At 46.2% G+C, this 288,358-nt stretch overlaps 1 protein-coding gene across 1 annotated transcript; it reads left to right on the plus strand.

Moving 5' to 3' along the window:
• The first annotated feature begins 68,354 nt into the window (after positions 1-68,354).
• On the plus strand, positions 68,355-219,628 carry bmp7b (bone morphogenetic protein 7b). The gene is made up of 7 exons (XM_068000732.1): positions 68,355-69,029; positions 178,031-178,223; positions 192,974-193,122; positions 202,233-202,430; positions 211,857-211,933; positions 213,886-213,996; positions 215,486-219,628. Exons 1-7 carry the CDS (start codon positions 68,636-68,638, stop codon positions 215,633-215,635), a joined length of 1,272 nt encoding a protein of 423 aa, XP_067856833.1. The 5' UTR covers positions 68,355-68,635; the 3' UTR covers positions 215,636-219,628.
• Positions 219,629-288,358: the final 68,730 nt, after the last annotated feature.

A 288,358-nucleotide genomic window follows, 5' to 3' on the forward strand; every position in this document is an offset into this window, starting at 1 on the left:
AATATTTTTTTAAATGATGGAAAGCTATTAAATGTTGATGTTCAGAGAGATTTGGGTGTCCTTGTACATGAAACACAAAAAGTTAGCATGCAGGTACAGCAAGCAATAAGGAAGGCAAATGGTATGTTGGCCTTTATTGCAAGGGGGTTGGAGTACAAGAGTAAGGAAGTCTTATTACAGTTGTACAGGGCTTTGGTGAGACCTCACCTGGAGTACTGTGTTCAGTTTTGGTCTCCTTATCTAAGGAAGGATATACTTGCCTTAGAGGCGGTGCAACGAAGGTTCACTGGATTGATTCCTGGGATGAGAGGGTTGTCCTATGAGGAGAGGTTGAGTAGAATGGGCCTATACTCTCTGGAGTTTAGAAGAATGAGAAGTGATCTCATTGAAACATATAAGATTCTGAGGGGGCTTGACAGGGTAGATACTGAGAGGTTGCTTCCCCTGGCTGAAGAGTCTAAAACTAGAGGGCATAGTCACAGGATAAGCGGTCGACCATTTAAGACTGAGATGAGGAGGAATTTCTTCACTCAGAGGGTTGTGAATCTTTAGAATTCTCTACCCCAGAGGACTGTGGATGCTGAGTCATTGAATATATTCAAGGTCTGAGATTTTTGGACTCTAGGGGAATCAAGGGATGTGGCGATTGGGTGGGAAAGTGGAAGATCAGCCATGATCTGATTGAATGGAGGAGCAGGCTTGAGGGGCCGCATGGCCTACTCCTGCTTCTATTTCTTATGTTCTTAACCACAGCACAAAATGAACACGCAACCAACATCACTAACAGGATCCGCAGCACCAACATTAACACCAATTCCAACAGAAACCACAGCACCAATATTAACACCAAAACCAACATCACCAACAGGAACTAAAGAACCAACATTAACAGCAAAACAAACTTACCAACAGGAGTCACAGAACCAACAGTAACACCAATACAAACAGGGGCACCACAACACCAACATTAAAACTAAAATCAACAAAACCAACAGGAACCACAGTGCCAACATTCAGACCAATACCAACAGGTACCACAGCACACACTGTAACATCAATACCAACGGGAATCACAGCACCAACATTAACACCAAAACCAAAAGGAACCACAACACAAACATTAACACGAAACCAACATCACCAAAAGATCCCGCAGCACCAAAATGAACACCAGTACCAACAGGAACCACGGTACAAACATTAACACAAAACCAACATCACCAACAGGAATCACAGCACCAACATTAACACCAAAACCAACAGGAAACACAGCATGAAAATTAACACCAAAACTAACATCATCAACGGGAACTAAAGCACCAGTACTAGCACCAATACAAACAGGAGCAAAGCACCAACATTAACACCAGTACTGACAGGAACCACAGCACAAAATTAACTCCACAACCAACATCACCAGCAGGAATCACAGTTCCAACATTAACACCAAAACCAACAGGGACCAAAGCACCAACATTAAAACCAATAACAATCCGAACAATTGCACCAACATTAGCGCCTATACCAAAAAGAACCACAACATGAAGATTAACACCAATACCAACAGGACCAGAGCACCAACATTAACACTAATAACAACAGAAACCATAGTTTCAACATTAACACCAATACCAACAGGAACCACAGCGCACACACTAACACCAAAACCAACAGGACCAACGTACTAACATTAAAACCAATAATAACTGGAACTGCCGCACCAACATTAATGCCAATACCAATGGGAACCACAACATGAACAATAACACCAATACCAACAGGATCCGCAGCGCCAAGATAAGCTGCAAAACTAACAGAAACCAGAGCATCAACACTAGCACTAATACCTACAGGGCCAAAGCACAAACATTAACACCAATAATAACAGGAACCACAATGCAATCACTAACATCAACTACAACAGGAACCATAGTAACAACATTAACACCAACAGCAACAAGAACCACAACACGAAGATTATCACCAAAACCAACTGGAACCATGAACCAACATTAACAACAAAATCAACTATAACCACAGCACCAGCAAAAGCACAAAGCCAACAAAATCCACAGCATCAAGATTAACACCAAAATCAACATCACCAACATTAACAACAAAACCACCAGGACCAACGCACAAACGTTAAAACCAAAACCAAAAGGAACCACAACACAAGGTTCAAAACCAATGAAACAGGAACAACCGCACCAACATTAACACCAAAACCAACTGGAACCACAGCTCCAACATTAACACCAAAACTAAAAGGGACCACTGTATCAACATTAACACCAAAAGAAACAAAAACCATAGCACCAACATTAAAACCAATAGCAATCGGAGCAACCGCAACAATGTTAACATCAATAGCAACAGTAAACACGGCTCCAACATTAATACCAAAACCAACAGGACCAAAGCACAAATATTAATACCAAAACCAACGGGAACCACAGCACCAACATTAACACCAGCACCAAGAGAGACCACAGAATCAATATTAACACCAAAATCAACAGGAACCACAGAACCAACACTAATATCAATGCCAATGGGAACCACAACATAAAAGTTAACACCAGTACCAAAGGGAGCCACGGCACCAAGAGCAACTACACCAACATTAACACCAATACCAACAGGAACAAAGCACAAATACTAACACCATACCAACATTAACACCAAAACCAAAATCACCAACAGGTACCAGAGCATCATTATTATCACCTAAACCAACTGGGAACACAGAATCAACATTAACCCAAAAACTACGGGAACCACCACACCAACAGTAACACCAAAACCAACATCACCAACAGGAACCACAGCACCAACTTTACCAGCAGTACCAATAGGTAGCACTGCACCAAAATTAACAGCAATACCAACAGGACCAAAGCACCAACATTAACACCAAAACCAACTCAGGACACATTATCAACATTATCACCAATAACAACAGGAACCACAGCACCAACATTAACACCATCACCAACAGGAACCACAGCACCAACATTAACACCATCACCAACAGGAACCACAGCACCAACATTAACACCATTACCAACAGGAACCACAGCACCAACATTAACACCATTACCAACAGGAACCACAGCTAAACACTAACACCATAACCAACAGGAACCACAGCACCAACATTAACACCAATACCAACAGGAACCACAGCTAAACACTAACACCATAACCAACAGGAACCACAGCACCAACATTAACACCATCACCAACAGGAACCACAGCACCAACATTAACACCATTACCAACAGGAACCACAGCACCAACATTAACACCATCACCAACAGGAACCACAGCACCAACATTAACACCATCACCAACAGGAACCACAGCACCAACATTAACACCATTACCAACAGGAACCACAGCACCAACATTAACACCATCACCAACAGGAACCACAGCACCAACATTAACACCAATACCAACAGGAACCACAGCACCAACATTAACACCAAAACCAACAGGAACCACAGCACCAACATTAACACCAATACCAACAGGAACCACAGCACCAACATTAACACCAATACCAACAGGAACCACAGCACCAACATTAACACCAAAACCAACAGGAACCACAGCACCAACATTAACACCAAAACCAACAGGAACCACAGCACCAACATTAACACCAAAACCAACAGGAACCACAGCACCAACATTAACACCATTACCAACAGGAACCACAGCACCAACATTAACACCAAAACCAACAGGAACCACAGCACCAACATTAACACCATCACCAACAGGAACCACAGCACCAACATTAACACCAAAACCAACAGGAACCACAGCACCAACATTAACACCAAAACCAACAGGAACCACAGCACCAACATTAACACCATCACCAACAGGAACCACAGCACCAACATTAACACCAAAACCAACAGGAACCACAGCACCAACATTAACACCATTACCAACAGGAACCACAGCACCAACATTAACACCAAAACCAACAGGAACCACAGCACCAACATTAACACCATCACCAACAGGAACCACAGCACCAACATTAACACCAATACCAACAGGAACCACAGCACCAACATTAACACCAAAACCAACAGGAACCACAGCACCAACATTAACACCAAAACCAACAGGAACCACAGCACCAACATTAACACCATTACCAACAGGAACCACAGCACCAACATTAACACCAAAACCAACAGGAACCACAGCTAAACACTAACACCAAAACCAACAGGAACCACAGCACCAACATTAACACCAAAACCAACAGGAACCACAGCACCAACATTAACACCATTACCAACAGGAACCACAGCACCAACATTAACACCAAAACCAACAGGAACCACAGCACCAACATTAACACCAAAACCAACAGGAACCACAGCTAAACACTAACACCAAAACCAACAGGAACCACAGCACCAACATTAACACCATTACCAACAGGAACCACAGCTAAACACTAACACCAAAACCAACAGGAACCACAGCACCAACATTAACACCAAAACCAACAGGAACCACAGCACCAACATTAACACCATTACCAACAGGAACCACAGCTAAACACTAACACCATTACCAACATCATCAATAGGAACCACAGGATCAACCTTATCACCAGTACCAACAGGAACCACAGCATCAAAATTAGCACCACAACCAACAGGAACCACAGCACAAACACTAACACCAATACCACCAGGACAAACACACCAACATTAAAACCAATAACAACAGGAACAACCACACCAACATTAGCACCAATACCAAAAGAAAACACAGTTCTAATATTAACAAAAGAACCAAAAGGAACACAGCACCAACATTAACACCAATACCAACAGGAACCACGGTACCAAAATAACACCACAACCAACATCACCAGCAGGAAAAACAACATCAACATTAACACCAGTACCAACAGAGACCAAAGTATCAACATTAAACCAATCCAACAAAAACCACAGCACAAACATTAATGCCAATATCACCAGGACCAACGCACCAACATTAAAACCAATAACAACCAGAACAACTGTACCAACATTAGCGCCTATACCAAAAGGAACTACAGCTCCAACATTAACATCATTACCAACAGGAATCACAACACAAAGATTAACACCAATAAAAACAGAAACCACAGCACAAAATCACACACCTATACCAACAGGATCAAAGCACCAGTATTAACATCAATACCAACAGGACCAAAGTACTAACATTAAAACCAATAATAACCGTAACAACTGCACCAACGTTAATGCCAATACCAACAGGAACCACAGTTCCAACATTAACACCAAAAGCAACGGGAACTATAGCACCAACACTAACACCAAAAGCAACAAGAACCACAGCAGAAAATCTCGCACCATTGGGAACCAAAGCACAAACACTAACACCAATACCAAAAGGAACCACAGCGCAGACATTAACACCAAAATCAACAGGGACCATAGCATCAACATTAAAAGCAATAGCAATCGGAGCAACCACACCAATATTAACACCAACAGTAACCACAGCTCCTACATTAACACCAATACCAACAGGAACAATGCACAAACACTAACACCAAAACTAACAGGAAGCACTGCACTAACACTAACATCAACGCCAACAGGAGCAAAGCACCAAAATTAAGAACAACAATGACAGGAACCACAGCACCAACATTAACACCAATACCAACAGGAACCACAACACGAAAGTTAACACCAATATCAACGGGAACCACAGCATCAACATTAACACCAAAACCAACAGGAACAACAATATCAACATTAACACCAAAACCAATGGAAACCATAGCACCAACACTATCACCAATACCACCAGGACCATCGCACCAATATTAAAATCAATAACAACCAGAACAACCGCACCAGCATCACGCCTATACCAAAAGGAACCACAGCTCCAACATTAACATCAAAACCAACAGGAACCACAGAACCAAAATTAGCACAATTATCAACAGAAACCATAGCACCAACATTAACACCAAAACCAACATCATCAAAATAACCCATAGCACCAACCTTATCACCAGTACCAACAGGAAGCATGGTACTAATACTGCCACCAAAACCAACAGGAAACAACATTAACAACAAAAGGAACAGGAGCCACAGCATCAAAATAACACCACAACCAACACCACCAGAAGGAACCACAGCACCAGCATTAACACCAGGACCAACAGGGACCAAAGTATCAACATTAACACCAATCCAACAAAAACCACAGCACAAACATTAACACCATAGCAACCAAAGCAACTGCACCAACATTAACACCAATATCAATAGAAACTGCAGCACAAAATCTCACACAAATACCAACACTAACAAAAAAGCAACAGGAACCAAGACTCCAACATTAACACCAAAACCAACGGGAACCATAGCACCAACACTATCACGAATACCACCAGGACCAGCACACCACCATTAAAATCAATAACATCCAGAACAACCACAGAACCAAAATTGACACCACAACCAACATCACAAGTAGGAACCACCAGTTCCAACAGGGACCAAAGTATCAACATAAACACTAATACCAACAGGACCAAAGTATCAACATTAACACTAATACCAACAGGACCAAAGTATCAACATTAACACTAATACCAACAGGACCAAAGTATCAACATTAACACTAATACCAACAGGACCAAAGTATCAACATTAACACTAATACCAACAGGACCAAAGTATCAACATTATCACTAATACCAACAGGGACCAAAGTATCAACATTAACACTAATACCAACAGGACCAAAGTATCAACATTAACACTAATACCAACAGGGCCAAAGTATCAACATTAACACCAATACCAACAGGACCAAAGTATCAACATTAACACTAATACCAACAGGACCAAAGTATCAACATTAACACTAATACCAACAGGGACCAAAGTATCAACATTAACGCTAATACCAACAGGACCAAAGTATCAACATTAACACTAATACCAACAGGACCAAAGTATCAACATTAACACTAATACCAACAGGACCAAAGTATCAACATTAACACTAATACCAACAGGACCAAAGTATCAACATTAACACTAATACCAACAGGGACCAAAGTATCAACATTAACACTAATACCAACAGGACCAAAGTATCAACATTAACACTAATACCAACAGGGACCAAAGTATCAACATTAACACTAATACCAACAGGACCGAAGTATCAACATTAACACTAATACCAACAGGACCAAAGTATCAACATTAACACTAATACCAACAGGACCAAAGTATCAACATTAACACTAATACCAACAGGGACCAAAGTATCAACATTAACACTAATACCAACAGGACCAAAGTATCAACATTAACACTAATACCAACAGGGACCAAAGTATCAACATTAACACTAATACCAACAGGACCAAAGTATCAACATTAACACTAATACCAACAGGGACCAAAGTATCAACATTAACACTAATACCAACAGGACCAAAGTATCAACATTAACACAAATACCAACAGGGACCAAAGTATCAACATTAACACTAATACCAACAGGGACCAAAGTATCAACATTAACACTAATACCAACAGGACCAAAGTATCAACATTAACACTAATACCAACAGGGACCAAAGTATCAACATTAACACTAATACCAACAGGACCAAAGTATCAACATTAACACTAATACCAACAGGACCAAAGTATCAACATTAACACTAATACCAACAGGACCAAAGTATCAACATTAACACTAATACCAACAGGACCAAAGTATCAACATTAACACTAATACCAACAGGAGCAAAGTATCAACATTAACACTAATACCAACAGGACCAAAGTATCAACATTATCACTAATACCAACAGGACCAAAGTATCAACATTAACACTAATACCAACAGGACCAAAGTATCAACATTAACACTAATACCAACAGGACCAAAGTATCAACATTAACACTAATACCAACAGGGACCAAAGTATCAACATTAACACTAATACCAACAGGACCAAAGTATCAACATTAACACTAATACCAACAGGGACCAAAGTATCAACATTAACACTAATACCAACAGGACCAAAGTATCAACATTAACACTAATACCAACAGGACCAAAGTATCAACATTAGCACTAATACCAACAGGGACCAAAGTATCAACATTAACACTAATACCAACAGGGACCAAAGTATCAACATTAACACTAATACCAACAGGGACCAAAGTATCAACATTAACACTAATACCAACAGGGACCAAAGTATCAACATTAACACTAATACCAACAGGACCAAAGTATCAACATTAACACTAATACCAACAGGACCAAAGTATCAACATTAACACTAATACCAACAGGGACCAAAGTATCAACATTAACACTAATACCAACAGGACCAAAGTATCAACATTAACACTAATACCAACAGGACCAAAGTATCAACATTAGCACTAATACCAACAGGGACCAAAGTATGAACATTAACACTAATACCAACAGGGACCAAAGTATCAACATTAACACTAATACCAACAGGGACCAAAGTATCAACATTAACACTAATACCAACAGGGACCAAAGTATCAACATTAACACTAATACCAACAGGGACCAAAGTATCAACATTAACACTAATACCAACAGGACCAAAGTATCAACATTAACACTAATACCAACAGGGACCAAAGTATCAACATTAACACTAATACCAACAGGACCAAAGTATCAACATTAACACTAATACCAACAGGACCAAAGTATCAACATTAACACTAATACCAACAGGACCAAAGTATCAACATTAACACTAATACCAACAGGACCAAAGTATCAACATTAACACTAATACCAACAGGACCAAAGTATCAACATTAACACTAATACCAACAGGACCAAAGTATCAACATTAACACTAATACCAACAGGACCAAAGTATCAACATTATCACTAATACCAACAGGACCAAAGTATCAACATTAACACTAATACCAACAGGGACCAAAGTATCAACATTAACACTAATACCAACAGGGACCAAAGTATCAACATTAACACTAATACCAACAGGGACCAAAGTATCAACATTAACACTAATACCAACAGGGACCAAAGTATCAACATTAACACTAATACCAACAGGGACCAAAGTATCAACATTAACACTAATACCAACAGGACCAAAGTATCAACATTAACACTAATACCAACAGGACCAAAGTATCAACATTAACACTAATACCAACAGGACCAAAGTATCAACATTAGCACTAATACCAACAGGGACCAAAGTATGAACATTAACACTAATACCAACAGGGACCAAAGTATCAACATTAACACTAATACCAACAGGGACCAAAGTATCAACATTAACACTAATACCAACAGGGACCAAAGTATCAACATTAACACTAATACCAACAGGGACCAAAGTATCAACATTAACACTAATACCAACAGGACCAAAGTATCAACATTAACACTAATACCAACAGGGACCAAAGTATCAACATTAACACTAATACCAACAGGACCAAAGTATCAACATTAACACTAATACCAACAGGACCAAAGTATCAACATTAACACTAATACCAACAGGACCAAAGTATCAACATTAACACTAATACCAACAGGACCAAAGTATCAACATTAACACTAATACCAACAGGACCAAAGTATCAACATTAACACTAATACCAACAGGACCAAAGTATCAACATTAACACTAATACCAACAGGACCAAAGTATCAACATTATCACTAATACCAACAGGACCAAAGTATCAACATTAACACTAATACCAACAGGGACCAAAGTATCAACATTAACACTAATACCAACAGGGACCAAAGTATCAACATTAACACTAATACCAACAGGGACCAAAGTATCAACATTAACACTAATACCAACAGGGACCAAAGTATCAACATTAACACTAATACCAACAGGGACCAAAGTATCAACATTAACACTAATACCAACAGGGACCAAAGTATCAACATTATCACCAATCCAGTAAAAACCACAACGCAAACATTAACACTAATACCAACAGGGACCAAAGTATCAACATTATCACCAATCCAGTAAAAACCACAACGCAAACATTAACACTAATACCAACAGGGACCAAAGTATCAACATTATCACCAATCCAGTAAAAACCACAACGCAAACATTAACACTAATACCAACAGGACCAAAGCACCAACATTAAAACCAAAACCAACAGGACCAATGTACCATCATTAAAAACAAGAGCAACAGGAACAACTGCAGCAGCATTAACACCAAAATCAACTGGAGCCACAGCTCCAACATTAACACCAAAACCAACAGGAACCACAGCACCAACATTAACACTAATAACAAGAACCACTGCACCAACATTAACACCAAAACCAACATCACCAACAGGAATTAATGCACCAAAATTAGCACCAATATCAACAGGAACCACAGCACAAAGACTAACACCAATACCAAAAGGACCAAAGCACCAACATTATCACCAATACCAACAGGAACTACAGCTCCAACATTAACACCAAAAACTACCGGAACCACAGCACCAACATTAACACCAATGCCAACATCACCAACAGGTACCACAGAAACAACCTTATCAGCATTACCAATAGGAAGCACAGTGCTAACATTACCACCAAAACCAACAGGAAGCACTGCACCAACATCAAAAACAAACCCAACATGGGCCACAGCACCAACGATATCGCGAAAACCAACAAGAACCACATTACCAACAATGACACCAAAACCAACTGGAAGCACGAACCAACTTTAACACCAAAACCAACAGGAGCCACAGCAAAAACACTCCCACCAATACCAACATCACCAGTAGGAACCACTGCACCAAAATTAACACCCCAACAAACATCACCAGCAGGAACCATTGCTCTAAAATTAGCACAAATATCAACAGGAACCACAGCACAAAGACTAACACCAATACCAAGAGGACCAGAGCACCAACATTAACACCAATAACAACAGGAACCACTGCATCAAAATTAACACCAGTACCAATAGTAATCACAGCACCAAAATTAACACCAATACCAATGGGAACCACAGCACCATCACTAACACCAAAAGCAAAAGGAACCACAGCACCAACATTAACATCAATACCAACAGGACCAATGTACCAACATTGACACCAATACCAACATCACCAGCCGGAACCACAGCACCAAAATTAACGTCAATAACATCAAGACCCAGAGCACCAACATTAACATCAGAACCAACAGGGACCACAGCACCAACATTAACACCAAAACCTACAGGAACCGTAGCACCAACATCAACACCAAAGCACCGGGAACCACAACACGAAGGTGAACACCAATACCAACAGGAATTACATCACAAACACTAAGACCAATACCAATAGGTCCCACAGGAACCACAGCTCAAACATACACACCAAAACGAAAAGGAAGCACAGCACCAAAATAAAGACCAATATCAACAGGAACCATAGCGCAGATATTAAGACCAAAACTAACAGGGACCACGGGATCAAGATGAACACAAAGACAAACAAAAACCACAGAACCAACATTAGCAATAATACCAACAGGAACCACAGCACCAACATTAACACCAATACAAACAGGAACCAAAACACCAACACTCACACCAAAATCAACAGAAACTAAAACACCAAAATTAACACCAATACCAACGGGAACCACTGCACTAACATTATCACCAGTACCAACAGGAACCACAGCATCAACCCTATCACCAGGACCAATAGAAACCACAACACCAACATTAACACCAATAACAACAGGAACCACTGCAGCAACATTAACACTAATAACAAGAACTACCGCACCACCATATTAACACCAAAACCAACATCACCAGCAGGAACCACAGCACCAACATTATCACCAAAACCAACAGGAACCACCGCACCAACATTAACACCAAAAACTACAGGACCAAAGCACCAACATTAAAACCAATAGCAACTAGAGTAACCACAACAACATTAACAATAGTACCAACAGGAACCACAGCTTCAACATTAACACCAACATTAACACCAATACCAACAGGACCAAAGCACCAACATTAACACCAATACCAACAGGACCAAAGCACCAACATTGACACCAAAACCTACAGGAACCACAGCACTAACATTAGCACCATCGGAACAAAGGAACAAAGGAACAGGAGTAGGCCATTCAGCCCCTCGTGCCTGCTCCGCCATTTGATAAGATCATGGCTGATCCGTGATCTAACTCCATATACCTGCCTTTGGCCCATATCCTTTAATACCTTTGGTTGCCAAAAAGCTATCTATCTCAGATTTAAATTTAGCAATTGAGCTAGTATCAATTGCCGTTTGCGGAAGAGAGTTCCAAACTTCTGCCACCCTTTGTGTGTAGAAATGTTTTCTAATCTTGCTCCTGAAAGGTCTGGCTCTAATTTTTAGACTGTGCCCCCTACTCCCAGAATCCCCAACCAGCGGAAATAGTTTCTCTCTATCCACCCTATCTGTTCCCCTTAATATCTTATAAACTTCGATCAGATCACCCCTTAACCTTCGAAACTCTAGAGAATACAATCCCAATTTGTGTAATCTCTCCTCGTAACTTAATCCTTGAAGTCCGGGTATCATTCTAGTAAACCTACGCTGCACTCCCTCCAAGGCCAATATGTCCTTCCAAAGGTGCGGTGCCCAGAACTGCTCACAGTATTCCAGGTGCGGTCTAACCAGGATTTTGTATAGCTGCAGCATAACTTCTGCCCCCTTGTACTCCAGTCCTCTAGATATAAAGGCCAACATTCCATTAGCCTTATTGATTATTTTCTGCACCTGTTCATGACACTTCAATGATCTATGTACCTGAACCCCTAAGTACCTTTGGACATCCACTGTTTTTAACTTTTTACCATTTAGAAAGTACCCTGCTCTATCCTTTTTTAATCCAAAGTGGATGACTTCACATTTGTCTACATTGAATTCCATCTGCCACAGTTTTGCCCATTCACCTAATCTATCAATATTGCTTTGTAATTTTATGTTTTCATCTACACTGCTTACAATGCCACCAATCTTTGTGTCATCGGCAAACTTAGATATGAGACTTTCTATGCCTTCATCTAAGTCGTTAATAAATATTATGAATAATTGAGGCCCCAAGACAGATCCCTGCGGGACTCCACTAGTCACATCCTGCCAATGTGAGTACCTTCCCATTATCCCTACTCTCTGTCGCCATTCGCTCAGCCAATTTCCTAACCAAGTCCGTACTTTTCCCTCGATTCCATGGGCTTCTATCTTAGCTAACAGTCTCTTATGTGGGATCTTATCAAATGCCTTCTGGAAGTCCATATAAATAACATCCATTGACATTCCCCTGTCCACTACTTTAGTCACCTCTTCAAAAAATTCAATCAGGTTTGTCAGGCACGACCTACCTTTCACAAATCCATGCTGGCTCTCTGATTAACTGAAAATTCTCGAGGTGTTCAGTCACCCTATCCTTAATTATAGACTCCAGCATTTTCCCCACAACAGATGTTAGGCTAACTGGTCTATAATTCCTCGGTTTCCCTCTCTCTCCTTTCTTAAAAAGCAGAGTAACATGTGCAATTTTCCAATCTGGAGGGACAGTTCCTGAATCTAGAGAACTTTGAAAGATTATAGTTAGGGCATCAGTACCAACAGGAACCACAGCACAAACATTAACACCAAAACCAACAGGAACCACAGCACAAACACTAACACCAATACCACCAGGACAAACACACCAACATTAAAACCAATAACAGGAATAACCACACTAACATTGGCGCCAATACCAAAAGGAACCACAATTCCAACATTAACAAAAGAAACAAAAGGAACCACAGCACCAACATTAACACCAATACCAACAGGAACCACAGCTCAAAATCGCACACCAATACCAACAGGAACCACAGCACCAAAATTATCCCAACAACCAACATCACCAACAGGAACCACAGCACCAACATTAACACCAAAACCAACAGGAACCACAGCACCAACATTAACACCAAAACCAACAGGAACCACAGCACCAACATTAACACCAAAACCAACAGGAACCACAGCACCAACATTAACACCAAAACCTACAGGATCCACAGCACCAACATTAACACCAAAACCTACAGGAACCACAGCACCAACATTAACACCAAAACCTACAGGAACCACAGCACCAACATTAACACCAAAACCTACAGGAACCACAGCACCAACATTAACACCAAAACCTACAGGATCCACAGCACCAACATTAACACCAAAACCTACAGGATCCACAGCACCAACATTAACACCAAAACCTACAGGATCCACAGCACCAACATTAACACCAAAACCTACAGGAACCACAGCACCAACATTAACACCAAAACCTACAGGAACAACCACACCAACATTAGTGGCAATTACATGAGAAAACACAGTTCCAATATTAACAAAAGAACCAAAGGGAACGCAGCACCAACATTAACACCAATACCAACAGGAACCACAGCACAAACACTAACACCAATACCACCAGGACCAAAGCACCAACATTAACACCAAAACCAACATCACCAGCAGGAACCACAGCACCAAAATTAGCACAAATATCAGCAGGAACCACTAACTAGTGTTTTATACAGTTCTAGCATAACATCCCTGCATTTATATTCTATGCCTCAGCTAATAAAGGAAAGTATTCCATATTCCTTCTTAACCACCTTATTTACCTGTCCTTCAGGGATCTGTGGACATGCACTCCAAGGTCCCTCACTTCCTCTACACCTCTCAGTATCCTCCCATTTATTGTGTATTCCCTTGCCTTGTTTGCCCTCCCCAAATGCATTACCTCACACTTCTCCAGATTGAATTCCATTTGCCACTTTTCTGCCCATCTGACCAGTCCATTGATATCTTCCTGCAGTCTACAGCTTTCCACCTCACTATCAACCACACGGCCTATCTTTGTGTTATCCGCAAATTTCTTAATCATGCCCCCTACATTTATGTCCAAATCGTTAATGCACACCACAAAAAACAAAGGACTTAGTACCGAGCCCTGCGGCACCCCACTGGAAACAGCCTTCCAGTCGCAAAAACACCTGTCGACCATTACCCTTTGCTTCCTGCCACTGAGCCAATTTTGGATCCAATTTGCCACATTCCCTTGGATCCCATGGGCCTTTATTTTTTTGACCAATCTGCCATGTGGGACCTTGTCAAAAGTCTTGCTAAAATCCATGTAGACTACATCAATTACGCTCCACTCATCGATCCTCCATGTCACCTCCTCGAAAAATTCAATCAAGTTAGTCAGACTCGACCTTCCCTTAACAAATCTGTGCTGACTGTCCTTGATTAGTGACAGTTTATCCTGTCCCTCAGTTTGCCTACCACCGAGGTTAGGCTGACTGGCCTGTAATTACTCGGTTAATCCTTCGTTCCCTTTTTAAACAACAGTACAACGTTAGCAGTCCTCCAATCCTCCAGCACCACGCCTGTATCCAGTGAGGATTGGAAAATGATTGTTAAAGCCTCTGCTATTTCCTCCCTGGTCTCTTTTAACAGCCTGGGATACATTTCATCCGGCCCTGGTGATTTATCTACTTTCAAAGATGCTAATCCCCTTAATACTTCCTCTCTCACTATGTTTGTCCCATCCAATATTTCACACTCCTCCTCCTTAACTTCAATCCCTGTATCATCCCTCTCCTTTGTGAAGACAGATGCAAAGTATTCATTAAGAACCAAACCTACATCTTCCGCCACCACACAAAGTTTACCTTTTTGGTCTTTAATAGGCCCTAGTCTTTCGTTAGTTATCCTCTTGCTCTTAATGTATTTATAAAACATCTTTGGGTTTTCTTTAATTTTACCTGCAAATATTTTTTCATGCCCTCTCTTTGCTTTCCAAATTTCCTTTTTAACTTCACCTCTACACTTTATATACTCCTCTAAGCTTTCTGTAGTATTGAGTTCCCGGTGTCTATCATAGGCTTTCTTTTTCTGCCTTCTCTTGCCCTGAATGCTTCTTGACATCCAGGGGGCTCTAGATTTGGCAGCCCCTCCCTTTTTCTTTGTGGGAACATGTTTACTCTGAACCCCTTGAATCACCCCTTTGAATGTTTCCCACTGCTCTGACACTGATTTACCTTCAAGTAACTGTTTCCAGTTTACTTTTGCTAAATCACTTCTCAGTTTAGTAAAATTGGCCTTTCCCCAATTGAAAACTTTAACTCCTGTTCTATCTTTGTCCTTTTCCATAACTATTCTAAAACTAACTCTATTATGATCACTACCACCAAAATGCTCTCCCACTGCTACTTCTTCCACCTATCCCTCTTCATTTCCTAGAAATAAATCCAGACCTGCCTCCCCTCTCATTGGGCTTCCTAAGTACTGCCTAAAAAAATTCTCCTGAATGCAATTTAAGAATTCTGCACCCTCTATACCATTCACACTGATTGGATCCCAGTTAATATTCGGGTAGTTGAAATCCCCTATTACTGCCCTATTGTTTTTGCACTTCTCAGAAATGTGTCTACATATTTGCTCCTTTATCTCCCTGTGACTGTTTGGGGGTCTATAGTACACTCCCAGTCATGTGACCAACAGGAACCAAAGCTCCAACATTAACTCCAATACCAACAGGACCAAAGTGTCAACATTAATAACAAAAACAACTGGACTAAAGTAGCAACATTTACACCAATAGGAACAGGACCAGAGCACCAATATTAACACCAATACCAACAAAAACCACCATACCAACATTCACACCAAAACCAACATCACCAACAGGAACCACAACATCAACATTAACACCAAAACCAACAGGAACAAAAGCACCAACATTAACACCAATACCAATGGGAACCAAAGCACAAACACTAACACCAATATCAACAGGAACCACAGCACCAACATTAACACCAAAACCAACAGGAACCACAGCACCAACATTAACACCAAAACCAACAGGAACAACAGCACCAACATTAACACCAACACCACCAGGGCCAACACACCATCATTAAAACCAATAACAACAGGAACAACCACACCAATATTAGCATCAATACCAAATGAAAACACAGTTCCAACATTAAAAAAAGAACCAAAAGGAATGCAGCGCCAACATTAACACCAATACCAACAGAAACCACAACTCAAAATCGCACACCAATACCAACAGGAACCAAAGCATCAACATTAACATCAATACCAACAGGAACCAAAGCATCAACATTAACATCAATACCAACAGGACCAAAGCACCAACATTAACACCAAAACCAACTCAGGACACATTATCAACATTATCACCAATAACAACAGGAACCACAGCACCAACATTAACACCATCACCAACAGGAACCACAGCACCAACATTAACACCAAAACCAACAGGAACCACAGCACCAACATTAACACCATCACCAACAGGAACCACAGCACCAACATTAACACCAAAACCAACAGGAACCACAGCACCAACATTATCACCAATAACAACAGGAACCACTGCACCAACATTAACACCATCACCAACAGGAACCACAGCACCAACATTAACACCAAAACCAACAGGAACCACAGCACCAACATTATCACCAATAACAACAGGAACCACAGCACCAACATTAACACCAAAACCAACAGGAACCACAGCACCAACATTAACACCAAAACCAACAGGAACCACAGCACCAACATTAACACCAAAACCAACAGGAACCACAGCACCAACATTAACACCATTACCAACAGGAACCACAGCATCAAAATTAACACCACAACCAACAGGAACCACAGCACAAACATTAACACCAATACCACCAGGACAAACACACCAACATTAACACCAATAACAACAGGAACAACCACACCAACATTAGCACCAATACCAAAAGAAAACACAGTTCTAATATTAACAAAAGAACCAAAGTAACACAGCACCAACATTAACACCAATACCAACAGGAACCACGGTACCAAAATAACACCACAACCAACATCACCAGCAGGAACCACAGCATCAACATTAACACCAGTACCAACAGGGATCAAAGTACCAACATTAACACCAATCCAACAAAAACCACAGCACAAACACTAACACCAATACCAACAGGACCAAAGCACCAACATTAACACCAAAACCAACGGGAACCACAGCACCAACAACACCATTGCCAACAACGATAAATTGCATTGCTCTAGTACTTCTCATGTGCAGAAGGGTATTGCGGAGCATTTAAGTTAGAGACTGCATTTAGTGAAATGGGCTCCTCCTTTGCACGTGGTTTGTATTTAGTCTGTTCCACAGATTGGCACCTGACTGTAGAGTTACACTGCCCTCCCGCCCCCAAGAAAACTTCTCTGTATTGACACAGACATGGCACTATAAGGAGAGCTGTACATTTGAATCCCTTTCTGTGAAATTCCTGTGTTGGGGAGGGTGTAAATCTGTATTTGAACCTTTGTGAAGGGCTGGAATTTGAGCCATCAGGTTTGCACCCTGGAAGCGCCTCAACATATATTCTGCTAGGTTTCAGGGCGCGCTGAGACACATCAGCCTTCTGACTGGCAGCCATATGTAAACCATGGAGTTGGAAGAGGCTAGTGCCACCCATTCCTAATTCCATGGATTCTGCCTTTCCGTGCAGTCTTGTGACTGTGCGCCACTATTTAAAAGATCCTGTCAGGCCCACAGACTTCCACATCTGAATTCAACATTTGCTCTCCCGGTGCACAAAATTCCACCTTGGAGCAGAATTCCTTAAAATCTCCCTTGGTTTTCTCAGATTGTATTTCTGACTTGTTTTTCATGTGATTTTCTCCTTCAGTTCCTCTTAAATCTTCCACTGTGTTCTCTCCTCCTCATTTCAACCTTCTTCATTTTTGTTCTTCTTTCTTTACTCAGTCCTGGGGATCCTGTTGTATTTATTGCTTTATGACCTAATTGTCTTCTCATCTCCTGTACCTTTGAGTGCGTCACACCACTGAGAGGCACTGGGCAGTTTGTTAGGTCCAAAAATAAAATTGTACATGTGCACAGCTCAGCTCAGAAAGATCACACATGCGCTGTGATCACAAAACGCACTAATTGTTTCAGTGCCAAACACCTGTGGTAGCCTGAGCTGTGCGACAACCAACACCACCAGATATAAAGCTGGCTTCACAATGTCTTCACACAGGGAAATAAATGATGCCCATCAGTATTTCTATGTGGGCAGTCTCACTATCAGGCACTGCTTTTAAAAAATTCATCCCATTAGAGAGGGTGGAATGATTCTAACCCAACCTGCCTGGCGTGTGTGCATGAGTTTGTGCATGCTCTTGTGCATGTGTGTATGCATATTCGTGAGTGTGTGCATGCACATACATGTACACATGCATGTGTGAGTGTGTGCCCGTATGTGTGCGTGCATGCACATGTATATGTGTATGTGCACGTGCTTGCGTGTGTGTCTGTGTGTGTGCTTGTGTGTGTGCAATTGTATTTGTGCGTGTGTGTCTGTGTGTGTGTCCGTGTGTGTGTGCATGTGTGTATGTATGTGTGTGTCATGTGAGTACAGGCTCAGGCTCGGATGTGTTGTCTTCCCTGATGAGCTATCCTGCTGACAGTCACACATTAAGAATGGCGGCATGGGTTACGTACTGGAGGGCTGACTGCACCCCTGGAACTGTACCCCAGCAAAGGGCAGCGCCATCGAGGGAGAAACGTGAACAGGAAAGGTCAGAAAAACTGTTCAATTTAAATTGGTCCGAGTTCCCCTTTAAATCGGCCCAGCTGGCTGTGTGATGGGGCTCGGTGTGGCCCCTGCGAGAGGCTGTGGGATGTCCACACTGACCTTTGGAAAGGCTCCAGTGAAAGCCTGCAGTGAGCTGGAATGCAGGGCAGCACGTTCCAAACTCTTAACACAACACAGGTTGCAGCTGCGTGTGTCTCCAGCCCGTGCCTCACTCCATCAACTGCTCCCCACAGCAGCTTTTACAGCTTCAAGTGTCGTATTCACCAAACCCTGTGGGGAACCGGCAAGAAAATCATCTCCTTAAGCTTTAAGCACAGAGCTTGGTGAGATTTTGTTGAATCTATCACACAGTGACGACAGGAATAATAAATAAATTAATAAATAGAAATTAGAAATGGCCGTGCAGGTTATGTGCTGGGACTGTAGTATTTGGGAGTTTGTGGACAGTGAGACTCTCCCGGATTGTCACATCTGCAGGAATTGTCTCTGCCTTGAGACACTCCGGCTCAGAGTCTTTGAGCTGGAGTGTGAGTTAGAGACACTCCGACATAGAGGGGAGGGGGAGGAATTTTTGGATAGTTTTCTCCAGAGTACAATCACACCTCAGAGGAAAGCACAGGTGCAGGAAGGGGAGAGTGTGACTGTCAGTGAGCAGGGTAAGGGGAATAAAGGGGAGGCAGAGAAGGCAGTCCCGCAGACACTGGTCCTGTCCAACAGGTACAATGTACTTGCCAAGGATAAGGATGAAGGTTGTGGGGTAGACAGCTCGTATGCTAACCATGGCACGTAGAGCAGGAGGCAGTCCAAGGTGAGGAGGAGCAGAATAGAAAGGTTGTAGTCATAGGCGATTCGATGATTAGGGGGATAGATAGCGGTCTCTGCAGTCACAACCGAGAGTCCAGGAGGGTGTGTTGCCTACCTGATGCAAAGGTAAAAGATATCTCAGAGCAACTGGAGAGGAACTTGGGAAGGGAGGAGGAAGATCCAATTGTCATCGTCCATGTTGGGACCAATGACATAGGGAAGAAAAGGGAGGAGGTCCTGCTAAGGGATTAGAAGTTAGGAACTGAATTAATAAGCAGGGCCTCACGGGTGGTAATCTCGGGATTACTACCCGAGCCACGTGCTAATTGACATAGGGATAAATAGATCAGGAAGGTGAATGTGTGGCTGAAAGACTGGTGTGGGAAGGAGGGGTTCCATTTCATGGGACACTGGCAGTAGTACTGGGACGGGAAGGAGCTGTACCGCTGGGACGGGCTCCACCTGAACCGGAATGGGATCAGAGTCCTAGTGGAAAGGATAAATAGAGCGGTGGATAGGACTTTAAACTAGTAAGGGGGAGGGATCTGGTGATAATAACATCATTCTGAAGATAAAAGAAATATGAAATTAGAGTAAAGATCAGACCAAGTTAAAGAATAAGGGCAAAATAAAGGGTTAGGGAGCAAATACAGTTACAGAACACATGTACAAAATGACTGTTAAAAACAATGTGATGGGAACAATTATTAAAAACAAATTAAATTGCCTGTAGTGTAATATGCACAGCATCCAAAACAAAACGGGGAAACTGGACGCAATAATTCATAATGAGGAGCCAGATGTGGTGGGGATAACTGAAACATGGCTACATAAGGAACAGGACTGGAAGTTAAATATTGCAGAATATAATATAGTTAGAAAGGATAGGAAAGGAAGGGGGTGGGGTAGGTGTACAAATTAGAGACAATATAATAGCAATAGAAAAAGGGACATAAGTAACATTAATATAGAAACATAATCCACATGGATTCAGACAACGGATAAGAAGGGATCGATCACGTTAATAGGGATATTCTACAGACCACCCAATAGTGGGAGGGAAGTGGAGGATGAAATATGTCGACAAATCAATGAAATGAGTAAAAGACATTGAATAATAATCACGGGAGATTTCAACTATCCCCAAATAAACTGACAAGAAGAGGCAGTGAAAGGGGAAAAGGGAATGGAGTTCATACAGTGCGTACAGGACTCCTTTCTTACCCAGTATGTGAGGAGCCCGACAAAGGTAGGGGAGTCTATAACGAGGGGGCATAGATTTAAGGTGAGAGGGGAGAGATACAAAAGGGACCAGAGGGGCAATTTTTTCACTCAAAGGGTGGTGAGTGTCTGGAACGAGCTGCCAGAGGCAGTAGTAGAGGCGGGTACAATTTTGTCTTTTGAAAAGCATTTGGACAGTTACCTGGGTAAGATGGGTATAGAGGGATATGGGCCAAGTGCAGGCAATTGGGACTAGCTTAGTGGTATAAACTGGGCGACATGGACATGTTGGGCCGAAGGGCCTGTTTCCATGTTGTAAACTTCTATGATTCTAAGAGAGGAACCAGAGCAGATAAGAGAAGTAAGTGTAGGGGAACATCTAGGCAATAGCGATCATAACATAATAAGGTTTAAAATAATGATTGAGTAAGACAAAGACCAAACTAATAGATTGGAAAAAAGCTAATTTTATGGGGATGAGAATGGAACTAGGGAAGGTAAACTGGAAATAAATTTTGACAGACAAAGAGATAGAACAGCAGTGGGAAATATTTAAAACGGTGATCAATAGAGTTGAGCAGAAATATATTCCTCAAAAAAACAAGAACAAACTAACCAATAATGAAACTCCATGAGATAAGATAAATTCACAGGTAACAACAGAGAAATTGAAGGGATTCGCAAAATTTCACATGTCCCCCCCACCTCCCGAAGATTTATTGGAGTTATTAAAGAAACCCTGATGTGACTGTGTTTTAAAAAATCCAGAGTCTCTCAAAATGGCTGCGGTCAGACACATGGCCAAGGGCCGGCAGATTTGAAATTGGATTCTCTGACAGCTTGGCAGGCTTCGTGTTTCAGACAGGGCTCTTTGAACAATGCAGTTGCATTCACGCCCTGAGGCAAGCCATCAACGTTGCCGGCCTACACATCAAAATTCGAGCAGGAGTGATCCCAGGACTAAAGATAGCCCATCAGGGAACATTCGGAACAATGGAAAGCAGTTATGGAACAGATCAGTACAGGTACCGGCCATTAATGTAAATGGGCCAAGATCGGGACCCCTTTTGTCTTGCGTTTTCAGCCCAAATCGGACATTGGAGCAAACTGATGAAGCGCGAAAATAACCCATTACCGGGAGGGTATAACTGGGGCATCCCAGAACCTCTCTCTCTCTTCCTCTTCGCCCTGGCCCAGTGTCCTGCTTGCCTGCTAGCAACTAAGAAGGAAGGCCGTCCAGTAAATATCGCAACCACATGTCAACAGCAGCAGGACACAAGGGCCAGGCCTTTTCATCTGTTTCACAGTGAGCATTATTTTTTTTTCTGGCCGTCACAAGACAACCTAGCTAGGTGTAAGGGTGGGAGTTAAAGGGGTATTGCTAAAATTGTGATTTTAGAATTTTCCCTCGATGTGTCCGTTTCTTCCACCCCGTTAAGTGTAAGACTGTGTTGCATCCATAGCGATTCCTTTTATCTTCTGTATAATACTGTTTACCTTGTAGTTTTAGTTTTCTTATTAATAAACATTGGTTTTCCTTGCACCAATCCACTGGTCTGTTCGTCTGTCCTTATTGCCGCTCGATAAGTCCTGAGCTCAGAATCAGGAAGGGGAAAGCGATTTGAAACCTCACAGCGGGCAGGGCAGCTCAGGAAAACATAACTGGCTGACCTACGATAAGCCCCGGAAACAAAACCCCTTACAGAATGGCAGAAATACTGAAGAGTTACTTTGCCTCAGTATTTACCAGGGAGACTAACACGGTGGATATGACATTAGAAGAAGAGATCAAAAAAGATATAAAGACTTTTAAGATAGAAAGGGGGGAGATAATTGATAAACTAATCAAACTCAGAAAGGATAAGACCCCTGGTCCGGATGGATTGCATCCACGAAAATATTAAAAGAAGTTAGGGAGGAGATAGCAGAGGCATTATTACATATATAGAAAAATTCATTGGAAAAGGGAATAGTGCCAGAAAACTAGCAGACAGTTAATGTGATTCCTACATTTAAAAAGGGAGATAGAACAAGTCCAGGGAACTATAGACCAATTAGCTTAACGTGGGTGGTAGGAAAGATAATGGAATCTTTACTCAAAGATGTAATTGAAAAACACCTAGACAATGAACATATAATAAGAATAGTCAGCACGGATTTCAGAAGGGAAGGTCATGTTTGACCAACCTTATTGAATTCTTTGAAGAAGTAACAGAAAGAGTAGACAAGGATAATGTAGTAGATGTAATATCTTTGGATTTTATAGAAGGCCTTCGATAAGGTACCGCATTGTAGACTCTGACCAATGTCAGAGCATGTGGACATGATGTGGAGATGCCGGTGATGGACTGGGCTTGACAAATGTAAGGAATCTTACAACACCAGGTTATAGTCCAACAGTTTTATTTGAAAATCACAAGCTTTCGGAGGCTTTCTCCTTCGTCGGGTGAAGTGTGGGATTCCTTGAAGGTTGCCGCATTTATAGTCAGAGAACAATACCTGGTGATTACAGATAATCTTTCCAACTACCCGTTGTCAAGGCAATCAAAGTGTTCAGACAGAGAGATGTTACATACAGGACCACTGAATATACAAACGGCCAGAACAAAAGACAGAGAGAGAGAGAGAGAAACATCCGAAAGGAAGAGAAAGACAGAGAATGACCCGTTGTATTAAAAACAGATAACTTTTTTTTGCAGGTGGGGTTACGTGTAGCGTGACATGAACCCAAGATCCCGGTTGAGGCCGTCCTCATGGGTGCGGAACTTGGCTATCAATTTCTGCTGGGCGATTTTGCGTTGTCGTGTGTCTCGAAGGCCGCCTTGGAGAACGCTTACCTGAAGATCGGTAGCTGAATGTCCTTGACTGCTGAAGTGTTCCCCGACTGGGAGGGAGCCCTCCTGTCTGGCGATTGTTGCGCGGTGTCTGTTCATCCGTTGTCGCAGTTTCTGCATGGTCTCGCCAATGTACCATGCTCCGGGGCATCCTTTCCTGCAACGTATGAGGTAGACAACGTTGGCCGAGTCACAGGAGTATGAACCATGTACCTGGTGGGTGGTGTCCTCTCGTGTGATGGTGGTATCTGTGTCGATGATCTGGCATGTCTTGCAGAGGTTGCCGTGGCAGGGTTGTGTGGTGTCGTGGACGCTGTTCTCCTGAAAGCTGGGTAATTTGCTGCGAACGATGGTCTGTTTGAGGTTGGGTGGCTGTTTGAAGGCGAGTAGTGGAGGTGTGGGCATGGCCTTAGCGAGGTGTTCGTCGTCATCGATGACATGTTGAAGGCTGCGGAGAACATGGCGTAGTTTCTCCGCTCCGGGGAAGTACTGGACGACGAAGGGTACTCTGTTGGTTGTGTCCCGTGTTAGTCTTCTGAGGAGGTCTATGCGATTTTTCGCTGTGGCCCGTCGGAACTGTCGATCGACGAGTCAAGCGTCATACCTGTTCTTACAAGGGCGTCTTTCAGCGTCTGTAGGTGTCCATCGCGTTCCTCCTTGTCTGAGCAGACCCTGTGTATTCGCAGGGCCTGTCCATAGGGGATGGCCTCTTTGACGTGGTTAAGGTGGAATCTGGAAAAGTGGAGCATCGTGAGGTTGTCAGAGGACAGGTAGCAGAATGAATAGCAAGCTGGCTACAAAACAGAAAACAGGAGTAGGGGTTAAGGGTAACTACTCGGACTGGCAAAAGGTGGGAAGTGGTGTTCCATAGGGGTCGGTGCTGGGACCACTGTTGTTCACCATTTGAATTAAAGATTTGGACTCTGGAATTGGAAGTACAATTTCAAAATTTGCAGATGATGCCAAATTGGGAGGTGTAGTTAATACAAAGGAAGAATGTGTCAAAATGCAGGAAGACATTAATAAACTTGCAGAATGGGCATGTAATTGGCAAATGAATTCCAATGCAGATAAGTGTGAGGTGGTGCACTTTGGTGGGAAAATAAGGAGGCCACATATTGCTTGGATAATAAGAGTCTAAACGGGGTAGACGAGCAAAGTGATCTGGGGTTACAGATACACAAATCACTAGATGTAGCGACGCAGGTTAATAAAGCCATGAAAAGGCAAACCAATCACTGGGGTTCATTTCTAGCGGGATAGAATTGAAAAGCAGAGAATTTATGTTAAACTTGTACAGCACCTTGGTTAGACCACACTTGAAGTACTGTGAGCAGTCCTGGTCTCCACATTACAAAATGGATATATAGAGGCATTGGAGAAGATGCAAAAAAGATTCACAAGGATGTTACCAGAACTGACAGGATATACTGATCAGGAAAGGCTGAACAGGCTGGGGCTCTTTTCTCTATAAAAGGGAAGGCTGAGGGGTGACCTATTAGAGGTGATAAGGTAGACGTAGAGAAAGTGGGGTAGTTGAAAATGAGAGGCCATAAGTCTAAGATAGTCATAATAAATCCAATAAGGAATTCAGGAGAAAGTTCTTATAGAATCATAGAATCATAGAAGTTACAACATGGAAACAGGCCCTTCGGCCCAACATGTCCATGTCGCCCAGTTTATACCACTAAGCTAGTCCCAATTGCCTGCACTTGGCCCATATCCTTCTATACCCATCTTACCCATGTAACTGTCCAAATGCTTTTTAAAAGACAAAATTGTACCCGCCTCTACTACTGCCTCTGGCAGCTCGTTCCAGACACTCACCACCCTTTGAGTGAAAAAATTGCCCCTCTGGACCCTTTTGTATCTCTCCCCTCTCACCTTAAATCTATGCCCCCTCGTTATAGACTCCCCTACCTTTGGGAAAAGATTTTGACTATCGACCTTATCTATGCCCCTCATTATTTTATAGACTTCTATAAGATCACCCCTTAACCTCCTACTCTCCAGGGAAAAAAGTCCCAGTCTGTCTAACCTCTCCCTGTAAGTCAAACCATCAAGTCCCGGTAGCATCCTAGTAAATCTTTTCTGCACTCTTTCTAGTTTAATAATATCCTTTCTATAATAGGGTGACCAGAACTGTACACAGTACTCCAAGTGTGGCCTCACCAATGCCCTGTACAACTTCAACAAGACATCCCAACTCCTGCATTCAATGTTCTGACCAATGAAACCAAGCATGCCGAATGCCTTCTTCACCACCCTATCCACCTGTGACTCCACTTTCAAGGAGCTATGAATCTGTACTCCTAGATCTCTTTGTTCTATAACTCTCCCCAACGCCCTACCATTAACGGAGTAGGTCCTGGCCCGATTCGATCTACCAAAATGCATCACCTCACATTTATCTAAATTAAACTCCATCTGCCATTCATCGGCCCACTGGCCCAATTGATCAAGATCCCGTTGCAATCCCAGATAACCTTCTTCACTGTCCACAATGCCACCAATCTTGGTGTCATCTGCAAACTTACTAACCATGCCTCCTAAATTCTCATCCAAATCATTAATATAAATAACAAATAACAGCGGACCCAGCACCGATCCCTGAGGCACACCGCTGGACACAGGCATCCAGTTTGAAAAACAACCCTCTACAACCACCCTCTGTCTTCTGTCGTCAAGCCAATTTTGTATCCAATTGGCTACCTCACCTTGGATCCCATGAGATTTAACCTTATGTAACAACCTACCATGCGGTACCTTGTCAAATGCTTTGCTGAAGTCCATGTAGACCACGTCTACTGCACAGCCCTCATCTATCTTCTTGGTTACCCCTTCAAAAAATTCAATCAAATTCGTGAGACATGATTTTCCTCTCACAAAACCATGCTGACTGTTCCAAATTAGTCCCTGCCTCTCCAAATGCCTGTAGATCCTGTCCCTCAGAATACCCTCTAACAACTTACCCACTACAGATGTCAGGCTCACTGGTCTGTAGTTCCCAGGCTTTTCCCTGCCGCCCTTCTTAAACAAAGGCACAACATTTGCTACCCTCCAATCTTCAGGCACCTCACCTGTAGCGGTGGATGATTCAAATATCTCTGCTAGGGGACCCGCAATTTCCTCCCTAACCTCCCATAACGTCCTGGGATACATTTCATCAGGTCCCGGAGATTTATCTACCTTGATGCGCGTTAAGACTTCCAGCACCTCCCTCTCTGTAATATGTACACTCCTCAAGACATCACTATTTATTTCCCCAAGTTCCCTAACATCCATGCCTTTCTCAACCGTAAATACCGATGTGAAATATTCATTCAGGATCTCACCCATTTCTTGTGGTTCCGCACATAGATGACCTTGTTGATCCTTAAGAGGCCCTACTCTCTCCCTAGTTACCCTTTTGCCCTTTATGTATTTGTAGAAGCTCTTTGGATTCTCCTTTGCCTGATCTGCCAAAGCAATCTCATATCCCCTTTTTGCCCTCCTGATTTCTCTCTTAACTCTACTCCGGCAATCTCTATACTCTTCAAGGGATCCACTTGATCCCAGCTGCCTATGCATGTCATATGCCTCCTTCTTCTTTTTGACTAGTTGCTCAATCTCCCGAGTCATCCAAGGTTCCCTACTTCTACCAGCCTTGCCCTTCACTTTATAAGGAATGTGCTTACCCTGAACCCTGGTTAACACACTTTTGAAAGCCTCCCACTTACCAGACGTCCCTTTGCCTGCCAACAGACTCTCCCAATCAACTTCTGAAAGTTCCTGTCTAATACCATCAAAATTGGCCTTTCCCCAATTTAGAATTTTAACTTTTGGGCCAGACCTATCCTTCTCCATAGCTATCTTAAAACTAATGGAATTATGATCACTTGTCCCAAAGTGATCCCTCACCAACACTTCTGTCACCTGCCCTTCCTTATTTCCCAAGAGGAGGTCAAGTTTTGCCCCCTCTCTAGTCGGGCCATCCACATACTGAATGAGAAATTCCTCCTGAATACACTCAACAAATTTCTCTCCATCCAAGCCCCTAATGCTATGGCTGTCCCAGTCAATGTTGGGAAAGTTAAAGTCCCCTACTATTACCACCCTATTTTTCTTGCAGCAGTCTGTAATCTCCTTACATATTTGCTCCTCAATTTCCCGTTGACTATTTGGGGGTCTGTAGTACAATCCTATCAAAGTGATCTCTCCCTTCTTATTTTTCAGTTCTACCCATATAGACTCAGTGGGCGAACCCTCGGATATATCCCCTCTCACTACTGCCGTGATGTTCTCCCTAATCAAGAACGCAACTCCCCCTCCTCTCTTACCTCCTGCTCTATCTTTCCTATAGCATCTGTACCCTGGAACATTGAGCTGCCAGTCCTGCCCCTCCCTCATCCATGTTTCAGTAATAGCTATAACATCCCAGTCCCATGTACCCATCCATGCCCTGAGTTCATCTGCCTTGCCCATCAGACTTCTTGCATTGAAATAAATGCAGTTTAATCTAGACTTCCCTTGGTCTTTGCCCTGCTTTCTCAGACCATCTGTCCGGTCATGTTCTGTACACTCTCCCTTACTGCCTTTTGTTTCTGTCACCATTTTATTTCCCACTGACTTCCTGCATCGGTTCCCATCCCCCTGCCACATTAGTTTAAACCCTCCCCAACAGCACTGGCAAACACTCCCCCCAGAGAGTGGTAAAAATGTGTAACTCGCTACCACAAAGAGTAGTTGATGCGACTAGCATAGATGCATTTAAGGGGAAGCTGGATAAACACACAAGTGAGAAAGGAATAGAAGGATATGCTGATAGGGGTTGATGATGTAGGTTTGGAGGAGGTTCGTGTGGAGCATAAATGCCGGTATAGACCAGTTGGGAAGAATGGCCTGCTTCTGTGCTGTAAACTCGATGTAACTCGGTGTTATAGGGAAGGGACATGACTGTGGCTGGGACTCAGTGTTCCCGACAGGGCAATTGCACGTGACCAAAGTAACCGATTTGGCATTGACAACAACAACAACTTGCATTTATATAGTGCCTTTAATGTAGTAAAACGTCACAAGGCACTTCACAGGAGCATTATCAGACAAAATTTGACACTGAGCCACATAAGGAGATATTAGGACAGGTGACCAAAAGCTTGGTCAAAGAGGTAGCTTTTAAGGAGCATCTTAAAGGAGGAGAGTGAGGTCGAGAGGTGGAGAGGTTTAGGGAGGGAATTCCAGAGCTTAGGGCCTAGACAGCTAAAGGCATGGCCGCCAATGGTGGGGCGAAGGAAATCAGGGATGTACAAGAGGCAAGAATTGGAGGAGCGCAGAATTCTCGGATGGTTGTAGGGCTGGGGGAGGTTACAAAGTTAAGGGGGGGTGAGACCATGGAGGGATTTAAACACAAGGATGAGAATTTTGAACTTGAGTCATTGCCGGACTGGGAGCCAAAGGTCAGCGAGCACAGGGTGATGGGTGAACAGGACTTGGTGCAAGTTAGGATACGGGCAGCAGGGTTTTGGATGAGTTTATGGACGGTGGAAGATGGGAGGTCAGCCAGGAGAGCATTGGAATAGTCGAGACAAAAGCATGGATGAGGGTTTCAGCAGCAGATGACCTGAGGCAGGGGCAGTGACGGGCAATGTTACAGAAGTGGAAGTAAGCAGTCTTGGTGCCAGAGAGGATATGGGGCAGAAGCTCAGTTCAGGGTCAATAACGGATAATCAGGAGTGAGTTACAGGCTGGAATCTAATCGAGGGGTGGTTTGTATATAGAATGACAGATAGCCGGGAGTGAGTTACAGGTTGGAATCTAATCGAGGGGCTCTGGTGGTTTATAGAATCATAGAATGGTTACTGCACAGAAGGAGGCTATTTGGCCCATCGAGCCCATGCCGGCTCTTTGTAAGAACAATCCAGCTAGTCCCACTCCCCCGCTCTTTCCCCGTAGCTCAGCAAATTTTTTCCCTTCAAGTACTCATCCAATTCCTTTTTGAAAGCCATGATTGAATTTGCTTCCACCGCCTTTTCAGATAGCGCATTCCAGATCATAACAACTCACTGCGTAAAAAAATTTTTCCTCATGTCGCCTTTGGTTCTTTTGCCAATCACCTTAAATCTGTGTCCTCTGGTTCTTGACCCTTCTACTAATGGGAACAGTTTCTCTTTATTTACTTTATCTAAACCCTTCATGATTTTGAATATTTCTATCACATCTCCTCTTAACCTTTCCTGTTCTAAGGAGAACTACCCCGGTTTCTCCAGTCTATCCACTTAACTGAAGTCCCTCATCCCTGGAACCATTCTAGTAAATCTTTTCTGCACCCTCTCTAAGGCTTTAACATCCTTCCTAAATTGTGATGTCCAGAATGGGACACAATACTCCAGCTATGGCTGAACCAGTGTTTTATAAAGGTTCAATATAACTTCCTTGCTTCTATGCCTCTATTTATAAAGCCCAGGTTCCCATATGCTTTTTTAACAACTTTCTCAATCTGTCCTGCCCACATATATTTATATATATAGAATAACAGATACCCGGGTGTGAGTTACAGGCTGCAATCTAATCGAGGGGTTTGGATGGTTAATATATAGAATAACGGGTACCCGGGTGTGAGTTACAGGCTGGAATCTAATCGAGGGGTTTGGATGGTTAATATATAGAATAACGGGTACCCGGGTGTGAGTTACAGGCTGGAATCTAATCGAGGGGTTTGGATGGTTAATATATAGAATAACGGGTACCCGGGAGTGAGTTACAGGCTGGAATCTAATCGATGTGTTCGGGGGGTTTATATATAGAATAACAGATACCCGGGAGTGAGTTACAGGCTGGAATCTAATCGAGGTGTTCGGGGGGTTTATATATAGAATAACAGATACCCGGGAGTGAGTTACAGACTGGAATCTAATCGAGGTGTTCGGGGGGTTATATATAGAATGACAGATACCCAGGAGTGAGGCACAGGCTGGAATCTAATCGAGGTGTTTGGGGGGTTTATATATAGAATGACAGATACCCGGGAGTGAGGCACAGGCTGGAATCTAATCGAGGTGTTTGGGGGGTTTATATATAGAATGACAGATACCCGGGAGTGAGTTACAGGCTGGAATCTAATCGAGGGGTTCGGGGGGTTTATATATAGAATAACAGATACCCAGGAGTGAGGCACAGGCTGGAATCTAATCGAGGGGTTCGGGGGGTTTATATATAGAATAACAGATACCTGGGAGTGAGTTACAGGCTGGAATCTAATCGAGGGGTTCGGGGGGTTTATATATAGAATAACAGATACCCAGGAGTGAGGCACAGGCTGGAATCTAATCGAGGTGTTTGGGGGGTTTATATATAGAATGACAGATACCCGGGAGTGAGTTACAGGCTGGAATCTAATCGAGGGGTTCGGGGGGTTTATATATAGAATAACAGATACCCAGGAGTGAGGCACAGGCTGGAATCTAATCGAGGGGTTCGGGGGGTTTATATATAGAATAACAGATACCTGGGAGTGAGTTACAGGCTGGAATCTAATCGAGGGGTTCGGGGGGTTTATATATAGAATAACAGATACCCGGGAGTGAGTTACAGGCTGGAATCTAATCGAGGGGTTCGGGGGGTTTATATATAGAATAACAGATACCCAGGAGTGAGGCACAGGCTGGAATCTAATCGAGGGGTTCGGGGGGTTTATATATAGAATAACAGATACCTGGGAGTGAGTTACAGGCTGGAATCTAATCGAGGGGTTCGGGGGGTTTATATATAGAATAACAGATACCCGGGAGTGAGTTACAGGCTGGAATCTAATCGAGGAGTTCGGGGGGTTTATATATAGAATAACAGATACCCGGGAGTGAGTTACAGGCTGGAATCTAATCGAGGGGTTCGGGGGGTTTATATATAGAATAACAGATACCCGGGAGTGAGTTACAGGCTGGAATCTAATCGAGGGGTTCGGGGGGTTTATAGAAAGAATAACAGATACCCGGCAGTGAGTTACAGACTGGAATCTAATCGAGGTGTTTGGGGGGTTTATATATAGAATAACAGAAACCCAGGAGTGAGTTACAGGCTGGAATCTAATCGAGGTGTTTGGGGGGTTTATATATAGAATAACAGAAACCCAGGAGTGAGTTACAGGCTGGAATCTAATCGAGCGGTTCGGGGGGTTTATATATAGAATAACAGATACCCGGGAGTGAGTTACAGGCTGGAATCTAATCGAGGCGTTCAGGGGGTTTATATATAGAATAACAGAAACCCAGGAGTGAGTTACAGGCTGGAATCTAATCGAGGGGTTCAGGGGGGTTTATATATAGAATAGTGGATACCCAGGAGTGAGGCACAGGCTGGAATCTAATTGAGGGGTTCAGGGGGTTTATATATAGAATAATGGATACCCAGGAGTGAGGCACAGGCTGGAATCTAATCGAGGGGTTCGAGGGGGCTTATATATAGAATAACAGATACCCGGGAGTGAGTACAGACTGGAATCTAATCGAGGGGTTTGTTTGGGTTATATATAGAATAACGGGAACCCAGGAGTGAGTACAGACTGGAATCTAATCGAGGGGTTTGTTTGGGTTATATATAGAATAACGGGAACCCAGGAGTGAGTCCAGCCCCCTGCTTCTGACCCTCCGCACCCTCCGTGAGCGAAGCTCAATCACTTCAGATGTGCGATGACAAGTGGGGCCTTCATGATTCTCCCATTTGCCGCTGTGGCCAATTAGAAGCTGTAGGCCACATACTTGCAGACTGCATCCTGCTTCCCCAGTGGACCTGCACAATGTCCTTCACTCAGCTATTGAATGGTTAGGACATTTCGACTACCACGCTTGACATGACCGGCCAAGTAAGTCTTGGCGAGTTGCTGCAGTGCATCCTGTAGATAGTACACAGTGCAGCCACAGTGCGCCAACGGTAGAGTCAGAGATTTGGCCAGCTCTTTTTGTAAAGTTGTTAATTGACACAACATTAGTTGTTTATTTCCCGACTTGCATTTCACAAACCCTCTGTGAAAAGAAAGATAACAGACCCGACGGTGAAAATGGTGAGAGAGCCATGGATTGGAATTCCAACTGTACATTCACAAAGCAAATAGAAAATTCTAGAGGATCTGGCTTCACAGAGGCAGCAAAGAGAGAATTGGGTTCACTGGGGCCTCACTCCCCTTACTAGGCCATAGGCTACAATTAGTATAGAAAACAAAACAAGCAGTGAGAAATCAAAAGCTCTTAATAACTCCCTCAGCCCACACAATACTGTTCTGAACCCCAGGTAAATATATTTTAATGTATTATTGCTTTGATTCACATTAAACTTTGTATAATAAAACTTGCTTGTTTTCCCATTTGCCCAGAATGCATCTGCCAAGTGGGGGAGACGGATGGAATGGGGACTTTGCCTTCTGGCACTGTGTCCAAAGTAGTACTGAGTGCAGGTGCACAGCAAGGACAGCAAGGGTTAACATCAACCCCAAACCCACACTTCTCACTGGTAGGAAAAGTAGGGCTTAGTTTAATAGGAGACCCACAGTGGCTGCAGGTTCCAGTTAGTTTGGCTCCAACTTTACATCCTCACATGTTTGAATGTGCTTTGGATTTGGCTCGATCGTTAAACATTATAAACTTCTTAAGTACGCACTCAGTATTGGCACAGCAGCTTACCTCTCCACCGATCCCAGAATGACGGTGCTGCTAACTGACTTCGCATTCTCAACCCCGCCCCCCCCGCCCCCCCACCCCCCAAGGGCACTGAGGCCAGTTGTTACATCGTGGACAATGCCAAGACTGAGATCTAACTTAGCACAGAGATGAAGCTCCCTACTAGGCCCACAAGGGAGCTTGCATCACAGGATTAACAAGTGACCTCTAGCAAGCTCACTGGCTGCTATTGTACCACAGGCCAGGGCTGTTAATCAGATAATGGCTGTCTCTCCTGCAGTCAAAACCCTCCCAGAAAACAAAACTATTGAAATTAGACAAGCCCCTGATCATAGCACACACCAATATAAGTATTTTAACTTAACTCCTGACCATGCACTTCTGATACTCCCGTCCACTGCTCCCTCCGGTGATATGAAGCTATTTTTGTGACTGTTCTGGAACTGCGGGTCACTCCCGGATCGGCACGGTTCTGACCCATGCTAAAAGGGACAGTCAGCAACGTATAGTAGAATCGTAGAATCATAGAATCTTACAGCACAGAAGGAAGCCTTTCAGCCCATCATGCCTGTGTCGGCTCTCTGAAAGAGTTCTCCAATTAGTCCCACAACTCTGCTCTCTCCTCACAGCCCTGCAAATTTTTCCTTTTCAAATATTTATCCACTTCTCTTTTGAAAGTTAGTGCTGAATCTACTTCCACCACCCTTTCAGGCAGCGCATTCCAGATCGTAACAACTCGCTGAGTTAAAAAAAATTTCCACATAAGTTTTTTTGCCGATTATTTTAAATCTTTGTCCTCTGGTTACCGACCCTCCTGGTATGTTTCCACTCTCACACCTCGTTCGAAAGTCTCTGCACTCCAGTGGGTGTTAGTTTATTTGGTTCTCTTTGTTCAAGCTTTTTGTGCACCCTTCCTCAATTAAGTCCTCCCTCCATCCCCACTGCCCACAATGAGGGCTATGGTGGCCTGTGCCACACTGTACCCAGTGACCCTCCGTAACTAGTGCCATTCTATAACCAGTGCGCCTCTGAACCATTCTATACCTATTGCCATTCTGTACCATTGCAACATTATACCCAGTGCCATTCTGTACCCAGTGCCACTCTGCCATCCAGTACCCTGTGTCCCTCTCCATCCAGTGTCCATCTGGACCCAATGTCCCTCTGGAACCAGTGTCCCTCTGCATCCAATGCCATTCTGTTCCATGCCATCCTGTACCCAGTGCCCCTCTGTACACCATGCCACTCTGCATCTATTGCTATTCTGCTCCTATTGCCACTCTGCACCTACTGCCACTCTCTACCTATTGCTATTTTGTACTGTGCCCCACTGTGCCCAGTGCCATTCTGTACCCAATGCCATTCTATACCTGATGACCCACTGTACCCATTGCCATTCCTTACAGAATGCCCCTCTTTACCATTGCTATTCTGTACCCAGTGCAATGCTGTACCCAGTGCCACTCTCTACTTATTGCCATTCTGTACCAAGTGCCATTCTATACCCAGTGTCACTCTGCACCCTCTGCCACTCTGTAACTATTGGCATTCCATGCTCTGTGTCATGCTGTGCCCAGTACGGTTCTGTACCCAGTGCCACTCTGTACCTAGTGCCGTTTTGTGCTCAGTGTCACTCTGTACCCAGTGTCATTCTGTACGCAGTGCCATTCTTCATCCAGTGCCATTCTGAACCCAGTGTCATACTGTATCCAGTGCCACTCTCTACCTATTGCCATTCTGTACCCAGTGCCATTCAGTACCAAGTGCCATTCTGTACCCATTCCCATTCTGCACCAGTCCCATTCTGTACCCATTGGCATTCTCTACCCAGTGCCACTCTGTACCCAGTGTTCCTCTGTACCATGGCCCTCTGTACCAGTGTCCCTCTGTACCCAATGCAACACTATACCCATTTTGTGGTCATTGCCATTCCATAGCCAGTTCAACTCTGTAGCCAGAGCCATTCTGTACCCAGTGCCATTCTGTGCTCAGTGCCATTCTGTACCCAGTGGCACTCTGTACCCAGTGCCCACCCGTGCCATTGCCATTCTATGCCAAGTGCCATGTTGTGCCTGGTGCTACTCTGTGTACAAATGCCATTCTGTACCCAGTGCCACTCTTCACCCAGTGCCACTCTCTACACATTGCCATTCTGTGCTTAGTGCCATGCTATACTGAGTGCCAATGTGTGCCAATGCAATTCTGTACACAGTGCCACTCTCTACCTATTGCCATTCTGTGCTCTGTGCCACTCTGTACCCAATGCCATTCTGAACCAATTGTCACTCTCTACATATTGGCATTCTTTGCCCAGTGCCATTCTGTGCCCAGTGCTATTCTATACCGAGTGCCATGTTGTACCTAATGCCACTCTTTAGTTATTGCCACTCTGTACCAATGCCATTCTGTATCTAGTGCCTCTCTGCACCCAGTGCCATTCTGTGCTCAGTACTAATCTGTACCCAGTGCCATTCTGTACCATGTGCCACACTCTACCTATTGATACTCTGCACTCAGTGTCACTCTCAACCTATTGCCATTATTTACCAGTGCCATTCTATACCCAGTGCCATTTTATAACCAGACCGCTCTGTACATCTTGCCATCCTGTACCCAGTGCCATTAAGTATCCAATGCCATTCTGTACCTTGTGCCACTCTGCACCCTGTCCCACTCTCTGCCCATTACCATTCTGTGCTCAGTACCAATCTGTACCTAGACCTCCTACCTACTGCCATTCTGTACCTTGTGCCACTCTGCACCCTGTCCCACTCTCTGCCCATTACCATTCTGTGCTCAGTACCAATCTGTACCCAGTGCCATTCTGTACCTAGACCTCCTACCTACTGCCATTCTGTACCCAGTGCCACTCTGTACCTGTGCCACTCTGTGCCCAGTGCCATTCTGTAACCAGTGCCATTCTGTACCCAATGCCTCCCTCAACCTATTGCCATTCTGTACCCAGTGCCATTCTGTGCTCAGTGCCATTCCATGCACAGTGCCATCCTGCACTAAGTGGTCGCCCACACCATTGCCATTCTTCACCCAATGACACTCTTCACTCAGTGCCACTGTCTACCTATTGTCATTCTGTGCTCAGTGCCATGCTGTACCCTGTGCCATTGTGTGCCAGTGTCACTCTGTACCCTGTGCCATTCTATGCCCAATGCCATTCTGTAACCAGTGCCGTTCTGTACCTAATGTCACTCTCAACCTATTGCCATTCTGTACCCACTACCATTCTGTATCATTGCCATTTTGTACCCAGTGCCACTCTGCACCCAGTGCTGATCTCTACCTATTGGCATTCTGTGCACCGTGCCACTCTGTTCCCAGTGCCATTCTGTACCCAGTCTCATTTTGTACCCAGTGCTACTCTGAACCTAGTGCTGCTCTCTACCTATTGGCATTCTGTGCACTGTGCCACTATGTACACAGTGCCACTCTGTGCTCAATGCCATTCTGTACCCAGTGTCACTCAATACTCATGCCATTCTGTACCCAGTGCAATTCTGTACACAGTGCCATTCTATACCCATTGCCAGTCTACCTATTTGCATGATGTACGCAATGCCATTTTGTGGTCATTGCAATTCTGTACCCAGTGCAACTCTGTAGCCAGTGCCTCTCTGTGCCCAGTGTCGTTCTGTACTCAATGTTGTTCTGTACACAGTGGCACACGGTACCCAATGCCCACCTGTGCCATTGCCATTCTATACCAAGTGCCATGTTGTACCTAGTGCTACTCTTTACTTATTACCACTGTACCAATGCCATTCTGTACCCATTGCCACTTTTTACCCAGTGCCACTCTCTACACATTTTCCATTCTGTGCTCAGTGCCATGCTATACCAAGTGCCAATGTGTGCCAATGCAATTCTGTACACAGTGTCACTCTCTTCCTATTGCCATTCTGTGCTCTGTGCCACTCTGTAACCTGTGCCATTCTGTGCTCAGTGCCACACTGTACCCAATGCAATTCTGAACCAATTGCCATTCTCTACATATTGGCATTCTGTGCCCAGTGCCATTGTGTGCCCAGTGCCATTGTGTACCAGTGCCACACTGTACCCAGTGCTGCACTGTACCCAGTGCCACACTGTACGCAGTGACAATTTGTACCCTGTGCCATTCTGTGCTCAATGCTATTCTGTACCCAGTGTCAATTTTTTACCCAGTGCCATTCTGTACTCACTACGATTCAGTACCCACTCCCATTATGTTCCAAGCACCATTCTGTAGCGAGTGCAATTCTGTACCCAGCACCACTTTGTACTTAGTGCCTCTCTGCACACAGTGCCATTCTGTGTTCAGCACCAATCTGTACCCAGTGCCATTCTGTACCATGTGCCACTCTCCACCTATTACCACTATGCACTATGTCACTCTCAGCCTATTGTCATTTTGTACCTAGTTCCATTCTGTACCCAATGCCATTCTATAACCCGAGCCACTCTGTACCCATTGCCATTCTGTGCTCAGCACCAATCTGTACCCAGTGCCTTTCTGTACCTAGTGCCACACTCTTCCTACTGCCATTCTGTACCCAATGCCATTCTGTGTGCAGTGCCATTCTGTACCCAATGCCACTCTGTACCCAGTGGGCACTCGTGCCATTGCCATTCTGTACCCAGTGCCACTCTTCACCCAATGCTGCTCTCTATATATTGCCATTCTGTGCTCAGTGCCACACTGTACCCTGTGCCATTGCGTACCAGTGCCACTCTGTACTCAGTGCCACTCTGTACCCAGTGCCACTCTGTACTCTGTGACATTTTGCACCCAGTGCCATTCTGTGCTCAGTGCCATTCTGCACCCAGTCCCACTCTGTACCCAGTGCCATTCTGTGCAAAGTGCCACTCTGTACCCACTATGATTCTGTACCCACTACCATTATGTACTCAGTAGCATTCTGTAGCCAGTGCCATTCTGTACCCAGTGCCATACTGTACCTAGTGCCTCTCCTCAACCAGTGTCATTCTGTGCTCAGAACCAATCTGTACCTAGTGTTACCCTGTACCATTTGCCACACTGTACCTATTGCCATGATGCACTCAGTTCCACTCTCAACCTATTGCCATTCTGTACCCAGTGAAACTTTTCACCCAGTGTTGCTCGCTATATATTGTCATTCTGTGCTCAATGCCATGCTATACCCAGTGCCAATGTGTGCTAGTGCCATTCTGTACCCAGTGCCACTCTCTACCTACTGCCATTCTGTGTTCTGTGCCACTCTGTGCCCTGTACCACACTGTAACCAATATGCACCCAATGTCATTTTGAACCAAGTGCCACTCTACATATTGCCAAGTGCTATTCTGTACCCAGTGCTATTCTGTACCCAGTGCCGCTCTGTACCAAATGCTCGTCCGTGCCATTGCCTGTTATACCCTGTGCTATTCTCTAACCATTGCCATTCTGTACCAATGCCATTCTGTATACCACTCTTCAGCCAGTGCCGCTCTCTACCTATTGCCATTCTATGCTCAATGCCACCCTGTACCCAGAGCCATTGCATACCAGTGCCATTCTGTACCCAATGTCTCTCTGCTCTGAGTGCTACTCTTCACCTGTTGCCATTCTGTGCTCCATGCCACTCTGCACCAGTGCCATTCTATACAAAGTGCCATTCTATGCCCCATGCCATTCTCTACCTATTGCCATTCTGTACCAAGTTCCATTCTATGCTCATGCCATTCGCTACCCAGTGTCATCCTGTACCCACCACCATTCTTTAGCCAATGCCAATTGGTAGCCAGTGCATTCTGTACCCAGTGCCATTCTGTACCCAGTGCCATTCTGTACCCAGTGCCATTCTGTACCGTGTTATAAACACAGTGCCCTTCTGTTCCCATTGTTGTTCTGTACCCAGTGCCATTCTATAACCAGAGCCCCTCACTACCCATTGCCATTCTGTACCCAATGCCACTCTATACCCCGTGCCATTCTGTCCCCAGAGCCACTCTGCACCCAATTCCACTCTCCTCCTATCACCATCCTGTATCCAGTGCCATTCTGTGCTCAGTGCCATCTGTTCCCAGTGCCCTTCAATACCTACTACCATTCTGTACCAACTACCATTCCGTAGTCAGTGCCATTTGTACCAGTGCCATTATATACACAGTGCCCCTCTGTAACCATTGCTGTTCTGTACCCAGTGCCATTCTGTGCTCAATGTCAGTATCTATTGCCATTTTGTGCCCAGTGCCACTCTGTGCCCAGTGTCATTCTGAATCCAGTGCCATTCTGTACCCAGTGGCACCCTGTGCTCAATCTTGCCATTGCCATGCAGTACCAAGTGCCACGTTGTACCTCGTGCCACTCTCTACTTATTACCATTCTGTACCAATGCCATTCTGTACCCAGTGCCACTCTTCACCCAGTGCTGGTCTCCACCAATTGCCATTCTGTGCCCAGTGCCACACTGTATCCAGTGTCAATGTGTACCAGTGCCATTCCGTACCCAACGCCATTATCTACCCAGTGCTCTTGTATATCCACTGCCACTTTGTACCCATTGTTGTTCTCTACCCAGTGCCACTCTCTACCTATTGCCATTCTGTACCCAGTGCCATTCTGTACCCAATGCCATTCTATTACCAGAGTCCCTCTGTACCCATTACAATCTGTACCCAGTGTTATTCTTTACCCAGTGCTATTCTGTACCCAGTGTCACTCTGCACGCAGTGCAGCTCTCTACCTATTGCCATCCTGTGCTCAATGCCACTCTGTGCCCAGTGCCATTCTGTGCACAGTGCCATTCTGTACCCAATGCCATCCTGTACCCATGGCCATTCTGTATCCAGTGCCGCTCTCTACTCATTGCTATTCTTTGTTCAGTGCCACTATGCGCCCAAAGCCATTCTGTACCCAATTTTGTTCAGTACCCTGTGCCACTCTGCACCCAGTGCCAGTCTGTACCCTGTGCCATTCGGTACCCAGTGCTATTTTGTGCCCAGTGACAATCTGTACCAACTTCCACTCTCTACCTATTACCATTCTGTACCCAGTGCCATACTGTGCTCTGTGCCATTCTGTACCCAGTGCCTGCCTGTGCCATTGCCATTCTATACCAAGTGCCACATTGTACCTAGTGCTCCATGCCATTCTATACTCAATGCCGTTCTGTACCCAGTGCCACTCTCTACCTATTGCCATTCTGTACCCTGTGCCATTCTGTGCTCAGTGCCATTCTGTACCCAGTGCCATTCTGTACCCAGTTCCATTGTATACCCAGTGCCCCCATGTATCCAGAGCCATTCTATACCCATTGACATTGTAAGAATATAAGAACTTAAGAAATAGGAGCAGGACTAGGCCATACGGCCCCTCGAGCCTGCTCCGCCATTCAATAAGATCATGGCTGATCTTCGACCTCAATTCCACTTACCCGCCCAATCCCCATATCCCTTGATTCCCTTAGAGTCCAAAAATCTATCGCTCTCTGGCTTAAATATACTCAATGACTGAGCATCCACAGCCCTCTGAGTGAAGAAATTTCACCTCATCTTGGTCCTAAATGGCCGACCCCTTATCCTGAGCCTATGCCTCCTAGTTCTAGACTCTGGCGCCAGGGGAAAAAGCCTCTCAGCATCTACCCTGTCAAACCCTCTAACAATTTTATGTGTTTCAATGAAATCACCTCTCATTCTTCTAAACTCCAGAGAATATAAGCCCATTCTTCTCAATCTCTCCCTATAGGACAACCCTGTCATCCCAGCAATCAATCTAGTGAACCTTCATTGCACCAACTCTAAGGCAAGTATATCCTTCCTTAGGTAAGGAGAACAAAACTGTACACAGTACTCCAGGCTCTGTACAATTGTCGCAAGACTTCCTTACTCTTGTACTCCAACCCCCTTGCAATAAAGGCCAACATGTAGAAACATAGAAACATAGAAAACTTGCGAAGGAGTAGGCCATTCGGCCCTTCGAGCCTGCTCTGCCATTCAATATGATCATGGCTGATCCTCTATCTCAATACCATATTCCCACTCTCTCCCCATGCCCCTTGATGCCTTTTGTGTCTAGAAATCTATTTAGCTCCTTCTTAAATATATTCAGTGACTTGGTCTCCACAGCCTCCTGTGGTAGAGAATTCCACAGGTTCACCACCCTCTGAAGAAATTTCTCCTCATCTCAGTCCTAAATGTCCTACCCCGTATCCTGAGACTGTGACCCCTCGTTCTGGACACCCCAGCCAGGGGAAACATCCTCCCTGCATCCAGTCTGTCTCGCCCTGTCAGAATTTTATATGTTTCAAAGAGATCCCCTCTCATTCTTCTAAACTCGAGTGAATACAGGCCGAGTCGACCCAATCTCTCCTCATATGACAGTCCTGCCATCCCAGGGATCAGTCTGGTGAATCTTCGCTGCACTCCCTCTATGGCAAGTATATCCTCTCTTAGGTAAGGAGACCAAAACTGCACACAATACTCCAGGTGTGGTATCACCAAGGTTCTGTATAACTGCAGTAAGACATCCTTGCTCCTATATGCAAATCCTCTTGCAATGAAGGCCAACATTCCATTTGCATTCCATGGCCTCACACCTCCCTATCTCTGTAACCTCCTCCAGCCCTACAACCCTCGGAGATTTCTGCACTCCTCCAATTCTTGCCTCTTGTGCATCCCCGATTTTAATCACTCCACCATTGGCCTTCAGCTGCCTAGGCCCTAAGCTCTGGAATTCCATCCCTAAACCTCTCGGCCTCTCGATCTCTCTCTCCTTCTTTAAGTCGCTCCTTATAACCGACCTCTTTGACCAAGCTTTTGGTCACCTGTCCTAATTCCTTCTTATGTGGCTCGGTGTCAAATTTTGCCTGAAAACGCTCCTGTGAAATGCCTTGGGACATTTTATTATGTTAAAGGCGCTATATAAATGCAAGTTGTTGTTGTTGCCCTATGTCCATACGTCGCTTTATCAAAGGAGTCGCTGCAGACCAGTCGGTGTGGGACTCCCAGACCGGTCGGTGTGGGACTCCCAGACCGGTCGGTGTGAGACCCTCAGAGCAGTCGGTGTGAGACCCTCAGAGCAGTCGGTGTGGGACCCTCAGAGCAGTCGGTGTGAGACCCTCAGACCAGTCGGTGTGGGACCCTCAGAGCAGTCGGTGTGAGACCCTCAGACCAGTCGGTGTGAGACTCTCAGACTAGTGAGTGTGAGACTCCCAGACCAGTGAGTGTGAGACTCCCAGACTAGTGAGTGTGAGACTCTCAAACCAGTCAGTGTGAGACTCCCAGACTAGTGAGCGTGAGACTCCCAGACCAGTCAGTGTGGGACCCTCAGACCAGTCATTGTGGGACCCTCAGACCAGTCAGTGTGAAACCCTCAGACCAGTCAGTGAGGGACCCTCAGACCAGTGAGTGTGGGACCCTCAGACCAGTGAGTGTGAGACCCTCAGACCAGTGAGTGTGAGACCCTCAGACCAGTGAGTGTGAGACCCTCAGACCAGTCAGTGTGGGACTCTCAGACCAGTCAGTGTGAGACCCTCAGACCAGTGAGTGTGAGACCCTCAGACCAGTCAGTGTGAGACCCTCAGACCAGTGAGTGTGAGACTGTCAGACCAGTGAGTGTGAGACCCTCAGACCAGTCAGTGTGGGACTCTCAGACCAGTGAGTGTGAGACCCTCAGACCAGTGAGTGTGAGACCCTCAGACCAGTGAGTGTGAGACCCTCAGACCAGTGAGTGTGGGACTGTCAGACCAGTGAGTGTGAGACCCTCAGACCAGTGAGTGTGAGACCCTCAGACCAGTGAGTGTGAGACTGTCAGACCAGTCAGTGTGGGACTGTCAGACCAGTGAGTGTGAGACCCTCAGACCAGTGAGTGTGAGACCCTCAGACCAGTGAGTGTGAGACCCTCAGACCAGTGAGTGTGGGACTGTCAGACCAGTGAGTGTGAGACCCTCAGACCAGTGAGTGTGAGACCCTCAGACCAGTGAGTGTGAGACCCTCAGACCAGTGAGTGTGAGACTGTCAGACCAGTGAGTGTGAGACCCTCACACCAGTCAGTGTGGGACTGTCAGACCAGTGAGTGTGAGACCCTCACACCAGTCAGTGTGGGACCCTCAGACCAGTGAGTGTGAGACCCTCAGACCAGTCAGTGTGGGACTCTCAGACCAGTGAGTGTGAGACCCTCAGACCAGTGAGTGTGAGACCCTCAGACCAGTGAGTGTGAGACCCTCAGACCAGTGAGTGTGAGACCCTCAGACCAGTCAGTGTGGGACTGTCAGACCAGTGAGTGTGAGACCCTCACACCAGTCAGTGTGGGACCCTCAGACCAGTGAGTGTGAGACCCTCAGACCAGTCAGTGTGGGACTCTCAGACCAGTGAGTGTGAGACCCTCAGACCAGTGAGTGTGAGACCCTCAGACCAGTGAGTGTGAGACCCTCAGACCAGTGAGTGTGGGACTGTCAGACCAGTGAGTGTGAGACCCTCAGACCAGTGAGTGTGAGACCCTCAGACCAGTGAGTGTGAGACCCTCAGACCAGTGAGTGTGAGACTGTCAGACCAGTGAGTGTGAGACCCTCACACCAGTCAGTGTGGGACTGTCAGACCAGTGAGTGTGAGACCCTCACACCAGTCAGTGTGGGACTCTCAGACCTGTCAGTGTGGGACTGTCAGACCAGTGAGTGTAAGACCCTCAGATCGGTCAGTGTGAGACCCTCAGACCAGTGAGTGTGAAACTCTCAGACCAGCCAGCATGAGACCCTCAGACCAGTGAGTATAAGACCCTCAGACCAGTGAGTGTGGGACCCTCAGACCAGCCAGCATGAGACCCTCAGACCAGTGAGTATAAGACCCTCAGACCAGTGAGTGTGGGACCCTCAGACCAGTCAGTGTGAGACCCTCAGACCAGTCAGTGTGGGACCCTCAAACTCCCCCTCTGAGTCACATGTGCTGCGGTCAGTGTGATATCTCTTTGCATAACCCATCCAAGATAATCCGGCGATCAGACTTTGGGCCTTTCTTAACCGTATGGCTCCAAACCACAGGCTGGAGCCAGGTGATTGCAGGGTTGGTGAGGTGGGGCTGTCTGTATGGACAGAGACTCACCTACCCCCAACTCAATTCAAGACGATGTGCTGAATTGTACACTCATGTTTCTTGCAGTCAGCTTCCTGTCCACATAAAACCACAAAAGAGGAGTAATCACTGACTGAAAACATGCGTGGAATTGATTACAGGCTCATTTACACCACTTGTGGTCGCATTTTTGTCAAGTGACTCGAATTGATTTAAATCTATAACCTGACACCCATCAATAATCAAATTGCTTCCACCACACAGAGTCAAATTTTGAGGGTGCCGCTTAGCTTTTTATAAAACATTGTCCACACCTGAACCAATAAAATAATCATGTTAGTTCTTTCAACGTGCGTCAGTCCCAGTGTACAAGGTCCAGTTGATGGGCTGTTAAAAACGATCTTGTCAGATAAACCCATCCTACCGCAAGAGGGCAAAGCAAACAAGACTCCTTTTGTTCCTAATGATCCCCTTTTAGGAACGGATCCACATACAGAGTCTTGACAAGGCTTGTCATTGAGAGGGGATTGAAAGGGACGAGCAGAGCACAACCCTGTCTGGCCTGAGTCTGAGGCCAGCTGTCTGGACAGCTCTGGTGGTCTAGTAGCTAAGAAACAACACCAAAAAATACGGTGCCCCTCGAGTGTCACATCCTGCAACTGCCTCCAGCAAGACCCAGAACATTTGAATTCGATTTCCGAGCACATCGAGTCCGTTATACCCCATTTATAGTGCGGCATCACCGGCAAATCGCTGCTTGCCTATACGTAGCTTCCCCAACACCGCTTCCATGACACGCAGCCCTGTATTATCAATGGGTTTTAACTGACCAGATCTGTCAGCTGTTATAGAATAAAGAGGGAACAAATTTTAAAAATGGGATGGCTGAAGAAAAAAGAAAGACTTGCACGCCTTTCACGACCTCGGGACGTCCCAAAGAACTTTTACAGCCAGTCAAGTACTTTTGAAGTGCAGTCACTGTTGTAATCTCGGAAACGCTGCTGCCAATTTGCGCACAGCAAGATCCCACAAACGAAGAAAAAAATTTGCGGGGCTACGGGGAAAGGGCGGGGAAGTTGGACTAGCTGGCTTGCTCTTGCCTGCTCGGACTCGACGGGCCAAATGGCCGCCTTCTGTTCAGTAACCATTTTATGAATCTATGATTCTAAACAGCAATGACCTAATAATGTTTTAGGTGTTGGTTGAGGGATAAATATTGGCCAGGATATTGGGGAGAACTTCCCTGCTCTTTTTCGAAATAGTGCAATTTTACGTCACCCGAAAGAGCAGATGGGGCCTCGGTTTAACGTCTCATCCGAATGACGGCACCTCCGACAGTGCAGCACTCCCTCAGTACTGCACTGGGAGTGTCAGCCTAGATTATGGGCTCAAGTCTCTGGAGTGGGTCTCGAACCCATGACCTTCTGAAGGTCATTCATTGTATGTTATGTTACTAAGCCACATAAATCAAGAAGGTCTGAAGTTTAAGCTCACTCTGTATTCAGCAGTAAGGATGGTGTGATATAAATGAAGTATTTTATCGAGTTTTGGTTCCTTTAAGCCCAGTCACAGTAAATGAACAGCTTCAAAATTTGATTGCAGTTCCGATTCCTGTACCAAGTCTGTTTCAATACATGGTCACGTTTCATTGGTTACCGGCTGGAGAGAGGAATAATTCTAACCTAAACAATTCAATCCCATTGGTTCAATTTGTATATGTCAGACAGTTTTTTTTTAAAATTTGAATGGTGGGATATTCAAGTATTTTTCTGGGATATAAAAACAATTCTGTCAGAATCGGGGGAATCAGTTTACAAATCCATGAATGAAGGTAGTCAGTTTGAAAATGTTAGAAAAGCAATCGATCAGTTTGAATCTCCTGAAATAAAGAAAGTTATCATAGAATGGTTACAGCACGGAAGGAGGCCATTCAGCCCATCGAGTCCGTGCCAGCTCTCTGCAAGAGCTATCCAGCTAGTCCCACTCCCCTGCCCTATCCCTGTAGCTCTGAAATTTTTTTCCTTTCAAGTACTTATCCAGTTCCCTTTTGAAGGCCATGATTGAATCTGCCTCCACCACCCCCTCGGGCAGTGCATTCCAGATCCTAACCACTCGCTGTGTAATAAAGTTTTTCCCCATGTCACCTTTGGTTCTTTTGCCAATCACCTTAAATCTATGTCCTCTGGTTCTTGACCCTTCCGCCAATGGGAACAGTTTCTCTCTGTCTACTCTGTCTAGACCCTTCATGATTTTGAACACCTCTATCAAATCTCCTCGCAACCGTCTCTGTTCCAAGGAGAACAACCCCAGCTTCTCCAGTCTATCCACGTAACTAAAGTCCCTCATCCCTGGAATCATTCTGGTAAATCTCTTCTGCACCCTCTCTAAGGCCTTCACATCTTTCCAAAAGTGTGATGCCCAGAACTGGACACAATACTCCAATTGAAGCCGAACCAGTGTTTTATAAAGGTTCATCATAACTTCCTTGCTTTTGTACTCTATGCCTCTATTTATAAACCCAGGATCCCGTATGCTTTTTTAACCACTTTCTCAACCTGCCCTGCCACCTTCAATGATTTGTGCACATGTACCCCCAGATCTCTCTTTCCTGTACCCCTTTTAGAATTATACTCTATAGTTTATATTACTTCTCCTCATTCTTCCTACCAAAATGTATCACTTCACAATTTTCTGCGTTAAATTTCATCTGCCACGAGTCCGCCCATGCCACCAGCCTGTCTATATCCTCTTGAAGTCTATCACTATCCTCCTCACTGTTTACTAACCTTCCAAGTTTTGTATCATCTGCAAATTTTGAAATTGTGCCCTGTACACCCAAGTCCAAGTCATTAATATATATCAAGAAAAGCAGTGGTCCCAGCACTGACCCCTGGGGAACACCACTGTACACCTCCCTCCAGTCCGAAAAACAACCGTTTACCACTGCTCTCTGTTTCCTGTTACTTAGCCAATTTCATATCCATGCTGTCACTGTCCCCTTTATTCCATGGGCTTCAACTATGATGACAAGCCTATTATACGGCACTTTATCAAACGCCTTTTGGAAGTCCATATACACCACATCAACCATATTGCCCTCGTCGACCCTCTCTGTTACCTCATTAAAAAACTCAATCAATTTAGTTAAACACGATTGGCCTTTAACAAATCCATGCTGGCTTTCCTTAATTAAACCACACTTTTCTAAGTGACTATTAACCTTGTCCTGGATTATTGTTTCTAAAAGTTTCCCCACCACCAAGGTTAAACTGACTGGTCTATAGTTGCTGGGTTTATCCTTACACCCTTTTTTGAACAAGGGTGTAACATTTGCAATTCTCCAGTCCTCTGGCTCCACCCCTGTATCTACGGCTGTTTGGAAGATTATGGCCAGTACCTCCGCAATTTCCACCTTTACTTCCCTCAGCAACCTAGGATGCATCCCATCCGGACCGGGTGATTTATCTACTTTAAGTACAGTCAGCCTTTCTAGTACCTCCTCTTTATCAATTTTTAGCCCATCCAGTATCTCAACAACCTCCTCTTTTACTGTGACTTTGGCAGCATCTTCTTCCTTGGTAAAGACAGATACAAAGTACTCATTTAGTACCTCGGCCATCCCCTCTGCTTCCATGAGTAGATCTCCTTTTTGCTCCCGCCCCTCCTCTCACTACCCGTTTACAGTTTACATGCCTGTAGAAGAGTTTTGAATTCCCTTTTATGTTGGCCGCCAGTCTATTCTCATACTCTCTCTTTGCCCCTCTCATTTCCATTTTTCACTTCCCCTCTGAACTTTCTATATGCAGCCTGGTTCTCACTTATATTATCAACCTGACATCTGTCATACACCCCTTTTTACTGCTTCATCTTATTCTCCATCTCTTTCATCAGCCAGGGAGCTCTGGCTTTAGTTGCCCTACCTTTCCCCCTCGTGGGAATGTGCCTAGACTATACCTGGACCATCTCCTCTTTAAAGGCTGTCCATTGTTTGATTACAGTTTTCCCTGCCAATCTTTGATTCCAATTTACCCGGTCCAGATCCGTTCTCATCCCACTGAAATTGGCCCTCCTCCAATTGAGTATTTTTACTCTAGATTGCTCCTTATCCTTTTCCATAACTAATCTAAACCTTATGATACTATGATCACTGTTCCCTAAATGCTCCCCCACTGACACTTGCTTCGCTTGGCCCACCTCATTCCCCAGAACCAGATCCAGCAATGCCTCCTTCCTCGTTGGGCTGGAAACATACTGATCAAGAAAGTTCTCCTGAACACACTTCAAAAATTCCTCCCTCACTTTGCCCTTTACACTATTACTATCCCAGTCTATATTAGGATAGTTGAAATCCCCCATTATCAATACTCTATGGCTCTTGCACCTCTCTGTAATTTCCCTGCAAATTTTCTCCTCTATCTCCTTCCCACTAGTTGGTGGCCTATAGAATACACCCAGTAATGTAATGGCACCTCTATAGTTTCTTAACTCTAACCAAATAGATTCTGTCCTTGACCCCTCCAGGACATCCTCTCTCCAGTACTGTAATATTCTCTTTAATCAATACTGCCCCCTCCCCCTCCTTTCTTTCCTTCCCTATCTTTCCTGAACACCTTGTATCCAGGAATATTTAGTTCCCAATCCTGCCCTTTTTTGAACCAGGTCTCTGTTATCGACACTACATCATATTCCCATGTGACTATTTGCACCTGTAGCTCACCAACCTTGTTTACCAGGCTTCGTGCGTTTACACACATACACTGTAAACCTATCTTAGATCTTCTTGTATTCTCTCAATCGGATTTCACCTAATACTGTACTGTTTATACTCTAGTGCTATCTGTCTCTCCCAATCCTTTGTGCTCCTTGTTTCTCCTTTACAATGCTACATCCTGTTGCCCATCCCCCTGCCAAATTAGTTTAAACCCTCCCCTACGGCATGATATTTCCAAACTACAGTTTTGATTAATACAAGCTCTCACAGAGAGAAGTAATTTGAAGTGAAAAAGATAGCACTCAGGTGGGGTGCACAGAGGGTGGGGTAATGGAGGTGGGGTGCACGGGGAGTGGGGTGCACAGGGGGTGGGTGCACAGGGAGTGGGGTGCACAGGGGGTGAGGTGCACAGGGAGTGGGGTGCACAGGGGATGGGTGCACAGGGGGTGGGTGCACAGGGAGTGGGGTGCACAGGGAGTGGGGTGCACAGGGGGTGGGTGCACAGGGAGTGGGGTGCACAGGGGATGGGTGCACAGGGAGTGGGTGCACAGGGAGTGGGGTGCACAGGGAGTGGGTGCACAGGGAGTGGGGTGCACAGGGAGTGGGGTGCACAGGGAGTGGGGTGCACAGGGGGTGGGACGAACAAGGGATGGGGTGCACAGGGGGTGGGTGCACAGGGAGTGGGGTGCACAGGGAGTGGGGTGCACAGGGAGTGGGGTGCACAGGGGGTGGGACGAACAAGGGATGGGGTGCACAGGGGGTGGGTGCACAGGGAGTGGGGTGCACAGGGAGTGGGGTGCACAGGGGGTGGGGTGCACAGGGGGTGGGGTGCACAGGGGATGGGTGCACAGGGAGTGGGGTGCACAGGGGGTGGGTGCACAGGGAGTGGGGTGCACAGGGGGTGGGACGAACAAGGGATGGGGTGCACAGGGGGTGGGTGCACAGGGAGTGGGGTGCACAGGGAGTGGGGTGCACAGGGGGTGGGATGCACAGGGGATGGGGTGCACAGGGAGTGGGGTGCACAGGGGGTGGGATGCACAGGGAGTGGGGTGCACAGGGAGTGGGGTGCACAGGGGATGGGGTGCACAGGGAGTGGGGTGCACAGGGGGTGGGATGCACAGGGGGTGGGACCCACATGGGATGGGGTGGGGTGCACAGGGGGTGGGGTAAAAGGTGGAAATGGTGCTAGCCCGGCCTAGTTTTTTGATGCAGTTTGGAGACCCTGATCCAGGTGGAGGGGAGAGACCTTCGTCCCCCAGGGGGCAGGAGGCCCTCCAGGCAACACCTCCACTGCCAATGGAAAGACGTTGCTGAGGTCAATGCCAAGGGCTGAGCTCCCAGGCCGTGGCTGCAATGTTCAATGACCTCAGCTCACAACTCCAGCCTCACTACTCACAATACTCCCCTCCCCCGCTTCCCTTCACTCTCCTACAATCACTACACCGCACTTCACTCCACCTCCTTCTCCTCACTCACACACTCATCACTATTGCAACCCTCACTTCCCCACACCTCACATCTGACACACTGCATGCCAACTATTCTACCATGACAGGCACATTCTCTAAACACCTCACCAGACTGTGATGAACACACGCTCTCCTTTCTTGCAGGAGAAGGTCGCCCACAGCTCCAGACAGCAGGCTGCCAGCGGAGGAGGCCGAGCCCGCCTGCTCACCCTCTCCCCCCTCGAAGAAAGCGTGCTGGTCACCACAGGCAGAGGGAGAGCCGTGTCCGTGACGACTGACAACGCTGGAGGAGACGACTGGCAGGCGATCTTGACACCGTATCCTCATTCTCCCTTCTTAGTTGTATCTCATCCTCCACACTCTGCATGGTGAGCTGCAGATGCTTTCACCCAGTCACCTCTCTCTCTGCTCTCCCTTCACACTAACAGCCAACTCTTGACCTTCTCTTTCATTTCAGGTCCTCCAACAACTATAGGACCCTAACTTGAATATTTTAGTCATTGATTTAATATGGCGGGTGGTGCACTTCCCGCTCGTAATGAGACCACGCGTCCTGCCCGCCATATTGGATGCTTATGCGCCCGTTTAGTGCCGGAGAAACGGACGTGTTGCAATCAAATTTCTCAGCCGATGAACATGTGTTTCAACAGGTTGGAATAGTCAATGCCAGGAAATTAAAGATTCCCAGTCCTAGGGGAGGCACAGCACAACGTCAAGCTCCATCTGTTCTGTCCCATCAACACGACTTAACCTCAACCTAAGAATGGTGTTCCCTATTGCATTTAAACATTCATTCCCTTCCCCACCGGCGCACTGTGGCTGCAGTGTGTACCATCCACAGGATGCACTGCAGCAACTCGCCAAGGCTTCTTCAACAGCACCTCCCAAACCCGCGACCTCTACCACCAAGAAGGACAAGGGCAGCAGGCACATGGGAACAACACCACCTGCACATTCCCCTCCAAGTCACACACCATCCCGACTTGGACATAAATCCCAGTTCCTTCATCATTGCTGAGTCAAAATCCTGGAACCCCCTTCCTAACAGCACTGTGGGAGAACCGTCACCACACGGACTGCAGCGGTTCAAGAAGGCGGCTCACCACCACCTTCTCAAGGGCAATTAGGGATGGGCAATAAATGCTGGCCTTCCCACAATGCCCACATCTCGAGAATGAATAAAAAGCTGGTGAGGCACATTTCCATTTCCCAAACCAGCCCTGCTGCGGTCTGTCGGAGGGACACTGCCAATTTTGCATCAGTATATGGGTAGTTTAGTTCTCTGGATCCAAAGACTCTGAGAAATGGATTGGCACTACCCAAGCTGATTTCTCATTTACAGCCAACAGACACAGAAGAGTATTACCCCATTCATCTGGGTCCCAGAGATGAGAGAAGAGTGTGTTAACCTGCTGCACTATCCAGCCCATATATTGTCAAAGGCATGAAAAGATAGATAAAAATCAGTAAAATAATTTTCCCGCTGGCTTTCACAACAGGCCGACTGAGCTGTAAAGTGGGGGGAAGCCCGTCAGCTCACCGTGCTCCTCCTTCCAGCATCTGTCCCATATTCCTTCCCTCTCAGCCTCCCCGCTGGGGTTTTGGTTCCCCACCGTGTTAGCCCTGCACCATTTCTTTTTTATAGAGGAGGGAACAACAGACCACTCCCAGCGAGAGGCAGCAGAAGGCTTTAAGCTGAGCAGGCACAAGGAAAACATAGAAACATAGAAAATATGAGCAAGAGTAGGCCATTCGGCCCTTCGGGCCTGCTCCGCTATTCAAAAAGATCATGGCTGATCATCTAACTCAGTACCCTGTTTCCACTTTTTCCCCATATCCCTTGATCCCTTTAGCATTAAGAAATATATCTATCTCCTTCTTGAATACATCTAATGACTTGGCCTCCACTGCCTTCTGTGGTAGAGAATTCCACAGGTTCACCACCCTCTGAGTGAAGAAATTTCCCCTCATCTCGGTTCTAAATGGCATACCCCGTATCCTGAGACAGTGACCCCTGGTTCTGGACTCCCCAGCCATCGGGAACATCCTCCCTGATTCAAGTCTGTCTAGTCCTGTTAGAATTTTATATGTTTCGATGAGATCACCTCTCATTCTTCTAAACTCTAGTGAATATAGGCCTAGTCGACCCAATCTCTCCTCATATATCAGTCCTGTCATCCCAGGAATCAGTCTGGTAAACCTTCGTTGCACTCCCTCCATGGCAAGGACATCCTTCCTCAGATAAGGAGACCAAAACTACACACAATTCCCACATCGAGCCTTGGAGACTTTCTTGGCAGGTTGGCCCATAATACAGAGGTGAGGAGTAATGTTCTTTGAGGAAACCCCCAACCTGGACTCAGTTACGAGGCAATGATGGTCTCCGCTCCTCAATCATCACTAAAGAGCCTCTGATGAGATAGATATTTCTTTTTATAAACACTTTGACTGAGGTGGCAATCTGAAAGTGACATTTTATAGTTAGAATGTATGATATTTTTATATAAACAAGGGGATAATTCCTCCTGAAACTGACTGAACTAAAATATCAATATCAGAACAGTATCAGCCACATGGTCCAATATCACTGCAGTATCAGTCACCTGGTCCAATATTACTGCATTATCAGTCACCTGGTCCAATATCACTGCAGTATCACTCACCTGGCCCAATAACACTGCAGTATCACTCACCTGGCCCAATAACACTGCAGTTTCACTCACCTGGTCCAATGTCACTGGTCCAATACCACTACAGTATCAGTCACCTGGTCCAATATTACTGCATTATCCATCACCTGGCCCAATAACACTGCAGTCTCACTCACCTGGTCCAATATCACTGCAGTATCAGCCACATGGTCCAAAATCACTGCAGTATCAGCCATATGGTCCAATATCACTGCAGTATCAGTCACATGGTCCAATATCACTGCAGTATCACTCACCTGGCCCAATAACACTGCAGTATCAGTCACATGGTCCAATATCACTGCAGTATCAGCCACATGGTCCAATATCACTGCAGTATCAGCCACATGGTCCAATATCACTGCAGTATCAGTCACATGGTCCAATATCACTGCAGTATCATCCATATGGTCCAATATCACTGCAGTATCAGTCACATGGTCCAATATCACTGCAGTATCAGTCACCTGGCCCAATAACACTGCAGTCTCACTCACCTGGTCCAATATCACTACAGCATCAGTCAGCTGGTCCAATATCACTGCAGTATCAGCCACATGGTCCAAAATCACTGCAGTATCAGCCACATGGTCCAATATCACTGCAGTATCAGCCACATGGTCCAATATCACTGCAGTATCAGTCACATGGTCCAATATCACTGCAGTATCAGTCACCTGGCCCAATAACACTGCAGTATCAGCCACATGGTCCAAAATCACTGCAGTATCAGCCACATGGTCCAATATCACTGCAGTATCAGCCACATGGTCCAATATCACTGCAGTATCAGTCACATGGTCCAATATCACTGCAGTATCAGCCACATGGTCCAATATCACTGCAGTATCAGCCACATGGTCCAATATCACTGCAGTATCAGTCACCTGGTCCAAAATCACTGCAGTATCAGTCACCTGGTCCAAAATCACTGCAGTATCAGTCACCTGGTCCAAAATCACTGCAGTATCAGTCACATGGTCCAAAATCACTGCAGTATCAGTCACATGGTCCAAAATCACTGCAGTATCAGTCACATGGTCCAAAATCACTGCAGTATCAGTCACATGGTCCAAAATCACTGCAGTATCAGCCACATGGTCCAAAATCACTGCAGCATCAGTCACCTGGTCCAATATCACTGCAGTATCAGCCACATGGTCCAAAATCACTGCAGTATCAGTCACCTGGTCCAAAATCACTGCAGTATCAGTCACCTGGCCCAATATCACTGCAGTATCAGTCACATGGTCCAATATCACTGCAGTATCAGTCACATGGTCCAATATCACTGCAGTATCAGTCACCTGGTCCAATATCACTGCAGTATCAGTCACATGGTCCAATATCACTGCAGTATCAGTCACATGGTCCAATATCACTGCAGTATCAGTCACCTGGTCCAATATCACTGCAGTATCAGTCACATGGTCCAAAATCACTGCAGTATCAGCCACATGGTCCAAAATCACTGCAGTATCAGTCACATGGTCCAAAATCACTGCAGTATTAGTCACATGGTCCAAAATCACTGCAGTATCAGCCACCTGGTCCAATATCACTGCAGTATCAGCCACATGTTCCAAAATCACTGCAGTATCAGTCACATGGTCCAAAATCACTGCAGTATCAGCCACCTGGTCCAATATCACTGCAGTATCAGCCACATGGTCCAAAATCACTGCAGTATCAGTCACATGGTCCAAAATCACTGCAGTATCAGTCACCTGGCCCAATATCACTGCAGTATCAGTCACATGGTCCAATATCACTGCAGTATCAGTCACATGGTCCAATATCACTGCAGTATCAGTCACCTGGTCCAATATCACTGCAGTATCAGTCACATGGTCCAATATCACTGCAGTATCAGTCACATGGTCCAATATCACTGCAGTATCAGTCACCTGGTCCAATATCACTGCAGTATCAGTCACATGGTCCAAAATCACTGCAGTATCAGTCACATGGTCCAAAATCACTGCAGTATTAGTCACATGGTCCAAAATCACTGCAGTATCAGCCACCTGGTCCAATATCACTGCAGTATCAGCCACATGGTCCAAAATCACTGCAGTATCAGCCACATGGTCCAAAATCACTGCAGTATCAGTCACCTGGCTCAATAACACTGTGGATTCTCTCTCCCACCTAACCCTCTCCCACCCTGGGCACACCGTTGGAATGGCCCTAAAGGGACGTGGATTCAACAGTCTATGGCGCACAACGAGTTGAGTCAATTCATCACCAGATCAGGGTGGACCACATCCAGCACTGTCAGAACCTGCTCTACTTTGCCAAATCTGCTCACGACTCCAGATCATCCTGGAATGGAATGATAATCCCCGGATTCTTTTCTCCGCCACAAGCCACATCGTTAAACACATCTTCCCTGCTCCTTCCATCCTCACCTCCAACAAGGAGCTCATGGATTTATTTGTCACTAAGATTGAGACCATCCGTTCAGCAGCCTCTGGGGCTTCCCTCCCTTCCCCTGGCCCACCGAGCCAAACTCCCCCTACGGTTCCCCCCTGCCCTAGCCCTGAACTCACATCTCCCAGCTGTGATTAGGTTATTATTAACTGCTGCCCAGTTGTGATTATGTTATTATTAACTGCTGCCCAGCTGTGATTATTTTATTATTAACTGCTGTCCAGCTGTGATTATGTTATTACTAACTGTTGTCCCTGTTGTGATTATGTTATTAATAACAGCTCTCCCAGCTGTGATTACATTATTATTAACTGCTGCCCCAGTTGTGATTATGTTATTATTAACTGCTGTCCAGCTGTGATTATTTTATTATTAACTGCTGCCCAGCTGTGATTATGTTATTACTAACTGTTGTCCCTGTTGTGATTATGTTATTAATAACAGCTCTCCCAGCTGTGATTACATTATTATTAACTGCTGCCCCAGCTGTGATTATGTTATTATTAACTGCTGTCCAGCTGTGATTAGGTTATTAGTACCTGCTGCCCAGTAGTGATTTGTTTATTAACTGCTGTCCCAGCTGTGATTAAGTTATTATTAACTGCAGTCATAGCTGTCATTATATTATTACTAACTGCTGCCCCAGTTGTGATTATATTATGATTAACTACTGTCCCAGCTCTGATTTGGTTATTATCTCCTGCTGCAAAATTGTGATTATGTTATTATTAATAGCTGCACAGCTGTGATTAGGATATTATTAACTTCTGCCCGGTTGTGATTAAGTTATGATTAGTTGTTGTCCCAGCTGTGATTATGATATTATTAACTACTGTCATAGCTGTGACTATGTTATTATTAATTACTGTTCCATCTGTGATTATGTTATTATTAACTACTGCCCCAGTTGTGATTATGTTATTATTAACTACTGCCCCAGTTGTGATTATGTTATTATTAACAGCTGCACAGCTGTTATTAGGTTATTATTAACTTCTGCCCAGTTGTGATTACATTATTATTAACTGATGCCCATTTGTGATCAGGTCATTAATAACTGCTGTCCCAGCTGTGATTATGATATTATTTACTGCTGCCCAGCTGTGATTATGATATTATTTACTGATGCCTCAGTTGTGATTATGATATTATTTACTGATGCCTCAGTTGTGATTATGATATTATTTACTGATGCCTCAGTTGTGATTATGATATTATTTACTGATGCCTCAGTTGTGATTATTTTAGTATTAACTGCTGCCTCAGTTGTGATTAGATTATTATTAGCAGCTATTCCAGCTGTGATTATGTTATAATTAACCGCTGCCCAGCTGTGATTATGATATTATTAACTGCTGTCCCAGTTCTGATTAAGTCATTCACTGCTGTCCCAGCTGTGATTATGTTATCATTAACTGCTGTCCCAGCTGTGATTATGTTATCATTAACTGCTGTCCCAGCTGTGATTATGTTATAATTAACTGCTGTCCCAGCTGTGATTATGTTATCATTAACTGCTGCAACAGTTGTTATTTTGTTACTATTAATTGTTGCCCCAACTATGATTATGATATTAATAAATGATTATGATAATATTCATTATTATTGACTGCTGTCACAGCTGTGATTGTGTTATTATTAACTGCTGTCGCAGTTGTGACTATGTTATTATTAATTGCTGTTCCAGCTGTGAATATGTTATTATTTATAGCTGCTTGTTGTGATTAAGTTATTATTATGTGATGCTCAGTTGTGATTGCGTTATTATTAACTGCTGCCCTAGTTGTGATTATGTTATTAATAACTATTGTCCACCTATGGTTATGTTACTATTAACTGGTGACCCAGATGAGATTTTGTTATTATAAATGGCTGCCCAGCTGTGATTATGTTATTATTAACCGCTGTACAGTTGTGATTATGTTATTATTAACTACTGCCCAGCTGTGATTGTGTTATTATTAGCTGCTATCCCGTTGGTATTACGTTATTATTAACTGCTGCCCAGTTGTGATTATGTTATTATTAACTGCTGCCCAGTTGTGATTATGTTATTATTAACTGCTGTCCAGCTGTGATTGTGTTATTATTAACTGCTATCCCAGTTGGTATTATGTTATTATTAACTGCTGCCCAGTTGTGATTATGTTATTATTAACTGCTGTCCAGCTGTGATTGTGTTATTATTAACTGCTGCCCAGCTGTGATTGTGTTATTATTAACTGCTATCCCAGTTGGTATTATGTTATTATTAACTGCTGCCCAGTTGTGATTATGTTATTATTAACTGCTGCCCAGCTGTGATTGTGTTATTATTAACTGCTGCCCAGCTGTGATTGTGTTATTATTAACTGCTGCCCAGCTGTGATTGTGTTATTATTAACTGCTGCCCAGCTGTGATTGTGTTATTATTAACTGCTGCCCAGTTGTGATTATGTTATTATTAACTGCTGCCCAGCTGTGATTGTGTTATTATTAACTGCTGCCCAGCTGTGATTGTGTTATTATTAACTGCTGCCCAGCTGTGATTGTGTTATTATTAACTGCTGCCCAGCTGTGATTGTGTTATTATTAACTGCTATCCCAGTTGGTATTATGTTATTATTAACTGCTGCCCAGCTGTGATTGTGTTATTATTAACTGCTGCCCAGCTGTGATTTTATTATTATTTGTTTTTATTAACTGGTGCCTTGTTGGGAATAGGTTATTAGTACCCGCTGCCCCAGTTGTGATTTTGTTATTATTAACTGCTGTCCCAGCTGTGATTTTGTTATTACTAACAGCAGCCCAGTTGTAATTACGTTATTGTTAACCGCTGCCCATCTGTGATTATTTTATTATTAATTGCTGTTCCAGCTGTGGTTGTGTTATTATTTTTTTTAACTGGTACCCTACTGTAAATAGGTTATTAGTATCCACTGCCCCAGTTATGATTATATTATTATTAACAGCTGTCCCAGCTGTGATTTGGTTTTTATTATCTGTTGTTCCAGTTGTGAATATGTTATTATATACAGCTGCTTATTCTGATCAAGTTATTATTATCTGATACCCAGCTGTGATTTTGTTATTATTACCGGCTGTCCCAGCTGTGATTTGGTTTTTATTATCTGTTGTTTCAGTTGTGATTATATACAGCTGTTTGTTCTGATTAAGTTATTATTATCTGACGTCAAGCTGTGACTATATTATTATTAACTGCTGACCTTGTTGTGATTATGTCACTATTAATAGCTGCTTGTTGTGATTCAGTTATTAACAACTGCTGTCCTATTTGTTATTATTAACTATTGCCCCAGTTGAAATTTTGACATTATTAACTACTGCCCAGCTGTGCTTAACTTCTTATTGACTGCTGCCCCAGTTGTGATAATGTTATTATTAACTGCTGCCCAGTACATATTATGTTATTATTAACTGCTGCCCAGTACATATTATGTTATTATTAACTGCTGCCCAGTACATATTATGTTATTATTAACTGCTGCCCAGTACATATTATGTTATTATTAACTGCTGCCCAGTACATATTATGTTATTATTAACTGCTGTCACAGCTGTTAAATGTTATTATTAATTGCTGTCCAAGCTTTGATTATGTTATTGTTAGCTGCTTCCCAGCTGTGATTATGATATTATTAATTGCTGTCCCAATTGTGATTATGTTATTATTAATTGCTGCAAAGGTTGTGATTATGTTATTATTAACGGCTACCCAGCTCTGATTAGCTTATTATTAACTGCTATTCCAGCTGTGATTAAGTTATTAACAGCTATCCCAGTTATGATTATGTTATTATTAACTGCTATACAAGTTGTGATTATGCTATTGTTAAAAGCTTTGCCACATGTGATTGTGTTATTATTACCTGGTCTCCCAGCTTTAATTTTGTTATTATTAACTGCTGTCCCTGCTGCGATTATGTTATTATTAACTGCTGTTACAGCTGTAGTTATGTTATTATTAACAGCTGTTCCAGTTGTGATTATGTTATTATTAACAGCTTTGCCACATGTGATTGTGTTATTATTACCTGGTCTCCAAGCTTTAATTTTGTTATTATTAATTGTTGTCCCACTTGTGATGAGGTTATTATTAACTGCAGTCCAAGTTGCGATTATGTTATTATTAACCGCTGTCCCTTCAACAGTTTGTTGTTATGAAATTCTGTCCCAGTTATGATTATGTTATTATTAACTGCTATACAAGTTGTGATTATGCTATTGTTAAAAGCTTTGCCACATGTGATTGTGTTATTATTACCTGGTCTCCCAGCTTTAATTTTGTTATTATTAACTGCTGTCCCTGCTGCGATTATGTTATTATTAACTGCTGTTACAGCTGTAGTTATGTTATTATTAACAGCTGTTCCAGTTGTGATTATGTTATTATTAACAGCTTTGCCACATGTGATTGTGTTATTATTACCTGGTCTCCAAGCTTTAATTTTGTTATTATTAATTGTTGTCCCACTTGTGATGAGGTTATTATTAACTGCAGTCCAAGTTGCGATTATGTTATTATTAACCGCTGTCCCTTCAACAGTTTGTTGTTATGAAATTCTGTCCCAGTTGTGATTATGTTATTATTAACTGCCGTCCCACCTGTTATTATTTTATTATTATCTGCTGTCCCAGTTCTGATTACATTATTATTAACAGCTGTCCAAGCTGTGATTATGGTATTATTAATTGCTTTCCTAGCTGTGTTTATGTTATTTTTAATTGCTGTGCCAGTTGTGATGTTATTAATATCTACTGTCAAGGGTGTGATAATGTTATTATTAACTGCTGCACCAGGTGTGATCATGTTATTAATAACTACTGTCCCAGCTGTGACTGCGTTATTATTAACAGTTGTCCCAGATGTGATTATCTTATTATTAACAGCATCCCCACCTTAGGTTATTATTAACTTCTGTCCCAACTGTGATTATGTTATTAATAACTGCTGGCACAGCTGTGAATATATTATTAACTGCTGTCACAGGTTGTGACTATGTTATTGTTAACAACTGTCTGAGTGGTGATGAGGTTATTATTCACAGCTGTCCCAGCTGTGATCATGTTATTATTAATTTCTGTCCCAGTTGTGATTATGTTTTTATTAACAGCTGTCTCCACTGTGATTATGTTATTATTAATCCCTGTCCCACCTGTGATTACATTATTATTAACAGCAGTCCTAGCTGTCATTATGATATTTTTAACAGCTGTCTCAGTTGTGATTATGTTTTTATTAACTGCTTTCCCAGTTGTGATTATGTTATTAATAACTGTCTCAGTTGTGATTATGTTATTAATAACTACTGTCTCAGTTGTGATTATGTTATTAATAACTACTGTCCCAGTTTTGATTATGTTATTACTAACTACTGTCCCAGTTTTGATTATGTTATTACTAACTACTGTCCCAGTTTTGATTATGTTATTATTAACTACTGTCTCAGTTGTGATTATGTTATTATTAACTCCTGTCCCAGTTTGATTATGTTAGTGGTGCTAGGGAGGGATGGAGACCGTTCAAGCCCCACTCCAATGCTTTGAGCCGAAATTCCAGGCTGACACCTCAGTGCAGTACTGAGGGAGAGCTACACTGTCGGAGGTGCCGTCTTATGGATGAGATGTTAACCGAGGCCCCGTCTGCCCTGTCAGATGGATGGAAAAGTTCACATGGCACTATTTCGGAGAAGAGCAGGGGATTTTCCTCGGTGACCTGGCCAACATTTATCCCTAGACCAACATCTAAAACCGATCACCTGGTCATTATCTAATCGCTGTCTGTGGGACCTTGCTTTTAGCTAATTGGCTGCCATGTTTCCAACACGACAACAGTGACTACACTTCCAAAGCTTTTAAAGCACTTTGGGACATCCTGGGGTCATGAAAGTCGCAATGTAAATGCAAGGCTTTCTTTTATTATCAGTGTTGAGGTCATCATTAACTGTGGTCCCCTCTGAGATCGGAGGGCTAATTTTAACCCCCAAGAACAGGTGGGTTGGGGGTGGGTGGGCAGTGAAAATTCTAAGAAATCAGAGCGGGACTGAATCCCAGCTCCAACGCGGCCACTTCCGGGTTTGACCCAGACGCGTTTATGGATGCGCTTCTGACACCCAGAAGTCCCACTGGCTCTTATAGCTGGCGGGCCGATAATTAAAGGGCCAATTTAGGCATTTAAACCAATTAAGGGGATTAAGTTTTTGTGCATTGAGTTACACAAACCATTTTAACTTTCCCTGATCATGTCTCCCGTGGCCTCTGAAACACACCATGGAAACGGAGGTGAGTTGTAGCCGGCCCCCATTAGGACATTTAAACCAGTGACTGACATGTGAAGAAAAGGTGAGTTTTTGCAGCAGGGCACTCAGTTCTCTCAGATAAACCTTTGGCTGGGAGTTTGTTGTCTTTAGACTGAGATTTCTTTATTCACACTGAGAATTCTTGTGTTCAGACATATTTGCCTACATTTTGGACCTCGTCTCAAACCGACACCATCAGGATGGGGAGGTTGCAATGGATGTATTCCACAGTACATCTGAGGAGGAGGCACATCACCATCGGCAGCAGGCACGGCCTGCAATTCTGGGAGTTCCAGCTCCACAAAACAGAGGAGCGCCACAAGGACCTGGAGAAGAGCAGAGAGGGGACCAACGGAGGGGCCGAGATCGCAGGAGGCACTACCCACATGAGAGGGTTGACAGACAGAGGCTGAGCTTCCTGGACCTCTCTGAGGGGCAGTGCCCACGAAAACTCAGATTGAGTTGGCAGGTGGTCGCAGACATCTGCATGCTCCCGGCTGGACCTGGTGGCCACACATTGCCCATCGCAGTTACAGTCACCACTGTCCACTACGTCACTGATGACATCTCCAGGGTGACTCAGTCGCCTGCACATAAGTGTATACAACAGGCGACGGATGGTTTGTTTGCCAGGGCATCCGACTATGTCAACTTCCCTCGTAACGACATCAGCCAGACTGAGAGGGCAGTGGGTTTCAACTCTCTGGCTGGCTTCCCACAGGTACAGGGTGTAATTGACTGATTGCACACATAGCAATCTGAGGACCTCCACATGAGCCAGGAATGTTCATCAACCAAAAGGCATATCACTCCATCAATGCACAGCTGGTGTGTGACCACTGGACGAGGTTTCTGCTGGTGTGTGCCAGATTCCCTGGCAGCTGCCATGATTTGTTCATTTGCTTAAATGCTGGCTCCTTGGTGACAAGGGATACCCCCTGCAGATGTGGCTCATGACACCTGTGAAAAACCCCACCAGTGAGGCACAGCAGTGTTCCAACGACAGTCACATCACCACCAGGTCTGTCATGGAACAAGACAAAGGAATGCTGAAGATGTGCTTCGGGTGCCTGGATTGATCTGAGGGAGCCCTTCAGTACTCACTGGAGAGGGTGCGCAGAATAATAGTTGTGTGTTGTGTCCAGCACAACATCACTCAACAGAGAAGGTGACAGGTGGAGGAGCTCAAATGCATCCTCATCTGCTGGCAACATTGAAGAAGATGATGGTGAGGAGGAGGAGGAGGAGGAGGATGAGGATGGGGAACCCATCACAAGAGCAGCGATGCACATGGCTGCTCGTGAAGCCAGGATTCACTCATATCTAACAGGTTCTCATATTGAGATCTGCAAAGTGAAGATAGTGAACTACTCAGGCCGCCTGGAACAACCACCATCCCACCCCCGGCCCCCCGCTCCCCCCCCCACTCCACTTTCACAAACCCGTCCTTCAACCACACTTACACCCATTGTACACTCACCCAATGGGTGACATCAAGTCTTGGCATTCATGATGAAGCACATGAAAGGGAGCTCTCACAAAAGGGACTCAAATGGGCAAGATGTGGCAGTAATGCTGACAATTATAACATTTAATGTGCATTTAACAAAAAACAAATATAAATAAAAACATGACATTCCATCAGACACTCTTGTGCATATCTTTGGTGATTACAAAACCTTCCTAGCGCTGATTCTAAGTGGTGCATCTCCTGTGGCTGGTGCAGAGGTAGTGGCAGGTTACTCAGATTCATACCCAGACTACTTAGATTCTTTCAGCCTACACTTTCTGGATTTTGGAGCCCGTGAGGGCCCCTCCAAAGACTGCGTCACATGCACCGCGCAGGGGCAGACTCAGCCATCGGGAGAGGAGGCAGCATTATGGGGACTGGATGAAGTGGGGGGGTGGGGGGGCGACAGGTGAGAGGTGAGAGCACTCCGAGTGGAGTCCCCACTTCCACTTAACTATAAAAGTAATTATCCGTATATTAAATAACCACTGCACCCTTTCACCATCATCCCTCTCCCAGGCCAGCGCAACATCACTCCTACCACTCTGTTGGACAGCAGTTGGGAGCAGATGTGCCGCGTTCTAAGGCCACGGCTAAAGTATCTGTCTACCTGTTTAGAGCGGCAGACATGTTGGCATTCAGAGTCCGCATGGCCGTTGTCTTGGCCTCCACTGACTCATTACAGAGCCGTGCTTGAAGCTCAATGGAGGCTGCCTCTCTCTCCATCGCAGACATTCCCACTCTTACCTGCACCACCATTCCACCAGCGATGGAGTTGGACTCCTCCATCCTCTCCGCTATTATGGAGAGTGTGCCTGACACCTTTTCCAGTACCTCGCAAAGGTGGAGCTGAACCTCGATCATCCTCACTCTCAACGATGGCACCTGGGGTTTCAGCATCTGTGTCCAGCTGAGCGAAGCTTGGAGGGGAGTGCGCCCCAATGTGGACTCTCCACAGCTGTCCCTGCCATCAGTCTCTCTCGTGCTCACTTGTGTATGATGAATCACCAGGTGTCAACCCAACTATTTGCCTAACAGGACCCACTAACTGCCAATATCTGTGCTGGTGCATGGCTGGATGTGATGTGCGGTGTGTCCTCAGAGGAATGGATCTCCTCTGAGGAATTGTCTTCTTCCATGGTGCCTGCCTCCTCACCGATACTTGAAGACCCTGGAAGACAACATAAACCGATATTAACAATCATCGCAGAAGTCAGTTTTCAATGACCATACTGAGGTGTGCAACAGATCAATCATTGATAACTTCAATTCACAAAGTGTGTGAGGGATGTTAAAGGTCTGTCACCAGCCGCTTGCGGGTTGCCAGTCTCTCCGTCTCCAACGGCCAGGCATTCAACCATGCGGCTGAGATCTAACGCCTCCTCCTCTGCATCTGTCAGGGCCACTATTTGTGGTGGGCCCCTCCAGTCCGACTTCTCTCCTGTGCATTTTGCACTCTCTTCTCCTACAAGGGGAGAAAAAACAGACGTGAGTGAAGTGGTCACCTGATGGATACGTCACTTTGGGTGAGGCTGACAATGAGTGAGATGCATCAGAGGATGAGTATCAGACAGAGTCATCACTTTCATCAGGATTGGGGTGAGTGGGAGTGGTGGGTTCACAAATGGGGAGGTGAGGAAGTGCACAGAAAGTGAAGGTAAGTTGATAATGAGACTTAAGTGGGAGTGAGGAGTGATGTGATAGAGTAGGCTTGGCAAGACAAAGTGAGCTGGGGTTGGGGGGGGTAATGTACACCTCAGGGTGTGGGTGAATCAGTAACTGTACTCACTTTCCCTGACCTGGTTAGGTCAGTAAAGCGTTTCCTGTACTGTACCCATGACCTTGCCACCATGCTCCTGCTGCTCAGCTCCTCCGCCACCTCGAGCCAGGCCTTCTTGGCGGCAGAAGCAGGTCAGCTGGGTATAATATCTCCCTCCTGCTCCTCACACCAGCCAGTAACAACTCAAGACAGGAATCGTTAAAGCGGGGTGCTGCCTTACACTCCTGATGCTGCATTTCTGTAATTTCCTCCTTTCTCCCTCAAAATCCATTTTTGCACTGGCCCTTTAAAACTCCAGTTCCCAGCATGCCATTCGGGTGCACAATACGCTCGCTGCACAGCTTGGAGACGTGAAACACGGAAGTTACATTAAGGGCCTTCAATTTAGTCGCAATTGCTCAAGCCGACGCGAGAAATTTTTTCTGGGTTTCCCCCGTGACTATTCATCCCCCCCCACTTCACTCCCCACTGACTTCCGGCCGCCATGTTAAAATCATGCCCCGGGTGTCGTCATTATAAAAACGCTGCTGGCCGTTATTTCCCCTTCGGTTTCGACCCCTCGTCTTCAGATCTCTGATGGGTCAGGATGTCTACGATGCTCACTTTATCTGTAGTACCTCACCCAAGTGTCATCAGGCTATTCAACCAAGAAGGCATCACAGTCAGACCGATGCTGCCCACATATAGGCGCTTTCCAATAGGGTGTTGTGCGATTGAGGGCAGGAAGCCTGCCTGAGTTTTCCTCTCCCCAGACCGGGGTACTCACACCAATTGTAACCCTAACCTTAACCCTAGCCCCTAATCTCTAACCACTAACCCTAGCCCTAATCCCTAACTGTACCCCTAACCCTATCGCTAACCCTAACCCAGCTCCTGCCCTAGAAGGCACCAATGAATTCAGCACAGACTGGATTGAACCTGGAGCCAGTGAATTAATGTAACTCAGCTCCACACTCGGTGATCCATTTTATTAAGTCAAGTATCATTGCCTGAAGCAGGTGGTCACAGATACAGGAGACTTGTCACTGCCATAACTCTGATACTTCACCTGTGTACACCCAACTTCCTCATGGGGGGTTGGGATCAGTCACTGCTCCCCATTGGTGTCATAATCACTCAGCCATGATACTCACCCCCTCTCTCCCCTCAATGGTTAATGGCCGGTACTGAGCCACACAGGACCGAATGTTCGGGCTTGGTTCCCTGGCCTGTGCCGAGCTGGCTGATCTCGGAGCAGTCGGACTTGCCACAACTGGCCTCAGAAGGGACAATTCAGCCGGGGTTCCCACTTCCGACCGCTTCCCATTGACGGCTGCTGGAAACTAGCCATGTGCGGACTGAAGCAGGCGATGCCCTCCATAGTCAAATAGCCCCCTGAAACTCATTGTCTGGGTTTGCACATAATGAATGGCCATTTGATCAAGGTATTGGATGAAAACATACCTCCACAAGGGGTGAATGACTTCGGGGACGATGGGAGAAAACTTAAAAATGCCTCCCCACCGAAGTTTAAAACAGGAAAGTAAATTCTTTTTGGCTGATTTTGAAAAATGTGATCATGGGAAGACTTCCCTCTTTAAACAGATTAACTGGCCATTCGGCTCATTGCTGTTTGTGGGATCTTGCTGTGCACAAAATGACTGCAAGTAATCTTGTGATAACAACAGTGACTATCCTTCAAAGCAATTCATTGTACGTGAAGCACTTTGAGATGTTTCTGAGAGCTCTCTGTCTCTCTCTCTCTCGCTCTCTCTCTCTTCCTCGCTCCCCTCCTCCCTCTTTAACAGGATCACAGAAAGGGAAGTCGATTAAACAAGAGGGTGACTGTGGATAAAACAAATGGAACAATCCCAGACGGCAACTGGGAGTTCAAAATAATTTCATTCAATAAAAAGAAAAGTGCAACGAGCCATCCTGCCCTGTGTCGGCCTCACCCCTCACCTTTCCATCAACAAGCAATTACATTCAAAAGCCCATCCCTCTCGTTTAATTACAGACGCCCTTAAGACATTCAGATAATTTTCTGTTGTTACTTTTGAGTTTAGACTAGAGGGTGCTCCTCCCACACAGCAGCCTCCTGCTGGCTCCGTCTGCACCAGACAACCGCACAGATTTACATGCAAAGGGATCGCAACTCCTTAGGTGAAGGAACTCTCCAGCTCTCTCACTTAACTGTGAGAGTCAGTTCAGACAACATGGGTCCTGAACTACACCTTCACTCGGATGGCTTTGCACAGTGCCTGGGCAGCCTCGACTGAGCTGTAAAGAGGGGAAGGAGAGAGAGAGAGAGAGAGAGAAAGTGACCATGTTTATGTAGAGGAGTCACATAGCAGTCCAGCCTGAGAGTAAGAATGAGCTTCCTGCTATTGATTAAAAAACCTGTAACGGGACTTCTCTGGAACTGCTTCTTGCTGCAGTCAGTTTTGGGGAACCTCACCATTGACAACGCGATCCATTCCAGCTTCATCCACGGGCGTCTAAAGAGCCAGGAGAGACGGGAGATGCAGAGAGAGATCCTCTCCATCCTGGGTCTGCCTCACCGCCCCAGACCCCACTTGCATGGCAAGCACAACTCAGCGCCCATGTTCATGCTGGATCTCTACAACTCCATGTCGATGGAGGACGCGGGGGGCTTCTCGTACCCCTACAGGGCCCTCTTCACCACTCAGGGACCCCCACTGGCCAGCCAGCACGACAGCACCTTCCTCAGCGATGCCGATATGGTCATGAGTTTCGTCAACCTGGGTGAGTCTACAGCGTTCCTTTCATTCGAAACTCGGCCGCGACCGTGAGGGTGATCTAAATCTTATTTTATTTGCGCGACCCTCTCGGTGGCGCACACTTTACTTTAGGCGGTTGTGAAAGATAAAACATTGCGTTTTGCCTGAGAATCCACTTCAGGTTGCAAGCAAATTGTAAAAATTTTAAAGCGTCACTTTAATTCTAAGCCCAGCACAGGACGCTTTGTTAGAGAGTCTTTCATTTATTTGGGAGCGAGTTGCATTTTCTTGCTTCACTGTTTAGTTAGTATTTTCTCCCTCCCCCTCACTGTTTACTCCTTTGGCTGTTTGAGGTGGTGGGTCGTGGACTTTGCTGATGGGTCTCCCCAGGTGCCCACTCTCGAACCAGCCAGTGGAAGTTACTGCCAGGCTATGCAAGTTACTGCCAGTTAACACCCACTCTGCCCCCACAACCGCCCCCCCTTGATTTTTCCCTCCATGCAACCCGTGCCTTCCTTTTTCCGGAAAGCATTTAACTTTTGCTCGGCACGAAAACAAAAGGAGCAGGATGCAGTCTTGCGTCGGCACGACAGGGCTGCAGTAACATGCCAGCTCAACACGGCGCCCAGTCAAGGAGCCTCAACAAAGGAAAGAGTGAAAATCACACAAATATAGATTGTATCTTTTTAAGATAATTGGCGAAAGAGCCAGAGGGCGACATGAGGATAAAACATTTTACGCAGCGAGTTGTTCTGATCTGGAATGCGCTGCCTGAAAGGGCGGTGGAAGCGGATTCAATAATAACTTTCAAAAGGGAATTGGAGAAATACGTGAAAAGGAAAAATTTGCAGGGCTATGGGGCGGGGGAGTGGGACCAATTGGATAGCCCTTTCAAAGAGCCAGCATAGATACGATGGGCCGAATGGCCTCTTTCTATGCTGTATCATTCTATGATTCTTTCTCAACCGTAAATCTAAAGAGTTCGGAAATAAAGTGAATTGCTCTGGTATTAACTGCAGAGTTTTTTTATATCCTGGGCCAGGGTTGCTGTTTTATGCTGCATTTTAAGGGTTAAAATCTCGGCTTACAAATAAATAGTGTGTTTGAAGGCAGGGGAAAGTTTCCTGGTGAAGTATTGGTACTGCAGACCGTCTCCCCGCCGCTCTGTTGTGTGGAGCTGTTGAATGTAAATCTCAATTGGTGCAGTCACCTCAATCGAACTGAGCAGCTGTTAATAGTTCTGTTAACCCTTTGAGCACTGAGGAGTGTGCCTTCTCTCTTCCCCCCTCCACACTTCTGTCTTGGGATACAGTTCCGTAGCCAATGAAAGTCCTCCTGTATATTGCCTGTTCTTCGAATGTAGAGTTTAGGTGACGAGTGCCGGCCGGCTGTTCTACCGTGGGGTGCGGGCATCACCGCTGAGCCCAGCTCTGTCCTTAATCCAACCTTCACACGGCTACACTTTCCAGTAGGGTTGCGTGGTGGCAAGGGGCAAGATTCTTTGCACTTCCTAAATCAGGAGCACTATGGCTAGTTAGAACACCTCGAACTGCTGTCTGGCTCAGATTGGCTAACTCAGCTTCAGACCAGGGCCCGACCCTGGGACTCTCTTTCACTCCACAGAAACTGACAGTACCTCGACTTTTAATTGACGACTTCTCTCCCCTCACCCCCCTCACTCCCCCGCTATTAGAATGCCATTTGAAGATTTGTTGCAGTAATCTTACAGTATCTTTCAATGACAAACACGTGTCTCAATGACGAACACGTGTCTCAATGACGAACACGTGTCTCAATGACGAACACGTGTCTCAATGACAAACACGTGTCTCAATGACGAACACGTGTCTCAATGACAAACACGTGCCCTGCCAGTGACATCCCAGATTTCGCAGTCCCAGTTGAATTTCCTGGGAGCTCCTCCATTTCAGCTGCTGTAATGTCAGCAGAAACTCCATTCATGGCGTAAACGGAGCTCCCAGCGAGGTTACTGTGGTACAGTGCAAGAGGATCTGAGAACCACACACCCTAAACCTGACATTACATTGCGGCCGAGTCTCAGCGTGCGACCTACGTCCATAGTCTCAGGGAGCGATCTACGTCTGCAGTCTCGGGGAGAGATCTACATCTGTAGTCTCGGGGAGCGATCCACGTCTGCAGTCTCAGGGAGCGATCCACGTCTGTAGTCTCAGGGAGCGATCCACGTCTGTAGTCTCGGGGACCGATCTATGTCTGTAGTCTCAGGGAGCGATCCACGTCTGTAGTCTCAGCGTGCGATCTACATCTGTAGTCTCAGGGAGCGATCCACGTCTGTAGTCTCGGGGAGTGATCCACGTCTGTAGTTTCAGGGAGCAATCCACGTCTGTAGTCTTGGGGAGCGATCCACGTCTGTAGTTTCAGGGAGCAATCCATGTCTGCAGTCTCGGGGAGTGATCTACGTCTGTAATCTCGGGGAGCGATCCACGTCTGTAGTTTCAGGGAGCAATCCACGTTTGTAGTCTCGGGGAGCGATCCACGTCTGTAGTCTCGGGGAGCGATCCACGTCTGTAATCTCGGGGAGCGATCCACGTCTGTAGTCTCGGGGAGCGATCCACGTCTGTAGTCTCGGGGAGCGATCTACGTCTGTAGTCTCAGGGAGTGATCTACGTCTGTAGTCTCGGGGAATGATCGACGTCTGTAGTCTCAGCGTGCGATCTACGTCTGTAGTCTCGGGGAATGATCGACGTCTGTAGTCTCAGCGTGCGATCTACGTCTGTAGTCTCGGGGAATGATCTACGTCTGTAGTCTCGGGGAATGATCTACGTCTGTAGTCTCGGGGAGCGATCCACGTCTGTAGTCTCGGGGAGCGATCTACGTCTGTAATCTCGGGGAATGATCAACGTCTCTAGTCCTGGGGAGCGATCTACGTCTGTAGTCTCGGGGAGCGATCTACGTCTGTAGTCTCGGGGAGCGATCTACGTCTGTAGTCTCGGGGAGCGATCTACATCTGTAGTCCAGGATGACCAGCAAAGAGTCAGGTAGATCCACCTGGTTGATCTCTGGTCCATTTTTTTATTTGGGTATTGCCCATCCCTAATTGCCCTGAGAAGATTTTGGTGGTGGGCCTTCTTCTTAGGGTTGCCAACACTCCAGGATTATCCTAGAGTCTCTAGAAATTAAAGACTTATTTCCAGGACATTGCTGCGAGCAAAACCCGGGAGAGAAATCATTGGGACATTAAAAAAAAATTGTGTGTGATTTTTTTCATTTTCTTTGAACTATTCTTTGTTCTATTTGTTATAAAAATGTTGGAGATGAGATCGAAAGGCTGTTGACTGACATCCAATCGGGTAATTAAGAGCCTGTTTGTTTTCCAATCATCGTGGGCAGGTGGGGCGTTGCGAGGATGGACATGTTGGGCGACCAATGGGGGAGAGTGGGGGAGGGGCAGCTGGAGTCAGGAGGTCATGTGATGAAACCTCCAGGAATATGTCCAAGCAGATTTGGCAACTCGACTTCTTCTTGACAACTGGTTTCCTAGTCAATCACGTTGGTGTGGGACTAGAGTCACATATAGGCCCAGACCGGGTAAGGACGGGCAGTTTCCTTCCCTAAAGGACATCAGTGAACCAGTTGAGTTTTTACGACAATCAGACAGCTTCATGGTCACTTTTACTGAGATCAGATTTTTATTTCCAGGTGCTTTTTTTAAACGGAACTTAAATTCTCAAACTGTCACAGTGGGATTTGAACTCACGTTCTTTGGATTATTAGCCCAGTAACATAACCACGACACTACCTGACCGTCCTAAAGTTTAGCTTGTGGTTACCACCAGCTGTGTTAGATCCAGCGGCATTGGAACAACACAAAAGCAGCTTAACATCATTGCATATTGTGTTCATAGAGTCCGTCACTCACTGCAGGTTCAGCATTGGAGCTCCAGCAGGCGTAGCCCCCACTTTCCTTACCCAGACTGGGGCTGGCCCCAGGTTAACACCCCGTCCTGTGCCAAGCTAGCTGGTCTCGGCCAGGGCAGCCGTAGAGCCACTCGAAATGGCCACAGTGTTCCTGGGAGAGGAAAGATCAGTCAGACGTACAAAGACCATTTCTGTTGCCTCTACTGCCCTCTACCAGGTGGTTGAGGTCGTACAGCAACCCTGATCCCTATCCAGTGATTCCGCTCGAAGGTGTGTGGGACGAGGCCTCCAACAGGCTGTACTGTTTTTTTGAGAGGAAAAAGAAAGTCTTGCATTTATTTAGCGCCTTTCACCACCTCAGGCCATCCCAAAGCGTTTACAGCAAACAAAGTACTTTTGAAGTGTAGTCACCATTGTAATGAGGCAGCTAATTTGCGCACAGCAAGATCCCACAAACAGTAATGTGATAATGAGCAGATAATCTGTTTTAGTGATGTTGGTTGAGGGATAAATATTGGCCAGGACACCGGGGAGAATTCCCCTGCTCATCTTCGAAATAGTGCCGTGGGATCTTTCATATCCACCCAAGAGGGCAGACAGGGCCTCGGTTTAACATCTCATCCGAAAGACAGCACTTCCGACAGTGCAGCACTCCCTCAGTACTGCACGGGAGTGGCAGCCTATTCGTCTCCATTCCTTCCTGTAACAGCGAGTTCCACATTCTCACCACACTCTGAGTAAAGAAGTTTCACCCGAATTCCCTATTGAATTTATTAGTGACTACCTTATATTTATGGTCTCTAGTTCTGGTCTCCCCCACAAGTGGAAACATTTTCTCTACGTCTACCCTATCAAACCCCTTTAAATCTTAAAGACCTCTATCAGGTCACCCCTCAGCCTTCTCTTTTCTGGAGAAAAGAGCTCCAGCCTTGTTTTAAATAGTTTGGTGGGGGCCTCATCATCCTCCCCCCCCTCCCCAGAGTTTCTGCATCATGAATGAGAATATCAGTCTGGCCTCACTGAGACCTGCTCAGTTCAGCCCAGCTCTGCTTGATAACGGTCTAATTTTGCCTGTGAGTTTAATTTTACATGGAGCTTTTAACTAGTTTTGAGGGAAAATAATCCAATCAAATCATATAAGATATTAAGGGGAACAGATAGGGTGGATAGAGAGAAACTATTTCCGCTGGTTGGGAATTCTAGGAGTAGGGGGCACAGTCTAAAAATTAGAGCCAGACCTTTCAGGAGTGAGATTAGAAAACATTTCTACACACAAAGGGTTGTAGAAGTTTGGAACTCTCTTCCGCAAACAGCAATTGATACTAGCTCAATTGCTAAATTTAAATGTGAGATAGATAGCTTTTTGGCAATCAAAGGTATTAAGGGATATGGGCCAAAGGCAGGTATATGGAGTTAGATCACAGATCAGCCGTGATCTTATCAAATGGCGGAGCAGGCACGAGGGGCTGAATGGCCTACTCCTGTTCCTATGTTCCTATGTTCCAAACCTCCTCTGACCTCTTCTGCAGTTTAGATGCAATTCTTAAAGATGGACAGCCGCCTCCCCAGAGAGTTTATTGGGCGGTTGCCATGGGCAGGGTAGTAGTGTGCCCTAGCAGTCTGGATGCCCCTGGGGTTGTACACACAGCTAGGGCAGGAGTAGGGATTCTACAACTGGGAGAGAAAAGGATTAGCTCAGTTGTGATGCTCTCCACAGTCAAATATCATTCCACCACTCGCTGTCTAGACTCACATCAAGAATGGCCCCATCCTGAGGTACAGGAGAACTGCTGTAGTCTGGGGAATGTTACCCCAGTGAAATCCGGACCTTCACAAAGACGAAAGGAAACTGGAAATTGAGGGATAGGCCACCAGGTCAGAGCCTGTATTTATTTTTGAGGTAATCTCTGCTACACCCACTTTCTTGGGTTAGCTTCAGCTCAGAGGATGTCCTGAGGATCTGCTACAGACATCCACCATCCTGAAACTGGTTTGTAGGATGGGTGTGAGTGACCATCACTGTGTGTAAACACTCGCTCAACTCAGCACCTCTCTATTCTGCCAGGGGTGCTATTGGTAAGTCACCAAACCAGCCTTACCTCACTGCAATATAACCAAATATACCATCTCACCAAACTAACCTTACCTCTCTGCAATATAAACAAATATACCGTCTCACCAAACCAACCTTACCTCACTGCGATATAACCAAATATACCATCTCACCAAACTAACCTTACCTCACTGCGATATAACCAAATATACCGTCTCACCAAACCAACCTTACCTCACTGCGATATAACCAAATATACCATCTCACCAAACCAGCCTTACCTCACTGCGATATAACCAAATATACCATCTCACCAAACCAGCCTTACTTCACTGCAATATAACCAAATATACCGTCTCACCAAACTAACCTTACCTCACTGCAATATAACCAAATATACCGTCTCACCAAACCAACCTTACCTCACTGCGATATAACCAAATATACCATCTCACCAAACCAACCTTACCTCACTGCGATATAACCAAATATACCATCTCACCAAACCAACCTTACCCCTCTGCAATATAACCAAATATACCGTCTCACCAAACCAACCTTACCTCACTGCGATATAACCAAATATACCATCTCACCAAACCAACCTTACCTCACTGCGATATAACCAAATATACCATCTCACCAAACCAACATTACCTCACTGCGATATAACCAAATATACCGTCTCACCAAACCAACCTTACCTCACTGCGATATAACCAAATATACCATCTCACCAAACCAACATTACCCCTCTGCAATATAACCAAATATACCGTCTCACCAAACCAACCTTACCTCACTGCGATATAACCAAATATACCGTCTCACCAAACCAACCTTACCTCACTGCAATATAACCAAATATACCATCTCACCAAACCAACCTTACCTCACTGCAATATAACCAAATATACCATCTCACCAAACCAACATTACCCCTCTGCAATATAACCAAATATACCGTCTCACCAAACCAACCTTACCTCACTGCGATATAACCAAATATACCGTCTCACCAAACCAACCTTACCTCACTGCGATATAACCAAATATACCATCTCACCAAACCAACATTACCCCTCTGCGATATAACCAAATATACCATCTCACCAAACCAACCTTACCTCACTGCGATATAACCAAATATACCGTCTCACCAAACCAACATTACCTCACTGCGATATAACCAAATATACCATCTCACCAAACCAACCTTACCTCACTGCGATATAACCAAATATACCGTCTCACCAAACCAACATTACCCCTCTGCGATATAACCAAATATACCATCTCACCAAACCAACCTTACCTCACTGCGATATAACCAAATATACCATCTCACCAAACCAACCTTACCTCACTGCAATATAACCAAATATACCATCTCACCAAACCAACCTTACCTCACTGCAATATAACCAAATATACCGTCTCACCAAACCAACATTACCCCTCTGCAATATAACCAAATATACCATCTCACCAAACCAACCTTACCTCACTGCAATATAACCAAATATACCATCTCACCAAACCAACCTTACCTCACTGCAATATAACCAAATATACCATCTCACCAAACCAACCTTACCTCTCTGCAGTATAACCAAATATACCATCTCACCAAACCAACCTTACCTCTCTGCAATATAACCAAATATACCATCTCACCAAACCAGCCCAAGATGCCTCTGATTGTTTGGCAAGTGCACCCATGTGACGTACTAGCATCATTACTGCATCATGTGCATGGTAGTGGGTGAGTCATAAAGCCCGGGTCAGACGTCAGTGTGTGGCACTCACCCGGCTACGTGCCAATGTAGTGTGAATTCAGCGTGCAGGTGTCTGTCGTCAGGTGAGAGCCGCGCAGTAATGTCTGACTTGCGTTGCATCTGCAAAAGCGCATTTGCTGCAGCCGTGTGGACTGGTGGAGGTCAGAAGAAGTAAAGGACTTGCATTCATATAGCAACCTTCACCACCTCAGGACGTCCCAAAGCACTTTACAGCCAATGAAGCACTTTTGAGGTGTAGTCACTGCTGTAACGTCGACCCAGGTAAAAAAACTCAAGATTTCCTGACTATTAATCCTAACAAATCTGGTCAGTTTAGGTTGGGTTTAGGAAAGTTGCTCAGGATCCAGGAGAGGGAGATCAATATAAAAGCTCCCTCACCGTGCTCCCAGCAACTGTGTCAGCCAATGAGTTGCACTGTGTCAGCCAATGAGTTGCACTGTGTCAGCCAATGAGTTGGAGGCAGGGTTGGACTTACAGCAGGACTCACAGCAAATAGTCTATTTCCCAGCAAACTGTCCAGAGAGTCTATTTAAAAAGCGCCTGTACAAACTCGTGGAAACAGAACTCATGGCCGAAACTACAGCAACATCTCCCTATAAAAGCAGGATGATTTCTCCAGCAAAATGCAGTGAGTGGAGGATAGTTACATACAAATTATGGGCATAAAATCAAACCGTCACTTACAGCAGTGCGGTCTCCAGGCATGATTGACAGGGGAATTACCCAATCATCTCCATTCTGGTCGGGCACAGTGGTGTCCCTATATGCAGCCAACTATTGTAAAAGGGAGTCTCATGGTCTTCTTTTAAAGAGGGTCTCACCATCAGGGCAGATAAATCACATGTCAGCAAGTCTTCCATTAGCACGTCTGTCTGGAGCTCTTTTAACAAGCCAATTCCCATTTGAGACCATTATAAAATGGGAAAGCACCCTCACTGAGTAATATCCTTTTGTTTTGTTCTGTCTGCATCTGTTGATTCCTGTTTAAACAGCGATTGTTGTAATTTGGGGGAAACAGGCTGAGGTGAACAGGAATGTTTACCTCTGAGTTGGATGATTGTTGGGTGATTCTCAGAGACCCGCCAGGTCTGGGCACGTGCTGCTGTTTATATTCGTTGATGCCACCACTCCAAATCCAGGCCAGTTGGATATAATTTGCACACAGCAAGCTCCCACAAACAGCAATGTGATTATGACCAGTTCATCTGTTTTAGTGATGTTGGTTGAGGGATAAATATTGGCCAGGACACCGGGAAGAACTCCCCTGCTCTTCTTCAAAATAATGCCGTGGGATCTTTTATACTCACCCAAGAGAGCAGACGGGGCCTCAGTTTAGAAGCATATAATCATAGAAAGTTACAGCACAGAGGAGGCCATTCAGCCCATCTTGTCCGTGCCAGCCGAAAAAGAGCTATCCAGTTTAATCCCACTTTCCAGCTCTTGGTCCGTAGCCCTGCAGGTCACGGCTCTTCAACTGCACATCCAGGTATTTTTAATGAGTTGAGGGTCTCTGCCTCTACCACCCTATCAGGCAGTGAGTTCCAGACCCCCACCACCCTCTGGGTGAAAACATTTCTCCTCAGCTCCCCTCTAATCCTTCTACCAAATACTTTAAATCTATGCCCCCGGTCACTGATCCCTCTGCTCAGGGAAATAGGTCCTCCCTATCCACTCTATCTAGGCCCCTCATAATTTTGTACACCTCAATTAAATCTCCCCTCAGCCTCCTTTGTTCCAAAGAAAACAACCCCAGCCTATCCAATCTTTCCTCATAGCTAAAACTCTACAGACCTGCCAACGTCCTTGTAAATCTCCTCTGCACACTCTCTAGTGCAATCACATCTTTCCTGTAATGTGGTGACCAGAACTGTACGCAGTACTCAAGCTGTGGCCTAACCAATGTTTTATACATGATGTGGAGATGCCGGTGATGGACTGGGGTTGACAATTGTAAACAATTTTACAACACCAAGTTATAGTCCAGCAATTTTATTTTAAATTCACAAGCTTTCGGAGGCTACCTCCTTCCTCAGGTGAACAATGTCCTCATTTTCGAGGACTTCATTTCCACATCGTTCACCTGAGGAAGGAGGTAGCCTCCGAAAGCTTGTGAATTTAAAATAAAATTGCTGGACTATAACTTGGTGTTGTAAAATTGTTTACAAATGTTTTATACAGTTCTAGCATAACTTCCTTGCTGTTATATTCTATGCCTTGGCTAATAAAGGAAAGTATCCCGTATGCCTTTTTAACCACCTTACCTACGTGTCCTGCTACCTTCAGGGATCTGTGGACATGCGCTCCAAGGTCTCTCACTTCCTCTACACCTCTCAGTATCCTCCCATTTATTGTGTACTCCCTTGCCTTGTTTGCCCTCCACAAATGCATCATCTCACACTTCTCTGGATTGAATTCCATTTGCCACTTTTCTGCCCACCTGACCAGTCCACTGACATCTACCTGCAGTCTATAGCTTTCCTCCTTATTATCAACCACACAGCCAATTTTTGTATCATCTGCAAACTTCTTGATCAAGTCCAAATCATTAATATATACCACAAAAAGCAAGGGACCGAGTACTGAGCCTTGCGGAACCCCACTGGAAACAGCCTTCCAGTCGCAAAAACACCCATTAAACATTACCCTTTGCTTCCTGCCATTGAGCCAAATTTGGATTCAACTTGCCACTTTCCCTTGGATCCCATGGGCTTTTACTTTTTTGACCAGTCTACCATGTGGGATCTTTTCAAAAAGTCTTGCTAAAATCCATGCACACTACATCAAACACATTACCCCCATCGACCTTTCTTGTTACCTCCTCAAAAAATTCAATCAAGTTAGTCAGACACGACCTCCCCTTAACAAATCCATGTTGACTGTTCTTGATTAATCTGTGCCTTTCTACATGACGGTTTATACTGTCTCTCAGAATTGATTCCAATAATTTTCCCACCACTGAGGTTAGACTGACTGGCCTGTAATTACTAGGCCTATCCTTTTCTCCCTTTTTAAATAACGGTACAACGTAACAGTCCTCCAATCCTCCGGTCTGTAGCCAGGGAGGATTGGAAAATGATGGTCAGAGCCTCCACTATTTCCTGCCTTGCTTCTCTTAACAGCCTGGGATACATTTCATCCAGGCCTGGCGATTTATCTACTTTCAAAGATGCTAATCCCCTTAATACTTCCTCTCTCACTATGTTTATCCCATCCAATATTTCACACTCCTCCTCCTTAACTACAATCTCTGTATCGTCCCTCTCTTTTGTGAAGATAGATGCAAAGTATTCATTAAGAACCAAACCTACATCTTCCACCTCCACACATAGTTTACCTTTTTAGTCTCTAATAGGCCCTACTCTTTCCTTAGTTATCCTCTTGTTCTTTATGTATTTAGAAAACATTTTTGGGTTTTCGTTAGTTTTACTTGCCTGTATTTTTTCATGCCCTCTCTTTGCTTTCCTAATTTCCTTTTTAATTTCACCCCTGCACTTTCTATACTCCTCTCGGCTTTCTGCAGTATTGAGCTCTCGGTGTCTGACATAAGATTCCCTTTTTTGCCTTATCTTACCCTGTATGCTCCTTGTCATCCAGGGGGCTCTAGATTTGACAGTCCTACCCTTTTTCTTTGTGGGAACATGTTTACTCTGAACCCCTTGAATCTCCCCCTTGAATGCCTCCCACTGCTCTGACACTGATTTACCTTCAAGTAGCTGTTTCCAGTCCACTTTTGCTAAGTCACTTCTCAGCTTAGTAAAATTGGCCTTTCCCCAATTTAGAACTTTTACTCCTGTTCTATCTTTGTCCTTTTCCATAACTATGCTAAATCTAACTGAATTATGATCACTACCACCAAAATGTTCTCTCACTGATACTCCTTCCACCTGCCCAGCTTCATTCCCTAAAACTAAATCCAGAACTGCCCCCTCTCTTGTTGGGCTTGCTATGTACTGGCTAAAAAAATTCTCCTGAATGCAATTTAAGAATTCTGCTCCCTCTGTACCATTCACACTGATTGTATCCCAGTTAATATTGGGGTTGTTGAAATCCCCTACTGTTACTGCCCTATTGTTTTTGCACTTCTCAGAAATGTGCCTACATATTTGCTCTTCTATCTCCCTCTGACTGGGGGTCTATAGTACACTCCCAGTAGTGTGACTGCCCCTTTTTTGTTCTTTAGCTCAACACATACGGCCTCATTTGATGATCCTTCTAACATATCATCCCTCCTCACAGCTGTAATTGTTTCTTTAACCAATATTGCCACCCCCCCCACTTTTTTATCCCCCTCTTTATCTCATCTGAAAACCCTGTAAACAGGAACATTGAGCTGCCATTCCTGCCCCTCTTTAAGCCATGTTTCAGTAATAGCTGAGATATCGTAATTCCACGTGTCTATCTGTGCCCTCAGCTCATCTGCCTTATTCACTACATTCCTTGCATTGAGGTATATAACATTAAGCACTGCCAAACTCCTTTGTTGTCTAGTTTCTAACCTTTGTTTCCTCTGCCTTCCAAACTCACTAATTTTCTGCCTTCTATTTCCAGCTCTGCTTTTCTCCCTTCTGAATCTACGCTCAGGTTCCCATCCCCCTGCCAAGTTAGTTTAAACCCTCCCCAACAGCACTAGCAAACCTCCCCGCGAGGATATTGGACCCGGCCCTGTTGTGGTGCAACTTGTCCAGTTTGTACAGGTCCCACCTCCCCCAGAACCAGTCCCAATACCCCAGGAATCTAAAGCCCTCCCTCCTGCACCATCTCTCCAGCCTCGCATTCATCTGCTCTATCCTCCTATTTCTATAATCACTAGCACGTGGCACTGGGAGTAATCTGGAGATTACTACCTTTCAGATCCTGCTTCTTAATCTCTTTCCTAACTCCTTAAAATTTGCCTGCGGGACCTCATCCCTCTTTCTATCTATGTCGTTGGTACCGATATGGACCACGACCTCTGGCTATTCACCCTCCTCCTCCAGAATGTTCCACAGCCGCTCAGTGACATATAGTTTAGTTTAGCGTCTCATCCAAAAGACGGCACCCCTAACAGTGCAGCACCCCCTTAGTACTGCACTGCAGTGTCAGCCTAGATTTTGTGCTCAAGTCTCTAGAGTGGGAAGTGAACACACATCCTTCTGACTCAGAGGCAAGAACGTCACTACTGATCCACGGCCGATGCCTAAATGATACGGTTGATGTCGCTATGAGCCAGGAGTTGAAACACAGAAAGTAGCATCTGAGTAAAGTTCTCTTTCAATCTCAGAAGTTCTCTCCTTTATCCTTACTCTTCAGTTTGGAGAGACACTGATTGTAAACTCAGTTTTAGAATAAGCAGTCTGCTCTATGGATCAGTACCAGCTTGGCTCAGTTGGACGCAGGCTTGTTTCTGGGCCAGAAGGTTGTGGGCTGAAGCCCCACTCCAGGATTTGAGCATGTGATCCAGGCTGACATTTCAGTGCAATACTGAGGGAGTGCTGCACTGTCGGAGGTTGATCTTAAGGATAAGATGTTAATGTGAGGCCCTGTCTGCCTGAAAGTTAACCTAATAACATGATGCAAAGAAAAGCAAGGAGTCTTAACCAACATCCCTGCCTCAGCCAACACCACCCAGAACAGATGAACTTCTTATTTATCACATTCTTGCATTTGCCAACGTACATTTCAAAGTAATTCATCTTACGTGAATGTTTTAAGATGTGACGAGGTGCTGTATGAATGCAACTGTTGTTTTCTTTCATGGACTCCTCTATATAGATAGCAGGGCCTGGGATCAGCAGAGAACCAGTCTGTACTGCTGAGTGCCGGGATTATGATGCACAATGATGTCATGCCACAAGTACACAGGCAGGTATGTGGAACGGGCTCTGAGTGTTTAGAAGGCACTTAAACCAAGACCCATAAAATCTGAGTCTACGATTTGGTATTTGGAGATCGTAGAATCTTACAGCACAGAAGGAAGCCATTCGGCCCATCGTGCTTGTGCTGGCTCTTTGAAATGGCTATCCAATTAGTCCCACTCTCCTGCTCTTTACCCATAGCCCAGCAAATGTTTCCATTTCAAGTCCTTTATATTTAAAAAGAATAATTGTTCATTGTGGGAAACACTTTGAAATGTATCAATGTGAAAGGCTCCATGTAACCACAAGGATGATTATTTACTATACTCGAGAGAGGTGTTTACAGCACAAAAACCATGTATTTGCCATCAACCCTACAAGATAAAAGTGGCAGTGTGCTAAAAGCCCGAGGCAGCTGGATTTGCTTCAGCAGGAACATTGTCCATCATTTACCAAGTAAGCATCTCATTCCAATCCTAGGGGTACTAATGTAACTCCCTGTGTGGTTGGGCTCAGTAACACCTCTAATACCCCCTTACTGTACAGAGCAGCCTGACAGAAAGTGCACCATCACCCTGTAATATAAACAATCCCGTAAGAGGCATCGAATCCTCCCCAGGAAGTAGTTTCACACATGTGCCTCTGTGGACAAAGTGCCACCAGTACCAAAGGTTGTTGGCATCACTGGGACTTAAGTAGCATCCGCCATTGTGATTCTGGGCATGGGCAGTCGAATTTGAGTAAAGGTGGTCTTCTACCCCACTGCTCGAGCATTCAGAAGGCCCGGCTCCTCTACCCTCAGGCCCGGCTCCTCTATCCTCAGGCCCGGCTCCTCTATCCTCAGGCCCGGCTCCTCTATCCTCAGGCCCGGGTCCTCTATCCTCAGGCCCGGGTCCTCTATCCTCAGGCCCGGCTCCTCTATCCTCAGGCCCGGCTCCTCTATCCTCAGGCCCGGGTCCTCTATCCTCAGGCCCGGCTCCTCTATCCTCAGGCCCGGCTCCTCTATCCTCAGGCCCGGCTCCTCTATCCTCAGGCCCGGCTCCTCTATCCTCAGGCCCGGCTCCTCTATCCTCAGGCCCGCGTCTTCTATCTTCAGGCCCGGGTCTTCTATCCTCAGGCCCGGGTCTTCTATCTTCAGGCCTGGGTCTTCTATCTTCAGGCCCGGGTCCTCTATCCTCAGGCCCGGGTCTTCTATCTTCAGGCCTGGGTCTTCTATCTTCAGGCCCGGGTCTTCTATCCTCAGGCCCGGCTCTTCTATCTTCAGGCCCGGGTCCTCTATCCTCAGGCCCGGGTCCTCTATCCTCAGGCTCGGGTCTTCTATCCTCAGGCCCGGGTCTTCTATCCTCAGGCCCGGCTCCTCTATCCTCAGGCCCGGCTCCTCTATCCTCAGGCCCGGGTCCTCTACCCTCAGGCCCGGCTCCTCTATCCTCAGGCCCGGCTCCTCTATCCTCAGGCCCGGGTCCTCTATCCTCAGGCCCGGGTCCTCTATCCTCAGGCCCGGGTCCTCTATCCTCAGGCCCGGCTCCTCTATCCTCAGGCCCGGCTCCTCTATCCTCAGGCCCGGGTCTTCTATCCTCAGGCCCGGCTCCTCTATCCTCAGGCCCGGGTCCTCTATCCTCAGGCCCGGGTCCTCTATCCTCAGGCCCGGCTCCTCTATCCTCAGGCCCGGGTCTTCTATCCTCAGGCCCGGCTCCTCTATCCTCAGGCCCGGGTCCTCTATCCTCAGGCCCGGGTCCTCTATCCTCAGGCCCGGGTCCTCTATCTTCAGGCCCCGTCTTCTATCCTCAGGCCCGGGTCCTCTATCCTCAGGCCCGGCTCTTCTATCTTCAGGCCCCGTCTTCTATCTTCAGGCCCGGGTCCTCTATCCTCAGGCCCGGGTCCTCTATCCTCAGGCCCGGGTCCTCTATCCTCAGGCCCGGGTCTTCTACCCTCAGGCCCGGGTCTTCTATCCTCAGGCCCGGGTCCTCTATCCTCAGGCCCGGGTCCTCTATCCTCAGGCCCGGGTCTTCTATCCTCAGGCCCGGGTCTTCTATCCTCAGGCCCGGGTCTTCTATCCTCAGGCCCGGCTCCTCTATCCTCAGGCCCGGGTCTTCTATCCTCAGGCTCGGCTCCTCTATCCTCAGGCCCGGGTCTTCTATCCTCAGGCCCGGCTCCTCTATCCTCAGGCCCGGGTCCTCTATCCTCAGGCCCGGGTCCTCTATCCTCAGGCCCAGGCCTTCTATCCTCAGGCCCGGGTCTTCTATCCTCAGGCCCGCGTCTTCTATCTTCAGGCCCGGGTCTTCTATCCTCAGGCCCGGGTCTTCTATCTTCAGGCCTGGGTCTTCTATCCTCAGGCCCGGCTCTTCTATCTTCAGGCCCGGGTCTTCTATCCTCAGGCCCGGGTCTTCTACCCTCAGGCCCGGGTCCTCTATCCTCAGGCCCGGGTCCTCTATCCTCAGGCCCGGGTCCTCTATCCTCAGGCCCGGCTCCTCTATCCTCAGGCCCGGGTCTTCTACCCTCAGGCCCGGGTCTTCTATCTTCAGGCCCGGGTCCTCTATCCTCAGGCCCGGGTCTTCTACCCTCAGGCCCGGGTCCTCTATCCTCAGGCCCGGGTCCTCTATCCTCAGGCCCGGCTCCTCTATCCTCAGGCCCGGGTCTTCTATCCTCAGGCTCGGCTCCTCTATCCTCAGGCCCGGCTCCTCTATCCTCAGGCCCGGCTCCTCTATCCTCAGGCCCGGGTCCTCTATCCTCAGGCCCAGGCCTTCTATCCTCAGGCCCGGGTCTTCTATCCTCAGGCCCGCGTCTTCTATCTTCAGGCCCGGGTCTTCTATCCTCAGGCCCGGGTCTTCTATCTTCAGGCCTGGGTCTTCTATTCACAGGCCCGGCTCTTCTATCTTCAGGCCCAGCTCTTCTATCTTCAGGCCCGGGTCCTCTATCCTCAGGCTCGGGTCTTCTATCCTCAGGCCCGGGTCTTCTATCCTCAGGCCCGGCTCTTCTATCTTCAGGCCCGGGTCTTCTATCCTCAGGCCCGGGTCTTCTATCCTCAGGCCCGGCTCTTCTATCTTCAGGCCCGGGTCTTCTATCTTCAGGCCCGGGTCTTCTATCTTCAGGCCCGGGTCTTCTATCTTCAGGCCCGGGTCTTCTATCCTCAGGCTCGGGTCTTCTATCCTCAGGCCCGGCTCTTCTATCTTCAGGCCCGGGTCTTCTATCCTCAGGCCCGGGTCTTCTATCCTCAGGCCCGGCTCTTCTATCTTCAGGCCCGGGTCTTCTATCTTCAGGCCCGGGTCTTCTATCCTCAGGCTCGGGTCTTCTATCCTCAGGCCCAGGTCCTCTATCCTCAGGCCCGGCTCTTCTATCCTCAGGCCCGGCTCTTCTATCTTCAGGCCCGGGTCCTCTATCCTCAGGCCCGGGTCTTCTATCCTCAGGCCCGGGTCTTCTATCCTCAGGCCCGGCTCTTCTATCTTCAGGCCCGGGTCTTCTATCCTCAGGCCCGGCTCTTCTATCTTCAGGCCCGGGTCTTCTATCCTCAGGCCCGGGTCTTCTACCCTCAGGCCCGGGTCTTCTATCCTCAGGCCCGGGTCTTCTATCCTCAGGCCCGGCTCTTCTACCCTCAGGCCTGGCTCTTCTATCTTCAGGCCCCGTCTTCTATCCTCAGGCCCGGGTCTTCTATCCTCAGGCCCGGGTCTTCTATCCTCAGGCCCGGGTCTTCTATCTTCAGGCCCCATCTTCTATCCTCAGGCCCGGGTCTTTTATCCTCAGGCCCGGGTCTTCTACCCTCAGGCCCAGGTCTTCTATCCTCAGGCCCGGGTCTTCTACCCTCAGGCCCGGGTCCTCTATCCTCAGGCCCGGGTCTTCTATTCTCAGGATATCAAGGCTGCTGAAATGTAACCACCTGACCAATGCTGGCCATTAGCTTCTTGGGTGTTAGCCAATCATTTTTAAGATATTTATTCTCTGGATGTGGGTGACGCTGGCAAGGTCTCATTTATTGACCATCTCTAGTTGCCCTGAAGGCATTAAGAGTCAACCATGTAGTGTAGGACTGGAATCCCATATAGCCCAGACCAGGCAGGTTCCCTTCCTGAAGGAAAGTGGAGAACCAGTTGGGTTTTTACGACAATCCGGATGCTTTCATGGTTATGTTCTGGTGCCAGCCATAAGTCATCAGATTTTCTGAGTTCAATTTCCCAACTTGCCATGGTGGGATTTGAACTCACAACTTCTGTGATTGCTAGTCCCGTACTAGAACCATTAGGTGATCAGACCCATTTTAGATAGGAAGTCACCGGTAGTATTTTAACAGCCTTTATAGTGATGAGTGGGGCCAACAGATGGCCCTGGAGATGGAAAAGACATATGTTCTGAAAGCTCAGCCAGTGTGTCAGACACGATAATGACAGAAAATCCACCCATATTGAAATGATTATCACCTCTCTGAGAATTATTTCATTTGTATATTCTCTAATGCACAAATCTTCGTGCAGTTGTTTCAATGTTACCATATCCGCCCCACAGCACTTTTTCCTTATTCGTTCTCGGGATATGGGCTTTGCTGGCAAGGCCGGCATTTATTGCCCATCCCTGGTTCTTCTTGAACCGCTGCAGCAGCGGTTTGATACAACTGACTGGATTGCTAGGCCACTTCAGAGGGCAGTTAAGAGTCAACCACGTTGGTGTGGGACTGGAGTCACATATAGGCCCAGACCGGGTAAGGGCGGAAGGTTTCCTTCCCTAAAGGGCATCAAAATATAAACGGGACAGACTTGGCCTCAAGGAGATAACACACACTATAGAACCACTTCCATTGGAACAGCTCAGCTTTAAAATGAGTGGTCAGATTTATAAATTCATTACCTTACAGAACATCTCCATCCTTTAAGGAGATGATTTTCTTGCCGGTTCCCCACAGGGTTTGGTGAATACGACACTTGAAGCTGTAAAAGCTGCTGTGGGGAGCAGTTGATGGAGTGAGGCACGGGCTGGAGACACACGCAGCTGCAACCTGTGTTGTGTTAAGAGTTTGGAACGTGCTGCCCTGCATTCCAGCTCACTGCAGGCTTTCACTGGAGCCTTTCCAAAGGTCAGTGTGGACATCCCACAGCCTCTCGCAGGGGCCACACCAAGCCCCATCACACAGCCAGCTGGGCCGATTGAACTCAAAAGTTCAAAGGCTTTTAGCTGCTCGGGATATTTTCTTGTTCCGAAGCTCGGTCTCTGGGTGATTCAGGGCAGGGTCTCTCCATTCCCAGCTTTGGAAGGTTTGCGAAACCTGTGCCTTTCCCTGGCCACTGCCTGAGGCTGAACCAGACAGTTCGCAACCTCGGCTTCCTATTTGATGCTGAGCTGAACTTCCAGTTACATATCCACTCCATCACCAAGACCACCGACTTCCACCTCCGTAACATCGCCCGTCTCCGCCCCTGCCTCAGCTCATCTGCTGCTGAAACCATCATCCATGCCTTTGTTACCTCCAGACTGGACTATTCCAATGCTCTCCTGGCTGCTCTCCCATCTTCCACCCTCCATAAACTTGAACTCATCCAAAACTCTGCTGCCCGTATCCTAACTCGCACCAAGTCCCATTCTCCCATCACCCCAGTGCTTGCTGACCTACATTGGCTCCCAGTCTGGGAATGCCTCAATTTTAAAATTTGCATCCTTAATTTTCAAATCCCTCCAAGGCCTCGCCCCTCCCTATCTATGTAACCTCCTCCAGCCCTACAACCCTCCGAGATTTCTGCGCTCCTCCAACTCCGGCCTGTTGCACATCCCTGATTTCCTTTGCTGCACCATTCGCAGCCGTGCCTTCAGCTGCCTAGACCCTAAAGCTCTGGAATTCCCTCCCTAAACCTTTCTGCCTCTCTACCTCTCTCTCCTCCTTTAAGATGCTCCTTAAAACCTATCTCTTTGACCAAGCTTTTGGTCGCCTGTCCTAATATCTCTTTATGTGGCTCGGTGTCAAATTTTGTTTGATAATCGCTCCTGTGAAGGGTATTGGGATGTTTTACCTTGTTAAAGACGCTATATAAATGCAAGCTGTTGTTGTAGTTGTTGTTGTTCTGCCATATCACCACAGATTCCTGCGTTTGATCTGGTGCCCATGCTCCAACTGCAACTGTGGAGAGGACAGTCTCTCAGTTTTCCCATGTGGCTCCTTGTCATAAAGGGGGAGAGGAGGTACTTGGGGGAGGTTTACCAGGGAGAGAGGAGTTTACTGAAAAATAACACACACCGTGTTAAAAAAACAGAACATTTCTGTGTACAGTATAGAACACACCACATGTTACTGGACTTCTGCATATATTATAAGACACTGGTCTGGAATTTCCTCAATGTGATTTACCCCTTTAAAATAAGTGTTACATCTGCCGCTGGCCTCTAGAGAGCACTACACGGAAGTTTCCTGAGCATGCTTATTTGCATACCAATTGGTGCAAAATTGGTCTAAAATCGGTGCAAGGAACTGAACGAGCAGCAAACTTCCGTGCTGCCTTTTAATTGCACTGTCCAGTCTGCGCTATTCAGCAGAACACTGGGGGACAAGAAAGTACAGTGCGTGGCTTTTTCATTACTCTCTCTAATTACTTCACTGCATGTCTTACCAATATTTTTATTACACTTGGACAGAATTATAAATATTCGAATGTTATCTGTGCCCAGAGGGCAGCAGGGTCGGGCAAGCCGGAGGTGAAGAATGAACAGCTTCACTCCTTCAGGCCTCCAAGCCCCCCTGGGGAGCATTGAAGGCAGGAAGAGCAGGCTCCTGGTCACCAAGTTACCCAGAATTATCACCCATGCCACCTGGAGGGAGGTGCCACCGACACTGATTGCCAACTCTCCCTCACCCCCAGGACTGCAGAACAGTGCTGAAAGTTCCCATCCTTATCAGGGCAGGCATTGTAATGCACTGTGCTCCTCTCCCTTTCCTTCCTTACCCACCCTGGGCACCAGCAAATGCTTCGCCCTCTTAAAGGAACACTTCCAAAACTAACCCTTCACAAAGCTCAATGGTAAAGGGCATCTATAAACTATGGCTGCAAAGTTCCCCTAACACACAGCTGCCTTACACAACTCCTAAAACCCCTTCTTCCACTTTAAGACCCTCACATCTATGACTTCACCTCTCCCACACCACTTACCACTCACTCCTTAAATGCCAGCCTCACCCTCAATGACTTATCTCTTTGCCGGAGAAGTTGGTACAGAATGCCCACCAGAGGCAGGCCAATGGAGGGGGCTTCCTCACCTTTAAACCTTTCACGCCTTTCGAGGTCAAGGCCAGGCAGCTGATTGGGAGGCACTTAGCTCTTGTGGTGGGAGATGGCGAGATCAGTGGCACTGTGCCTTAAAAAATCTGGATATAAAGTTAAAGTGATCATGAAGCTTTCACATTGTTGTAAAAACCCAACTGGTTCACTAATGTCTTGTGGGAAGGACATTACCCGGTAAAACCTGGAGATGACTCCAGTCCCATACCAATGTGGTTGACTCTCAATTGCCATTAGTTATATCGCCACCTCCAAGGGCAACTAGAGATGGACAATAAATGCTGGCCTTACCAGCGATGCCCACATCCCGAGAATGAATTTTTTAAAAAAGTGTCACACTTATTTCCTGTAACACTTTGTTGGTAACACTCCTCTTACCAGATTGTCCTCTGACTGATCATGAGCAATGCCAAGGGAGATCTGCTATTCACACTACAAAAATGGTATGGAGTGTTCAAGTATCACCATTTTCTGTCACATAGTATCATAGTATCATGGCAGTGTTAGCGTGGATTTTGGACTGTTGAATTAAAGGCAACGATGAAGTGACTAATGGGTACACGACAGTGGTATTTACCCTAAAACCACACTGAAATGCGCTTTGTATTCAACAGTCCAAAATCCACGCTAACAGCAGGTACAGCAAAAGAGGAGGCCATTCAGTCCATCGTGCCTGTGCCGGCTTTTTGAAAGCTATCCAATTAGTCCAACTCTCCAGCTCTTTCCCCATAGCCCTGGAAATGTTTTCCCTTCAAGTGTTTATCCAATTCTCTTTTGAAAGTTATTATTGAATCTGCTTCCACCGCTCTTTCAGGCAGTTCATTCCAGATCACAACAACTCGCTGTGTAAAATAATCTTTCCTCATGTTGCCTCGGGCTCTTTTGCCGATCACCTTAAATCTGTGTCCTCTGGTTACTGACCCTTCTGCCACTGGAAACAGTTTCTCCTTATTTACTCTGTTAAAACAGTTCACGATTTTAAACACCTCGATGTTCTAAGGAGAACAATCCCAGCTTCTCCAGTCTCTCCACATAACTGAAACCCTCATCCCTGGTACCATTCTGGTTAATCTCTTGCACCCTCTCTAAGGCCCTGATATCCTTCCTAAAGTGTCACACAGAATTGAACACAATACTCCAGCTGTGGCCAAACCAGTGTTTTATAAAGGTTTAGCATAATTTCCTTGCTTATGCACTCTATGCCTCTATTAATAAAGCCCAGGATCCCATATGCTTTCTTAACCTCAAGGCCCAGCATATTCCTCACTCTACCATTACCAACAAGCCAGCGGATCAACCCTGGTTCAATGAGGAGTGTAGAAGAGCATGCCAGGAGCAGCACCAGGCGTATCTAAAAATAAAGTGCCAACCTGGTGAAGCTACAACATAGGACTACATGCATGGTAAACAGCGGAAGCAACATGCTATAGACAGACCAAACGATTCCACAACCAACGGATCAGATCAAAGCTCTGCAGTCCTGCCACATCCAGTTGTGAATGGTGGTGGACAATTAAACAACTAACGGGAGGAGGAGGCTCTGCAAACATCCTCATCCTCAATGATGGCGGAGTCCAGCATGTGAGTGCAAAAGACAAGGCTGAAGCGTTTGCAACCATCTTCAGCCAGAAGTGCCGAGTGGATGATCCATCTCGGCCTCCTCCCGATATCCCCACCATCACAGAAGCTAGTCTTCAGCCAATTCGATTCACTCCACGTGATATCAAGAAATGGCTGAGTGCACTGGATACAGCAAAGGCTATAGGCCCCGACAACATCCCGGCTATGGTACTGAACACATGTGCTCCAGAACTAGCCGGGCCTCCAGCCAAGCTGTTCCAGTACAGCTACAACACTGGCATCCACCCGACAATGTGAAAAATTGCCCAGGTATGTCCTGTCCACAAAAAGCAGGACAAATCCAATCCGGCCAATGACCGCCCCATCAGTCTATTCTCAATCATCAGCAAAGTGATGGAAGGTGTCGTTGACAGTGCTATCAAGCGACACTTACTCACCAATAACCTGCTCACCGATGCTCAGTTTGGGTTCTGCCAGGACCACTCGGCTCCAGACCTCATTACAGCCTTGGTCCGAACATGGACAAAAGAGCTGAATTCCAGAGGTGAGGTGAGAGTGACTGCCCTTGACATCAAGGCAGCATTTGACCAAGTTTAACACCAAGGAGCCCTAGTAAAATTGAAATCAATGGGAATCAGGGAGAAAACTCTGCAGTGGCTGGAGTCATACCTAGCACAAAGGGAGATGGTAGTGGTTGTTGGAGGCCAATCATCTCAGCCCCAGGACATTGCTGGAGGAGTTCCTCAGGGCAGTGTCCTCGGCCCAATCATCTTCAGCTGCTTCATCAATGACCTTCCCTCCATCATAAGGTCAGAAATGGGGATGTTCGCTGAAGATTGCACAGTGTTCAGTTCCATTTGCAACCCCTCAGATAATGAAGCAGTCCGAGCCCACATGCAGCACAACCTGGCTTGGGCTGATAAGTGGCAAGTAACATTTGCGCCAGACAAGGGCCATCTCCTACAAAAGGGAGTCTAACCACCTCCCCTTGACATTCAACGGCATTACCATCGCCGAATCCCCCACCATCAACATCCTGGGGGTCACCATTGACCAGAAACCTAACTGGACCAGCCATATAAATACTGTGGCTACAAGAGCAGGTCAGAGGCTGGATATTCTGTGGCAGTAACTCACCCCCTGACTCCCCAAAGCGTTTCCACAAGGCACAAGTCAGGAGTGTGATGGAATACTCTCCACTTGCCTGGATGAGTGCAGCTCCAACAACACTCAAGAAGCTCAACACCATCCAGAACAAAGCAGCCCGCTTGATTGGCACTCCATCCACCACCCTAAACATTCACTCCCTTCACCATCGGCACACAGTGGCTGCAGTGTGTACCATCCACAGGATGCACTGCAGCAACTCGCCAAGGCTTCTTCAGCAGCACTTCCCAAACCCGCGACCTCTACTGCCTAGAAGGACAAAGGCAGCAGGCACATGGGAACAACACCACCTTCACGTTCCCCTCCAAGTTACACACCATCCCGACTTGGAAATATATCGCCGTTCCTTCATTGTCGCTGGGTCAAAATCCTGGAACTCCCTTCCTAACAGCACTGTGGGAGAACCGTCACCACACGGACTGCAGCGGTTCAGGAAGGCGGCTCACCACCACCTTCTCAAGGCCAATTAGGGATGGGCAATAAATGCTGGCCTCCCAGCGACGCTCACATCCCATAAACGAATAAAGAAAAACAGCCTTCTCAACTTGTCCTGCCACCTTTAAAAATTTGTTTACATACCCCAAGTCTCTCTGTTCCTGCACCCCCTTTAAAATTGTACCATTTAGTTTATATTGCCTCCTCTCATTCTTCCTCCCAAAATGTATCACTTCACACTTCGCTGCGTTAAATTTCATCTGCCATGTGTCTGCCCATTTCACCAGTCTGTCTATGTCCTCCTGAAGTCTGTTACTATCCTCCACATTGTTTACTACATTTCCGAGTTTCTTATCATGTGCAAACTTTGAAATTATACTTCCTATACCCAAGTCCGGGTAATTAATATATATCAAAAAGAGCAGTGGTCCTAATACCGACCCCTGGTGAACACCACTGTAAACTTCCCTCCAGTCTGAAAAACAACCGTTCACCACTACTCTCTGCTTTCTGTCCCTTGGCCAATTTCATATCCATGCTGCCACTGTCCTTTTAATCCCATGGGCTTTAATTTTGCTAACAAATCCATGATGTGACACTTTATCAAATGCCTTTTCAAAGTCCACATACACTATATCAACCGCACTACCCTCATCAATCCTCTCCGTTACTTCATCAAAGAACTCAATCAAATTAGTCAAACACGATTTTCCTTTAACAAATCCGTGCTGACTTTTATTTATCAGTCCAGACTTTTCCAAGCGCCAATTAATTTTGTCCCGTATTATTGTCTCTAAAAGTTTCCCCATCACCAACGTTAGGCTGACTGGCCTGTAATTGCCGGGTTTATCCCTCTCCCTTTTTTTGAACAGGGGTGTAACATTTGCAATCATCCAGTCCTCCGGCACCGTCCCCATATCTAAGGAGGATTGGAAGATTGTGGCCAGAGCCTCCACAATTTCCACCCTTACTTCCCTCAGTAACCTAGGATACATCCCATCGGGACTGGGTGACTTTTCTACTTTCAGTACCGCCAACCTATTTTTATCCTATCCAATATCACTACTCCTCCTCCTTTACTGCTACCTCCGTCACATCTCAAGTGTCACCATTCTCTGTCACACCTCAAGTGTCACCATTCTCTGTCACACTTCAAGTATCACCATTCTCTGTCACACCTCAAGTATCACCATTCTCTGTCACACCTCAAGTATCACCATTCTCTGTCACACCTCAAGTGTCACCATTCTCTGTCACACCTCAAGTATCACCATTCTCTGTTGCACTTCAAGTGTCACCATTCTCTGTCACACCAGAAGTATCACCATTCTCTGTCACACCAAAAGTATCACCATTCTCTGTGTCTTGGAGGGGAACGTGCAGGTGGTGTTGTTCCCATGTGCCTGCTGCCCTTGTCCTTCTAGGTGGTAGAGGTCGCGGGTTTGGGAAGTGCTGCTGAAGAAGCTTTGGCGAGTTGCTGCAGTGCATCCTGTGGATGGAACACACTGCAGCCACGGTGCGCTGGTGGTGAAGGGAATGAATGTTTAGGGTGGTGGATGGGGTGCCGATCAAGCAGGCTGCTTTGTCCTGGATGGTGTTGAGCTTCTTGAGTGTTGTTGGAGCTGCACTCATCCAGGCAAGTGGAGAGTATTCCATCACAATCCTGACTTGTGCCTTGTAGATGGTGGAAAGGCTTTGGGGAGTCAGGAGGTGAATCACTCGCCGCAGAATACCCAGCCTCTGACCTGCACTTGTAGCCACAGTATTTATATGGCTGGTCCAGTTACGTTTCTGGTCAATGGTGACCCCCAGGACATTGATGGCTGGGGATTCGGCGATGGTATTGCCGTCGAATGTCAAGGGGAGGTGGTTAGACTCTCCCTTGTTGGAGATGGTCATTGCCTGTCACTTGTCTGGCAAGAATGTTACTTGCCACTTATCAGCCCAAGCCTGGATGTTGTCCAGGTCTTGCTGCATGCGGGCACGGACTGCTTCATTATCTGAGGGGTTGCGAATGGAACTGAACACTGTGCAATCATCAGCGAACGTCTCGATTTCTGACTTTATGATGGAGGGAAGGTCATTGATGAAGCAGCTGAAGATCATTGGGCCGAGGACACTGCCCTGAGGAACTCCTGCAGCAATGTCCTGGGGCTGAGATGATTGGCCTCCAACAACCACTATCATTTTCCATTGGGCTAGGTATGACTCCAGCCACTGAAGAGTTTTCCCCCTGATTTCCATTGACTTCAATTTTACTGGGGCCCCTTGGTGCCACACTTGGTCAAATGTTGCCTTGATGTCAAAGGCAGTCACTCTCACCTCACCTCTGGAATTCAGCACTTTTGTCCATGTTTGAACCAAGAAGGTCTGGAGCCGAGCGGTCCTGGCGGAACCCAAACTGAGCATCGGTGAGCAGGTTATTGGTGAGTAAGTGCCGCTTGATAGCACTGTCGACGACACCTTCCATCACTTTGCTGATGATTGAGAATAGACTGATGGGGCAGTAATTGGCCGGATTGGATTTGTCCTGCTTTTTGTGGACAGGACATACCTGGGCAATTTTCCACATTGTCGGGTAGATGCCAGTGTTGTAGCTGTACTGAATCAGCTTGGCTAGAGACGCAGCTAGTTCTGGAGCACATGTGTTCAGTACCATAGCCGGGATGTTGTCGGGGCCTATAGCCTTTGCTGTATCCAGTGCACTCAGCCGTTTCTTGATATCACGTGGAGTGAATCGAATTGGCTGAAGACTCGCTTCTGTGATGGTGGGGATATCGGGAGGAGGCCGAGATGGATCATCCACTCGGCACTTCTGGCTGAAGATGGTTGCAAACGCTTCAGCCTTGTCTTTTGCACTCATGTGCTGGATTCCGCCATCATTGAGGATGGGGATGTTTACAGAGCCTCCTCCTCCCGTTAGTTGTTTAATTGTCCACCACCATTCACAACTGGATGTGGCAGGACTGCAGAGCTTTGATCTGATCCGTTGGTTGTGGAATTGCTTAGCTCTGTCTATAGCATGTTGCTTCCGCTGTTTAGCATGCATGTAGTCCTGTGTTGTAGCTTCACCAGGTTGGCACCTCACTTTTAGGTACACCTGGTGCTGCTCCTGACATGCTCTTCTATATTCCTCATTGAACCAGGGTTGATCCCCTGGCTTGTTGGTAATGGTAGAGTGAGGAATATGCCGGGCCATGAGGTTACAGATTGTGCTGGAATACAATTCTGCTGCTGCTGATGGCCCACAGCGCCTCATGGGTGCCCAGTTTTGAGCTGCTAGATCTGTTCTGAATCTATCCCATTTAGCATGGTGATAGTGCCACACAACACGTTGGATGGTGTCCTCAGTGTGAAGATGGGACTTCGTCTCCACGAGGACAGTGCGGTGATCACTGTCGCACTTCAAGTGTCACCATTCTCTGTCACACCTCAAGTGTCACCATTCTCTGTCACACTTCAAGTGTCACCATTCTCTGTCACACCTCAAGTGTCACCATTCTCTGTCACACCTCAAGTGTCACCATTCTCTGTCACACCTCAAGTGTCACCATTCTCTGTCACACTTCAAGTGTCACCATTCTCTGTCGCACTTCAAGTGTCACCATTCTCTGTCACACCTCAAGTGTCACCATTCTCTGTCACACTTCAAGTGTCACCATTCTCTGTCACACCTCAAGTGTCACCATTCTCTGTCACACCTCAAGTGTCACCATTCTCTGTCACACCTCAAGTGTCACCATTCTCTGTCACACCTCAAGTGTCACCATTCTCTGTCACACCTCAAGTGTCACCATTCTCTGTCACACCTCAAGTGTCACCATTCTCTGTCACACCTCAAGTGTCACCATTCTCTGTCACACCTCAAGTGTCACCATTCTCTGTCACACCTCAAATGTCATGTTGGAAATATGCTATTATTAATGCTAGCAAGAGTTGTTATTCTTTCTTAATAATAACTTCCACGTGATTCAGGCCCGAGTGTGATTAAACATGCAAGCTTTATTATAGACACAAGAACAACGTCCTAATGCAGTTATACTGAACAACAAGTATTTATAAAACAACGTTCTAATACAGTTATATCAAATAAACCTGTCCCGAGGAAATCTCAAGCTGATCAAGCCTGGTATTGTAGGGAGTATGGCCGTCCGCCGTCCCGGGGAGCTGCATCTAACTGTAGTGGGACAGTGTCCCAGTTTATATATCTTTCTGAAGCATATTTGCTCCTGGTAGCTTAACAACATTAGTCTCATGATGTCATCTGTCCCGGACACCCCCAGGGAGCCCATTGTTCCAGACATCTTTATCCATTCTATGGTGTTAACTGTTGTCCATTCTATCTATCTTATCGGGGGGTTGGTTGGGGGGGGGGAACATGCACTTCTCCTTCTGTGTATTTTGATTGTTTGGATGCAGATACTTAAGATGTCTCATCCTGTATACACCAATCATGAAGGTTCCCTAATTAACTGAACAAAGCTCCTGCAATTAACATAACAGGATTAGTCTGTGTCCAGGTCCTGAGTCTTTGATTATGCCTTCGGACTTTGTGTTGTCTGTTTCTGACAATTGGTCTTCAATGAGCTCGATTTTCGGGTGATGGAGTGGGTGCGTTGGGGGCAGTGGGGGGACTTCGAAAATCACTAAAATCCCGAGTGGGTTCGGAGCCCGGCTCCAACCCGCCGACTTCCGGGTTCCCCAGTGACGCGTCCGGGTGCGCGCTCCTCCCGAGTGCGGGACTCCCACCGACAATTAAAGCCGGCGGGATGGTAATTTGCACAGAGTGTCAGCTAGTTGAAGTACTTGAAATACTTGATTGTCTCGACATTTTGGCAGGGGTGCGATTTTGAAGGATCCTCAGCGTGTTTCCCGTGCTGTGGGAAACACTCCCTGTTGGAGCAGACGTGTTTCAACCAGCAGCCAGTGGGAGATGCAAAGGATTATTTGACAGTTGGGGGGAAAACCTCATTTATTGCAGCAGGGCACTCTGTCACTTCAGGCAAAGTTTTGGCTGCAACACCTTTGTGTTTTCATTCAAAATTCTTACTTTCCTCCCAAAACTCTGTTGTTCTAACATATTTACCTACTTTGCGGACCCCCTCAAACTCACACCGTCAGGATGGGGGGCTCCATGGCTGCATTCATCATTTCATCTGAGAACGAGCAACATCACCAGCCTCACCAGGCACGGTGTCCACCTCCGCCACGTGGAGCTCCACAACACAGTGCTGCACCACAGGGACCTGCACAAGAGCACAGAGGGCAACAACAGAGGGAGCGACGTCACAGGAGGCACTACCCTCGCCACAGGGTCTACAGACCGAGGCTCGGCTTCCTGGACCTCTCTGAGGAGCAGTGCATACGGAGGCTCAGAGTCAGTCGCCAGGTAGTCGCAGACATCTGCAGCCTCCTTCATACTGAGCTGCTCCCGGCTGGGCCGAGCAGCATCTCCTTACCTGTCGCTGTCAAAGTCACCACTGCCCTCAACTTCTTCGCCTCCGGATCATTCCAGGGTGCCACCGGGTACATCGTCGGGGTCTCTCAGTCGTCTGCACACAAGTGCATAAGGCAGGTCACCGACGGCTTGTTTTGCAGGGCCTCGCACGACATCAACTTCCCCATGGACAACCTCAGCCAGACGGAGAGGGCAATGAGATTCCACTCTGTGGCTGGCTTCCCATGGGTGCAGGGTGTAATCAATTGGACCCATATAGCAATATGAGCACCTCCACACGAGCCAGGACTGTTCATCAACACTCAGCTCATTTGTGACCACCGCAAGAGATTCCTTCATGTGTGCGCCAGATACCCTGGCAGCTGCCATGATTCCTTCAGCCTCCGGGAATCCAACATCCCACCCCTCTTCCACGCACCGAACACCCGCAAGGGCTGGGTCGTTGGGGACAAGGGATACCCCCTGCACACGTGACTCATGACATCACTGAGGGGGGCAACAGGTGAGAGGTGGGGGCGCTTTGAGTGGCGTCCCCACTTCCATGTCCCCTTTCACCATCATCCCTCCCCTGGGCCAGGCCCACATCACTCCTACCACCTGCTGGATGACAGTTTGGAGGACATGTATGAAGCCTTGTAAGGCCAGTGCTAGTGTATCTGCCTGTTTAAGGCGGCAGAATGTTGTTCACCCTGAGTCCGAAGGGCTGTTGTCAGGGCCTCAGTGGACGCATTGGTGAGCCGTGCTTGAAGCTCAATGGAGGCTAGCCTTCCCTCCATCGCAGACATTCCCGCACTTACCTGCGACACTATCTCAGAGATGCCCTCACGTCCCTGTGACAGTATCTCAGAGATTCCCTCCTGTACCTGTGCCACCATTCCACTAATGCAGGAGTTGGACTCCTCCATCCTCTGCGTGATTGTGGAGAGTGCGCGTGGCACCTGTTCCAGCACCTCGCAAATGTGCTGCTGCCCCTCGATCATTCTCCTTTTTGAAGGATGGCCCCCAGGGTTCAGCATCTGTGTCCAGCTGAGCAGAGCCTGGAGAGGAGAGCTCCCACCGACACGGACTCTCCACAGCTGTCCTTGACACCAGTGCCTGCTCGTGCTCACATGTGTGTGGTAACTCACCATGTGCGACCCCAACTAATTGCGGACAGGGACCCACCGAGATGTGAGTATGTATGCTGGTGGATGGCTCGCTCAGATGTGATGGTGCCCCATCAGAGGTCGGCAGGTCCTCTGAGGAATCGTCCTCCGCCGTCACAGCGGTCGCTGAAGGACCTGTAAGAGAACAGAAGGCAATATTAAGCATGATCACAGATTATCATGTTGCGATGAGCATACTGAGGTGCTGAAGATGGCGGGGCATGTTAACATCAATTCATATTGTGAGTGCTGAATGTTAAAGTTCTGTCACCAGACGTTTGTCGGGTGCCAGTCTCGGTGTCCCCGACGGACAGGCACTCGAGAGTGAGGCTCAGCTCCAGAGCCTCCTGCTCGGTGTCTGCGAGGACGATGATTTGTTGCGGCCCCCCCTCCGGTCCTCGCCCTCTCCCGTACATTCTGGGCTCTCTTCTCCTATAAGGGGAGAAAGTAGAGAGGTGTGAGTGAGGGATGGTGAAGTGGCCAACCGATGAATGCATTGAATGGTTTGGGTGAGGCTGACCGTGAAAGAGATGCATCAGAGGGTGAGTATGAGACAGAGCCATGAGATTGTATGAGGATTGGGGTGAGTGGTAGTGGTGGGGTGAGTAATGGGGAGGTGAGGAAGTGCAGGTAAGTTGTGGATGAGCTTTGAGTGGGTGTGAGGAGTGATGTGATAGAGTAGTGTTGGCAGTGCAGAATGAGTTGTGGGGTGGGGGCGGTGATGTGGAAGACGGAGTGTAGGAGAATGAGTAAGTGTACTCACTTTTGCTGACCTAGTTAGGTCATTGAAGCACTTCCTGCACTGGATCCAGGTGTGGGAGATGTTGCTGCTGCTGGTGACCTCCTCTGCCACCTCGAGCCAGGCCTTCTTAGTGGCAGAGGCAGGTCACTTCCTCCCGTCCACCGGGTAGAATATCTCTCTCCTCCTCCTCACCCCATCCAGTAGGACCTGGAGTGAGGCATCACTGAATCTAGGAGCAGCCTTTCCCCTGAGCTGCTCCATTGTGGTGTGTGGGTGTTTGCTCCAGGAGCAGCATTGGAGGACTGTCCCTTTAAATAGAGCTCCTCCAGCTGACAGCCTGTGATGTGGGTGCGCAGTCCGCCCGCTGCGCAGCTCTCGGACGGCAAACCCGGAAGCCACGTTAAGTGGCTCCAACTGACCAGTGATCGCATGGGAAATGGACAGATTTTATTGGGCGGGTTACCCAAGCCTGCTTAGCAACAGTTAAACTTTCTGGTCCTTGACGGACTTCACCTTAGCAGCAGAATAAGTCAATGAGCGTTATTTCGTATAGTATAGCCTTTATAAAACAGCCAGTATATGTATATATTTATGTAAAAACTCTACAAAAGCTGCGACTGTCACATTTCACTGTCAAACATATATATAAAAAAAGGAGTCCTTTCCTGCTGATTTTTCTGACCTCAATAACCCGGCTCTCCCCAGTGGCAGGGGTTTGCAGAAGCTGCTAATCTGCAGAAACCGCCCTCAACAATTAACCTTAAGTACCTTAAGGATGTGCCCTTTAAGATCACAAACCCACAGGCTGTGTTTGATCAGTGCCCTTAAAGGGGCACACCAGGTTAAACACAGCTTCATCTCAGCAGCTGAACATCACAACACTGCACAAGATCCCATGTTGACACAAAAGTGCAACCAAAAATAAAGATGATAGATAGATAGATAGATAGATAAGTTTTGCATCTGCCATCTGTAGATTAAAAAGGGTTTGTGCGAAATGGGAAAAGTCAAGATATCCTACACAACTTCAATAGAAATGAAAGTCAGGCAATTTCTATAATCTTCACTCGGTCATTCTGTGCATGTGCTTGACTACAATTCCCAGCATGCATCAGTGTCAATCTATTCATGTGTTCCAACTCCAACTCCAAGGAGGGAAAGAGAAACCTCCAGAGAGGGAGAGAAAGAGTCAGAAACAAGTGAAGAAAAACAGTAACAAAAATAAAAGAGTGCCAGAAGTATACAGAGAGAGAAAAAGAGAGAGATAGAGAGAGATAGGCAGGCAGAAAGCATTGAAGACAAACAGAAAGACTGAGAGGAGCCAGAGAGTGAGACACAAGAAGACGGAGTTACAGAGAGAATGCAGCCATGAGCAACACGATAGGTGATCACCTATCTTATCACACAACGTATTACTGGGAATAATAACTGTATATAGCGCTCGTGTGTATGTTATATAATACACTGGACCATTACACCTAGTAACACACAGTTTGTTATATTTACAGGAGTGGTACACCTAGTAACACACAGTATATTATTATATATCCAGGAGTACACTGTAATACCATAATACACTGGTCCAAATCTTGCTGGAGAAGTAACGGTCAGTTCAGGACACACGCTGTTTTCAATGCTCAAATTGGCCATCAAGTTCAGTCAAAGAAGAGACATGCTGTGAGTTGTGAATCTCTGGAACTCACTGGTTGGTTCACGCCACTCCGCCATTTGCTTCACACAAACAGCAACTTGCCTTTAGCCTCCCCGTTATTTTTAAGAACTTGTTGTGTTTGCACATTAAACTCACCGCAAAAAGTTAGAGCTGGTACTTAACAACGTAAGTACCCTTTTAACTCCATAATAATTGTTAATGCAATGTCAATCAACCTCTCTGGCCCAGAAAGGGAACTATTTAGACCGTTGCATCTCATTCCTGCATGTAGTAAATTTTTCTTAGAGATTTCAAAATTTTTAATCTTCCAGCAAATTACAGGGTAAAACATTTTCAAGCTGAAGGGTACAGGAAAAAGTCTAACTAATGGCATATGTCTCAAGATGCCCCACTCCAGTAAGATCTGGGCCATTTCATTGTGTCACACCTTTTAAAGGCATCACACCTGAAAGTGTAATCTCAGATGTGTCACACCACAAGGTGTCACGTCTCCAAACGTCACATCCGTGGGGCAAAATATCATGGTTTGCTCAAATAACAACTTAGCTGCTAAATTGCCAATCAAGCATCCTATGGATAAAATAAGATTGAATCGAAAGTAGCAAAAAGTAACCAGCAGAAAATGCAACGATCAAGCACCTATTTTTTTCAGAACTATGTATCATAAATCAGACCAAGCAATCTACTCAAATTTCCTCACACACTTTTTTTGATGCCAGTTTCCATTATTAGTGGGTACAGTAAAAATATCATTTAGAACATAACAAACACATTAAAAAATTCACAGTTCTGAAATAAGACTTATTTAACTTACCCATAAAATTGCTCATTGTACCTTTGAATGTCTGATAATTGCTTTCCACATAGGCCTGTGTCTGGGGACTGATTTCACCTGGGCCTTGGGTGCTGGAAATTACCATGCACTATGGACAGATTCTGTTTGTGCGAGAGAGAGAGACTTGCATAAAGGGAGTCGTAGTTTTAATCTATTACTGTCAACCTCTAGTGAACAAAGTGATACCTTGCACCAAAGTGATAATGAGCCCAGGAGTCAGGACAACTGTGAACAAATTCTATGTGTTGTGAGAGGGATGCATCTTGGGAGTTGGAGTTTTCATCCTGCTCCTTTAGAACTAAGGTAGCCAGAATGTGCTATTGTAACCAGGCAGAAATTTTAAAAATAAATGTTTTTGCTTCCATTGGGACTAATGAGATACTTTGACCCTGACCTCTGATATTGCAATGGAGTCAGGCAGTCAGCTAGGCATCTGCCCAAATGGCCATTTTGCAGCGCCTGCAAAATGGCCAGTTGGGCAGATGCCAAGTGTCAGCAAAAATTTATTTTTTATATATATATATATATATATATATATATAGACACACCTTGAATTGCGGATTATAACAGCACTATGTACATATTAGTAGTTCTCCCATTGTCGTTAGTCACAGTAAATCTGATAATATAATGTTTGTTAAGTGAATGAATATTATACCACGTAATGTTGTGACAAAACTTTGACCCTTTAAGGGGATATTGTCTAAATTATTGTTAAGTAAACACTGGGTGAGTAAAATAAAAGTCAGTTAAGAGTCAGCAGATAATCCTGACCCCTGTACTCCGTGCTCTTCGAGAGTTCCTTTGTTTCTTTATACTTTTCTTTGAAGTGCGACGCAGAAAGTATATACCCTATAATGGATTCAACCCACCCATTTAATCTCCTCCCATAGCCCATGTACACTCTACCCTGTAATGGACTCAATCCATCCATTTAATTTCCTCCCATAGCCCATGTACACACTACCCTATCATGGACTCTACTCACCCATTTAATCACCGGAGGGAAAGTTCTCTATAATTACTCCTTGATCACTAAAGGTAATGAAGCAAAACTCTGGAATATTCGTCCATGTTCAGATTTCCACCATTCAGCCTGTTGCCCTCCACAGACAGTGCACGCCTCGCTGGCTGCAGTGCATTGGCCTTTATTTTAATCATGTGGAACACCCTTTCTCACTATGAGGTGGGTTTCTCAGTATGGGGAAGCTTTCTCAGTATGGAGTATGTTTCTCAGTATGGGATAGGTTTCTTACTATGGGGTAGGTTTCTCGCTATGAGTTGGGTTTCTCAGTATGGAATGGGTTTCTCACTATGGGGTAGGTTTCTCGTTATGAGGTGGGTTTCTCAGTATGGAATGGGTTTCTCACTATGGGGTAGGTTTCTCGTTATGAGGTAGGTTTCTCAGTATGGAATGGGTTTCTCACAATGGGGTACGTTTCTCAGTATGGGGTAGCTTTCTCAGTATAGGGTAGGTTTCTCACTTTGGGATAGCTTTCTCACTATGGAGTAGGTTTCTCAGTAAGGGATAGGTTTCTCAGTATGGGAAAAGTTTCTCAGTATGGGATAGGTTTCTCAGTATGGGATAGATTTCTCAGTATCGGCTAGGTTTCTCAGTACGGGATAGGTTTCCCACTATGGGGTAGGTTTCTCACTATGGAGTAGGTTTCTCAGTAAGGGATAGGTTTCTCAGTATGGGAAAAATTTCTCAGTATGGGATAGATTTCTCAGTATCGGATAGGTTTCTCAGTACGGGATAGGTTTCCCACTATGGGGTAGGTTTCTCAGTATGGAATAGGTTTCGCACTATGGGGTAGGGTTCTCAGTAAGGGATAGGTTTCTCAGTATGGGATAGGTTTCTCAGTATGGGATAGGTTTCTCAGTATGGGATAGGTTTCTCACTATAGAGTAAGTTTCCCACTGTGGCATAAGTTTCTCACTATAGGGTAGGATTCTCACTAGGAAGTAAGTTTCTCACTATGGGAAAACTTTCTCAGTAAATGGTTGGTTTCTCACTATATGGTAGGTTTCTCAGTATATGGTAGGTTTCACACTATAGGGTAGGTTTCTCAATATGGGGTAGGTTTCTAACTGTGGGGTAGGATTCTCACTGTGGGGTAAGTTTCTCCATATGGGGTAGGTTTCTCACTATAGGATAGGTTTCTCAGTATGGGATAGGTTTCTCACTACAGGATAGGTTTCCCACTATGGGATGGGTTTCTCACTATGGGGTAGGTTTCTCACTATGCGCTGGTTATGAAGTAGGTTTCTCAGTATGGAGCAGGTTTCTCACTATGGGATAGGTTTGTCACTATGTTGTAGTTTTCTCACCATGGGGTAGGTTTCTCAGTACAGGATAGGTTCCCAATTTGAGATAGATTTGTCGCTATGTGATAGGTTTCCCACTATGAGATAGGTTTGTCACTATGGGATAGGTTTCTCACTATGGGATAGGTTTCTCACTTTGGAGTAGGTTACTCAGTATGGTATAGATTTCGTACTGTGGAATAGGTTTCTCACTAGGGGGTAGGTTTCTCAGTATGAAATAGGTTTTTCAGTATGGGTTAGGTTTCTCACTATGAGATAGGTTTCTCCGTATGTGATAGATTTCTCACTATGGGATAGGTTATTCACTATGGGGCAGGTTTCTCACTGTGCGATCGGTTTCTCACTATGGGTTAGGTTTCTCACTATGGGATAGGTTTCTCACAAGGGGTAGGTTTCTCACTGTGGGATAGGTTATTCACTATGGGGCAGGTTTCTCACTGTGCGATCGGTTTCTCACTATGGGATTGGTTTCTCACTATGGGATAGTTTTCTCACTATGGTAGGTTTCTCAGTATGGGGTTGGTTTCTCAGCATGAGATAGGTTTGTCACTATGTTGTAGTTTTCTCACCATGGGCTAGGTTTCTCAGTAAAAGATAGGTTTCCCACTATGAGATAGGTTTCTCACTTTGGAGTAGGTTACTCAGTACGGTATAGATTTCGTACTGTGGAATAGGTTTCTCAGTATGGAGTAGGTTTTTCAATATGGGTTAGGCTTCTCACTATGAGATAGGTTTCTCCATATGTGATAGATTTCTCAGTATGGGATAGGTTTCTCACTGTGGGTTAGGTTTCTCACTATGGGTTAGGTTTCTCACTATGGGATAGGTTTCTCACAAGTGGTAGGTTTCTCACTATGGGATAGGTTATTCACTATGGGGCAGGTTTCTCACTGTGCGATCGGTTTCTCACTATGGGATTGATTTCTCACTATGGGATAGTTTTCTCACTATGGTAGGTTTCTCAGTATGGGGTTGGTTTTTCAGCATGAGATAGGTTTGTCACTATGAGATAAGTTTGTCACTATGGGATAGGTTTTTCAGTATGAGAAAGGTTTCTCACTATGGGCTAGGTTTCTCACTTTGGAGTAGGTTACTCAGTATGGTATAGATTTCACACTGTGGCATAGGTTTCTCACTAGGGGATAGGTTTCTCAGTATGGAGTAGGTTTCTCACTTTGGAATAGGTTTCTCAGGATAGGATAGGTTTCTCACTAAGGGGTAGGCCTCTCACTATGAGGTAAGTTTCTCAGTATGGGATAGGTTTCTCACTATGGGTTAGGTTTTTCAGTATGGAATAGGTTTGTAAGTATGGTATTGAGTTCACACCGCGTTATAGATTTCTCAACATGAAGTAGGTTTCTCAGTATGGGGTGGGTTTCTCAGTATGGAGTAGGTTTCTCACTATGGGGAAAGTTTCTCACTATGGGGTGGGTTTCTCACTATGAGTTGGGTTTCTCAGTATATAGTAGGTTTCTCAGTATGGGGTAGGTTTCTCAGTATGGTGTAGTTTTCTCACCATGGGGTAGGTTTTTCAGTATGGGATAGGTTTCTCACTATGGGGTAGGTTTCTCACTATGGGATAGGTTTCTCACTATGGGCTAGGTTGCTCAGTATGGTGTAGGTTTCTCACTATGGTGTTGGTTTCTCACTTTGGGTATGTTTCTCAGTATGGTGTAGGTTTCTCAGTATGGTTTGGGTTTCTCACTATGGGGTAAGTTTTTCAGTATGGGATAGGTTTCTCACTATGGGGTCGGTTTCTCACTATGGGGACGGTTTCTCACTTTGGGTATGTTTCTCAGTATGGTTTGGTTTTTTCAGTATGGGGTAGGTTTCTTACTTTGCGGTAGGTTTCTCATTTTGGGGTAGGTTTCTCACTTTGGGGTAGGTTTCTTGGTATGGTCTAGGTTTCACCCTATGGGGTAGGGTTCTCACTATGTGGTTGGTTTCTCACTTTGGGTATGTTTCTCAGTATGGGGTAGGTTTCTCAGTATGGAGAAGGTTTCTCGCTATGGGATAGGTTTTTCAGTAGGGGGTAGGTTTCTCACTATGGGGTAGGTTTCTTAGTATGGGATTGGTTTCTCACTATGAGGTCGGTTTCTCAGTTTGGAATAAATTTTTAGTATGGGGTAGGTTTCTCACCATGCGGTAGGTTTCTCACCATGTGGTAGGTTTCTCAGTATGGGGTAGGTTTCTTAGTATGGGGTAGGTTTCTCGCTATGGGGTAGGTTTCTCAGTATGGGGTAGGTTTCTCGCTATGGGGTAGGTTTCTCAGTATGGGGTAGGTTTCTCAGTATGGAGTAGGTTTCTCGCTATGGGGTAGGTTTCTCAGTATGGGGTAGGTTTCTCGCTATGGGGTAGGTTTCTCAGTATGGGGTAGGTTTCTCGCTATGGGGTAGGTTTCTCAGTATGGAGTAGGTTTCTCGCTATGGGGTAGGTTTCTCAGTATGGGGTAGGTTTCTCGCTATGGGGTAGGTTTCTCAGTATGGGGTAGGTTTCTCGCTATGGGGTAGGTTTCTCAGTATGGGGTAGGTTTCTCGCTATGGGGTAGGTTTCTCGCTATGGGGTAGGTTTCTCAGTATGGGGTAGGTTTCTCACTATGGGGTAGGTTTCTCAGTATGGGGTAGGTTTCTCAATATGGGGTAGGTTTCTCAGTATGGGGTAGGTTTCTCAGTATGGGGTAGGTTTCTCAGTATGGAGTAGGTTTCTCAGTATGGGGTAGGTTTCTCAGTATGGGGTAGGTTTCTCGCTATGGGGTAGGTTTCTCAGTATGGAGTAGGTTTCTTAGTATGGGGTAGGTTTCTCAGTATGGGTTAGGTTTCTCAGTATGGGGTAGGTTTCTCGCTATGGGGTAGGTTTCTCAGTATGGAGTAGGTTTCTTAGTATGGGGTAGGTTTCTCAGTATGGTGTAGTTTTCTCACCATGGGGTAGGTTTTTCAGTATGGGATAGGTTTCTCACTATGGGGTAGGTTTCTCACTATGGGATAGGTTTCTCACTATGGGCTAGGTTGCTCAGTATGGTGTAGGTTTCTCACTATGGTGTTGGTTTCTCACTTTGGGTATGTTTCTCAGTATGGTGTAGGTTTCTCAGTATGGTTTGGGTTTCTCACTATGGGGTAAGTTTTTCAGTATGGGATAGGTTTCTCACTATGGGGTCGGTTTCTCACTATGGGGACGGTTTCTCACTTTGGGTATGTTTCTCAGTATGGTTTGGTTTCTTCAGTATGGGGTAGGTTTCTAACTTTGCGGTAGGTTTCTCATTTTGGGGTAGGTTTCTCACTTTGGGGTAGGTTTCTTGGTATGGTGTAGGTTGCACCCTATGGGGTAGGGTTCTCACTATGTGGTTGGTTTCTCACTTTGGGTATGTTTCTCAGTATGGGGTAGGTTTCTCAGTATGGAGTAGGTTTCTCGCTATGGGATAGGTTTTTCAGTAGGGGGTAGGTTTCTCACTATGGGGTAGGTTTCTTAGTATGGGATTGGTTTCTCACTATGAGGTCGGTTTCTCAGTTTGGAATAAATTTTTCGTATGGGGTAGGTTTCTCACCATGCGGTAGGTTTCTCACCATGTGGTAGGTTTCTCAGTATGGGGTAGGTTTCTTAGTATGGGGTAGGTTTCTCGCTATGGGGTAGGTTTCTCAGTATGGGGTAGGTTTCTCGCTATGGGGTAGGTTTCTCAGTATGGGGTAGGTTTCTCAGTATGGGGTAGGTTTCTCAGTATGGAGTAGGTTTCTCGCTATGGGGTAGGTTTCTCAGTATGGGGTAGGTTTCTCGCTATGGGGTAGGTTTCTCAGTATGGGGTAGGTTTCTCGCTATGGGGTAGGTTTCTCAGTATGGAGTAGGTTTCTCGCTATGGGGTAGGTTTCTCGCTATGGGGTAGGTTTCTCAGTATGGGGTAGGTATCTCGCTATGGGGTAGGTTTCTCAGTATGGAGTAGGTTTCTCGCTATGTGGTAGGTTTCTCAGTATGGGGTAGGTTTCTCAGTATGGGGTAGGTTTCTCAGTATGGGGTAGGTTTCTCGCTATGGGGTAGGTTTCTCAGTATGGGGTAGGTTTCTCAGTATGGGGTAGGTTTCTCGCTATGGGGTAGGTTTCTCGCTATGGGGTAGGTTTCTCAGTATGGGGTAGGTTTCTCAGTATGGGGTAGGTTTCTCGCTATGGGGTAGGTTTCTCAGTATGGAGTAGGTTTCTTAGTATGGGGTAGGTTTCTCAGTATGGGGTAGGTTTCTCAGTATGGGGTAGGTTTCTCGCTATGGGGTAGGTTTCTCAGTATGGAGTAGGTTTCTTAGTATGGGGTAGGTTTCTCAGTATGGGGTAGGTTTCTCAGTATGGGGTAGGTTTCTCGCTATGGGGTAGGTTTCTCAGTATGGAGTAGGTTTCTTAGTATGGGGTAGGTTTCTCGCTATGGGGTAGGTTTCTCAGTATGGGGTAGGTTTCTTAGTATGGAATATGTTTCTCACTATGAGTAGTTTCTCAGTATAGGTTAGGTTGTCATCTTCTTGGCCTAGGCAGTAATCTGGTGCTATAGACTGCCCATCCTTTATAGAACCCACCGAATTTTCATTCCATTGATTCACTGCCAAAGCGGTGATGGTGATACTCGACCCCTATGTGTCCAGTTTTAACTTCTAGCACTGCTCAGGAATAACATCACCGAATTAAATCCCAGTAGGGTCGTGGCGCCACAGAACGTTAGACTCTATTCTTTTACCCCAGGACCTGATCTTGAATCCAGCGCAGACTGATGGATGAATGCTTCCTTAATCGGTCGAATGTAAGGGTACTTTATAAATTAAATTTGGGCATTCTCAGCCCACTCCTATTAGGCAAATTCTACCACTATTTTGGCACTAAATTGGCAAACTCACTCAAAGAGGCCACATGGATGATGGTTATGGAAAAATTCAGCAGAGCTGTCAACATGCAGCTATTCCTAAGTTGTGAAGTTTTCAGCCGTCTGACAAAAATCTAAATCCTTACCACAATCTAAAAATACAAACCTGGTTAAAAGCACCACAGGGGACATAGGGAATGGTATATCCATGCTTTAGTCTAAATGGATGTTGGGATTGTCTCACCTCCATACTATACTCTACAGGTCATCCTGGAGGACCTGGGTCACTTGCACCGACCTTTGACTCCTGATGTTGCAGGAAAAGCCCCACAGTTCCAGGCAGGACAATTATACAATTTGACTGTGTATCTGATCTTGGGTTCTCTTGAGGTTAGGTGAGGTTTATAATGCATCTCTCATGAGAGAGGAAGAGGAATAGGTTGAAGCTGGAAATAGCCAGCCAATTCCGGGGAGGCATCAGATGATGGTCCTAAGGGAGGTGGTTAGGTGGGCACAATCTTACCTGCCAATCAGGTGTGGGATTGTTGGTCAGCCAACTATATCACACTGGTGCAATAGGGGGGCTGCCTTCTAAGACGGGGCCAATGCAGGTTTTTGGGGCAGTGCACAGGGATTTGTACTCCCTACCTAACTATGTCCTACCTGACCTGGGTTGAGAATGAAAAAATCTTCCATTGCCCTCTCCTTGGCCACAATCACCATCAGTGTGATGCCACCAATGAACGGACCTCACATTAACAGACTCCACTCAAAGCCATTTTCTGTTGACACCCTCCAATATTTGCATGTAGGAGTTTATTCAGAAATCACTGCCGATGCAGTTATGTCGAACGATTCATTTCATGCATAGTGCAGTTCAGATATAGTATCTGATGCTGATGCCCTCAGTGAGATATTTCTACATTCATTCATACCATTGAACAGCTGATTTGTTCTGAAAGTGGTTTTTCTGAGTAGATGCAGATTACAAATCAGCTGTTGCACAAAACAAGGGTCTCACGTCAGATGAACGCCCCATTCTGTCCTTACGACACCAACTTTCAGTGCAAGTTTTGTCAAGACCCACTCCAGAGACTTAAGCTTAAAATCCAGGCTGACACCCCAGTGCAGTACTGAGGGAGTGCTGCACTGTCGGAGGGTCAGTACTGAGGGAGTGCTGCACTGTCGGAGGGTCAGTACTGGGAGAGTGCTGCACTGTCGGAGGGTCAGTACTGAGGGAGTGCTGCATTGTCGGAGGGTCAGTACTGAGGGAGTGCTGCACTGTCGGAGGGTCAGTACTGGGAGAGTGCTGCACTGTCGGAGGGTCAGTACTGAGGGAGTGCTGCACTGTCGGAGGGTCAGTACTGAGGGAGTGCTGCACTGTCGGAGGGTCAGTACTGAGGGAGTGCTGCACTGTCGGAGGGTCAGTACTGAGGGAGTGCTGCACTGTCGGAGGGTCAGTACTGAGGGAGTGCTGCACTGTCGGAGGGTCAGTACTGAGGGAGTGCTGCACTGTCGGAGGTGCCATCTTTCAGACGAGACGTTAAACCAAGGCCCCATCTGCCCTCTCAGGTGGACATAAAAGATCTCACAGCACTATTTCAAAGAAGAGCAGCTGAGTTCTCCCCGGTGTCCTGGCCAATATTTATCCCTCAACCAACAACACTAAAACAGATTGTCTGGTGTTAACATTGTAAACATTGGTTTTTGTGGGATCTTATTGTGTGCAAATTGGCTGTCACGTTGCCTACATTACAACAGTGACTACACTTCAAAAGTACTTCATTGACTGTAACGCGCTTTGGGACGTCCTGAGGTTGTGAAAGGCGCTGTAGAAATGCAAGTCTTTCTTTCTTTTCCTTATGTAGAACCAGACTGTGAAATGTGTAACTCGGCAGTACACAGCCTTGTGTTGGAAAACCAGCAATGTACAGCCAGGCTGAAGGTCTTTGAAGATTAATAAGGAAAATTAAGAATTTTAAAAATTCATTCTTGGGATGTGGTCGTCGCTGGCAAGGCCAATTTATTGCCCATCCCTAGTTGCACCTTGAGAAGGTGGTGGTGAGCCGCCTTCTTGAATCGCTGCAGTCCGTGTGGTGACGGTTCTCCCACAGTGCTGTTAGGAAGATTAGCAATTCAACAGCTCCACTTTTAGCCTAGTGGCAAAATGCACCAATCCCCGAGGCAATAGAAGGTCCCAGGCCCAATCCCTGATCTGTGCTGATCTGGCCAACCATAACCAGGATGGCAGCTGAGGTGCTGCGATTGGGCCTCAGTGACTCCGGGCTAGGATAAGGTAAATCAGTCAGAGTTTACCGCTTCTAATTGCTACTGTGGGAACCTGCGCTGCCAAGTGAAGGCAGGATCAGAATCTGATGCCCACCATGGTTAAATAGCATGCCAATGCTATTTAAGAGACCATAAATATAAGAATTGATGAAGCCAATAGGGAGTTCAGGAGAAATTTCTTTACTCAGAGAGTGGTTAGAATGTGGAATTCGCTACCACATGGAGTAGTTGAGGCGAATAGCATTGATGCCTTTAAGGGGAAGCTAGATAAGTACACGAGGGAGCAAGGACTAGAAGGGTATCCTGATAGGGTTAGATGAAGTAGGGAGGGAGAAAACGTGTGGAGCACAAACACCGACACAGACCAGTTGGGCCGAATGGCCTGTTTCTGTGCTGTAAATTCTATGTAATTCTATGTAACGCTTGCTGCCTGAGCTCACACATGAAGAATGAGCAGCGGGTAGTGCTGGAACCAGGCATGAGCAGAGGCAGCAACTTCGAGGAGAGGAGGGCAGAAAACTGGAAGGGACAAAAAAAAAGTAACTTAGCATATTGGGTAAAGCGGGCATGGACAACACATTGGCACTGACTGCCCAGCTGTACCCTTTTAATTGACGCACTTAGGTTCCAAACATAGATATCTGCAGAGACATGAACTTTACACAAAAAAACCACATCTGTTTTCTCTTTGCCTCTGAAACAAACGTGCTGCCTGTTGTGTCCTATAGCCATGGGGTTGGCGTTACACTACAACTATTTAGGAAGAACCTGCTCATTCAGAACTTGCCTGAGTCGTCACTCCCTTCGGGCACACAGGGACTACACAGGGGGGAGCAAGCTCCCCCCCCACCATCTCCAAATGAGCAAGGGCAGGGCTCGCGGTCCCAGTCGCTGGATGGCTCCAGATTGTTGCTCACTTTCCGAGCGCCTTGGGGGTTTCCATGCTTTTGGGAGGTCTGAGGCACTTTGACGGAAGGCTCCATTTAAAAGAACAATGCGTTCACTTCAAAAAAATATATAAGGTGTTACTCGCTCTCATCCTTATGAGGGTGTTTTAAAAAATAGTTTCAATTATAATATTTTTAGACAGAGTATCTGGGCAGAGCTCCCTTCTGCTCCCACCTGTCTTTGTGGTGTCTCCAGGCCAGGTACGTAGCCAGATGTGTAATGCGCTGTGTGGGAATGTGTTGCCAAGGGAACAGGGTCAAAACAGAGGTGAGCTAGGACGTGCAGACAGAGTTCCCTCAGCGCTGCCCTTGTGGACTAGCAGAAGAAAGGCTCTGCTTTTAATTAACTTTATGTTAGACTGGTGGAGATGAAATCAGTCACGTGATTGGGGGATTGAACTATACAGACTGGGAAGATCCCTTGTTTGATCCCTGGTCTGCGGTGGGTTCGCTGATCTCAGGCGGGGGTGGATGGGGGGAGGGGGTTGTGGTTTGGGGATTGGCGTCTGTGGATTGGGAAAGTAAAAATGAAAGTCAGTTAGAGTTGTCGCCACCGATGACTCATGGACCAAGGGCAGGGGAACGAAATCAGACAGACTCCCTGCTCTCGATCAATACCAGTCGCCCCTGCTGTGCGTGGATATTGGGAGAGGACAGGTTCAGGCGGTGATGCCCATCACAGTTCAATAGCCACCTGACCCTCACTGCCTGGGCTCAACAACAACAACTTGCATTTATATAGCGCAATTAACGTAGTAAAACGTCCCAAGGCGCTTCACAGGAGCGATTATCAAACAAAATTTGACACCGAGCCTCACAAGGAGATATTAGGACAGGTGATCAAAAGCTTGGCCAAAGAGGTAGGTTTTAAGGAGCGACTTAAAGAAGAGAGAGGCAGAGAGACGGAACGGTTTAGCGAGAGAATTCCAGAGTTTAGGGCCTAGGCAGCTGAAGGCACGACCGCCAATGGTGCAGCGATTAAAATCGGGGATGGACAAGAGGCCCGAATTGGAGGAACACAGAGTTCTCGTAGGGTTGTAGGGCTGGAGGAGGTTACAATGAAGAATGTCCATTTGAGGGGGTGAGAAAGAGCTGTGGAACTATGGAACTATAGCCCAGTGACCATCAGCCCCGTCAGAAGAAGGGGAGACATTTTTATGACAAAGTTTCCTTCTGCCTTCAGTTAAAAGCCAGTGAGCCTTTAACAGCGACATCACGTGTAGTCAAATATTGGGTCCAGCCTAAAATAGGAAGCTGCCCACCCACTCGACGGCAGCAAACTGCAAACTGAGAATGGTCTGCTCTGGATTCCCAGGCCTGCAAGAATATAATGCATGGGATTAATCAAATAAATTGTTTTAAACACTAAACAAATCTCTGGTTTAAATTATTTAACAACAGTAGCGAAACCTAATACGTTTTTTGTTGTGAACTATTGTGGCCCAAATAACAGTGTGTTTCTAATTCTCCTACCTACCCACCGCCTGCCTGGGTTTGTTCTTACTGAGATCCCGAGGCCCAGTATTGGTCCACATCAAGGAGGTCAGGGGTCAAAGTCAGTCGCATCAAAAAAATGTTTTTCAGCGTCCGACACAGTGAAGCAGAAGGGCACAAAGTATTTGAAAATGTAGAAATAGTTGCAGGTCACCGCCCAATTCCAGGAGTATCAGTACGACAGTGTAACCATCAGGTAAAGCAAATTGCAGTTAACATTCATTAGAGCCTCTTTTGGTTGGTCAGACCTAACCTGTTGCAATTACGCTGTGTGAAGAAAGTAAAGGAATTGCATTTATGGAACACGTGTAGGAAACACGGCAGCCAATTTACTCAAAACAAGATCCCACAAACAGTAATGAGATAAATGACCAGTTAATCTGTTTTTGGTGTTGGTTGAGGGGTAAATATTGGCCAGAATACCGGGAGAACTCCCCTGCTTTTCTTCAAATAACACCATGGGATCTTTTCCATTCATCTGAGAGGGCACACATCACATCGGAAAGACGGCACCTCCGACAGTGCAGCACTCCCTCAATTCTGCACGGGGAGTGTCAGCCTGGATTATGTGCTCAAGTCCCTCGAGTACAGATACAGTCAATAACACAGGGCACAGGGAGAGGGGTTACTGAGTGACAGTGTGAGGGAGCTGGATTAACATCAGTAGAGATACAGTCAGTAACACTGAGTGCTGGCTGAGGGCGATTACTGAATGCAACAGTTCAGGGGACTGGATTAACATCGATAGAGATATTGGGGTAGAATTTCCGTGGCATTTTCCCAGTCTCTTGCCATAACTTTGGTGGACCAATGGCATAAGTGGCCCTTTATCCTGTTTCTCCAAGGTTGCCGTCAATCCCCTGCGGAGGAGTTGCTTAAAACCCTTGTGGAAATTTCAGGCACTAGCCATTAACAAAGGGTGCTGGTTGGGATAAGGTTACTGAATCCGACAGTTTGAGCTCACTACATCAGCAGAGATAGAGTCAGTGCAGCTGATTACACAAACCTATCGAGATTGTCCCAACTCCTTCTGTGATGCATGCATTGTCACTAGGTATTCGGTAAATAATGGTTGTCCTTCCAGATTGGTTGAAGTCAGTAGTTTGCTCTATGAAGACATAAGAAAGATTTGTGGAAGAGGATGCTTATTTCAATGGAGGGACTTCAATCAAGTGAATATAAATTGTGATAGTCCAGTTGGTTTAATGTCCAGGTTAGTAAATGTGATGCATAATTGCTTCATCACCCAGTTTGCAGAGACTCATTACCTCTATCGCCAAGAAGGGCAAGAGCAGCAGCATCATGGGGACACCATTACCTCCAAGCTCCCATTCAAGTCACACACCATCCTGACCCCATATACTGCCAGTCTGTCATTGATGGGTCAACATCCTGGAATTCCCTACCCAGGCCCATTATAGGAGCACCATCACCACAGGGAAGTTGGCAGTTCAAAGAGAAGGCCCAGCAGCATCTTCTTAGAGCAGGTAGAGATGGGCAATAAATGTGGCCTTACCAGAGTCACCCACATCCCGAGAACAAATAAAACAAAACACATGAGACAGTGCATATCTTGACTTGGTAATAATAAGTGACGGAGAAAACGTACAGAGAATGAAAGGTGTGGCACCCTTGAGTAATAGTGACCACAGAATAATAAATCTAAGATTGAGAAATAACAAGAACCAACAGCCAGGTATATCATTTTAAAAATGAGTCATCAAATGAATGAGGGAAGAACCTAAGCAAAATTATCTGGGGGGGATTGTTTAACAACAAATGAAATACCTTTAAGGGCCTAGTGCTGAATGTACAGGATGTACAGCTAAGGTTAATAACCACAGATTAAACAAGGGTGACCGTAAATGGATCAACAATCTGCAACGGTGGTTCAGGTGAATGTTGAAGGTCCCAAGACATGATCCAAGAATAGCCCACTGTCCCGATCATCACTCTTCAACCAATCAATGCCGCCAAAAGCAGATTACCTGGTCATTTGTCTCCTTGGTGTTTATGGAACATTGCGATGGACAAAATGGCTGCCATGTTCACCTATATAACAAGAAACACTGCTTTGTGACATTTCCCAGAGATGTGATAAGTTAATATATAAATGATCTTTCTTTCTAATAAGCCAGAAAAACAAACTCTCTACCAATCCTGTAGTGAGAAAAGTTAGTGGGGTGGGACTGGGGCCAGGTAGGGGGGGTGGGAGGGTTGTTGGACATTAGGATCATGTTTACTCTACATAGAGAACACTTTGACCAGGGAACTGCCTCAGTGCTGACCTGTGTAGAGCCAGGGAAACATCACACCAGATTGAGACAGTATGAATGACTGTGGTTGTGTTGTTCTGATGGTGTGGCAGCAACACAAATGAGTGAATCTAGAACACAGGAACTGGATCAAACTGCAGAACTGATTCATTAGAAGCAGATATAAATGGGGCTTCAGGACTGTGATACACACCCCATTGTTAGCTGGAAATGGGGAGCTGAAAGGATTTTGGGAGCTGCAGGGTGTTGAGTGCTGAGCTCAGTGAGAGGCTGTGTGATATCTAGATGTCATGAGTCTTTTAATGGGAAAATTCAGTTTTTCTCCATAATTAACCTGCAGCAAGATCAGAGTCTCAGAAATCGCATGTTTTAAAGCAGCAAGTTTGAACAATCTTATTAGTGAGTCGTCACAGAAAAAAAACAGGCAATCTGACATTTTTTTGTTGAAAGAAACTTTCTGCTTGTTACTCGGAGCTTGGCACTGACTGGGTAAATGAATCAGCTGGGGAAGGCCCCACACCATTTCACTGCTGCTGATAGTTAAGGCACCAACCAACATTCCCAGTAAAGCAGCCGTATATTTTACACCAGAAATGAGCACAACTATCGTAACTTTCACAATCTTATTTCAAAATCATTGCTCCCCCACCAGCTAACCCGATCAATACACAAAACCTGTTTCACAACTAGTGTATTCAAAATGGATTTATGCAGATCCATGAAACCTTTTGGGTTGAGGCCAGGAATAGAGTGAGATGTGTGGGTGATTAGCTTAAACCAGAGGGAAAAACTTGACTCATTTGTGATGGCGGTCAATCCGAGAATATAAAGAACAATCCTGGAATATTAGAGATAATCCAGGAAATGTCCTGAGCAGTGTTAACCTCATCTCCTGTTGTCATCAGAATGCGTGACTGTCTGTAAACCAAGGTTCTGATAAAATGTTTCAATGCTCTTTGATGTTTTTCCCATTTGTCTGTTTGACATGTGGGTGGAATGCAGCCAAGAATGGGACAGGTGCTGAGTGGTGCCAGAGGCAAAGAGCGGCAAAGTAAAATGGAAAGTGCCCTTTATCCCGATTTACAACAGAGGAGGAGCATCCTTTGCACCTATTTTTACTCGGTCCCTAAAGAAGTAACACGCATTTACACAGGCTCTTTGTTTATCATTGTGGTTGGAGCAGAGATGGATGCAAGAGGTGTGCATCATATCCATCCTGTGATGCATGCGAGCAGCACCACATTATTATTGATGATACAATAAACTTTTTCTATGCATATCAAATGATGTACTTTATTACATTTTCGAATCCTCCTCTCCTGTAGTGAATGATTCTTTCTGCTACTGTTACCTGGGTGCTGAACAGTGTAGGAAAACAGTTCCATGGTTGATGAATGTTGTTGGGGTACAATTCCCCGGGTACTGACTCTCACTGGGGTGCAATTCCCCGGGTACTGACTCTCACTGTGTACAATTCCCCAGGTACTGACTCTCACTGGGGTACAATTCCCCGGGTACTGACTCTCACTGTGTACAATTCCCCGGGTACTGACTCTCTCTGTGTACAATTCCCCGGGTACTGATTCTCACTGGGGTACAATTCCCCGGGTACTGACACTCACTGGGGTACAATTCCCCGGGTACTGACTCTCACTGGGTACAATTCCCCGGGTACTGATTCTCACTGGGGTACAATTCCCCGGGTACTGACTCTCACTGGGTACAATTCCCCAGGTACTGACTCTCACTGTGTACAATTCCCCAGGTACTGACTCTCACTGGGGTACAATTCCCCGGGTACTGACTCTCACTGGGGTACAATTCCCCGGGAACTGACTCTCACTGGTGTACAATTCCCCGGGTACTGACTCTCACTGGGGTACAATTCCCCGGGAACTGACTCTCACTGGGGTACAATTCCCCGGGTACTGACTCTCACTGGGTTACAATTCCCCGGGTACTGACTCTCACTGGGGTACAATTCCCCGGGTACTGACTCTCACTGTGTACAATTCCCCAGGTACTGATTCTCACTGGGGTACAATTCCCCGGGTACTGATTCTCACTGGGGTACGGTTCCCCGGGTACTGACTCTCACTGGGGTACAATTCCCCAGGTAGTGACTCTCACTGGGGTACAATTCCCCAGGTACTGATTCTCACTGGGGTACAATTCCCCGGGTACTGATTCTCACTGGGGTACAATTCCCCGGGTACTGATTCTCACTGGGGTACAATTCCCCGGGTACTGCTGCTCACTAGGGTACAATTCCCCAGGTATTGACTCTCACTAGGATATGGTCCCATATGTACTGAATCTCACTGGGATACTGTTCATGGTTACCGACTCTCACTCGGGTCGGGATCCACAGGTGCCGAATCGCGCTGAGTTCCAGCAGTGTTGGCACTTCCTGTGGTTCAGTTCCATGGGTTCTGGCTCTTGCTCGGGTTCAGTTATAGAATTTCTTACCCAGATGGGGTTCAGTGTATTAGGGGTTCACCCATCCTACGTTCAGGTCCATGGCTCTGACTTTTGCTGGGGTCTAGTTCGAAAGGTGCTGACTCTTGTTGGGTTTCAATTCTATTGGTGCTGAATCTTACTGGGGTTCAGTTCCACAAATGTTGAATCTTACTGGGGTTCAGTTCCACAAATGTTGAATCTTACTGGGGTTCAGTTCCACAAATGTTGAATGTTACTGGGGTTCAGTTCGACAGATGTTGAATCTTACTGGGATTCAGTTCCACAAATGTTGAATCTTACTGGGGCTCAGTTCGACAGCCACTGACTCATATTGGGGTTCAGTTCCACATGTGTTGAATCTTACTGGGGTTCAGTTCCACAGGCACTGACTCTTGTTGGATTGCAGTTCCACAGGTGCTGAATCTTGTTGGGGTACAGTTCCAACGGCACTGGCACTTACTGGAGTTCAGTTCCACAGGCACTGACTCTTACTGAGACACGATTCCAAAGGTAGTGAGTCTTGCAGGGGTACAGTTGCAGAATCCAGTCGGCATTCAGTTCCATCAGTACTGATGTCAGCCATGGCTCAGTGGTAGCATTCTCACCTCTAAGTCAGAAGGTCGTAGGTTTAAGTCCCACTCCAGAGACTTGAGCACATACTGAGTGCAGTACTGAGGGAGTGCTGCACTGTTGGTGGTGCCATCTCTCAGATGAGACGTTAAACCTCGGCCCCGTTTGCCCTCTCAGGTTGATGTGAAAGATCCCATGGCACTTTTCGAAGAAGAGCAGGGGGCTTTTCATAGACTTGAACCTCAGCAAGAGCGTTGGTCCTCTAGAGAGTGAGTCTGGGGAATGTGAGAGGTGATCTTGTTGAAACACGTAAGATCCTGAGGGGACTAGAAGGGGCAGATGCTGACAGGATATTTCCCCTTGTGGGAGAGACTAGAACTAGGGGACCACAGTTTAAAAATAAGGGGTCTCCTATTTAAGATGGAGATGAGGAGAATTTTTTTCTCTCAGAGGGTCGTGAGTCTGTGGAACTCCCTTCCCCAGAGAGCGGTGGAGGCAGGGTCATTGAATATTTTTAAGGCTGAGTTGGATAGATTCCTGATTAACAAGGGAGTCAAAGGTTTTCGTAGGTAGACGGGAAAGTAAGGTTGAGGTCACAATCAGATCAGCCATGATCTTATCAAATGGCAGAGCAGGCTCGAGGGGCCGAATGGCCTACTCCTGCTTTTAATTCGTATGTTCGTATGTATTAAGCAGCTCCTGTGGAACCATACCCCAGTAAGAATCCTGGCAAAAGTCAACCCTCTACCAACATCAAAAACAGATTCTCTGGTCATTTATCTCATTGCTATTTGTGGGATCTTGCTGTGCGCAAATTGGCTGCAATGTTTCCTACATTACAACAGTGACTGCACTTCAAAAGTACTTAACTGGCTGTGAAATGCTTTGGGACATCCTGATATCTTCAATGGTGCTATAGAAATTCAAGCTCTCGTTCTACTTAATTCTATGGGTGCTGAATCCTTCTAGGGTTCAGTTCCATGGGTGCTGAGTATCATTGGGGTTCAGTTCCGTGGGTGCTGAGTATCATTGGGGTTCAGTTCCATGGGTGCTGAGTATCATTGGGGTTCAGTTCCATGGGTGCTGAGTATCATTGGGGTTCAGTTCCGTGGGTGCTGAGTATCATTGACGTTCAGTTCCATGGGTGCTGAGTATCATTGGGGTTCAGTTCCATGGGTGCTGAGTATCATTGGGGTTCAGTTCCGTGGGTGCTGAGTATCATTGACGTTCAGTTCCATGGGTGCTGAGTATCATTGGGGTTCAGTTCCGTGGGTGCTGAGTATCATTGGGGTTCAGTTCCATGGGTGCTGAGTATCATTGACGTTCAGTTCCATGGGTGCTGAGTATCATTGGGGTTCAGTTCCGTGGGTGCTGAGTATCATTGGGGTTCAGTTCCATGGGTGCTGAGTATCATTGGGGTTCAGTTCCGTGGGTGCTGAGTATCATTGGGGTTCAGTTCCATGGGTGCTGAGCATCATTGGGGTTCCGTTCCATGGACATTGAGTATCATTGGGGTTCAGTTCCATGGATGCTGACTCTTGTTGGGGTACAGTTTCCTGGGTACTGACTCTTGTTGGGGTACAGTTTCCTGGGTACTGACTCTTGTTGGGGTACAGTTTCCTGGGTACTGACTCTTGTTGGGGTACAGTTTCCTGGGCACTGACTCTTGTTGGGGTACAGTTTCCTGGGTACTGACTCTTAGGGGTACAGTTTCCTGGGCACTGACTCTTGTTGGGGTACAGTTTCCTGGGCACTGACTCTTGTTGGGGTACAGTTTCCTGGGTACTGACTCTTGTTGGGGTACAGTTTCCTGGGCACTGACAGCCAATGCCCACATACATACACTCACACACACTCTCACACACACACACTTTTCAGTTGGGGTCATAAAATAATGATTTGTAGCAGGAACGCTGTCAAATGTTTCAGTTCAGTTTGTATTGTGCTCACATAGTATGTCATCCATTGATACCTTACAGATGTGCAGTGAGTGTGTTGGCTCGGCTCTACGTCCTTGGCTGGCATTGTGCAAGAGAGGGTCAGAATGAGTCAAAAGCTGTGTCTCTGTTGGGGGGGGAGTCAGGAATCCTCCCACTATGTGGTTCAAGGTTGCAATGTTGCTATTTTCTGCCATTATAGCTATGCTGTTCGGCTTCCCTTTTAGAGGGGAGCATTATGGAGTTTGGTGGGGGGCTGTGATTGTATTGAATAGGTCACCAGTAAAGGCACAGGTTGCTTTATATTTTCTCCAGCTCCAGGTGAGATAACACTGGGCAGTTTTTTCAGATTTGGGATTAATATATCAAGTTGCTTGTCTAACAATACATCCTGGTGGGGTCCACCTGTCGGACCCCCACCTCTACTCCACTACTCCACGTTACTCCGCTACTCCACGTTACTCCGCTACTCCACGTTACACCCCTACTCCACGTTACTCCGCTACTCCACGTTACTCCGCTACTCCACGTTACACCCCTACTCCACGTTACTCCCCTACTCCACGTTACTCCGCTACTCCACGTTACACCCCTACTCCACGTTACACCCCTACTCCACGTTACTCCGCTACTCCACGTTACACCCCTACTCCCCGTTACTCCGCTACTCCACGTTACACCCCTACTCCACGTTACTCCGCTACTCCACGTTACACCCCTACTCCACGTTACTCCGCTACTCCACGTTACACCCCTACTCCACGTTACTCCGCTACTCCACGTTACACCCCTACTCCACGTTACTCCGCTACTCCACGTTACACCCCTACTCCACGTTACACCCCTACTCCACGTTACACCGTTACTCCACTAATCCACGTTACACCCCTACTCCACGTTACTCCGCTACTCCATGTTACACCCCTACTCCACATTACACCCCTACTCCACGTTACACGTTACTCCACTACTCCACGTTACACCCCTACTCCACATTACACCCCTACTCCACGTTACACGTTACTCCACTACTCCACGTTACACCCCTACTCCACATTACACCCCTACTCCACGTTACACGTTACTCCGCTAATCCACGTTACACCCCTACTCTGCATTACACCGTTACTCCACCTTCCACTGCTACTCCATGTTACACCACTACTCCGCTAATCCACGTTACACCGCTACTCTGCATTACACCACTACTCGGCGTTACACCACTACTCCGCTAATCCATGTTACAACGCTACTCCGCATTACACCATTAGTCCACCTTACACCGGTACTCTGTGTTATACTGCTACTCTGCATTACACCATTATTCCATGTTACACCGTTACTTCGTGTTACATCATTACTCCACGTTACACCGTTACTCTGCTTTACACTGCTAATCCGCATTATACTGTTAATCTGCGTTACACTGCTATTGACCAGAAGTGGCACTTAGTCCACTCATGGAAATATCTTCAAGGACAATTCTGGGATTCAAAGCACTGCCACCTTGGCACCATGGTGCTGAAAATAACATTTGGTTGAATAAAGGATCCTTACAGGAAATTTAAAATCTTTAAGCAGTGGAAATACAGACAGCATAAAGTCCAGGAAACTGCACCATCCATGCCCGCTCTTTAACTTTCCACGGGCAGCAGCAGAATAAATGCTCCCTCTGCTCTGCCTGATCCCCAACTTCAAAACAGCACCCCGAAACACCAGCCAGACCGTTCTTTCATTCCCCACACTAGCCACCCTGTGACCTCTCACAGTGAGATTGTTCATTTAATGCCAAAATAGGGGTACATTTAGGCTATGAGACTGTGCTCACTAGAAACTGGGCTGGGCTCTGCTGACATCATTGACAAGGATCTTTACAGCTATTAGACAGAGAAGCCCTTTCACCTGAATGGTGTGGGCCAAATTCAAAGCCAGGCCCTAGATGTTAGAGGCCAGCATCTAACCCACTGCAACACCCACTCCCGGAGTTAAGACCTTTACTACAAAGGGTTGGGCTCTAACCATCAACCGTGTCTTTTTCTTTGAACAACCCATTAAACTTGCAGAGAGGATTATGAGGGAATTATAATTCAGCACTAAATTGGCAACATCACACAAGAGAAGCTGCAGTAGAGCTAATGTGGGCACCAGAACTGACACACTTGTGCAGTAAGGAGGCAATCTCCTGAGGCTGGAGATGAAACATGTTGTTGGGGAAGACTCGGGGGAGCTTTGCCACCATTGTTTGTTGGGAGGGGGCAGGGTGAAATTACAAAGCCTAGGAGGTGCAATATATAGGCACAAGGCTGCACGAACATTGATAGCAGACACCAGTGTGGGGTGGAGTACAGTACAATCGGCAGCTGCCTGCAGCATCAACCAGCAAAACTCAACGAGCTTGACAGGCCGAGAAAATGGTCACATCTCATTCCGCACATTCTTTTACAGCCTCTCAGATGTAGCAGCCCCAAGGCTGGATTCCAAGCATAAATTAAAGTAATGCATATTACTCATTACTAGTATATCATTATATATATATTACCTTTGATGCTGTGCTGTAAAGCAAGAGAATTGGATGTTTACTCCAAAATGCTTCTTGTTGAGTATCTTTTGCTTCTTTTTCTTTCTCTGTGTTGGGAAGAGGTTGGAGGATGAAACTCTGTTCTTTATGGTATCAGCCGTGGCTCAGTGGTAGCTCTCTCGCCCCTGGGTCAGAAGGAAGTGGAGTAAAGTCCCCCTCCAGAGACTTGAGCACATAATCCAGGCTGACTTTCCAGTGCAGTACTGAGGGAGTACTCAGAATATCTGACCATTATCTCATTGCTGTTTGTGGGATCCTGCTGCGCGCAAATTGGTTGTCCCGTTTCTTACATTACAACAGTGACTACACCTCAAAAGGGGTTAATTGGCTGTAAAGCGCTTTGGGACATCCTGAGGTCATGAAAGGTGCTATATAAATGCAAGTTCTTTCTTTCTGATGTCACCAGGAAGAAGATACAGAATACATTTCTGATTTATTTTATTTTTTCCTTTCTTGTCTCCCCATATCACATACCCTGAGCCGTGTCCCCAGTCGGGTGAGTGCAGACACCTGTTAACCATGCAGAGCGTCAGGACATGGGTCAGTGTGACAAAGTCTTGGGGTCATTTGACCCAAACCCTCCCAGCGGGGGAGGGGGGGGAATTGGTTGGAACGTTGGTTTTACACTCTGCCCGATATTATTCTCTGTTGACTTCAATGCAGAGTAAAATTGGGCGTGTTACATAAAGGGGGGCCAATCTGATCCCACCCATAGGGAGGAGGTTAGGTTAAAGTCCTCTCTGATTTTCTCTCCTTTGTGAGGGAGCTCCTGGCACTTTATTACCACACTTCCCTGGCATTGCAATCTGGAGAATCTCAGCTGCAACTCGCCATCCTGCCAGCACACCCCCAACCCATCATATCTTCAATTCAGGGGACGATTTATCTGCAGCTGGTCACCTTATGTTGGGTTGAACAACATAAAATGAACATGTCAAGCTATTGATGTGCCGAGCATGATGGTGTCAGTGCTAAAAACAGCATCAAGAGTAATGCTTTAGAATTGACGTCAAGGGGAAGGCCAGTTCCTTCTGTGTACATGCACTGGCCTTAGTGCGATGAGGATAATCCTTCAGGCATGACACAAACAATTGAGAGTCCCGGCCAACTCTCAGGCAGATCACTTGGCTGGAGGTTAGTACATGGCTGGGTTTGGATTGTGTTATCATTTCTTCGGCTCTCTTTCACTGTGGAGGGAACACATACCATGCACACTCTGCACATTCCAGTGTGAAGTCGGAGTGTTGGGTGTCACATTCCAACTGTTGGAACCCTCTGAGGGTCGCAGTAACATTTCTGAAGCACAATCAAAAAATGTTGCGAGGCTTCTATTGTAATTTAGATCGGGAATTTAGGAATTAAGAGACACTCCTTCTTTCTCCGGTTCCAGTTATTAATGTATGAGGAACTTTAACAAAGGAGAGTGACAATCACACAAACATAGATTGTATCTTTAAGATAATTGGCAAAAGAACCAGAGGGGAGATGAAGAGAATTTTTTTAAAGCAGCGAGTTGTAATGATTTGGAATGCACTGCCTGAAAGTGCAGTGGAAGCAGATTCAATGGTAACTTTCAAAAGGGAATTGGATATAAACCTTTAAAAGAAAAATTTGCAGGACTATGGGGAAAGATCAGGGGAGTGGGACTGATTGGATAGCTCGTTCAAAGAGCTGGGACAGGCAGGATGGGTCAAATAGCCTCCTTCTGTGCTGTATCATTCTATGATACCCAGACCAACAAGGTAGTGTGTTGGGGATTGTGTACTTGAGTCTTTCCATATTGAGTTCTGCTCTGGGCTGTGATTACTGGGGCAATGCTGAGCTTTGCCCTGTAGGAAGAGAGTGAGTCATCCTTGATGAAGCAATGCTGGTTAACAGTACAATAATTGCGAGAGGCCATGGAGGAAGGTGACTGTCAACATGTTTCTCAGCTGGGAAGTGCCAAGCTGTGGAGAGAGATGTAATGAGGGTGGTAGTTATGGCACTGTAACCTTTGTGTACAAAAATGGTGTGTATTAACTAAGTTTTAATTTCAAACCAAGCTAAAGTAAAAAAACATATTTTAAGGTTTCCCCTCTTTTGGAACGCACTGTTCTGGGGACCAGATCTCTCCCCAGCCAGGCAGCATTACCCCTGAGACAGATATGAAGGACCAGATGGAGCAACTTGCCGCTTCACAGGGGTCACAGTGGATCAGAGCCATTATCAGTTTGCCTCTCCCCAGCATTTTACACAAGCACTCAGGACAATGGCTGCTTAGTCTTGGCTCTGTGTTTTGAGTGAAATTCCTGGTCCCTGTTTCATTGCTGGTTCCAAGCTTGATGATTGCCATATGAATCTTGAAATGGTGATGAGTAATCGTGGAGTGGAGCCAGAGGGTCGAGCTCTCCCGGGATCCATACTATTGGAACAGGTGCAGTGGGGCACAGGACTGCCAGCCTCCTGTACGATGACCAAACAGATCGGGGCTTTGGGATCAGGGACATTAAAAGGCCCATCGGGGTAAGCAAAAGGAAAGAAGGAGCTGTGGATGAACTGAGTGAGAGAGAAGGTCGTCATATTCCTGTCACTAACAGATGGCCCAGAAAATTCTTACAGACACTCTCAGAGGTAGTTTAAGAATGGACTCTGGAGGTCCCTTTGAGAATCGCTGGGTTGGCCACTTTACATTCAGTCCCAGTAGATAGAGCGTGCGTAGTGTGGGCAACATGCGTTGGTGGCTCAGAGCTACAGCAGGGTTCGAGGTATGTCATAAGATGCATACATTAATGAGCCCCCCCCCCCCCGGTTCCTAGCAGGACGCCGAGACTCCTATTTCCCGGCCCAATCCAAGATCATGGAGAGGTGGATATAAAGTTGCCTGTGCTCTCGGTATCTCCCTGTATCCAACCCAAACACTGGGCGCTAGAGAGCAAAAACCAGCCCCATCCTGTCAACACAACATTACTGCCCCATTTCACGATGCCTGCTCATTCTTGGACAGTCATATTCACAGTCACCATCTCTTCCAACACCAGTCAATGGCAGCATCAAACCTGCCTCCACCTCCTTCCAGATGGTGGAAGATGGGGCACCCCCACCTCACCCAAATATCACCCCCATCTCACCCCCATTATCACCCCCACCTCACCCCAACTATCACCTCCATCTCACCCGCATTATCACCCCCACCACACCCAACTATAACCCCCATCTCACCCCCATTATCACCCCCACCTCACCCCAAATATCACCCCCATCTCACCCCCACTATCACCCCCACCACGCCCAAATATCACCCCATCTCACCCAAATATCACCCCCATCTCACCCCAACTATCACCCCCACCTCACCCCAACTATCACCCCCACCTCACCCCCACTATCACCCCCACCTCACCCCAACTATCAACCCCATCTCACCCAAATATCACCCCCACCTCACCCCAACTATCACCCCCATCTCACCCCCACTATCACCCCCACCTCACCCCAACTATCACCCCCACCTCACCCCAACTATCACCCCCACCTCACCCCAACTATCAACCCCACCTCACCCCAACTATCACCCCCACCTCACCCCCACTATCACCCCCACCTCACCCCAACTATCAACCCCACCTCACCCCAACTATCACCCCCATCTCACCCCAAATATCACCCCCACCTCACCCCCACTATCACCCCCACCTCACCCCCACTATCACCCCCACCTCACCCCAACTATCACCCCCATCTCACCCCAAATATCACCCCCACCACACCCAAATATCACCCCCACCTCACCCCCACTATCACCCCCACCTCACCCCAAATATCACCCCCACCACACCCAAATATCACCCCCACCTCACCCCCACTATCACCCCCACCTCACCCCAACTATCACCCCCACCTCACCCCAACTATCACCCCCACCTCACCCCAACTATCAACCCCACCTCACCCCAACTATCACCCCCACCTCACCCCAACTATCACCCCCACCTCACCCCAACTATCACCCCCACCTCACCCCAAATATCACCCCCACCACACCCAAATATCACCCCCACCTCACCCCAAATATCACCCCCACCTCACCTCAACTATCACCCCCACCTCACCCCCACTAGCACCCCCACCTCACAGCGAACAAACAGGGGGGTCACATGTTGGTTTGTTTCATCACTGGCTGGTAGCCCCATGTCTGTACCTTGGATGTCCTGTTCATTCCGTTTGTCTCACTCCTTCGCCCTCTCCATTCAGTCTTAGCAAAGGCAGTGTTGGGTTGAAATACCTTTTGATCCTTTGCTAAGGCTGCAGGCACTGTTGTCCACCTATCTAACACCTCCCTTTAATAGTCCACATTGATTTAAATTTGACCTACATTTGTCAATTCCTGCCAGTCATGTGCTCCCTTCCCACGTCCAAATCCTCAGCTAGAGGTCTGCATAATTATAATAATGAGCTGAGCTGGAAAATTAGAAGCAAACAGCACACTTCCGGTGAACTTTGCACCATTTCTAACTATTCAGGATTAAGCTGCACCAGTATCAGAAACTCTACTCTTATATCTGTATTGGAGTTAATCTAGATCCTTGTCTCTGTGCTTAAATATATTGTAATAATCTGTCACTGGATTTTAAAGGGTCGTAGTGTGTATTAGACTGTCTACATCACAATGCAAACTAGATGTTGGTGAGTCAGAGACACATCTTCTGTGTCGTAAAGAGGCTGGTCCTGAAAAATGCACCAGGAATCCCTCAGGTCCTCTCCTGCTCCATCGTCATAACTTCGGAAATTCCCGGCCATGGAACCTCAGGAAGGATTCAAAAGCAGTCTATTTCGCAGTTTACCACCTCATGTTTCTACGTATGCATGTGTATAGACGTTTACATGTTAATTTGTGTGTGCAAGATTGTGTTTCCGGGTCTACATGTATACATGTCTGTGTATGCATGTGTCTGTGTATGTATGTGCCTATGCGTATGTATGTGTCTGTGTATGTATATGTGTCTGTGTATGTATGTTTCTGTGTATGTATGTGCCTATGCGTATGTATGTGTCTGTGTATGTATATGTGTCTGTGTATGTATATGTGTCTGTGTATGTATGTGTCTGTGTATGTATGTTTCTGTGTATGTATGTGCCTATGCGTATGTATGTGTCTGTGTATGTATGTGTCTGTGTATGTATATGTGTCTGTGTATGTATATGTGTCTGTGTATATTTATGTGTCTGCGTAAGTATATCTCTGAGTATGTATGCGTCTGTGTATGTATGTTTCTGTGTATGTATGTTTCTGTGTATGTATGTGTGTGCATTCACATACGTGTGACATGTTCACGGGTATGTAGGTTTGTTTGGGTCTGTGTTTGTGCCCAATAGCAGCTAGGAAAGGTAATATTGATCAGATACTGATTATACTTTTAGCCATTAGCGCAGACTGAACTTAATCAGAACCTCCTGCAAATACCATACCAGGATATGGAAACCAGACAGAGTGCCCTGTGGTCTGGGAATGGCCTGGGCCTGCTTGATTTAGCAGAACCAGATCACGCTGCTTTGCCAGTGAAAATGACAAGAGAATGATTTGAGTTGCCAAATGAATCAGTTTCTAACAGTCTGTCAGTGAACCATTAATCACGGTCCCTGCTATCCACTGCACTGCCCCGGTGTGTGTACAAACCATCAGCCCAATCCTAGACAACTGGGCACACTATTTAACATCATCAACAGCTGGGTCCTGAGTCACTCACAACACCTGCTGCCATGGCAACTCACAGGCCCAGCCTACAATGTTCCAGAACATTAAAGTCATCTGGGACCCAAATTCTTTTTTACCAAGATGAAATATTGGAATAAAGATTTGAAGATTTTCTACCCCATTTTCTACCCCATTTCATTTGAGTTCAGAACCCATGACATAATGAGCTGTGTGAATTACATCCGAGGCTCTTCCAACACTCCGTTATGGATTGAGGCAGTTTTCTCCTGCCCCTCGCTTGCTGTAGCCTTGGAGCAGGGATGAGCCTCACTGAGGCCCTGCCACACCTCAGAGAACTAGATACAAACATACCTTGCCTCGGATTCTATGGTCACCAGGTTTAGCAAGTCGCTCCTCCCCAAACCAAACGATTTAGCCTCCTCCCTCAGGATTCCACTCAAGATTTTCTCTTTTTGGAGGGGGAGAAATGAGATCATATACATATATATCTAATGGCATATATATCAATAACTTGGATGAAGGATTAGAGAGTTATATATCGAAGTTGGCAGATGACACTAAGTTAGGAGAAGCAGTAAGTTGTGTTGAAGGCAGCAGGAAGTTCCAAAGGGATAGGCCCCAATTTGAAATCGGGGTGGGATCAGTCTGTGCGAGGGGTTCGGGCCGAGTGACAAACTCACCTGGTGAGGCCTGGGGGGATTTTAAATCCCAGGCCTCATTTTAATATTTACACCCCGACTCCCACCCGAACCTGGCAGGAATCACAGACTGGCAATGGAGAGGTGGGGTATCTCGGGGGGCGAGGAGGGGTGGGGCGATGGGGGTGTGGGGGTCATGGGGGGGTGGGGAGGGCGGAGGAAGAAGGGGAGGAATAGGGAGGATGGGGGGACGCGGAGGGGATGTGAGGGTGTAGGGGCAGGATGGAGGAGGGGCAAGGGGTTGTGGGAGGAAGGGGATGTAGGGGTGTTGGGGGTACAGGGGGAGGAGTGAGGGAGGGTGGGGGTGGGGGAGGTGTATGAGGTGTGGGGCGTGGGGCTGTTGGGGGTACAGGGGAGGGATAAGGGAGGGTGGGAGCGGGAGGGATGAGGAGGTGGGGGGTACAGGGGAGGGGTGAGGGAGGGTGGGAGTGGGGGGGTGTGGGGAGCACGGGAGGGTGTGGGAGGGTTGGGAGTTGGACTGCAATGCTCCCCCGCTCAGACTTGCAGTTAAAATAGCAGGTAGGGTGCCCAATGATATCATCTGTATATTTAAGATGGGCCCCACCAGATTGGTTGGGTGCCCTTTCTGCCTGCAATTTAAAATTACAATCAGTCAGATCGAGGTGGGGAAGGAGGAGGGAAATCCCCTGCCTCATTTTATCTGCTCCTCCTCCTCCCCCACCCCCGCCTCCCAGCTGGGTTCCGGCAGGCAGGGGAAAGTTACAACTGAGGCCATTAAGTAAGTGGGCAAAACTGGCAGATGGAGTTCAATGTGGGGAAGTGTGATCCACTTTGGACCTAAGAGATAGATCAGAGTATTTTCTAAATGGCAAGAAGCTAGGATCTGTGGAGGAGCAGAGGGATTTAGGGGTCCAAGTATAGAAATCACTAAAAGCTAATGGACAGGTACAAAAATAATTAATAAGGCTAAGGAATGTTGGCCTTTATCTCAAGGGGGCTGGAATACAAAGGGGTGGAAGTTATATTACAGTTGTACAGAGCTCTGGTTAGACCCCATCTGGAGACTGGGTTCAGTTCTGGGCACTGCCCCTCAGGAAGGATATATTGGCCTTGGAGGGGGTGCAGCCCAGATTCACCAGAATGATACCGGGGCTAAAAGGGTTAAATTATGAGGACAGGTTGCACAGACTAGGCTTGTATTCCTTTGGGTATAGAAGGTTGAGCAGTGAACTAATCGATGTGTTTAAAATGATAAAGGGATTTGATAGGGTAAATACGGAGAAACTATTTCCTCAAGAACAAGGAGGCACAATCTTAAAATTAGGGAAAGGGCATTTAGGAAAGAAATCAGGAAGCATTTTTTCACACAAAGGGTAGTGGAAATCTGGAACTCTCTCCCCCAAAAGGCTCTGGATGCTGGGTCAGTTAAAACTTTCAAGACTGAGATCAATGTATTTTTTTAGGTAAGGGTAGCAAGGATTACCGAACCAAGGTGGGTAAATGGAGTTAAGATACAGATCAGCCATGATCTCATTGAATGGTGGGACAGGCTTGAGGGGATGAAAGGCCTCCTCCTGTTCCTATGTTCCTACGAAGTTTAAGAAATTCAAAAAGATCCTCTGTGCACAAATCAGAGCTGCTTCAGGACATCCTCTCCCAACCATGTTACAACGGGAGATGAGGAGAGACCGCTGGACACGAGGAGAGACTGCTGGACATGAGGAGAGACCGCTGGACACCAGGAGAGACCGCTGGACATGAGGAGAGACCGCTGGACATGAAGAGAGACTGCTGGACATGAGGAGAGACCGCTGGACATCAGGAGAGACTGCTGGACATCAGGAGAGACCACTGGACACGAGGAGAGACCACTGGACATGAGGAGAGAACACTGGCCATGAGGAGAGACCGCTGGACATGAAGAGAGACCGCTGGACATCAGGACAGACCACTGGACACAAGGAGAGACTGCTGGAAACCAGGAGAGACCGCTGGACACGAGGAGAGACCGCTGGACACGAGGAGAGACCGCTGGACATCAGGAGAGAACACTGGACACGAGGAGAGACCGCTGGACATCAGGAGAGACTGCTGGACACGAGGAGAGACCACTGAACATGAGGAGAGAACACTAGACATGAGGAGAGACCGCTGGACATCAGGAGAGACCGCTGGGCACCAGGAGAGACCGCTGGACACCAGGAGAGACCGCTGGACACCAAGAGAGACCGCTGGACATGAGGAGAGAACACTGGACATCAGGAGAGACCACTGGACATCAGGAGAGACCGCTGGACACGAGGAGAGACCGCTGGACATCAAGAGAGACCGCTGGACATGCGGAGAGACCACTGGTCATGTGGAGAGACTGCTGGACATTGAGGAGAGACCACTAGACACAAGGAGACCACTGGATATGAGGAAAGACACTGGACGTGAGGAGACACCACTGGACACAAGGAGAGACTGCTGGACACCAGGAGAGACCACTGGACACGAGAGACCTCTGGACATAAGGAGAGACCACTGAACATGAGGTGACCATAGAATCATAGAAAGTTTACAGTACGGAAGGAAGCCATTCGGCCCATCGAGTCCGTGCCGGCTCTATGCAAGAGCAATCCAGCTAGTCCCACTCCCCCGCCCTATCCCTGTAGCCCTACAATTTTTTTCCTTTCAAGTACTTATCCAGTTCCCTTTTGAAGGCCATGATTGAATCTGCCTCCACCACCCCCTCGGGCAGTGCATTCCAGATCCTAACCACTCGCTACATAAAAAACATTTTCCTCATGACACTTTTGGTTCTTTTGCCAATCACCTTAAATCTGTGTCCTCTGGTCCTTGACCCTTCCACCAATGGGAACAGTTTCTCTCTATCTACTCTGTCTGGACCCTTCATGATTTTGAACACCTCTATCAAATCTCCTCTCAACCGTCTCTGTTCCAAGGGGAACAACCCCAGCTTCTCCAGTCTATCCACGTAACTAAAGTCCCTCATCCCTGGAATCATTCTAGTAAATCTCTTCTGCACCCTCTCTAAGGCCGTCACATCTTTCCTAAAGTGCGGCGCCTAAAACTGGACACAATATTCCAGCTGTGGCCGAACCAGTGTTTTATAAAGGTTCATCACAACTTCCATACTTTTGTACTCTATGCCTCTATTTATAAAGCCCAGGATCCCGTATGCTTTTTTAACCACTTTCAAAACCTGCCCTACCACCTTCGACGATTTGTACACACATACCCCCAGATCTCTCTGTTCCTGTACCCGTTTTAGAGTTGTGCCCTCCAGTTTATATTGCCTCTCCTGATCCTTCCTACTGAAATGTATCACTTCACATTTTTCTGCGTTAAATTTCATCTGCCACGTGTCTGTCCATGCTACCAGCCTGTCTATATCCACTGGACATGGGGAGAGACTTCTGGACACGAGGAGAGACCACTGGACACAAGGAGAGACCACTAGGCACGAGGAAACCACCGGACATGAGGACACCGCCGGACATGAGGAGAGACCACTGGTCACGAGGAGAGACCACTGGTCACGAGGAGAGACCACTGGTCACGAGGAGAGACCGCTGGACACGAGGAGACCGCTGGACATGAGGAGAGACCGCTGGACACAAGGAGAGACCACTAGACATGAGGAGACCGCTGGACATGAGGAGAGACCACTAGACATGAGGAGACTGCTGGACATGAGGAGAGACCACTGGACACGAGGAGACCGCTGGACATGAGGAGAGACCACTGGTCACGAGGAGAGACCGCTGGACACGAGGAGACCGCTGGACATGAGGAGAGACCACTGGACACCAGTAGAGACCACTAGGCACAAGAAGAGACCACCGGTCATGAGGAGAGACCACTGGACATGAGGAGAGACCGCTGGTCACAAAGAGAGACCGCTGGACACGAGGAGAGACCACTAGACATGAGGAGAGACCACTAGGCACAAGGAAACCACCAGACATGAGGAGACCGCTGGACATGAGGAGAGATCGCTGGACATGAGGAGAGACCGCTGGTCATGAAGAGAAACCGCTGGACACGAGGAGACCACTGGACACGAGGAGAGACCACTGGACACAAGGAGAGACCGCTGGACACGAGACCACTGGACACGAGGAGAGACCACTGGACACGAGGAGAGACCACTGGACACGAGGAGAGACCACTGGACACAAGGAGAACGCTGGACACAAGGAGAGACCGCTGGACACGAGGAAACTACCAGACATGAGGAGACCACTGAACAGGAGGAGAGACCGCCGGACATGAGGAGAGACCGCCGGACATGAGGAGAGACCACTGGACATGAGGAGAGACCACTGGACATGAGGAGAGACCACTGGACACGAGAAGAGACTGCTGGACACCAGGAGAGACTGCGTATGAAGAAAGTGTGCACACTGACTCCAGCCAGAGTCCGGACAGATCCCCAGGGATCAGGCTTTGTATCGTGACTGCCCTTTTCCCACTCGCACTTGAAATTTCAGTTCAAGGGCACAAGGCGAGGCTGCTTTTACCATCTGGATCGAAAGCTGTTACTACTTTTGACTCACTTAATGTTTCCGATGTCAACATAAGGGCTCAGTGAAAGTACACAGAGAGTGAAGAGGTTTTCTTTGGCCGCACTACATGGCTATAAAGTGCCAAGGAGGAGATTTTCCCTCATATTTCATGTCTAATTTAATAAGACCCCTGACCCTTTGCTGGTCATATTGACCCGGCCAGCAATGCTGACGGAGTCTCCAACAAAAAGGATCTGAAACGTCAGGAATCCATTGGAATGTGGACCTTCCAAGTACATGATGTTCCCTGGAGGAGGAGGAGGGCAGGGGAGGGCAGGGTGTGCTCACTCCATCCAATGCAGTCCGCTCAGATTGGTCTCTGAACTCACTCTGCATGTACAACATTTAACCTTTCTCATTATTCTGAAGAGCTTTTTAAAGTATTTTTGTTTTTCCAACACAAAATGTTTAGTCTTCCTGCACGGCATCTGTTTGTGCTGGATGTGGGAATGGAAAGCCAAACAGATGTGAATGTTTAATGATTGTGCAACACAGATGGCAGGGAAGGAGAAGGCTGGAAACAGGGCCCGAGGATCAGTGTTAGACCCACCGCAATGGAAAGGCCAGAGTCTGACGGTCAGTGTAAAACCCACCGCAATGGAAAGGCCAGAGTCTGACGGTCAGTGTAAAACTCACCACAATGGAAAGGCCAGAGTCTGACGGTCAGTGTAAAACTCACCACAATGGAAAGGCCAGAGTCTGACGGTCAGTGTAAAACCCACCACAATGGAAAGGCCAGAGTCTGACGGTCAGTGTAAAACCCACCGCAATGGAAAGGCCAGAGTCTGACGGTCAGTGTAAAACTCACCACAATGGAAAGGCCAGAGTCTGACGGTCAGTGTAAAACCCACCACAATGGAAAGGCCAGAGTCTGACGGTCAGTGTAAAACCCACCGCAATGGAAAGGCCAGAGTCTGACGGTCAGTGTAAAACTCACCGCAATGGAAAGGCCAGAGTCTGACGGTCAGTGTAAAACCCACCGCAATGGAAAGGCCAGAGACCGACGGTCAGTGTAAGACTCACCACAATGGAAAGGTCAGAATCTGACGGTCAGTGTAAAACTCACCACAATGGAAAGGCCAGAGTCTGACGGTCAGTGTAAAACTCACCACAATGGAAAGGCCAGAGTCTGACGGTCAGTGTAAAACTCACCACAATGGAAAGGCCAGAGTCTGACGGTCAGTGTAAAACCCACCACAATGGAAAGGCCAGAGTCTGACGGTCAGTGTAAAACTCACCACAATGGAAAGGCCAGAGTCTGACGGTCAGTGTAAAACCCACCGTAATGGGAAGGCCAGAGCCTGACGGTCAGTGTAAGACCCACCGTAATGAGAAGGCCAGATTCTGACGGTCAGTGTAAGACCCACCGTAATGGAAAGGCCAGAGTCCAATGGTCAGTGTAAGACCCACCGTAATGGAAAGGCCAGATTCTGACGGTCAGTGTAAGACCCACCGTAATGGAAAGGCCAGAGTCCGATTGTCAGTGTTATACCCACTGTAATGGGAAGGCCACAGTTGGACGGTCAGTGTAAGAACCACCGTAATGGGAAGGCCAGAGCTGGACGGTCAGTGTAAGAACCACCGTAATGGGAAGGCCAGAGCTGGACGGTCAGTGTAAGAACCACCGTAATGGGAAGGCCAGAGCCTGACGGTCAGTGTAAGACCCACCGTAATGAGAAGGCCAGATTCTGACGGTCAGTGTAAGACCCACCGTAATGGAAAGGCCAGAGTCCAATGGTCAGTGTAAGACCCACCGTAATGGAAAGGCCAGATTCTGACGGTCAGTGTAAGACCCACCGTAATGGAAAGGCCAGAGTCCGATTGTCAGTGTTATACCCACTGTAATGGGAAGGCCACAGTTGGACGGTCAGTGTAAGAACCACCGTAATGGGAAGGCCAGAGCTGGACGGTCAGTGTAAGAACCACCGTAATGGGAAGGCCAGAGCTGGACGGTCAGTGTAAGAACCACCGTAATGGGGAGGCCAGAGCTGGACGGTCAGTGTAAGAACCACCGTAATGGGAAGGCCAGAGCTGGACGGTCAGTGTAAGAACCACCATAATGGGAAGGCCAGAGTTGGACGGTCAGTGTAAGAACCACCATAATGGGAAGGCCAGAGTTGGACGGTCAGTGTAAGAACCACCATAATGGGAAGGCCAGAGTTGGACGGTCAGTGTAAGAACCACCGTAATGGGAAGGCCAGAGTTGGACGGTCAGTGTAAGAACCACCGTAATGGGAAGGCCAGAGTTGGACGGTCAGTATGTGAGCCACCCACTGTGCATGGAACGGGAATGCCAGAGTCAGTCCTTCCTGGTTTCGGATAAATTTCCAATGTCCTGGGAAAAGCAAAAGCAATCTTTGCCACTATAAACGCTTCTTAGGAAAAAAACGCTTGTGCTTCCTGTTAAAGATGCTGGAATATCGCACTATTCGAGCTTTATGAGGTTCTAAACAGAGATAGCAAATACTACTTTTTTTGGGACAGATAAAAGCTTAGAAGATCTAAGCATCAAATTCCGATGCATCGAATCACTTCCCATTCCCTCCCATTACAGAGAAGTTTTCATCCCAGTCTAATCCCGAGCACATTTCTTGGCAAAGTCGCTTTGTGTTTATCACAGTTGAACTGGAGGAGGGTGGTGCTGATTGACTAATCCTGTGTCCTCCCGATAACTGCAACCGTCATTTCCCACAATATGTCATACTTTTTCTGGGGAGTGGAGTGAATGGGAATGATTGAGTGTGCTCTAGGACAGCACCATGTAACCTCAAGGCTGATTCAGTTTGGTGCCTCACCTACACCACCTTCGATGGGGAAACCCAGCATCTTCCCTTCGCATTTCACTGAGGACTGATGTTCACTTTACCCATTTACACTGGTCACTCAGTGAGGGACGGGCTGTTGCTGAGGGGGAGGGGATGATAATGAATGACAGGGGCTGTCACAGAGTGGGAGGGGCTATTAATGAGTGGGGGGGCTGTTAATGAGTGGGAGGGGCTGTTACTAAGTGGGAGTGGCTGTTACTGAAGGAGGAGCTGTTAGATGGGAGGGGCTGCCATTGAGTTGGGGGGCTGTGATTGTGTGGGAGGCCCTGTTACTGAGGGAGGAGTTGTTACAGAAATGGAGGGGCTGTTACTGGGTGTGAGGGGCTGTTACTGAGTGGGGGAGCTGTTACTGTGAATGGCTCTTAATGAGTCAGGGGCTTTTACTGAGAGGGGTCTGTGGGAGGTGCTGTTATTGAGTTGGAGGGGCTGTTATTGAGTGGGAAAGGGTGGTACTGAGTTGAAGGGGGGGGAGCATCACTGAGTGGGCGGGGCTGTCACTGAGTGGGCGGGGCTTTCACAGAGTGGGAGGGGCTGTTACTGATTGGGATGGTTTTTTACTGAATGACGGGCTACCACTAAGTGGGATAGGCTGGTAATGAGTCGGAGGGGATGTTGCTGAGTGGGAGGGACTGTGACTGAGTGGGAGGGGCTGTTACTGATTGGGAGGGATTGTTGCTAAGGGGGAGGGACTGTTATTGAGTGGGAGGGGCTGTCACTCCCAGAGCGTAGGGCTCCCAATGGTGGGGAGGAGAGGAGAAAGGAGTAAAGCTATGTTAACAGACACCTGCAGTGGTTATGAGGCAGCGATTGCCAGGAGTACAGGTGGCTAAACACCAGCCACTGAACCCAAGGTGACATTGGTGCCCTGTATTAATTTTGTGGCAATGGCCCATTTCTTTTGCTGCAATCTCTCGAGGCCTCCTGGCAGGGTACTGCGCACACCACAGCTGCGCATCGAAAGATTATGGACCCATAATTTTCTGATGGTGTTCATGGCAGAACAGGAGTCAGAAGGTCTAGCTCTTGGTGTCATACGCTATATACACCTAGGCTCTGGTGAGCTGTACGGTGATAGGGTTGCCAACCCTCCAGGACTATCCTGGAGTCTCCAGGAATTAAAGATTAATCTCTCGGATACAACTGTGAGCAAAATCTGGGAGAAAAATCATAGGAGTATTAAAAATATAGTGCATTTTTTTCATTTTCTTTGAACAGTTCTGTTTATTAGTTATAAAAATATTGGAGCTGGGAAGAAAGGCTGTTTGATTGACAGTCAAGAATCGTCCAATCGGATAACGAAGCGTTTGTTCGCTTCCCAATCAGCGTGGGAAGGAGGGGCACAGTGAGGACGGACGTGAGAGTGGAGGCGGGCGATTGGAGGCAGGAGGTCATGTGATGAAATCTCCTGGAATATGTCCAACCAGAGTTGGCAACGCTATGTGTACACTCAATTGTTACATAATCACTGCAAGTTAATGGAATCACAATCCACTGTTGATTGCCAGTAAATCACAGCTGGCACATACCATTATAATTTTAAAGTATACTTTATAACCAACATGCAATATCCATAAAAGTATATAGATATATATGGATATAATCCTCGACTAGTACAGGTCACATATGATTATGGTTTAGTGCCTGTGTTAAAAAACATGCTTAGGGGACTTTATTACAGGACATTAAACAGCCACATGGGACCATGCCAGGAAACAAATATACCCCATCGATACCAAAACAAGAGGCTGGGAAGAACGGTTGGCAATATTGGTGCGCAAATGTTCACCAGCCTCTATTTCACCAGAGCTGGTTACAGTTTCAAACCTAACTCCTGTGTTAAAATAGCAGACAGAGGAAGGTGGGTCAACCTGTTAAGCGTTTGTTCACTCTCATCTCCAATTGTTTCTAGCTTTAAGTTGTCCCCAGGAGAGTCCATACTGAGATCACTTTCGGTGTGATTGGTGTTCCAGGAGATTCAGGATATGGGCTTGGATTCCATAAAATTGTGATTCTCCCGAGAAATTGGAGCCCTAAACTGTATTGAGAAAATTAGCTGCCCAGACCGTAGGAGAGAGGGTCTCCTTCATCACAATATCTTAAAATAACTACAGATGAGGAAAAAAGACCCTAAAATCCCTCCATTGTAGCACCCAATTGTTTCTTAAAAGCAAAATGCTGCAGATACTGGAAAGCTGAAATAAAAGCGGAAAATGCTGGAGAAGCTCAATAAGTGAGGCAGCGTCTGTGGAGAAAGAAACAGAGTTAATGTTTCAGGTCAAAGACCTTTCATCACAACTGAATGATGTTAAAAGAGTTAAGGTTTTTAAGCAAATACAGAGCCAGGAAAAGGGGGAGAGAGAGGAGGGAGGGGTGAGGAGCAAAGAACAAAAGGGAAGGTGTGTGATAGTGTAGAGGGCATAAGTGATTAAATGACAAAAGGGATGATGGTGCAAGGAAAGGAAGGTGGTAATGGGACAGGTTAAGAAACAAAAGATTGATCAGGAGGAGCTGTAAATGGCAACAGCAGAACCATGACCAGCACCTGGTGACCAAAAAAATGGGAGCAGTGGTTATGATCTGAAGTTATTGAAATCAGTGTTGAGTATGGAAGGTTGTAAAGTGTTTAAACGATAGGTGAGGAGCTGTTCCTCGAGCTTACATTGAGCTTCATTGGAACAGTGTAAGAGGCCGAGGTCAGAGTGGGAGTGGGAGTGGGACGGAGAATTAAAATGGCAAGTGACCGGCAGGTCAGGGTCACACTTGTGGACAGAGCAGAAGTGTTCAGCAAGGCGATCACCCAGTCTGCATTTGGTCTCCCCAATGTAGAGGAGACCACATTGTGTGCAGCGAATACAGTTTACAGGATACCGAGAGGTGTAGAGGGAGTGAGGGACCTAGGAGTGCATGTCCACAGATCCCTGAAGGTAGCAGGACAGGTAGATAAGGTGGTTAAGAAGGAATATGGAATACTTTCCTTTATTAGCCAAGGCATAGAATATTAGAGCAGGGAGGTTATGCTCGAACTGTATAAAACACTGGTTAGGTCACAGCTTGAGTACTGCACACAGTTCTGGTCACCACATTACAGGAAGGATGTAATTGCACTAGAGAGGGTGCAGAGGAGATTTACGAGGATGTTGCCAGGACTGGAGAATTTTAGCTATGAGGAAAGATTGGATAGGCTGGGGTTGTTTTCCTTGGAACAGAGGAGGCTGAGGGGAGATTTGATTGAGGTGTACAAAATTATGAGGGGCCTAGATAGAGTGGATAGGAAGGACCTATTTCACTTAGCGGAGGGATCAATAACCAGGGGGCATAGATTTAAAGTGATTGGTAGAAGGATTAGAGGAGAGCTGAGGAAATGTTTTCACCCAGAGGGTGGTGGGGGTCTGGAACTCACTGCCTGAGAGGGTGGGAGAGGCAGAAACCCTCAACTCATTTAAAAAATACCTGGATGTGCACCTAAAGAGCCGTGACCTGCAGGGCTACGGACCAAATGCGGGAAAGTGGGATTAGGCTGGGTGGCTCGTTTCTCAGATGACGCGGACACGATGGGCTGAATGGCCTCCTTCTGTGCCGTAAATTTTCTACGATTCTATGATTCCAATCATTATCCAATCATCACCCAATCAAGACCAAATCATCATCCAGGCAATATAAACTAGAGGGCACAATTCTAAAAGGGGTACAGGAACAGAAAGATCTGGGGGTATATGTACACAAATCGTTGAAGGTGGCAGGGCAGGTTGAGAAAGAGGTTCAAAAAGCATACGGGATCCTGGGCTTTATAAATAGAGGCATAGAGTACAAAAGTAAGGAAGTCATGATGAACCTTTATAAAACATTGGTTCGGCCACAACTGGAGTATTGTGTCCAGTTCTGGGCACCGCACTTTAGGAAAGATGTGAAGGCCTTAGAGAGGGTGCAGAGGAGATTTACCAGAATGATTCCAGGGATGAGGGACTTTAGTTACATGGATAGACTGGAGAAGCTGGGGTTGTTCTCCTTGGAACAGAGAAGGTTGAGAGGAGATTTGATCGAGGTATTCAAAATCATGAAGGGTCCGGACAGAGTAGAGAGAGAGAGACTGTTCCCATTGGCGGAAGGGTCACGAACCAGAGGGCACAGATTTAAGGTGATTGGCAAAAGAACCAAAGGTGACATGAGGAAAAACTTTTTTACACAGCGAGTGGTTAGGATCTGGAATGCACTGCCCGAGGGGGTGGTGGAGGCAGATTCAATCATGGCCTTCAAAAGGGAACTGGATAAGTACTTGAAAGGAAAAAATGTGCAGGGCTACGGGGATAGGGCGGGGGAGTGGGACTAACTGGATTGCTCATGCACAGAGCTGGCACGGGCTTGATGGGCCGAATGGCCTCCTTCCGTGCTGTAACCTTTCTATGATTCTATACTAATTTGGAAGAAGTACAAGTAAATCGCTGTTTCACCTGGAAGGAGTGTTTGGGGCCCTGGACGGTGGCAAGGGAGGAGGTGAAGGGGCAGGTATTACATCTCCTGCACTCACACGGGAAGGTGCCGTGGGGAGGAGAGCGGGTGTTGGGGGTGATGGAAGAGTGGATCAGGGTGTCGCGGAGGGAACGGTCCCTTGCGGTCAATTGTTTCTTAAATGATTCAAGGGTTTTCGTTTCCACCACTCTACTCAGGAGTCTATTCTGCACGTTGAACACTCGGTGGGGTCCATTTTGACTTTTGATTATGGCAGCCAATTTGAGATCCCCGCTGCTTTGAGCCCCCGTGATTTAGAACCCCTGCGATTTTGAACCCCTGCGATTTTGAACCCCTGCGATTTTGAACCCCCGTGATTTAGAACCCCTGCGATTTTGAACTCCTGCGATTTTGAACCCCTGCGATTTTGAACCCCTGCGATTTTGAACTCCTGCGATTTTGAACCCCTGCGATTTTGAACCCCTGCGATTTTGAACCCCTGCGATTTTGAACTCCTGTGATTTTGAACCCCTGCGATTTTGAACCCCTGCGATTTTGAACCCCTGCGATTTTGAACCCCCGCGATTTTGAACCCCTGCGATTTTGAACTCCTGTGATTTTGAACCCCTGCGATTTTGAACCCCTGCGATTTTGAACCCCTGCGATTTTGAACCCCTGCGATTTTGAACCCCTGCGATTTTGAAACTTCGGCCTAAAATGGTGATTGGGGTCCTATTCCCTTCACAGGACCTTGATCTCTGTATTAAAAGCGGCCTATCGTCTGAAACAGGCGGGCGCTTTGGACACCTGGCAGGAGGCCCCTTTCAAAATTGTCCCCACTGCGTGAAGGACTTCCTGATATCAAATCTAAATTTAGCTTTACTACTTTGAACCTGTGACCCCTTATCCTAGTCTCACAATTTAATTTAAAGTAATATTCCGCCTTTACTTTTTTCCATCCCCTGAACAATCTCTCACACCGTCGTGTTCCGCCAGTGAATTCCACTTTGAATGCCACCATTCACTGGTCAAGCCCAGTTCTGTGATCGTCTGGGAATGGTCAGGATTTTCTCTGGACACACTGTAGCAAAGTCGTAAACATGCTTGTAAAGAATGTGTTTATGACTTCACGACATCTGGTGTATAAGCTTGGGCTTTTCAGTCTAGAACAGAGGTGTCTGTGAAATGATCTTGTAGAGGTGTGGCAGATTGTTCAGGGAATGGAAAAAGTAAAGCAGAATATTACAGCTAGCGTGAACTCAGAGGCAGCAGTGTAGGATAAATGAAAAAGTGGCCCCAAAGAGGGTCTAAAACTGCCCGTCTTCTCATGACTATCCAATGGCTCCAGCTGAACAGCGTATCTGTGTCGACAGCAGGTGAGAGTGGAATTGGGCTCAGTTTCGATGGTTTTTGGACACCAGGTGAGGGTGGAATTGGGCTCAGTTTCGATGGTGGTTGGACACCAGGTGAGGGTGGAATTGGGCTCAGTTTCAATGGTGGTTGGACACCAGGTGAGGGTGGAATTGGGCTCAGTTTCAATGGTGGTTGGACACCAGGTGAGGGTGGAATTGGGCTCAGTTTCGATGGTGGTTGGACACCAGGTGAGAGTGGAATTGGGCTCAGTTGTGATGGTGGTTGGACACCAGGTGAGGGTGGAATTGGGCTCAGTTGTGATGGTGGTTGGACACCAGGTGAGGGTGGAATTGGGCTCAGTTGTGATGGTGGTTGGACACCAGGTGAGAGTGGAATTGGGCTCAGTTTCAATGGTTTTTGGACACCAGGTGAGGGTGGAATTGGGCTCAGTTTCGATGGTTTTTGGACACCAGGTGAGGGTGGAATTGGGCTCAGTTTCGATGGTGGTTGGACACCAGGTGAGAGTGGAATTGGGCTCAGTTTCGATGGTTTTTGGACACCAGGTGAGGGTGGAATTGGGCTCAGTTTCAATGGTGGTTGGACACCAGGTGAGGGTGGAATTGGGCTCAGTTTCAATGGTGGTTGGACACCAGGTGAGGGTGGAATTGGGCTCAGTTTCAATGGTGGTTGGACACCCGGTGAGGGTGGAATTGGGCTCAGTTGTGATGGTGGTTGGACACCAGGTGAGGGTGGAATTGGGCTCAGTTGTGATGGTGGTTGGACACCAGGTGAGGGTGGAATTGGGCTCAGTTTCAATGGTTTTTGGACACCAGGTGAGGGTGGAATTGGGCTCAGTTTCGATGGTTTTTGGACACCAGGTGAGGGTGGAATTGGGCTCAGTTTCAATGGTGGTTGGACACCAGGTGAGGGTGGAATTGGGCTCAGTTTCAATGGTTTTTGGACACCAGGTGAGGGTGGAATTGGGCTCAGTTTCGATGGTTTTTGGACACCAGGTGAGGGTGGAATTGGGCTCAGTTTCAATGGTGGTTGGACACCAGGTGAGGGTGGAATTGGGCTCAGTTTCAATGGTGGTTGGACACCAGGTGAGGGTGGAATTGGGCTCAGTTTCAATGGTGGTTGGACACCAGGTGAGGGTGGAATTGGGCTCAGTTTCAATGGTGGTTGGACACCAGGTGAGGGTGGAATTGGGCTCAGTTTCGATGGTGGTTGGACACCAGGTGAGGGTGGAATTGGGCTCAGTTTCGATGGTTTTTGGACACCAGGTGAGGGTGGAATTGGGCTCAGTTTCGATGGTTTTTGGACACCAGGTGAGGGTGGAATTGGGCTCAGTTTCGATGGTGGTTGGACACCAGGTGAGAGTGGAATTGGGCTCAGTTTCGATGGTTTTTGGACACCAGGTGAGGGTGGAATTGGGCTCAGTTTCAATGGTGGTTGGACACCAGGTGAGGGTGGAATTGGGCTCAGTTTCAATGGTGGTTGGACACCAGGTGAGGGTGGAATTGGGCTCAGTTTCAATGGTGGTTGGACACCCGGTGAGGGTGGAATTGGGCTCAGTTGTGATGGTGGTTGGACACCAGGTGAGGGTGGAATTGGGCTCAGTTGTGATGGTGGTTGGACACCAGGTGAGGGTGGAATTGGGCTCAGTTTCAATGGTTTTTGGACACCAGGTGAGGGTGGAATTGGGCTCAGTTTCGATGGTTTTTGGACACCAGGTGAGGGTGGAATTGGGCTCAGTTTCAATGGTGGTTGGACACCAGGTGAGGGTGGAATTGGGCTCAGTTTCAATGGTTTTTGGACACCAGGTGAGGGTGGAATTGGGCTCAGTTTCGATGGTTTTTGGACACCAGGTGAGGGTGGAATTGGGCTCAGTTTCAATGGTGGTTGGACACCAGGTGAGGGTGGAATTGGGCTCAGTTTCAATGGTGGTTGGACACCAGGTGAGGGTGGAATTGGGCTCAGTTTCAATGGTGGTTGGACACCAGGTGAGGGTGGAATTGGGCTCAGTTTCAATGGTGGTTGGACACCAGGTGAGGGTGGAATTGGGCTCAGTTTCGATGGTGGTTGGACACCAGGTGAGGGTGGAATTGGGCTCAGTTTCGATGGTGGTTGGACACCAGGTGAGGGTGGAATTGGGCTCAGTTTCGATGGTGGTTGGACACCAGGTGAGGGTGGAATTGTGCTCAGTTTCGATGGTGGTTGGACACCAGGTGAGAGTGGAATTGGGCTCAGTTTCGATGGTTTTTGGACACCAGGTGAGGGTGGAATTGGGCTCAGTTTCGATGGTGGTTGGACACCAGGTGAGGGTGGAATTGGGCTCAGTTTCGATGGTTTTTGGACACCAGGTGAGGGTGGAATTGGGCTCAGTTTCGATGGTGGTTGGACACCAGGTGAGGGTGGAATTGGGCTCAGTTTCAATGGTGGTTGGACACCAGGTGAGGGTGGAATTGGGCTCAGTTTCAATGGTGGTTGGACACCAGGTGAGGGTGGAATTGGGCTCAGTTTCAATGGTTTTTGGACACCAGGTGAGGGTGGAATTGGGCTCAGTTTCGATGGTTTTTGGACACCAGGTGAGGGTGGAATTGGGCTCAGTTTCGATGGTTTTCGGACACCAGGTGAGAGTGGAATTGGGCTCAGTTTCGATGGTGGTTGGACACCAGGTGAGGGTGGAATTGGGCTCAGTTTCGATGGTGGTTGGACACCAGTTGAGGGTGGAATTGGGCTCAGTTTCGATGGTGGTTGGACACCAGGTGAGGGTGGAATTGGGCTCAGTTTCGATGGTTTTTGGACACCAGGTGAGGGTGGAATTGGGCTCAGTTTCAATGGTTTTTGGACACCAGGTGAGGGTGGAATTGGGCTCAGTTTCAATGGTTTTTGGACACCAGGTGAGGGTGGAATTGGGCTCAGTTTCGATGGTGGTTGGACACCAGGTGAGAGTGGAATTGGGCTCAGTTTCGATGGTTTTTGGACACCAGGTGAGAGTGGAATTGGGCTCAGTTTCAATGGTTTTTGGACACCAGGTGAGGGTGGAATTGGGCTCAGTTTCAATGGTTTTTGGACACCAGGTGAGAGTGGAATTGGGCTCAGTTTCGATGGTTTTTGGACACCAGGTGAGGGTGGAATTGGGCTCAGTTTCGATGGTTTTTGGACACCAGGTGAGGGTGGAATTGGGCTCAGTTTCAATGGTTTTTGGACACCAGGTGAGAGTGGAATTGGGCTCAGTTTCAATGGTTTTTGGACACCAGGTGAGGGTGGAATTGGGCTCAGTTTTGATGGTGGTTGGACACCAGGTGAGGGTGGAATTGGGCTCAGTTGTGATGGTGGTTGGACACCAGGTGAGAGTGGAATTGGGCTCAGTTGTGATGGTGTTAACAGTTGAATAGCCAGTTGGCACTCACTGTAGATTCACATGTGAAGAATACAGCTAGTTGGTTAAGGCATTGAAGATTGTGTCAGCTTCCACTGTCACCAGGAGCAGTGCCCATTCCAGAGACCCAGCTTGGAAGCAATGAAGAAAGTGTCATTTGATTGGTTCCTGGAAAATAAGCAGTAAATAAGTAAATAATGTTTCCCCGCTACTGAAGGATAAATAAGTTAATTTGTTCGCCTCACATAACATTTACATAAATAAGTACATTTCTGTGATAAAGTAACATGGGCAGCAACTCATCTCCTTTACAGTCCACCTGTTTAGTGGGTATGTTCCTATAGGGATAGTAAGGGCCAGGAAATATATAACATTTAAACTAAAGAGCATGTTTCCTTTTTGAAATATCCCTGCAACAGTAATTAGTGTTACTGAAAGGTTCTGCTGAAATAAACATATTTAAATTCAGAACTTTTATTCAGCACCTCCCTTTTCAGCTTTAATAGTGGTGAAGTCCTTCCAGAATTTTCACTGTTTATTTTGGTCAATTTTTACTGTTTGCCTTTTTTGTTCCAAGATAAATATAAATAAAAGACTATGAACATAATAAATGATACAAAATTTGAGCCAATCAGCTGCTAGAAATTTGCACCGATATGCCTAGAAACTTGTTGGCTCCCAGGCGTAAAATGGACGCCTAAGCATTCAATATGGCGTGCAACGCGGCACACCCGTCCCGCGCTGGAAGTGCGCTGCCCGCCATATTGGATCGGGCTACTCCGCAGGCATCCAGGGCGCACGCCGGAAGTATTTAAAACGCTCATTAAAATAGTCAAGTTAGCGTCCGACGTTTGTTGGAGGGCCCTTTTCTGATATTGGTCTGCCCTAGTGCCTGACTCGCCACCTGATAAACTTGCCTAGCAACTGGTGGCGCCAACAAGCAGCAATGGACCCTTCAGCTGTGCTATTTAAAGGGGTCATCCACTCCATACAGGTTAGTTGCTGGTTTGCCCAACCATGTTAGTTCCATCTGAACAGGCAGACACACGGCCTCAGTTTCAACATCTCATCTGATAAAACCGTTCCTTCGACAATTCAGCGCCACCTCAGTACTGCACTGAAGTGTCAGCCTGAGCTGTGTGTTGAAGTCCTGGGGCTGCTATCCCTGTGGGACCAAATTCCAGTAAGGGTCAGTGCCTTCAGAGAGGAAAGAGAAAAGAGATTATAAGGGAGCTGCACTAAAGCACTGTGCCTGGATAATAGCAGTAAATCTGCAAGGATTGCAGTACTCAAAAGCCATCTGGGATTTTAGTTAAGCATTAAGTGCAGGTAAGATTATGATTTGAATAATGGGCCCCTGGAGAATCAAAACCCCACAGGTCAGTCATACGATGTAGGTCTGGAATCAGTGTACATTTCATAAGTTACTAAATATACCGTAGACAACAGATAATATATTCAGCAAGTACCAGAATGTTTAGAAGCATGTTTTAACAACAGTAAGACAGGCTGGCTATCTATTTTTTGTAGTCTAACCTAAAAGTTTTTGAAATCAGTGTGGCAAATGGACTTGATAACTTAAATGGACTTAAAACCTGATGGTATATCACCCAGAATTTCAAAGGAGACGAGGGAAGAGGTGTACAGGGTATAGGGCACTCCCCTGAAGGAATCAGAAATTCTGAAGCAAGCGAAGCAGGACAGAAGCATAGGGACTAAGAGAGAAAGGGTCAGGGGGCAGTACAGGGAGTGAGAGAGGAAGGGTCAGGGGGCAGTACAGGGAGTGGGAGAGGAAGGGTCAGGAGCAGTACAGGGAGTGAGAGAGGAAGGGTCAGGGGGCAGTACAGGGAGTGAGAGGGGAAGGGTCAGGGGGCAGTACAGGGAGTGAGAGGGGAAGGGTCAGAGGGCAGTACAGCGAGTGAGAGAGGAAGGGTCAGGAGCAGTACAGGGAGTGGGAGAGGAAGGGTCAGGAGCAGTACAGGGAGTGAGAGAGGAAGAGTCAGGGGGCAGTACAGGGAGTGAGAGAGGAAGAGTCAGGGGGCAGTACAGGGAGTGGGAGAGGAAGGGTCAGGGGGCAGTACAGGGAGTGAGAGGGGAAGGGTCAGGGGGCAGTACAGGGAGTGAGAGGGGAAGGGTCAGGGGGCAGTACAGGGAGTGAGAGGGGAAGGGTCAGGGGGCAGTACAGGGAGTGAGAGAGGAAGAGTCAGGGGGCAGTACAGGAAGTGAGAGGGGAAGGGTCAGGGGGCAGTACAGGGAGTGAGAGGGGAAGGGTCAGGGAGCAGTACAGGGAGTGAGAGAGGAAGAGTCAGGGGGCAGTTCAGGGAGTGAGAGGGGAAGGGTCAGGGGGCAGTACAGGGAGTGGGAGAGGAACGGTCAGGGGGCAGTACAGGGAGTGAGAGAGGAAGGGTCAGGGGGCAGTACAGGGAGTGGGAGAGGAAGGGTCAGGGGGCAGTACAGGGAGTGAGAGGGGAAGGGTCAGGGGGCAGTACAGGGAGTGAGAGGGGAAGGGTCAGGGGGCAGTACAGGGAGTGAGAGGGGAAGGGTCAGGACCAGTACAGGGAGTGAGAGGGGAAGGGTCAGGGGGCAGTACAGGGAGTGAGAGGGGAAGGGTCAGGGGGCAGTACAGCATAATTGTGGACCTGCTCTTCCAATATTAAAAATAATGGGGGAAATTTAAAAAAAAAAACAGTCAGAGCTTGCTGACAGGAGGGACTTGCCCTGATTGACTGAATCAGATAGAATCCGGACAGTCCCTATTACAAGTTTAGGGTCTTGACTTAAATATCCTCTCTGGTACAGCGACACTTGTCACTCCCATACTCAGTCTGGTTGTCTTTTAGGGGCCTGCCCCTACTGCCCATTATCTAACTGTATGTTGGCGTTACCCAGGGTGTATCTGTAGCACCCCTTTGGAATCAGAACTGGATATTTATGTCTTTTGTACATGTGCTCCTGAAATCTTTTTGAAAACAGACGAAGAAAACATTTGGTAAAATTCTGCCAGTTACGGATCGTGGAGCTGTGTTATTTCACAACATGTGAACATACAGAGCCACAGTTATGATTGGATGCACTTATTTCAATCAGTACAACATGCTACACTACCCCACATGAGTGGGTCATCTTACTGGTCTTTGGGGGAAACAGCTTTCTTTAACCTTCTTATGTCTGGACGCCTTTTATTCTAAACTGGTGTGAATGGATTTTACTTTAAAACACACTTAGATGTAACTCTTTTTTTCAAATCTTCTTGTGGAAAAATGGCCTTAAATATATTTTAAACTTGTCATCAGTATTCCTTTATTGTAACCTCCGAAATGAATGATTTCTGCTTAAATGGTAAAGAGAGTCCAAAGTAAATAGTTTAGCATTCTGGTTAAGTAATTTATTCAAATTATGAGAGGGAGGTCAGTGTTAGGGAAGTGAACATTTTTGACTTTTGTCAGCATCATGGGCCCCCAGGTCAGCATAAGACGGCTAGATGCAGAGTAAAGCTCCCTCCACACTGTCTCAATGAAGTGTCATAAGTCCCAACCTCAACACGGCATTCCTGCTGCAGTAAAGTTGCATCTCTGTTTCACACTCCTGGATTTTCTGCATGTGATTGCTAACTTAGTCTTCATTGGTGAATAGTTTTGTGTTGTGGGCTTATGCCCACTTTAGTTTGCCATTCCCCAAACTCACTTCCTTTAGACAACAGAGAGAGAGAAGACTCTCCTTCTATGCTGGCCCTGGAAGCACTTGATGCTGCCAAAAGCCAAAAGTCCTGAAGTCCCTCTCCAGAGACTCAAGCACATGATCTAGGTTGACACTCCGGGTCAGTACTGAGGGAGTGCTGCACTGTCGGAGATTCCATCTTTCAGTTGAGACATTAAACCAAGGCTCCTTCTGCCCTCTCAGGTGGACATAAAAGATCCCATGGCACTATTTTGAAGAAGGGCAGGGGAGTTCTCCCCAGTGTATTGGCCAATATTTATCCCTCAACCAAAATCATTGAAACAGATTATCTGGTCATTGCTATTTTTGGGATCTTGCTGTGTGTGAACTGGCTGCAGCGTTTCCTACAATACAAGAGTGACTACACTTCATCAGTATTTCATTGGCTGTAAAGCACTTTGGGACCTCCTGAGGTCATGAGACGCGCAGTAGAAATGCAAATCTTTCTTTATTTCTTTAAGATGGGTGGCTCATGTTCAGAAAAACACCAGCATTGACTTGGGCCAAATGGCCTGCTTCAGTGATACGATGCATAAACTGTCTACAGCGCTGTCAGTGAGGGCAAGATGGTTTATAGAATTACAGACCCTTACAGCACATAAAGAGGCCATTCAGGATATCGTGCCTGTGCCAGCTCTTTGAAAGAGCTACCCAATTAATCCCACTCCCCCACTCTTCCCCATAGCCCTGCAAATTTTTCCTTTTCAAGTATATAGGCAATTCCCTTTTGAAAGTTGCTACCAGGGATGGACTGGTCAGGTGGGCAGAAAAGTGGCAAATGGATTTCAATCCGGAGAAGTGTGAGGTGATGCATTTGGGGAGGGCAAACAAGGCAAGGGAATACACAATAAATGGTAGGATACTGAGAGGTGTAGAGGAACAGAGGGACCTTGGAGTGCATGTCCACAGATCCCTGAAGATAGCAGGACAGGTAGATAAGGTGGTTAAAAAGGCATACGGGATACTTTCCTTTACTCATTTAAAAAGTACTTGGATATGAACCTGAAGTGCCATAACCTACAGGGCTACGGACCAAGTGCTAGAAAGTGGGATTGGGCTGATAGTTCTTTTTCAGCTGGCACAGACACAATGGGCCGAATGGCCTTTTTCTGAGCCGTAATTCTACGATTCTATTGAATCTGCTTCCACCACCCTTTCAGGCAATGCATTCCAGATCATAACAACTCGTGGCATAAAATTAATTCTTTTGCCAGAGTGGAGATGATTCTGGGATGATTTTCCAATTCATGTGTCAGCGATTTTTTTTACAGTCTTGAATTGTGGTGGAATCTAAATCAACATTCAACCCAGTTGCTATTGGCAACTGCCTAGACTCCTCTAAGATCTAATAGGAATTACCATCCTCCTCAGGAATTCGAATCCATGTCTTTCTTTTGGCGATTCACATTGGCTTGCTCAATTGGCATCAGGTAGGAGGAGCAGGAGCTATGTGGTTATTGCAATCTATGTGAAAGAATTCCAACCGAGTCATTGTATTTTTAAAACTATTTTTATCATCAGTAAGGTACAAAAAATTTTCAGCACTTTGGACCACTTCCCAAAGACTGTTTAAGGTCAGCCAGTGAGGAACAGTCCTGGGCACACAATGCAAGGCAGTCTCCGCTCATGGGACTGCCAGACGTTGGTTTTTGAACTGCTGTTTGCCTGTTGACAACTTTAACTGACAACATAGTGGCCATTTTTTCTAATGTTTCATGTTCCAGCTGTCCACCAGCGACGGGCTGGTTCGAGACCAGTTAGGTGCCCATTGTACCAACTCAGTTTGTGCACTGCATATTGAAAAGTCTTGTAATACTGGGATATTGATGGTTTGCAAGTCAGAATTCAACAGCTTTACAACACTGAGAGAATGGTCGTTTGAGATTTATTGACAGGTGATGGTGGTCAGATCAAACCTGACGTATTATTTGGAACAATCTGGGGCGACTGGAGCAGCACCAAGTCCTGTTCTCCCATCACCCCTGTGCTCACTGACCTATAGTGGCTCCCACTCCAGCAATGCCTCAAATTTAAAATTCTCATCCTTGTGTTCAAATCTCTCCATGGCCTCACTCCTCCCCTCTCAGTTACCTCCTCCTGCCCTACAACCCTCCGAGAACTTTGCTGCTTCAGATTTACAGATTCAGACACCGAGTTTCCTTTGTATCACAAGTGTCCTTTTTCCGAGACTGCTGTCTACCTTGAGGTTAAGGAAGTTAACAGTCATACTTGCAGTGTTCTTAGTTCTGCTAACATCTGTTACCTTGCTTCCTCATTAGAAGACAATGGCTAACTTTGTGCTAGGCTGCAGTTTGTATGAGCTGGAACAATAGGTTGTGTAACGCAGTAGTCAGCTCGTAGCCTGACATATTTAGCCTGATGTATTTAGCCATTATCTTGCATCTGCATTCCTCCAACTCTGGCCTCTTGTCCATCCCCCCATTTCCTTCGCTCCACCATTGGCGGCTGGGCTTTCAGCTGTCTAAGCCCTAATCTTTGGAATTCCCTCCTAAGCCTCTCCCCTCTCTCCTTCTTTAAGGTGCTCATTAAAACCTATCTCTTTGACCAAGCTGTTGTCACCTGTCCTAGTATCTCCTTCTTTGGTTCAATGTCGATTTTTGCCTGATTACACGTCTGTGAAGCTCTGAGGGACGTTTTACTATGTTAAAGGTGCTATATAAATGCAAGACTATGTTGTAGCATAGCCCTGTAGCCTGGGTAATCCTTCATTGCTTTATTTTATCTGAAAGAATATACAAGAAAATCCATTCTTTTCTTTTTTCTAATGTCAGTGGTGGATGCACAGAAACTTCTTTCCAATAGTCTGAAGTTTCGTACATTTTGGGATGAGCTCATCTCTAAGGTTATACTTTACACATCTTGTCACACCCGCTCATTATCCGCACATCCAATTATACAAAGTATTTTGTTTTGTACTTGGAAATGACCACTTTTCTAAATCAGTCTTTTACTTTGGGTGGTTATGTGCTAGCACCTCAGTTGACCCCATTGCCCTTTACAGGGAATTTTTGGTCTGTACTGAAGTGGTACTGAGAAGGGACGAACCTCCACAGTGTTGTGCCAGCGTTACCTGCGCCATCTGCTGCCAAGGCACCCTGCAGCAACCACACAGCGAAGGGCTGGCAGAGCCACTCAGATTAAGAGTCGCCCGCTGACTGAAACCTGCCTCCACCCCCTCCCAGGAACGCTGCGATGCTGGCCCAAGGCGATAGTGCAAGAAGGGTCACCGTACTCACAACCAGCTCACGCTACACCTCCACCACCACAGCAGCCGTCACAATACTGTAGACTCACACCTGCGCACAAAAGGTAGTGAGAATCTGGAACTCAGTCCCCCAAAAGGTTGTAGATGGGAGCAGTGTGGTGGGGGGAGGTCAATTGAAGCTTTCATGATTGAGATTGATAAGGTTTTTATAGGTAAGGGTATCAAAGGATATGGAGCAAAGGTGGGTAAATGGAGTTAAGATACAGATCAGCCCTGATCTAATTGATTGGCTGAGCAGGCTCGAGGGGCTGAATGGCCTGCCTCTTTTTCTGTGCACATTGGGATTCCTTTCCTTCACCTAACACTTTATCACGCTCTCACTTTTATATTTGGATTTCTGTCCCTTTATAGTGACCCTGCTCTTTAATCATCTGCATTCCTTTAAATTCCATCTGCATGCAATCTTCCATTGTGCCCCCACCCCCGCCCCACATATGTGCACCTGGAGCTGTGCATAGTTATGATAATAAGCAGATCGCAGAAAATCAGATGTAAACAGCACACTCCATGATGAGTCAGCATGACTCTCATTTCAAATCAAAATCTAGGCTCCTGTCTCCAGCAGCACATATATCTCTGGGGCATGCTGGTGAATTTGCATACTTGTTCCAGGCTTTTCCTTTACCAGTACACTTCTCTCTCTTGTGGCTTTGCTTCAAACCTGTATTTTGTTCTCCCCTGCTGTCCTGGGCCAATATTTACCCCTCAACCAACATCACTAAAACAGATTGCCTGGTCATTATCACATTGCTGTTTGTGGGATCTTGCTGTGCACAAATTGGCTGCTGTGTTTCCTGCATTACAACAGTGACAACACTTCAAAAGTACTTTATTGGCTGTAAAGCGCTTTGGGATGTCCTGAGGTCATGAGAGACAATATATAAATACAAGTCATTCTTTCTATCCCTATTCTAAGTTGCCCCTGGTTTGTGTGAGTGAGGCATCTTGGTTTCCTTGAGCCGACACCATGGCCCTCATTTACATAAGCTCCACAGGGACTCAGCGGGCTGATTGCGGGGAAACTCGAGCTCATCGATTCTGGGGCCAAAAACCATTGGAAATGGCTTCCACCCCAGTGTTCAGGCCTGGAAATGGTGTGGTGCCAAATTTTGTGCCCCAGATACAGCAAGGAATCTTGGGGCCACCACCTTTATCAAAAGGTGTTGGACAAAACTTTCTTTCATTTGTTCAAGTTCCCCTCCCCCCCAACCAAAATAAAAAGTTTTGTGGACATTTTTTTCGCGGAGTGAGTGCTCCTTTAAGATCGGCCCTCTTTTTGTCACCTCAACGCAAATTCCACAAAGCTCCCTCTCTCTGTAACAGGAGAGGGATGCAGCCAAAGTGATTGGCGCTAAGTTTTGAAAGCAGCTTAACTCTGTAGCGATTACGGTGACAGGGTAATTGAGGGTGTGCCTGAAAACAAACAGAGCTTTGGAATTCCAGAGACCACAAGCTCCATTCACACTCAAATACCCAGCCTACAGTAGATTGAGACAGCACCCTCAGCACGGCTGCGCTAGACGCCCCTGTCTGTAAATCAGATCCTCCAAGTGGGGAGTGGACTTGTGTGGAATTTGCGATGTTTAAAGAAAGCCGGCAGCTCTGCCAGGATAGCTGGTAATCCCTCCATAAATCCTGTACCACTGACACACTTTCCAGCAACCTTGGGCTCTGTTACTCTGAGTTCTCTCACAACCCAGACTTGTTCTGCTCCTGAATCCACAAAAAAGAGATATCAGTGAATCTAACAGCACAGAAGGAGGCCATTCAGCCCAATGTACCTGTGCTGGCTCTTTGAGCGAGCTAGCCAATTAGCCCCACTCTTTCCCCATAGCCCTGCAGATTTTTCCGATGTTCCGAATTTTGCAGCTGTTACGCTGGTGGGGTCTGAGGCCAAGGCGAGTTTCGCTGTTCACTGTCTGCTTAGGTTTGCACTTGATTTGGAATGTGAAATCCAGTCCATTTCAGAGGTGCCCTGAATTCCAATGCACAGGGTGACCGATCTTCACATGAGCTGAGTATGTTTTAAATCACTCGCAGAGTGTGGCCTGCAGCAATCAGGCAGTCAGGGGCAGAGAGTGGATGGTATGGTGGTAGGGAGATGGGAGGGTGAGTGTTGCAGAGCTGAGGTGATGGTTGTTGGTGGTGTTGTGGGGGTCGGTGTGGGGGTCGGTGTGGGGGTACGGTCCGGGGGTCGGTGTGGGGGTACGGTCCGGGGGTCGGTGTGGGGGTACGGTCCGGGGGTCGGTGTGGGGGTACGGCCTGGGGGTCGGTGTGGGGGTACGGTCCGGGGGTCGGTGTGGGGGTACGGTCTGGGGGTCGGTGTGGGGGTCGGTGTGGGGGTCGGTGTGGGGGTACGGTCCGGGGGTCGGTGTGGGGGTCGGTGTGGGGGTACGGTCCGGGGGTCGGTGTGGGGGTACAGTCTGGGGGTCGGTGTGGGGGTACGGTCCGGGGGTCGGTGTGGGGGTACGGTCCGGGGGTCGGTGTGGGGGTACGGTCCGGGGGTCGGTGTGGGGGTACGGCCTGGGGGTCGGTGTGGGGGTACGGTCCGGGGGTCGGTGTGGGGGTACGGTCCGGGGGTCGGTGTGGGGGTACAGTCTGGGGGTCGGTGTGGGGGTACGGTCCGGGGGTCGGTGTGGGGGTACGGTCCGGGGGTCGGTGTGGGGGTACGGTCCGGGGGTCGGTGTGGGGGTACGGTCCGGGGGTCGGTGTGGGGGTACGGTCCGGGGGTCGGTGTGGGGGTACAGTCCGGGGGTCGGTGTGGGGGTACGGTCCGGGGGTCGGTGTGGGGGTACGGTCTGGGGGTCGGTGTGGGGGTACAGTCCGGGGGTCGGTGTGGGGGTACGGTCCGGGGGTCGGTGTGGGGGTACGGTCCGGGGGTCGGTGTGGGGGTACGGTCCGGGGGTCGGTGTGGGGGTACGGTCTGGGGGTCGGTGTGGGGGTACAGTCCGGGGGTCGGTGTGGGGGTACGGTCTGGGGGTCGGTGTGGGGGTACGGTCTGGGGGTCGGTGTGGGGGTACGGCCTGGGGGTCGGTGTGGGGGTACGGTCCGGGGGTCGGTGTGGGGGTACGGTCTGGGGGTCGGTGTGGGGGTACAGTCCGGGGGTCGGTGTGGGGGTACGGTCCGGGGGTACAGTAGTTGCCGTGGTGTCACCAATCTCAGATATTTGAGAGGATGTTTCCGATGTACAAAATCCAGGAGCGACGTGTCTCCCTCACAGTCTGACTGTACAAAAAGGCTGGTAGCCATGGCAACGAGGAGACTTCCTTCGTTTTTGACCTCGTTCTGAGTTATTGGTGCTGCCTTTGGAATATTGTAAAAAAGAAAAGGGTTTAACTAAAGCGGCAGCAAGAGCATATGCACGTATACACATGAGCACACACACACATACACTTACACACACATACACATACACACACATATACAAACACACGTACACATACACACGCACGCATTTACATACACACATATACACACACACATGTACATATACAGACATGCATACGCAAATATACATGCACACATATACACATACACACACGCACACATGCACACACATACACTCACGCACACATATACATAGATAAATGCAAACTCGCACACATACACATACACTCACGCACACATACACACATATACATACACATACGCAAACACACACATACACACGCATACATACACACACGCACACATGCATATACACACATATGCACATGCACATACATACAAACATACACATGCACACACACACACAAACACATACACACATACACATGTGCACACACACCTGCACTAATGTGCATGCACATGCTCATACTAATACACATGCAAACGTGCTCGTTCTATAGAATCATAGAAAGGTTACAGCGCAGTAGGTGACCATTTGGCCCGTCGAGCCCATGCCGGCTCTCTGCAAGAGCAATCCAGTTAGTCCCACTCCTCCAACTTTCCCCGTAGCCCTGCAATTTTTTCCTTTCAAGTATTTATCCAGTTCCCTTTTGAAGGCCATGATTGAATCTGCCTCCACCACCCCCTCGGGCAGTGCATTCCAGATCCTAACCACTCGCTGTCTAAAAAAGTTTTTCCTCATGTCACCTTTGGTTCTTTTGCCAATCAGCTTAAATCTATGTCCTCTGGTTCTTGACCATTCCGCCAATGGGAACAGTTTCTCTCTATCTACTCTGTCAAGACCATGATTTTGAACACCTCTATCAAATCTCCTCGCAACTGTCTCTGCTCTGAGGAGAACAACCCCAGCTTCTCCAGTCTATCCATGTAACTAAAGTCCCTCATCCCTGGAATCATTCTAGTAAATCTCTTCTGCACCCTCTCTAAGACCTTCACATCTTTCCTAAAGTGCGGTGCCCAGAACTGGACACAATACTCCAGTTGTGGCCGAATCAGTGTTTTATAAAGGTTCATCATGACTTCCATGCTTTTGTACTCTATGCCTCTATTTATAAAACCTAGGATCCTGTATGCTTTTTTAACCGCTTTCTCAACCTGCCCTGCCATCTTCGACGATTTATGCACATATACCCCCAGATCTTTCTGTTCCTGTACCCCTTTTAGAATTATTGCCTCTCCTGATTCTTCCTACTGAAATGTATCACTTCGCACTTGTCTGCGTTAAATTTCATCTGCCACGTGTCCGCCCATTCCACCAGCCTGTCTATATCCTCTTGAAGTCTATCACTATCCTCCTCACTATTCACTACACTTCCAAGTTTTGTGTCATCGGCAAATTTTGACACACACACATACAAACACACACAAGTTTGTACTAACACACACACATGAGTGCTCATACTAACACATGCACATATGCTTATACTAACACACATACACTCATATAGCTGCACACACAAAGACAGGGCTCTCCTGATAGCTAAGTATGTAAAGACACCTGGTCGAGGCACACAGAAAATTCCAGGTTGATTCCTGGGCTGTGCTAAGTCAGAGTGGGGGTGTAAATCATCCCAGATTCCCATTCGTGTTGACTAACCTTGCTGATAGATGCATGTGTGTGGACACTGGTTGAGAGCAGGATTGGGGTCAGCCCCCATGGTTAAATAACCTGCCCACACTCACTGTCTAAACTCACAAATAAAGAATGTCCCTTGGATAGAGTACAAGAGGGCAACTGCCAGTGAAAGTCCAAACCTTCAGGAGAGGATAAAGGGAGAACATGAGAAGGAAATGGAAGAAGAAAAATTAAATAAATAAAGGCACAGATATATTCACATCCCCTCTAATCCTGCACCTAAACGTTCAGAAAGCAATTTTCTTTGGGGTTATTTTCTTTGAAGTGAATGATTCAGTAATGATTAGTCTGCCTGAGCTTCTGTAACCGAATAAATACTGTTTGGGTTGCCCGAATAAGGACTGACCTTTCTTACAACATCAAAGCAGGGCTAACTTTCCAACATTGACTGAATCCTGAGTCTTGTGAATCCTTCCACCCTCTGCTAACAGCTCACCTGTAATCCTGCCACTGACAGGCAGATCCAAAGTATATCTTGAACATATACACCAAGTAAGAAGTGGTGTTAGGAACACAAGATGATGAGGGCCGAGAACAGGTCCATTAACCGATCTGGATTATGCTGTTCATTTTCAACCCAGACAGCTGGATTGATGTTGCACTGGGCATGTTGCAGTATATGGCAGAAATATTAAATAATGACTTTGCCTCAGTATTTACCAGGGAGACTAACAAGGTGGGCATGACATTAGAAGAAGAGATCCAAAAATATGAATATTTAAGCTAGAAAGGGGGGAGATAATTGATAAACTAATCAAACTTAGAGAGGATAAAACCCCTGGACCTGATGGATTACATCCGTGCATATTAAAAGTAGTTAGGAGGAGATAGCAGAGGCATTATTACATATATAGAAAAATTCATTAGAAAAGGGAATGGTGCCAGAGGACTGGGGGACAGTTAATGTGATTCCTATATTTAAAAACGGAGATCAAACCAGTCCAGGGAACTATAGACCAGTTAACTTAACGTCAGTGGTGGGAAAGATAATGGAATCCTTACTCAAAGATGTAATAGAGAAACATTTAGAAACCAAAACTATAATAAAGAATAATCAGCATGGAGTTCAAAAGGGAAAGTCATGTTTGACCAACCTTACTGAATTCTTTGAAGAAGTAACAGAAAGAGTAGACAAGGGTAATGTAGTAGATGTAATATATTTGGATTTTCAAAAGGCCTTCGATAAGGTACCGCATCTAAGACTCATGATTAAGGTCAGAGCATCTGGAGTCAGGGGACAGGTAGCAGAATGGAGAGCAAGCTGGCTACAAAATATAAAACAGAGAGTAGGGGTTAAGAGTAGCTCCTTAAACTGGCAAAAGGTGGGAAATGATGTTCCACAAGGATCGGTGTGGGGACCACTGTTGTTCACTATTTACATAAATGATTTAGGAGTAAGGAATAAGGAAAACCTAAAGATGTTTTATAAATACATTAAGAGCACGAGGATAACTAAGGGAAGAGTGGGGCCTATTAGAGAGCGAAAAGGTAACCTATGTGTGGAGGTGGAAGATGTGGTTATGGTTCTTAATGAATACTTTGTGTCTGTCTTCACAAAAGAGGAGGACAATGCAAACATTGTAGTTAAGGCGGAGGAGTGTGAAATATTGGATGGGATAAAAATAGTGAAGGAGGAAATATTAAGGAGTTTAGCATCTTTGAAAGTAGATAAATCGCCAGGCCCGGATGAAATGTATCCCAGGCTGCTAACAGAAGCAAGGGAGGAAATAGCGGAGGCTCTGACCATCATTTTCCAATCCTCCCTGGATACAGACGTGGTGCCGGAGGATTGGAGGTCTGCTAACGTTGTACCGTTGTTTAAAAAGGGAGAAAAGGATAAACCGAGTAATTACAGGCCAATCAGTCTAACCTCGGTGGTGGGCAAATTATTGGAAACAATTCTGAGGGATGGTATAAATCGTCATCTAGGAAGGCATTGGTTAATCAAGGACAGTCATCATGGATTTGTTAAGGGAAGGTCATGTCTGACTAACTTGATTGAATTTTTTGAACAGCTAACAAGGAGGGTCGACGAGGGTATCACGTTTGACATAGTCTACATGGATTTTAGCAAGGCTTTTGACAAGGTCCCACATGGTAATATGGTCAGAAAAGTAAAAGCCCATGGGATCCAAGGGAAAGTGGCAAGTTGGATCCAATATTGGCTCAGTGGCAGGAAGCAAAGGGTAATGGTTGATGGGTGATTTTGCGACTGGAAGGCTGTTTCCAGTGGGGTCCCGCAAGGCTCAGTACTCGGTCCCTTGCTTTTTGTGGTATATATTAATGAATTCGACCTAAATGTAAAGGGTATGATTAAGAAGTTTGCAGATGATACAGAAATTGTCCATGTGGTTGATAGTGAGGAGGAAAGCTGTAGACTGCAGGAAGATATCAATGGACTTGTCAGGTGGGCAGAAAAGTGGCAAATGGAATTCAATCCAGAGAAGTGTGAGGTAATGCATTTGGGGAGGGCAAACATGGCAAGGGAATACACAATAAATGGGAGTATACTGAAAGGTGTAGAGGAACAAAGAGACCTTGGAGTGCATGCCCACAGATACCTGAAGGTAACAGGACAGGTAGATAAGGTGGTTAAAAAGGCATACAGGATACTTTCCTTTATTAGCTGAGGTATAGAATATAAGAGCAGGGAGGTTATGTTAGAACTGTATAAAACACTGGTTAAGCCACAGCTTGAGTACTGTGTACAGTTCTGGTCACTACATTACAGGAAAGATGTGATTGCACCAGAGAGGGTACAGAGGAGATTTATGAGAATCTGGAGAATTTTAGCTGTGAGGAAAGACTGGATAGGCTGGGGTTGTTTTCATTGGAATAGAGGAGGCTGAGGGGTGATTTAATGGAGGTATATAAAATTATGACGGGACTAGATAGAGTGGATAGGGAGGACTATTTCCCTTAGCGGAGGGGTCAGTGACCAGGGGGCATAGATTTAAAGTAATTGGTAGAAGGATTAGAGGGGAGCTGAGGAGAAATATTTTTACCCAGAGGGTGGTGGGGGTCTGGAACTCACTGCCTGAAAGGGTGGTAGAGGCAGAAACCCTCAACTCATTTAAAAAGTACTTGGATGTGCACCTGAAGTGCTGTAACCTACAGGGCTATGGACCAAGTTCTAGAAAGTGGGATTAAGCTGGAGACCTCTTTTTTACGGCTGGCACGGATACGATGGGCTGAATGGCCCCCTTCTGTGCAGTAACTTTCTATTATTCAGTGAATCTATTCTCTGATTTGGACTTGGGAATCAGAAGCAAAATTTCAAAATTTGAGGACGACGCCAAATGGGGGGGTGGGGTGCGGGGGTGCGTAGACTGAGGAGGACTGCGACAAAATATAGGAAGGCATTAATAAATTTGCAGAATGGGCATGTAATTGGCAAATAAATTTCAATATAGATAAGAGAGGGTGTTACATTTTGGTAGGGAGAACAAGGAGGCCACGTACTGCTTGGATAATAAGAGTCTAAATGGGATAGAGGAGCAGAGGGATCTGGGGGTACAGATACACAAATCACTAAAAGTTAATAAGGCCATAACAAAAGCAAACAAAGCACTGGGGTTGATTTCTAGAGGGATAGATTGAAAAACAGGGAAATTATGTTAAACTTGTATAGAACCTTGGTTAGACCACACTTGAAGTACTGTGAACAGTTCTGGTCTCCATATTATAAAAAGGATATAGAGGCACTGGAGAAGGGGCAAAAAGATTTACAAGGATGATACTAGAACTGAGAGGTTACACCTATCAGCAAAGATTGAACAGGCTGGGGCTCTTTTCTCTGGAAAAGAGAAGACTAAGGAGTGACTTGACAGAGGTCTTTAAGATTGTGAAAGGGTTTGATAGGGTAGACGTAGAGAAGATGTTTCCACTTGGGGAGTCCAGAACTAGGGGCCATAATATAAGATAGTCACTAATAAATCCAATAGGGAACTCAGGAGAAACGTTTTTACTTAGAGAATGATTAGAATGTGGAACTCGCTACCACAAGGAGTAGCTGAGGCGATCAGCATAGATGCATTTAAGGGGAAACTAGTTGAACATATGAGGGAAAAAGGAATAGAAGGAAATGTTGATGGGGCTAGATGAAGAAAGGTGGGAAGAGGCTCATGTGGAGCATAAACACCAGCATAGACCTGTTGGGCCGAATGGCCTCTTTCTGTGCTGCACATTCTATGTAATTCTATATTCTATGTATCTGCCTGGGCCAATTCACAGGATGGGATTCATATCCATCTAACCTGTGTCCTGGTCTTCTTTTGATGGATGAATTCAAAGTATCCCTAAATTTTCCTCTTAACCTGGGTCATCAAATTTATCACCCAATCCAAAGTCAACTAGAATCATAGAGTCATACAGCATAAAAGGAGGCCATTCAGCCCATCGTGCCTGTGCCGGCTCTTTGCAAGAGCTATCCAATTAGTCCCGCTCCCCTGCCCTTTCTCCGTAGCCCTGTAAAATTTTCCTTTTTAAGTATATGACCAATTCCCTTTGAATGTTATAATTGAATCTGCTTCCACCAACCCTTCAGGCAATGCATTCCAGATCATAACAACTCGCTGCATAAAAAAAATTCTCCTCATCTTCCCTCTGATTCTTTTGCCAATTACCTTCAATCTGTGTCCCCAGGTTACTGACCTTCCTGCCAGCGGAAACATTTTCTGGGATGTGAGGGTTGTTCTATGAGGAGAGATTGAGTAGAATGGGCCTATATTCTCTGGAATTTGGAAGAATGAGAGGTGATCTCATTGAAACATATAAAATTCTTAGACGGCTTGATAGGTTAGATGCTGAGAGTCTGTTCCCTCTGACTGGAGAGTCTAGAACTAGGGGTCATAGGGTTCGGACATTTAGGATTGAGATGAGGAAACATTTCTTCACTCAGAGGGTTGTGAATCTTTGGAATTCTCTGCCCCAGAGGGCTGTGGATGCTCAGTCACTGAGTATATTCAAGGCTGAGATCGATAGATTTTTGGACTCTAAGGGAATCAAGGGATATGGGGATCAGATGGGAAAGCGGAGTTGAGGTCGAAGATCAGCCATGATCTTATTGAATGGCGGAGCAGGCTCGAGGGGCCGTATGGCCTACTCCTGCTCCTATTTCTTATGTTCTTATGTTCTTACTTTCTCCCTATCTACTCTATCAAAACACCTCATAATTTTGAACACCTTTATTAAATCTCCCCTGAACCTTCTCCACTCTAAGGAGAACGATCACAGCTTCTCTAGTCTCTCCACATAAGACTAATTCTTTTTTGCCCCTCTTCTTCTGAACCCTGCTATGTATGGTCCCACGATGCCAGCTTCCCTCTTGTATTCCATCCAAGGGGCCTTTCCTAGGTGACTTTCTTAGCACTCTCGTCTCTGAGTCAGAAGGTTGTGGGTTCAAGTCTCACTCCACAGACTTGTAAACAATTTTACAACACCAAGTTATAGTCCAGCAATTTTATTTTAAATTCACAAGCTTTCGGAGGCTTCCTCCTTCGTCAGGTGAAGGATGTGGAAGGAGGTGGACTGTGCTGCCTCACCTTCCCCCACTGGTCAGGATTGGGCTGGACTGTGCTGCCTCACCTTCCCTCATGGTAAAATAGCCCGCCAGCACTTACTGTGCAAGCTGACACATGAAAGAAAGAACTTGCCTTTCACGGCCTCAGGACATCCCAAAGAGCTTTACAGCCAATGAAGTGCTTTTTGAAGTGTAGCCGTTGTTGTAATGTAGGAAAGCCAATTTGTGCACAGCCAAGTCCTCCTAGGCTACCTCCTTCACCTGAGGAAGGAGGAAGCCTCCGAAAGCTTGTGAATTTAAAATAAAATTGCTGGACTATAACTTGGTGTTGTAAAATTGTTTACAATTGTCAACCCCAGTCCATCACCGGCATCTCCACATCATCCACAGACTTGAGCACATAATCCAGGCTGACACTCAACTGCAGTACTGAGAGAGTGTTGCACTGTCGGAGGTGCCATCCTTTGCATGAGGCTTTAAAGCGAGGCCCAGGCTGCCCTCTCAGGTAGACGTAAAAGATCCCATGGCACTATTTCAAAGAATTAGAAAAAAGGAAGCAGATTCAATAATAACTTTCAATAGGGAGTTGGATAAATACTTGAAGGGTAAAAGTTTGCAGGGCAATGGGGAAAGGGCAGGGTGGGGGGACTAATTGGATGGCTCTTTCAAAGAGCCAGCCCACGCACGATGGGCCAAATGACCTCCTTCTGTGCTGTATCATTCTATAATTCTATGATTCTATATAAGAGCAGGGGAGTTTTCCCCGGTGTCTTGGCCAACATTTATCCCTCAACCAGCTTCATTAAAACAGATTATCTGGCCATTTATCTCATTGCTGGTTGTGGGACTTTGCTGTGCACAAATTGGCTTTCCTACATTACAACAACGGCTACACTTCAAAAAGTACTTCATTGGCTGTAAAGCTCTTTGGGATGTCCTGAGGCCGTGAAAGGCAAGTTCTTTCTTTCATGTGTCAGCTTGCACAGTAAGTGCTGGCGGGCTATTTTACCATGAGGGAAGGTGAGGCAGCACAGTCCAGCCCAATCCTGACCAGTGGGGGAAGGTGAGGCAGCACAGTCCAGCCCAATCCTGACCAGTGGGGGAAGGGGGAACGACTATTTTTATTTAAAAATCTGGCCAAACTTGAAATGTTGCCCATCACATAATTAGTATATAAATGCAGCCAAGTTTTAGTGTCTAATAGAGTATAACACGACATCCAGCTCATACACCAAGCTCTTTTCATCTTTCACCGTTGATATTAATGATGGGAGCCATTTGAGGTGATGAAATACACATGAATTGGCACAACATTAAAAGATGTTGGCTGGAGAGACCTTTTTCCAATAGTGCATTCATTCTGATCTACCCAATGAGTCCAGTGACAACACTGAACACAACAGTCAACAGTCAACGTTAACAACATCCTTGTGGAGATGGAGGTAAAATTTAAACAGTCTTTGAAACGGTATTTCACTCTTTTCACAGAATTGTGAGCAGTGACACAGAGTCATCGTTGTTAGTTGTGTAGAAACTAAATGTGAAAAGGTTGGCGTATTTCAAAGATGGTGGGAAAGCACAGAACATTTGGCCCGGCAATCCCAGTCAATCCCGATCCTTCCATAGACCATGTACAGTCCATCAGCTGGTGAAGCACACCCTATCCATTCAAATCTCCTGAAGGACAACTTGGCATAAATGCTCCCTGATCCCCAAAGGCTGTCGAGTGACCCTTTAGAATCTACCTGTTCCACATTTTACCTGTTCCACATTGGTCCTGCTGCCCTCCACAAGCTGTCATGCTGCCCTGCCCCCACTATGGGCCAGCAACATAGACCCTCTGTATGCCATGAACTATTTGATCATCTCATTCTTCAGTAAGAAAGAACATTAAAACAGTGTCCCTGTATCATTTTGTGAACGTGTCTGGCATTGTACTTGATTGAAATCAGTCCCTCACTCACAATCTGGTGGATATCCCCAGGCCATAGAATCAATGCAAGTTAATACCGAACAGGTTTAAACACACACACACACACACACACACGCCAGATGTCTCCAAGTTCAGACACTTCAAAGTCACTCCAGTATTTTTCTGGTACATTGATGACTGTATCGGTGCCATTTCCTGCTCTTGCCCCGAACTGGAAAATTTCATCAACTTTGCTTCCAATTTCCACCCTTCCCTCACCTTCACATGGTCCACCTCCGAATCTTCTCTTCCCTTCCTCGACTCCTCGATCTCTATTTCTGGGGATAGGCTGTGAACCAATACCTATTATAAGCCCACCGACTCCCACAGCCACCTTGACTACACTTCCTCCCACCCTGCTTCCTGTAAGGACTCTATTCCCTTCTCCAGAGTACTCCTTCTCCGTCACATCTGTTCTGACGATAGCACTTTTTTTTAAAATCGTTCATGAGATGTGGGATTCGCTGGCAAGGCCAGCATTTATTGCCCATCCCTAATTGCCCTTGAGAAGGTGGTGGTGAGCCGCCTTCTTGAATCGCTGCAGTCCGTGTGGTGAAGGTTCTCCCACAGTGCTGTTAGGAAGGGAGTTCCAGGATTTTGATCCAGCGACGATGAAGGAACGGCCGATATATTTCCAAGTCGGGATGGTGTGTGACTTGGAGGGGAACGTACAGGTGGTGTTGTTCCCATGTGCCTGCTGCCCTTGTCCATCTAGGTGGTAGAAGTTGTGGGTTTTGGAGGTGCTGTCGCAGAAGTCTTGGCAAGTTGCTGCAGTGCATCCTGTGGATGGTGCACACTGCAGCCACTGTGCGCCGATGGTGAAGGGAGTGAATGTTTAGGGTGGTGGATGGGGTGCCAATCAAGCGGGCTGCTTTGTCCTGGATGGAGTCGAGCTTCTTGAGTGTTGTTGGAGCTGCACTCATCCAAGCAAGTGGAGAGTATTCCATCACGCTCCTGACTTGTGCCTTGTAGATGGTGGAAAGGCTTTGGGGAGTCAGGAGGTGAGTCACTCGCCACAGAATACCCAGCCTCTGACCTGCTCTTGCAGCCACAGTATTTATGTGGCTGGTCCAGTTAAGTTTCTGGTCAATGGTGACCCCCAGGGTGTTGATGGTGGGGGATTCGGCGATGGTAATGCTGTTGAATGTCAAGGGGAGGTGGTTAGATTCTCTTCCACGCCTTTTCCTCAACTGAGGAATCGCTCCCACTGTAATTGACAGGGCCCTCGACCCTGTCCATCCCATTTCCCACACTTCTGCCCTCACCCCTTCCCCTCCCTCCCAGAACCATGATAGGGTCCCCCTTGTCCTCACCTTCCACCCCACCAGCCTCCACATTCAATGGATCATCCTCTGCCATTTCCGCCATTTCCAGCGCGATCCCACCACCAAACACATCTTCCCCTCCCCTCCCCTTTCAGCATTCCGAAGGGACCATTCCCCCTGCAACACCCTGGTCCGCTCTTCCATCACCCCCAACACCCACTCTCCTTCCCCCGGCCCTTTCCCCCGTGCGAGCGCAGGAGATGCAACACCTGCCCCTTCACCTCCTCCCTTCCCAACATCCAGGACCCCAAACACTCCTTTCAGGTGAAACAGCGATTTACTTGTATTTCTTTCAATTTAATATATTGTATTCACTGCTCACAATGTGGTCTCCTCTACATTGGGGAGACCAAACACAGACTGGGTGATCACCTTGTTGAACACCTCCGCTCAATCCGCAGGTGTGACCCTGATCTGCCGGTCGCTCGCCATTTTAATTCTCTGTCCCACTCCCACTCTGACCTCTCTGACCTCGGCCTCTTACTCTGTTCCAATGAAGCTCAATGTAAGCTCGAGGAACAGCACCTCATCTTTCGATTAGACACTTTACAACCTTCTGGACTCAACACTGATTTCAATAACTTCAGATCATAACCACTGCTCCCATTTTTTGGACAGTAGCTGCTGCCATTTACAGCTCCTCTAGACCCATCTTTTGTTTCTTAACCTGTCCCATTCCCACCCTACTTGCCTTACACCATCATCCCTTTTGTCATTTAACCAATCCTGCCCTCCACCCTATCACAGACCTTCCTTTTGTTCTTTCCTTCCCCCCCCCACTTTCCTTTGCTCTATACTTGTTTAAAAACTTTAACTTTTTAACTTCTTCCAGTTCTGACGAAAGGTCACGACCTGAAACGTTAACTCTGTTTGTCTCTCCCCAGACCCGCTGTGTGTTTCCAGCATTTTCTGTTTTTGTTAATAAAGTCCCTCCTGCAATTGGTCTTATTCTCAACTGCTTCTGTTATCTTCAATCACTCCAGTTCAATCTCACCCCACGTTATAGGCTCTGTTCCTGGCACTGGGTTGAAGAAGTGCTGCTGATACAAGTCATGCAGCAACCCCACTGATAACAGAGGCATGTTCAGGGGTCTTCTGTGATGCTGTCAGGTGTTCAGTTAAATCTTAACGCACGGAGACAAATTCCTATTGCCTTCCACCCACAGATGATGGACTTTGAGCCTCCAACAGGCCTTGGTTTTAAGGGGGTGAATTCCCTTGCCATTTTCAGCACATCAGTGGTGTGTAAACAGCGCAGGAAATTTATTTAGGCAAGGAAAATCTGGGGAAAGCCTTTCCTGCCGGATTTCTGCCATTACAACAGTCCTCCTGAGTTGCCTCAGGCTTTTGGAATGTAAGAACATAAGAAATAAGAGCAGGTGTAGGCCACACAGCCCCTCGAGTCTGCTCCTCCATTCAATCAGATCATGGCTGATCTTCTACAACAACTCCACTTTCCTGCCCGATCCCCATATCCCTTGATTCCCCTAGAGTCCAAAAATCAATCGATTTCAGTCTTGAATATATTCAATGACTCAGCATCCACAGCCCTCTGGGGTAGAGAATTCCAAAGTTTCACAACCCTCTGAGTGAAGAAATCTTTCTCATCTCAATCCTGAATGGCCAACCCCTTATCTTGAGACGATGAACGCTAGTTCTAGGCTCTCCAGCCAGCGGAAACAACCTCTCAGCATTTACACTGTCAAACCCTCTAAGAATTTTGTACATTTCAATGAGATCAACTTTCATTCTTCTGAACTCCAGAGAGTATAGGCCCATTCTATTCAATCTCTCCTCATAGGACAACCCTCTCATCCCAGGAATCAATCTAGTGAACCTTTGTTGCACCGCCTCTAAGACAAGTATATCCTTCCTTAGATAAGGAGACCAAACCTGTACACAGTACTCCAGGTATGCTCTCACCAGAGCCCTATATATTTGCAGCAAGACGTCCTCACTCTTATACTCCAACCTCCTTGCAATAAAGGTGTTAGCATTTGTTTTCTGGGAACCTTCCCAGAATTGGGAGAGCTGTCCCACAGACTAGTCAAGCAAGAGCCTAACGTAGCCATACTCACAGAATCATACCTTTCAACCAAAGTCCCAGACTCTTCCATCACCATCCCTGGGTATGTCCTGTCCCACTGGCAGGACAGACCCACCAGAGGTGGCGGTACAGTGATATACAGTCAAGAGGGAGTGACCCTGGGAATCCTCAACATTGACTCCGGACCCCATGAAATCTCATGGCATCAGGTCAAAAATGGGCATGGAAACCTCCTGCTGATTACCACCTACCGTCCTCCCTCAGCTGATGAATCAGTCCTCCTCCATGTTGAGCACCACTTGGAGGAAGCACTGAGGGTAGCAAGGGCACATAATGTACTCTGGGTGGGGGACTTCAAAGTCCATCAGCAAGAGTGGCTCGGTAACACCACAATTGATCAAGCTAGCCAAGTCCTGAAGGACATAGCTGCCAGGCTGAGCCTGCGGCAGATGATGAGCGAACCAACATGAGAGAAAAACCTACTTGACCTCATCCTCACCAATCTACCTGTCACAGATGCATCTTTCCATGACAGTATTGGTAGGAGTGACCACCACACAGTGCTTGTGGAGACGAAGTTCCGTCTTCGCACTGAGGACACCATCCAACGTGTTGTGTGGCACTACCACCGTGCTAAATGGGATAGATTCAGAATAGATCTTGCAGCTCAAAACTGGGCATCCATGAGGCGCTGTGGGCCATCAGCAGCAGCAGAATTGTATTCCACCACAATCTGTAACCTCATGGCCAGGCATATTCCTCACTCTACCATTACCAACAAGCCAGGGGATCAACCCTGGTTCAATGAGGAGTGTGGAAGAGCATGCCAGGAGCAGCACCAGGCGTACCTCAAAATGAGGTGCCAACCTGGTGAAGCTACAACACAGGACTACATGCATGCTAAACAGATGAAGCAACATGCTATAGACAGAGCTAAGCGATTCCACAACCAACGGACCAGATCAAAGCTCTGCAGTCCTGCCACATCCATTCGTGAATGGTGGTGGACAATTAAACAACTAACGGGAGGAGACGGCTTTGTAAACATCCCCACCCTTAATGATGGCAGAATCCAGCACGTGAGTGCAAAAGACAATACTAAAGCGTTTGCAACCATCTTCAGCCAGAAGTGCTGAGTGGATGATCCATCTTGGCCTCCTCCCGATATCCCCACCATCACAGAAGCCAGTCTTCGGCCAATTCGATTCACTCCACGTGATATCAAGAAACAGCTAAGTGCACTGGATACAGCAAAGGCTATGGGCCCTGACAACATCCCGGCTGTAGTGCTGAAGACTTGTGCTCCAGAACTAGCTGCGCCTCTAGCCAAACTGTTCCAGTACAGCTACAGCGCTGGCATCTACCCGACAATGTGGAAAATTGCCCAGGTCTGTCCTGTCCAAAAAAAGCAGGACAAATCCAATCAGGCCAATTACTGGCCCATCAGTCCACTCTCAATCATCAGCAACGTGATGGAAGGTGTCATCGACAGTGCTATCAAGTGGCACTTACTCATCAATAACCTGCTCACCGACGCTCAGTTTGGGTTCTGCCAGGACCTCTCGGCTCCAGACCTCATTACAGCCTTGGTCCAAACATGGACAAAAGAGCTGAATTCCAGAGGTGAGGTGAGAGTGACATCAAGGCAACATTTGACCGAGTGTGGCACCAAGGAGCCCTAGTAAAATTGAAGTCAATGGGAATCAGGGGTAAAATTCTCTAGTGGCTGGAGTCATACCGAGCACAAAGGAAGATGGTAATGGTTGTTGGAGGCCAATCATCTCAGCCCCAGGACATTGCTGCAGGAGTTCCTCAGGGCAGTGTCCTAGGCCCAACCACCTTCAGCTGCTTCATCAATGACCTTCCCTCCATCATAAGGTCAGAAATAGGGATGTTCGCTGATGATTGCACGGTGTTCAGTTCCATTCGCAACCCCTCAAATAATGAAGCAGTCTGATCCCGCATGCAGCAAGACCTGGACAACATCCAGTCTTGGGCTCATAAGTGGCAAGTAATATTCACGCCAGACAAGTGCCAGGCAATGACCATCTCCAACAAGAGAGAGTCTAACCACCTCCCCTTGACATTCAACGGCATTACCATCGCTGAATCTCCTGGGGGTCACCATTGACCAGAAACTTAACTGGACCAGCCACATAAATACTGTGGCTGCAAGAGCAGGTCAGAGGCTGGGTATTCTGTGGTGAGTGACTCACCTCCTGACTCCCCAAAGCCTTTCCACCATCTACAAGGCACAAGTCAGGAGTGTGATGGAATACTCTCCACTTGCTTGGATGAGTGCAGCTCCAACAACACCATCCAGGAAAAAGCAGCCCGCTTGATTGGCACCCCATCCACCACCCTAAACATTCACTCCCTTCACCACCGGCGCACCGTGGCTGCAGTGTGTACCATCCACAGGATGCACTGCAGCAACTCGCCAAGGCTTCTTCGACAGCACCTCCCAAACCCACGACCTCTATCACCTAGAAGGACAAGGGCAGCAGGCACATGGGAACAACACCACCTGCACGTTCCCCTCCAAGTCACACACCATCCCGACTTGGAAATATATCGCCGTTCCTTCATCGTCACTGAGTCAAAATCCTGGAACTCCCTTCCTAACAGCACTGTGGGAGAACCGTCACCACACGGACTGCAGCGGTTCAAGAAGGCGGCTCACCACCACCTTCTCAAGGGAAATTGGGGATGGGCAATAAATGCTGGCCTCGCCAGCGATGCCCACATCCCATGATCGAATAAAAAGAAACAAATCCACCCACTGATTCCCTCATTTACATATTTCAAAATGAGGGCCGGTCTTCAGCTCCGAGGTTCTTGCCCTCTCCGAGGGCACTCTGGGTAACTTCGATTGGGCACAGCAGCTGCCAGGGTCACCTAATCAAGGAGGTTGTGACAGAAGTGTCCGGACAGTTTGAATGTCAATTTCTGTCGTTGGGTTTTGTTTGCTATTATGCCTGCAGACACCTGCTCTGGTTTCTTGCTGCTTCTGACTGGGTCAGACGTCCAGGAAATTCCCAGTCTAACTGAGGAAAATCTCCCCTTTCGAGTTAATAATACTGGATGAAATTAGTGAACACTTGAAGAGGTGCAGGCTAATCAGGGGCAGTCAACATGAATTTGTAAAGCGTAAAGTGTAAAACATACTTGACCAATTGTTTGAAGAGATCAGAGTTTATCGATAAAGGAAATACAATGGATGTTGCATGTCTGGACATTCAGAAAGCATCTAATAATGTTCCACTAAAGAGATTTATGAAAATTAAGCCACATGGTATTAAAGGTAATGTGGATAGTTGTATGGCTGAAGAACAGAGAGTTAAGAGTGGGTGTAAATGGCTATTTTTCAGATGGGCAGGATATGGGTAATGGTGCCCCAGAGATCAGTGCTGAGACCACTTTTGTTTTCCATTTATATAAATTATTTGAACATAGGCACAAGAGGAATGATATCAAAATGTGCTGTAGATTCCAAGTTAGTGGGCATGGCAACCGTGAAGAATGTAGGAGATTGTAGGAGGAAATAGATAGGTTAGTAGAGAAGGCCAATAGGTGGCAGATACAGTTCAATATCGAGAAACTTGGTGATATCCTCTACTGCGGACCTCGGCTTTTCACCTAGATTTCTCAACTTAAAGGGACAAAGGGAAAGGAGAGGTGAGAGTTTCACAGGCAGCAGAACTGGCATATGAAGCTTTGCCATTTCCATTGCATGTTCTGAAACTCAATGTAGAGTGTGTTCCTGGTATAAATGTAATGTAATTAGTGGTGATGCTCCATTCATGATCTTGCAGTAGACTGACAATGCTGGCCCACTGCAAGATTGTTTACTGTTACTGACTGCATAGCGTCTTTTCTTCTAATTGATAATTTGACACCTTTAGATTCAAACCAAAGGGGCTCATTGTGAGATGGAGTGAAGTGAAATAAAATAGAGTCAACTCCTTCATCTCTATTTACATTTATTTCATTAACCATCCTGTGGCCTGTCTGAGTATGATTACTAGTCTGTCACTCAGTGCCAATCTGAGTGAAGTCTCCAGCTGTGGACCGATGCCCTTTAGGAACTGAATGATATTTGAGCTTAATGGGCTACATTATGAGGACAGGTTGCATAAAGTTAGCTTGTATTCCATTGAGTATCGAAGACCTGATCGAGGTGTTTAAAATGGTAAAAGGATTCAATAGGGTAGATGCAGAGAAACTATTTCTTCTGGGAGGGGAATCAAAAATGAGGGGACATAATCTCAAAATTAGAGATAGGCCATTCAGGAGGGAAATCAGTAAACTCTTTTTCACAAAAAAGGTAGTAGAAATCTGGAATTCTTTCCCCCAAAAGGCTGTGGATTTAGGGTCAATTGGAGCTTTCAAGACTAAGATTGATATATTTTTGTTAGGTAGGGTATCAAGGGATATGGAGCAAAGGCGGGTAAATGGAGATGAGGTACAGATCAGCCATCATCTAATCAAATGGTGGAGCAGACTCGAGGGGCTGAATGGCCTACTCCTGTTCCTATGATTGTACCCAAGCTCATGTCATGTAGAAGGGAAGGGGAACTTCCATTGCATCAGCCAGAGCTGGATTCAAACCCAGGTCCAGAGTGAAGGGATAGATTGTTAAAAGTCTACACCATCCACCCAGAGAGTGTCTTTCATTAAGGACTGGGGGGGTGAGGGAATGGGAAATGTTAAGTAGTTCATTTTGGAAAAAGAACAGTGAAATAAATTATATCCTTCATAGAGTGGAGGAACAGAGATGCAAATCTTTAAAGGTGTGATTACAGGTAGAGAAGGCTGGGTTTTATATATAGAATATTAAAGCAAGGCAATGAAGTTTAATTAGTACAAGAAATTGTTTAGGCCACAGCTGGGAATATCGTGAGTTGTTTGGGTGCCCATCACACAACAACAACAACTTGCATTTATATAGTAAAATGTCCCAAGGCGTTTCACAGGAGCATTATCAAACACAGTTTGACACTGAGCCACATAAGGAGATATTTTAAGCAGGGCTTGGTCAAAGAGGTAGGTTTTAAGGAGTGCCTCAAAGAAGGAGAGAGTTAGAGAGGGGGAGAGGTTTAGGGAGGGAACTCAAGAGTTTAGGGCCTAGGCAGCTGAAGGCACGGTCGCCAATGGTGGAGTGATTAAAATCAGGGATACGCAAGAGGCCAGAATTGGAGGAGCGCAGAGATCTCGGAGGGTTGTTGGGCTGGTGGATATTACAGAGATAGGGAGGGGTGAGGCCATGGAGGGATTGGAACACAACAATGAGAATTTTAAATCGAGGCGTTCCCGGACCGGGAGCCAATGTAGATCAGCAAGCACAGGGGTGATGGGTGAACGGGACTTGGTGTGAGTTAGGATACAGGCAGCAGAGTTATAGGAAGGATGCAAAGGGTTCATTGAAGATTCACTAGAATGATATCAGGAATGAGCAATTATAATTATAAAGGTTTGAAAATCAGGGCTTTTTACTGGAACTGAGAAAGTTAAAGCAGGGACGTCTTAAAGAGGTTTTCCAAATTATGAAAGGTTCTGAGACAGCAAATAGTGAACGATTATTTGAAGGGGGCACAGGCTCTAGAGTATCACTCGAGGTACGAGGGGAAAACAATTTTCACAGAGAGTTATTAAACATGGAATGTTTTACCACAGTGCCCATTGAGACAGAGACTGTAACATCATTTAAAATGGAATTGGATAGGCATTTGAAAAGTTATAAGATAAAAGGATATGGGAAAAGGGCAGGGAAATGGGACTAGAGTAGTCAGCTCTGGTTGAAGTGTTTGCACTGGCAGAGGCCCCTGGGCCAAACCAGCTCCTTCTGTACTGTAATTCTATGATTCTAAGATCTGAGAATTTATTAATCTTGTGACTGATAGTATGATATTCCGAAGTGTATCCAACAGCAGAGCATCAGGAAATAAAATCATTCAACATCTATCTATCCATCTTTTTTCTATCTATCTATCTATTATCTAACTATTTATCTATTATCTATCTATCCATCTATTCATCTATCTATTATTTATCTATTATCTATCTATCTATTATTTATCTATCTATTATCTATCTATCTATTATCTATCTATCTATTATTTATCTATCTATCTATTATCTATCTATCTATTATCTATCTATCTATTATTTATCTATCTATTATCTATCTATTATCTATCTATCTATTATCTATCTATTATTTATCTATCTATTATCTATCTATCTATTATCTATCTATCTATTATTTATCTATCTATTATCTATCTATCTATTATCTATCTATTATCTATCTATCTATTATCTATCTATTATCTATCTATCTATTATCTATCTATCTATTATTTATCTATCTATTATCTATCTATCTATCTATCCATCTACCTTTACCATTCTAGTTATCCACCTATCTATCTCTATCACATTGTCCATCTAGCATTGTTTCTCTCTGTCTATTTATCCCTTTATCTATCTATAAATCTGTATCTCCATGTTTCTGACTCTCTAATCTAGTTCTCCATTTATTGCACTATTTATCTATATCTCTGTATAGAATCATCTGTGTATCTCAATCTCCATCTCTACTTTATTATCTCTCTGTGTTCCCTGCCAGCTCAATCTATCTAACTGTACATGTGTCTATCTGCTTATATTTGAACAAGACTGGCATTTATTGCCCATCCCTAGTTCCCTTCTGAAGGTGGTGCTGGGCCACCTTCTTTGTAGCAGTATGATGCAACTGAGTGGATTGCTAGGCCACTTCAGAAGGCTGTTAAGAGTGGACCACGTTGTTGTGGAACTGGAGTCACATGTAGGCCCAGACCAGGTAAGGGCGGCCGGTTTCCTTCCCTGAAGGACATCACTGAACCAGTTGGGTTTTTATGACAATCCAACAGCTTCATGGTCACTTTTACTGAGACCAGATTTTTATTTCCAGATGATTTTTAAAAACTGAATTCAAATTCTCAAATTGCCATGGTAGGATTTTGAATTTCCAGTGTTTGGATTATTAGTCCAGGCCTCTGGATTACTCGTAACATAACCACTACACTACAGTAGCCTAGGATTCCTTGAATCTGATAATTAGACACAAAGGGGAGAAGTGTTCAGTTTTGATGCTGCCAGTGCATGTCTGGAAGTTAAGTACCCCAAATTCAACAACAGCAACAACTTACATTTATATAGCGCCTTTAATGTAGAAAAACTTCCCAAGGTGCTTCACATATAAACGGACAAAAATTAATGGTTTTCCATCCATTCATTTTATTTCCCGATACGGGCTCCCAGCCTAAATGGAAAATATGGCCCAGAGTCTGAATGAAATGCTGATTTCAAACTCTGGGCACAAAACAAGAGAATGTCACAAACCTTGGTCAGTTACGTGAATCCTAAATTTACACTTGCTCCACTTAAAACACTTGAACAGAAAATCCTTTACCCTGCTTCCTTCCATAATGCAAAAATGGAACAGATGCGAGTCTGTTTCCAATACATTCTGCATCTCTAAAATGAAGATTTACAGCTGGCTATAGGGCGCAGTTCTACATTATGTTCTGTCTGTTAAATATCCTCCTGTGTTTCCTGTTTCTAGTGGAATACGACAAGGAGATTTTCCACCAGCGGCGACATCACAGAGAGTTCAGGTTTGACCTCTCGAAGATCCCGGAGGGGGAGGCCGTGACAGCAGCAGAGTTCCGAATCTATAAAGACTATACCAGGGAGCGCTTTGAAAATGAGACCTTCCAAATTACAATCTACCAGGTGCTAGAGGAGCACACAGAAAGGTGAGTGATGGAGCGGGGGGTGTGGCAGCACTGGTGTAGAGGTAGCTGGGAGAGTCTCACTGCACATCTGACTCCAGCGTGCGAACGCTGACCAGGGCATTCAGAGACCGTGTTTAATACCCCCTCAGAGGCATCATGACACATCACAGGAGGTGGCTTTGCTGCCTGCCGCTGGAGGCAAAGAGACACCAGAACTTGGAGTACCAAGTACAGTCCTGGTCTCCATATTATAAAAAGGATATAGAAGGCACTGGAGAAGGTGCAAAAAAGATTTACTAGGATGATACCAGAACTGAGAGGTTATAATTATCAGGAAACATTGAACAGGCTGGGGCTGTTTTCTCTAGAAAAGAGAAGGCTGAGGGGTGACCTGATTGAGGTCTTTCAAATTATGAAGGGGTTCAATAGGGTAGAGATAGAGAAGATGTTTCCACTTGTGGGGGTGTCCAAACTAGGGGCCATAAATATAAGATAGTCACTAATAAATCCAATAGGGAATTCAGGAGAAACTTCTTTACCCAGAGAGTGGTTAGAATGTGGATCTTGCTACCACATGGAATAGTTGAAGTGACTAGCATAGATGCATTTAAGAGGAAGCTAGATAAACACACGAGGGAGAAAAGAATAGAAGGGTATACAGATAGGGTTAGATGAAGTAGAGAGGGAGGAGGCTCGTGTGGAGTGTAAACACCGGCACGGACCCGTTGGGCCGAATGGCCTGTTTCTGTGCTGTACATTCTCTTTGTAAATTCTATGTAACGTAGAGGACCGATCGTCGGGAATGCCATTTGAGACTGGCAGTGGGTGGGCTGAGCTCTCAGCTTGCTTGTACAGGTATATGTGTGACTCCATTGCCATATTCACACTCCAGTCTCCAACAACCTCGCCCAGCCAGAATGGTAAGGCCACAAATGCAGTCACATGTGGGCACGCAATGGTTGTTCCCATAATATCAAATTCTATCCTCGGACAAAAACAGGTGAGATTTGGCACAGTTGCATTTCTTTAAATGTCCATTCTCAAGAAGTGGGTGTCGCTGACAAGGCCGGCATTTATTGCCCATCCCTAGTCACCCTGAGAAGGTGCTGGTGGTGATGGGTCTTCTTCTTGAACTGATGGTAGCGGTTTTGGTACAATTGAGTGGATTGCTGGACCCCATCAGAAGGCAGTTAGGAGTCAACCATGTTGGTTTGGGACTAGAGTCACATATAGACCCATCCGGGTAAGGACGGCCAGTTTCCTTCCCTAAAGGACATCAGTGAACCAGTTGAGATTTTACTACAATCTCACAGCTTCATGGTCACTTTTACTGATGTCAGCTTTTTATTTCCAAATTCTTTTTATATAACTGAATTTAAACATAATACAAGTGTGATATAAAATAGGAGAGTTTAACCTAGGCAGATCTAACATGTTTGCCCACCCCTGCAAAAAAACCAGGAATGATATTTAACATAACAATATCTGCACCAGCCTGAATTGGAGACATACTACAGGTATTACGGGATTATTGTTTTTAAAGCTTCAAGGATTATTCTCATAACAAGAACAGGGATCCAGGGATATCGCTGTTACCCTGGGCTTTGACATAAAGCCCCTGCCGTTGGAGGGCGGGGGGAGCACAGCTGGAGTTTTGTTCTTTGACGCTGTATTTTGGGCTGTGAGGTAAATGAGGCACAATAAAGGAATTCACATTTCATTCCCTTTGTAATATTTGTTTTTGATGGTTCTGCTTGTACCATTTCAGTTACCAATCACTGTATACTTATAGCACATATCGTTTGACCCATGTGGAATGCTTACATTTATCAGTACTAACCATCATTTGCCACTTGTCTGCCCGGCTGCAGCCGTGGCTCTTTAATGTAGAATCTACTGATTTACATGGTATGGCAGATTACACAGCATCAAACAACTCATTCAAAAATTGGCAACTTAACTTCTGGCTGCTGGACTATCCCTGATGGTTGGGGGAATTTCTGATTCTATGGATCATAAAAGCACTCTGATAATGTGGGACTAGTCATTTTTAGCAGAGATAAAGTACAGGGCAGCTGAGAGACCAGCTTGGCCACGTAGACTGACATGGGCATTCTCCGATATATCTGACTAGAGATTCCAACATGTGCTAAAATGACAAACACATGTTATGGGAGGGAGGAGAGCAGGGAGCAAATGCAGGATTGGGAGGAGAGGATGGGCCAAAGGCTTAGAGGTACAAAGTTAAACTTTGAATATAAGCACTTTTAAATATCAAAGGGTATCAGCCTTCGCTCAGTGGTAGCACTCTTGCCTCTGAGTCAGAAGTTGTGAGTTCAAGCCCCATCCCAGAGATTTGAGCACATAATCTATGCTAACGGTTCAGTGCAGTACCGAGGCCCCGTCTACCCTCTCAGGTGGGCACAACAAAATCCCACGATACTATCTGAATAAGAGCAAGGGAGTTCTCCCGGTGTCCTGTCAATACTTATCCCTCAACCAACATCACTAAAGCAGATCATCTGGTCATTTATCTCATTGTTGTTTGTGGGATCTTGCTGTGCGTAAATTGGCTGCTGCATTTCCCACATTACAACAGTGACTACACTTCAAACATATTTCATTGGCTGTGAAGCGCTTTGGGAGGCCCTGATGTCATGAAAAGGTGCTATATAAATGCAAATTCTTTCTTTCTTCTAATCTGTTGGTCTATGAAGCAGAGAGGTTGCCATAGGTGATCTGGTTTTAAAAAGGAAAGTGTTATCTTATCAGATTTTTCAATATTGGGAGATTTGTAAGAGACAGAGGATCGAGGTAACAATTCCAGGATTGATTTAGATCTGTTAGGTGGACAGGCGGCAAATTAAAATCAAGATAAATGTGAACTATTCCACAAAGGTCAAAAATTGTGTGTAATGAGTGTACAGTGAGTGGGATTGAACTGGCAGAAGCAGAATTAGAAAGAGAACTGAGTGGAATTGTTTCAATGTTCAGGCAATGTGATGAAGTAATATAAAAAATGAATAGAATGCTGGAAATATAGCCTGAACTGTAGAATACAGGGCAACAGAGGTTATGTACAATGCACCGGTCACACCTCACGGGAGTATCGTGTTCAACTCTGGTCAACGTGCGACAAAAAATATGTACATGTGACGGAAAAGTCACAGAAAAGAGCAACAAATAGTTCCAAATGCGAAGGGAGTGAACTATGAGGACAGGTTAGAGAATCTCAAACTGCAGTCTAGAGATAAGACAGAGCGGGGGAGGTGCTCATCATGGTGTCTAAAATATTATAGAATCATAGAATCATAGAAGTTTACAACATGGAAACAGGCCCTTCGGCCCATCATGTCCATGTCGCCCAGTTTATACCACTAAGCTAGTCCCAATTGCCTGCACTTGGCCCATATCCCTCTATACCCATCTTACCCATGTAACTGTCCAAATACTTTTTAAAAGACAAAATTGTACCCGCCTCTACTACTGCCTCTGGCAGCTCGTTCCAGACACTCACCACCCTTTGAGTGAAAAAATTGCCCCTCTGGACCCTTTTGTATCTCTCCCCTCGCACCTTAAATCTATGCCCCCTCGTTATAGACTCCCCTACCTTTGGGAAAAGATTTTGACTATCTACCTTATCTATGCCCCTCATTATTTTATAGACTTCTATAAGATCACCCCTAAACCTCCTACTCTCCAGGGAAAAAAGTCTCAGTCTATCCAACCTCTCCCTATAAGTCAAACCATCAAGTCCCGGTAGCATCCTAGTAAATCTTTTCTGCACTCTTTCTAGTTTAATAATATCCTTTCTATAATAGGGTGACCAGAACTGTACACAGTATTCCAAGTGTGGCCTTACTAATGTCTTGTACAACTTCAACAAGACATCCCAACTCCTGTATTCAATGTTCTGACCAATGAAACCAAGCATGCTGAATGCGTTCTTCACCACCCTATCCACCTGTGACTCCACTTTCAAGGAGCTATGAACCTGTACTCCTAGATCTCTTTGTTCTATAACTCTCCCCAACGCCCTACCATTAACGGAGTAGGTCGTGGCCCGATTCGATCTACCAAGATGCATCACCTCACATTTATCTAAATTATTTTACAACACCAAGTTATAGTCCAACGATTTTATTTTTAATCCCACAAGCTTTCGGGGGCTTTCCCCTTCCTCAGGCGGTGTGGAAATGACAATTTTGAATCCTTCGCATTTTAAGATCACAGAACAATGCCTGGTGATTACTGCCCATTGCCAAGGCAATCACAGTGAGCAGACAGAAAGGTGTCATCGAAAAGGCCACTGAATATACAACCCCCAAAAAAAAAAGAGAGAGAGAGACAGAACGAAGACAGTCAATGACCCGTTATATTAAAAACAGATAACATTTGTTCGCTGGTGGGGTTACGTGTAGTGTGACATGAACCCAAGATCCTGGTTGAGGCCGTCCTCATGGGTGCGGAACTTGGCTATTAATTTCTGCTCGACGATTTTGCATTGTCGTGTGTCTCGAAGGCCGCCTTGGAGTATGTTTACCCGAAGGTCGGTGGATGAATGTCCATGACTGCTGAAGTGTTCCCCGACAAGGAGAGAACCCTCCTGTTTGGCGATTGTTGCGCGGTGTCCGTTCATCCGTTGTCGCAGCGTCTGCATGGTCTCGCCAATGTACCATGCTCTGGGGCATCCTTTCCTGCAACGTATGAGGTAGACAACGTTGGCCGAGTCACAGGAGTATGAACCGTGCACCTGGTGGGTGGTGTCCTCTCGTGTGATGGTGGTATCTGTGTCGATGATCTGGCATGTCTTGCAGAGGTTACCGTGGCATCAAAACATCCTACGCACCTTCAAAACATCCTACGCACTCTCATCCCACGTACTCCCCGCGTGGGAGACTTCTACTGCCTCCCAAAGATACACAAAGCCAACACACCCGGACGTCCTATCGTATCAGGCAATGGAACCCTGTGTGAGAACCTCTCTGGATACATCGAGGGCATCCTGAAACCCATCGTGCAGGGAACCCCCAGCTTCTGTCGCAACACTACAGACTTTCTACAAAAACTCAGTACCCACGGACCTGTTGAACCAGGAACACTTCTCACCACGATGGACGTCTCGGCACTATACACCAGTATCCCCCACGATGATGGCATCACTGCGACAGCATCAATACTCAACACCAACAACAGCCAATCTCCAGACGCCATCCTACAACTCATCCGCTTCATCCTGGATCACAATGTCTTCACCTTCAATAACCAGTTCTTTACCCAAACACACGGAACAGCCATGGGGACCAAATTCGCACCCCAATATGCCAACATTTTCATGCACAAGTTCGAGCAGGACTTCTTCACTGCACAGGACCTCCAACCAACACTATACACCAGATACATCGACGACATTTTCTTTCTATGGACCCACGGTGAGGAATCACTAAAGAGACTACACGATAACATCAACAAGTTCCATCCCACCATCAAGCTCACCATGGACTACTCCTCAGAATCAGTTTCTTTCTTGGACACACGAATCTCCATCAAAGACGGGCACCTCAGCACCTCACTCTACCGCAAGCCCACGGACAATCTCACAAAGCTCCACTTTTCCAGCTTCCACCCTAACCACGTCAAAGAGGCCATCCCCTATGGACAGGCCCTGCGAATACACAGGGTCTGCTCAGACGAGGAGGAACGCGATGGACATCTACAGACGCTGAAAGACGCCCTGGTAAGAACGGGATATGATGCTCGACTCATCGATCGACAGTTCCGACGGGCCACAGCGAAAAATCGCGTAGACCTCCTCAGAAGACTAACACGGGACGCAACCAACAGAGTACCCTTCGTCGTCCAGTACTTCCCCGGAGCGGAGAAACTACGCCATGTTCTCCGCAGCCTTCAACATGTCATCAATGATGACGAACACCTCGCTATGGCCATCCCCACACCTCCACTACTCGCCTTTAAACAGCCACCCAACCTCAAACAGACCATCGTTCGCAGCAAATTACCCAGCTTTCAGGAGAACAGCGTCCACGACATCACACAACCCTACCACGGTAACCTCTGCAAGACATGCCAGATCATCGAGAGGACACCACCCACCAGGTGCACGCTTCATACTCCTGTGACTCGGCCAACGTTGTCTACCTCATACGTTGCAGGAAAGGATGCCCCAGAGCATGGTACATTGGCGAGACCATGCAGACGCTGCGACAACGGATGAACGGACACCGCGCAACAATCGCCAAACAGGAGGGTTCTCTCCCTGTCGGGGAACACTTCAGCAGTCATGGACATTCATCCACCGACCTTCGGGTAAACATACTCCAAGGCGGCCTTCGAGACACACGACAACGCAAAATCGTCGAGCAGAAATTAATAGCCAAGTTCCGCACCCATGAGGACGGCCTCAACCGGGATCTTGGGTTCATGTCACACTACACGTAACCCCACCAGCGAACAAATGTTATCTGTTTTTAATATAACGGGTCATTGACTGTCTTCGTTCTGTCTCTCTCTCTCTTTTTTTTTTGGGGGTTGTATATTCAGTGGCCTTTTAGATGACATCTTTCTGTCTGCTCACTGTGATTGCCTTGGCAATGGGCAGTAATCACCAGGCTTTGTTATGTGATCTTAAAATGCGAAGGATTCGAAATTGCCATTTCCACACCGCCTGAGGAAGGGGAAAGCCCCCGAAAGCTTGTGGGATTAAAAATAAAATCGTTGGACTATAACTTGGTGTTGTAAAATTGTTTACAATTGTTAACCCCAGTCCATCACCGGCATCTCCACATCTTATCTAAATTAAACTCCATCTGCCATTCATCGGCCCACTGGCCCAATTTATCAAGATCCCGTTGCAATCCTAGATAACCTTCTTCACTGTCCACAATGCCATCAATCTTGGTGTCATCTGCAAACTTACTAACCATGCCTCCTAAATTCTCATCCAAATCATTAATATAAATAACAAATAACAGCGGACCCAGCACCGATCCCTGAGGCACACCGCTGGTCACAGGCCTCCAGTTTGAAAAACAACCCTCTGCAACCACCCTCTGTCTTCTGTCGTCAATCCAATTTTGTATCCAATTGGCTACCTCACCTTGGATCCCGTGAGATTTAACCTTATGTAACAACCTACCATGCGGTACCTTGTCAAAGGCTTTGCTAAAGTCCATGTAGACCACGTCTACTGCACAGCCCTCATCTATCTTCTTGGTTACCCCTTCAAAAAACTCAATCAAATTTGTGAGACATGATTTTCCTCTCACAAAACCATGCTGACTGTTCCTAATCAGTCCCTGCCTCTCCAAATGCCTGTAGATCCTGTCTCTCAGAATACCCTCTAACAACTTACCCACTACAGATGTCAGGCTCACCGGTCTGTAGTTCCCAGGCTTTTCCCTGCCGCCCTTCTTAAACAAAGGCACAACATTTGCTACCCTCCAATTTTCAGGCACCTCACCTGTAGCTGTCGATGATTCAAATATCTCTGCTAGGGGACCCGCAATTTCCTCCCTAACCTCCCATAACGTCCTGGGATACATTTCATCAGGTCCCGGAGATTTATCTACCTTGATGCGCGTTAAGACTTCCAGCGCCTCCCTCTCTGTAATATGTACACTCCTCAAGACATCACTATTTATTTCCCCAAGTTCCCTAACATCCATGCCTTTCTCAACCGTAAATACCGATGTGAAATATTCCTTCAGGATCTCACCCATCTCTTGTGGTTCCGCACATAGATGACCTTGTTGATCCTTAAGAGGCCCTACTCTCTCCCTAGTTACTCTTTTGCCCTTTACGTATTTGTAGAAGCTCTTTGGATTCTCCTTTGCCTTATCTGCCAAAGCAATCTCATATCCCCTTTTTGCCCTCCTGATTTCTCTCTTAACTCTACTCCGGCAATCTCTATACTCTTCAAGGGATCCACTTGATCCCAGCTGTCTATGCATGTCATATGCCTCCTTCTTCTTTTTGACTAGGGCCTCAATCTCCCGAGTCATCCAAGGTTCCCTACTTCTACCAGCCTTGCCCTTCACTTTATAAGGAATGTGCTTACCCTGAACCCTGGTTAACACACTTTTGAAAACCTCCCACTTACCAGACGTCCCTTTGCCTGCCAACAGACTCTCCCAATCAACTTGTGAAAGTTCCTGTCTAATACCATCAAAATTGACCTTTCCCCAATTTAGAATTTTAACTTTTGGGCCAGACCTATCATTCTCCATAGCTATCTTAAAACTAATGGAATTATGATCACTGGTCCCAAAGTGATCCCTCACTAACACTTCTGTCACCTGCCCTTCCTTATTTCCCAAGAGGAGGTCAAGTTTTGCCCCCTCTCTAGTCGGGCCATCCACATACTGAATGAGAAATTCCTCCTGAATACACTCAACAAATTTCTCTCCATCCAAGCCCCTAATGCTATGTCTGTCCCATATTAAATGGGGTATCTAAGGGAAACCCAGAATATTATTTCAAATTAAGTCAGGAAAATAGGACAAGAGAGCATAAACTTAAAGTAGTGAAAAGTAAATTGAAATCAACATCATGATACTTAAAACTTATATACTATGGAGCTCTAGAACACTTTGGTTAATCACCAATCTTTACTTTGGCCATCACCAAAAATGTTGACATTGCCACCAAGGCTTTTAAACAATTGCCAATATGGCTATATAGTTTCCTCTCAAACCTATCTGTGTTATAACAGAAGGCTCACCTCTGAATATTTTATCATTAACTCAGGAGTCCTCCAGAGTTCTGCTCTCTTTCCTTCTTCACAAGCATCAGATTAGCCCAGTCTGTAGCACACTTGCCTTTTAAGTCAGAAGGTTGTAGGTTTAAGCACCACTCCAAAACTTCAGTATGTAATCTAGACTGATACTTCACCACAGTAGTGAGGGAGTGCTACATTGTTGGAAGTGCTGCATTGTCGTGTCCTCTTTCAGATAAGACACTAAACTGAAGTCCCACCTTGGATGTAAAATATTCCATAGTACTATTTGAAGAAGAGCAGGCGGTTCTCCCAGTGTCCCGGCCAATATTCTTCAAACCAACACCACCAAGAAAACACATTAACTGATGAGTCACCATACATTCTGCTTGTGGGATCTTGCTGTACACTCTCGGTTGCCATATTTGACTACGTAGCACTAATGACTGATCTTCAAAAATATTTCATTGGTTGTGAAGTGCTTCAGGACATCCTGAGGATGTGGTAAGGTTTTATATGAATGCATTTATTTTCTTACCTTCGTATCAATGACCTTCCCCATTCATCATCCACTCATTCACATTCTTCCTGATGATTCAACTCTACATTCGTCAACTTCCTTAAGATCACTCACCCTCAGTGCTCACGACTTCATTCAGAACTCACATCCTGAGTGTTCACAACCTCCAGCCCTCTCACAGTGCAATCACGGAAACACTACATCTAGATTTCCTCCATACCCTTCAATGGGGCAATGAAATATTGTTTCCATTCTTCAAAGACGCAATAGGACAGATTTCCCTCTTTGGACACCCTTTGGGTGCCTGATAGGTGCCATGTACCTGAGGTGAGCTGTGTCTATAAGAGGAGAGGACACTCTTATTCTCTCTCCCAGGCTGGTCTGGATGAATTCTAGGCACTGGCAGAGCCTTATGCTGAGATCAGGGGGACAGAAATACCAGTGCAGCTGCAGGAAAAAGGCCCTGAGGTCAGAGATCATCCGTGGGGGAAATTCCTAACATTAATGCTGCCCTTGCCTCCAATCCTCGAACTGACCACAGGGCCCTGCAGGTTCTCTGGTCCACAGGAAACTCCATACAAACCTTACAGCCATATTTCTTCAAATGCCCGTCTGCTGCAGCACCCAACAATCTGACAGAGCACAATGTGACAATGTCTTCATTGTTGTGGTGAAGATCTGAAGTAATCAGTTTCCACCCCTTTTTTCTCTCAGGGACTGAGCGAAAAGAACAATCAATGCTAGTTAGTTCACATTTCTCACAAATTTCTCACAAACAGCTACCAGGCTCACACTTTTAATGTTTCCATCTTCACCCTTCAGTGTTACCCTCACTAACTTCTCCAAATTCAAATGGCGCTCCCACATATCCTCCATTACTCATGGTCCCTCAAAAAAGTTGGTGTGCTCTTTCCTGTTAAACTTTTCTTTTCCGCTCAGCAGAGCATTCAATGAGAAGCACCTGTTCTAGACGGGTTTCCTTTATGTGTGTAAATGTCTTTGTGCAGAAACTGGAATAGCTCCATTGAAATGTTAACATATGCAGATTGACAGACTGTGATAAAGACAAGCCTACTCACTTTGAATGCTGAGACATTACAAAAATGTAAAACTCTAAGGGAAAATGGCAGATTCCCAGCATTTACCATCTCCCAATATGTAAGATCTGTCAAACTCTCAGACTGTTTGATTACTTCAAAGAAATGCTTGTGACATAAAGGACTTTCCATGGGACGAATAATGTCCTAGCAGCTCAGCTTTAGATGTGGGAGGAAATATGAATTCCAGGGAAAATCTTTTAACTCCTCTGGACCAGTAAAAAGCTTGTTGTCTAAGTAAGCAATCCCTCCCTTACTTCTAGCGGGTTGAATTTCCCAGAGTTTGTCCGTTGTAACTTCGGTTGAAGAGCACAGAAACCCCAGAAAATTAGCGTAAACAACATTTCTCTGGCCTCTGACCACTCTTTCTCTGTTGAAACCTTTCTTATCTTTCTCCATTTTATTGATACCATCATGGTCAGGGCTTCTCGGAACTTTTGTCTCTTGTTCTTTATAAACTGCAAATATACCGTCCAACATACTCTTCACCCACTCTATATCTCCACTATGCATGAAATCAAGGTTCATCCCAGAATCTCCGACTCTAACTTTCCCAAGTCCTCAAAACCAGATCTCTTTATTTCCCTCAGTCTTTCCTTCCTCCTACAACCTTCAGGCTTTTAAACCCAAACTTAGTGTCACCTAATCACCTAATGATTTACCTCATCTTCTCTTGTTCTGTCCTGCACCATAGGTGTTAGCTTCTAGATTTAAAAATGGGAAGAATTTACTGATAAATATTTGGAATAATCTACCCGACAGGGTAATAGACACCAAAACATTTGGGTAATTCGAAACACATTGGAAGTACGGACTTGCATTTATATAGCACCTTTCACAATCTCAGGTTGCCTCAAAGCACTTTACAGCCAATGAAGTATTTTTGAAGTGTAGTCACTGTTGTAAGAAACACACAGCCAATGTGCACAAAGCAAGGTCCCACAGGTTTAGTGGTGTTGGGTGAGGGATGAATATTGTCCAGGACACCAGGGAGAACTCCACTCCTCAAATAATGCCATGAGATCTTTCACATCCACCTGAGAGGGTGAATAAGACCTCAGTTTAACTTCTCATCCACAAAACCTCTGACAGTGCAGCACTTCCTCAGTACTACACTGGAGTTTCAGCCTAGGTTATGGGACTCAACTCTCTGGAGTGGGACTTCGAACCCACAACCTTCTAACTCAGAGGCAAAGAGGGCTACCACTGAGCCATGGCTGACACCATGAACATTGAGGTGTAAAAATTAGGATAAATGGGGGGATGAACTTTGTTAAGACAAGTGACCCTTTCTTCTCCTTGATTTTTTGCTTATAATATAAGTCAGTCAGCTTTCAACTGCAAAATCGAAATCTGAATTATGATTGAGCTGAGTTCCTTAGTTTAGTGAATAAAATCAGATACAGATGACAGTGATTAAGGGACCCAAATGTTGGCAAACCCTGCTGTGGTGCACTGTAGGTTATGTCGCTTTGATTATGGCATCTACACACACATTTCAATCAGACATCAAATGCTGAAGCTTTGGCACCAGGCCTTCCCATAGGTTACTAAAACCAACAGTGCTTTGTTTTTCTTGAAAGGCCCATTCATCAGTTGATGGTCAAAAAAATATATTTTTATTACCGAAGTGGGGACGATTCACTGTGCTGGCAGGTTGTGAACATTTTCCATTCAGTGCAGAACTTATTTTTAAGTGAATGGATTCTATTAAACTTCCACTCTGTGGTCACATCTGCATTACATTTTGAAAGATGATATTAGGCTGCCTTTGTTTTGATATCAATCCACAGAGACAAAGTATAATTTCAAAGTCTAAGTAACACTGGATTTTAAAATAATTCCGCTCCTGATTGTTATTCCTTCGAGTTGACTGCCATCTGCCCCTTTAACAGGAGGAGTCAACTGTACACGTAAGTAGCTTGAGAGATAGGCTCCGAAACATGGAGCTCATCACAAAGCATTACAGACCAACAGAACCTGCGTCATAAGACATAAGACCTAAGAAATAGGAGCAGGAGCAGGAACAGGCCGTAGGCCTCTCGAGCCTGCTCCGCCATTCATTAAGATCATGGCTGATCTTCGACCTCAACTCCACTTTCCTGCCTGATCCCCATATCCCTTGATTCCCCTCGGGTTCAAAAATCTATCGATCTCAGCCTTGAATATACTCAACAACTCAGCATCCACAGTCCTCTGGGGTAGAGAATTCCAAAGATTTCCACCCCTCTGGGTGAAGAAATTCCTCCTCATCTCAGTCTTAAATGGCCGACCGATTATCACCTAGTTCCAGACTCTCTAACCATGGGAAACATACTCTCAGCATCTACCGTGTCAAGCCCCCTCAGAATCTTATATGTTTCAGTGAGATCACGTCTCATTCTTCTAAACCCCAGAGAGTATAGGCCCATTCTACTCAACGAGGCAGAGAGGTACTGACCCACAGAGTGTAGGATGGAGAGGTATGGACTAACATAACCCACTGTAAAGAAGGATTGAACCATTGATCCCATCACAGAGAGGTATGGACCAACAGAACCTATCACGGAGAGATGTTAACATTGATCCATAGAGCCCATTACAAAGAAGTATAGACTAACAGTGATTCTGAGCAGAAGTACTGACCCATAAAGCCAGTGTCAGATAGTCATTTATCCAGGCAGCTCACCGCACAAAGATAAAGATCAAAAGAGCCTAACCACAGATTGACCCACAGAATCTATCACAGAGATGCACTGACTCACCAATTTCACAACAGTTAGGCACTGACTTATAACATGCTAGAACAAACAAATGCAGTTCACTGTGGCTCAATGATAGGTGTTTGGTTCAGTGTATATCAGGAACCATGTGTATATCAGGAACCATGTGTATATCAGGTACTGGGTGCATATCTGGAACCATGTGTATATCAGGAACCATGTGTATATCAGGTACTGGGTGTATATCAGTGCAATGAAGTACTTTTATGGGCATCCAGGGACACAGGGTACATTCAGGGCGCAAACAGCCAGTCTGTGAAGTGGAAACCAAAATCGGGGTCCTGCTAGCATCACAGCAGCCCTCAGGTAAGTGAAGGCCAGGGGGACGATAGGAAGCCGGGGTGGGGGGGGGGTCGGGAGCTGGGGGATAGGAGGTAGGAGGTTGGGGAGGGATAGGAGGTTGGGGGGAATTAAGAGGTCGGGGGAGATAGGAGGTCGGGGGGGAAATACAAGGTTGTGGGTGGGAGATAAGAGGTTGGGGGGGAACTAGGAGGTCAGGGGGAGGTGAGATAGGAGGCTGTGTGGGGGGGGGGGGGCATTGGAGGCCAGGTCTGGGGAGTGGCGGTGATCGGGTGGTACGAGCGGAAGCCTGTGTTTTTTAAATATGGGGTTGGGAGATACACTCTCAATGGGTATATCAGGTACAATGGGTATATCGGGTACAATGGGTATATCGGGTACAATGGGTATATCGGGTACAATGGGTATATCGGGTACAATCGGTATATCGGGTACAATGGGTATATCGGGTACAATGGGTATATCGGGTACAATGGGTATATCGGGTACAATGGGTATATCGGGTACAATCGGTATATCAGGTACAATGGATATATTGGGTACAATGGGTATATTGGGTACAATTGGTATATCAAGTACAATGGATATATTGGGTACAATGGGTATATCGGGTACAATGGGTATATCGGGTACAATGGGTATATTGGGTACAATGGGTATATCGGGTACAATGGGTATATCGGGTACAATGGATATATCGGGTACAATGGGTATATCGGGTGCAATGGGTATATCGGGTACAATGGGTATATCGGGTGCAATGGATATATCGGGTACAATGGGTATATCGGGTGCAATGGGTATATCGGGTGCAATGGATATATTGGGTACAATGGGTATATCGGGTGCAATGGGTATATCGGGTACAATGGGTATATCGGGTGCAATGGGTATATCGGGTGCAATGGGTATATCGGGTACAATGGGTATATTGGGTACAATGGATATATCGGGTACAATGGGTATATTGGGTACAATTGGTATATCAAGTACAATGGATATATTGGGTACAATGGGTATATTGGGTACAATTGGTATATCAAGTACAATGGATATATTGGGTACAATAGGTATATCGGGTACAATGGGTATATCGGGTGCAATGGGTATATCGGGTACAATGGATATATCTGGTACAATGGGTATATCGGGTGCAATGGATATATCGGGTACAATGGGTATATCGGGTGCAATGGGTATATCGGGTACAATGGGTATATTGGGTACAATGGGTATATTAGATAATTGTGTATATCAGGAACAATCCACAAATGAATGAACAATTGGTTGAGGCAGCCTTTTCTAGTACAGGTTATCAGATATTTATATAACATCCTTTTTCCCTTTTTTTCTTTCAGTGAGTCGGACTTGTTTCCCCTGGACTCCAGGACTATCTGGGCTGCAGAGGAAGGGTGGCTGGTATTCGATATTACAGCCACTAGTAATCATTGGGTGGTGAATCCAAACAATAACCTGGGCCTCCAGCTCTTTGTGCAGACGACTATCGGTAAGATTCAAATACTGATATTATTGGCTATCCTACCTTTGCCCTGTGGGAAAACGCTTAACCAGCAAGATCAGCAGGGCCTGTATCCACCTGTATACCAGTATCTCTCTCTCTCTGTACTTGTATCTTCCTGTATTCACACCTGTACCTATATTGGTATCTGAACCTGTGGGGGTAATTTTAATCTAACCTGCTCAGCGGGAAGTTGATCAGATTGAGTCATCAATCCATTTTACTTTCCATTGACTGCGGAGGAGAATAAAATCAGGTGTCCAATCCGATCCTCTCAGCTGCCCGCCGAGTGGGTTAGGTTAAAATTACCTCGTGTATCCATACCTGTACTTGGATCTAAACCTGTACCAATACCTGTACATGTACTTCTATCCACATGTGTTACTGTACCTGTGGCTGAGGTACAAAATGGATACAGTAAAGTAAAGCTACAGGTAGAAATACAGGCACTGGTACTTTGCACATTCAGAGATAGAGATACAGGTATAGGCACAGGTGCAGATACTGGTGCAGTTATGGATTCAAGCCTGTAAGTTAAGCTGTTTTGGTATCTGTATCTGTACCTGTATTTTCACCTGTTTTAAAATCTCTATCTGTATCTGCATCCATACCTGAATCTATGTCTGTATTATTATCTATATGCATGCTTACATCTACAGCTGTATCTCAATCTGTGCCTGCATTGGTACCTGTCAGTCTGTGCCATGTATCAATATTTCTACGTATAGCTATTTCTATAACTGTATTTCAATATGCCTGTACCACTATATGAATCGGTATCTGTGACTCTCCCTGTACTTGTATCAGTATTTGCACCTTTACCTGCAGTATCCGTACCTGTATCTCCAGCTGACTGATAGCTCTATATGTACCTCACCTCTACCTGAACCATTTATGTACTGGAGTTGTGTTTGGACCTGCATCACTACCTAAAAATCATGGACGGGCAAGTCCTTTCTCCAATTTAAAAGATCTTGTTTGGTTCTTGCCAAAAAGCTCTGCACTCTAGCCCAATTCCACCCCAATGCTCAGCTACTCACTCAGGCTTATCCTTGGTGTTCTTTTTGACCCTGAACTCTGCTTCAAACCCCACATCCTATCCATCATCAAAACCTTGTTCCAACCTTTGCAACATCACCCATATCTGCCCTTACCTCACCCCCAGTGCCACTGAAACCATCATCTGTAATCCCTCACCTCCAGACTCCTCTCTTACAACAATCTCCTCGATGCCCTGCCGAGCTCCATTCTACATAAACTGCAACTCTTCTAAAACTCCTGTGCGCATCCTATCCCACACTGAGCCCTCTTCTCCTATCACCCTTCCCTTCTCCTTGCCCACCTCCCTTGGCATCTTTCTCCACCCATCCCCCCACCCCCCAATGCGATGAATTCAAAATCTTTGTCCTTGTTTACGTCCCTTCCTGACCCTGTCCCTCCCAACCTCTACAATAGGGTTGCCAACCGTGGTTGGACATATTCCTGGAGGTTTCATCACATGACCTCCCACCTCCATCCGTCCCACCCAATCAAACAGCCTTTTTTCCATCTACAATATTTTTATAAATAATAAATGAAAGGGTTCAAAGAAAATTAAAAGAAAACATTTTTTTCAATTCTCCAATTATTTTTATCCTGGATTTTGCTCTCAACAGTGTCCAGGAGATTAATTTTTAATTCCTGGAAGCTCCAGGACAATCCTGGAGGGTTGGCATCCCTACTCTACAACCTTCTTCACTCCTATAAACCAGCACGCACCCTTCTCCCAACTCTGGCCTTCTTTGTACTTCCCCCTTTCTGCTTCATCTTCAGCCTTCAGCTGCCGTAACCACATACTCTGTGGAATTCTCTTCCCTAAACCCCTCCACTGGGCTACCTCTCTCCTATCCATTGATCACCGCTCCCAACTTCTCCCACCATTGTGAAATGTTTTGGGATGTTTTATTACATTAAAGGCACTTGTTAAATCTTGGAGTTTTTATGCTGGACATTTCCTTGAGCCCAGCGTCACTCCCTAAGTGGAATTTGCACACCAGTCTGCCTGCCTGATGTCCAGATTTTTTATTTGTTCTCAAGATGTGGGCAACACTTGCAAGGCCACATTTATTGCCCATCCCTTGTTGCCCTGAGAAGATGGAGGGCTTTTTACATGGCTTGCTGGGCCATTTTAGATAACATTAAGAGTCAATCACTTATACGCCAGACAGGGTAGCTTCCCTTCCTTGAAGCTTTCATAGAATCATACAATCTTACAGCACAGGAGGCCATTCAGCCCATCTTGCTTGTGCTGGCTCTTTGACAGAGCTATCTAATTAGTCCCACTGCCCTGCTCATTCCCCATAGCCCTGCAACTTTCTCCACTTCAAGTATTTATCCAATTCCCTTTTTGAAAGTTATTATTGAATCTGCTTCCACCGCCCTTTCAGGCAGCGCATTCCAGATCACAACAACTCTCTGCATAAAAAAAATTCTCCTCATCACACCTCTGGCTCTTTTGCTAATTAATTTAAACCTGTGTCCTTTGTTTAGTGACCCTTCAGCCAGTGGAAACAGTTTCTCCTTATTTACTCTATCAAAACCATTCATGATTTTGAACGCCTCTATTCCCTTTCACCTTCTCTGCTCTAAGGAGAACAACCCCAGCTTCTCCAGTCTCTCCACATAACTGAAGTCCCTCATCCCTGGCACCATTCTAGTAAATCTCTTCTGCACCCTCTCCAAGGCCTTAACATCCTTCTGAATGTGTGCTGCCCAGAATTGAACACAATACTCCAGCTGAGGCCTAACCAGTGATTTATAAAGGTTTAGCATAACTTCCTTGCTTTTGTACTCTTATGTGCTAACCCACAAAATTACCATATTTGTTGAATTTAATTTCTCAATTTACCATGTTGGGATTTGAACTCACAACCTCGAACTTGTCAGTACAGTACACGACTGTACCCATCTTAATGAGACTCAGGAATAAACGGAGAATCTTTGTTACTGTAGTCTGGCTTACTGAAATATATCACCATGTGACCTCCACGCCCTCAATAGCTGGATGAATACACACTCTATTGGCCTGATTTTAATCCTGCCGCCCAACGGGAATGGTGTGGGTGGGTAGTTAAAATGGCAGACGGGCGTTTCCCACTGCGTTTCTGGCGCATTGCTGCCTGCCGTTACTTTAACTACATCCAGTTTACAGTTTCAGGTCAGACACCTGCCACAGGCTGGCAGGGGCCTCATTAAATGTCAGGGGCCTATGACGCAATTAGGACCCCAGCGCAATTTTAACTCCCAATCGCACAGTGCCGAACCCGCTGGTGAAACCTGGCGGCAAGCAGTTGTGGGGCCAGGAGAGGCCCAGCAAGGTAGGTGATTTCATTGTTTTAAGGATTCATTGTTGGCCAGAAGAAGCAGGAATGTTCCTCCAGGCCCCACAAGGAAACCTTGGGCCTCCCCTGCCTAGGGCTTCCCTATCCATCTCCTGACTGCGATACCCTCTGGAGCCTCACTCTGGCCATCTCTACTTCCCCATCCCCTTCCCTCCCCTCCCCTTCCCCTCCTCTTCCCTCCCCTCGTCTCTCCCATCTCCTTGTTCCACCACTCTCTGCACCACTTTCCATCCCTCCTCTCTCCATTCATCTCCTCCGCTCCCTGATAAAAGCATAGAATCATAGATCATAGAAAGGTTACAGCACAGAAGGAGGCCATTCAGCCCATCGAGTCAGCCCCTGCTCTATGCAAGAGCAATCCAGCTATTCCCACTTCCCCGCCCTTTCCCCGTAGCCCTGCAATTTTTATCCTTTCAAGTACTTATTCGGTTCCCTTTTGAAGGCCATGATTGAATCTGCCTCCACCATCCCCTCGGGCAGTGCATTCCAGATCCTAACCACTCGCTGTGTAAAATAGTTTTTCCTCGTGTCACCTTTGGTTCTTTTGCCAATCACCTTAAATCTATGTCCTCTGGCTCTTGACCCTTCTGCCAATGGGAACAGTTTCTCTCTATCTACTCTGTCTAGTTCCTTCATGATTTTGAATACCTCTGTCAAATCTCCTCACAACCTTCTCTGTTCCAAACAGAACAATCCCAGCTTCTCCAGTCTATCCACGTAACTAAAGTCCCTCATCCCTGGAATCATTTTAGTAAATCTCTTCTGCACCCTCTCTAAGACCTTCACATCTTTCCTAAAATGCGGTGCCCAGAACTGGACACAATACTCCAGCTATGGACGAACCAGTATTTTATAAAAGTTCATCATGACTTCCTTACTTTTGTACTCTATGCCTTAATTTATAAAGCCCAGGATCCCGAATGCTTTTTTAACCGTTTTCTCAACCTGCCCTGCCACTTTCAACGATTTGTGTACATATACCCCCAGATCTCTCTGTTCCTGAACCCCTTTTAGAATTGTGCCCTCTAGTTTATATTGCCTCTCCGCATTCTTCCGACTGAAATGTATCATTTTGCATTTTGCTGTGTTAAATTTCATCTGCCACGTGTCCGCCCATTCAACCAGCCTGTCTATATCCTCTTGAAGTCTATCACTATCCTCCTCACTTCCAAGTTTTGTGTCATCTGCAAATTTGTTCCTCCCCTCTGCTCCCCATCCCCACTCTCCTCCATCCTGTCCCCTAAACCCACCCTTCCTGTACCCTGCTCCTCCCCCATCTCCCCTATTCTCCCCTCCTCTCCCTGTTCCCCATTTCTGTTCTCCAATCTGCTCCTCTTCCCACTCCATCTCCCATTTCTCCTCTCCACCCCTTTCCCACTTTCTCTCAACGTCTCATCCTGTTCCCCTGCCCTCCTCTTCCCCTCTCCCCTCTCCATTCCCCTCTCCCCCACCTCTTTCCCCCTCTCTCCTCCCACTTCCTTTTCCTTTCTCCTCCCTCTCTTTCCTTCCCTCCTCTACCTCTCTCCTCCCCTTGCTCTCTCCTATTTCCACCATTCTCCTCTCCCCTCCCGCATCTCCGCCACCCTCCACCCTTCCCTCCTCTCCTGTTCCCTCCTCTTCTCTCCCACCCATTCCTCTTTCCCTTCCCCCCTCTTCCCTTCGATACACCCTCCATTTTCCCCTCATCCTCCCTTCTCCCGGCCCCTCCACTCTTCCTCTTCCCCTTCTCCCACGCTGAGAACAAAATTGTTCACCACTATAACCCCTTCCTGAAGCCAAAATAATCTGCAGAACCTGAGGACAAAATAGGGTGCAGACGCCTCTCCTGCCTTCTGGAACAATCTCCCCCTTATTCCTTCTACTTCCTCTCCATTTCTCTATTGCCCCATGCACTCACTCTGCCCCTCTCTTCTCCTCCCTCTCTCCTCACCTCCACTCCCGGTTCTCCCCATTCTGAACAAGAGAATTAACTGATATAAATCCATGTTAATTATAGTTTTCCTTTTGCCAAAGCCAAAATGGGCAGGGTAGGAGCTGGGATCATGTCTTGGCCTCTGAGGTTTGCTTTGCCCGTAATGAAAACTGATTCAAACCATATTAACTTCAATAATTGACACTTCCTGAATCAGTCAATAATTCACACCTTTACATCCACTCCGTTCAATGATTAACACCTGAATCAGTCAAAAATGATCACCTCCTCATTCACTCAATAATAAACACCTCCTCATTCACTCAATAATAAACACCTCCTCATTCACTCAATAATAAACACCTCCTCATTCACTCAATAATAAACACCTCCTCATTCACTCAATAATAAACACCTCCTCATTCACTCAATAATAAACACCTCCTCATTCACTCAATAATAAACACCTCCTCATTCACTCAATAATAAACACCTCCTCATTCACTCAATAATAAACACCTCCACATTCACTCAATAATAAATACCTCCTCATTCACTCAATAATAAACACCTCCTCATTCACTGAATAATAAACACCTCCTCATTCACTCAATAATAAACACCTCCACATTCACTCAATAATAAACACCTCCTCATTCACTCAATAATAAACACCTCCTCATTCACTCAATAATGAACACCTCCACATTCACTCAATAATAAACACCTCCTCATTCACTCAATAATAAACACCTCCTCATTCACTCAATAATAAACACCTCCTCATTCACTCAGTAATAAACACCTCCTCATTCACTCAGTAATAAACACCTCCTGATTCACTCAATAATAAACACCTCCTCATTCACTCAATAATAAACACCTCCTCATTCACTCAGTAATAAACACCTCCTCATTCACTCAGTAATAAACACCTCCTCATTCACTCAATAATAAACACCTCCTCATTCACTCAGTAATAAACACCTCCTCATTCACTCAATAATAAACACCTCCTCATTCACTCAATAATAAACACCTCCTCATTCACTCAATAATAAACACCTCCTCATTCACTCAATAATAAACACCTCCTCATTCACTCAATAATAAACACCTCCACATTCACTCAATAATAAACACCTCCTCATTCACTCAATAATAAACACCTCCTCATTCACTCAATAATGAACACCTCCACATTCACTCAATAATAAACACCTCCTCATTCACTCAATAATAAACACCTCCTCATTCACTCAATAATAAACACCTCCACATTCACTCAATAATAAACACCTCCTCATTCACTCAATAATAAACACCTCCTCATTCACTCAATAATGAACACCTCCACATTCACTCAATAATAAACACCTCCTCATTCACTCAATAATAAACACCTCCACATTCACTCAATAATAAACACCTCCTCATTCACTCAATAATAAACACCTCCTCATTCACTGAATAATAAACACCTCCTCATTCACTCAATAATAAACACCTCCACATTCACTCAATAATAAACACCTCCTCATTCACTCAATAATAAACACCTCCTCATTCACTCAATAATGAACACCTCCACATTCACTCAATAATAAACACCTCCTCATTCACTCAACAATAAACACCTCCTGATTCACTCAATAATAAACACCTCCTGATTCACTCAATAATAAACACCTCCTCATTCACTCAATAATGAACACCTCCTCATTCACTCAATAATAAACACCTCCTGATTCACTCAATAATGAACACTTCCTGATTCACTCAATAATGAACACCTCCTCATTCACTCAATAATAAACACCTCCTCATTCACTCAATAATGAACACCTCCTCATTCACTCAATAATAAACACCTCCTGATTCACTCAATAATGAACACTTCCTGATTCACTCAATAATGAACACCTCCTCATTCACTCAATAATAAACACCTCCTGATTCACTCAATAATGAACACTTCCTGATTCACTCAATAATAAACACCTCCTCATTCACTCAATAATAAACACCTCCTCATTCACTCAACAATAAACACCTCCTGATTCACTCAATAATAAACACCTCCTGATTCACTCAATAATAAACACCTCCTCATTCACTCAATAATGAACACCTCCTCATTCACTCAATAATAAACACCTCCTGATTCACTCAATAATGAACACTTCCTGATTCACTCAATAATGAACACTTCCTGATTCACTCAATAATAAACACCTCCTCATTCACTCAATAATAAACACCTCCTCATTCACTCAATAATGCACACCTGATTCACTCAATAATAAACACCTCCTCATTCACTCAATAATAAACACCTCCTCATTCACTCAATAATAAACACCTCCTCATTCACTCAATAATAAACACCTCCTGATTCACTCAATAATAAACACCTCCTCATTCACTCAATAATAAACACCTCCTGATTCACTCAATAATAAACACCTCCTGATTCACTCAATAATAAACACCTCCTCATTCACTCAATAATAAACACCTCCTGATTCACTCAATAATGAACACTTCCTGATTCACTCAATAATAAACACCTCCTCATTCACTCAATAATAAACACCTCCTCATTCACTCAATAATGCACACCTAATTCACTCAATAATAAACACCTCCTCATTCACTCAATAATAAACACCTCCTGATTCACTCAATAATAAACACCTCCTGATTCACTCAATAATAAACACCTCCTGATTCACTCAATAATAAACACCTCCTCATTCACTCAGTAATAAAAACCTCCTCATTCACTCAATAATAAACACCTCCTGATTCACTCAATAATAAACACCTCCTGATTCACTCAATAATAAACACCTCCTGATTCACTCAATAATAAACACCTCCTGATTCACTCAATAATAAACACCTCCTCATTCACTCAGTAATAAAAACCTCCTCATTCACTCAATAATAAACATCTCCTCATTCACTCAATAATTAACTACTTTTGGTTCACTCAATAATAAACACCTCCCGAATCATCAATAACACTTTTACATCATCTTCAGTTAATAATTAACAGCACCACATCCGATTCGCTCTCTCCCCTATCTCACCATCCTCTTGCCCTCCCTTCCCATCTTCCCTCTTTTTCAGAAAGAATTTGTGCAGAGCTTTTCCTCAGGAACTTAAATGGATGGATAGAGTCCACAATCGAGTAGATGTACAATATGTGTGGTTGAAATTTGATGGGCTCAAAGACCTTTTCTTATTTCATGCTTTATTTTGTTCTTGATCCCACTCCCTCATCATTCTACATTTCAGATCTTTACATCAATTGTTTCTAATTCCCAGAGGCATCCCAGCAACATTCCATATTATCTGTCCACACGTAATGCCTTTACAATTGAACCCTAACAGGCTTTATTCCCACCGGTGTCTCACTTAACAGGGGTATTAACATGGCAAATCCCAAGGTGTTCTCACTGTATATAGGTAGCTAGAAATTCATAATGTGAATGACCTTTAACGTTTTATCTTTGAACTTCATTGCTGGGTCCCTCATTTCACTCCTAGCCTCAAAGGATAGTTGACTGTTGCTGTTCTCACTTGACAACTATTATTGGTTCTCAGCTAGCCATTGAGGTGAGAGAACTCATTAGACTGAGTACACCTCCTATTGGCTGATGTGCATTCATGATGGCCTTGGCAAACTCCAGCGGCCTGTCCCACAGATGGGAGGACAGTGTTAAAACACTAGAAATGGGGATATGTGAAGACATATGTCATGGTGAAAAAGCTCATTTTTAATATATTTGTTTTTAAAGGACAAAGTGTCAATCTCAAGACGGCAGGTCTGATAGGAAGACTTGGGCCTCAGAATAAACAACCCTTTATGGTGGCCTTTTTCAAAGCCACTGAGGTCCACATCCGCAGCGCACGGTCAGCGGGAGGGAAACAGAAGAACCAGAGTCGCTCCAGGTCTTCCAAGAGTCAGGAATCTTTAAGAGCAACCAGTCTAGCAGGTAGACACACACTCTGCTCACAGCTCTAATGTTACAATTCAGTTTTTACTTGCCCAGCCCAAAAGATATCATAGTGGTGCCATTTCACCTGTTAAACATCTGAATACAAAAAGAATCTGTGAACTGCAGTCTCAGAAAACCAGACAGCTTAGTGTAGTTAAGACCTTGATATTAGTTGGCGTGATGTTTGTGTTTTTAAGAGGTTTATGTTTAACATTTTGTGCAGGAAGCTGGCCAGGTTCAACATCTTCAGTCAATGGGCAAAAGCTGTGAGAATCCAGCCAAGATGGTGTCTGGACGTGTAACAACTCGGGTTCTGATCTGGAAGATCAAAACTCGGAAAATCTGAATAGCCTGACTGAAGTAGTTCAAGTCAGTCAACTCTTCACAAAATCCAACTGCGTTTTGAAGAATGTAAACTTCAAGGGAAAGCCCTTCAAATTGGATTTTTAGCTGCTGACAGCAAGATCAGGCACTAAACTTCGCCAGTGACAGAAATTCATTTTAAAATAAGTTCCTTTGATGTTTTAGAGGATTCAGGTTTTACATTGAATTGGCTAACACATAACACATAGAAATTGCCCCGACTCCCAATCCCCAATCACCTTCCTGACCCCCAGACCCCGATCACCATCCCGACGCCCGGACCCCAATCACCCTCCCGACCCCCGGACCCCGATCACCCTCCCACCCTCCCGGACCCCGATCACCATCCTGACCCCCGGACCCCAAACACCCTCCCACCCTCTCGGACCCCGATCACCATCCTGACCCCCGGACCCCAAACACCCTCCCACCCTCTCGGACCCCGATCACCCTCCCACCCTCCCGGACCCCGATCACCATCCTGACCCCCGGACCCCAAACACCCTCCCACCCTCTCGGACCCCGATCACCATCCTGACCCCCGGACCCCAAACACCCTCCCGGACCCCGATCACCCTCCCACCCTCTCGGACCCCGATCACCATCCTGACCCCCGGACCCCAAACACCCTCCCACCCTCTCGGACCCCGATCACCCTCCCACCCTTTCGGACCCCGATCACCCTCCCACCCTTTCGGACCCCGCTCACCCTCCTGACCCCCGGACCCCGATCACCCTCCCACTCTCCCGGACCCCGATCACCCTCCCACCCTCCCGGACCCCGATCACCATCCTGACCCCCGGACCCCGCTCACCATCCTGACCCCCGGACCCCGATCACCCTCCCACCCTCCCGGACCCCGCTCACCCTCCTGACCCCCGGACCCCGATCACCCTCCCACTCTCCCGGACCCCGATCACCCTCCCACCCTCCCGGACCCCGATCACCATCCTGACCCCCGGACCCCGATCACCCTCCCACTCTCCCGGACCCCGATCACCCTCCCACCCTCCCGGACCCCGATCACCCTCCCACTCTCCCGGACACTGATCACCATCCTGACCCCCGGACCCCAAACACCCTCCCGGACCCCGATCACCATCCCACCCTCCCGGACCCCGATCACCCTCCCACCCTCCCGGACCCCGATCACCCTCCTCCCGGACCCTGATCATGCCTCTCACCCTCCCGGACCCCGATCTCCCTCCCACCCTCCCGGACCCTGATCACCATCCTGATCCCCGGACCCCGATCACCCTCCCACCCTCCCGGACCCCGATCATGCCTCTCACCCTCCCGGACCCCGATTGCCCTCCCACCCTCCCGGACCCCAATTGCCCTCTCACCCTCCCGGACCCCGATTGCCCTCCCACCCTCCCAGACCCTGATTGCTCTCCCACCCTCCGGACCTCGACCGCCTTCCCGTCCTCCCAGACCTCGACCGCCCTCCCACCCTCCCAATCCCGCCTTGTCTCGAGTGTGGCAAGGGAATTACCTCTGCAAATCTCCCAATTGGCCATTTATACATTTATCCGGAGTCTCCACTGATCTTCCACCAAAGTTATGGCGGTCGATCAGGCGGAGTTTTTTTTAAATTTCAAAATCTATTTTATTTCATAAAATTTAAGGATACACACAGTTCAATCTAAATATCACAATTACAATTCAAAACAATAAAGACCACACACAATACAATTCCATTATTACAATTTAAAGCACAGTAGTGCATATCTTCTAATACATTCTGTACAACACAAGGCCTTACACGGTGGCCTTTCCCCATAGGGCCCTTGCGTAGGCCACACCTCGCCTCAGTGCGTCCCACAGCACGTACCCCTGGACCTTGGAGTGTGCCAGTCGGCAACACTCGGTTGTGGACAGTTCCATCAGCTGGAAGACCAGCAGGTTTCGGGCGGACCAAAGAATCTCCTTCACCGAGTTGACTGTCTTTCAGCAGCAGTTGATGCCTGTCTCGGTGTGCGTCCTGGGGAACAGCCCGTAGAGCACAGCGTCCTGTGTTACCGAGCTGTTGGGGATGAACCAAGACAGATAGCAACGCATCTCTCTCCACACCCTCTGTACAAAGGGGCAGCCCATCAGGAGGTGGACAATGGTCTCCTCCCCGCCGCAGCCTCGAGGGCAGCTCGCGGTGGCGCTGAGGTTCTGTGCGTAATGAAAGGACCGCACTGGGAGGGCCTTTCTCACCACCATCCAGGCTACATCCTGGTGTCTGTTGGTCAGGTCTGTTTGGCATTCGTGACGACCACTGTCTGATGGCCTTGTGGTTGAAGGGGTTCCTCCTCAGGAACTTCTCCACCTGGGACAGGTGGTGGGGTACGGTCCAGCTGGACGGGACGTCCTGCGTCTGCTCGGCCAGCGTGGTCAGACCCAGCCTTCTCAGTGTGGTGGACAGGTAGAAGCTCAGCACGTAGTGACACTTGGTGTTTGTGTACTGGGGCTCTACACACATCCTGAGGCAGCCACACACAAAGGTGACCATTAGGATCAGGGCAGCATTGGGGACGCCCTCCCCCCTTTGTCTGGGGGCTTGTACATGGTGTCCCTGCAGACGGGGTCCATCTTGGACCTCCAGACAAAGTGGAAGATGGCTCGGGTGACTGTGATGGAGGAGCGGTGGGGAATGGGCCAGACCCTGGTCACGTGGAGCAACACCGCACCTCACACCTTATCACCAGGTTCCTGCTGGTTATGGAGAGGGCGATCGCCCCTCCCACATACCAAGCTTCTGTTTGGCCTTGGCGACCCACTCTTTCCAGTTCTTGGTGCAGGCTTGGGACTCCCCGAACCAGATCCCCAGCACTTTCAGGTAGTCGGACCTGACAGTGATGGGGACAAAGGATCGGGTCTCCCACCTGCCAAAGAACACGGCCTCGATCTTATTGCGGTTCACTCTGGCCCCCAGGCCAGCTCCAACTGATCGCAGATGCTCATCAGTCTGTGGACCGACTGCTGATTGAAGCAAGACGGTGACATCATCCATGTACAGGGATTAACCTGAGAGCCTCTGCTGCCTGGGATAGTCATCCCGCTAATACCTGCATCCTTTCTGATGGACACGGCAAATGGCTTGATACAACACACCAACATCCACAGAGAGGGGACAGCACTGTCTGACTCCAGATCTGTTCAGAAAGCTCTCCGACTCCATCCCATTAATTAGAACTACGCTACGGATGTACGCATAGAGCCAATCACGGATTCCCTCTCCAAACTCCATCTTGGAGAGCACATTCATCATATACGTGGGGGATATTCTGCTGAAGGCCTTCTCCTGGTCCAGGCTGATAAGCAGGTGTTCACCCCCTGTCCTGCATGTAGGCGATCGTATCCCTGAGTAGCGCCAGGCTATCAGAGATCTTCCTGCCAGGTACAGTACAGGTCTGATCGAGGTGGATCACCCGCTCCAGAGCAGACTTGAGCCTGTTGGCAATGACCCTAGACAGAATCTTGTAGTTGATATTTAGCAAGGAAATGGGTCCCGAATTTCTGATTTCTTCCCTCTCCTCCTTCTGCATGTAGATGAGGGTGATGATGCCTTTCCTCATGGACTCTGCCATGCTGCCTGCCAGAAGCATACCCCCGTACACTTCCAGCAGGTATGGGCCTATCCAGTCCCACAGGGCCAAGAGTGCCCCAAGGAAATATCTAGCATCTGTTTTCAGTGCTGATCTCACAGTGGTCAGACATTCCTTGCTGCCTTTTGGCTGACTATCAAAGTAATGTCAGTAACTGTGAATCACAACTCCTGCACCAGGAGTGCGGCGCCTCTTCTGTCCTGTGCACCAGAAGAAGGTACAGCCGGTGCCAAAGTGCCATCCACAACAACAATTGTCATTTATTTAGTATCATAGTAGGTACAGGAGGAGGCCACTCGGCCCATCCTGCCTGTGCCGGCTCTTTGAAAGAGCTATCCAATTAGTCCCACTCTCCTGCTCTTTCCCCATGGCCCTGTAAATTTTTTCTCTTCAAGTATTTATCCAATTCCCTTTTGAAAGTCATTATTGAATCTGCTTCCACCGCCCTTTCAGGCAGCACATTCCAGATCATAACAACTCGCTGCGTAAAAATGTTTCCTCATGTTGCCTCGGGCTCTTTTTCCGATCACCTTAAATCCGTGTCCTCTGGTTACCGACCGTTCTGCCACTGGAAACAGTTTCTCCTTATTTACTCTATCAAAACCATTCATGATTTTGAACAACTCTATCAAATCTCCCCTTAACCTTCTCTGTTCTAAGCAGAACAACCCCAGATTCTCCAGTCTCTCCACATAACTGAAGTCCCTCATCCCTGGCACCATCCACAGGATGCACTGCAGCAACTCGCCAAGGCTTCTTCGACAGCACCTCCCAAACCCACGACCTCTACCACCTAGAAGGACAAGAGCAGCAGGCACATGGGAACAACACCACCTGTACGTTCCCCTCCAAGTCACACACCATCCCGACTTGGAAATATATCGCCGTTCCTTCATTGTCGCTGGGTCAAAATCCTGGAACTCCCTTCCTAACAGCACTGTGGGAGAACCTTCACCACACGGACTGCAGCGGTTCAAGAAGGCGGCTCACCACCACCTTCTCGAGGGCAACTAGGGATGGGCAATAAATGCCGGCCTTGCCAGCGACGCCCACATCCCGTGAACGAATTTAAAAAAATTTTTAAAAATTCTAGTAAATCTCTTCTGCACCCTCTCTAAGGCCTTGACATCCTTCCTAAAGTGTGGTGCCCAAAATTGCACACAATACTCCAGCTGAGGTCTAACCAGTGTTTTATAAAGATTTAGCATAACTTCCTTGCTTTTACACTCTATGCCTCTTAATAAAACTGAGGATCCCATATGCTTTTTTAACCGCTTTCTCAACTTGTCCTGCCACCTTCAAACATTTGTGTATATACACCCCAAGGTTTCTCTGTTCCTGCACCCCCTTTAAAATTGTACCATTTAGTTTATATTGCCTCTCCTCATTCTTCCTACCAAAATGCATCACTTCACACCTCTCTGTGTTAAATTTCATTTGCCATGTGTCTGCCCATTTCACCAGTCTGTCTCTGTCCTCCTGAAGTCTGTTACTATCCTCCACATTATTAACTACATTTCCAAGTTTCGTGTCACCTGCAAACTTTGAAATTATACCCTCTATACCCAAGTCCGGGTCATTAATATATATCAAAAAGAGCAGTGGTCCTAATACCGACCCCTGGGGAACACCACTGTAAACTTCCCTCCCCAACCGTTCACCACTACTCTCTGCATCTTTATGGAATTTCCCAGCAAATGTTCTCCTCTATCTCCTTCCCACTATTTGTTTGCCTTTAGTATACACCCAGTAGTGTAATAGCTCCTCTATTGTTCCTTAATTCTAACCAAATAGATTCTGCCTTTGATCCCTCAACTACATCATCCCTTTCCAGTGCTGTAATACTTTCTTTGGTCAAAACTGACACCCCCTCCTTTCTTTCCTTCCCTATCTTTGTGTAGCCAGGAACATTAAGTACCCAATCCTCCCCTTCTTTGAGCCAGGTCTCTGTTATTTCCACCATATCATAATCCCATGTGGTGACTTGTGCCTGCAGCTCACCAACCTTATTTACCACACTACGAGCATTTACACTCTAAACCCATCTTAGACTGCCTTGCATTAACCTCCTGTCTGATCCCTCCTATTTCTGAACTATTCTTTACTATGGTGCTATTTGTCCCTCCCTGTCCTCCATTCCTTGTTTCTCCTCTCTAATGTTTGATCCTGATGCCCCTCCCCCTGCCAAATTAGTTTAAACCTTTCCCACGGCACTAGTTAACCTCCCCGCGAGAACTTTGTCCCAGTTCTGTTGAGGTGCAACCCGTCCATCTTGAACAGATCCCTCCTGCCCTAAAACCAGTCCCAATGCCCCAGGAATCTGAAGCCCTCCCTCCTACACCATTTCTCCAGCTACACATTAACCTGTCTTATCCTACTATTTCTATACTCACTAGCACGTGACACTGGGAGTAATCCAGAGATTACCACCTTCGAGGTTCTGCTTTTTAACTTCTTCCCTAGCTCCTGAAACTCTGACTTCAGGACCTCGACCCTTTTCCTTCCTATGTCATTGGTTCCCACATGGACCACGACTTCTGGCTGCTCCCCTTTCCCCCTCAACATGTTCTGCACCCTCTCAGTGATGTCCTTTACCCTGGCACCAGGGAGGTAACACACCATGCGGGACTCTCGTCGGCAGTTGCAGAAATGCCTGTCTATCCCCCGACTATCGAATCCCCTGTAACAACTGCAGCCGAGTCTATCACGGTGCTGTGGATTTGCTCCTGGCTGCACTCCCCCTGAGGTGTCAGCACCATCACTGGTATTCAACACTGAATACCAGTTTGTGACTCCCAGGGGACTACTGCACTGCCTGCCTGTTCCTCCTAATCTGTCTGGTGGTCACCCACTTCCTCTCCTCCTGAACTCTCTGTAGCTGTGGAGTGACCACCTCCTGAAACGTTCTATCCATGAAACTCTCAGCTTCCCGTATGCACTGTCGTGACGCCAGCTCAGAAACTCTGAGCTCGAGCTCGAGAAATTGGCGGCACTTCCTGCACATGTGGTTTTCCAGGACACACGAAGCGTTCTGGAGTTCCCACATGGCACAGGATGTGCACGCGATCGGTCCCAGATGTCCTGTCATGTTAGCTAACAGTTATTTAAACTTTGTTTAACTTTAAGGCACTTTATTATTTATCTGACACTAAAACACTAATCACTAAAAAACACTAACCATTGAACTAAACACTTACTGACTTACCCTCGGCGCTCCTTCTTGCCTTGTTTTGATTCCTCGAGCTGCTCCCTTTATCCTCCGCTCAGTCTTATTCTATAATTCTTTGGTTTAAATCACTGAGCACCTCCTTCACCCTCTGCACCTAATTCCCACACTCACCAAATTCCCAGTTGAATGTCCTCACACTGTTAGAGGTTCAATCTCTGTCTTTCCCAACCTCTGTGCTCAAGTTCAGTGTCTCTAATGTGGAGCAAAAAGCCCCAGAGCACTCCACAAAGACATGAGGAGAGCCATGGATACTGAGCCAAAGAAAGGGATGTTAGGAGGGATGACCAAAAGCTTGGTTGAAGACGAGGGTCTTAAATGAGGAGAGAAAGATGGAGAGGTTGAGGGGTGTCGGGAAGGAATTCCAGAATGTGGTGCCCAGGCAGACGAAAGCACGATCGCCAATGATTTGGTGAAGGGAGGGACGATGCACAAAGGCCAGGGTTGGTCTCAGTGTGATATTATCAAGTCCTAGCGAGCCAACTATTGTGCTCCGAGCACAATGTCTATTCAGGCTTCTCTGTGTCCTGTATAGCAGAAAGAGTCATGAAGCCACCTTCCATGAAGCCAATGTGAAGTTATGCTTCTATTGCCTATATCATGGCCATAGTGTAAAGGGTGGCTTAACAGGTGCAGTCTGTTGACCTGGCTGATAAAAGGTTGACAATGTTAATTGCATCTTTTGTAGCCCCCTCCCTATATGGGGAAGCTGTGTGAACCTGAATTAGGGCCTCTCAGGATGCTGCTGAATGATGCTACAGCCCTTGACCATCCAGTGATCACACTGCAGGAATTATGTGTACATTGGAACATAAGATTGCTTGATGAAAAAAGACCTAGGTCCATCTACCATCCCGGTAGACACATGATATAACGATAATGGAGTTATTGACCAATCATGGCAATCAATCTCTATCAATGAGTCTACAACAGACCCAGACATGAGATAAAGAAACCCCCAGTGGTGGGGAGCTTTGGGAACCATAGGTCTAAAGTCACCGGTTCCGCCCACGCCTGTTACACTTAAATGTAGGCTGCAAGATATGGCTCCTAGAATCACACAGCCTCCAGCTTTGCACGTCTTCTTCTCATATATTTCTCCAATTGAGCCACTTCCTCTCGTCCCTCAGTTGGTGGTCCAACAACAAGCCAAAGAACAACAGTTGACAAATTTCGAAATGCAGTCCATTTACACTGACAGGACCTCCAAGAAATCTTCACCTTGGACAATGGCCAGCCATTTCCAAACATGACTGACATTTATCGGGCCTCAGCCTTTTGATCCTCCTGACATGGGTGAACCGACTGGTAGCAGAGCAACCACCCGTACACCTCTTCAGGTCATGGAGGCATGCAGGCCTCTTCACCGCATCCAGGTGGCAGTCAGTGTAGAGATACAGTGAGAACCCTTTCGAAGAAAGCTATTCAAAGTATCACTCTGAGGTCTGAAAACTGGAAAAAGAATGATTGAAGCTTTGTTCACCTTTAAAAGCTGTGCAGAGGCTCCTGAAGGCCTGCCCGTTGAACTGTGTTCCTGTGCCAGTGAGTGCACTGCATGGCTGAGTACAACAGGTGAGTAGGATGCTTTTAAAATCACGTGCAGGGTGCAGTGATCTGATTTCCCATTACAGTTGCCTCCACTTTTTGTTGCAGCAATAGGGAAATGGTTTGCGTTTTGAGGCTTTGTTCAAGTTGACCGATTGTCTATTATAGCCTGCGTGTGGTCTAAGTGGAGCTAACCGTGTCTCCAAGGAGCAGACTGATGGAGACCAGTGAGTGTGCAGATATCACCGTAAAGAGAGCGAGTGAGGGAGTCCAGTAAATGTGCAGATCTTTCCCAGAAAGAGGAACTGAAAAGCTTAATGAGCACACAGGTATCTCACTAAGGGAGGACATGAACAGCAGCAGTGGCCAGATGTTTTCCTAATGGAGGGATTGAGAAACAGTCAATTTACAGATAGCTCCTTTTGTTAGATTCAGGATTATGTGGAACTTCAGATAATACAATTCCATTTTATTTATTCCAGACGTAGTAAGATATTTCCTGTCTGGATAACTCTCTAACCTTGCAAACTCTGCAAGAATTGAATAGCTCTTTCCTACTGAGTCATGCTGATGCCTATAGACGTCCAACTCTGCCTGCCAATTATTTGACACAGGAATATAGCGGAGATAATCGAAGCAGGCCTCATGCTGATATCCAGTTGTTAACGGCCCCTATCTTTTGTTATTACTAGAGAACAGTAGCAGTGACCAGCGCCAGGCCTGCATGAAGCATGAGCTGTATGTCAGCTTCCGTGATCTGGGATGGCAGGTAACTCCAGAGCTTAAAGAACTCTAAAAGCATTTTTGTTTCTTGTCCAAAATCATTTCAGAAGAGAAGGTTCCAACTTGTGTGGGGATTTTTAAATTTATTATTATTTTACAGTAACCTTTTAGCCAGAACAGCTCTTACTAAGAGTACTTCCACAACCTGTATTTCAGGGAATGAATGCATCTTCCATTGGAGCTAGCCAATTGTCCCCTTGTGAGACATAAATTTAAAGCTGTTCCACTCTCACAAACCCATGGCAGCTGTGGATTCTCATTGAGATTAATCAGCATTCCTACCATTTCTGGTTGGGATGGAGTTTATTGTGTGAACATGCAGATTAATTTCAGCATGGGGCACTACCTGAGTTAGGATTCTGCAACTTTGGAACCCTATTCAGACTCCTGCATCCAATATCCAACTGTAGTAGTCAGCTTAGCTCCATTGGTAGGACTTTTACAGAGTTAGAAGGTTTTGTGTTCAAATGTCACTTCAGGACTTCAGCACATACCGACACTGGGGGACACTGCAGTTCTGGGGGAGAGCTGTATCATCTGAGATATGGTCCTTCAGATGAGACATTAAACTGAGAAACAGGTCTGATGGCCCACAGCGTTCTGCAGCTGTGGGGAATCTATTTGGTATTTTGCTAACCACTGTTCCCCTGGTAATGTGTTTAAAAGAAAACCTGTAAAATCTATTTTAAAATGTGGAAAGAAAATGTCCTGTCGAATCAATGTCTGAAAATTTGAAACTGAATGTTGTAGTGACCTTAGAAGTGATTCCAGTAAATCAATAATAATCTGTGCTTCAACCCGGAGGACATGGGACTGGTGGAACCCCCAATAATATAACACCGTAAGTGCCAGCAACACAAGTGCAATGTCCTTAACCATTGCATAAGACCAGTGGGGCACACTGGTGGGATTGTCGATCACTATATATTAGGGGAGGGGAGATCACTGCTTTCATAGCTGACACTACATACAGCAATTATTTCCATCACTTCTATTAGAGCATGCAGAAACACACTAAAAGTTTATTCTTTACTAAAAAAAGGCACAATTTTAATATTGATATACTTTATAGCTATCCAGTTACACTGCCAAGGAAATCTAAACTTTTGTGGGACAGGGTTAGATATTAGAGCCTGGGTTTTCTCATGTTATTTTGCAACTGACTGTAAGCCGTTTAAATAAATGAGTTATTGTCGGCCCTGATTGGAAAATCAAAGTTTAGCTTTTCATCTCTGGGACCTGGTTTCAAATCCAGCTCAGACAGAAGGGATAAAAGTCTCCTCTGTCTGCTGGCTGGGAGGGTCTCATGTGACTCAGCTTGGATTGAGGCTCAATCCAGTTCCTAGTGGGCATAGGTTGATGGCCCAAAGCTGCCCCTAATTGCCTGTCTCACTAAGAGAGGACACAGGATGACTGGCTGGTGTGCAAATTGGACAGTTGTCACACAGGTGCAGTAAGGGTGCTCACCTGGGGCGAAGGCACGTTTTTAGGGCGAAGTAGAGGGAGCCGTACTCTGCATCTGACCTAGGAGTGCTTGAGGCTTACTGTATGAAATGGAGAGTATTCCATTCCCCAGCAATAACACCCTTCACCTTGATGAGCACAAAGTTCACAGAACAATCGACCTTTAGTGGTACCTGAAAGAGTTCTGTGCCACTAGAGATTGATGTGGAAGTTGTCATAATTAGAAATGTCAGACCTGAACTCTGGTCTGACATTGTTCACCCTTTCCTTTGAGTGAATGCTACATCCAGTGTCTTCCTTTTCTCTGGTTGTTCACTATTAAAAATGATATTTAAAGTGGTGTATTTTTTTGTAAGTTTGGTTGTGGTGCAGTTCTTGGAACGATGTACCCTGAGTAGAACCAAAGTTATTCAGTGACAGCGATATCCAGAAGCTTTGTTCTGAATGTGTGTCCTATTCCTCTCCTTCCTAAAGGACTGGATCATAGCTCCCGAGGGATATGCTGCATACTATTGTGAGGGAGAATGCTCCTTCCCACTGAACTCATACATGAATGCTACAAATCATGCCATTGTTCAAACTCTGGTAAGTATAACAAGTGTAAGACACAGGAGGAAACAAGGTGACATCTTACAATCTGTGCAAAATCAAAGTCTGAAAATTTGAAACAGTGACCCCAATAAGTCAATGGTAATATATTCATGCCTTCATATTTTTAAAAAGACGCTGACATCAAACATGATCTCTTTACCTTCAGGCCCTAAAGTGTGAGGATGTGGAATGCACTACTAGAGTTAATGATTGGAGCAGAGACCATGTCAATATTTAAGAATAGGTTAGATGGGTGGTTGAAGGAAAGGGGGATAAAGGGATATGGGAACAGGGTGGGCGTGAGGTTAGGATACTGCTCGTGTGGAGGATACACGCTAACATGGACGGGCTGGGTCGAATGGCCTGTTTCTGTGTAATTCTATTTGAGTTCTCATCTTTTTCTTTGATATGGAGAGAGACACGGGGTGAAATTGGACTTTGGCATTGACACAAAATGGACGATATCGAATCGGCAGCTCATTTTACACCCCGCCCGAGAATCGTTTCCGTTGACTTCAAAGTAAAATGAAATGGGGCGGGGTGTAAGTGGGCAGCCGACTTGCTAGCGCCCATTTTGCGCCAATGTCAAATTCCACCTCCATGTTGTCCAAACTTCTTCATTACACCACATTATTGATGAAGGCAAGCTAGAGGGAACGCTGAGCTACATTTCAACTGTGCCACATTATCAATGGGGCAAGCCGTCGGAAGCTGTGAGCTGCATCTCACTTGTGCCACACTATTATCGGGGCAGGCTACAGGGAGTTCTGAGCAACATCTCACCATTACTACAGAGACAGATACCTTATCAGTGCACTGCCACTGTTGGACTGAGATTAGTTCTGACAATTAAGAGTTGGCAGTTTGACTAGTTTTGTATACACACAGACATCGGCAAGCTCCTTCACTTGCTTAGAGGGGAAATTAATTGCGGCTGGGTTCTGAACTCTGCAGACCAGAAGGTCCCGGGTTCAATCCCCGATCTGTGCTGAGTTAGCTGGTCTCAGCCAGTAGATGGGTGCAACATTTGGCCCCAGTGCCCCTGAGCTAGGGATGACTTTCCACTGCTAATCACTATCCAATGAGCCCCACTGGAAAATTTGTGCACATAAACACTGGGTGAGAGTGGAATCAGGTTTGGCTGTGATACACTCACAAACAAATAGCCTGCTAACACTCACTGTCTAGGCCATCACATGAGAATGGTCACTTGAGCAAGGTACTGGAGGTCAGTTATTGACAGATGAACTGTATCTCATCAAGAGTCATTGGCTTCAGGAGAGGAGGGAGAAACTTGGGGTGGAGGGAACCATCTATCAGGTGGAAGATCTCTTCTTATATTGAAACTTGTTCCCCTACACTGGGCTTCTTGTTTAAGGCTGTATGTGTGTGTAAGTGGACCACGGCTATAGTTAGCTACATTATAAGTTTCTTTGGAGTACCTGCTGAAGAAAATCTTTCCTTTTTTATGTTTTATACTCAGGTTCATTTGATAAACCCAGAGAATGTTCCGAAGCCATGCTGCGCTCCCACACAGCTCAACGCCATATCCGTGCTTTACTTTGACGACAGCTCAAACGTCATCCTAAAAAAATACAGGAATATGGTGGTCAGAGCCTGTGGGTGTCATTAGCACCAGAGAGGGAGCAACCTGCATCTGATGGGTGTTGTAAACACTGCCAGTCATGGATCCCTCGTGACAAGTCAACTTGCCTACTGGCCTGTGGTGGTTTAAAGGAGAATCGAACTGTAAATTAAGAATTTTTTTTAATGATTTTAATTTTTTAAGGTTGGCTGTACATTGACTCTTTCTGTACTAAGAGCAAGAGTGAGATCAAAGGCTCAGTGTTGGAATGCCCTCTTAAAGGGTTGGACAATCCAAATTTTAAAAAGATAACGCTGGCAGATTTCCTCATTAAATGTGAATACAAAAATGTTGCTATTTGTAGCGTGGCGAGGACATTTCCCAACAACTGATTTATTCCCCTCGAGTTACTTAATCAGAATGAGCAGGAAAAAAAATCCATCCACAATGCCTGAGGTGCGATATAATTGGATATTTCCGGGTTAGGACTCAACTGCGGCCCATAATCTCACTGGAAGCTCAACAGTTGATTGACCGAATTCATGGAAAATTCTGGAAACGCCACAAAATGAAATACATTTACAGTAGCAGTGCAGGAATGTTTATTTCATACCAGTGATAAAGAAAACATCAATTGCCGTGAATCTTAGATTTGTACAAAATGTGGTGTGACAGTGATTTTAGGGAGCGAGAAGGTGGCCAGTTTGAGCCCCAGTCTGTGCTGAGTTAACTGATGTTAATCCGAGTGGTGATGGGCTCTACACTTGGCCTCAGCACCTCCTGGCCAAGGGGGTGGAGGGGGGTTGGGGAAGCAGCCAGTGATTTCTGTCGAATGACCCCTGCTGGATAATGTGTAAATGTGGATATCAGCTGAGGATCTCAGTGATAATATCCCACAAGGTCAATTGGCCTACTGACATTCACTATCTTGACTCACATGTCAAGAATGGGCACTTGCCTGAGGTATGGGGCAGTCTGTGCAGCAACAGCCAGCGGGCAGGTGAGGGCCATTTCAACCTCGTCATTTGGTCAGTAACCTGGCAGAGCGGATCGCCCGCCTGCAGTAGAAACTGCCCAATGTTCATCCCATGCATTGCGATGCCTCTGCCATCTTAACGTCCAGGAGGCAAGCTTGAAAATGACCCCCAGCACCTTCAGAAGCTGAGTAGAGATAACTGGAAAAACAAACACATATATAAGCTGATTGTTTGGCTGCTTAGTGAAAGCAGCAATGCCACTGAGAGGCTTTGATTGGTGTGTGAACCCCGAGACATTTATGTGCTAGTCACCTGAGGAGGTTCCCTCCGTTACTTGTAGTGTAATTGGAAACGCAAGCGTGAAGGTCATGTTTACGATTCCACTACAAATAAAGAACAGAGCAAGTCACCTCCTTCCCACCAACCTCCCATTCAGTTGCAGTCCTGAACCCCAGTGTTGTATTATTGCACTTCACTCCCAGAAAGTACACACATAACAATCCATCCATCCAATCCAGATTCACATATCCAATCAATATTCAAAACACAAAACTATTCTGTACCCCAACCTACTCTTTACGCTGATTACCTGGGATAATCTGAACCTGATCTTTACTCTGATTACCTGGGATAATCTGAACCTGATCTTTACTCTGATTACCTGGGATAATCTGAACCTGATCTTTACTCTGATTACCTGGGATAATCTGAACCTGATCTTTACTCTGATTACCTGGGATAATCTGAACCTGATCTTTACTCTGATTACCTGGGATAATCTGAACCTGATCTTTACTCTGATTACCTGGGATAATCTGAACCTGATCTTTACTCTGATTACCTGGGATAATCTGAACCTGATCTTTACTCTGATTACCTGGGATAATCTGAACCTGATCTTTACTCTGATTACCTGGGATAATCTGAACCTGCTTTTTCCCCAGTTTACCCTTTTTGTTGCTGTTCCTAACCTTCTGGTCTCACTTAACTTCATAATATCCAACATCATGATGTTTTAAATCAACTTTCAAAGATGGTTAGCTAAAACAGGTTTGTTCTCTGCGGAGTGCCGGGAATATAAGGAGGTAAAGACGCAGTATGCCTTCTATTGGAAACATACGGCAGGAAGTTCCTCAGAACACCTCCCACTCCCACTTTGGCAGAAACCCTGTTGCACGTGTAAACAGGGCTTCCGTCGAATTTAAGCCGAAGGTACAAGCGGGAGAAGCCCAGTGACAGTGTCCCTTCAATCAGATCACGATGGGACTGAGCTGCAGGATCAGCTTTTCATGTTGTGTAGAAACTCCAGCTTATTCTGCTCTTCAGAAATCACCCATCACTTTACGTTCTAAAGCATGTTTGTTTTCAGACCTTAAATTTTCAGTGAATCAGGAAAAAGCTCCACTAAATTAAATCTTACTGGGTTTTGTTATTACTCAGTTTCTTGCAGCATGCCACCTGCGTGTCTCTCACCATTAACTTGGCCTGTTCTCAGTAACACCCGATACTGTAATCACCTCTCTCTCCATTATCTGAACATGTTCTAAATAAAATGCAAGGCTGTAATCAGCTTTCTCTCCATTACATCAACTCATTCTAAATAGGCCATGTCACAGTAATTGTATCTCTCTTGCTATTACGCAGGCCTGTCCTGAATAATGCAATCATCCAATCTTCATGGATACTTTTTTAATATAACCATATCTATGATTCAAGATCTGTATCTTGAATAACATTTTTCAGGTACTCTTTTCCATTTCTGACTCTTCTTGTTCAGTAATAAACACAGATCAGGAAGTCCCTGCTATTTTCTTGGGGTGTTTCATACCACAGACACACTTTGGGACCTACAGCTATTGACTGGGAACTGCTTGATCAATCTAATTTAAAACACATTATGTCTAAACAGCGATACGGAATTCCACAGAAACCCATGAGTGATTCTCAAATAATAGCGCAAAGTGTGTCTACGTTTAAAATAGATATATATATATATATTACCGTAGCACTGGTTTAGCTTGTTTGTCAGTGTATACTGGCTAGGTCCACAGTGTAACTGGGAATTTAGGTAATTCACTTAGCATAGTCACCCCATGCCTCTCTTCCAGAGGACGATTGTGTTTTAAGGATGATGTGTCTTTATGCAGGTGGGTTGTCAACACACATGTGTTTTTCTGTGTCTACACAGGCATGTGTGCATATGTGTGCATACACACGCATGTGTGTATGCATGCAGGTGTGTGTCCACGTGCACACACATTGATGATTGGTAGATGTTAGTTGAGGTGCAAGCAATTTTAGGACTCAGATTTAATAAAGCATCATGTCCTATGTATAAAAGGCCTGTGACTTTGTTAAATTACATTCTCAGTTTGGGATCTCTCTTGAGGGAGAATATCAGATCTGGTAAATTCTGAATTATAAGTAGTTTTTTGATTGGGATTCATGGCAACTGGGCCAAATTCATCTCACCTGGCTAAGAAAGGAGACAGCTGGTAGGCTTCAGACAGCGAAAGGCCCGCCACACTGGATGTAACTCAGTACAGGATGTCGTAATTGTGTATTCAATCTCTTCCTCCTATCACACACATGTCAGCCTATCAACCTTTCAGGAGTTTTGGAGTCTAAAATTTTGGAGTCTATTATTAAGGAGACAGTAACAGAACATTTAGATAAGCATAATTTAATAGGACAAAGTCAGCATGGCTTTATGAAGGGGAAGTCATGTCTGACAAATTTGCTTGAGTTCTTCGAGGATATAACGTATAGGGTGGATAAAGGGGAACCAGTGGACATAGTGTATTTAGACTTCCAGAAGGCATTCGACAAGGTGCCACATAAAAGATTATTACTTAAGATAAAAAATCACGGGATTGGGGGTAATATTCTGGCATGGGTGGAGGATTGGTTATCGAACAGGAGGCAGAGAGTTGGGATAAATGGTTCATTTTCGGACTGGCAACCAGTAACCAGTGGTGTTCCACAGGGGTCGGTGCTGGGTCCCCAACTCTTTACAATCTATATTAACGATTTGGAGGAGGGGACCGAGTGCAACATATCAAAATTTGCAGATGATACAAAGATGGGAGGGAAAGTAGAGAGTGAGGAGGACATAAAAAACCTGCAAGGGGATATAGACAGGCTGGGTGAGTGGGCGGAGATTTGGCAGATGCAATATAATATTGGAAAATGTGAGGTTATGCACTTTGGCAGGAAAAATCAGAGAGCAAGTTATTTTCTTAATGGCGAGAGACTGGAAAGTACTGCAGTACAAAGGGATCTGGGGGTCCTAGTGCAAGAAAATCAAAAAGTTGGTATGCAGGTGCAGCAGGTGATCAAGAAAGCCAACAGAATGTTGGCTTTTATTGCTAGGGGGATAGAATATAAAAACAAGGAGGTATTGCTGCAGTTATATAAGGTATTGGTGAGACCGCACCTGGAATACTGCATACAGTTTTGGTCTCCATACTTAAGAAAAGACATACTTGCTCTCGAGGCAGTACAAAGAAGGTTCACTCGGTTAATCCCGGGGATGAGGGGGCGGACATATGAGGAGAGGTTGAGTAGATTGGGTCTCTACTCATTGGAGTTCAGAAGAATGAGAGGCGATCTTATTGAAACATATAAGATTGTGAAGGGTCTTGATCGGGTGGATGCAGTAAGGATGTTCCCAAAGATGGGTGAAACTAGAACTAGAGGGCATAATCTTAGAATAAGGGGCTGCTCTTTCAAAACTGAGATGAGGAGAAACTTCTTCACTCAGAGGGTGGTAGGTCTGTGGAATTTGCTGCCCCAGGAAGCTGTGGAAGCTACATCATTAGATAAATTTAAAACAGAAATAGACAGTTTCCTAGAAGTAAAGGGAATTAGGGGTTATGGGGAGCGGGCAGGAAATTGGACATGAAGCTGAGTTCGGATCGGTCAATGCCCTGTGGGTGGCGGAGAGGGCCCAGGGGCTATGTGGCCGGGTCCTGCTCCGACTTCTTGTGTTCTTTAGATTTGTGGTTGGGATCAGATCAGCCATGATCTTATTGAATGGCGGAGCAGGCTCGAGGGGCTGATTGGCCTACTCCTGCTCCAATTTCTTATGTTCTTATATGGTACATATTCCACACACACATCCTGTCATTATAGCCCTCTTAGGGTGACCTCTCACTGCAGCCTAGAGTAGCCATTTAATAAAACTATGTATAAGAATTTTATAGACATTCAGATGCCAAGAGTTGGCGATTATAAAACAAATACAACTCCAAATAAGAAAACAATCAAACATTTAACAGTCAACGATTAAGTTACAAATGGATTTTAATATCAATTATTAAGATACCCATAGGGTCAACCCGGAATATTTGGTGACGTTATTTCAGATGACAAGCAGGCATAAAGAAGGTCAGACTAGGCCAGCACTCAAGTGGTGCCCTATGACCTCGGAGTGCTGTCCTCCCCTTTGTACTGTACCAGTGTGCTGTCTGTTCCATTGGATAGCCAAAATGAACAACCTTTTGTGTTGCCTGTAATAACCCCTCAATACAACATTAGGTCCCAGTTGGAGAAGCAGAGTTTACCTCCTTTATATTATGGTGTGGTATTAGTGGCAGGAGTACGCAGGCATTTGTGTCCAGAGGCAGATTTATCACTATGAGTTATAAAAGCCTCTATGGTCGGCTAAGGGATAGTGAGGCTGGAGTGCATGCTGTTACTCAATGTTCTTCGTTTAAGAATGTACATATGAAGCTGATTTTAACTTAATTCAGTGTGTGGTACAAACAATCTAGCCCACCATCTTCATCTGTTTCTAGTTAAAATGTAGCTTGTGCAGCTCAAATTAAAGGGATACTGTGGCCTATATTTTGGTTTTAGTCCAATATAAGCTCGTTTTAAAATTCTTTCTTGACTAAAGCCACCAAATCGTTAAATGCCCCTGAATTTCCTGACTTGCATTAACTCTGTTCACATTAAGAGAATCTATGAAAGCAGATGCTTTTACTTGAGACCAAATAGTTTTGGTTGCCATGTAATGTCTGGGCTGTGTGAGTGTGTGTACAATATTTTATGTAAATAGTTTTTCACAGAACAAAAAAAAATTATTTATTTCTTTAGTGGTTTCAGATTCTTCCCTGTGACCCATACCAAGATGGGAACCTTGTATTCTGGACAAAAAAATCCTTTCTTATTTAAAACCATATTTATTATAAAAGGGTCTGGCAGAATGTATATACACAATACTGTTTCATCCCTCAATAAAGTCAATTTTGAAAAGTTTTTTTTGTTTCTAAATAAAATGGTTTGTAAAAATTAGATGAATAAACAAGTACTATTCCAAAAACACGTGTCTGTCTTTGTTTTATACACAATGTGTTGGGTCTATATAGGTCATGAATAAATTAAGGCTCACAGACTGCACCTGGGGCCTGTGTCTTTAGGCTTCTTAGACTTTTACTTGACCATCACGCAACAGGGTGAATTTTGTACTCATTGAAGGAGAAGGTAACTATGAGCAACTGAAATCTTTGGTAGGCATAGATCAATAGCATCTATTACAGGCAGATACTAACCCAAGATTTCATTACAGTAAGGCACTAACCTATATATAGAATTACATATAATTACATAGAATTTACAGCGCAGAAACAGGCCATTCTGCCCAACTGGTCTGTGCTGTGTTTATGCTCCACATGAGCCTCCACCCATCCTACTTTATCTAATCCTATCAGCATATCCTTCTATTCTGGTTTCCCTGATGTACTAATCTAGCTTCCCCTTAAATACATGATGTGGAGATGCCGGTGATGGACTGGGCTTGACAAATGTAAGGAATCTTGCAACACCAGGTTATAGTCCAACGGTTTTATTTGAAAATCGCTTTCGGAGGCTTTCTCCTTCGTCAGGTGAAGTGTGGGATTCCCTGAAGGTTACCGCATTTATAGTCAGAGAACAATACCTGGTGATTACAGATAATCTTTCCAACTGCCCGTTGTCAAGGCAATCAAAGTGTTCAGACAGAGATGTTACATAGAGGACTACCGAATATACAAACAGCCAGAACAAAAGACAGAGAGAGAGAGAGAGAAACATCCGAAAGGAAGAGAAAGAGAGAGAATGACCCGTTGTATTAAAATCAGAAAACTTTTTTTCGCTGGTGGGGTTACGTGTAGCGTGACATGAACCCAAGATCCCGGTTGAGGCCGTCCTCATGGGTGCGGAACTTGGCTATCAATTTCTGCTCGACGATTTTGTGTTGTCGTGTGTCTCGAAGGCCGTACATGCTATTCGCCTCAACCACTCCTTGTGGTATCAAGTTCCACATTCTCACCACTCTCCGGGTAAAGCAGTTTCTCGTGAATTGTTTACTGAATTTATCGAATCCGTCATATGTAGACACTAACCTATAGAGTCCATCATAATTAGACACTAATCTATAGATAATTAGACACTAATCTATAGAGATCATCATAATTAGACACTAATCTATAGAGACCATCATAATTAGACACTAATCTATAGAGATCATCATAAGGAGACACTAATCTATAGAGACCATCATAAGGAGACACTAATCTATAGAGACCATCATAATTTGACACTAATCTATAGAGACCATCGTAAGTAGACACTAATCTATAGAGACCATCATAAGGAGACACTAATCTATAGAGACCATCATAAGTAGACACTAATCTATAGAGACCATCATAATTTGACACTAATCTATAGAGACCATCGTAAGTAGACACTAATCTATAGAGACCATCATAAGTAGACACTAACCTATAGAGTCCATCACAAGTAGACACTAACCTATGCTGCTTTAGATAGTCAGGTAGATAGTTGAGGTACTGGACAGACCTCATTGAGTGGAGATTTTGGCAGGGATGTGATTTTGAAGGATCCTCAGCGTGTTTCCCGTGCTGTGGGAAACACTCCCTGTTGGAGCAGATGGGTTTCAGCCAGCAGCCAGTGGGAGATGCAAAGGATTATTTGACAGTTGGGGGGAAAACCTCATTTATTGCAGCAGGGCACTCTGTCACTTCAGACAAAGTTTTGGCTGCAACACCTTTGTCTTTCTATTCAAAATTCTTAATTTACACCCTAAACTCTGCTGTGCAAACACATTTACCTATTTTGCGGACCCCCTCAGACTCACACCGTTAGGATGGGGGGGGCGCCATAGCTGCATTCATCACTTCATCCGAGGACGAGCAACATCACCAGCCTCGCCAGGCACGGTGTCCACCTCCGCCACGTGGAGCTCCACAACACAGTGCTGCACCACAGGGACCTGCACAAGAGCACGGAGGGCAACAACAGAGAGAGCGACGTCACAGGAGGCACTACCCTCACCACAGGGTCTACAGACTGAGGCTCGGCTTCCTGGACCTCTCTGAGGAGCAGTGCATACGGAGGCTCAGAGTCAGTCGCCAGGTAGTCGCAGACATCTGCAGCCTCCTTCATGCCGAGCTGCTCCCGACTGGCCCGAGCAGCATCTCCTTACCTGTCGCTGTCAAAGTCACCACTGCCCTCAACTTCTTCGCCTCCGGATCATTCCAGGGTGCCACCGGGTACATCGCCGGGGTCTCTCAGTCGTCTGTACACAAGTGCATAAGGCAGGTCACCAACGGCTTGTTTTGCAGGGCCTCGCACTACGTCAACTTCCCCATGGACGACCTCAGCCAGAGGGAGAGGGCAATGGGATTCCACGCTGTGGCTGGCTTCCCACGGGTGCAGGGTGTAATCGATTGCACCCATATAGCAATACGAACCAGGACTGTTCATCAACAGGAAGGGCTATCACTCCATCAACGCTCAGCTCATCTGTGACCACCGCAAGAGATTCCTTCACGTGTGCACCAGATACCCTGGCAGCTGCCACAATTCCTTCAAATTCCGGGAGACCAACATCCCGCCCCTCTTCCACGCACCGAACACCTGCAAGGGCTGGCTCCTCGGGGATAAGGGATACCCCCTGCACACGTGGCTCATGACACTCTGAGGAACCCCATCACCGAGCAACAGCGTCGATATAACAACAGCCACATCACCACCAGGTCTACAATTGAGCATGTTATAGGGCTGCTCAAGATGCGCTTCAGGTGCCTTGATCATTCTGGGGGAGAGCTTCAATACGCACCAGACAGAGTGTGACGCATTATAGTCGTGTGTTGTGTCCTGCACAACACGGCACAACAGAGAGGGCTAACGCTGGAGGAGGCCCCATCCACATCTGCCATTCACATTGAGGAGGAGGAGGATGAGGATGAGGAGGCAGAGGAGGAGCAACCCATGGGCAGAACAGCAGCTCACCCGGCTGCTCGTGAGGCCAGGGAGTCACTGATATTGAACGGTTCTCCTGACATCAGACAGTGTGAAGAGTTCAGTCCTCACCACCTGGACAGAGGATTGGCCACACCAGCCCCCCACCCCTCCCTGCACAAAATAGTCGTGCAACTACACATACACCCACCATAGAGTGACCCAATGGGTGGCATCAAGTGTGGGCGTTCATGGTGAACCTCATGAAAGGGACTTATTACACAAGCCAGTCAAGAATGGCCAAGACGTGGCAGTAGTGGTGACAATAATAATATTTAATGTGCCATTAACAAAAATCAAATATAAATGAAAAACATGACCAACCGTCAAACCCCCTTGTGCATCCCCTTTGTGCTCACAAAACCTTCTCCTTTCACTTCCGACTACTCCTACGTGGTGCCTCCCCTGTGGCTGCAGCAGAGGTAGTGACAGGTTGCTCTTGTTCATGCCCTGACCGATTAGATGCTTTGGGCCTACGCCCTCTGGGTTTTGGTGCCTGTGAGGGTCCCTCCAAAGACTGCTCCACCTGCACCTGTGCAGGGGCAGACTCGACCACCTGGAGAGGAGGCAGCATTGTGGGTACTGGTTGAGAGGGGGACAATGGGTGAGAGGTGGGGGCGCTTTGAGTGGCGTCCGCACTTCCGTGTCCCCTTTCGCCATCATCCCTCCCCTGGGCCAGGCCCACACCACTCCTGCCATCTGCTGGATGACAGTTTGGAGGACATGTGTGATGCCTTGTAAGACCAGTGCCAGAGTATCTGCCTGCCTGTTTAAGACAGCAGAATGTTGCTCACCCTGAGTCCGAAGGGCCGTTGTCAGGTCCTCAGTGGACGCATTGGTGAGCCGTGCTTGAAGCTCGATGGAGGCTAGCCTTCCCTCCATCGCAGACATTCCCGCACTTACCCGCGACACTATCTCAGAGATGCCCTCACGTCCCTGTGACAGTATCTCAGAGATTCCCTCCTGTATCTGTGTCACCATTTTACTCATGCAGGAGTTGGACTCCTCCATCCTCTGTGCGATTGTGGAGAGTGCGCGTGGCACCTGTTCCAGCACCTCGCAAATGGTGATGTGGCCAACCACTGAATGCATTGGTTTGGGTGAGGCTGACCGTGAAAGAGATGCATCAGAGGGTGAGTATGAGACAGAGCCATGAGATTGGATGAGGATTGGGCTGAGTTGTAATGGTGGAGTGAGTACTGGGGAGGTGAGGAAGTGCAGGTAAGTTGAGGATGAGGTTTGAGTGAGTGTGAGGAGTGATGTGATAGAGTAGTGTTGGCAGTGCAGAATGAGTTGGGGGGTGGGGGCGGTGATGTGGAAGACGGAGTGTAGGAGAATGAGTCAATGTACTCACTTTGCTGACCTAGTTAGGTCATTGAAGCGCTTCCTGCACTGTATACAGATGCGGGAGACATTGTTGCTGCTGCTGGTGACCTCCTCTGCCCCCTCAAGCCAGGCCTTCTTGGTGGCAGAGGCAGGCCACTTCCTCCCTTCTGGGTAGAAAATATCCCTCCTCCTCCTCACCCCATCCAGTAGGACCTGGAGTGAGGCATCAGTAAATCTGGGAGCAGCCTTTCCCTGGTCTGCTCCATTCTATAATTTTGGTTGTTTGCTGCAGGAGCAGCATTGGAGGACTGCCCCTTTAAATACAGCTCCTCCAGCTGACAGCCTGTGATGCGGGTGCGCAGTCCGCCCGCTGCGCAGGTTGACGATGGGGAAGCCACGGTAAGTGGCTTCAATTTACCCGCGATCGTGTGGGGAACGGATAGATTTTACTGGGTGGGTTACCCATGCACCAAATCGCGCCCCCCACCGCTGCCATCCCTGGTAATATTGGGGCCCATAGTGTCCATCATTAGTAGACATTAACCTATAGAGTCCATCACAAGTAGATATTAACCTATAGAGTCCATCACAAGTAGACATTAACCCATAGAGTCCATCATAAAGTAGACATTAACCCATAGAGTCCATCATAAGTAGAAATTAACCTATAAAGTCCACCATAAATAAACACTAACCTATAGGGTCGATCACAAATAGACATTAACCTATACAGTAAGTAGACACTAACATATAGGGCTCGATTTTGGAATCCAAGTGCGGGTGCGTTGGGGGCCGGGGGGCTCCGAAAATCAGGGAAATCCTGAACGAGTTCAGAACCCGGCTCCAACCCACAGACTTCCGAGTTCCCCACTGACACGTCCGTGAGCCTCACGAATGTGGAAGTCCCACCGGCAGTTAAAGCTGGCGGGATGATAGTTAAGACTGAGTCTCAACTGTAGAAATACAGGGGCCTGTCAGTGCGGACTGCATGGTGTGAGGACAACACAGTGTGCTGAGAGTTCGGTACGTGTGGGAGTTTGGTAAAGTGGGGGAAGGAGGTGCTGCTTTGCCTTGCTTTTCCTGCAGAGCAGTAGTGGACCTGAGAGCGGTGAGCGGCGGTAAAGAGCGAGACCAGAGCGGGGATAAAAACAGCGCAGAGAGAGCGAGAGTTCAGTCGGTGAGCGGCGGGAGAGAGCGAGACCAGAGCGGAGATATAAACAGCGCGGAGAGAGCGAGAGTCCAGTCGGTGAGCGGCGGGAGAGAGCGAGACCAGAGCGGAGATATAAACAGCGCGGAGAGAGCGAGAGTCCAGTCGGTGAGCGGCGGGAGAGAGCGAGACCAGAGCGGGGATATAAACAGCGCGGAGAGAGCGAGAGTTCAGTCGGTGAGCGGCGGGAGAGAGCGAGACCAGAGCGGAGATATAAACAGCGCGGAGAGAGCGAGAGTCCAGTCGGTGAGCGGCGGGAGAGAGCGAGACCAGAGCGGGGATATAAACAGCGCGGAGAGAGCGAGAGTCCAGTCGGTGAGCGGCGGGAGAGAGCGAGACCAGAGCGGGGATATAAACAGCGCAGAGAGAGCGAGAGTCCAGTCGGTGAGCGGCGGGAGAGAGCGAGACCAGAGCGGGGATATAAACAGCGCGGAGAGAGCGAGACCAGAGCTTACTCTGAGAGCGAGACTCTGAGACCAGCGGCAGAGTTCAGGGTGACGTCACCAGTCAGAAAGTGACGCGGCACAGGGGAGGCAGCTGATTGGTGAGTAGGTTCAGGTGAGTATTTCTACCATTTTACTGTAAGTAAAGTAATAAGAAAGGGAAGATCTGCAGGTTTTATAGCAGATAGTGTTTTTTTTTTAGTGAACCTAGGTCCCTAGTATAGTTAACATTTTCTAATTTCAACGTAATTTAAAAGGGGTAACTAAGCTAAGGCAAGTCATGGCAGCAGACCTCGCACCCATGATATGCTCCTCCTGCAAGATGTGGGAAGTCATGGACACTACCAGTGTCCCTGCCGACCATGTGTGCGGGAAGTGTGTCCACCTGCAGCTACTGACCGATCGTATCTCGGAGCTGGAGCTGCGGGTGGACTCACTGTGGGGCATCCGCGATGCAGAGAAACTCGTGGATAGCACGTTTAGCGAGTTGGTCACACCGCAGGTAAAGGGTATACAGGCAGGAAGTGAATGGGTGACCACCAGGAAGAGTAAGAGATGCAGGCAGGTAGTGCAGGGGTCCCCTGTGGCCATCCCCCTCTCAAACAGATATGCCACTTTGGATGCTGTTGGGGGGGATGACTTATCAGGGGAAGGCAGCAGCAGCCAACTTCCTGGCACCACGGGTAGCTCTGCTGCACAGGCTGGGAGGAAAAAGAGTGGCAGAGCTATAGTGATAGGGGACTCAATTGTAAGGGGAATAGACAGGCGTTTCTGCGGCCGCAACCGAGACTCCAGGATGGTGTGTTGCCTCCCTGGTGCAAGGATCAAGGATGTCTCGGAGCGGCTACAGAACATTTTGGAGGGGGAGGGCGAACAGTCAGCTGTCGTGGTGCACATAGGCACCAACGATATAGGTAAAAAAGGGGATGAGGTCCTAAAAGCAGAATATAGGGAGTTAGGAGGTAAATTAAAAAATAGGACCTCAAAGGTAGTAATCTCAGGATTGCTGCCAGTGCCACGTGCTAGTCAGAGTAGAAATAGGAGGATATTTCAAATGAATACGTGGCTAGAGGAATGGTGCAAGGGGGAGGGATTCAAATTCCTGGGACACTGGAAACGGTTCTGGGGGAGGTGGGACCAGTACAAACCGGATGGTCTGCACCTGGGCAGGGCCGGGACCGCTGTCCTAGGAGGAGTGTTTGCTAGTGCTGTTGGGGAGGGTTTAAACTAAAGTGGCAGGGGGTTGGGAACCTGAGCAGGGAGAGAGAGGAAAGCGTAACAGGAAGGGACAGAAGGTATGGAGTAATAGGTAAAGTGTTAAAAAAGGAAAAAGCAGGAACTAAGCGTCACAAAACAGATTTGAAAGTTCTTTATCTGAATGCACGTAGCATTCGTAATAAAATGGACGAGTTAACGGCACAAATAACTACGTATGGGTATGATCTTGTGGCCATTACAGAAACATGACTGCAGGGTGACAACGACTGGGAATTAAATATGCCAGGGTATTTAACAATCAGGAAGGACAGGCAGGAAGGAAGGGGAGGTGGGGTGGCTATGTTAATAAAGGAAGGAATCACTGTAATACAGAGAAATGATATTGGGACAAAGCATCAAGATAATGAAACAGTTTGGGTGGAGATAAGGAATAATAAGGGGAAAAAAACACTAGTGGGCATAGTATATAGGCCTCCTAATAGTTGCAACTCTGCTGGAAGAAGTATTAATCAGGAGATAGTCGGGGCATGTAATAAGGGAACAGCCATAATTATGGGGGATTTTAATTATCATATTAACTGGACAAATCAAATTGGGCAGAGCAGCCTTGAGGACGAGTTCATTGAGTGCATCAGGGATGGATTTCTTGAGCAGTATGTAACTGATCCTACAAGGGGGCAGGCAACCTTGGACCTGGTCCTGTGTAATGAGTCAGGATTAATTAATAATGTCCTAGTTAAGGATCCCCTTGGAACGAGCGACCACAACATGGTTGAATTCCATATCCAATTAGAGGGTGAGAAGGTTGATTCTCAAACAAGCGTACTGAGCTTGAATAAAGGAGACTATGATGGTATGAGAGCGGAATTGATTAAAGTGGACTGGGAAAATAGATTAAAGGGTAAGACGGTACATGAGCAGTGGTGTTCATTTAGGGAGTTATTTTACAACTTTCAAAATAAATATATTCCACTGAGGAAAAAAGGGTGTAAAAGAAATGACAGCCATCCGTGGCTAAGTAAAGAAATCAAGGATAGTATCCGACTAAAAACAAGGACATATAAGGTAGCCAAACTTAGTGGGAGGATAGAAGATTGGGAATTCTTCAAAAGACAGCAAAAAGTAACTAAAGGATTGATTAAGAAAGGGAAGTTAGATTATGAAAAGAAATTAGCAAAAAATATAAAAACAGATAGCAAGAGTTTCTATAGTTATATAAAAAGAAAAAGGGTGGCTAAGGCAAACATAGGTCCCTTAGAGGATGAGACCGGGAAATTAATGGTGGGAAACATGGAGATGGCAAAAATGCTGAACAAATATTTTGTTTCAGTCTTTACAGTAGAGGACACTAAGATTATCCCAACACTGGACAAACAGGGGACTCTCGGGGGGGGAGGAGCTAAATACGATTAAAATCACTCAGGAGATGGTACTCAGTAAAATAATGGGACTCAAGGCGGATAAATCCCCTGGACCTGATGGCTTCCATCCTAGGGTCTTGAGGGAAGTGGCAGTAGGGATTGTGGATGCTTTGGTGATAGTTTTCCAAAATTCCCTGGACTCAGGAGAGGTCCCGGCAGATTGGAAAACTGCTAATGTAACACCGTTATTTAAAAAGGGTAGTAGGCAGAAGGCTGGAAATTATAGGCCAGTTAGCTTAACATCTGTGGTGGGTAAAATTTTGGAGTCTATTATTAAGGAGACAGTAACAGAACATTTAGATAAGCATAATTTAATAGGACAAAGTCAGCATGGCTTTATGAAGGGGAAGTCATGTCTGACAAATTTGCTTGAGTTCTTCGAGGATATAACGTATAGGGTGGATAAAGGGGAACCAGTGGACATAGTGTATTTAGACTTCCAGAAGGCATTCGACAAGGTGCCACATAAAAGATTATTACTTAAGATAAAAAATCACGGGATTGGGGGTAATATTCTGGCATGGGTGGAGGATTGGTTATCGAACAGGAAGCAGAGAGTTGGGATAAATGGTTCATTTTCGGACTGGCAACCAGTAACCAGTGGTGTTCCACAGGGGTCGGTGCTGGGTCCCCAACTCTTTACAATCTATATTAACGATTTGGAGGAGGGGACCGAGTGCAACATATCAAAATTTGCAGATGATACAAAGATGGGAGGGAAAGTAGAGAGTGAGGAGGACATAAAAAACCTGCAAGGGGATATAGACAGGCTGGGTGAGTGGGCGGAGATTTGGCAGATGCAATATAATATTGGAAAATGTGAGGTTATGCACTTTGGCAGGAAAAATCAGAGAGCAATTTATTTTCTTAATGGCGAGAGACTGGAAAGTACTGCAGTACAAAGGGATCTGGGGGTCCTAGTGCAAGAAAATCAAAAAGTTGGTATGCAGGTGCAGCAGGTGATCAAGAAAGCCAACGGAATGTTGGCTTTTATTGCTAGGGGGATAGAATATAAAAACAGGGAGGTATTGCTGCAGTTATATAAGGTATTGGTGAGACCGCACCTGGAATACTGCATACAGTTTTGGTCTCCATACTTAAGAAAAGACATACTTGCTCTCGAGGCAGTACAAAGAAGGTTCACTCGGTTAATCCCGGGGATGAGGGGGCGGACATATGAGGAGAGGTTGAGTAGATTGGGTCTCTACTCATTGGAGTTCAGAAGAATGAGAGGCGATCTTATTGAAACATATAAGATTGTGAAGGGTCTTGATCGGGTGGATGCAGTAAGGATGTTCCCAAAGATGGGTGAAACTAGAACTAGGGGGCATAATCTTAGAATAAGGGGCTGCTCTTTCAAAACTGAGATGAGGAGAAACTTCTTCACTCAGAGGGTGGTAGGTCTGTGGAATTTGCTGCCCCAGGAAGCTGTGGAAGCTACATCATTAGATAAATTTAAAACAGAAATAGACAGTTTCCTAGAAGTAAAGGGAATTAGGGGTTATGGGGAGCGGGCAGGAAATTGGACATGAAGCTGAGTTCGGATCGGTCAATGCCCTGTGGGTGGCGGAGAGGGCCCAGGGGCTATGTGGCCGGGTCCTGCTCCGACTTCTTGTGTTCTTTAGATTTGTGGTTGGGATCAGATCAGCCATGATCTTATTGAATGGCGGAGCAGGCTCGAGGGGCCGATTGGCCTACTCCTGCTCCAATTTCTTATGTTCTTATGTTCTTAAGACAGTTAGTTAGATAGTTGAAGTACTTGAATTACTTAATTTTGTGCACATTAAGGCAGGGGTCCAATTTTGAAACATCCTCAGCATATTTCCCATGCTGTGGGAAACACTCCATGTTCTACCAGACATGTTTCAGCCAGTAGCCAGTTGAACATTCAAATGCTTGTTTGACAGATGGGGATAAAAGATGAGTTATTGCAGCAGGGCACTCTGTTCTTTCATACAAACTTTTGGCCAGGAGATCTTTGTTTTTTCACTGAAAATTCTTACTTTTCACTCACAATTCTTCTGTTCACACATATTTACCAACTTTGCGGACCCCCTCAAACTCACACCATCAGAATGGGGGGGCGCCATGGCTGCATTCACCACTACATCCGAGGACGAGCAACATCACCAGCCTCGCCACCCCTCCCTGCACAAAACAGTCCTGAAACTACACATACACCCAATATAAAGTGACCCAATGGGTGGCATCAAGTGTTGCCGTTCATAGAGAACCTCATGACAGGGCGCTATCACAAAAGCCAGTCAAGAATGGGCAAGACGTGGCAGTAGTGGTGAGAATGATAACATTTAATGTGAATATAACAAAAACCAAATATAAATGGAAAACATGACAGTCTGTCAGACACCCTTGTGCAAACCCTTCGCGATCACAAATCCTTCGCTTTTCTCTTCCTCTTACTCCTACGTGGTGCCTCCCCTGTGGCTGCAGCAGAGGTAGTGGCAGGTTGCTCATGTTCATGCCCTGACTGCTTAGATGCTTTGGGCCTCCGCCCTCTGGATTTTAGAGCCCGTGAGGGCCCCGCCAAAGACTGCTCCACCTGCACCTGTGCAGGGGCAGACTCGGCCACCTGGAGAGGAGGCAGGATTGTAGGTACTGGTTGAGAGGAGGGCAACGGATGAGAGGTGGGAGCACTTTAAGTGGCGTCCCCACTTCCATGTCCCCTTTCGCCATCATCCATCCCCTGGGACAGGCCCACACCACTCTACTGGACAACAATGTGGTGGACATGTGTGATGCCTTGGAAGGCCACTTCTAAAGTATCTGTCTGCCTGTGTAAGGCAGCAGAATGTTGTTCACCCTGAGTCCGAACGACCATTGTTACGGCCTGAATGGACTCATTTGTGAGCTCTGCTGGAAGTTCAATAGAGGCTAGCCTTCTCTCCATCGCAGACATTCCCACACTTACCTGCGATGCAATCTCAGACATTTCAGCAGTTATGTGTTGCACTATCTCAGATAGTTGCTCACATCCCTGTGACACTATCTCAGAGATACCCTCACATACCTGTGCCACCATTCCACTCATGCAGGAGTTGGACTCCTCCATCCTCTGCGTTATTGTGGAGAGTGTGCATGGCACCAGATCCAGTACCTCGCAAACCTATAGAGTCCATCATAAGTAGACACTAACCTATAGAATCCATCACAAGTAGACACTAACCTATAGAGTCCATCATAAGTAGACACTAACCTATAGAATCCATCACAAGTAGACACTAACCTATAGAGTCCATCATAAGTAGACACTAACCTATAGAATCCATCACAAGTAGACACTAACCTATAGAGTCCATCATAAGTAGACACTAACCTATAGAGTCCATTATAAGTAGACACTAACCTATAGAATCCATCACAAGTAGACACTAACCTATAGAGTCCATCATAAGTAGTCACTAATCCATAGAGTCCATCATAAGTAGACAATAAACTATAGAGTCCATCATAAGTAGACACTAACCTATAGAATCCATCACAAGTAGACACTAACCTACAGAATCCATCACAGGTAGACACTAACCTATAGAGTCCATCATAAGTAGTCACTAAACTACAGATTCCATCATAAGTAGATACTAACCTATAGATTCCATCTCAAGTGGAAATTAACCAATAGGGTCCCTCATAAGTAGACAATAAAGTACAGTGGCCATCATAAGTAGATACTAACCTATAGAATCCATCACAAGTAGACACTAACCTACAGAATCCATCACAGGTAGATACTAACCTATAGAGTCCATCATAAGTAGATGCAAATGAGGCCATATGGGTTGAGCTAAGGAACAAAAAAGGGTCAGTCCCACTGCTGGGAGTGTACTATAGACCCCCAAACAGTCAGAGGGAGATAGAAGAGCAAATATGTAGGCAAATTTCTGAGAAGTGCAAAAACAATAGGGCAGTAACAGTAGGGGATTTCAACAACCCGAATATTAACTGGAATACAAACATTGTGAAGGGTATAGGGTGCATAAAATTCTTAAATTGCCTTCAAGAGAACTTTTTTAGCCAGTACAGAGCAAGCCTAACAAGAGAGGGGGCAGTTCTGGATTTAGTTTTAGGGAATGAAGCTGGGCAGGTGGAAGGAGTATCAGTGGGAGAGCATTTTGGTGGCAGTGATCATAATTCAGTTAGATTTAGCATAGTTATGCAAAAGGACAAAGATAGAACAGGATTAAAAGTTCTCAATTGGGGAAAGGCCAATTTTACTCAGCTGAGAAGTGATTTAGCAAAAGTGGACTGGAAACAGCTACTTGAAGGTAAATCAGTGTCAGAGCAGTGGGAGACATTCAAGGGGGAGATTCAAGGGGTTCAGAGTAAACATGTTCCCACAGAGAATAAGGGTGGGATTGACAAATCTAGAGCCCCCTGGATGACAAGGAGCATACAGGGTAAGATAAGGCAAAAAAGAGAATCTTATGTCAGACACCGAGAGCTCAATACTACAGAAAGCCGAGAGGAGTATAGAAAGTGCAGGGGTGAAATTAAAAAGGAAATGAGGAAAGCAAAGAGAGGGCATGAAAAAATACTGGCAAGTAAAATTAAGGAAAACCCAAAGATGTTTTGTAAATACATAAAGAGCAAGAGGAAAGAGTAGGGCCTAATAGAAACTAAAAAGGTAAACTATCTGTGGAGGCGGAAGATGTGGGTTTGGTTCTTAATGAATACTTTGCATCTGTCTTCACAAAAGAGAGGGACGATACAGAGATTGTAGTTAAGGAGGAGGAGTGTGAAATATTGGATGCGATAAACATAGTGAGAGAGGAAGTATTAAGGGGATTAGCACCTTTGAAAGTAGATAAATCACCAGGGCCGGATGAAATGTATCCCAGGCTGTTAAGAGAAACAAAGGGGGAAATAGCGGAGACTCTGACCATCATTTTCCAATCCTCACTGGATACAGGCGTGGTGCCGGAGGATTGGAGGACTGCTAACGTTGTACCGTTGTTTAAAAAGGGAGAGAGGGATAGACCGAGTAATTACAGGCCAGTCAGTCTAACCCCCTGTGGTGGGCAAATTATTGGAAACAATTCTGAGGGACAGGATAAACTGTCACTTAGAAAGGCACGGGTTAGTCAAGGACAGTCAGCATGGATTTGTTAAGGGAAGGTCGTATCTGGCTAACTTGATCGAATTTTTTGAGCAGGTAACAAGGAAGGTCGATGAGGGTAGTGCATTTGATGCAGTCTACATCGATTTTAGCAAGGCTTTTGACAAGGTCCCACATGGCAGACTGGTCAAAAAAGTACAAGCTCATGGGATCCAAGGGAGAGTGGCAAGTTGGATCCAAAATTGGCTGAACAGCAAGAAGCAAAGGGTAATGGTTGACGGGTGTTTTTGTGACTAGAAGGATGTTTCCAGTAGAGTTCCTCAGGGCTCAGTACTAGGTCCCGTGCCTTTTGTGGACTTAAATGTAGGGAGCATGATTAAGAAGTTTGCAGATGATACAAAAATAGGCCGTGTGGTTGATAGTGAGGAGGAAAGCTGTAGACTGCAGGAAGATATCAATGGACTGGTCAGGTGGGCAGAAAAGTGGCAAATGGAATTCAATCCAGAGAAGTGTGAGGTAATGCATTTGGGGAGGGCAAACAAGGCAAGGGAATACACAATAAATGGGAGGATACTGAAAGGTGTAGAGGAAGTGAGGGACCTTACAGTGCATGTCCACCGATCTCTGAAGGTAGCAGGACAGTGGTTAAGGTGGTTAAGGTGGTTAAGAAGGCATACAGGATACTTTCCTTTATTAGCCGAGGAATAGAATATAAGAGCAGGGAGGTTATGCTAGAACTGTATAAAACACTGGTTAGGCCACAGCTTGAGTACTGTGTACAGTTCTGGTCACCACATTACAGGAAGGATGTGATTGCACCAGAGAGGGTACAGAGGAGATTTACGAGGATGTTGCCAGGACTGGAGAATTTTGGCTACGAGGAATGATTGGGTTGTTTTCTTTGCAACAGAGGAGGCTGAGGGGAGATTTAATTGAGGTATATAAAATTATAAAGGGCCTAGATAGAGTGGATAGGGAGGACCTATTTCCCTTAGCAGAGGGTTCAGTGACCAGGGGGCATAGATTTAAAGTGATTGGCAGAATGATTAGAGGGGAGCTGAGGAAAAAATTTTTCTCCCAGAGGGTGGTGGGGGTCTGGAACTCACTGCCTGAGAGGGTGGTAGAGGCAGAAACCCTCAACTCATTTAAAAAGTACGTTGATATGCACTTGAAGTGCCGTAACCTATAAGGCTACGGACCAAGTGCAGGTAAGTGGGATTAGACTGGGTGGCTCATTTTCAGCTGGCGCAAACACGATGGGCTGAATGGCCTCCTACTGTGCTGCCAATTTTGCATGATTCTATGATAAGTAGAAACTAACCTATAGAGACCATCATAAGTAGACATTAACCTATAGAGTGAATGACAAGTAGACACTAACCTGTAGAATCTATCATAAGTAGACATTAACCAATAGAGTCCATCATAAGTAGATACTAACCAATAGAGTCCATTATAAGTAGACACTAACCTATAGAGTCCATCATAAGTGGACATTAACCTATAGAGTCCATCATAAGTAGATATTAACCAATAGAGTCCATCAAAAATAGACACAAACCTACAGTGTCCTTCAGAAGTAAATACTGGTCAATGGAGTCCAGCATAAGTAGAAATTACCCTATAGAGTCCATCATAAGTAAATTCTAACCTATAGAGTCCATCACAAGTAGACATTAACCTATAGAGTCCATCATAAGTAAACATTAAAGTACAGTGTCCACCATAAGTAGATACTGACCTATAGAGTGCATCATAAGTAGAAATTAATCTATAGAGTTGATCATAAGTAGATACTAACCTATAGAGACCATTATAAGTAGACATTAACCTATAGAGTCCATCAAGAGTAGGCACTAACCTACAGAATCCATTAAAAGTAGACATTAACTTATAGATTCCCTCACCATTAGAAATTAACCGATGGAGTCCATCACAAGTAGCCTATAGAATCCATCAGAAGTAGATACTGACATATAGAGTCCATCATAAGTAAACACTAACCTATAGAGTCCATTATAAGTAGATACTAACCTATACAGTCCATCATAAGTGGACATTAGCCTATAGAGTCCATTATAAGTAGATACTAACCTATACAGTCCATGACAAGTAGTCATCAACCTATATAGTGTATCGTAAATAGATATTAACCTGTAGAGTCCATCATAACTAGACAGTACCCCATAGAGTCCACCATAAGTGGACACACGCCTATAGAGTCCATCATTAGTAGATACTAAAACAGTCCATCATAATTAGACACTAACCTATAGAGTCCATCAAGAGTAGGCACTAACCTATAGAATCCATCACATAAAGACATTAACCTACAGAGGAGATCATAAATAGACACTAAACCATAGAGTCTATTATAAGTAGACATCAACGTACACAGTCTATCATAAGCAGACACTAACCTGTAGAGTCCATCATAACGAGACAGTATCTCATAGAGTCCACCATAAGTGGACACAGGCCTATAGAGTCCATCATAAGTAGATATTAATCGATAGAGTCCATGATAAGTAGACACTAACATATAGAGTCCATCACAAGTAGACATTAACCTATAGAGTCCAGCACAAGTAGATACTAAACTATTGAATCCATCATTTTTAAAAAATTCATTCATGGGATCTGGGCATCGCTGGCAACGCCAGCATTTATTGCCCATCCCTAATTGCCCCTTGGGAAGGTGGTTGTGAGCCACCACCTTGAACCGCTGCAGTCCCGTGTGATGTTAGGTAGGGAGTTCCAGGATTTTGACCCAGCGACGATGAAGGAACGGCGATATATTTCCAAGTCAGGATGGTGTGTGACTTGGAAGGGAACGTGCAGGTGGTGTTGTTCCCATGTGCCTGCCGCCCTTGTCCTTCTAGGTGGTAGAGGTCGCAGGTTTGGGAGGTGCCGTTGAAGAAGCCTTGGCGAGTTGCAGCAGTGCATCATGTGGAAGGTACACAGTGCAGCCACAGTGCACCGCTGGTGAAGGGAGTGAATGTTTAGGGTGGTGGATGGGGTGCCAATCAAGTGGGCTGCTTTGTCCTGAATGGTGTCGAGCTTCTTGAGTGTTGTTGGAGCTGCACTCATCCAGGCAAGTGGAGAGTATTCCATCACACTCCTGACTTTTGCCTTGTAGATGGTGGAAAGGCTTTGGGGAGTCAGGAGGTGAGTAACTCGCCGCAGAACACCCAGCTTCTGACCTGCTCTCGTAGCAACAGTATTTATGTGGCTGCTCCAATTAAGTTTCTGGTCAATTGTGGCCCCCAGGATGTTAATGGTGGCGGATTCGGCGATGGTAATGCCGTTGTTGGAGATGGTCATTGCCTGGCACTTGTCTGGTGCAAATGTTACTTGCCACTTATCAGCCCAAGCCTGGATGTTGTCCAGGCCTTGCATGCGGGCACGGACTGCTTCATTATCTGAGGGGTTGTGAATGGAACTGAACACTGTGTAATCATCAGCGAACATCCCCATTTCTGACCTTATGATGGAGGGATGGTCATTGATGAAGCAGCTGAAGATGGTTGGGCCTAGGACACTGCCCTGAGGAACTCCTGCAGCAATTTCCTGGGGCTGAGATGATTGACCTCCAACAACCACTACCATCTCCCTTTGTGCTAGGTATGACTCCAGCCACTGGAGAGTTTTCTTCCTGATTCCCATTGACTTCAATTTTACTAGGGCTCCTTGGTGCCACAATCGGTCAAATGCTGCTTTGATGTCAAGGGCAGTCACTCTCACCTCACCTCTGGAATTCAGCTCTTTTGTCCATGTTTGGCCAAGGCTGTAATGAGGTCTGGAGCCGTGTGGTCCTGGCGGAACCCAAACTGAGCATCGGTGAGCAGGTTATTGGTGAGTAAGTGCCGCTTGATAGCACTGTCAACGACACCTTCCATCACTTTGCTGATGATTGAGAGTAGACTGATGGGGCGGTAATTGGCCGGATTGGATTTGTCTTGCTTTTTGTGGACAGCACATACCTGGGCAATTTTCCACATTGTCGGGTCGATGCCAGTGTTGTAGCTGTACTGGAACAGTTTGGCTAGAGGCGTGGCTAGTTCTGGAGCACAAGTCTTCAGCACTACAGCCGGGATGTTGTCGGGACACATAGCCTTTGCTGTATCCAGTGCACTCAGCCGTTTCTTGATTTCACGTGGAGTGAATCAGCTCTTTGTCCATGTTTGAACCATAAGTAGACTCTAACCTTTAGAGCCTATCACAAGTAGACACTAACCTACAGAGTACATTATAAATAGACACTAACCAATCGAGTCCATTATAAGTAGGCACTAACCTATAGAATACATTATAAGTCGACACTAACCTATAGGGTCCATTATAAGTCGACACTAACCTATAGAATACATTATAAGTCGACACTAACCTATAGGGTCCATTATAAGTCGACACTAACCTATAGGGTCCATTATAAGTAGGCACTAACCTATAGAATACATTATAAGTCGACACTAACCTATAGGGTCCATTATAAGTCGACACTAACCTATAGGGTCCATTATAAGTAGACACTAACCAATCGAGTCCATTATAAGTAGGCACTAACCTACAGAATACATTATAAGTCGACACTAACCTATAGGGTCCATTATAAGTAGACACTAACCTATAGGGTCCATTATAAGTCGACACTAACCTATAGAATACATTATAAGTCGACACTAACCTATAGGGTCCATTATAAGTCGACACTAACCTATAGGGTCCATTATAAGTAGACACTAACCTATAGGGTCCATTATAAGTCGACACTAACCTATAGGGTCCATTATAAGTAGACACTAACCTATAGAGTCCATTATAAGTAGGCACTAACCTATAGGGTCCATCATAAGTCGACACTAACCTATAGGGTCCATTATAAGTAGACACTAACCTATAGAATACATTATAAGTAGACACTAACCTATAGGGTCCATTATAAGTAGGCACTAACCTATAGAATACATTATAAGTAGACACTAACCTATAGGGTCCATTATAAGTAGACACTAACCTATAGGGTCCATTATAAGTAGGCACTAACCTATAGAGTCCATTATAAGTAGACAGTAACCTACAGGGTCCATTATAAGTAGGCACTAACCTATAGAATACATTATAAGTAGACACTAACCTATAGGGTCCATTATAAGTAGACACTAACCTATAGGGTCCATTATAAGTAGACACTAACCTATAGAATACATTATAAGTAGACACTAACCTATAGGGTCCATTATAAGTAGGCACTAACCTATAGAATACATTATAAGTAGACACTAACCTATAGGGTCCATTATAAGTAGGCACTAACCTATAGAGTCCATTATAAGTAGACACTAACCTATAGGGTCCATTATAAGTAGACACTAACCTATAGAGTCCATTATAAGTAGACACTAACCTATAGGGTCCATTATAAGTAGACACTAACCTATAGAGTCCATTATAAGTAGACACTAACCTATAGGGCCCATCATAAGTCGACACTAACCTATAGGGTCCATTATAAGTAGACACTAACCTAAAGAATACATTATAAGTAGGCACTAACCGATAGAATACATTATAAGTAGACACTAACCTATAGGGTCCATTATAAGTAGACACTAACCTATAGAGTCCATTATAAGTAGACACTAACCTATAGAGTCCATTATAAGTAGACACTAACCTATAGGGTCAATTATAAGTAGACACTAACCTATAGAGTCCATTATAAGTCGACACTAACCTATAGGGTCCATTATAAGTAGACACTAACCTATAGGGTCCATTATAAGTCGACACTAACCTATAGGGTCCATTATAAGTCGACACTAACCTATAGGGTCCATTATAAGTAGACACTAACCTATAGGGTCCATTATAAGTAGACACTAACCTATAGAGTCCATTATAAGTCGACACTAACCTATAGGGTCCATTATAAGTCGACACTAACCTATAGGGTCCATTATAAGTAGACACTAACCTATAGAGTCCATTATAAGTAGACACTAACCTATAGGGTCCATTATAAGTAGACACTAACCTATAGAGTCCATTATACATAGACACTAACCTATAGGGTCCATTATAAGTCGACACTAACCTATAGAATACATTATAAGTAGACACTAACCTATAGAATACATTATAAGTAGACACTAACCTATAGAGTCCATTAGAAGTAGACACTAACCTATAGGGTCCATTATAAGTAGACACTAACCTATGGAGTCCATTATAAGTCAACACTAACCTATAGAGTCCATTATAAGTAGACACTAACCTATAGGGTCCATTATAAGTCGACACTAACCTATAGAGTCCATTATAAGTAGACACTAACCTATAGAGTCCATTATAAGTAGACACTAACCTATAGGGTCCATTATAAGTAGACACTAACCTATAGAGTCCATTATAAGTAGACACTAACCTATAGGGTCCATTATAAGTCGACACTAACCTATAGAATACATTATAAGTAGACACTAACCTATAGAGTCCATTATAAGTAGACACTAACCTATAGGGTCCATTATAAGTAGACACTAACCTATAGAGTCCGTTATAAGTAGACACTAACCTATAGGGTCCATTATAAGTAGACACTAACCTATAGGGTCCATTATAAGTAGACACTAACCTATAGAGTCCATTATAAGTAGACACTAACCTATAGGGTCCATTATAAGTAGACACTAACCTATAGAGTCCATTATAAGTAGACACTAACCTATAGGGTCCATTATAAGTCGACACTAACCTATAGGGTCCATTATAAGTAGACACTAACCGATAGAGTCCATTATAAGTAGACACTAACCTATAGGGTCCATTATAAGTAGACACTAACCTATAGAGTCCATTATAAGTAGACACTAACCTATAGGGTCCATTATAAGTCGACACTAACCTATAGGGTCCATTATAAGTAGACACTAACCTATAGAGTCCATTATAAGTAGACACTAACCTATAGGGTCCATTATAAGTAGACACGAACCTATAGGGTCCATTATAAGTAGACACTAACCTATAGGGTCCATTATAAGTAGACACTAACCTATAGGGTCCATTATAAGTAGACACTAACCTATAGGGTCCATTATAAGTAGACACTAACCTATAGAGTCCATTATAAGTAGACACTAACCTATAGGGTCCATTATAAGTAGACACTAACCTATAGAGTCCATTATAAGTAGACACTAACCTATAGGGTCCATTATAAGTAGACACTAACCTATAGAGTCCATTATAAGTCGACACTAACCTATAGGGTCCATTATAAGTCGACACTAACCTATAGGGTCCATTATAAGTCGACACTAACCTATAGGGTCCATTATAAGTAGACACTAACCTATAGAATACATTATAAGTAGACACTAACCTATAGGGTCCATTATAAGTCGACACTAACCTATAGAGTCCATTATAAGTAGACACTAACCTATAGGGTCCATTATAAGTAGACACGAACCTATAGGGTCCATTATAAGTAGACACTAACCTATAGGGTCCATTATAAGTAGACACTAACCTATAAGGTCCATTATAAGTAGACACTAACCTATAGGGTCCATTATAAGTCGACACTAACCTATAGGGTCCATTATAAGTAGACACTAACCTATAGGGTCCATTATAAGTAGACACGAACCTATAGGGTCCATTATAAGTAGACACTAACCTATAAGGTCCATTATAAGTAGACACTAACCTATAGGGTCCATTATAAGTCGACACTAACCTATAGAGTCCATTATAAGTAGACACTAACCTATAGGGTCCATTATAAGTAGACACTAACCTATAGGGTCCATTATAAGTAGACACTAACCTATAGGGTCCATTATAAGTAGACACTAACCTATAGGGTCCATTATAAGTAGACACTAACCTATAGGGTCCATTATAAGTAGACACTAACCTATAGGGTCCATTATAAGTAGACACTAACCTATAGAGTCCATTATAAGTAGACACTAACCTATAGGGTCCATTATAAGTAGACACTAACCTATAGAGTCCATTATAAGTAGACACTAACCTATAGGGTCCATTATAAGTAGACACTAACCTATAGAGTCCATTATAAGTCAACACTAACCTATAGGGTCCATTATAAGTCGACACTAACCTATAGGGTCCATTATAAGTCGACACTAACCTATAGGGTCCATTATAAGTCGACACTAACCTATAGGGTCCATTATAAGTAGACACTAACCTATAGAGTCCATTATAAGTCGACACTAACCTATAGGGTCCATTATAAGTCGACACTAACCTATAGGGTCCATTATAAGTAGACACTAACCTATAGAGTCCATTATAAGTAGACACTAACCTATAGGGTCCATTATAAGTAGACACTAACCTATAGAGTCCATTATAAGTCGACACTAACCTATAGGGTCCATTATAAGTCAACACTAACCTATAGAGTCCATTATAAGTCGACACTAACCTATAGAGTCCATTATAAGTCGACACTAACCTATAGGGTCCATTATAAGTCGACACTAACCTATAGGGTCCATTATAAGTAGACACTAACCTATAGAATACATTATAAGTAGACACTAACCTATAGGGTCCATTATAAGTCGACACTAACCTATAGAGTCCATTCTAAGTAGACACTAACCTATAGAGTCCATTATAAGTAGACACTAACCTATAGGGTCCATTATAAGTCGACACTAACCTATAGAATACATTATAAGTAGGCACTAACCTATAGGGTCCATTATAAGTCGACACTAACCTATAGAGTCCATTATAAGTAGACACTAACCTATAGAGTCCATTATAAGTAGACGCTAACCTATAGGGTCCATTATAAGTCGACACTAACCTATAGAATACATTATAAGTAGGCACTAACCTATAGAATACATTATAAGTAGGCACTAACCTATAGAATACATTATAAGTAGACACTAACCTGTAGGGTCCATTATAAGTCGACACTAACCTATAGGGTCCATTATAAGTCGACACTAACCTATAGGGTCCATTATAAGTAGGCACTAACCTATAGGGTCCATTATAAGTCGACACTAACCTATAGAATACATTATAAGTAGACACTAACCTATAGAATACATTATAAGTAGACACTAACCTATAGGGTCCATTATAAGTAGACACTAACCTATAGGGTCCATTATAAGTAGACACTAACCTATAGGGTCCATTATAAGTAGACACTAACCTATAGGGTCCATTATAAGTAGACACTAACCTATAGGGTCCATTATAAGTAGACACTAACCTATAGGGTCCATTATAAGTAGACACTAACCTATAGGGTCCATTATAAGTAGACACTAACCTATAGAGTCCATTATAAGTAGACACTAACCTATAGAGTCCATTATAAATAGACACTAACCTATAGGATCCATTATAAGTAGGCACTAACCTATAGAATACATTATAAGTAGACACTAACCTATAGAATACATTATAAGTAGACACTAACCTATAGAGCCCATTATAAGTAGACACTAACCTATAGAGTCCATTATAAGTAGACACTAACCTATAGGGTCCATTATAAGTAGGCACTAACCTATAGAATACATTATAAGTAGACACTAACCTATAGGGTCCATTATAAGTAGACACTAACCTATAGAATTCATTATAAGTAGACACTAACCTATAGAGTCCATTATAAGTAGACACTAACCTATAGAGTCCATTATAAGTAGGCACTAACCTATAGAGTCCATTATAAGTAGACACTAACCTATAGAGTCCATTATAAGTAGACACTAACCTATAGGGTCCATTATAAGTAGGCACTAACCTATAGAGTCCATTATAAGTAGACACTAACCTATAGAGTCCATTATAAGTAGACACTAACCTATAGGGTCCATTATAAGTAGACACTAACCTATAGGGTCCATTATAAGTAGGCACTAACCTATAGAGTCCATTATAAGTAGACACTAACCTATAGAGTCCATTATAAGTAGACACTAACCTATAGGGTCCATTATAAGTAGGCACTAACCTATAGAGTCCATTATAAGTAGACGCTAACCTATAGGGTCCATTATAAGTAGACACTAACCTATAGAGTCCATTATAAGTAGACACTAACCTATAGGGTCCATTATAAGTAGACACTAACCTATAGAGTCCATTATAAGTAGACACTAACCTATAGGGTCCATTATAAGTAGACACTAACCTATAGAGTCCATTATAAGTAGACACTAACCTATAGGGTCCATTATAAGTCAACACTAACCTATAGAGTCCATTATAAGTAGACACTAACCTATAGGGTCCATTATAAGTAGACACTAACCTATAGGGTCCATTTTAAGTCAACACTAACCTATAGGGTCCATTATAAGTCAACACTAACCTATAGGGTCCATTATAAGTAGACACTAACTTATAGGGTCCGTTATAAGTGGACACTAACCTATAGAATACATTATAAGTAGACACTAACCTATAGGGTTCATTATAAGTCAACACTAACCTATCGAGTCCATTATAAGTAGACAGTAACGTATCGAGTCCATTATAAGTCGACACTAACCTATAGAGTCCATTATAAGTAGACACTAACCTATAGGGTCCATTATAAGTCGACACTAACCTAAAGGGTCAATTATAAGTCGACATGGACACAGAGACCTACAAACTAGCTTGGGCCAGTTTTCAGGTGTTAAATGGCTGCATGGTTTTGCACCCGAAGTCGGAGGCCCGAAGAGTGCAAGAAATTGGTCCTCAGGCCTTACCTAAATAATCACGGTGAGCTGCCAGCGCCTGTCATGCCTCCACAGCTGCATGACGTGAGAAGCAAATTTTAGGCTGCCTGCCTCACTGACAATGGCCCTCAGGTAAGTCCCGAGGGTGGGGGGAGAACGGGAGGGGGTCCGATTGTGGGCTGGCATCAACCCTCTGGATGGCAGCGGAGGCGGGGCATGTGCTCCTCCTCCTCCTAGCTCCACAGGTACATTTTAAAAATGATTTAAAAAATAGCCACCTTTTATTGACGGCCGCTGCTTAGGCCGTAGCAGCTGCTGAAGAATCCTGAGCGAAGCAGGCCCGATGCCGACTCTGCTCATCCATGACCAATTTCAGCATGGGCACCTAAAACAGACGTTAATTAGGCACTGATTCATAGGGAGCAATTTTAACCCCCAAGAATGGGTGGGTTGGGGGCAGGTGGGCAGTTGAAATAATTGATTTTTCGAGCACGACTGCATCCTGGTTCCGGGTTTAACCGAGACGGGTTGGGATGTGTGCGAGTAACCTACTTGCTGCGTTAATTAGTTCAGGCGGGAGGGTATTTATATCATCAATTAGTGTCCTTATGAGATGTTAATTAGGTCTTTATAAATTTAATTTTACTGACCCTTAAATTGAACGCCTCCAGCGTGGGTTTCCCGGGGCTCGTGAATCTCGCCAGTGAGAAGGAGGTGAGAGCATGAGTTAAATGCCTTTATTGCACTGCTTGTGGGCCAAGAGGAGCAGGAGTGTTTCCTCCAGGCCCAACAAGCTCACCTGCCGCGATTGGACCCCCACAATCGGCCGACCTCCCCCCAATGTTCATGACCCCGACCGATGTCCGAGACCACCCCCGATGGCCAACTCCTCACTTGCCAACGATCTCTGACTTCTCACCTCCCCATTAATGGCCGACTTCTCATTCTCCCCCCACCCCCGCGGTCGGCCCTCCATCCAAACCCCAAAGGTCCAGATCTCTTCCAGTCCTCCCCTACACAAACCCCAATGTCTATGATCCCTCCCTGGCTGCTTTCCCACCCAACAGCCATCTGTAGGTCAGCGAGCACAGGGGTGATGAGTGAATGGGACTTGGTGCAGAGTTTTGAATGAGCTCAAGCTTATGGTGGGTAGAAGTTGAGAGGCCGACCAGGAGAGCATTGGAATAGTTGAGTCTGGAGATAACAAAAGTCGGGGGAGAGGAGGAAGCCCTCGTGAGGTAGGAGAGGCCCAATGTTTCCTTGTGGGGCCCAAAGGAATCCTCCAGCTCCTCTGGCCCACATGGAACCGTTAAAACTGTCAAAAAAACTTACCCTGCTGGGCCTCTTCCGGCCCTGTCTCCATCTCCCGACTGCTTTCTCCTGGGCGTTCCACACTGTGCGCTTCTTGCGCAACCCAGGGTTAAAATTGCATCGGTGTCCGAATTATGTCATCGGACCCCGGCTTCGGAGTATTTATGAGGCCCTCCCCTGCCTACGGGGGTGTCCTGAAACCCGGGAGTTCATATACCAGCCGGAGGGAGCAGGGCATGAACGGGGAGGTAAGTACTCTGCACCTATTTAAACTCCCCACTTGCCCCGTTCTCATCGGACATGGGGAGGTTAAAGTCAGCACTTTAGCTTGGATCGCAAAAATTGGCTCCATGGTTTTATGCTTTAAAGCTTCTGGTCAGAGAGGGGTTGTTCAAAGCAGACATTTTCTACCAAACTTTTCCTGTAGCGACATCCAGTGGAATTATCAATGGAAACATTGGGAGGCTGCAGAACCCTAACAGACTTCATTAGGACTCTTTCAAATAAAACACCATATGGATGTTCCAAATGGATATAATCCACCACACACTATGTGAGCCTCCCAGGCAAGAAGCTGACATCTTACACTGAGCAGGGTAAGGAAATTAGAATGTACAATAATTGTCTTTGGTAACATAATTCCTGATGAGCACAAACCACCGGAAATACAGTTATAGAAAATAGGAGCAGGAGGAGGCCATTCGGCCCTTCGAGCCTGCTCCGCCATTCAATATGATCAATATTGAGATCCTCTATCTCAATACCATATTCCCGCTCTCTCCCCATACCTCTTGATGCCTTTTGTGTCCAGAAATCTATCTAGCTCCTTCTTAAATATATTCAGTGACTTGGCCTCCACAGCCTTCTGTGGTAGAGAATTCCACAGGTTCACCACCCTCTGAGTGAAGAAATTTTTCCTCATCTCAGTCCTAAATGTCCTACCCCGTATCCTGAGACTGTGACCCCTCATTCTGGACATTCATCCTCCCTGCATTCAGTCTGTCTAGCCCTGTCAGAATTTTGTATGTTTCAATGACATCCCCTCTCATTCTTTTAAACTCGAGTGAATACAGGCCGAGTTGACCCAATCTCTCCTCATACATCAGTCCTGCCATCCCAGGAATCAGTCTGGTGAACCTTCGCTGCACTCCCTCCATGGAAAGTATATCCTTTCTTCGGTAAGGAGACCAAAACTGCAGGTGTGGTCTCACCAAGACCCTGTATAACTGCAGTAAGACATCCTTGCTCCTATACTCAATCCTCTTGCAATGAAGGCCAACATACCATTTGCCTTCCTAACTGCTTGCTGCACCTGCACATGGAACCGTGTTTGCTTTCAGTGACTGGTGTACAAGGACACCCAGGTCCCTTTGTACATCAACATTTCCCAATCTATCGCCATTTAAATAATACTCTGCCTTTCTGTTTTTCCTTCTGAAGTGGATAACTTCACATTTATCCACATTATGCTGCATCTGCCATGTATTTGCCCACTCACTCAACTTGTCTAAATCACCTTGAAGCCTCTTTGCATCCTCCTCACAACTCACAATCTCACCTAGTTTTGTGTCGTCAGCAAACTTGGAAATATTACATTTGGTTCCCTCATCCAAATCATTGATATATATTGTGAATAGCTGGGGCCCAAGCACTGATCCCTGCGGTACCCCACTAGTCACTGCCTGCCACCCCGAAAAAGACCCATTTATTCCTACTCTCTGTTTCCTGTCTGTTAACCAATTTTCAATCCATGCCAGTATATTACCCCCAATCCCATGTGCTTTAATTTTGCACACTAACCTCTTATGTTGAATTTTATTAAAGGCCTTCTGAAAATCCAAATAAACCACATCCACTTGTTCTCCCTTATCTATTCTACCAGTTACATCCTCAAAAAACTCCAGTAGGTTTGTCAAACATGATTTCCCTTTCATATATCCATGTTGACTTTGTCTAATCCCATTGATATTTTCTAAGTGTCCTGTTATCACATCCTTTATAATAGACTCTAGCATTTTCCTTACTACTGATGTTAGGCTAACCAGTCTGTAGTTCCCTGTTTTCTCTCTCCCTCCTTTTTTAAATAGTGGGGTTACATTTTCCACCCTCCAATCTGCAGGAACTGTTCCATAATCTATAGAATTTTGGAAGATGACAACTAATGCATCCACTATTTCCATGGCTACCTCTTTTAGTAGTATGGGATGCAGATTATCAGGCCCTGGGGATTTATCAGCTTTCAGTCCCATTAATTTCTCCAGCACTATTTTTTTACTAATACTGATTTCCTTTAATTCCTCCTTCTCACTGGTCCCTTGGTTCCCTAGCATTTATGGAAAGTTATTTGTGTCCTTTTCTGTGAAGACAGAACCAAAGTATTTGTTTAATTGCTCTGCCATTTCCCTGTTCCCCATTATAAATTCTCCCTTTTCTGACTGTAAGGGATCTACATTTGTCTTTTTCTTTTTACATACTTGTAGAAGCTTTTACAGTCCACTTTTATGTTCCTTGCAAGTTTACTCTCATACCCTATTTTTCCCCTCTTAATCAATCTCTTGGTCCTTTTTTGCTGAATTCTGAACTGCTCCCAATCCTCAGGCTTGCTACTTTTTCTGGCAACTTTATATGACATCTCTTTGGATCTAATACTCTCCTTAATTTCTTTTGTTAGCCATGGTTGAGCTGTTTTTCCTTTTGTGTTTTTGTGCCAGAAAGGATTGTATATTTGTTGCAATTCATGCATTCGTTCCTTAAACGTTAGCCATTGCCTATCCACGGTCGTGCCTTTTAATGAAGCTCCCAATCTATCATAGCCAATCACTCTGATCACCTTCATAGTTTCTTTTGTTTAGATTTAGGACACTAGTTTTGGATTGGACTACTTCACTTTCCATCTTAATGAAGAATTCTATCATGTTATGGTCACTCTTCCCCAAAGGACCCCGCACAACAAGATTATTAATTAACCCCTTCTCATTGCACAATACCCAATCTAGGATAGCCTGTTCCCTGGTTGGCTCCTCAACATACTGGTCTAAAAAACCATCTCGTACACAATCCAAGAATTCATCCTCCACAGTATTATTGCTAATTTGGTTTGGCCAGTCTATATGTAGATTAAAGTCACCCATGATTACCGTAGTACCCTTGTTACATGCATCTCTAATTTCCTGTTTGGTGCCATCCCCTACATTACCACTACTGTTTGGAGGCCTATAGACAACTCCCACCAGTGATTTCTGCCCCTTGGTGCTTCTTAACTCCACCCAGACTGATTCTACATCTTGATTTCCTGAGCCAATATTCTTTCTCACTATTGCTCTATTACTTTAAGATGTTTTCGATTTAGATTTCTTAGTAAAAAGAGATAATGTAGCTCCCTGGTGGATAGCGGTGTAGTCCTGAGCTTTACAGGCCAAACATTCCCAGGTACAATCACTGTTCAATCACCATGTTAGCCGATCCCAGGCAGGACAGCAGTTGGGCTACTATTGGCTTCAGAGGCCCTAAGTTAGGAAGGGGAAAGGCTCCCACTCCAAATGGCTGTCCATTGACTCTTTTTGGAAAGTGTGTGTATGTATGTGTAAGTGTATGTGCGTGTGCGTGTGTGTATACATGCATGTGTGTGTGCATGTGTGTGAGTGTGCATGTGAGTGTGAGAGTGTGTGTTTGTCTGTTTGCATGCCTGCATGTGCGTACGCACGTATGTGTTTCTGTGCATGTGTGTGTGCGTGTGTGTGTGTGTGCGCATGTGAGTGTGCGTGAGTCTGTGTGTGTGTGTATATATATGTTAGTGTAAACATTGGATAAGGACAGGATCGGGTTAAGCTTCGAAACCACAATCAAAGAACCTACCAACAATCACTGCTCATATCTGGTGGCCAACTTGGCACTTGGGGGAATTACCAGAGGACTCCTGAAACCAATGGATCCTTACCCCAGCGAGAGGAGTGGGGAAAGCAGAGAAAACTGGGGAAAAAATCTTGGGACAGAAATCGATAAACTTGATGAGGAACACATTAATACAGGGAACTTTCAAATCTCTTTTAAATTAAAAAAAGAAAGAGCTTACCTACCAGAAAATTGTGGGTTCAATCCCCGCTGCAGGTTTTGAACATATAATCTAGCTGACATGTGAGTGAAGTACTCAGTTAGTGCTGAATTGTTGGATGGGACATTAAACCGAGGATTCTCTGCTTGCTTAGGTGGATGTAAAATATCCCACGGTATTACTTGAAGAAAAGCAGGGAATTTTCAGAACCTACACCACCAAAAACAGATTAAGTTCTCATTTGCTGTCTGTGGGAACTTGCCATTCGCAATTGGCTGCTGTGTTTACCTGTGTGACAACTGTACTTCCCTACTTCAAAAGTAATTCATTGGTCATGAATAATTTTTATAACTGATTTGCAGGATGGAGTATAGTCCAAGGGGGTCTAGGTTTGCAAGTGAGACAGGGAATATTGAAAATGCTTTGAATCTTCACCATACAGTTGCAGGCCTCCCACTGCTGGTGTTATGGTATAAGTTGCAGGCCTCCCACTGCTGGTGTTACGGTGTAAATTGCAGGCCTCCCACTGCTGGTGTTATGGTATAAGTTGCAGGCCTCCCACTGCTGGTGTTACGGTGTAAATTGCAGGCCTCCCACTGCTGGTGTTACAGTGTAAATTGCAGGCCTCCCACTGCCGGTGTTACGGTGCGAGTTGCCCAAGTCTATTTTACCTCCATCCTTTCTAAATTACAATTTAAAAGATATCTTAACATGTAAACTAAATATATTTTTATTTGAATAATTTTTTCATTTCAGAATAGTTGATGGGCCATTTTGAAAATCCACCTACCCACAGCCCATCGAGTGCCAGTCCAGTCTCCCTCCCCTCCCGCCCATAATGAAGGGATCAAGGGATATGGGAATCGGGAGGGAAAGTGGAATTGAGGTCGAAGATCAGCCATGATCTTATTGAATGGCGGAGCAGGCTCGAGGGGCTGTATGGCCTACTCCTGCTCCTATTTCTTATGTTCTTATGTTCTTATGAATGCCGCACCAAAAATCACCTATCTTCAGCCCGTCCTCCCTATGCTGGGAAACTGGCAAACTGCCCTCAAAGTCCTAGCCCTCCCTCGCCCACTAGTGTATGTCAGTCCCACTAACATGTGCCATGGTAATAATATCGGCCCGAGAGAGCAAGCATTTGTCACTTTGGTAGCAAAGACAGTGGAGGCAGTTGTCTGAAGGAGATTCCTTGGGCAAGATGGTAAGGCCATAGGCCCAAGAGTTCAATCCAAATTGCTACTTTGATGGTGAAGGCAGCAGGGTTGGTTGTGTGAAGAGTGCGATTGGAAGTTCACATGCAAGGGAGTGCAGCCATAGGCCCGAGTGCCAAGAGACAAACTGGCAGCAAACATCAGGTGGCAGAAATCATAGGGAGGGTGCGACAGCAGGAAAAGAGAGAAGGAAATGGGAGAGCGAGAGACCAATAGGGCAGAGAAATCAGGGATAAGAGATGGAGAATGGGTGGGACAATATGAATCAGGGAACAGAAGGATGGGGGAGAAGAGAGAGATCAAGGGGACACAAAATTAGAGAGATCAGGGAGAGATTGGGGACAGAGATCAATGATGTCAGAGAGATTGCAGGGCACATGGAACAGGAGAGAGAAAGGGAGAAAACCAGAGGGCACAGAAAGATCGAGGGGGAAAGTCAGAGATCTGAGAATGTAACAGGGAGTGACAGATCAGAGGCAGAAAGGGATCAAGGAGAGTGGGGGATCAGAAGGACAGAGAGAGATCAGAGAGAGATCAAAGGGAGGGGAAGAGATTAGAGAGAGAGATTAGGGGTAATAGCAAATGGGCCCGAGTCATAATAACAGACAGAGACATAGACAAAAAGATCAGGGGCAGAGACAAAGAGAGGGAGAGAGAGAGAGAGATCAGTGAGTGTTAGAAAGAAAAGTCAGGGAATGAAGAGGGAAGGAATGATCAGGGACCAAGAGAGATCAAAAGCATAGAGAAGAGAGGGATTGGGGCCTTCCCCTTAGTTCCACTAGGCCCAACCTGCACCCGCTCGATGTCACCACCCCTCTGGCTGTGTTGGCTCCAGTCCTGCCCTCCTATGTTATTTAAAAAGCTCCCACACCCCGCAGGTTATTTAAAAAGTTACAAATCTGTTCTAAGTTAAACTAAATTATATCCGAATGTTCTCGGTTAAACCACACTTGGACTGCACACAGTCCTGGTCTCCATATTATAAAAAGGATATAGAGGCACTGGAGAAGGTGCAAAAAAGATTTACAAGGATGATACCAGAACTGAGAGGTTATACCTATCAGCAAAGACTGAACAGGCTGGGGATCTTTTCTCTAAGGTGACCTAATAGAGGTCTATAAAATTATGAAGGGATATGATAGGTTAGATGTAGAGAAGACAGGTCAGAGGCAGAAAGATCCATTTGCAACCCCTCAGATAATGAAGCAATCCGTGCCCGCATGCAGCAAGACCTGGACAACATCCAGGCTTGGGCTGATAAGTGGCAAGTAACATTTGTGCCAGACAAGGACCATCTCCAACAAGAGAGGGTCTAACCACCTCCCCTTGACATTCAACGGCATTATCATCACCGAATCCCCCACCATCAACATCCTGGGGGTCACCATTGACCAGAAACTTAACTGGACCAGACACAAAAATACAGTGGCTACAAGAGCAGGTCAGAGGCTGAGTATTCACAGGAGTGTGATGGAATATTCTCCACTTGCCTGGATGAGTGCAGCTCCAACAACACTCAAGAAGCTCGACAACATCCAGGACAAAGCAGCCCACTTGATTGGCACCCCATCCACCGCCCTAAACATTCACTCCCTTCACCACCGGCGCACTGTGGCTGCAGTGTGTACCATCTACAGGATGCACTGCAGCAACTCGCCAAGGCTTCTACGACAGCACCTCCCAAACTCGCGACCTCTACCACCTAGAAGGACAAGGGCAGCAGGCACATGGGAACAACACCATCTGCACGTTCCCCTCCAAGTCACATACCATCCTGACTTGGAAATATATCACCATCCTTCATCGTCGCTGGGTCAAAATCCTGGAACTCCCTTCCTAACAGCACTGTGGGAGAACCTTCACCACACGGACTGCAGCGGTTCAAGAAGGCGGCTCACCACCACCTTCTCAAGGGCAATTAGGGATGGGCAATAAATGCCGGCCTCGCCAGCGATGCCCACATCCCATGAATGAATATAAAAAAGAGATGTTTCCACTAGGGGAACAAATATAAAATAGCCACTAATAAATCCAATAAGGAATTCAGGAGAAACTTCTTTACCCAAAGAGTGGTGAGAATGTGTAACTTGCTACCACAAGGTGTAGTTGAGGCAAATAGCATAGATGCTTTGAAGGCAAAATCTAGATAAGTACATGAGGGAGAAAGGAATAGAAGGTTATGCTGATAGGGATACATAGAATTACATAGAATGTACAGATCAGAAACAGGCCATTCGGCCCAACTGGTCCATGCCAGTGTTTATGCTCCACACAAGCCTCCTCTCACCCCTTGAAGTGGACTGGGAGGAGGCTCATGTGGCATAGACCAGTTGGGCCGAATGGCCTTTTCTGTGTTGAGACATGAAAAAGAAAGAATTAAGTTGAAAATGAGCAGAAACATATGATAATGTGTGCGTGATTAATTAGCGGAAGACAAAGGCCCTGATCACCTCATCAACTGATTAAATTAGCAGCTTGAAAACTCATTTACCACAGGGAGCGGCTGAAACTGTGGAGGGGAGCTCAAACAGAAAAGAGGGTGGTGCACCATGTAAGGCAATGCACAAACTTATACCCAATCACAGAGTTAAAGAAAATTTGAATGTATAAAAAGGGATTCAATTAAAGCTGTGGTACTGTCTGAAGAGCTCATGCCCAGGCTCGACTGTATCCTGCTTATCGCACTGTAACATTGAAATAAAGGCAAGGCAAGAAACAAGGACCGAGTCTGCCTAGCATTTTACCCGACAAATTTAACTTCATTTAACTTGATTGGCGAGCCAGCCAAGGACTGCACTTGAACAGTCGTGACAAAAACACAAAACCGTGGATGGTCGAGACGGACTGAAGTGAAGGCTGAATCAATGGACCTGACCGTAGACAGCGACAAATTCCAGATATAGACTTCTTCCAACCCATCAACCCACTTATACTCACAAATGTACATGGTTTACTGCTGCACCTTAATAAGGCTCAGCAGTAAACCACGTACATTTGTGAGTACAATCCGGCAGTGATAAGTATTTATTATTTAGAAGATTGTATAGTTCTGTAAAGTGACAGTGTCCAGGAAACCACTGCACCAGTTATACAGACCTCAACCTCTACAGGTACCACGGAAAGGGGAGGTTGCTGTAAGGGGCAATTAAAAAGGAGGTTGATCACCTCCAAATAAGCCGAATCCAAGAAGAAAAGGGCGACGATGTCAGGATGACCGACAAAAACGTAGAAAGGGTGGAGAAGGAGAGCAGCGCTGGCTGGATGCCACGGGCTAAAGAATGGACCGAAAAGCATTGTGGGGGACGGTCCGTTCGATAATGACAAACGAGCAGCCCGTCCGAGGAATTCACAGTAAAATGTGAGGCTAGAAATATAAAAGAGAAAAAGGAAAAAATTAGACCGGCGATCTGTGTAATGGCTATGATGCAAATTGCTGTAAATTTAAACAATCGTTATGCCAAATGTAAAGAACAGTGTAGTGAGCAGGTCGATCAGAATAAGCAACAAAAGGGTGAAATAGGGAGCCTGAATAATACGTTAGGGGCTGTCCAAACAGAAAGGAAATTAGCAGCCACCCAATAGCTGGCGATGTATTGGGAAATGACTCAGTTGAGGGCCCAACTACATAACTCTACGGAAACATTGATTAAAACACAGGGGAAATTGGATGATATTAAAATAGCCCATCGAGAGTTGTGGGATGTATCCCAGGAAAATAAGGATAGAGAAGTAGTGAGGAGATGGAGGGAGGAAAGAAGCGAGCAAGAAATCAATTAAAAAACTGCAAATCCAAGTAGCGGCAATATCACTATCAGTTGGGAGAGAGGCGGTAGAATCAGAAACAGAGGAGGATGATAGTGATGTCCCTGGGTGGGTCCCAGGAGCACAGGAAAAGGCGAGGAGACATTGTAGGGAGAGCGAGGAGGATGAAAGTGCCTCACCCCCGTCAAGAGCAACTAGCACGCCAGGAAACATGGCCGGCAGGACTCGGTCTCGGAGTAGGCGTGATGGGGAGGGGAGCGCGAGTCTAGCACCAGTCATGACCAAAAGAGTCCGGACGGGAGAAAATACGAAAGCAGCAGGGGGAGCGCGGGCAGACCGTTTACCAGCACGGGGCCCAACTGGTCAATAGAGACCTGACCCTCACAGAGCTATGTGCCCTTAGAGAATAGATACCCCAGTATGACGGGATAGGGAACCCCATCCAAATGCTAAATAAGGTACAGTCGCTGTAGCGGACCCATGCCCTGACGGACAAAGACGCTCATCGATTGATCCAAGCCGCATTACCCCCAAGTGTGGTATTGGCAGATATCTTCTCCACCAGACCAGACTTCCGGGCACATGACACCCGGACAGTGCTGGTGTGTGAAGCGGTGGGGTATCGGGTAGTGGCAGATATGGGAAAGATGCTAAACCACAAACCATGGGACAAGCACCCGACTCAGAACCTGAGGGCTTTTGTGGAGGTGTACGATCAGAATCGGGGACAGAACCAACGTGCGGAGCTCCATGGGAATGATCCCATGTTTTGGGACTTGGTGATCAATGAGTATAAAAGCATTGTTAACCCGGCATGCGAGCACAAGCTCCACCAATATGCCATGGAATTGACTGAAACACAGCCCCGACCAGGGATAGGGGAGGACATTAAGGCCTCCCTCTTGGTATGGTACGAGTCCAAGCAGGACCTGAAACCTCAAACTGCCCAGGTTAAAATGGCAGCCGCTGTGACCAATGAGGGCGCACCGGGCAAAATCTGTTATAATTGTGGCAGAGAAGGGCATTTTTCAAAAGAATGCAGCCAGCAGAAGGTCTGTGACAACTGTGGCAAATCAGGACATGGAAGAGGACAGGGCTGGGTGAAAGGGGGAGGAGCATTTAGGGACCCAAACAGAAAGGGAAATCTGAAACCCTCAGTCCCATCTCGCCCAGACAAACAAAACCTATACCTTGTCACTATCAGGACACTCCAGAGGATGGTGGAGAAAGGGGGGGTTACTGCTGTAAGGACGGTAACCATAACCCCTTTATAAAGGAATGACGGGGCCCGGTCTCCATTACCACGGTGAGTCGGCTCAACTTGGACAGGGAAGGTAGACCATGTGTCCCAGTCTTGGTAAGAGGCGGCCAAGACAACATTTTAGTGGATACAGGAGCCGCCTGTTTGATCACTCACCATGAAGACCTTCCACCTAGTGGGAGGCACCTCCAACTTATGCGGGTAGGAAGAGACAGTGTCTCGGCTGAGATGACTGTTCCCCTGCAGCTGAAAATTGAGGATGTGGAATTTGAGTTGCCATTATGCCTGGCTTCCAGATATAAGGGGTCCATTCTAGGATCAGATGGGATTAGAAAGGGGAGATTAGTTCTTGATGTTGCAAACCATATGATTTGGCAGGGACCTGACCCACCCCACGATACCCATGCGCCGACTGTGATCCAGTACATACCATTAACGGGACAGGGAGCTGTGACGTGCACCAGCTGTTTCTGACGTCTGACAAACATCTTGCGGACATTCTCTGGAAACACCAGAAGGTTTGGGCAAAGCATAAACATGTCTGTAGAAGGGTGACAAATATGGTGGTGGCAGTAAACGGTGATGACCCTCCACCCCAGAGACAGTACCCATCCCCAAAATATGCGGAACGAGCAATGGGAGAAGTGATGGGATCTCTGTCAGGGAATGGGTCTCACAAAATAATTCACCATTTGGCCAGTAAGGAAGCCAGATGGCTCTTGGAGGCTGACTATTGATTATCGTCAGTTAAATAAATATACCCTGCCCGCAGCCCCACTTGTAGTCAGCCACCGTGACATGATGTCCAAATTACAGGGCTCGGTCACCCTGTATTCGACCTTGGATATCGCCAATGGATTCTGGAGTATTCCAGTGCATCCAGAGGGCCAATATAAATCCGTGTTCACATCTGGGGAACAGCAATACACGTGGGTAGGGCTACCCCAGGGATTCACAATTCACCCACATTGTTCCATCAGTGCATGGCGGACGTGCTGCAGTCTTGTTCACAACCTAATGATGTGATTCAATATGTGGATGATCTATTACTCCAGTCGGAGTCGATGGAGGATTATTATCTCCTCTTGGAGGAGGTTCTGAGACTCTTAGAGGGGGCAGGATTTAAGATCAATCTAAGGAAAGCTGCGCTTGAGTGGAAAGCAGTCACTTTTCTAGGGGTGGGGATTGAGAAGGGAGGGAAAACACCCGACCCAGCCAAAGTAGCAGAACTACCACGACCACACACGGTCACGACCTTGCGGACGTTCCTCGGCATTGTAGGCTTCTGTCGGGAATTTATTGAAGGATTTAGTGAAATAGCAGCTCTGTTATACCACCATTGACAGAGCAACCTAGGGAAGGAGGACGCTCTGGAAGATTGGGACCTGAAATCCCATCAGGCATTGAGAGCCTTAAAAAGGCCCTAATGAGGGCCCTGGCCTTACACAGTCCCAACCCCTCCAGACCCTTAGTTATGGAAGTTGTGGTGTCAGAACAGTGCATATCCGCGGTGGTAATGTAGGAGGTACTTGGGAAATATATTCCGGTGGGATATTTTCTACGCACCCTCACCTCGATAGAGAGATCTTATGACCAATGTACCAAGCAAATTCTAGGAGGCCACTGGATAGTGAAACACACCAAGTATTTAGTGGGATTGAACTGAATAATCCTCCATACGCCACATACCCTGGTGGTGTTATTGGTAAAGGGGTTAGTAAAGGTGGTCACCAGCACGGTGGGGAAGGTGGATTATGGAACTGGGTAATAAGGATATTACAGTTCAACATTTCCACACCTTCCAATTGGCTTCCACGTTACAATATGAGGGAGAACCACATACGTGCAAAGTGGAGGAGGCCGTATCAAATGGTCCTTTGGGGCTACCCCACTGATGGGCTCCACGAGCGTGTATGGAGATGGCTCATGGTTCTATGACCAGGGCAATACCATACAGGAGCAGCATGTTGGATCCCACAGGACGGTCGGTGAGTCCTTATCAAGTGCCCACCCTATCACTCTGCCCAAAAGGCCGAGGTTATTGCGGCTGTCACTGTGTTGCAAACACTAACAGGGAAGGTTACTCCCTGTCTACTCAGATAGTTCTTTTGTCTGTAATTCTCCAACCGAGTATCTACCGATTTGACAAAAATGAGGATTCTGCTCTGCGGAGGGTAAAACCGCTCACTCACCATCCAGAATTGCAGATGATTTGGGATATAGCACTGGAGCGAGTGGGGCAAATTGCTATTTGTAAAGGGAAGGCGCACCAGAAGGGGACATTAGCACAGAGGCGGGGGTCACAACAATTTAGCTGACCAGTTGGCTAGACGGGATGCTTTGGTTGGCGATTCATGGGTTCCTCCGGAGGGGAAGCCAGCGGCCGCAGCCAGAAGGACTCCAATAATATTAGACATGAAGGCCTGCCAGACCACAGACCTGTAATTACAGCATTGTAATGGCCAAGCGTGCCATCCAGCAGGGTAATGACCTTTCACCTTCCTTTGCACCAAGCAAAGATTCATTCGTCCTACACGGAGCGGTCCTGCATTATGAGAATGACCAACACCTGACGTGGGTCATTCCCCTGTGTTTGAGGAAAGAATTGATGATGTATCGGTGCCAAATTGGAGGACATGCCTCTGCATCACGGGTCATGGAGATGCTGCACAGTTGCAATTGGTGGCCGAAAAGTGCCTGGATGTGTAACATCACCTAAGCCTGTGTCTCATCTGTGCCCAGATGAACCCGGCCCCCGCAAAGCGAAAGGGCCGAATGGGAACCTCCCACTTAAACAATGGTCCTTGGGAAACATTTGCCAATTGATTATACCAGCCCACTGCCCACAGCCAGAGGCAGTACACCCTTGGTGTTTATCGATATGTTCACCAGATGGATAGAGGCCTTCCCTGCCTGGAGAAATGATGCAACCACCACGGCTAAGGTTCTGTGGGAACAAATTATTACCCGATGGGGTTTTCCAAAGAGACTAGAGAGTGATAACGGATCACATTTCACGGCGGATGTGATGACACATCTGTGCCACTTGGTTGGAGTGGAACAACATTTCCAAATCCCTCACCACCCAGAGTCCAGTGTGGGGGAGGTGAAGCAGTACAACCACAGCTGAGAGGGGGACTTAAAGAAGCTATAATGAAAGGAACGGACAATTTGGTCGAGACTGGTACGGACTGGGTCACGGCCTTGCCAGGCATCCTGATGGCTATCAGAGCTACACCAATCAGCTCAACAGGCCACAGCCCCTTTGAACTTATGACAGATGCAGATCTCCCACCCAATGCGAGTGACAATCCCTTTCACCACCCGCCAGCCACATGACCAGTTCCTTTAGAATTTACATCAGACACTTGAGTCCGCACTGCTACGGGCAGCGGAAAACATGGGCGTGGCTCACCTTAATACCGCCAAGGACAATCACCCCACCCAACAAGCCATCTATTCGATAGGTGACCAAGTCATGCTCAAAACATTTTAAAAAGGTGGGATATGGGAGCGCAACTGGGAAGGTCCATATGAGATTATGGGTAAATTAGGAGAAACTAATCTGAAATTGGCAATTCAAAAACGGGAAAAGAAAACACAATATACATGGTACCATGGTGACCAATGTAAGTCCTACAAAAAGGGCCCAGAAAAGAAAAACAAATAAAACAAATATAACATTTGGTTTTCATGTATTACAGGTGGACTATGAAGAGACTCATTCTATTGAGACCAGCTCTGGCCTCCACCACAAGCCCAATGCCCCGACCAGACCTTTGTAAAATGCAAAAATTCAATGGAAACGGGAAAGTGGTCAAGGGCACCCGAATAGTGGAAGGAGGTGATGGAGTCCAATTAAAATGTACTTGTAATACAACTGGCAATGGGGAAAGTATAGGATGGTTTAGACTGGATGATAAACCACCAATGAAACACCCCCTCGGAATTCTGGAGGTCCCATACACTGGCGATTTGGAAATCCTCAGAGGAGAGACTAACGATACCATTTTAATACAGACCTTGAACTGGCCGAGGATTTGGCTATGGAATGTGAAAACGAGTAAACTACCAGAAGAGGTCAAAAAGGGGGCAACGTCATGACAGTAGACGTGAAGGAAGAAAACGTGACTAGGAAAGGAAGAAGATAAAGAAAAAAACGAATGCCCAAAATTAGAGGACAATCGGAGTAAAAATGGACTGGAAGTGATTGAATGGGGACTGTGCTGTACAATGGTGTGTGTTTTGAAACTGTACCGGCTGTGGTAAATATGAATTTAAATATACCTGAGGAATTACGTGAAGGGAATTATTTACAAATCATAGATAAGCTGACAGGAGAATTTGTGGAGGGACTACTAGTAAAAAATAAGGAGGAGGCGAGACCTGAGGAAAAGGGTGAGAAGATCAATAAAAGGAGGAAGCGAGATCTAGCAGAATGGCCAGGGACAGGAGCTACTGCAGGGGTCGTAGGGGTTAATCGGATAGACATAGAAAGCATGTGGGAGCACAATGAGGTGATGAGAAGCCAATTAAAAGGATTATAGGTAAACATGAACCAACAAGAAGGGGACAATCTGAGAGAACACCAGAACTCTCTATTGTCCACCCAGGAATTGGTGAGGAATCTTGGGGGGACCCAAGACATAATAAATTAATTAATACAGGTGAATAATGAGGCTAATAAAACCAGAATCTCACCAGAGGTATCGTGTGCAGCCTGTAGGCAGCATTTGTGATGAAGGTGGTCCAGAAAGGCCTAGGAGACAGAGAGCAACCAGATTCCATCGTTTATCCATGAAGAACAATTAAGGAGGTGGTTCAAAGGGACTGGCGAGTTTAATTATGACATGATGCGTCAAATAGAGATTGCATTCTTGGCCCTCTGAATAGAGGGTGGAAAGAATATAATCCCAATGGTATTGGCCTTGCCCCTACTGGAGAAGAACAGATGTCAACCCTGGAAGGTGTACCAGGTAGAATCGATCGGAGTAATTGAGGATTCGGGGACTGGGCCGGTACATCAGCAAAACAAGGAGTATCTGCGACGTGATAAAGAACGATGGTACATGGATGGCACCAGACATGGAGTGCTGTACCCTGAAAGGCACGACCTGGACCGACAGGTGTGAAGTCGTGAGACAACTTGTAGATTCCAGCTTGTAGATTCACGTTAGATGATGAATCACCAAACTGCATGATGAGTTTAGAACTATGGGAGAAAGGAAGAATGAACACAGCATAAAGAGGTAAAGGAAAATATTATGTTACAACCAAGGCAGCGAGCATGGCGGTGGGAACAACCAATGCCCTGTCACACAGACGACGTTTTGCATGCGGCCAGTGGGAGGAAATATGAAAATAGGCGGCAAGACCCTAGTTCCTGTCCACCATCACAATGTGACAAACCTGCAAATAACGATGCCTCTGGAAGACGAAGCTATGCAGACCATCCCACACATCTGGCAATACCTCCGTTGTCACTTAGTCTGAAATCTATAATCCACGGAACTAGAACCTCTCAGAAACACATCGTGCACATGTTACTAGATAATAAGAATGATGTGGAGATGCCGGTGATGGACTGGGGTTGACAATTGTAAACAATTTTACAACACCAAGTTATAGTCCAGCAATTTTATTTTAAATTCACAAGCTTTCGGAGATTTTCTCCTTCCTCAGGCAAATAAGAAGACTGAGGCAGAGATTAAGGCGTTGAGAAATCATGACTGGTGGGAGATCGCCACCAGTGTAGAACTACATCCTGAGCAAGACTGTTCCAGGTCGGGCTAGTAATTGCTCAGCTAGCAGTGTTAGTAAGATTGGTGAGAGCCCTATGCATAGTAAGGAAAGATTAGGGAAGGAGAAAAGAATAACAAGAGCAGTAAAGCAAACTCAGTGAAAGAAGGGGGAGAATATATTGTGAGAGGGACAAAAAAAATTAAGGAATGTTGAGACATGGGAAGGAAGGAGTTAAGTTGAAAATGAGTTGAAAGGACAGGTGGGACATATGATAATATGTGCGGTGATTAATTAGCGGAAGACAAGTCCCTGATCACCTCACCAATTGATTAAATTAGCGGAAGGCAAAGGCCCTGATCACCTCACCAGTTGATTAAATTAGCGGAAGGCAAAGGACCTGATCACCTCACCAATTGATTAATTAGCGGAAGACAAGTCCCTGATCACCTCACCAATTGATTAAATTAGCAGAAGACAAAGTCCTTGATCATCTCAGCAATTGATTAAATTAGCAGAAGACAAAGTCCCTGATCACCTCACCAGTTGATTAAATTAGCAGAAGACAAAGTCCCTGATCACCTCACCAATTGATTAAATTAGCAGCTTGAAAACTCATTTACCACAGGCCGAAAACTGGGAGGGGCTGAAACTGTGGAGGAGAGTACAAAGAGAAAAGAGGGTGATGCACCATATAAGGCAAAGCACAATCTTATAACCAATCATAGAATCATAGACTGGTTACAGCACGGAAGGAGGCCATTCGGCCCCTCAAGTCTGTGTCGACTCTCTCCAAGAACAATCCAGCTAGTCCCACTCCCCTGCCCTAGCCCCGTAGCCCTGCAAATTCTTTCCCTTCAAATACTTATCCAATTCCCTTTTGAAGGCCATGATTGAATCTGCCTCCACCACCCCCTCGGGCAGTGCATTCCAGATCCTAACCACTCGCTGTGTAAAAAAGTTTTTCCTCATCTCGCCTTTGGTTCTTTTGCCAAACACTTTAAATCTATGCCCACTGGTTCTTGACCCTTCCGCCAATGGGAACGTTTCTCTCTATCTACTCTGTCCAGACCTTCATGATTTTGAACACCTCGATCAAATCTCCTCGCAACCTTCTCTGCTCTAAGGAAAGCAACCCCAGCTTCTCCAGTCTATCCACGTAACTAAAGACCTTCATCCCTGGAATCATTCTAGTAAATCTCCTCTGCACCCTCTCTAAGGCCTTCACATCTTTCCTAAAGTGCGGTGCCCAGAATTGGACACAATACTCCAGTTGTGGCCGAACCAGTGTTAGAGTCATAGAGTCATAGAGTTATACAGCACGGATAGAGGCCCTTCGGCCCATCGTGTCCGCACCGGCCATCAAGCCCAGTCTAATCTAATCCCATATTCCAGCATTTGGTCCGTAGCCTTGTATGCTATTGCATTTCAAGTGCTCATCCAAATGCTTCTTGAATGTTGTGAGGGTTCCTGCCTCCACAACCCTCTCAGGCAGTGAGTTCCAGACTCCAACCATCTTTGTTGTATAAAGGTTCATCATGACTTCCTTGCTTCTGTACTCTATGCCTCTATTTATAAAGCCAAGGATCCCATATGCTTTTTTAACCGCTTTCTCAACCTGCCCTGCCACCTTCAAAGATTTGTGAACATATACCCCCAGGTTTCCCTGTTCCTGCACCCCCTTTAGAGTTGTGCCCTTTAGTTTATATCGCCTCTCCCCATTCTTCCTACTAAAATGTATCACCTCACAATTCCCAGCGTTAAATTTCATCTGCCACGTGTCCGCCCAGTCCACCAGCCTGTCTATGTCCTCTCAAAGACTATCACTATCCTCCTCACTGTTTACTACTTTTCCAAGTTTTGTGTCATCTGCAAATTTTGAAACTCTGCCCTGTACACCCAAATACAAGTCATTAATATATATCAAGAAAAGCAGTGGTCCCAGTACTGACCCCTGGGGAACACCACTGTACACCTCCCTCCAGTCTGAAAAACAACCGTTCATCACTACTCTCTGTTTCCTATTACTTTGATGTGGAGATGCCGGTGATGGACTGGGATGGACAAATGTACAGAGTCGTACAACACCAGGTTATAGTCCAACAGCTTTATTTAAAATCACAAGCTTTCGGAGCTTAGCTCCTTTGTCAGGTGAGTGAAGAAGGGTTTCCATAAAAGCATCGCATATATAGTCAGAGAACAATGTCTGGTGATTACAGATAATCTTTACACTGCCCGTTATCACCCCTCGGCAGAGAGATAATCACAGCAATCAAAGGAGTGGATGGTGTTCAGACAGGTTTAGTCTGGGACACATTACATTCAAGAATACTGAATACACACGAGGTCAGATAACAAAGACAGAGAGAGAGAGAGAGAGAGGAACCCGAAAGGCAGGGAGAGAGAGAGAATGACCCGTTGTAATAAAAACAGATAACTTTTTTTCGCTGGTGGGGTTACATGTAGCGTGACATGAACCCAAGATCCCGGTTGAGGCCGTCCTCATGGGTTCCGCAAGTTAGTTAAACACGATTTGCCTTTAATCAATCCACACTTGTCCAAGTGACTGTAAATTTTGTCTCGGATTATTGTTTCCAAAAGCTTCCCCACCACTGAGGTTAAACTGACTGGCCTATAGTTGCTGGGTTTATCCTTACACCCTTTTTTTGATCAAGGGTGTAACATTTGCAATTCTCCAGTCCTCTGGCACCATCCTCGTATCTATGGATGATTGGAAGATTATGGCCAGTACCTCCACAATTTCCACCCTTACTTCCCTCAGCAACTTAGGATGCTTCCCATCTGGACCGGGTGGTTTATCTACTTTAAGTACAGCTAGCCTTTCTAGTACCTCCTGTTTATCAATTTTTATCCCATCCAGTATCTCAACTACCTCCTCTTTTACTATGGCTTTGGCCATATCTTTTTCCTTGGTGAAGACAGATGCAAAGTATTCATTTAGTACCTCTGTCATGCCCTCTGCCTCCATGCGTGTATCCCCTTTTTGATCCCTCATCGGCCCCACCCCTCCTCTTACTAGCCATTTACTATCAATATGCCTACAGAAGACTTTTGAATTCCTTTTTATGTTAGTCTATTCTCATACTCTCTCTTTGCCCCTCTTATTTCCATTTTTAGTTCCCCTCCGAACTTTCCATATACATCCTGGTTCTCACTTGTATTATCAACCTGATATCTGTCATACGTCCCTTTTTTCTGCTTCATCTTACTCTCCATCTCTTTCATCATCCAGGGAGCTCTGGCTTTAGTTGCCCAACCTTTCCCCCTCGTGGGAATGTACCTAGACTGTACCCGAACCATCTCCTCTTTAAAAGCCGCCCATTGTTCTATTACAGTTTTCCCTGCCAATCTTTGATTCCAATTTACCCGGGCCAGATCCGTTCTCATCCCACTGAAATTGGCCCTCCTCCAATTGAGTATTTTTACTCCAAGATTGCTCTGTGTCCTTTTCCATAGCTAATCTAAACCTTATGATACTATGATCACTGTTCCCTAAATGCTCCCCCACTGACACTTGCTCCACTTGTCCCGCCTCATTCCCCAGAACCAGATCCAGCAATGCCCCCTTCCTCGTTGGGTCGGAAACATACTGGTCAAGAAAGTTCTCCTGAACACACTTCAGAAATTCCTCCCTCACTTTGCCCTTTACACTATTACTATCCCAGTCTATATTAGGATAGTTAAAATCCCCCATTATCACTACTCTATGGTTCTTGCACCTCTCCGTAATTTCCCCGCAAATTTGCTCCTCTATCTCCTTCCCACTAGTTGGCGGCCTATAGAATACACCCAGTAGTGTAATGGCACCTCTATTGTGACTTAACTCTAACCAAATAGATTCTGTCCTTGACCCCTCCAGGACATCCTATCTCTCCAGCACTGTATACGAACATACGAATTAAGAGCAGGAGTAGGCCATTCGGCCCCTCGAGCCTGCTCTGCCATTTGATAAGATCATGGCTGATCTGATTGTGACCTCAACCCTACTTTCCCGTCTACTTACTATAACCTTTGACTCCCTTGTTAATCAGGAATCTATCTAACTCAACCTTAAAAATATTCAATGACCCTGCCTCCCCCGCTCTCTGGGGAAGGGAGTTCCACAGACTCACGACCCTCTGAGAGAAAACATTTCTCCTCATCTCAGTCTTAAATGGGAGACCCCTTATTTTTAAACTGTGGCCCCTAATTCTAGTCTGTCCCACAAGGGGAAACATCCTCTCAGCATCTACCCCTTCTAGTTCCCTCAGGATCTGATATGTTTCAATAAGATCACCTCTCATTCTTCTAAACTCCAGTGTATACAGGCCCATCTTCTCCAACCTTTCCGCATAAGATAATCCCCTCATCCCAGGAATCAGTCGAGTGAACCTTCTCTGAACCGCCTCTAAAGCAATTATGTCCTTTCTTAACTAAGGAGACCAAAACTGCACACAGTATTCTAGATGTGGTCTCACCAATGCCCTGTACAACTGTAGCAAAACACCTCTACTTTTATATTCCATTCCCCCTGCAATAAATGACAACATTCCATTTGCCTTCCTAATCACTTGCTGTACCTGCATACTAACTTTTTGTGATTCATGTACTGGGACACCCAGATCCCTCTGTACCTCAGAGTTCTGCAATCTCCCTCCATTTAAATAATATACTGCTTTTCTATTCCTCCTGCCAAAGTGGACAAGTTCACATTTTCCCACATTATACTCCATCTGCCAAATTTTTGCCCACTCACTTAACCTATCGATATCCCTTTGCAGACTCCTTATGTCCTCTTCACAACTTACTTTCCTACCTACCTTTGTGTCATCAGCAAATTTAGCAACAATACATTCGGTCCCTTCATCCAAGTCATTGATATAGATTGTAAATAGTTGTGGCCCCAGCACTGATCCCTGTGGCACTCCACTCGTTACATCTTGCCAACCTGAAAATGACCCATTTATGCCTACTCCATGTTTCCTGTTAGTTAACCAGTCCTTTATCCATACTAATATGTTACCCCCTACACCATGAGCTCTTATTTTGTGTAGTAGCCTTTTATGTGGCCCCTTGTCAAAAGCCTTCTGGAAATCCAAGTACACCACATCCACAGGATCCCCTTTATCCACGTTGCTTGTTACTTCCTCAAAGAACTCTAATAAATTAGTCAAACACGATTTCCCTTTCACAGAGCCATGTTGACTCTGCCTGATTGCATTGAGATTTTCTAAGTGCCCTGCTATAACCTCTTTAATAATAGATTCGAGCATTTTCCCTATGACAGATGTTAAGCTAACTGGCAATATTCTCCTCAATCAATACGCCCACCTTTCTTTCCTTCCCTATCTTTCCTGAACGCCTTGTATCCAGGAATATTTAGTACCCAATCCAGCTCTTTCTTGAATCAGGTCTCTGTTATCGCCACTACATCATATTCCCATGTGGCTATTTGCGCCTGCAGCTCACCAACCTTGTTTACCACACTTCATGCGTTTACACATATGGGCTGTAAGCCTATCTCAGACCGTCTCGTATTCTCCCTTAGTCTGACCTCACTTAAAACTGTACTATTGTGGTCAGAGCTTCTGCTATCTCCACCCTTGCTTCCTTCAGCAAACTAGGATGCCTCTCATCCGGACCGGACGACTTGTTAACTTTGAGTGATGCCAACCTATTTAGCACCTCCTTTCTATCTATTTATATCCTATCCAATATCTCTACTCCCCCCTCCTACACTGCGACATTAACTTAATCCGTGAGGGGAGCGCAATAATAGGGTGTGAGAGGTGTGAGGGGAGGGGTTGGAATGTGGTGCGAGGGGAGGGGTTGGAATGGGGTGTGAGGGGAGGGGTTGGAATGTGGTGCGAGGGGAGGGTTTGGAATGGGGTGTGAGGGGAGGGGTTGGAATGGGGTGCGAGGGGAGGGGTTGGAATGGGGCGTGAGGGGAGGGGTTGGAATGGGGCGTGAGGGGAGGGGTTGGAATGGGGCGTGAGGGGAGGGGTTGGAATGGGGTGCGAGGGGAGGGGTTGGAATGGGGTGGGAGGGGAGGGGTTGGAATGTGGTGCGAGGGGAGGGTTTGGAATGGGGTGCGAGGGGAGGGGTAGGAATGGAGCGCGAGGGGAGGGTTTGGAATGGGGTGCGAGGGGAGGGGTAGGAATGGAGCGCGAGGGGAGGGTTTGGAATGGAGTGGGAGGGGAGGGGTTGGAAAGGGGTGCGAGGGGAGGGGTTGGAATGGGGCATGAGGGGAGGGGTTGGAATGGAGTGGGAGGGGAGGGGTTGGAATGGGGCGTGAGGGGAGGGGTTGGAATGGGGCGTGAGGGGAGGGGTTGGAATGGGGTATGAGGGGAGGTGTTGGAATGGAGCGCGAGGGGAGGGTTTGGAATGGAGTGGGAGGGGAGGGGTTGGAATGGGGTGTGAGGGGAGAGGTTGGAATGGGGCGTGAGGGGAGGGGTTGGAATGGGGCGTGAGGGGAGGGGTTGGAATGGGGTGCGAGGGGAGGGGTTGGAATGGGGTGGGAGGGGAGGGGTTGGAATGTGGTGCGAGGGGAGGGTTTGGAATGGGGTGCGAGGGGAGGGGTAGGAATGGAGCGCGAGGGGAGGGTTTGGAATGGAGTGGGAGGGGAGGGGTTGGAAAGGGGTGCGAGGGGAGGGGTTGGAATGGGGTGCGAGGGGAGGGGTAGGAATGGAGCGCGAGGGGAGGGGTTGGAATGGGGTGTGAGGGGAGAGGTTGGAATGGGGCGTGAGGGGAGGGGTTGGAATGGGGCGTGAGGGGAGGGGTTGGAATGGGGCGTGAGGGGAGGGGTTGGAATGGGGTATGAGGGGAGGGTTTGGAATGGAGTGGGAGGGGAGGGGTAGGAATGGAGCGCGAGGGGAGGGTTTGGAATGGAGTGGGAGGGGAGGGGTTGGAAAGGGGTGCGAGGGGAGGGGTTGGAATGGGGCATGAGGGGAGGGGTTGGAATGGAGTGGGAGGGGAGGGGTTGGAATGGGGCGTGAGGGGAGGGGTTGGAATGGGGCGTGAGGGGAGGGGTTGGAATGGGGTATGAGGGGAGGTGTTGGAATGGAGCGCGAGGGGAGGGTTTGGAATGGAGTGGGAGGGGAGGGGTTGGAATGGGGCGTGAGCGGAGGGGTTGGAATGGGGTGCGAGGGGAGGGGTTGGAATGGAGTGGGAGGGGAGGGGTTGGAATGGGGTACGAGGGGAGGGTTTGGAATGGGGTGTGAGGGGAGAGGTTAGAATGGGGCGTGAGGGGAGGGGTAGGAATGGGGTGCGAGGGGAGGGGTAGGAATGGAGCGCGAGGGGAGGGTTTGGAATGGAGTGGGAGGGGAGGGGTTGGAAAGGGGCATGAGGGGAGGGGTAGGAATGGGGCCCGAGGGGTGGGTTTGGAATGGAGCGTGAAGGGAGGGTTTGGAATGGAGTGTGAGGGGAGGGGTTGGAATGGGGTGCGAGGGGAGGGTTTGGAATGGAGTGTGAGGGGAGGGGTTGGAATGGGGTGCGAGGGGAGGGGTTGGAATGGGGCGTGAGGGGAGGGGTTGGAATGGGGCGTGAGGGGAGGGGTTGGAATGGGGCGTGAGGGGAGGGGTTGGAATGGGGCGTGAGGGGAGGGGTTGGAATGGGGCGTGAGGGGAGGGGTTGGAATGGGGCTTGAGGGGAGGGGTTGGAATGGGGCGCGAGGGGAGGGGTTGGAATGGGGCGTGAGGGGAGGGGTTGGAATGGGGCATGAGGGGAGGGGTTGGAATGGGGCTTGAGGGGAGGGGTTGGAATGGGGTTCGAGGGGAGGGGTTGGAATGGGGTGCGAGGGGAGGGGTTGGAATGGGGTGCGAGGGGAGGGGTTGGAATGGGGCGCGAGGGGTGGGTTTGGAATGGAGTGTGAGGGGAGGGGTTGGAATGGGGTGCGAGGGGAGGGGTTGGAATGGGGTGCGAGGGGAGTGGTTGGAATGGGGTGCGAGGGGAGGGGTTGGAATGGGGTGCGAGGGGAGGGGTTGGAATGGGGTGCGAGGGGAGGGGTTGGAATGGGGTGCGAGGGGAGGGGTTGGAATTGGGTGCGAGGGGAGGGTTTGGAATGGGGTGCGAGGGGAGGGTTTGGAATGGAGTGTGAGGGGAGGGGTTGGATTGGGGTGCGAGGGGAGGGGTTGGAATTGGGTGCGAGGGGAGGGGTTGGAATGGGGTGCGAGGGGAGGGGTTGGAATTGGGTGCGAGGGGAGGGTTTGGAATGGGGTGCGAGGGGAGGGTTTGGAATGGAGTGTGAGGGGAGGGGTTGGAATGGGGTGCGAGGGGAGGGGTTGGAATGGAGTGTGAGGGGAGGGGTTGGAATGGAGTGTGAGGGGAGGGGTTGGAATGGGGTGCGAGGGGAGGGGTTGGAATGGAGTGTGAGGGGAGGGGTTGGAATGGGGTGCGAGGGGAGGGGTTGGAATTGGGCGTGGGGGGAGGGGTTGGAATGGAGTGTGAGGGGAGGGGTTGGAATGGGGTGCGAGGGGAGGGGTTGGAATTGGGTGTGAGGGGAGGGGTTGGAATGGAGTGTGAGGGGAGGGGTTGGAATGGGGTGCGAGGGGAGGGGTTGGAATTGGGCGTGGGGGGAGGGGTTGGAATGGAGTGTGAGGGGAGGGGTTGGAATGGGGTGCGAGGGGAGGGGTTGGAATTGGGTGTGAGGGGAGGGGTTGGAATGGAGTGTGAGGGGAGGGGTTGGAATGGGGTGCGAGGGGAGGGGTTGGAATGGGGCGTGGGGGGAGGGGTTGGAATGGAGTGTGAGGGGAGGGGTTGGAATGGGGTGCGAGGGGAGGGGTTGGAATTGGGTGTGAGGGGAGGGGTTGGAATGGAGTGTGAGGGGAGGGGTTGGAATGGGGTGCGAGGGGAGGGGTTGGAATGGGGCCCGAGGGGTGGGTTTGGAATGGAGTGCGAGGGGAGGGGTTGGAATGGGGTGCGAGGGGAGGGGTTGGATTGGGGTGCGAGGGGAGGGGTTGGAATGGGGTGCGAGGGGAGGGGTTGGAATGGGGCGCGAGGGGAGGGGTTGGAATGGGGCGTGAGGGGAGGGGTTGGAATGGGGCGCGAGGCAAAGGTAAATGGGGAGCATTGAAGATAAAAGAAATGGCGGCATTGGAGAAGTGGGAAGGAAAGAAGGGTGGCCAGCGGAGATGAAGGGAACTATAAGGAGGTAGGAATGTGAAAGGGTGAAAGGGGAAAAATAGAAACCTCTCAGATAAGGGCAACTCTTGACAACTAATACTGGCATTCAAATCTTCACTTCCAGTGATATGATGTACATGGATGTGGCAGCCTCTTTTGTGCACAGCAAGGTCCCACAAACTGCAGGGAAATGTTGGTGGATGTTGTTTGAAGGAGGAGTATGGGTCAGGGCATCAGAAGAACTTTATCTTCCTGTAACAATTGTGCCATGGGGTCGATACCAATCAGAATCAGCTTGAGGGCAACAGAGTACGAATCACAAAAGAAAATAAAGAAAGGGACAAAAATAAGACGATCTCCTCTGCGGCTGTGACCTTGGTGCATGACCTCTCCTTGACCTCTTTGTAGCCATTGACACGGTTCACGCACCATCCTCCTGCAACGCCTCTCCTCCATTATCAAGCTCAGTGGGCTTGTCCTTGCTTGGTTCCACTCTCTCTTATTCAATTATCACCAGAGAATCCACTGCAATGGCTTCTCTTCCCAACCCTCCCGCTTTAGGCGGGAGTCTCCCGAGATCGGTGATTCGTCGCCCGAACGTGCTGCTGACAACTCGGGAGAAAACAACTTCACATTTGCGCTTTGTGCCTGCGCACTTTAATTTCTCGGACTGCCTCCAGCTCCACCTGCAGTAAGTCAAAACTGCGGTGGCCATGCTGCACGCCAACCACGGGACAAAACGTTACTTTATTGCCGAGCAGGTGAGGCTGGTGTGGGTCTACCTGCCCAATGCCTTGCGCATCAACAGACCGTTCCTGAACCTCACCAAGGCGTTGCTGACCTCTCCGCAGCTCGGAGACAAGAGGGGATTCCTGGGGCTGGCCCTCCTCCTGAAATTGAAACGCACCGACTCAATCTACGTGAAGGAAGAAAGAATCCGAATCAGTGAATTTCATCTCCTGACAAACAATATGAACATTATGGACCAAACGTCAGAAAGGTCAGCAATACACCTCTTAAAGGGACTGTATATATGAATAGCCCATTATGTAAAGGAAAATTCCAATATAATAATCTTCCTTCTCAAGCAGTTTTGTTTATTTTATCCCCATCTCTCCTAAAGTCACTGAGTTCTGTTGTTGTATGTGTCCCCGAGCAACAACTATCACTGGGCTATTGTTACCCTGGCACTGACTCTCACTGGGCTATAGTTACCCTGGCACTGACTCTCACTGGGCTATCGTTACCGAGGCACTGACTCTCACTGGGCTATCGTTACCCTGGCACTGACTCTCACAGGGCTATCGTTACCCTGGCACTGACTCTCACTGGGGTACAGTTACCCTGGCACTGACTCTCACTGGGCTATCGTTACCGAGGCACTGACTCTCACTGGGCTATCGTTACCCTGGCACTGACACTCACTGGGCTATCGTTACCCTGGCACTGACTCACACTGGGCTATCGTTACCCTGGCACTGACTCACACTGGGCTATCGTTACCCTGGCACTGACTCTCACTGGGCTATTGTTACCCTGGCACTGACTCTCACTGGGCTATTGTTACCCAGGCACTGACTCTCACTGGGGTACGGTTACCCTGGCACTGACTCTCACTGGGCTATCGTTACCCTGGCACTGACACTCACTGGGCTATTGTTACCCTGGCACTGACTCTCACTGGGCTATCATTACCCTGGCACTGACTCTCACTGGGCTATCGTTACCCAGGCACTGACTCTCACTGGGCTATTTTTACCCTGGAACTGACTCTCACTGGGCTATCGTTACCCTGGCACTGACTCTCACTGGGCTATCGTTACCCTGTCACTGACTCTCACTGGGCTATTGTTACCCTGGCACTGACTCTCACTGGGCTATCGTTACCCTGGCACTGACTCTCACTGGGCTATCGTTACCCTGGCACTGACTCTCACTGGGGTACAGTTACCCTGGCACTGAATCTCACTGGGGTACAGTTACCCTGGCACTGACTCTCACTGGGCTATAGTTACCCTGGCACTGACTCTCACTGGGCTATTGTTACCCTGGCACTGACTCTCACTGGGCTATTGTTACCCTGGCACTGACTCTCACTGGGCTATAGTTACCCTGGCACTGACTCTCACTGGGCTATCATTACCCTGGCACTGACTCTCACTGGGCTATCATTACCCTGGCACTGACTCTCACTGGGCGAGAGTTACCCTGGCACTGACTCTCACTGGGGTACAGTTACCCTGGCACTGACTCTCACTGGGGTTCAGTTACCCTGGCACTGACTCTCACTGGGCTATCGTTACCCTGGCACTGACTCTCACTGGGGTTCAGTTACCCTGGCACTGACTCTCACTGGGGTACAGTTACCCTGGCACTGACTCTCACTGGGGTACAGTTACCCTGGCAATGACTCTCACTGGGCTATCATTACCCTGGCACTGACTCTCACTGGGCTATTGTTACCCTGGCACTGACACTCACTGGGCTATTGTTACCCTGGCACTGACTCTCACTGGGCTATCGTTACCCTGGCACTGACTCTCACTGGGCTATTGTTACCCTGGCACTGACTCTCACTGGGCTATCGTTACCCTGGCAATGACACTCACTGGGCTATTGTTACCCTGGCACTGACTCTCACTGGGGTACAGTTACCCTGGCACTGACTCTCACTGGGTTATAGTTACCCTGGCACTGACTCTCACTGGGCTATCGTTACCCTGGCACTGACTCTCACTGGGGTACAGTTACCCTGGCACTGACTCTCACTGGGGTACAGTTACCCTGGCACTGACTCTCACTGGGCTATCGTTACCCTGGCACTGACTCTCACTGGGCTATTGTTACCCTGGCACTGACTCTCACTGGGCTATCGTTACCCTGGCACTGACTCTCACTGGGCTATCGTTACCCTGGCACTGACTCTCACTGGGCTATTGTTACCCTGGCACTGACACTCACTGGGCTATCGTTACCCTGGCACTGACTCTCACTGGGCTATTGTTACCCTGGCACTGACTCTCACTGGGCTATTGTTACCCTGGCACTGGCTCTCACTGGGGTACAGTTACCCTGGCACTGACTCTCACTGGGCTATTGTTACCCTGGCACTGACTCTCACTGGGGTACAGTTACCCTGGCACTGACTCTCACTGGGCTATAGTTACCCAGGCACTGACTCTCACTGGGGTACAGTTACCCTGGCACTGACTCTCACTGGGGTACAGTAACCCTGGCACTGACTCTCACTGGGGTACAGTTACCCTGGCACTGACTCTCACTGGGGTACAGTTATCCTGGCACTGACTCTCACTGGGGTATTGTTACCCTGGCACTGACTCTCACTGGGGTACAGTTACCCTGGCACTGACTCTCACTGGGGTATTGTTACCCTGGCACTGACTCTCACTGGGCTATTGTTCCCCTGGCACTGACTCTCACTGGGGTATTGTTACCCTGGCACTGACTCTCACTGGGCTATTGTTACGCTGGCACTGACTCTCACTGGGCTATTGTTACCCTGGCACTGACTCTCACTGGGCTATTGTTACCAAGGCACTGACTCTCACTGGGCTATTGTTACCCTGGCACTGACTCTCACTGGGCTATTGTTACCCTGGCACTGACACTCACTGGGGTAGAGTTACCCTGGCACTGACTCTCACTGGGCTATCGTTACCCTGGCACTGACACTTACTGGGGTACAGTTACCCTGGCACTGACTCTCACTGGGGTACGTTTACCCTGGCACTGACTCTCACTGGGGTACAGTTACCCTGGCACTGACTCTCACTGGGGTATGGTTTCCCTGGCACTGACACTCACTGGGGTACAGTTACCCTGGCACTGACACTCACTGGGGTACAGTTACCCTGGCACTGACTCTCACTGGGGTACAGTTACCCTGGCACTGACTCTCACTCGGCTATTGTTACCCTGGCACTGACTCTCACTGGGGTACAGTTACCCTGGCACTGACTCTCACTGGGCTAACATTACCCTGGCACTGACTCTCACTGGGGTACAGTTACCCTGGCACTGACTCTCACTGGGGTACAGTTACCCTGGCACTGACTCTCACTGGGCTATTGTTACCCTGGCACTGACTCTCACTGGGGTACTGTTACCCTGGCACTGACTCTCACTGGGGTACAGTTACCCTGGCACTGACTCTCGCTGGGGTACAGTTACCCTGGCACTGACTCTCACTGGGGTACAGTTACCCTGGCACTGACTCTCACTGGGGTACAGTTACCCTGGCACTGACTCTCACTGGGGTACAGTTACCCTGGCACTGACTCTCGCTGGGGTACAGTTACCCTGGCACTGACTCTCACTGGGGTACAGTAACCCTGGCACTGACTCACACTGGGGTACGGTTACCCTGGCACTGACTCTCGCTGGGGTACAGTTACCCTGGCACTGACTCTCACTAGGCTATTGTTACCCTGGCACTGACTCTCACTGGGGTACAGTTACCCTGGCACTGACTCTCGCTGGGGTACATTTACCCTGGCACTGACTCTCACTGGGTTACAGTTACCCTGGCACTGACTCTCACTGGGGTAGAGTTACCCTGGCACTGACTCTCACTGGGCTATTGTTACCCTGGCACTGACTCTCACTGGGCTATTGTTACCCTGGCACTGACTCTCACTGGGGTACAGTTACCCTGGCACTGACTCTCACTGGGCTATTGTTACCCTGGCACTGACTCTCACTGGGCTATTGTTACCCTGGCACTGACTCTCACTGGGCTATTGTTACCCTGGTACTGACTCTCACTGGGGTACGGTTACCCTGGCACTGACTCTCACTGGGGTACAGTTAACCTGGCACTGACTCTCATTGGGGTACAGTTACCCTGGCACTGACTCTCACTGGGGTACAGTTACCCTGGCACTGACTCTCGCTGGGGTACAGTTACCCTGGCACTGACTCTCACTGGGGTACAGTTACCCTGGCACTGACTCTCGCTGGGGTACAGTTACCCTGGCACTGACTCTCACTGGGGTACAGTTACCCTGGCACTGACTCTCGCTGGGGTACGGTTACCCTGGCACTGACTCTCGCTGGGGTACAGTTACCCTGGCACTGACTCTCGCTGGGGTACAGTTACCCTGGCACTGACTCTCACTGGGGTATGGTTACCCTGGCACTGACTCTCGCTGGGGTACATTTACCCTGGCACTGACTCTCACTGGGGTACGGTTACCCTGGCACTGACTCTCACTGGGGTACTGTTACCCTGGCACTGACTCTCACTGGGGTACAGTTACCCTGGCACTGACTCTCACTGGGGTACGGTTACCCTGGCACTGACTCTCACTGGGGTACAGTTACCCTGGCACTGACTCTCGCTGGGGTACAGTTACCCTGGCACTGACTCTCACTGGGCTATTGTTACCCTGGCACTGACTCTCGCTGTGATACAGTTACCCTGGCACTGACTCTCACTGGGCTATCGTTACCCTGGCACTGACTCTTACTGGGGTACAGTTACCCTGGCACTGACTCTCGCTGGGGTACAGTTACCCTGGCACTGACTCTCACTGGGGTACGGTTACCCTGGCACTGACTCTCACTGGGGTACGGTTACCCTGGCACTGACTCTCACTGGGGTACGGTTACCCTGGCACTATGACAACCAGATGTGTCATCGAGCAAGCCATCGGTATGCTCAAAATGCGTCTCAGGTGCCTGGACAGGTCTGGAGGCGATCTTCAATACCCGCCAGCGAGTGTCTCTAAGGTAATCGTGGTGTGCTGCTGTCTGCACAACACAGCGCAGCAGCGAGGTCTAGAGATGGAGGAGGAACAAGCCGCTCAGCACTCTTCATCTGACGAGGATTCCAATGACGAGGAGGAGGAAGAGGAGGAAGATGAAGATGGGGTACCCAACACCAGACCACCCTCTCACATTGCTGCTTGGGATGCCAGGGATGTCCTAATAGCTCGAAAGTTTGGTTGGTCACTCACACTGGACTAAAGTAACTATAAGATCCCCCACCCCCTCCCCTCCCTCCCCCACCCGACACAAAGCAGTCCTGTTAGCAACCATCCACCCACTGCACACCCACCAATTGGTCTCAGTCAATTCATGTCCTCACATTCATCACCAAGCAACTGGAAACCCAATTTGCCACTCGGCAGGCAAGAATAGTGAACATGGGAAAGTGGTGCAAATGAATAAATTGAAACTTACTAACACGACATTTTCATAAACACCCATGTGCATAACCTCAGTGAACTACAAAGCTTTTCTCTTCCTTTCCCTACCGTTCCTACATAGTGCAACCCCTCAGCAGAGGTAGCAGCAGAGGTGGCTCTGATCCCTGCACTGACTTCTGAGGTGCTCGCGGCCAACGACCTCTGGGTGTTGGAGCCCGTGAGTGTCCCACCAAAGACTGTTCCACCTGCACCTGTGCAGGGGCAGACTCGACCATTGGGAGAGGAGGCAGCATGTCTGGTATTGGTTAAGGGGGGGGCAACAGGTGAGACGTGGAAGTGCTTTGAGTGGAGTACGGACTTCCATCTCCCCTATCACCATCATCTCTCTCCTGGGCTAGCGGCACATCACTCCAACCACTCTGCGGGGGAGCAACTTGGAGCAGATCAGTGACACTTTGTAAGGCCACGGCTAAGGTTATCTATCATCCTGTGTAAGGCGGCAGCAATATTGGCATCCATTGTCCACACGGCCATGGTCAGGGCCTGCAGGGACTGGTTAGTGTGCTGCAGTTGAAGTTCCACGGAGGAGGCCAGTCTATCCATGGGAGGCATCCTCGCAATGGCCTGAGACAATCCACAAATGCTTGAGTTGAACTCCTCCATCCTCTCTGCTATTGTGGACAGTGAGCCTGGCACATCTACCAGTACCTCGCACAGCTCCTGCTGACCCTCTATCACTCTCCTTTTCATTGATGGCCCCTGGGGTTTAGTATCTGTGTCCAGCTGAGCAGAGCTTGGAGAGGACGGTGCCCTCCGACGTGAACTCTCCACAGCTGTCCCTACCACCACTCTCTGCTCATGCTCACTTGTGAACTGTGATTCACAAGGTGAAGACTCGCCCAACTGTCTAACAGGACCCAACGAAGTGCTTGTATCTGTGCTGGTGACTGGGTGGTATGTGTCCTGTGGCGATGCACTCTCAGAAGGAGTGAGCTCCTCTGAGGAATCCTCATCATCTCTGGGCAGGGGCTGCTGTTCTGTGTGTGATGGCCCTGGAGGAAAAAAGAGACGTGTATGATTTAGACTTTAAAATGTTGAAATGCACATGATTAAAATGATCATATTTCACTTGGTGCTGAACTCAAGTCAAGATGACTTAGTCTTGTAGGAGACATAGGTCGGAGAGATTAATTCAGTCACCCTGCAGTAATGAAATGCCAGTCTCTCCATTTCCAATGTTCAGGGACACCGACATGCTTATGTCCAAAACTCCCCGTTCGGCATTTGTGACCTCCACGATCTGTGGGGGTCCGCCTCTGGTCTTCACCCTCTCGCTTGTATTTTGCGCTCTCTTCTCCTGCAAGGAGACATGACAGACCAATGAGTGGCTGTAAGGCATGTGTGCATCTAATGGATGCAGTGCATTTGGTGAGAGTGACAATCAGGCAGATGCATCACAAGTGGCACTGGCATGCATTTGAGGACATGTGCTGAGAATCGGGGGAGCTGACTGAGGTGATATTACATTACATAAGGATTGGGGTGAGTGGTGGATGGAGGAAGGGAGAGGTGAGGAAGTGCATAGAAAGGGAACAATGGGTGATGCTGGAAGCGAAATGGGAGTGAGGAGTGATATGAATGGAGTACGTTTGACAAGACAGAGTGAGAAGGTGGGGGGGTGGGGCACTACAGGATGTAGGTAAATCTGCAACTTTACTCACCTTCCCTGACCTGGTTAGGTCATTAAAACACTTCCTGAACTGCATCCAAGTCCTCATGATCACATTCTCGCTGCTCACCTCTTGGGCCACCTCCAAACATACCTTCTTTGTTGTGGCAACGGGCTGTTTTTCCCATTGCTAGGGAAGAGGACCTCTCTCCTCACCCTTACTGCGCCCAACAGTACATCCAGAGAAGCGGCATTGAATCTGGGTGCAGCCTTTGCCCTCCTTGATTCCATCTCTCAACTTGAACTTTCCACGGAACTCTAAACCTCCTCCACCATCACATCTATGAAGTGGCCCTTTAAATAGTCGAGGTGAAATCGCGTCACATGGTCCGCATCATGTCCGTTCTTGGGCAGCGGAGACGCGAAAGCTGGAAGTGGAATGATAATGAGGGATTCCTGTTGAAATCGGACGTTCCCACGTGTCCCACTATGTTGCGCATTCGTCACCCACTATCGCCCCCCTCCCACCCCCGCTCAGATCCCACCTCCTGTTACAGGCTACTCTTTCTCCTAAATGTGTAAAGCAAGGTGATAGCCATATCCTATCATTGACAACCCGGATCAAATGGGATTTATGCTCTTCACAGACAGCATTAGAAAGCTTATGATCTGATATACCTGTTATATGAGCAGTTATACCCCTTTTTGCTAAGAAATGGGCCTGGAGATCTTTATATTGTCCTTACCAACTGAGCAATTGGAGAACCTAGCTCAGATTAATTTCTGTAATGGGCACTGTTCTGAGCTTTAATCCTTATTGCTTTCACATATGCTAAATGCCAGATGATTCTTTTTAAAGTAAATACTTCAAGATCCTTTTGGAGTAACAACTTTGCAAATTAGATAGTCCAGAACAGGGAAGACAAGTAGCAGGCCTAAAAAGTCTAGCCAGTGTGAAAATCTTTAAGCTGTTACTGTGAAGGGGCCTATTAAAACTCATGGTTTTGCTCATTTTGGTTCAAAGAAACTAACCTTTTTATGTCTTTCTTCCTTTGTTTTAGTTCAATATATTTCAGCATCTTTGCACTTTTGCTCTCACAAAGTCTCATTGCGTGTAACGTGCAGAGAGCAGCAGTCAAATAATTTAGAAAAAACATTCTTTACGTGAATTTTCAAACAACCAGCACAAAACCATTTTGTGTTTTATGGCTTCCCTTGTAGAATAGTTGGTAAATTCACTGTCTAGTATGAAAATGAGTTCAATTCCTGGACCCTGCTGAGTTAGTCAATCTTACTCAATGTGGCAGTAGGGATGCTATAATTGGTCTCTGCCTTGCTGCCTTTTCATAGCCATGTATCTTCCTTTGCTTCAAATATTTATCCAATTTTGTTTTTAAAAGATGCAATTGTCCCTGCCTCAATCAGTCCCAGTGGAAAAGCATTCCATGCTCCAAGGGCTCTAATTCAAGAAAATTTCTCCTAAGCTCTCTCCTCACTCCCCAACCAGAGGAAATAGTCTACCCCTATCCTCAAAGCCCATCATAATTTTAAAAAACCTCGATTAAACCTCTTCTTGCTACTTCCGTCCCAGTGAAAGTCGCCCTGATATTTCAAGTCTCTCATAATTATAGTTTCTCATACTTGGCAACATCCTGGTGAATCTACACAGTATGCTGTCTATGGATAGGGCTGTCACTTGGCCAGTTTTTCACCGGACCAGCTGGATTTTTGGAATTGCTGCCGAGTTACAGTTTTGATGACAATATATGGCCATTTTGTTTAAATATTGCCTGTCAAAGACAGATCTAACCATTCAGGTGGCAACCCTAGTGCTAGAAGTCATCTGATGTCCAAGGAAACACGTGCCAGAGAGGTCCAACCATCTTCAGGAGAGAAGGGGAGAAAAAAAGCATGTTTCATGATTGGTACAGACTCAGCAAGTCAGGTTTGACCAAGCAGGTCCCAGATTAGGGTCTTCATAGCAAAGGTTTTCAAATTAAGGCATTGATCTTGCAGAGAGCTTGAGAGCCTGAGACTAGAAGGATTGTATTTGAAATAGGCACATTGTTCAGGAAAGTGAAAATAAATTTTATTCCTACTGTTAGAATAGATTTTTTTTTAAATGTATTCCTTTTCAACCTGTCCCCTCGACCAATACATAATAGGTTGTGAACACATTAAAGACGGGAGCTCCCTGTACTAACACCCAGCTCGTGTAGGGCAGCTGAAGAATACCATCTCCTTAAATGAAGTCACCTGTAACAGTGTTTGCTGACAGACACGTTCTGCCAATAAATCCATGAAATGAGAGATGGAGCGGTTTGATCTAAGATTACTTTTATGTAGTAGATGCTCCATATGGAAGTGGACCAGTTGGCCAGCTATTTTATGTTAAAGCTACAGTTGATTGAAAACACATTTTTAAGCCCCAGGCGGTCAGGATCTACTATTCTCATTTACTGTATTTATTTGTTTCAACAGTGCATGCAAGATCTGCTTCAGCTGAGCGACTCAGACCCTTACACTTTCCCAGTGACTCACGCAGGCTGTTGTGGTTGTCCACATTGAGTACATGCCCCCAGCCTATGTTCTTTGGTTTACTGGATATTGGTAAAGGGTGTCTGCTAAAGTTTATCACAATCTTTGCAGATTCACAGTTGTACTGAAACAGAGTTTTAATTGGTTGTGGTCTGGCATTGAAACAGCAAATGTGCTGGGATTTCATGCTGTCTGCTGGATTTGATGGGTGTGCTGGGATTTCATGCTGTCTGCTGGATTTGATGGGTGTGCTGGGATGTCATACTGTCTGCTGGATTTGATGGGTGTGCTGGGATGTCATACTGTCTGCTGGATTTGATGGGTGTGCTGGGATTTCATACTGTCTGCTGGATTTGATGGGTGTGCTGGGATTTCATGCTGTCTGCTGGATTTGATGGGTGTGCTGGGATTTCATGCTGTCTGCTGGATTTGATGGGTGTGCTGGGATGTCATACTGCTCCATTTTATTGGGTGTGCTGCAATTTCACACTTGCGTTTGATGGGTTTTGCTATATTTGATGGGTGTGCTCTGATTTCACACTGCGTGCTGGGATTTCACACAGGCTGCTGTGCTTGATCAGTCTTGAGACAAGCACTAGAAGTTCGTCTTGTTAGGTTTTCAGTTAAGTTTAAATTCTAGATGGATTCGACCCACTTTATTAAATGAAAATGATATTTGCCTGATTTGCAGCCATCTAAGGGTAAATATTGCTGGCAGTTATATTTTCATACAAACTTAAATATGCTCATAATAAATTCTTCTTCCCTGCTATTTTAGCGGAGCTGTGAATTATCTTGTGTACTTTAAATAGTTCTAAATGGATAATTTTATGTATCCTGAAATCCCAGCTTGCCAGGTGGCCTGTTAGTAGGTGTTGCATCCACTTGCTTACAGATGTGTGAAGCCAACGAGTTCCATCAGATGTCTGTCTCCATTTTCATTTGTAAACAATTTTACAACACCAAGTTATAGTCCAACGATTTTATTTGAAATCTACAAGCTTTTGGAGGCTTCCTCCTTCCTCAGGTAAACATTTACCTGAGGAAGGAGGAAGCCTCCGAAAGCTTATAGATTTCAAATAAAATCGTTGGACTATAACTTGGTGTTGTAAAATTGTTTACAATTGTCAACCCCAGTCCATCACCGGCATCTCCATTTTCATTAGCATTCCAAGGGGTCTTCTCCACAATATCTGCTCCAAACTTACAGAAATATTACGTGAATCTGTGCTATTGTCACATGTCAGAATAGTATTGTTGCTTTGCTCAGAATTGATTGATATCCATATCTTTAAAGGAATTAAGAGTTAACAACAAACAGATATTTATGTGCTCTTGGATTTCTGAAGGTTTGTTCATATTAAAGAGTTTAGTGAATGCTTAGCTTACACATTTCCATGAACACCCCCATGTGAGGGATCCATCTAGAGAGTATGGTTGGGATTTCCTGCCTACCTGCCCTAGATCTGCCAAAATATTTGCAGAAAATTGCTCCACATCATCCCTACCTTTCTCTCCCATTTCCTGCTGCACGGGCCTGTAATAGACCTGCCCGTATGCAGGCATACAAAAACAAGATGCAAATGAAGGGAATGCATCCTCCAAAGTATCTGCCACCATTGGTGTCTTTACAACACTGGATGCCTGACATCAGGCATCCCTATGGTGATGGAGGGTGGGTCAAAGATAATTTTTTGCTACCAGGACCTATATTGTTTCTCACAGACCAATGGGGTGCACAAAAGGAAACCTTCACTTTTTCAGACAGAGGTGGCCTACACCAAAGATTAGCCCCCAATCTGGCAGGAGTTCCCAGTAAAAGCCAGAGAGTTCACCTCCAATATTTAAATAACCATGAGGCCAGGATCGGGTGCATTTTTAGATGGAAGTCCTAAGATGCACCCCAATTCCACCAAAATGAAAATTCCGGACTACCATCATTGCAAGAGGCAGCATGAAGGAACTAAAAGCAACAAATTCTTTGGTGAGTGGTCCTCCTGGATATGTGCATTGTATATTATTATTTGTGTTGAACAGTATTGTTTGACATTGATGCTGCTGAAAATGATTTCATTGTAAATAAATGTGATTAATTGTTTTTGCCTTAACAAAGCTATCATCCGAGAGACTAAGGAGACAGTGAGAAATATCTGTGTATTGCAATCAGAGTTAATTGTTAAACTTGGAATATGTTATCTCTGGAGAACAGAAAGTGAAAGACTCACATTTCAGATTATAAGAGAAATGGTCCACTTACCAAAATTGCCCTCAAGCTATTTTAAAATCTCAAAGTGTAATATAGTGGTGTAAAAAATGGGATTAATAGATTAATATCACAGATCAGAAAGGCTGATAAAAGTTTTAATTAAATCAAACTAAGCAATACAATGAAGTACAAAGATTGAAATTGAATTGGAATTGACTAGCTGGCAGCAAACAGCCAGTGCCAACTCGTGACCCAGGAACCACACCCTGAGATTGAATTGCATAAGGTGCCATTGGAGGCCGAGAGGGAGCAGTGCAAGCAGAAGACTGATAAAGGAGCAATAGTAGCACCACGAAGGAAGGTTGGTACCAGCATTAAAGAGGGTTGTTACCAGTTTTAAAGAGGTTTGGTACCACCATGAAAGAGGGTTGGTACCAGCATTAAAGAGGGTTGGTACCAGCATTAAAGAGGGTTGGTACCAGCATTACAGAGGGTTGGTACCAGCATTACAGAGGGTTGGTACCAGCATTACAGAGGGTTGGTACCAGCATTACAGAGGGTTGGTACCAGCATTACAGAGGGTTGGTACCAGCATTAAAGAGGGTTGGTACCAGCATTACAGAGGGTTGGTACCAGCATTACAGAGGGTTGGTACCAGCATTACAGAGGGTTGGTACCAGCATTAAAGAAGGTTGGTACCAGCATTACAGAGGGTTGGTACCAGCATTACAGAGGGTTGGTACCAGCATTACAGAGGGTTGGTACCAGCATTACAGAGGGTTGGTACCAGCATTACAGAGGGTTGGTACCAGCATTAAAGAGGGTTGGTACCAGCATTACAGAGGGTTGGTACCAGCATTACAGAGGGTTGGTACCAGCATTACAGAGGGTTGGTACCAGCATTACAGAGGGTTGGTACCAGCATTACAGAGGGTTGGTACCAGCATTAAAGAAGGTTGGTACCAGCATTACAGAGGGTTGGTACCAGCATTACAGAGGGTTGGTACCAGCATTACAGAGGGTTGGTACCAGCATTACAGAGGGTTGGTACCAGCATTACAGAGGGTTGGTACCAGCATTAAAGAGGGTTGGTACCAGCATTACAGAGGGTTGGTACCAGCATTACAGAGGGTTGGTACCAGCATGATTGAGAGCAACGCAGGCATGAGCTAGAAGAAAAGTAGAAGCAGTGAGAATACATACATTGGCATGACCAAGCATGGCTGACTATGAGACCAATGAGTGTGGGTCCTGTGTATTTAATCCAATCTAATCTAGTAGTAAAGTAGCAGTTTTAAAAGCCTGAACCATAACATTTGTGCTGGTATTTTCTGGTTTGTGCTGGAATATGCTGGTTTTGGATGTCCTGGGAATTCAGACTCTGCTGCATTACATGAGTGTGCTAGGATTTTATGCTCTGCATTCAAGAATAGGAGTGGATGTCTGTTACCTTAGTTTTTTTATTTTTTAAAATGTTTTTAAAGAAGCTCCCCTGGTGTCAGCCTTTGTTCAAGGGTAGCACTCTTGCTATTGATTCAGAAGGTTGTGGGCTCGAGCCCCACTCCAGGCACTTGACCACATAATCTAGGCTGACACTTCAGTGCAATAATGAAGGAGTGCTGCATTGACAGAGCTGCTATCTTTCAGGTAAGATGATACACCGAGGCTCTATCTGCCCTCTCAGGTGGATGTAAAAGATCCTATGGCTCTGTTTGAAGAAGAGCAGGAAAGTTCCCCTGGTGCACTCTTTATTCCTCAACCAACATCACTAAAACAGGTTATCTGATCACTTATCTCAATGCTATTTGTGGGATCTTGCTATGCACAAATTGGCTGCCACATTTCCCCATATTACAACAGTGACTACACTTCAAACATATTTTATTGGGGGTCATGTAAGGCTCTATATAAATGCAAATTCCTTCTTTCTTTCTTGGTGAACTACCATTTGATGTAAGTGATCTTTAATTTCAATAGAGCCCTTTCACTTGAGCTCTGAATTCCAGGGCAAATCCACCCCATAATAGCAGTCCTTTTCCTTCCTTTGCTGTCACCAGAGACAATGGATGGCTGAGTGTGTCGGGAACAGCAAGACATTAGACAGGAGGGGGAATAGAGACAGAGAAATGGGGCATAAGAGAAGTTGGAGGCAGCATGTGTACTGCCTAATGATGAAAAGGTTCTCCTCCCAATCCCATCTCATCAAACTGTGAAACTTTGGGCTACATTATTGTAAGAAAGAAAATCCTTGTGTTTGTATTGTGCACAGAAATGTCAGTAGTGAGACTGCTACCACAGAACCAAGGCTGACATTGTACAACAAAGTACTGGCCATCTCCCCAGTTCAGTGAGATGCAACAATAGGACAGTGCTGTAGCTCCCATCTGCTGTTTTACTGAACTGCAATACTAGGTTATTGTTGTAAAATGCTACAGGCTCTTTCCATCATCCCCCCATCCCCAACTGTCTTAATAAAATATAATAAAATAAATGTCTTAATAATGTTAGACTTGGCTAGCCTCTGGGTCAGAAGGTTGTGCGTTCAAGTTCCACATCAGAGACTTGAGCACTTAATCCAGACTCACACTTCAGTGCAGTACTGAGGGAGTGCCATCTTTCAGATGAGACGTTAAACCAAGGCCCCATCTGCCCTCTCAGGTGGAGGTAAAAGATCCCATGGCTCTATTTCGAAGAACAGCAGGGGAGTTCTCCTGGTGTCCTGGCCAATATTTGTCCTTCAAACAACATCACTAAAACAGATTGTCTGGTCATTATCTCATTGCTGTTTGTGGGATCTTGCTGTGCACAAATTGGCTGTCGCGATTCCTACATTACAACAGTGACTACATTTCAAAATTTATTTCATTGGCTCAAGCACTCTGGAAGGTCCTGAGGTTGTGAAAGGCGTTATATAAAGGTGAGTTCTTTCTGTCTTTAAAATGTGATGCTACAGTGATGTATAAGATAGGCTCACCTATCCCTTGAGGTATGATGTTATATAATGACACACTCAGC

Source organism: Heptranchias perlo, chromosome 19 (assembly GCF_035084215.1).
Source record: "Heptranchias perlo isolate sHepPer1 chromosome 19, sHepPer1.hap1, whole genome shotgun sequence".
Classification (NCBI taxonomy): Eukaryota; Metazoa; Chordata; class Chondrichthyes; order Hexanchiformes; family Hexanchidae; genus Heptranchias; species Heptranchias perlo.

Excerpts from the sequence above, each read along its gene's own strand:
- bmp7b (XM_068000732.1), top strand. The coding sequence starts at position 68,636 with ATGAGCTTCCTGCTATTGATTAAAAAACCTGTAACGGGACTTCTCTGG. Across the intron at positions 211,934-213,885 it reads TCCGTGATCTGGGATGGCAG|GACTGGATCATAGCTCCCGA; the intron begins GTAACTCCAGAG and ends TCCTTCCTAAAG. Across the intron at positions 213,997-215,485 it reads ATGCCATTGTTCAAACTCTG|GTTCATTTGATAAACCCAGA; the intron begins GTAAGTATAACA and ends TTTTATACTCAG.